We start from the raw sequence: 217,389 nt of genomic DNA, 5'->3' as shown, positions 1-217,389 counted from the left end.
TTTACAAAGTTTCGAATCATCTCAAACAACATAACTTACACGGAAAGATAAAGATTAACACAAAGACTAATAGTGCAAAATATTATTTTAATGTATGCAGTCGTTAAGGAGAAAAGTGAAAATAACCACAGCTCCGGCGCGGGTCCCCGGCGCGGGCGCGGCACGGGATACAAGATTTAGCCACCACCTGCATCTACGTATCTATCGGGCCTTATTAGATCAAAACTTGACTACGGCTCTATTGTCTATGGATCGGCTCGCAGCTCCTATCTACAGATGCTTGACTCTATACAGAATCAGGGACTGCGTCTCGCACTTGGAGCTTTTCGAACAACACCTGTGAAGAGTCTCCATGTGGAAGCTAATGAGCCATCTCTAGACGATCGACGAAAGAAATTATCCTTACAGTATGCTGCCCAACTGAAATCCAATCCCAAAAACCCCGCATTCGATCTTGTATTTAATCCACAACACCAGGATATATTCAGACAAAATCAAAAGCTCATAGCAACATTTGGGAATCTGATTAAAATACAGATCCTTATTATCACTACGTTTGATAAGAGGATCTGAGAAAATCCCATTAGGGGTCATGTCCAGGTGACCTTTGGAAATGGCCAATGAAATTGCTGCTTGCAAAATTTTGACGTTGAATTTCAGGGACGAAATAGTTTGAAAAAACTGTCAGAATTATTTTGGTTTACGTAGTCATCTCGCCCAAAGAGCACAATAAAGCTAATTGTTTATGTATACTGGGACGAAATATCGTTTTCAATGGATGTGACAGGTGTAGAAAATAGATCCTATATGAAGACCACGTGGTATAAAGGTCATCTAGACGTGACCTCCTATGCTCCTATGGGATATTGGACTCGTGCCCCGAAACGTTATATTTAGCGTCACGGTACGTAAAACTCTTTATTCATTCGGGATATTGTCAGATCCTTTATATAACGGAGTTGGTTATAAGGATCTGTATTTTAATCAGATTGAATCCCAAAAACCCCGCATTCGATCTTGTATTTAATCCACAACACCAGGACATATTCAGACAAAATCAAAAGCTCATACCAACATTTGGCATCAGAATTTCAGAGTTTTTGCAGGAACTAAATATAAATTTCGACACCATTGACGAGTACACCATATCGGAAGCCCTAGAAATACTCCAATCCAAAATCTTTTAATCAGAACATTCCGATTATCTTCTAAAACTCAAATTACTTATCTCTGGATTCCCAGTCATGTGGGTATAAAGCAATCTGATTAAAATACAGATCCTGATTATCACTACGTTTGATAAGAGGATCTGAGAAAATCCCATTAGGGGTCATGTCCAGGTGACCTTTGGAAATGGCCAATGAAATTGCTACTTGCAAAATTTTAACGGTGAATTTCAGGGACGAAATAGTTTGAAAAAACTGTCAGAATTATTTTGGTTTACGTAGTCATCTCGCCCAAAGAGCACAATACAGCTAATTGTTTATGTATACTGGGACGAAATATCGTTTTCAATGGATGTGACAGGTGTAGAAAATATATCCTATATGAAGACCACGTGGTATTGTGACTGCGGGTGCCGCAGTCCAGTTAACCACAACACAAGTCTCAATTCATAACAGAGATGTTTAATGCTGACTTGATGTGTTGATGATGATGGTAAATAACTGAAAAAAATACAAATAAGGATTTCTGAACTATTTGTAATGATTTACATAATCTCATAAAATTATCTCAATGTTAAGAAACACATATTTTAGAATGACTAGATTACACAGATTAAAGGATTTCACCAACATATTTTAGGAATGACTAGATTGAACAAATAATAAAAATAATTCGAAAACTACTCCTGAGAACACTACCGATTCATATCCGAGTAACATTATACACCTGTCTTACTACGAGTTTACGTAAAACGAAGTAAATATTCACTAAAGTATTGCAAAATACAATAAACAACAATCATAAACTCGATACTGTAGAGCTATATGAATTATAAAAGGTATTAACATAGAACAGAACAAACCGAGCCGATCTAATAGACTAAACTGGGCGAGTTGTCTCTACAAAAATACTTAACTGACAAATGTAAACAAATGCAACTTATTTCCGACTGATTGTGCTTTTAAACAGAAAATATTGCCCTATTTGAATGTTAATTATAGACTTTGAATTGTTTATGACAATCGACTTACTTCATGGGTCGAGCAGGCTTGCAGTTCTGAGTTAATAAAGTTTGCGCGCCATGTGCTTCTAACATGTGTTTCTGCCCCGGAAATGTTAAAAATACACTAACAAACAGATTCGTATAACTGACCAAAATGTGCGGAACGTACAAACTAAAAAAACAATAGGTAAAGGGAGATAACTCTGGCGAAGACAGCACACTCCCCGCCATGATGCCCACAGCATCATTAATACCAAAGAAAAGAAATGGAAAAAATCTATGCACAGTTTTCAATAAGTAATACAAGTTCGGTGATAGGTCGAACGAAACATGTGGTTTGTTTTCCTTGGTCCGTGACACACTTTCCGTCAGTTTTTCGCGCCACGCGGATCTCTGCTTTGCGGACTCGACCATCATTTCCAGGGAATACCCTTGTCACTACACCCAAAGGCCAATGAATTCTAGGGGTCTGACTGTCCCGCATTAAAACCACATCACCTGGTGAGAGATTTCTTTGAACATTTTGCCACTTTCTCCTTTCTTGCAGGTTCTGCAAGTATTCAGAACACCAGCGACGCCAGAACATATCCGCAAGAATCTGTACGCGTTTCCACTGAGCTCTGTACAGATCTTTCCCGTTCAGCGGCAAATTGATATTTTCTATGCGGTTAGGTTTCTGTGTGAGTAACAATGACGGACTCAGTGGGTAAGGTTCTTCAGGGTCGGAAGAAATTGTAGTGATGGGTCTAGAGTTTATGATCGCGCTCGCTTCGGCAAGAAAGGTTACAAGAACTTCGTGTGTAAGTCCTTTCCCTGGAACCTCTAGGAGCAAGGTATCCAGTATCCGTCTCGTCACCCCAATCATTCGCTCCCATGCACCCCCCATATGGGACGCATGGGGAGGATTGAAAATCCAGGTACATCCACTGTTGTTGAGAAAGTTTGATACCTCCCGGTCCTCACAGTTGATAGCGTGTATCTTAAGATCGTCTGTTGCACCAATAAAATTTGTCCCTCTATCAGATCGAAATATTTTGACTGTTCCTCGTATGGAGAGGAATCTCCTAAGAGCGTTGATGAAGGATGAAGACGAGAGCTCTTCCACCGCTTCAATGTGTACAGCTCTGCTTGTTAGGCAAGTGAACAGTACTCCCCAACGTTTACTATTGGCTTGTCCGCCCCGTGTCCTACGAGAAACCACTTGCCATGGGCCAAAGCAATCCACACCGACGTTTGTAAAGGGTGGTCCCGGCTCGACACGATCACATGGAAGATCTGCCATCTTTTGGTGTAAGGTTTTCCCACGTAATTTTCTACATATAACACATCTATGAAGAAGCGATGAAATCAAGGATTTTCCTCCTGTGATCCAATATCCAGCCGAGCGTATTGCCCCAGCTGTTATGTGACGACCTTGGTGCTTAACTAGGTTGTGAAAGTGAAGGACCAGAAGTCTGGCAATGTGCGACTTGCCAGGTATGAGGACTGGTTTCTTTTCCTTGATATCAAGGTTAGAGTTCTGTAAACGACCTCCAACTCTTAACACGTCCTCCTCATCCAATACTGGGTTTAGTGATGAAACTGCACTATCCTTAGGTAGGGGTTTTCCTTCTTTAATACAACAGATGTCATTGTAGTATGAATCTCGTTGGACTTGGTGTAAGATGAAAGTGCAAGCGTTTTTGGTGTCATTGACACTATGGGGTAACAAGCGGTCTTTAATGCAGGAATCGGCATTATGAAATAAATAAGCTATCCTTTTAAGACAACTTATAGCAGCTACTAAGTCATTCCATCGAGAAAATTTCTCGAAGCGTTCTGGCCAGGATAACTTAGGCTTGTCTATGTTAGTTTTGCAGGACCTAACTTCTGCTCTCACCTCCTTGTCCAAGTGCGGATTCTCAATTTCATAGGAAGTTTCTCCACTTTGTTCCAATTCTCTCAACAAGAATGGTGGACCGGATAACCACATAGAATTAGCCATTTCCGATGGCGACACAGATCTGGTAGCCAGATCAGCCGGATTGCTTTCTGTTGAAACGTAAGACCATTGACTAGGTGTAGTGGCTTGACGAATTCTTGAAACGCGGTTCGCGACATATGTATGGAACCTCCTAGATTCGTTGTGTATGTAGCCTAACACTACACGATTGTCTGAGTAGAACTTAAAATCGGACAGTTGAAGATCTAAGTGTTCTGCAATGGATTCCGCTATCTCCACGGCCAAGACAGCTCCGCATAACTCCAATCTTGGGATTGTGTGTCCGTGACTGGGCGCAAGTTTTGATTTCCCTAGCACAAATCCTAAATGTATGTTCCCTTGCTCATCATGTGTTCTGATATAGGCAACAGCTCCTATAGCCTTCTCTGAGGCATCCGAAAAGACATGGATGTCTCTGTAAGCTGCATTGTAGATAGGGATCGGACTATACGTTCGAGGTACAGTCAGAGTATTTAACTCCTGCAGGGATTCCACCCAATGTTTCCATTCTTCTTGCAAGTCATCAGGGAGAGGTTTATCCCAATCATCGGTAGTAGATACTACCTTTCTGAGTAGTAGCCGACCTTGAATGGTAGTTGGTGCAATGAAACCTAGAGGATCATAGAGGCTGTTTACTCGCGACAAGACTCCTCTACGCGTATATGGTTTGTCATCTTGCGCAACATTAAAGGCGAATGTGTCACCATCAAGGTTCCAGTTGAGACCAAGGCTGCGTTGTGATGGTAGAGAGCTTGAAGAAAGGTCTAGATCCTTTAATCCACGAGCAAGATCGCAGTTAGGAAAGGCTGCAAGCACATCTTGAGAATTTGATGCCACCTTGTGCAACTTGAGGTTACCACCAGTTTCCAGAGCCTCCTGTGTCCGCTTTAATAGGGAGATAGCTTCGGCAGTGGTAGCCAATGACGTCAGAGCATCGTCCACATAGAAGTTTCTCTCAACAAACTGTCTGACGTCTGAACCATAAACTTCCTCTGAATCAAACGCAGTTTTCCGAAGACCATAGGTAGCCACGGCCGGGGATGTTGTGTTTCCGAACACGTGTACGCACATCCTGAATTCTATTAGGTCCTTTGACAGATCGTTGTCCCGATACCAGAAGAAGCGTAGATAATTTCTATGCTCAGGGTTGACATAGAAACAGTAAAACATCTTTTGAATGTCCGCCATGATACCAACCGGCCCTTGACGAAAACGCATGAGCACCCCAAGCAGACTAATTGTTAAATCGGGTCCCGTTAGCAAGACCTTGTTAAGAGAGATGCCATTTAGTTCTGCAGAGGAGTCAAAAACTGCTCTTATTTGGTCTTTCTTTTGGGGATGATATACTCCAAATATTGGTAGATACCAGACTTCTTCATTTTCCTGCACAGGAGGTGCCACCTCCGCATGTCCACGCCTGAGGATCTCGTCCATAAATGTAATAAAATGGGCCTGTTTGGTTGGATCCTTCCTCAGATTCGCCTCCAAAGATTTGGCTCGCTTGTAAGCCAGATTCTTGTTGTTTGGCAGACGGGGTCGAGTAACCTTGAAAGGCAGAGGTGCCTCCCAATTCCCGTCAGCGTTCTTTGACAGTCCTTTATCCATGATTTCCAAGAATTTGTTATCCTCAATGGATCTTGCAATCTTTTCGTCATCAGGAGTTCTTTGGAAAACATTGGCACCAAACAACTCATGTTCGTGTAAAGAGGTTCTTGTTCCCGTTTGGTCAGTGTAAGATTCTTGGACTTTGAAGAGGTTAGGACATGGAGGAAATATAGATGATCGCCCACTTGATAAAATGTGGGTTTTGTATGCTGACACCAATTGTGGAGCGTGAACTTTATGAAGACATGTTTCACCGATAATTGTCCATCCAAGAGGAAGTCTTTGAGCATACGGCATACCAATCCGCTGGTCAAGTACATGGTGTGCTTGAATAACGTCATGACCGATGAGAAGATTTACATCGACATTGTTTTGTAATGGAGGAATGTGACTGGCTATATCCTTGATGTGAGGATAGTTCATAGCAATATCTGGTGTTGGAATCTCCTCCTTGCAGTTTGGAATCTGGTCACATTCTATCAGATAGGACAAGTTAATTCTCGCGGTCCCATCATGAGACTCAACTACAAGATCCGTAGCTCGCCTTCCAGAGGTGTTAACCTTACCAGAGCACGACGATAAAGTGTAAGGGGAGGACACACTTCTAATCCTTAGCTGATCGAAAAGTGTAGAGTTGGCGAGTGACCTATTACTTTGATCGTCGACAATGGCGTATGTCTGTACCGCTTGTTCTGGTTTCCCATTAAGATAGATCCTTACTAACATAGTCTTTGCGCATGACTTCCCTCCAACATTTTCTCCACAGATCTGTGTGCATGTAGTATTGACAGGTCGTGAGGAAGATTGCGTAGAATTCTCCCCGCCGTTATCTGTCGAGCGGCCTGATGGTTGACGCGTAACATGCATTGCTGACGAATGGTTAACACTTCCAAACTCGCTGCATTGAATGTCTGCAGTGCAATCAGGTTTCTTATGGGAAGTAGAGTTACAACACCTGAAACATATTTTCTTGTCTCTCAAAAACTCTCTCCTATCGGCTATAGGCTTTGACCGGAAGCCTCGGCACTGATTTAAGGAATGTCCGGCGTTATGGAGAGGGCAACGTGCCAAATCACTGTTTGATTTTGTCTCTTTTTTATTGTTTGTGACCAACGAATCACTCAGATCTGTTTTCCTGTTAACTGTGTTACGCTGTGACGATCTGTCTTTCTTCTGTGTTGATGAGGTAGAGCTCATTGAGGAATCATATGAGAAACTCGGGTTGTTTTTTATACGACTTTGTTCACGAAGGAATTCCGCAAAGAACGGGAATGGTGGATAAGTAACGGAGTTGTATCTCATATGCCTAGCTGCTGTATTTGTCCACTTCTCTTGCAGATTAGGTGGAAGTTTAGCTACGATTGGCGATACACCTGTAGACGAGTCAAAATGCCCAAGTAAGCCTTCATATATTCTCTCTTCCTTCAGAGATTCTATCTCTGACACAATGTCGCTAAGCTCATACAGTTTCTGAGAGTCCTTGGGGGACAACCTGGGAAAGGATGCGAGTCTCTGTTGTATGGAAGTGAGGATAAGCTCGGGAGCCCCATAGCGTTCATCGAGTCTTTCCCAGATTCGATGTACTCCCCTCTCTGGATGTTGAGCATTAGCAGTTTTGATACTTAGCACCTGTCTCTGTGACTCTGGTCCTGTCCATTTGACAAGAAGATCTAATTGTTCCTGAGCACTTACATCAAGGTCTGACATAATAGTAAGAAAACTAGCCTTCCAAGTTCTGTAAGACTCGGGTCTATCATTGAAGCTTGAAAGTCTGGATAGAGGGAGATCCTTTTTCATGAGAAATCTAGTGAGGTCTGACGCCACATTGTTTACTGGAGATGAGTGGTTTACAAACTCCTCTCTGTCAGGACGGTTCCTTATTTGATCTGACGGCACAAAGATAGTTGCTGCAGGGTTAAGCGGAGTATTTTTCAATGATGATTTTGGATTCCGTTCTGTTATCCGATTAGTTGTAGATTCTAACAGCTTTGGTTGGTTCTCTATGTCGGACCTGTTGTCATCGAGTTCATTGTCAAAACTGTCTAGATACCGTTCTACCTTTTCCTGTGGTGGCAGTGAAATACCTTCTTGGACTTCGATTCCACTTTCCTGTAGAACTTCCACTTCCGCTTCAAGAGCGGCTACTTCTTTTTCTCGAGAAATAATATCAATCTCTGCCTTAATCTTAGCTTGTTGTAACTGAAGAGATGCTTCTTTCTTTGCATATTCAGCTCTAACTCTTGCTGCCCCAGCCTCAGCCCTTTTCTTAGTTAGCGTGTTTGTTAAACTGCTGCTGGTGGTTGAAAGCTGACTACCTGAGTGGTTACTAGATGCTCTAGAGTGTCGACGTTTAACATTGAAGGAAGCATTACTGCTGTTTGATCTAACTTCATCAAATGACAGATTGTGTTCATGTTCCTCACTGTCGGTACGAAGTTTTTTTATAATGCGTAGAGCCTTATCACACATCCACTGATAACCCTCCTCTGCCAATCTGTATTCCTTTAAGAGTTTCATACTATCTTCAGTTTTAGTCCGTAGTAAGAACTCCATTGTAGTTGTCGACAAGGTTTCATATCTCTTTATTCTCTCCTTGAGGGTATTCTCCAAACGAATAAGATAAGCTGGGTCACTTTTTTCACTTTCGTCTAAGTTTTCTACTCTTGATATTACAGAGTCAACCGTCTGCCATGCCCGTGACATGTTTTTGTTGTGCTTGAATAAGGTATCCTTGTAAAGTTCATACCCTTCCTCAGTGAGGGTGTGGATTCTGCCTGCTGTAGCCATGTCCATGAATTATTTACTGTGACTGCGGGTGCCGCAGTTCAGTTAACCACAACACAAGTCTCAATTCATAACAGAGATGTTTAATGCTGACTTGATGTGTTGATGATGATGGTAAATAACTGAAAAAAATACAAATAAGGATTTCTGAACTATTTGTAATGATTTACATAATCTCATAAAATTATCTCAATGTTAAGAAACACATATTTTAGAATGACTAGATTACACAGATTAAAGGATTTCACCAACATATTTTAGGAATGACTAGATTGAACAAATAATAAAAATAATTCGAAAACTACTCCTGAGAACACTACCGATTCATATCCGAGTAACATTATACACCTGTCTTACTACGAGTTTACGTAAAACGAAGTAAATATTCACTAAAGTATTGCAAAATACAATAAACAACAATCATAAACTCGATACTGTAGAGCTATATGAATTATAAAAGGTATTTACATAGAACAGAACAAACCGAGCCGATCTAATAGACTAAACTGGGCGAGTTGTCTCTACAAAAATACTTAACTGACAAATGTAAACAAATGCAACTTATTTCCGACTGATTGTGCTTTTAAACAGAAAATATGCCCTATTTGAATGTTAATTATAGACTTTGAATTGTTTATGACAATCGACTTACTTCATGGGTCGAGCAGGCTTGCAGTTCTGAGTTAATAAAGTTTGCGCGCCATGTGCTTCTAACATGTGTTTCTGCACCGGAAATGTTAAAAATACACTAACAAACAGATTCGTATAACTGACCAAAATGTCCGGAACGTACAAACTAAAATACAATAGGTAAAGGGAGATAACTCTGGCGAAGACAGCACAGGTATAAAGGTCATCCGGACGTGACCTCCTATGGGATCTCCTATTGTCAGATCCTTTATATAACGGAGTGGTTATAAGGATCTGTATTATAATCAGATTGGGTAGAAAGGGGAATGAACAGGCTGATAAAGCAGCTAAGACTGCTCTTCACCTAGCACAAACATATTTGAAACTACCATACACCGACATCAAACCTTCAATTCAGTCAGCTATCAAACACCATTGGCAACAAACAAACAATAAACTGTTAAAAATTCAACCTACACATAAGGGCTGTTCCAGCAAAACATATATGGTAGGGGGGGGAAGGCACTTTGAAATTGGGAGACCCACCGATAGAAGCGATTTTCAATTTTGTTGACCCACCCACATATCTATTTTTGTGAACGACACCATGGCATAGAAGCAATTTAATTTTTCATTTTTCTTCTACATCTTTTTGGATTTACATATTTTGATTTTTAGCATCACCGAAGAGTCCTAGCACAAAATTGTACCGTATATGGTGCAGTGAACTATTGTTTTGATGTGCTGCATCTATTACTAAATTTATATAAAGGTACAATCTTCCCAGAACCAGTCAAGTGTAAAATCTACTCAAGAAAGTGGAGTGTTGCACAAACGTATTGCAAGAGTAGACATCTGGACATTCACACTCGTGACCTGCCACTTTTTTCTTGACTTAATACCAGTGAATTTTAATATAGATTTGTTGATGACAGTATTTTGCCAAAAGTAATCCTTTGTTTGAATATAATGTGTTTTAGATAGATATTCTGTTAATTATGACAATACACACAGAAAATAAAATAATTGTTTTTTTTATTGAAGATGAACAAGGCATTAATATTGTCAGAAATTAACATTTTTCTCAACAGTTATTTTGTAGTCAGGATGATTGACAGCAACATTATAAAATGCAAATTTTTCATTTTATTTGAAAACTATATAAAAAATATTCAATGCAGAAATAAGTATACACTTGGCCATATTAAAGTTTTATAGGGAGCTGACTTTTCTTGATGAAAAAACTAGTGAAGAATATTTTTCATTGGCAGATATTCTAAAAGTGGATATTTTTTAATTCCAAAATCTGTTTTATTTTATGTTTGATAGCATTTGCTACGTGGGGATAAAGATACTTTTCACAATAAATTTCCAACTTGCATTCAGTTTTACCTGACTAATGGCCAGGTATATTTATATATGTACATACTGACAGAAAGAATTCGGAACGCAACAACCTTACTGTCAAAATGGCACTATTCAAAACATGGAAATATACATATTTTTTCTTCTTTTTTTTTATATATAATAAATTCAACACCAAATTTGGTATAATTTTAGACAAAACCCAAGTGAAGCTGTTTCGACTAGGGCTATTATGGTGACGAGGTCGTTACTTGTAATATGGACACAAATCTAAGAGAAAAAATATGCACCATACATCTTAATCAATGAAGAGTTTTTAAATATATACTCTAAATGAGAATTTGCACAAATAAAAATATGAATTAACCCAGGATACTAAATGAAACCAAACTTGTTATTCAATGTTATTTTGAGGTAATGTTTGAAGATAACACAGTTTGAATTCAAATCCAATTTACATACACATAGGGCAGTGTCTCGAAAGGAACTATTTATATGTCAAAATTTGACCTTAGCATTCTCTAACATTAACATAAACCAAACATTTTGGAACATACACACATTCGCATTGCTATATTCACTATTGACAAAGTTACAAGGTTATAATACACTGATATGTCGAGTATCATAAAGTCATAATATTAATTCAGATTCTCTATAGAGATTATATAGAGGTTACACAATGAGTGGTTGAATATTTAATTTATTCCACACGAGTGAGTATTTTTTTAATATTCCATGAGCAGTGTGACCTGTTTCTATCACAGTCATATTCGTTTTTAGCCGATAGAAATTTACCGAAATATGCAAATAAGGTGTTGTGATATTTCATTAATAACAAAAAGACACTAATTAATATTACAAAATCACCGTTTGATAAAGAATTCATCAATATCATATTCTTCTAATTGGGAACATATTTACGGTTAAATAATACTCATTTAACTTCCGTCTTATTGGGTTCAAATCTGCATAGTTGCTTCCAGAAAATAAAACTTATGTCGGACTACAGGTATACATGTAAAAGCATTCGCATGACATCTCAAATGAGCATTATATATATATGTACAAAAAATCTCATATCAAGTTTATATAAACTAGGACATGGAAACTAAAAACCCCGAACTCCAATGAATTTCAGTCACTACTTTGTTTCGCACGAAATACCTTCTATATTCATGGGTAACCAAAGCTTCAATCATACTGTCTAGGTAAATTTTTGTGGAAACTTTGACTTCAGAATTTTCAAACTACAGGTATACATGTAAAAGCATTCGCATGACATCTCAAATGAGCATTATATATATATGTACAAAAAATCTCATATCAAGTTTATATAAACTAGGACATGGAAACTAAAAACCCCGAACTCCAATGAATTTCAGTCACTACTTTGTTTCGCACGAAATACCTTCTATATTCATGGGTAACCAAAGCTTCAATCATACTGTCTAGGTAAATTTTTGTGGAAACTTTGACTTCAGAATTTTCAAACACTCTTCCTTCGACAGGTCTCTTTTTTTATTTCGTCTCTAATAGCTACCAAAAACTCGACTTTAAGTTTTCTACCAGAAACAGCTTTTTGTCCAAAGTATTCATGAAGCAATTGTTTTAATTCCTCAACCGTTAGTCTGTATAATGGACTTTTCACAAACTCTTGCATCAGTTTTTTCTGTTCATCCTTTTCCTGTTCTTTTGCTTTAACCCTATTCATGTAATCTTTCATCTCGGCCACTGAAATACCGATCATACAACTTAAAGTATCTACATCTGCGCCTAACAAGTCTGGGTCTTTCGACATTAAATGTTTGATGTTTTGTGAGGGAAGGAAAAAATCTGGAGTAATTAACCATGAGGGAAGTTCTCCATTTTCTTCCAGCGTGTTGGCCAAGTGGACCACATCATCATAGCCCAAGTAGTGATGTTCAGGAAGTTGACTAATATCAACTACTGGGTGAAGTTCATATCGTTTTACCGGGTCTCCCCTCCAACTGTCATCCAATCGATATGTTGAAAAACTGTAGTGTGCACATGTGGATGCATGGGGGTCACAAGTTGCATTGAATATGTGAATTGCAGACAAAGTTTTGTCCTTGTAAAGATCATACTGTGAGCAAAGTTGATCCCATATTGGTCCTCTTGGCTTCATGACAAAGTTGTTATGTAATCTATACTCACTCGAGTCTGTCTGTAGAATTCTGATTAAGCTCTCGCATTCTGGATCAATGACCCAGGTTGAGGGGTTGGGTCCACGACATGCAGAAAGACTTTCTTTCGAATAGGTGATCCCATCGATTCTTTTGATAGCTTCATCCTGAGCATAGGTCATATTCTCTTCAAATTTTTTGGTATCATATATTCCTTGTGTTGTCTCCTTCTCATATATTGTTCTCGAAGATATAGGACCACCTTGACTCAAAGCGCGATTTTCTGCACAATGCAATCTTTCCACGGAATGGTACTTTGATCCACCCTCTGCTAAGCTATGAACTTTATACTTGTCCAAGTCGAGTAGGTTTCGAATCAACACTGAGCAAAACTGAGTAGCTTTATTTCGGGGGCGTTCATCGCCACCACCGTCAACGGTGACAAGGAGACGACTGATGAATTTTCCATGTTTCTTGAACTGTGTTGTATGCTGTGAAATTATATAAAGAAGTTCATTAAGGTGTCTAAATGCAGATGGTGGTTCAAAAAAGTGTTTCTTCACTACAGACACCCCGCCACCCTTAACACGCGTCTTTCAATCCTACTCTCTCCAAGACGAGCAAGAACCTCACTGCTGGTGGTCTGAAGAGTATCATTTTTTACAAACTGATATGTTGTTACACTTAATGTTCTTTGTGAATCTTTATCCCAGTCATGGTCAGAATATTGAACACGTACCCATGATTTCGATGGCCTTTGCACTACCTCCACGTCTGTATGAACCAAAGATTTATCATCTCTAGCCAGGATCGCTCCTTCTGAGGAACTATGAAACTGATTTAAACAATACTGAAGATCCTTCATGGCATAGTGTTCATTAATGGAGGGGTGTTTGCTGGCATCCCTTGTAGGTTTTTGTAAAGAGATTCCTGCATTAACTCCTTTATTTTCATGATGTCTCTTCGCCTGGTGTGTCCTAGCTTTGAAGTTTTCCGTGTAGGTGTAAGCAGCTGACAAAGATATTGGAATCCTGAATAGTTGGTTTATGATACTCACTGCCCGAGGCATATCCAGCCACGACTTTTCGTTTAGAAAGAGTGTTTCACTAATGAGTCGCGGATGTGTTTGGAGACCTTTGCCCGACCCATCAAACAGTGAGAGGAGTATGGGTATTAGGTTTGGGTAAGTATCAGTGATGTATGGCCTCCCTGATCCACTCATTCTGTGAGTCTTTTTTTGAAGAGTTCATTTTCATATCGAGTAGAAATCGGCGTGTTCTGCCAACACTTCAAGTCCTGAGATTGAACAACGGCACGTTTGGTTGACTTGCGGTTGAAATTGACTCCATCTACACCACGTTTCTCAAGTAAGGTTGCACTCGTTAATTTTGACATTATTAGTTTAAGAATATGTCTATCTTTTTCTGATGTAACAAAACCAAGAGCTGGTTTAAGTATGTCTTCCAACTTCTTTGCAACGACTTCATTGAACTGTTGATGATCTTGTGATTTTCCAGAAAAGCGTTGATCCACAATGGAACTCCATTTCATACCACTGACCCTTTTGATCCCACATGCCTTTGGTCCATACTGACTTTGAATATATATAATGATGATCGGAAGATTCCTCATGAAAAAGTCTCTAGCATCTGTACTTTTGTAAGAGTAATCAGGCTTTTTATCAACTTTCATATTTTCATATTCCTCGACACAAGCTTCCGAATATACATTCCAGACAGATTTTAGATCAACACAAAGTTCCTGCTCGATAAAATCTGCAGCTTTAATTAATCCATATGATTTTACTCTTACTGACAGTTTAAATTTAGAATTGTTCATATGTTTTTTTATATTTTCTACAGAATCCTCCCAGGTTTTGTTGTAGCGTTGTCCATTGTGTACCATACATTGTTTTTTGAAGCAGTTGCCCTTCTGATAGCCCTAGTTATATTCAGGTTTTTGTCTTGACGTTTACACCGTTGTAATTCCTTGGATGAAAAACTTAAAAGTTCGGGGTTGGCTAGTTTTTTTCTTTAATTTTCTCTCGGCTCCGAACTGGACACACATATTTTACACATTCTTATCTATTGAGAGGGGAGGATCCTCCTACATGCCATGCATGTGATTCTCCTCTCACAGTGGAGCATATTTTATTGCATTGTATTGATTTTAAACACATACGAGATAAATACTACGATGTCTCCGACATGTACACTTTGTTTCATGCCGTGAGACATAATCGTATTTTTAATTATCTCAAAGAGATCGGTATTTTAAGCAAAATATGAACGTTTTCTCATCATACATCGTATCAACTCAACATTTCATCGTTTCATCAACATTGTGCATGAGTTTTCTCATGTGTTTTAGCCAAATTTATTTTATCCCATGCAAACCTTTTTTTTTTATCAAATTAACGTTTACAATCTGTGTTTTAGTCCTTACTTGCTTTTTCTTACCCTGAACTTTTATCCTGATATTAATGCATGACTTGTAGTTTGGCCCTAAATGACCTTAGTTGTCGATGGGCCGTAAAACTCAAACAAACAAACAAATCTTTAATTTGACAGATCACCAGATCACCTTCGTCTCCGTCATTTTTTATGGCCTGAAAATACTTGCGAAGAAAATCCATCAGATCACTGTCTTGGAGAGTAGTAAATGCAGCGCCATTTCCATTTCCTATGGTTTCTGTAAAACTGCATTCTGTTTCATAGTGTACATGGGAGTTAACAATTTGGATATTGTTGTTTCCATCCAGGAGCATTACAAATGTGTGATCTGGCTTCAAGGTTATTATCATTACCACAGGACGGCCGGCATTACTGTATCTATCTGAAATTTCCTTTATGACGTTCAGATCCTCCCTCCAGTATTGTTCTTCTTGGACTGCCAGGTCCAGATCTAGAATCCTGCATGCTTCTGACAGCAGAACTGGACCGAGTTTTTGCTTGTGCCACACTTGTGCTCCCTTCTGAATTTGAGTTACCATTGTTGATTTCTCAAGTCTCCATTTTTTAGAAATTCATTTCCAAGAAGTGCACATATGCCCATACAGGCGCTTGAGCCTGTATCCCGAGGATCCCCGATCCCGCACTGATGTTGTGATACATCTAACACTGACATGATTGTTCCACCAAGCAACATCTTCTTTGTGCATTTTGGAATCCGAACGTTTTTGGCAAGTAACTTGATTGTATCAGTTGGTGATAATTCAGGAGGAAAAAGATCACTGTCTGATTCAACTTTCAGAATATTAATGTCACAAGTGTCTGTTGCAACATCTTTCAACATTCCCAGAGCATGAATGGTTTTTTCCTGCATAATCAGAACAATTTCTCCGACATTTGACTTGTCAACATCATTATACTGGTTTTCATACTCTGCTTCTTCTTTTTCATCCGATTCCTCTGTGTCTGTTATTTCCATTGGTTTGGATTTGGGGACTTCTGTTTCTCTTCTTTTCTTTTTCACTTCCACTTCCTCATCTTTTTCATCTGATTCCTCTGTGTCTGTTATTTCCATTGCTTCAGAATTGAGGACTTCTGTTTCACTTTTTTTCTTTTTCAGTTCTCTGGATGTTTTGAAGACTATGCTGGATTTCTGTTTCCGTCCCCTCTTTTTAGGTGGGCCATCTCTCTTCCACTTTCTGATGGACGTATCCCAATTTTTGGAGATACCATCTTATTCCTCTAGAAGTTTGGTCCTTTTTTCCTTTAGGGAAGAAATTAATTCCTTTGTCATTGTTTTGGACGTTCTATCAATTGCCCGACGTTTCAATCGATCTAAATAACCGGTTGATTGCTCATGTTACACTATAGTATCTTCAAGAAACACACATGTCGACAACATGGATCATCTCTTTCTGTTTGTTAATAGGACGTTAATTAATCAAACAAACAAACTTTCATATTTCACAGCATAGCGATCACGTAGAGTATTGTTGTCGTCTATCTGTTCTGATATTTCTTCCAATGCCGCTTTCCTTCCATACATTCTCCAGGCGATATTAATCTTGCCATCAATAAGATTTTTGGGAGTTCCATCCATCACCAACCTCAAACTTTCCTCATTCCTAAACTTGAAGTATTTCGCTTTCAGTACTGGAAGATTATTCAAAAATGTGTCATCATAGACCTTTATCTTCTTTTCTCTCAGTGGTTGATACCTGAAACATATAACAGGTGGGGTTTCTTCAATAAATATTTAGGATTTATAATATTATCAAACACAAATATTAAACAAATGGACTATACCCCCTCTCAAAGTCTGACTTTGACTATGACATTGACCTTCAATGGCAATATTCAATAGGCATGCCGCATCATCCTTGAACTATGTTACATCAACCCAAAAGTTTATCGTTGACCAACAGTTTTGGGACACTGTCTTAAATTAAAGCTAACTGCTGAAACTGAATACTGTATTCGTCGTAATTAGTCCTCTTCCCCTTTCTGAAGAAGAGTTGAAGTTGTATAAACGCCCCGATCTCATGGATTTTACAATGTTTTATAACATGTCATGCCTCTAATATCAGCAATGCATCCCATATTACATGAACTTTTACTAGTGAATCGCAACATAATAATGCCGCTTTGCGTTTCACAGGATAAAAGGCATATGCATGTTTTATGATTTATGTACCACGAGTACAGAAAGATCTGAAATACAGCCGACTTTTTTTATCCACAACTTACATCTTAGTGCATTAATAAGCCCTATGTCACAAGTATTTAAGCACCTTGTGTGCTAAATACAGAAGATACGATAGAAAAAAAAACAAGGTCACCTGAATTAATATATAAAATGAAACAAAGACATATAAACACTATATATACTGGCACTTGACATCAGTCAGTAATTTTTACAAATTTGAATTTTTCATCCATGAAGAGTATTTGCTTCAATCAAACTGTGAACTCAGATTTTTTTTGAGGTTTTAGTCATTTTGACCCTGTTTGGTCCTGCCCCTCTGGTCCCCCAAAGATGTTTCTGGCCAAATTTGGTTAGAATCCATGAAGAACTCTATGACAAGTAGCGTTTTAAAGGAATTTTTGTCGGACGTACGACTAACACTGTGCCATGACATAAGCTCAAATGGGCCCTTTGGGCCAGTAGAGCTAAAATTAGAATAAGGCCATCCTTAAGAAATGTTTGACTGCGGTTTTGCAACCTACTGACACTCAAAATGGTCCCTACCCAAAAGGTTTTTCTTATTTGAAACTTATATTTATTTTCATAAAATATTCAATATAATAGGTAATTTACCTGTCACTGATCTTCTCTACAGTACCACTGTTGGAGAGAATGAATTGAATGGTCTGCTTCGTACGCTTCTCTTGCTGAAAAGGAGATATTAGACATTTATGAAATTATGAATGAACTCGACGGAGCAATGTTAACCCTCACAATTTCATACACAACAACAGATCCCAAAGGGATCTTGGCGCCCACCAAAAGATTGATCTATGTCTGACAATTGACAGATCCATGTTTTCTCTACTTTTCAAACTTCAACAACCAAAATCCAATATGGCAGCCTTGTGGCCATCTTGTTGACCAATTGGTTCCAAAATGCAATATGCCCAACTAGGGCCCTTGGGAACATATATTTGAAATTTGAGAATGATTCCTTCAATACTTTCTGAGAAATAGCGATAACAAGAATTGTTAATGAACGGACAGACCAAGAACAAAAAGTGATTTGAATAGCCAACCATGATGATTCTACTTTCATTTTACAAAAAATAGGTCAAGGCATAGTGTGTTCAGAATTGTAGCAAAAAAAATCTGAAGATGATTGGCGAAAATCTCAGAATATCACCCAAAAGTGTTTCCTGTACAAAGCTATATTCACAAATGTAACATCAATTTAAATTCAGTACACCTAGTTACAAGTGTCAACAGTGGTCTATTTACAACTGGAACATATACAAAATATATTACTGCACTCAATCTAACACATTGAAATGGATTTCTGAAGGTGCCATACAATACATAATATTTTGAGTCACACACCTGATTCTTTGGAGAATCCAGAGAATTTGTACATGTGTCGGCTATATCACCTTCGCGGCCGGTGTCGCAGCAGGTTTCGTCACCTTCATGGACGGTGTCCACCTGCAAAAATTATTTAAATATAAATAATGGTGAAAACAAAACACATATATGAAAATATAAAAACAAAAAAAGACACCACACCATGTCTGTATAAACAAGAGGCCCTTTGCCCAAAGGGCCTTAACGGTCATCTGACTACCTTGGCAATAGTAAAATTAATTATATATGGTGTCACATTGTCAGGACCATGTCAGGATCATTTTCAATTTCTTTCAACAAATTTTATTTCAAACAAGAGGCCAAAGGGCCTTAACATATATTAAATTAATTAGATATAGTGTCATGGTAGCCATCTTCGATTTGGGATCAACCAAAGATGTAACAATACTTTGTCGGGACCACGTCAGGATAATTTCATGCAAGTTTCAGCCAAATCCCACCGGAAGAACTTGAGAAGAAGTTCAAAATGTGTTTTCAAGATGGCGGCTGTGGCGGCCATCTTGGATTTCAGATCGACCCAAAAAATAACAACACTTTGTCGGGACCATGTCAGGATCATTTCAGGTAAGTTTCAGCTCAATCCCACAGGTCAAACTTGAGACGAAGATTGAAATGTGAAAAGTTTACTGACGGCGGACGGCGCACGACGACGGACGAAGCATGATGGCTATAGGTCATCCTGCGGGTCAGATGACCTAAAACTAAAATGAATGATTTGATAATTTGATATCTGGATTCCAATGACATCATAGCAAAACAATGTCAACAATACATTTTTACCTTTGTGGCCATTTCTTTAAAATTTATCAAAATTTTCTTTCCTAGATATGTGCCTATTATTTTGAAATCGTTATCATGACTCACCTGATCCTTTGCAGGCTCCTGATCACGAGATTTTAAACAACTGTTAACGTTGTTCACTGTACAGGTGTCGCCCTCACTGATAGCTTCCGCCTGGAAAATAGCAGATTATGTTTCATTCATTGTCATACAAGCAAATTCGTGGAATTTATATCCCCTGCTTTTTGTTAAGCAAATGCCCATTACTCTGCGAAATAGGGTCCAATGAAAGTGCCAATCAAACTTGGCAAAGACCCCCCCCCCCCTCTCCTGAGACATTAAACCATGTTACCAAGTTCCGAGTAAATCCAGTTATTTGCCAGAGTTATCGTCAGAACAGAAACAGACGACAATGGTGTTTTTCGTTAATCAAAGGGTCTGATGAAAGTGCCATGCGAACTCATTTGAACCCTTGGCAATTTTAACCATGTAACCACGTTACAAAAAATCGCCTAAGATTTCTGGCAGTAACACGTTATTGCACGGAAACCAAGCGTTACAGACAGACAGACGGACAGACCCAAACTAGTAACTTGATGTAACTTTGATAACAAATTATTTCAATGATAGACAGGTACGACACTGAAAAAAAGTATATATTTTGGCAAAAAAATCAAATTTGAATATGAAACAACTTCAAAATGAAATTTGTCCTAGAAAGTAGGGAAAGCAGAGTGATATCAAACATATTAAAATATGTGTGTTAGTAGCAAAACATGATGTCTGTATTGAAGTTTTGTCTTGGTAATCAAGGTTTTTACCTCATAAATGTCCCAATTTCTTCATGGGATGAAACCAAATTTTATTAGATAGATTTTTTGGGTTTAGCATACTATATATTTTTATTGAATTTATTTCACTCGAGTGAATTATTTTTTAAAAGTACAAAAGACACGAGCTTTAAAATACCTGCCAACTGTCAGCAATGTGATTTTCAGACTCTGAACCAGAAACATCAGCATCACTCTGTCAAATGAAAATTGAAGTTGTTGCTTTAATGGAATGTTTACAGTCGCATAATATGCTATTAAAAAGATCGAACAATTAATACAGATGCTAGTGCTACAGACAGATAGATGGACAGACATTGTCACACCATAATACGATCCGTCAAAGCAGGACGGATGAAAATTATATATTAAAAACTTGGCAGTTACATTTGTTATGATCTTACCGTTTCCTAGTAAAATATTGCATATGAAATGATGTACATGTATAAAATCATATGCAGGAAGAAATTAAAATGTTTAATCTATCTCTGTCATCATTTACCTACTACTAGAGAAAACTGTTGAAAAACCATATTTGAAAAAAGATTACTCAAATTATAGAAAATGAAGCACAATTGAATATTATTAAAAACAATTTTGGAACATTTCAGGCAATTAGTTTAATATACATCAGACATGTGGGAGTGTTTTTCTATGTTTAACCTCCCCCCATATGGAGGGGGAATCTCCTTGTTTGAACAGTCATACCTTTTTTTTTGAGTTTTTCTAAAGATTTTCTAAATTTTGATCTTGGTCCAGCCTTTTGGATAAGCTCTCTCAAGTCCCCTTCCGTTAAAGCTGACAAACTTGCCCCATCGATTTCTTCATCTAAAGAATTATAAAAAGACATTTCATGGTCTGCATGGTTCTTTTGTTTGCCAAGATAAACTTTGCAATGTACTGTCAAAAGTTCTTTTTATTCCATATTTGTTTCACTTGTGACTTTTACTTTTTCATCTGTGTCTTGAAACAATTTAAAACAAGGTTTTGTTTTATAGCCCATTTTTTTGACAAACTAATTTATTTACAAAGAAGACTAGAGGCAACACATCCAATTTTGAAAAATTCTTTTTTCTCAACTTTCTGAGTGGGTGAATAAATTTGAACTAGAATTTAATAGGGTCAGTCAGCTGCTCACCTATATATAGCTACCTAAAGCCTGCTAAAGTAAAGGGTAATATACACATTTTTTACCTACAGTTTAGATGGAAAATTACAGCAAGTTGAATTTAATGGCTTTTGATTCAAATAGCATTAAAAATAAAGGCTATAAAAAGATTGGATAGGGCCAAAAAATAATATCTATGTTTCCTGTCACACCACGAAAACAATTAAGATAGCTATAGGTAGGCCAATTTTATTGAACTTTGCTTTGAAAAATTCATATGATGATGTCAAATACATGTATCCAATGTTTATAATACTTCATACAAATTATATTTACATTGTATAATTTGTATGGAAAAAACACTTCTGACAAGATCTGTTCTAATTTTTTTTTTTTTTTTTGAAAATTTCACTAAAATCCTGAAGTAGTCAGTAGTAATAACTGCTAAGGTAGCCTAGGGGTAAAAAATTAGGGTAGGTAATAAGTAGACTGGAAATGCAGCAATTTTTTTGGGCCAAGGCAGAAACTCCCAGAATGACAGGTAGTTGCAAAAATGAAAAGGAAGGAAAGCAGCATGCAAATGTTACAGCATATATATAATGCACAAATGACAGACATAATTTTTTTTTTCAAATTCAGTGGCATCAAATTATGCCCTGAAACACTCTGAAAGTTGATTTAAAAACAAAATCCAATAATTTTCAGACAACATTATAGGTCACATAATATCTGCATGATGAAAAAAAAGGGTAGTTCATAAATCATAAAGTTGAAGAAGTCTGCTGAATAGTGAATACAAATGATGCATATTAAGTTTTACTCTAAAATGTCAAACTCATGAAAAAGAGACACAATGCCGATCAAAGTTTCAAGGGTCTTAGACAGATGTCTGGTAGCCCCATGGTGTCATTTCCATTATATATAGTTAGTGAAGTGGGATACATATATATGGATCAGTTATATTACTAAGAGGCAAGTAGGTGTATGATTAGTGGTGAGTTATTGTTGATTAATGTTTATATAGGTTAGCTCACATGCTCTGGTGCTGCTAATAACTAGGGACTGTGTACCTTACTCTTTTATCACCGTCTTATATATATTGACGGATGCTCCTAGACAGGATGGCTATTCTATCGGAGAGAGCATGAGCAGTGCTTGAAACTGACATAAAACTTTGTAAAGACTGCATTTCTACCAATTTAAGGTAGGTTCCTCTTTTTGACTACATAAATCTAGAATTTTGTTTAGACCGAATAAATTTTACTAGATTGAGGCTACCAGCCATTATTGAACTACCAGTTTCGCGCACTGCAAACAGACATGTATGAAGAATAGCTATAGGGGTTACAATGTTCACAGCTAGAAATATAGAAGTCAAAATGAAAGCTGAACTAAAGCTAAGGAAGGCGATTTAATAATAAAAAAAAACACATAAAACACACCAACACCACAATGTAGATTATACAGGTAGACATGAATTATTAGAATATGCATGATAGGATCTCTCCACTTCAGCCTACCTTTGAGAAATGTATTGATCCATGATATGCTGAAAATCATAAGAAAAAAATCCAAAACCATTCCATTTTAAAATGTTATATTAAAAACAAGAAAATGCCACATTTTTAAAAAAAAATCAGCTGGCATTAGAAACTAGAGCTCTTCCTTTTTTAACTTCTTGTTTACAGTTATAATTAATCTAAAACTAATTGAGGCAAGATACATCACTACTGTTACAAACTTTCAAAATTGTCGAATGTCAAGTCGTTTAAATCTGTCCTAATATCTCATAGTGGACGAATCATCGTTTGGATTTCCGTGAACGCGGCTTATTGAAATTCTTACATTGTACCGCATCAAAAAATCTCGTATCATGTTTTATAGATATGCCGATATGGCAAGTAGGAAAGGACACCTCGCTTGTGAGCGAGAAGTTGATTATCACTTTCAAACTGGAAATCATTTTCAACATAACTGCATGCGAAACGATCGTTACGTTGCTTTCACTTATGCAGAATATTGCGTAATTTTATTCTTACTACAGCAAAGTGCATGCACTTACCTCTAAACATGGGGGCTAATGTCCCCAGGTTCTCTGAAGTGAGCCATTCGCCCACCTCGGAACAGGTCCAGTCAACCCACGTGTATTCCCGCGGGGAAGCCATTTTGGAAATCTCGTAAATCTCGCCAAAGTCTCGTGAAAGTCACGCTTGTCTGGATTATCTCCCTTAGGGAAAGTCTCATACGAAGTCGGCGATCGACATAAAAACATGGTGATGAAAACAAACTCCGACCAGTATGTTTTTAACGTTTATTTATTTGAACATGTTGCATACCACAAGATAAGATATATAAAGTTACAAATGCTTCAGACAGACCTACCCACAGAAGTGATTTTATTGAAACGCCACCCTGGCATAGAAGTGATTTCATTCTGAACCCAACCCGGCACATTTTTTTTTAAAGTGCCGTCCCCGGGTGCCATATATGTTTTGCTGGAACAGCCCTAATCCTAAACTGTCTAGTCGGAGAGACCGCAGAGAGGAAGTTGTTCTCTCTTTGCTCGGAACTGGACACACATATTTTACACATTCCTATCTATTGAGAAGGGATGATCCTCCTACATGCCATGCATGTGATTCTCCTCTCACAGTGGAGCATATTTTATTGCATTGTATTGATTTTAAACACACTCGAGATAAATACTACGATGTCTCCGACATGTACACTTTGTTTCATGCCGTGAGACATAATCGTATTTTTAATTATCTCAAAGAAATCGGTATTTCAAGCAAAATATGAACGTTTTCTCATCATACATCGTATCAACTCAACATTTCATCGTTTCATCAACATTGTGCATGAGTTTTCTCATGTGTTTTAGCCAAAACTATTTTATCCCATGCAAACCTTTTTTTTTATCAAATAAACGTTTACAATATGTGTTTTAGTCCTTACTTACCTTTTCTTACCCTGATCTTTTATCCTGATATTAATGCATGACTTGTAGTTTGGCCCTAAATGACCTTAGTTGTCGATGGGCCGTCTTAAATGACCTTAGTTGTCGATGGGCCGTAAAACTCAAACAAACAAACAGACAAAGCCACCTCCACACCCGGAACCACCACCCGCGACAGCACTACTTCTGGCACTTTCAACACTCCCAGAAGTGCTGTTGAGAATGTAAGTTACCATAGATGGCCTTGTCTTCGGGGTTGGGGCGGCCAAACCCTTTAAGGCAGACTTTTCACGCAATAAGCAACAGTTTTCCACTCTTAGAAATATGTTTCTTGTTACTTGTTACTTGAGACACAAGTAAGCAAAATAATTTCCAGTATCGGCAAGTAACCACTTAGTAATCACTTAATGTTAGTAATGTTACTTAAAGTAAACAACTACACTTGAAATTTTCAGTAATTAGATTTATCGAAATAAGAAAATAATTATGAGATAAATTTATAAAATCATAATTTAACTATCCAACTGTTCTTTTGGATAGTTAAATTATGATTTTAAAAATTTATCTCAGAATTATTTTTTAATGCAGTTGATGAGAGTTGAAAGTGTCTTGGATAAAATTTCAACAGCCAAAAAAGCACAATCCAAAATACTAGATGAGGGACAGATCATGAGTCTTCATTCCATCCAGCTCCAGTCCAGATAATGTCTGTGTGGAGCAAGTTCACTATCACACAACAACAGAAGGAATTCAGGAAAACATTAATACAAACTATTGTCATTTTCCCATTTAAAAACAACTAAAGCCTAAAAAGAAGTAATAGCTTTGTTTCCACTAACATGCTCAAAAACTGGCAGTGTCAGTATGGAACAAATCCACTATCACGAAAAAATAGAAGGAATTCTGTCAAGAAGTCTAAAAAATAGTGTAGAACTGAGTAGGACTTGCCCCACAATGACATCTAGTGGTGACCTTCTTAAACCATTTCAAACTCAACCGCAATCTTAAATCAAAATGTTGCATATTTTGAACTTCTTTCCAACTTCTACTGACGCGATTTGGCTGAGACTTTAAATGATTCTGATATGATCTTGACAAAGTCTTGTTACATCTCTGCTTGACCAGAAATAGAAGATGGCTACCAAAACACACTATCTTATGAATTTCATACAATGTATATGATTTTTGTTAAGGAAGTCGGATGATCCTTAAGGCCCTCCATAACTCAAATTCCTAGGAACGTTTCTAGCTACTCACATTGTACACACGTACGCATATGCGTATACTTACACTTTTGTTTTAAAGAACTATCGAAAGTTATGATCCTTTACGTCTCTCATTTCATCTGCAACACTCCTTAAGGTGTTGCCCCACTAGTTCATAATTGTGTACATGTACAATACTCATAGTAGGAAAATTCGCTCCGTACGAAAATGTTAAACCATCTGATCCCAATGCCTTTCTTGTTAGAAATAGAATCCTCTATTATTTAAGGCGCAAAGGACATGGTATTTCTATCACGTATTTTTGTATTTTCCAAGTGTTGAGCTATAATGTTATTTAGTATGCATCCGGGTAAAATTAAAGTCATAGGCTAAATATTATTAGAAACATTAGTGTTTACCTAAAGAGTGAAATAGTTAGAAAATTCTAAACATCATCAGATAAACATGCTAAATATTCCAAAGGAAAATAGGATACTAGTTCATAAAAAACTACTTCCAATAGCTATTTCTGATTTAAATATCCATTTAAAACTTAGGAAGATGCTAATTGAGAGTAAAACCCAAATATAAACACAAAATGGTTTTATTTACTAAACTGTATTTACTACTTTCTGATTGGTTGATACGTTTCTCTGAAGTATTCTTCAAATGCAAATCAACCTTAAAATCAGTTTCAAAAAACACTCGAGGTCACTGAACTGAGAGTAATGGAAAACGCCATGTTTAAATAACTACGATCCTTTTGACAAAAAGCGTAACATGTAAAGAATACTTTCACTACAACACAATTTGCATATGGCACCAAAGCAACTATATATTCGTTTTCAAAATGCGTTTTCTCTATTTAAAAATACATTAGAAAGGCTTTTAGTCGAAACCTACTTTAAAAAATCACTCACAAAGATAAAAAATTATCCATTTAAAACCACTTAAAACATTTGTTTTTTTTTAAACTATAATTATTTGAAACGACATATAATTTTGCTAGGCATCATAATAGCTAGGTTTTAGTTGATATACCGGCCTACCGCAGTTTATCGCTACAGTATCACGCACACAGGTATAATTGATACATGTACCTACTCTGTTTCCATCGTTTTGGCGATACAAATATGGAATTTATACATATTGATGTTGAATACGGTGAGGATAAATTATACAATTTAATTTACCTGGCAAAGTGTGTACTTATGAGGAACTTCAATGTGATATTCAAGCTTGAATGCAGAATTTGTGCGATGAAAAACTTATCAAACAGTATCTGATACATGTACAAGGGAGACATTCCGTTAATCTAAGGCCACGGCGGGGATAATTAAACTAAAAATATTCAACGGATAATATCAGAGCGAACGAATTTTTCTGAGAAAATTCCATATGGAAATTGAAAATGACGGATAACAACGAAATTTCCTGCAGCGAAAACGTTAATGAAAAAAAGACATAAACGATTATTTTCAGAGGTAAGTAATGCTAAAGATGACGTGACAGCTGTGCTCAAAATTTCTGTGAGGGAATATCAAAATAACCTTTACAAATTAGATAATGTGAAAGATGAAATTACAGAAAAACAAACCCTACTTACATGTGCACATGAACACTTGCATCGCATGAAACAGAAGTGCAGTAACCCGCCGTAATTACGATATGATCAATCTAAATTGCAATGTCACAATTGTAACTTACACACAGGACACACAGAGCAAAATTGTGATACTGGTCCCTGTAATGGACTGCAGTATAGCAACGATCTCGTTAATAAGTCACTTAAATGACACAATTACTTGAAGCAACTATGTACAATATTTAATAGGATATCTCGAAAAATTGCAACGGCTGATAAACAGAACTGGCTTAGTATTGAGAAAACGGTCTTATTTCAACATATATTAGAGGTATTCAGATCCCGAATCAGTCTTCCGTCTAAAAATTGCCCTTAGATAAAAAAAGTTTAATCGCAGAAGAAATGTCCTAAAACTTATTGCCTGACCCATTGGATAATCAAATACGTAAGACGAAAAAAACTTAATGTTACACAACAGATACAATTTATGTACATCCCGATATGACCATCATGAAAAAGTATTTTCAGTGAATTGTACCGAAGGATATGTCGGGAACATCGAACTAATTTAAAAATATTTTGAAATCCTCAGTCCAATCTGGAATTTTAACTTTTCAATCAGAAAATCTCCTTCAGAATGGAGGTGTCCGTTTTCCCGATTTCATGACACATTCGGAAAATACTTCCACGACATGATTATTCATTGGCCATTCTGCAGACTCTTATGATTTCAGATTCCCTGGGATCGACCGCCACGTGATATTTTAACAAGCACATGTCTTATCATCATCAGATACCATAGCGATTATATTCTCAAGCAGAACCATCTGAAGAACGAATGTATTCTGTTCCGCCGCAAAAAGGCGTTCTGAGTTTCATTGAAAGAAAATTGTATTTCAGGGAACATTTAACCAAATCATCGAATTCATCCATACACATATACTATGCTTTCGATACACTATAATCCACAAAGCAAAAACTTTTTTTTTTACCAGGAGTACATATATTTAGAATTAAAATTCTATATTCAGAATCTGCTCAAAAAGTAGACATTTTCCTTATAAGGTGGTTCGATACAGTTAGGCCTGAAAATCCCCCTTGTTTAATTTTCTTTAAAATTTGCTCACTGATAGATTGGTTGATAAACTGTTTATTAAGACTTTTATTTGAAATTAGACCTTGCGGGTTTGGAAACATTGTACTCTCAATAACCCAACTTTACAGTCTATTTTTCTCAAAACACAATTTTGCACACATATTTTCAAAGCTTGGTAATAAACTGAAATATTACAAACAACAACAGTTTTTGGCTTTGATATGTATATATGGCTATCAATGACCTCAACGTAGTTAAAACTCTTAAAAATACATTGATTGTGAAATTTTCACGGAAATACGTATAAATGAGGCCTAAAAAGGCCAAATTTTCCTTTTGAATTTTGATTTAAATACATAATTTCCAAAAATTGTATCGTTTGATTTTCTTTATTTTTTGTCCACTTAATTAGACAGTTGTATGTGTTACGATGTAAGAATATAATAAAAGAACGTGAATTTTTTGAAAAATTAGCCTTTCAATACCCCTACCCCCTAAAATGACTTTTTCACAATTATATATAATTATACCGAATTTGCGCGATAATATTTGTGTAAAGTACATCTTATATAGTCAACATTATAAAGTTTTATGATTTTATTATACAAATTGTTATAACTGATATTTTTATGTCACAATGCCACCGATTTGACCCTCTACTAAGCAAAGAATTGGTACAAATAATCCATCATTTTGCCAGAATATCATAAAAAATAATTATGGGAAATTATATGTAAAGATTCCACTTCATTTACCCTTTTGACAATCCATATATTTTATTGTTATTTTATATTAATAACAATAATAATATTTGATCAAAATCTATCTTTCCGTCGACAAGATATTTTAGCTTCAATAGTCCTTATAGTTTTTGCGCAAAAATTGTAGCCTTGAAAAGCGTCAAACGTGACAACGATCGAAGATGATAACTTCAACTCGATCACAAAAATGTCGATAGAATCGATGTCATCATATACACAACTGTATGCCTTTGAATGTTTTTTTGAGGAGATATCTGCATACCTAATACATGTAGATATATATTTATTATCTGAAGTATGTTAACTGAAACAGATTTTTGGATCCTCTACTGTAAGTAGGCAAATGAACATCTCTTATTCTGAATCCTCAATCTGCGTTCAGCTGATTAGATGGGGAACAAATTAGTTTATACCTACATATCTACATGTTTAATTTATATATAAGATATAATACTGTTGTTGACACTAGCTGACATTTGCTATTTAGTAAGATAATATTTGATCAACTAAATCACAGTACTTCCATAATTTTCTCAAAACAGGAAATGTTATCTAAATACAGTACATGTAGTTATATCTTATCGTTCAACTACATGCCTTGTGTAAATAAAGTATTGTTTTCCGAAGGTGTTGGTGCTTATTGAACATCATGCTCGCTAAACATGATACACTGTACATGTAGACATCTGCATACGTAATATTTAAGAAATATTCTTGTACAAATTGAAAGAAAAGTTCGGATGGGGCGATGGTAAGATGAGCATATTTCTGTATCTGTAGCTGGTTGTACAAGAGAATTACTCGGTAAAATTGGAATATCTTGATTTACAGCGATGCCGCTTATTATTTAGCAAAACTAACGGTAAATAGTTTGGATCCCTTTGATCTTCCACACAGCTCGGCGACGATCAGTTTGCAAAACGTTTTTGATTGGCTGACCAATCAAGGACCAGTATCAGTGTGACTGTAAGAGTTGGATTGACTAGTACTTTGGAAAGTAGGTCAGGCCACTATTTTTATTTTGTTTTTAATTTAATAGTTTGTACAAAGGATACACATATTTGCACGATACGGAAAAAATGATTTGTTTATCTCTTCTTTCTGCCTACATATGACCTACAATCTAGATGAAATTGTGTGAAATCTGTATTATCAATCAGGAACGATATACATTATAGATGTGTATAACATTTGCTTAGGCAATCTTAAAGTAAGACATTCTGAAGCATTGCATGTAATATCATTCCAAAAAATGTCCATTGTCCGCTCTGGTGCTCATCCATGTGCCCTTAACCCATTAACTGTTGCAAAAATTATCAAAATTAAGGTTTATCCATCTGCTTTATACGGTTGCGAGCTTTGGCAACTCACAAGAACGGAAATTACAATATTAGAGAGAGCACAACATTTTATTGTTAAATCGATACAGGGATTCGAACAGAGGACCAGAACGGATATGTGCACATTCTTACTTGGTTTGACCTCTATTGAAGCGTATATAGACACCAGAAAATTGTTATAGTTAGGAAGATTATGTAGAATTAAACCAACATCTCTTGTTTTTAAAGTTTTTACTACTAGACTCCTTCTTTTTCGTCTAGGTAGAACATACCAAAAGGGATTTATTCCTGACATAGTAGAAATATTGAACAAGTACTCATTATATAAAGAGTTAAAAACATTTTTTGAAACCGGAACTTTTAGAAAGAATGTTGTTTGGAAAAAAAATAGTTCACAATGCTGTTATGAAATTTGAGGAACATAATTTTAATGAACATATGAAAATTGATACAGACTTTAGAAGATTTCGTGAATTTCATCACGAACTTAAACCTTATATTTGATGGAAGCTAGCAGTTTTGTTCCCTCAATACAGAGAAATAATACATTACATAATGAAAATAGTTATAAACTATACGTAGTTTGAATACGATGGAATCATGTCATAAATGTGGGTTTCTGTACAGGGACGCTATGACACATTTAGTTCTACAATGTTCAAATACCTCTGAGTAATTAATATCAGTGATATATTGTTTAGTGTATATTTACAGTCGCTTACAGATGTACAGATATTTCATATATTGATTGGAGGGAAAGTTTCCTTCATTATTAGTGAAGAAGAACTGAATTATTTCGGAATAAAATATGTTGTCTATATGTACAAGATATGTATATCATATTATGCTTAATCATGTATTAACTGAAAAAAGAGGAGTTGATATGTTTTTAAAGTATAACACTTTAATGTGAATTACATGCTGTGTCCTTAAAATTATAGAATAGATGTGCGAGCCCGTAACGCCTCGCTGGTACTTGTAGGGCTCTGCCACCCCTACTGTTAGTTGTATGATTTTGTTATAAATTTCATACAACAAAAGAATAATGGGTAATGAATACTAATTAAGATAATAAAAAGCATCGGGTTGCACACTTTGTTATGCCATCCTATATTTAACGTATAAATGAATATTTATAAGATATTCTGTATATATTATACTTGTACTTATATAATTGAACAAATAACTATTTATTAATGTAATGCTTACTTTGTATTACTCTTATATTTAAAAATGCTTTGTATATTTGAGTTTATTAATCATGCTTTTGTAATCTTCAAATTTGGAGGCAATAAAGAGAATAATAATAATCATTGACAGACATGCAACATTACTGTCGAAATATTACATACCGGGGTGTTTAAATAAAATTGTTAGAAAATTAAACATTCCAGCATACTTTGAATATTCGAAGAGTTCCACATTAAACATTTTCAAACCATATACGGTAGCAAAACCTTGGTTGAACTGGTTTTGATATTTCATAAATCATTTTCGCTTTGGTGTTACAGTGCTGTATCATTGTTTAAACTTCTAAGGCAAATTTTCAATGTTATTAAAATTGATACATGTATATGGTAATAAAATATTATTGTCCTATTTTATGTTACACATTAAAAAACTTGGTTACAAACTGAACGCTGCGTTTAGCGAATATGAACATTTGAATAGTATCTAAACAATTGCAATGCAAATTGATAAAAAATATACAATTTTACCGGCAAGCAATATTGGCCCCACCTACTGGCGAAACTTCCAGTCAATCACAGCGTTACACTCACGCCGACACTGTTCCCTGATTGGTCGGCCAATCAGAAACGTTTTGCAAACTGATCGTCGCCGAGCTGTGTGGGACATCAAAGGGATCCAAACTATTTGCCGTTACAAGTTTTGCTAAATAATAAGCGGTATCGCTGTAAAAGTATCTTCTTTAAAACACATACATGTATATTAATTTACAAGTGTCAAATATTCACAGTTTAACGGAGACGAACAGAAAATGTTTAAAGCAATTTAATAACTTGATTGTTATGAACTTTCAACTATTCAGTACAAGAACGTATCAACATATATCAATCCATTTGTATGAGTTATGTGTTTCGCAAAAGATACATGTAGCTTAATGTTAAATTAATCTGGCCAAATTGAAAGATCTGACAACATTTTATGTAAAGCATCCCTTTGCCTAACAACGAAATCAAATAGGAACATGATTCGCTGATAAATGATTCGTATTAACCACCACATTAATGCATCATGCAGATATTCAGTTACTCATTAAATAACTATCCCGGCGAACTAAAATTTGAATAGGTTAGCTATCAGATATTATATGATTTAATCGTAATTTTTTTTAAAATTATAATTGCATTTTTAAACATTTATATCACGACGCAAAAATACCTTCTTGACCTTAAAATGATAGTTTGGAAAACAATTTTATATAAATAAACGACGTCACTTAGTTAAACATCCTATCTGAATCCGTATACCATTTCGAGATATTATTGAGGTGGTTAGTTGGAAAGGCTAATTTACGAATGTCGGACAACGTGATAAAAATTAGCACTGATTGTTATGATTATTACAACGTATCTATTATCAGCACTAAAGAAAACTATTACAGGCAGAGACGAAAACCCTGTTTTAGAGTTGCCGTTCTTGTCATTATGAATACGTCGGTCAGAAAAGAAAGATCAATCCCGGTGTGCCTTTTATATTTACTGTCAGGCCCACGTACCCAGTCCACGCACAGCCGATTGCCTGTTAATATATCAGGACTGTTTTTATCCTAATTGCATTGTGATAAGGGAATTCATCACTAAATGAATGCAATATTCATCAATACCATTTTTTTCCCAATTTAATCGAATCCCCACCAAATACGATGGTGTTTGCTTCTATAACGTAAATATGTTTTCTTTAACATAATCTTTACATCAATAACAGACACACACACACAGATACATATAAGCTTTGTCATCGTGCACCAGAAAACGTAACTTTATGTACTATATATACGTTTGGTACTACGCAATGGAATTACGGTGTATATATCTTGTTATCATGTGTATCCGTTTCGTGACCAACGCGCAATGATATGTATGTATGGGTGACACATTTAAACTGGCGTATTGAAAACATGTTTGACTATTTTCTTTGTTGATACACCATTTGAGGTCATAGATGTCAAATAGATCAAAACCGTTCAACGACTTCTTGTCAATAATGAAGATGCCTCGAAAACTGACTTTGGGCATTTGACATGCTGAGATGAAGGGTAGCCAAGTTTGTTTAAATATACCGTAGTCGACCCAATGAGCGCCCAACCGTTTAAAAATTTGGTAAAAACATAATGAAAAGATGCTGATAAGACAAAATTATCACAAATCTATACAGTTTTGTGTAGTTTCGGTCTTTAATTGTGCCTGGGCAATTGAAATCGATGCCTCAAAAAGAGTGCGGGGTGCTTTTAAGGATATGGGCGCCAATTGGGTCGAATTCGGTAAATAACATATACTTGTAATTCACCTCACAGAATATATATATAAATATATATTGTAGCAGGTGTTAATTTTAAATAGTGATACAGTGGCCTGGTAGCATCGCGTCAGGGAGATTTTCCCTTAAGCACAGTCGGTAGAGCGGCAGACCAGCAAGTCTGGGTTCGCGGATTAGAGCTCGGCTGGCGGCACACTGTTCTAGTCCTGTTACAATATTTACAGAAGGTATTTTTGTTCGTCGCCGTAAGCCGTGCGTAAACTTTTCACATTTTGACTTCATCTCCAGTTAAACCAGTGCGATTTGGCTGAAACTTGCCTGAAATTATGATGACAAGGTCCGCCAAGTGTTGTTATTTTTCAGGTCGATCCAGAATCCATGATGGCACCACAGCCGCCATCTTGAAAACATTTTGAACTTCTTTTCAAGTTTTACCGGTGCGATTTAGCTGAAACTTGCATGAAATGATCCTGACATGGTCCCGACCAAGTGTTGTTATTTTTCGGGTCTATCCGAAATCCATGATGGCCGTTACAGCCGCCATCTTGAAAACACATTTTTAACTTATTTTCAAGTTTTGCCAGTGTAATTGTCCCAACCAAGTGTTGTTAGTTATTAGGTCGAGCCGAAATCCAAACACTAGTGTTTACTTAAAAAGCTAAATAGTAAGAAAATACTAAACATCACCAGATAAATATTAAGGAAAATAGGGTACTAGTTCATTAACAAACTAAACTTCCAATAGCTATTTCTGATTTAAATATCCATTTTGAACTTAGAAGGATGCTAATTGAGGGTAAAACCCTAATATAAACACAAAATGGTTCTATTTAGTAAACTGTATTTACTGCTTTCTGATTGGTTGATACGTCTCTCTGTTGTATTCTTCAAATGCAAATCAACCTTAAAATCAGTTTCAAAAAGCACTCGAGGTCACTGGACTGAGAGTAAAGGAAAACGCCATGTTTAAATAACTACTATCCTTTTGACAAAAAGCGTAACATGTAAAGAATAGCTTTCACTACATTATAATTTGCATATGGCACCAAAACAACTATATGTTCGTTTTCAAAATGCGTTTTCTCTATTTAAAAATATACATTAAAAGGGCTATTAGTCGAAACCTACTTTAGATATCAAAATTCACTCACAACGATAAACATTATCCATGTACAATCACTTAAAACATCTTTTTTAAAACTATAATCATTTGAAACGGCAGATTATTTAGCTAGGCATCATAATAGCTAGGTTTTGGTTGATATACCGGCCTACCGCAGTTTATCTCTACAGTATCACGCACACAGGTATAATTGATACATGTACCTACTCTCTGTTTCCATCGTTTTGGCGATACAAATATGGAATTTATTCAGATTTATGTTGAATACGCTGAGAATAAAAATTTTAAATTTAATTTACCTGGCAAAGTGTGTACTTATGAGAAACTTCAATGTGATATTCAAGCTTGAATACAGAATTTGTGCGATGAAAAACTTATCAAACAGTATCCGATACATGTATAAGGGAGACATTCCGTGAATCTAAGGCCACGACGGGGATAATTAAACTAAAAACATTCAACGGATAATATCAGAACGAACGAATTTTTCTGAGAAAATTCCATAAAGGAAATTGAAAATGACGGATAACAACGAAATTTCCTGCAGCGAAAACGTTAATGAAAAAAAGCATAGACATAAACGATTATTTTCAGAGGTAAGTAGTGCTAAAGATGACGTGACAGCTGTGCTCAAAATCTCTTTGAGGGAATATCGAAATAACATTTACAAATAAGGTGATGTGAAAGATGAAATTACTGTAAAAAAGACCCTACTTACAAGTGCACAGGAACACTTGCATCACCTCAAACAGAAGTGCAGTAACCCGCCGTAAATATGATCAAGCTAATTTGCAATGTCACAACTGTAACTTACGTACAGGACACGCAGAGCAAAATTGTGATACTGGTTCGTGTAATGGACCGCAGTAAAATAGCAAACGATCTCGTTTAATAAGTCACATATCAAGACACAATTACTTGAAGCCAATCAACTGTGTACAATAGTTTAGCAGGAGATCTCGAACAAATTGACAACGGCTGCTAAAACAAAACCTGTCTTAGTGTCGAGAAAACCAGGTCTTAATTCAACATTATCATTAGAGGCATTTACATAATGAAGCTCCAATTCTTCCGTCTAACAATTGTCCTTAAGATGGACAACGTATTAAATCGCAGAACAGGAATGTCTCTAAACACTTAAACTTCGACAATCAAAATACGTAAAGAAGAAAAAAAACTTTCTAGATGAGTTACACAAACAGTAGAATTACAATTTATGTACATGTCCGATAATGACACATTATGAGAAAAAGGTATTTTTCAGTGTGATTGTAACCGAAAGACATGTCGGGAAACATCGAACTCATTTAAAAATATGTTACATTGAAGTCCAATCTTCTGGGATATGCTTTTAACATCTCAATCAGAAATATCCCTCAGAGCAATCGAGGTGCTCCGTTTATCCCCCGCCCCATCCCCACATTTGAAGGACACATTCGGAAAATACATTCCATCGACAGGATTATTTCACTTGGCCTATTTTGAGCACTATCTCTTTAATGATTTGTACTAGAGTTTAGTCATGGGATCGACAGCCACGTGATATTTTTAACAAGCACATGTCATATTATCATCAGATACCATATCGATTACATTCTCAAGCAGAACCATCTGAAGAGTTAATGTATTCTGTTCCGCCCCAAAAAAAGCGTTCTGAGTTTCAGTGAAAGAAAAATGTATTTCAGGGAAGATTTAACCAAATCATCGAATACTTACACTATAATCCACGAAGCAAAAACATTTTTTTGTATTCTGTACCAGGAGTACAAATATTTAGAATTGTATTCTATAACCAAAATCTACTCAAAAAGTAGACATTTTCCTATTAAGGTGGTTCGATACAGTTAGGCCTAAAAATTCCCCCCTCGTTTAATTTTCTTTAGAATTTGCCCACTGAAAGATTGGTTGATAAACTGTTTATTAAGACTTTTATTTGAGATTTGACCGTGCGGGTTTGGAAATATTGTAATCTTAATAACCCCAGTGTATTTTACTCAAAATACAATTTTGCACACATATTTTCAAACCTTGGTAATAAACTGAAATATTACAAACAACAACAACATGTTTTTGGCTGTAATATGTATATATGGCTACCAATGACCTCAATGTAGTTTCCACTCTTAAATATACATTGATTGTGATTTTTTTTTTTACGGAAATACGTATAAATAAGGCCTAAAAAGGCCATTTTTTTCATTTAAATTTCAATTTAAATACATAATTTCAAAAAATTGTATTGTTTAATTTTCCTTATTTTTTGTCCACTTAATTAGACAGTTGTATGTGTTACGATGAAAGAATATAAAAGATGACCGTGGATTTTTTGAGAAATTTGCCTTTCTATACCCATACCCCCTAAAAATGACTTTTTCACAATTATGTAAGTATACCAAATTTGCCCAGTAATATTTGTGTAAAGTAACTCTTATATAGTCAACATTATAAACTTTAATGATCGTATTATACAAATTGTTATAACTGTTATTTTTATGTCACACTGTCACCAGTTTGATCCTCTACTAATCTAAGAATTGGCACAAATAAGCCATCATTTTGCCAAAATATCATTTTAACAAAAATATAATTATGGGAAATTATATGTAAAGATTCCACTTCATTTACCCTTTTGACAATCCATATATTTTATTGTTATTTTATATTAATAACAATAATAATATATGATCAAAATTTATCTTTCCGTCGTCAAGATATCTTAGCTTCACTAGTCGTTATAGGCAAATATTCAAGCAGAAATCTGAATTTTGGCGCCAAAATTGAAGCCTTGAAAAGCGTCTACGTGACAACGATCGAAGTTAATAACTTCAACTCGATCACAAAAAATGTCGATAAAACCGATGTCATCATACACAACTTTATGCCTTTGAATGCTTTTTGAGGAGATATATGCATACCTAATACATTTAGATATATATTTATTATCCGAAGTATGTAAACTGAAACAGATTTTTGGATCCTCAAGATACCGTAAGTAGGCAAATGAATATCTCTTATTCTTGATCCTCAATCTACGTTCAGCTGATTAGATAGGTAACGAATTATATACCTACATATATACATGTTTAATTTATATATCAAAGATATAATACTGTTATTGACACTAGCTGACATTTGCTATTTAGTAAGATAATATTTGATCAACTGAATCACAGTACTTCCATAATTTTCTCAAAACAGGAAATGCTATCTAAATACAGTATATGTAGTTATATCTTATCGTTCAACTACATGCCTTGTGTAAATAAAGTCTTGTCTCCCGAAGGTGTTGGTGCTTATTGAACATCATGTTCGCTAAACATGATACAATGTACATGTAGACATCTGCATACGTAATATTCAAGAAATATTCTTGTACAAATCGAAAGAAAGTTGGGATGGGGCGATGGAGTGATACACATATTTCTGTATCTGTAGCTGGTAGCTAGAGAATTTCTCGGTAAAATTGGAATATCTTGATTTACAGCGATACCGCTTATTATTTAGCAAAACTTGTAACGGTAAATAGTTTGAATCCCTTTGATCTTCCACACAGCTCTTCGACGATCAGTTTGCAAAACGTTTTTGATTTGCTGACCAATCAGGGACCAGTATCAGTGTGACTGTAAAAGTTGGATTGACTAGTACTTTAGGAAGTAGGCCGGGCCACTGTTCGTCGCTATTTTTATTTTTTTTTTATTTAAAAGTTTCTACAAAGAATACACATAATTGCACGATACGGAAAAAATGATTTGTTTCTCTCTTCTTTTTGCTAGCCTACATATGACCTACAATTTAATCTAGATGAAAATGTGTGTTACAAACTGAAATCTGTATCATCAAACTGGAACGATATACATTATAGATGTGTATGACATTTGCTTAGGAAATCTTAAAGTATGACTTTCTGAAGCTTTGCATTTAATATCATTGACAGACATGCAACATTACTATCGAAATATTACATACCGGGGTGTTTGAATAAAACTGTTAGAGAATGTTACATTCCAACAAATTTTGAATATTCGAAGAGTTCCACATTAAAAATGTTCAGATCATATACGGTAGCAAAACCTTGGATGAACTGGTTTTGATATTTCATAAATCATTTTCGCTTTGGTGTTACAGTGCTGTATCATTGTTAAAACTTCTAAGGCAAATATTTAATGCTATTCAAATTAATACATGTATATGGTAATAAAATATTATTGTCCTATTTTATGTTACACATTAAAAATTTTGGTTACAAACTGCACGCTGCGTTTAGCGCATATGAACATTTGAATAGTATCTAAACAATTGCAAAGTAAATTGATAAAGAAATGTAACAATTTTACCGGCAAGCATTGGCCCCACCTACTGGCGAAACTTCTAGTCAATCATATAGATCACAGTGTTACACTCACACCGATAATGTTCCCTGATTGGTCGGCCAGTCAGAAACGTTTTGCAAACTGATCGTCGCCGAGCTGTGTGGGACACCAAAGGGATCGGAACTATTTGCCATTAAAAGTTTTGGTAAATAATAAGCGGTATCGCTGTAATTGTATCTTCCTTAAAACACATACATGTATATTAATTTACAAGTGTCAAATATTCACAGTTTAACGGAGATGAACAGACCATGTTTAAAATAATTTAATAACTTGATTACTTGATTTGATAACTTGGTTATGAACGTTCATATATTCAGTACAGGAACGTATCAACATATATTAGTCCGTTTATATGAGTTATGTGTTTCGCAAAAGAACCAGGAGGGCTGAAGTTGGTTGCGAGTTCCTAGTTCCTAGTTCCGTTTAATAAACGGAACTAGGAACCAGACCCGAGTTCCGTTTAACTTAAACGGAACTAGGAACCAGACCCGAGTTCCGTTTAAGCATATACGAAACTAGGAACCAGACCCGAGTTCCGTTTAACATAAGTACTGGTCAACGAGCCGAGTTCCGTTTATTAGGATTTCTACCTCTAATTGCATGTTCAATTACATATTATATATAGGAATCGAACTTTGAGCTTTCAGCAACGATACAACACAGAATTAATCTCTATAACACAGATTTTCTTAAACGGATCTGATACCTAGACCTCAGTTCCGTTTAACTTAAACGGAACTAGGAATCAGACCCGAGTTTCGTTTAAGCTTAAACGGAACTAGGAACCAGACCTGAATTCCGTATAACCCCACACTTGCATAGACATTTGTAAAGCTCACCTGACCCGAAAGGCCTGATATCGAATATAATAATATAAGATATCTTATATAATTCGATTAAATTATGGATGGACCTCGGCTCAATGACCAGTACTTTTGTTAAACGGAACTCGGGTCTGGTTCCTAGTTCCGTTTATATTAAACAGAACTAGGAACTAGGAACTCGCAACCAACTTCAGCCCTCCAAAGAAACATGTAGCTTAATGTTAAATCAATCTGGCCAAATTCAAAGATCTGATAACATTTTAAGTTTGTTGAAGCTACACTGGTCTACCGTGGAAACTTCGATTTTCACCCGGTATCAAGCTTTCGACAAACCGAACTAAGTACAATCCGATAAATACGCCGTTTATCGACTATACTATCCGGATTTTGATGTTAAAAGTAAGATACCGTTAGGCGGAAAACATCTAGATCGCTATTCTTCCTAATCTTAATCACAAAAGGTGTTTTCATGTGTAATTCCGAATGCACTTATTGACCCGAGGAGGTTCGAGCGAACGGTGCATTCGATCACTTTTCGGAACGTCCTTAAATCAGGAAGTGCAGATATATTTGTTAGCAAATTATAATCATTTGTTATCTTCCTCAGTTATATAATCCGTATGGTGTAACTGGTTCCGACTGAAAACGGTATTGCATAGGTTATAATGCCACTTAAGTTGGTTATTATGAGCAAAAGTCGTTACAGTAGTTTTGCGCATGTTTCACACATCATGTAAAGCATTCCTTTGCATAACAACGAAATCAAATAGGAACATGTTTCGCTGATAAATGATTCGTATTACTTGTAACCACCACATTAATGCATCATGCAGATATTCGGTTACTCATTAAATAACTATCCCGGCGAACTAAAATTTGAATAGGTTAGCTATCAGATATTATATGATCTAATCGTAATTTAAAAACAAAAAAAAATATAAATGCATTTTCAAACATTTATATCACGACGCAAAAATACCTTCTTGACCTTAAAATGATAGTTTGGAAAACAATCTTATATAAATAAACGACGTCACTTAGTTAAACATCCTATCTGAATCCGTATACCATTTCAAGATCTTTAAGGTTCATCTTTGAAGGAGATTATTGAGGTGGTTAGTTAGAAAGGCTAATTTTCAAATGTCGGATAACCTGATAAAAATAGCACTGATCGTTATGCTTATTACGTATATATTATCAGCACTAAAGACTATTATTGCAGGCAGAGACGAAAAACCTCCTGTAGAGTTGCCGTTCTTGTCATTATGAATACGTCGGTCAGAAAAGAAAGATCAATCACGATGTGCCTTTTATATTTACTGACAGGCCCACGTACTCAATCCACGCACAGCCGATTGCCTGTTAATATATCAGGATTGTTTTTATCATAATTGCATTGTGATAAGGGAATTAATCACTAAATGAATGCAATATCCATCAATACCAATTTAATCGAATCCCCACCAAATATGATGTTGTTTGCTTCTATAACGCAAACATGTTTATTAAACATAATCTTTACATCCATAACAGATACACACACACACACAGATAAATCTAAGCTTTCTCATCGTGCACCAGAAAATGTAACTTTATGTACTATATATACGTTTGGTACTACGCAATGGAATTACAGTGAATATATCTTGTTATCATGTGTATCCGTTTCGTGACCAACGCGCAATGTTTAGGTGAGACATTTAAACTGTCATATTGAGAACATGTTTGACTATTTTCTTTGTTGATACACCTTATCTCTGTGTACCAGAAATAAACTAAAAAAATGTTTTGTGTTAGTATGGGTCAAATAACCATTGGTTGTTCAATATGTTAAGTTTCGATTTCACAAGGTGAGTACACTGCCTTCTGACTTAGACAATGGTCAGTCAGCAAAATTTACTTTAATATGATAGTGACTACTAATAGTGCCGTGTAATCATTTGGAAGACTTCTCATACAATATTAGCCCCAGTATGTATTTATATTGTGTGATCATTTGTATGATAGATGTAATATTATCATCAGAATGATAGAAAATTTACGATAGTTAGGTGCCTTTCAGCGATCATGTTAATCTATACAGCATGTGGCTTATCGTGGTGTTAGTTAAAGATGTTCCACCAACGACAGAGCATAACTGATATTTATCATTGGAATACGAATTGATGTTTAATCATGTAAATATATGTCTAGTTAACACAAAAGATCATATAAAATAATTTATTTTAGCTTTGGTGCATGCGTAATCAGTACTTCATTCCATATAGGATATAGTGCCACGGATTGTTTTCATGATGCAATTAATTATTTTTTCATATTTTATTTTGAAGTAAAATTAGAAGCTTAAACATTTCAATGGTGGTAATGGTGTAAAGTAAGTAACTTTTGTAACTGAAGAGAAATACTAAATCGTCTGCTTCTGTTTTTGATAGTGAAAAAATACCATTTGTCAGTGGTGGAGCATCTTTAAAGGTATGATGGTTATATACGATTACAAAATTATTGATGTTTAATGTTTGTGTAGAGTATTACAATATCACCGTGGAGAACCAAAACGGTTTTTCACGGCCACGAGTGACGCCATTGCTTTTCCTGACGTAGCGACGGTTTCCGGTGGCGCAGGAATCGAGAGTTTGATAACAAGAAAAGAGATAATATATTTACAGATGCCAACACAGGCGATATATTTAAGTAAGTGTAAATATAGCAATTTTCTGCAATGCATTAATTACTCATCATTCGAATTTCTTACTTACGGTGTTTGCTGTGATAGTCTATATAGTCCAGTAAAAATACGAAAAATAGAGGCCTAACCTCCAAATAATTTCAACAGAATTTGTTTTCAGCTTTTTGGGTTGGAGGATCTTAGTATTTTACCATGAAAAAAGCATTTATATAAAGTGGTTTATACACGTGCAAAAATCTAAATACCCCCAAACAATTTATATATGCCATTGCATTTCTTCGTGTATGGCATATGGTTTTCGAACAACTGCTTTGAAAACCAGAAAACAACAAACCTTTTTTTTTCAAAATTTCATCCAAAATTGACAATTTCTGGGATCAATCCCGATTGTATGTAGTCCCAAAAGTGTTTCTGCAAACACTATTTTCGGTATTGATCCAACAGTTGCCAGGTCACAACAGTATTTCTGCCGCCAAAATGATTTTCGGGATTGACCCTGAAAAAATGTGTCGATTACACTCGTATGTTTCTGCTAAAACGTTCACGGGACCGATCCTAGAAATGTTCTTCAACTCAACTTCTCTGCTTGCTTCCAAATAGAAATGTTTCAATGTCTTGATGTTATATGCATTCTTAGGATGTTTTTTTTTCTAAATCTTCTGTCATTATAACCACCACTCACTTCAATAAAGTTAAGTCCGGCGAACTCCTCCTCAACTACTTGGCAGATTTTGATAAAATTAGTAGTTTTGTACCCAGAGCCCTGACATAAACAGGACTTTGGTAAAATATTGTTCTCCGATATGTCCCCCATTAATGGAGTTTATATATTAGCGGGGGTGTACAGTATTAGTCATCTATCCTGGCGATATTTCTACATGTATACATTTTTCCTTAGAATTTATTCCATTATTTTAGACATATTCAAACTAGTGATATTCTGTAAGATTATATATTACTTGAGGTACACTTGATCATATCTAACAAAGTTGATAAAAATGGTATGTGTATGTATTAGTGGTGACTCAAAGATAGCTGTGTTCTACATAGTAAAAAAATGAGTTGTGTGAAGCTGGCTCGATACACGACATTCGACATTCAACATTCAAACATCGTTGGCCATCAAGCGGAATTTTGAAAGTTGCGCAGCTCGACATACGACATTAACATTCAAAACAAATAACTGGCCAACGAGAACATAATTTGAATGTTTTTCAGCTCGACATACGACATTCAACATTCAAATTTTTAATGTTGTGCAGCTCGACATACGACATTCAACATTCAGAACTTGTGTAAAACTGACAAACGAACGGACTTGTTTAATGTTGAATGTTGAGCTGCAAAACATTCACATTCAGAACTTAATATGTATAAATGACTAACGAATGGACATTTGAATGTTGTGCAGTTCGACATACGACATTCAACATTCAGAACTTGTGCATAACTGAATAACGAACAGACTTTTGAATGTTGTGCAGCTCGACATTCAACATTCAGAACTTGTGTATAACTGACTAAAGAACGGACTTTTGAATGTTGTGTAGCTCTATATTCGACGTTCAACATTCAGAATATATGTATAACTGTCAAACAAACCGACTTTTGAATGCTGTGCGGCAAACGAATTGACCTGTTTAATATCGCGTCATTAGTTACTAAATTCAATAATGTATTTTATTCTACATTTTAAAGTATTGTCTTGATTTAAGCAGCTAAATAATGCAACATAATCATACATTTAATGCGTCTATATGTGTCCTCTGATGTAAATCAACAAACGACAATTTGTTCCTTAAAGTTTATATGTTATAAGCCAACAGATTCAATATTTTTGACTGCTTAATTTTTCTGTCTTACTTCTTTAATCATAATATTTAGATATATATTTTGTTTATTTCTTAACACCTTGCTCGCTGTTAATACTACAACATTATAAAGTGTAAACATATGTAACTACTATGTATCTTATGCCCAATCTGTACTTGCTTCCGACCAAACGCGTCTTTGTCTGTCATAGTTTTGCATTCGGTTATTGCGTTTTCGATAATGCAGTCCATGTGCAAACATGAATGTCTGGGTTTACTTTAAAGTGTTATCAGGGCAACTGCACGAACTGGATGTGTAGTGTAGCATACTAGTACTGAGCTGAACGCAAGTTACAGCACTGACAAACGGGTGTCGCTTTACAAAACCTTTCAAAAATGAACAAATTCAATACTGTCAAAGACGCTTATCGTTTTGCTTTACGATGACATGGTTTTGATTTGTCCGATTTATCATCGGTTTCCCATACATATGACCTGCAAGTTTAATGAAAACATCCAAAGAGATAGCATAATTTGGAAATGGAGATTATTTAAAGCTTGTTATCTTGCAACTGTCCCAAATTTTGATTTACTGATACTGTGTATACCGTTAATACAAATTGCTTTTCCGCTACCAATACGATCACGTGAATTAGTTCCATATTTGACGGAACTTTTTCTGACTTGACCACGATATTAAACGATCCTTTGAATGAAACGTCATTAAGTCCCGCTTAAAAGTGACGTCAATTTAATTGACATTTTTACGAAATAGAAAATCTCATATCACGGTTTAGTCTTTCCTTGACTCATGACAAACTTTGTATTGTAAAATTATTAATTTATGTGTGATTTCATTGTTTTAGGATTTTTATATTGTTTCAGTGATATTACACACTGAATAGAATTACTGGTACTATTTTTCGAATGCATTTACATATTTCCCATGGTAGTAAACAGAAGTACAATCTCATTCAGTTTAGTGAAAGAATATTTTCTTCTGCATCGAAGAAGAGTCTCGCTTCGAGCGAAACCAAGTAAATAATTGCCAATTTACATTCGTTTTGAATGTCATAAAGGTAGGATAAACATAATTTTATCTTACAATACAGATTATATTTTGGTTCTATTTTAGTTATCTATGCAAATTGAACCTTGTATTGGGATATAATACTGTGGCAATAACAATTAATTAATAAGCCGCGTTGGCCGAATGGTTAGGATGTCTCGACAAATTACCATAAGCCCTCCACCATTGACTTGCGAGTTCGAATCCATGTAAGGCAGTTGCCAGGTACTGATCCCTGGTCGGTGGTTTTTCTCCGAATACTCCGGCATTCCGCCACCATCAAACCTGGCACGCCCTTACATGACCTTGGCTGTTAATAGGACGTTACACTAATAAAACCCAAACGCAATTAACTAAAACATGCGTGATGGATTTTATCATTTTGGTAAATCTAGTGACAACATTCGGCTGGTATAAATATTAGTCTGATATAGCGACTGTTAACAAATAGCCTACGTTACTCCATTATTCAGAATTATTGATCATGTAGAAGAACAGTGGAACGAATTATTCATATAACTAGGCAATTGACGCTTGATCGCACCCATACATTAACTATTTCTTTTAATAAGCTTTTTAGTTAAACCTTGCTAACATTAATAAATCGAGATCGTCAAGTAATGAGTAAGCGAGTATTTGTGTGGTGATACATTAATGTGATGGCTAATATTATGGGAATAAAATTGTTATGCAAGAAACCTATTAGATTTTTGTTATTTTTTATAATTCAATAATGCTTTATTAGATTATGATCACAAAACGGTGTAAAGAAAATACATTTGAAAGTATCAGCCATAAGTTTAGGTGAATAAAACGATACTCAAATCGTATGTCCGTCATGTAAAAACATTTTCCATACACACGTTGCAATGCTGCAATGTGTATGCTGTTTATCATAAAACGAATTGCATTATTCAACAGCTATATACTATCGTGTATATGGCAACGCTGACACCAATCCGACATATCTTAATGGCGTCACTAACTTAAACATCCTATCAGAAAGCATGTCTATTAACGGTATTTATGGCTGTACCCAATAATTGATAGTGAGGCTTGACCTCGAAATTAAAGTTTGAGGAAGAACATGCAGTGATGTCTAAATTTCTGAGTACAGGAGAATATGAACTGAATAATATGTATATGTTGATATGCGTCTTGCAAACTTACTTCCTGTTGTTAAGGTGAGACATTTGAACTGTTGAACTGAGATCTCGCTTGCCTATTTATCTGTCTTTGGTTAAATCATCTTACTGCTGCATAAAACAGATTATAAACTAAATAATAGTATGTGTAGATATGCTTAAAATAACCATCGAAGGTACCATATGTGAAATACGATATCTAAACTTTCACCTTCAGACAAATAACATGGCAGCATACGAACACTAATAATAATTAGGATATCATATATGTAGGCTACATTTTAAAGCGTACTGTTTTTGATTAGGGTACATAAGATATGAAAGTATTTATATATAAGTGTATTTATATATTCATATATATTAGTAACACATATCATAATATAAATATTCTTTATATCATATTAAATTGCAACTAAAGTAAATTTGAAGAGAGTTGTTTCCCTTCTATATTTTTTACCATAAGGAATTGTCTCCCCTGTTATTATTTTTTCTTGTATAAAAGAATACGGTTGTAGTCACATTAAGAAAGTTGGTTGTGTGGATATTTATTGTGATTGTTTAAAATATAGAATGTTGGATGTATGGTTTGTAATAAAGAGAGAGAGATGTAAGTTTGTTTTAAAATACAATTATAAGATATGGAAATTGTGTGAAAGTCCTTCTACGAAAGGAACATATATTGTATAAAATGTACTGTTGGATAAAACATTTTTTTGTGAAAAAAAAAATAATAATAATAATTATGACACTGAAAATACTAAGAGTGTTGTGTAATTATTTCATTCCAAAGCCATACACTGTCTGCACATTTGCATATTTACACTGCTTAGTTATGTGTCTGGTAAGGTGACAGTGTACACATATTACAAGTCATCGAGACGTCACATATAGAACATTCACAGGCTGTGTGACGAAATAAATGTTTTGAAACTTAAACAAATTTATGATAAAATGAACAGATTTGAAATAAAACTACCACATCTGGATCTCTTCCGAGTTCCAGTGTAACTTTAACGCTATCTACATTTCTCTCGTGTAATATGTACCTCAAAGTCAGTAATTATACCAGTGATATATCGTTAGTGTCAAAGAAGAAATATCAACAGGATTTTCCAGATGACACGGGATTCAATCAAACATAAGTCTGTTGGATACGAATTACTTCAAATGGTAAATATGGGACAAGGAAGAAAATTCCACCGATATCGTTCCAAGTGTTATAACTTTAAATATGATAAACATCAATTCAATTCAATATCTTATATTGCCACGTCCTTATAACTGTATCATCAGCATCAAATTAAATATGAAAAAGCCCTTAACATTATCAAGATTATGTACATATTTATATTGCAAGTATTTTTTGTTTTGAGAGTTTTTTTGATAACTGCATCCCCACAATGTTTTTTCCATAATATTAAACACCGCATCAATGCATCACGCAGACAATCAGTTACTCATTGCTTCATGATCCCGACGAAGTAACGTTCGCAAGGTCTAACTCTAAAGATTTGACTGAATTGAAAAAACGTGGTAATAGTATCATCGATTGATCTCGGAATACGTATGGATGTGAATATCTAAACAACTATCAATACGAATTCCTGGTTGACACAATTTAGTGTAGTTTCTTTCCTGCTAAGATATCAGGGTAATGCTATACTCGAAAAGAATGCATGCATAGAACGAAATACTAATATGATAATCACAAATATCACGCTTTGGGAATATCTAAGTTCTCTTACTATAAATTATTTCTAAGATCGTCGGATTTAAACATTGACTTATCAAGCCAATTTTAACAGAAAAATGACGAAATTTACATTTTTCAACTCAAAATATTTTCTTTAAAAAATGGTTTCATGCATAACAGATACATGCACATAATTAGATATCGTATTTGCATATGTCGGCAAATCACGTTCTGTTAAAACTATAGCTTGTGCCATTTGTGGCTTAAAATATCTCACTCGTGTGATATCAATTCCATATCCTACAACGTGTATGTATAAAAATGTAAGACAGATGAAACCAAACTTATTATGAGGCACCAGGAATTGAACCCTTTTATTGGATAAATCATTCCATTAGTTATTGCCTTTTGTATTTCCTACATGTTTATGGCTTTTAGGATGTATGTGATACATACTAAAAGTTTTGAAAAAGACTCTAAAATAGACATTTTCATGCATAAAAGATTCATTCACATACTTGTATACCTTATTTGCATGTGTCGGCAAATAACTTTATGTTCAAGCTAAAGCCTATGAATGTTAAGAGTTCTAAAATATATTTTTTCAATTTTAAACAAAAAACGACTGAAGGTTTTTTCGTACCAGAGTATGAGGGTAGACTTGAGAATCGTTCTTATAGTTATATCGGTGGATCTCAGAATACGATAAAGTTGTAATATATCAAAAACACTATCAAGACAAAAGGGTGATTATAACCATTTAGTGCAATCGATTTTCTGCTTGTTGATCAGGATAATGTTGATTTCAATTAGCGTGTGATACTGGGAAGTATAATGATTGTTTGTACTGAGAAAGTAAACGACACGAATAAAGAATTGTATAGAACACATAAAATTTAGAACAAAATAACAATATACAATGACCGCAAAAAGTTTATACGATGTGCAGTGCGTGAACGATGTTTTTTTTAGTTTAATAGAAAAACAACGAAGAATAACTTTATTTTAATGACATTGCCTTATTAATTCTAATGATATAAACTAATGTCAAATTCGTTACATTAATATTTATTCTAAAACTCTATCGACGAAGTTCCATTTTTGATATATAGTAATTGGTTTCTTCTTTGAATTAGTGTGTAACCCATACGTTTCTACATTTCTATGATATTTTTTTTAAATCTCTGATTGGAGGGTTTTTCTTTTTTTAGTTTACACGTGTATACATAATATTTTATCATTTGGAATACAAGATGATCATATATATATCTTCATATTCATTATTCAAAATGCCAAGAAACATAATAATTGACACTTCTAAGTGATATTTTGTTCTAAAAAGGTATGAAAAAAAATGACAAAAATTATTGTACAAGACAACATTCCTAAACCATACGCAGATCACAACAAAACCGATGATACCCAGGTATATAATATGAGAGTGTGGGGAGGGGTATATCATCCGCTTGAGTGACATCAATGTTATCTGGACGGAAGTGAGTGCTGATGATTTACCGGTTTTGCACTGCTTATACCATGGTGGAATATAGCTGACAAATCATTACATGACCACGTGTATACCTGCCCTCTTGTAATTAATCAGAGTATATCACCTATGATCTGATACGAAATATCTCTGTTGATCAATTTAAGACGCTGTTTGTTAGCTTTTATTGATTAAGGATAGTTATGCTGCAATATATTCTGTAATTCATGTGAACTTAATAGGTATTAGTTATACATTATCAATTAAGAAAAAAAAAATACAACGCTTAACTCAAATATGTGTTTAGGTGTTTAACCCCAGCTTCCATGGATATAATGGTGCAGTCGGTCCTCTACAAGGTAAAGTCAATATGGGTCCGGTCCAGCCCCCACAGTGAAAAGGGCGCGTACCGCAGTACTCCAAAAATCAGTTGGACGAACTTCAGTCTAAATTCGACGAATAAGAGGAAATAGGTGTCTTTCGCCGACCAGAGGATGTTGGTGACCAGTTAGTCCGTCGAGTACGTGAACCCGCCATTCCTAGTTAAAAAACCAAGCGGTGGTTTTCGCCTTGTAACGTGTTTGCCGATGTTGGACGCTATAGCAAGCCCCAACCATCTCTGATGCCGGATGTTGATTCCACTCTACGACAGATTGCTCAATGGTCTTACATCATCGCGACAGACTTGACGAAGGCATTTTATCAAGTTCCACTTGCAAAAGAGTCGATGAAATACTGTGGTGTCGTTACCCCGTTCAAGGATGTAAGAGTTTACGCGCGAACTGCTATTGGCATGCCCGGTTCCGAGACCGTTCTCGTTCTCGTGTCGTCTATCAATGACATAAAAATTGAGTCGAATTCCAGATGAGTCAAATTATTTTTGTTGGTCCGTTGAATTTCAAGATAACGAGTTTATGTATAGTTTGATGCGCTTTCACGTATTACAAATGTATCCAGGTATTCTGTACAACATATATTCATTTTATCATTATTAGCATTTATTTTTTATTATTTGATAATTTAGCTGACGTAATGTCTCAAAAGTGTCTTGTCGTTCAATACCTCTAACACTGATACGGAAAGGTTTCTACACGTGCTAGTAAAACCATTCTCAGCATAGATTGAAATTAATCATTTTTGACTGCACAAATCATTCGATTAGTAGTTTGTTTGTTTGTTTGATTAATTAACGTCCTATTAACAGCTATGGTCATGTAAGGACGGCCTCCCATGTATGCGGTGTGTTTCGTGTATGTTGTGGGTGGTGCGTGTTTTGGGAGACTGCGGTATATCCATGTTGTGTCTTCTTGTATAGTGGAACTGTTACCCTTTTTATAGTGCTATATCACTGCAGCATGCCGCCGAAGACACCAAGCAACACACCCCACCCGGTCACATTATAGTGACAACGGTCGAACCAGTCGTCCCACTCTCTGTATGCTGAGCGCAAAGCAGAAGAAGAAACTACCAGTTTTAAAGACTTTGGTGTGTCTCGCCAAGGGTACAGAACCCAGAGCCTTCCTCACAGGGACGAACGCTCAACTCAGGGCCAAAAGAAGAGAAAAAGATAAGATCCTAAATTTAGTCGCGTTTTACGATCATGCAATAGGGGCGGCAGGTATAATTCTAACTCTCTACCTGCAGGGCCAGACTTTTTTTCTTAAAACCCCCCATGGTGGTGTCATCTATTTCTGGAATCATGGTAATGGTATGTTTTGTAAAGTGATTCTTTGAAGGGTAATTATTGTTTTTTTTTAGTATTTCCATATTGTTTCAGTTATATTATACACTGATTGGAATTACTGGTACTATTTGCGAATGCGCTTCTATAATTTCCACGCTTCCTTCTACATCAAAGAGCGTCTCGTTTGGAGCGAAACCACGTAAATAACTGTCAATATGCTTTTGTTTTTAATGAAGGGTGCACAGATTACACGGTTAGTACCTTACAGGAATTATTTTGATTTATTTTAATTTTGTTTTATTTTGGTCGTCGACACGAAAAGCCGAGATGATTCGGCAAAGCCTTGTTATCTCGGCTTTTCTAAGTCTTACCGTTTATTCTCTATCTATTTTTATCCTAACCCTAACGCTCCAAGGCGGACTTAATTCTTGATGATTCCGTTAAAATATGTTATTTAAAGATTTATTCAAGAGATCTAAAGACCCAATACAAAGTTTGTATTGAACTCTGGGTAAAAGTTTGATTATCATGTGGGACAGTTGCCAGGTACTGACCACTAGTCAGAGGGATTTCCTCCCGGATACTCGGTCTCCAGCTTTCCACCACCATTTTCCTATGACCCTGGCTATTAAAAGGACGTTCAAATAATCAAGCAAAATGGTGTACCCGGATAACAACAACTGGTCTAGCTACCAATACACAATATTAAAAGTGTCAGATGAATATACAACAACTACAAGATTTTCACTCAAAGATTATTGAAAATCCAAAAAAAAGGTGTTCAGGTAGTGAAGTGATAACGCTACTTCCTTTTATACCCTAGCTGGCCAGGGAATCGATCTCTGGCATGGACGTAGAAATGTAAGGGGTCAACTGCCTGATCACGTTTTATTTGGTGATTCATCACTCTTCTTATTACATTCGATCCCTTGAAAACGATTTGTATAAGTTAATTATGCATTTTATTCTACATCACGTAAGCTTTTGCTTAATTTTAGCAGCTTGACTAATACCACATAAGCATGTTTATGTAAATCAACCTATATGCCTATATAATTAATATTTTGACTGCTTAATTTGTTAGTCTTGCTAGTGGGCGACATATTAAGGAATGTTGCAGGAGAAATGAAGATATTTCTGTGCTTCCAATGCAGACTTAACTCTTGATAATACCCTTCAAATATGTCATTAAAAGATTTTATACAATTTGTTCCCTATGACCTTGACCTCAAGGTCATCCATTTGAACAAACTAAGCATCATTTCTTTATGACTCTGAATATAAATAGGACGTTCAAATAATCAAACCAAATGAAGAACCCGGAGCAAAACAACTGACCTAGCTACCAATACACAAAATTGGTAGTGTCCGTTGAATTTAAAGCAACTACAAGATGTTCACTCCAAGATTATCGAAATCCTAAATTGGGTGATCATGTGGTGTAGTGGTAACATTACTTCCCTAAATACCCTAGCTGGCCGCACATGGGTTTTCTTTTTTTTTGGATACTCCCACTATGTGACTCCTCACGCTCTTATAACAACCAATCCATTGAAAACGATTTGTATAAGATATATAAGTTGTTTCGCAAATTCAGGATACTTCCACTATGTGACTCCTCACGCTCTTATTTCAACTGATCCATTGAAAACGATTTGTATAAGGTATATTAGTTGTTTCGCAAATTCAATGTAAAAAAATCAGTTCATATTTTTAAAATCCAAATTATGTATATGCTAAAAGATGACTTGACGAAAAAAATGACATATCCGGTTATTTTTGTATCTATATAGTCAACGTGTAATCGAGTAATGTCAATTTCCTGAAAGGTTAAATTTTGATTGATTTTTCTCTCTTACAAGAAAGAAGGGGAGGTAATTAAAAAGAGAGAAAAATACTCCTAAATGTACTTATAAAGTGAATATGTAAACAATGTAGTATATCAAAAAATTTTAAATTAAAAAATGAAACCATATGTAAAGGCTAAATTCTATATGTTTAGTTTTATTACCAAAATTACATTGATGCTTGATATTTCATTTTATATTCTTAATTTTTTTACTATGCGATTATTCGACACACTTGTCTTTCACTTCGGATTGCGGACTGAAGATCCAGTTAGGATGTGTATCCGTTTCGTGACCAAAGCGCAAGTATGTATCTGTTTAGGTGAAACATTTGAGCTATCATATTGGTGTTGTTTGGCTATCTTTCTTTGTTGATAGACCTTGTTTCTGTGTTTCAGAAATAAACTGGATATTGTTATGTGTTGCTATGTGTCAAGTAACCAATGTTCCATATGTTAGGTTCCGATCATCTCATACGTTGTGTACACTGTCCTATGCATAAAAATGACCAGCAGCACACATACACTATATTATGAAAGTGAATACTACTAGTAATAGTGCTGTGTAACCATTTCGAAGACAAATGTACGATGTTAGGTCCATTATTTTATTATAAAGCGCGGTCATGACGGATATGGCAAAATACCAGAATACACGTGTTTAAAGTCATCGATTTATTTATACATAAACCTTATCACCCAACCAGAAGTAATTGTTTAGTAATAAAATGCACACGTTTATAATATAACTTACCTCATTTGGATCTGCTCCGTGTTGCAGTAACAATTTAACAATATCTACTTGATCCAACATTACCGCGGTGTCCAAGCCCTGAAATTAAAACAATGTTATATGGTTGAGTGGTATTTTATTGTCACTAATTTATTTTTATTTTATCTAATTCCCCAATTGTATTATAGCCATACTTTATTAAATGATCAGAAGCAAAATCGTAAAAGTGTTGCATAATTATACATGTCCTACCACATCATATAACATGTGAGCTTTTGATATTATTAAGACTATATATGTTAAAGCATTGATGTAACTATTTCTTTTTAACTACATCCGGATATGAAAGAAAAAAATATACGTGGCGGATTCTCACATCAGTTTGCAAACAAAATTTAGTTTATATTATGATTATATTATATTATACCCTGAGTTAAAAAGAATAGTAACAGCAATGCTTATACCTATTATTTTCAGAGTACTTGATAAAAAAGAATAAGCTTAACTTACGATTCCATTGATTTCCAATGGATTATTTATTTGCAATTTAATAAGCAACACAGACGTCTCTATTGTACCGACATCACAACGTCGGGTTTTCTTGCCATTCTTTTATTTGTTTTCTTCATAGAATGAAGAAAAAAAATCTGCCAATCAAAAAGTCGGATTTAAAATGTAGTATGAAAACACATATAAACATTAATTTTATTGAAATTAATACATGTAATATGTTTATTTTCGAGAAATGCATATCAAGCATTGTATTGATATTAGCCACCAACTCATATAAACATAATAGAAATAGAATTCGCAATGTGTAATTATAAGCTTGTCGTGAAATTTTAATGGAAATTGTCAATTAATTATCACTTATTACTAAACAATTTTCAGCATTTATAGAATGGCGTCATCGTTATAATGCTGCCTATTGCACGGAAGCTAATAGCGTAGCGGGAAAAACAATATATTTTATTAGTTATTAACATTATGGATTTCTATGCGTTAGTTTCACGGATCGGAAGTTATGACTGCAAGTGGTCACAGTGATACTTTCAAGTATGGTAATTTTTTTGTATCATTTTCCCACAATGTTTAAACTCTATGGCACCCAAACATGAATATTATATTATCCTATTTAGTAATCATAGTAGACAGAATCGATCAACTTGAAAACCATAGAAATATCCGATCTCGGAATGCGGCATGGCTGTAACTTTTCAAACCACTCTCAGGTCCATGTGCTCAATCAATGAACAAAGACTAGTAATCAAAAGTTAGTAAATCGAATTCCTGTTACTAGATAAGGGTGATGTGATCTTAATTGGAGCATATCGTAGAATGCATTAGATGTTAAACATAAACAGTGTTGTACTAGAGCTAGTAGAAACTTACACCTGTAAGTCATATCGACTTATATAGGTTTAAAACAATTGTACGACAATATTTAAAACTGTTAAAAATACATGTATACTGCAAATAAAAACAACACAATTTTAAAAACGATTGGTGATAAGTTTGTTTACATGGGGATTTTCAATTAACATGATACAAAATTTATCACAGTCGAGATCCTGGTAATATATTAATGTTATGCTGATCTTAATTGGACGTGCTACTGGAAAGTACAAATGTATCACGATTGTGTGCACAAACTATACCCTAGACCAATACGTATTTTAATAGAACCCGTAAATAGAAGGGAACGATTATAATAATCACATATAACGTTTTAGAACCCCTTCAGTGTTTATTCCCGTATTGCAGTGTCGGATTTAAGTCGATTGATATTATTTGTCCTTCTATAGTTCAGTTTGTTTCGTTGACAAATCAATATAATATACATAAAAGTAGTTAAATTATTCCATTTTTATTATACTGTTCCAATGAAACGATCAACGATAACTCATTGTACGAGTTATCACGATGATTTATAATCCTTCTCTTATTCACTCTTATTGGTGTCTTTCAATATGTATGTAATAAATGTAAATGGTTTCAAAATATATATTAGAGAAGATCCACAAAACAAGTATACGACTTGTTCAAATGAGAGCGTGGGGAGGGTATATCATCCGCTTGAGTGACATCCATGTTACCTGGACGGAAGTGAGTGCTGATGATGTACCATTTTTGCACTGCTTATATCATGGTGGAATTCCATGTCCACGTGTATACCTGCCCTCTTGTAATTAATCAGAGTATATCAACTATGATCTGATACGAAATAGCTCTGTTGATCAATTTTAGACGCTGTTTGTTTTGCTTATATTGATTAAGGATAATTATGCTGCAATATATTCTGTAATTCATGTGAACTTAAGTATTAGTTATACATTATCAATTAAGAAAGAAAAGATACAACGCTTAGTTTAAATTTGTTTCTTTAGAAGGTGTTCGTATCCAATGTTCACACTCAAGTCGTGAAAAATACATTCTGGACGAAGGCATGGCCTATAAATAATTCAGTTAAAATCTGAATTGTTTATATTTTGTTAGAATCAGGAATGAAATGTATACACCTTACGAGTTATGCATACAATTCAATACGTGAGTTTTCCTCATTTATTAAATAATCTCTACCTAGAATATAAAATCAATAAATATATACTATATATATCATTAATTTAAGAAATGTATTCTAAAATGGTAAATTGTAGATTGGTGAACTGTGTGATATCAAAAGACCAAAGCGATATTTATTAATTCAGATCAATTCACAAATAAAATGAAATGTATAAAGCATTTTAGCTGACTTTTTAATGAGAACTTGAAATGTTGCGAAAGGTTTAATGACGATATTTCAGTCTGGTGAGGGTATTTTGAATGGTGGCATACAAGTTTACAGTGTGATGACTAATGAGGGCATAAGTTTGTAGTGTGATGACTGATGGGATCATATTTTATAGATTTACAGTTTTAGGATTGATGAGGGCATTATCTTATAAAATAACAATAAGAGGATTGATGAGGTCATAAGTATATAGTGTGATGACTGATGAGGGCATACATTTACAGTGTGAGGACTGATGAGGACAATATACATAATATTATAAATTTTACAGCTTTATGACTGATAAGGGCATTATCTCATTAAGAGGACGAATGAGGGCATTATCTTCTAAATTTACAGTAAGAGGACTGATGAGGACATTATCTTATAGATTTACAGTTCAAGAACTGATGGGGGCATTACCTTATCAATTTGCAATAGGTGGACTGATGAGGACATCATCTTATAAATTTACAGTTGTGAGGACTGATGAAGATATCATCTTATAATAATACAGTTTGAGGACTGATGAGGTCATAAATCTACAGTTTGAGGACTGATGAGGGCATTATCTTATAAATTTACAGTAAGATGAGACATGATGATGGATATTATCATTATAGATTACATAATTTAATACAGTTTAGGACTGGTGATACCATTATCTTATAAATTTACAGTAAGAGGACTGATGATGGCATACATTAACAGTGTGAGGACTGATGAGGACATTATCTCATCAATATACATAAAGAAGACTGATGAGCACATGATCTTATAGATTTACAGTTTTAGGACTGATGAGGGCATTATCTTATAAATTTTCAGTAAGAGGACTGAATTGGGCATAAATTTACAGTGTGCGGACTGATGAGGACATCATCTTATAATAATACAGTTTGAGGACTGATGAGAACATTATCTTAGAAATATACAGTTTGAGGACTGATGAGGGCATTATCTTATAAATTTACAGAAAGAGGACTGATGAGAACATTATCTTAAAATATTTACAGTTAAAAGACTGCTGAGGGCATTATCTGATAAATCTACAGTTTTAGGACTGATGATACCATTATCTTATAAATTTACAGTAAGAGGACTGATGATGGCATACATTTACAGTGTGAGGACTGATGAGGACATTATCTTATAAATATACAGAAAGAAGACTGATGAGGACATTATCTTATATATTTACAGTTTTAGGACTGATGAGGGCATTATCTTATAAATTTACAGTAAGAGGACTGAATTGGGCATAAATTTACAGTGTGCGGACTGATGAGGACTTATCTTTTAAGTTTGCAGTGAAGAGTGGTGAGGGCATACTTATTTAGAGTGCAATGTATATTTGACGTTCTGTGCCTTTGTGAGTGAGCATACTGTTATAGTTTGGAATGGTAGGGGATAAAGTATATTCTCTATTTTCAAATAAATGTTTTGAATTGTTTTCACTGTTTTGTCTTAGTATATCACAGAGTTATCCCCATTGCGGGAAGGTATCAGTTGTGATATCATTATTTTGTGAGCAAAAATAATAGAATTGATCTAAAACTTACAAACACATGACATCACAATCAATACCAATCCAAAAGGGCAGATAAATATGTATATCTCTTTATAATACAATGATGAATTTACTGAAATAATGATTATTACCCTGTCTTGTGTCTCTGTCATATTGGATATTATATGAATACAAGTATGAAAATCAGAAAAAAAGAAACATATATTAATTACATATATTTCATCATAGGCATGGTCACTTTACTATACTAATATCATCTGGTTATAGTAAGCGGCCATGTTTTTAATTTATTCAAGCGGATTAAAAATTGACAAAATAATTCCTATTGAGGCTGTTTTGTCTCTATATCTGATTTTTAGCTCACCTGGCCCGAAAGGCCGGTGAGCTTATGTCATAGCGCGGCGTCCGTCGTCCGTCCGTCCGTCCGTCAGCATTTCCTTTAAATCGCTACTAGTCCTAAAGTTCTGCATGGAATGTAACCAAATTTGGCCACCAACATCCTTGGGGAAAGGGGAACAGAACTTGTATAAATTTTGGCTGTGACCCCCGGGGGCAGGAGGGGCGGGGCCCAATAAAGAAAATAGAGGTGAATCCTATAAATCGCTGCTTGTCATAGAGTTCTGCATGGAATGTAACCAAATTCGGCCATAAACATCCTTGCGGGAAGGGGAACAGAACTTGTATACATCTTGGCTCTGATCCCCGGGAGCAGGAGGGGTGGGGCCCAATAGGGGAAATAGGGGTGAGTCCTTTAAATCGCTACTAGTCATATAGTACTGCATGGATTGTAACCAAATTTGGCCACAGACATCCTTGGGGAAGGGGAACAGAACTTGTATAAATTTTGGCTCTGACCCCCCGGGGGCAGGAGGGGTGGGGCCCAATAGGGGAAATAGAGGTAAATCCTATAAATCGCTACTTGTCATAGAGTTCTGCATGGAATGTAACCAAATTTGGCCACAAACATCCTTGGGGGAAGGAGAACAGAACTTGTATAAATTTTGGCTCTGACCCCCCTAGGGCAGGAGGGGTGGGGCCCAATAGAGGTAAATCCTTTAAATCGCTACTTGTCATAGAGTTCTGCATGGAATGTAACCAAATTTGGCCAGAAACATCCTTGGGGAAATAAGAACAGAGTTTGTATAAATTTTGGCTCTGACCCCCAAGGGACAGGAGGGATGGGGCCCAATAGAGGAAATAGAGGCAAATCCTTTAAATCACTACTAGTCATAGAGTTCTGCACGGATTGTAACCAAATTTGGCCACAAACATCCTTGGTGGAAGGGGAACAGAACTTGTATAAATTTTGGCTCTGACCCCCCGGGGGCTGGAGAGGCGGTGCCCAATAGGGGGAATAGAGGTAAATTCTATAAATCGCTACTTGTCCTAGAGTTCTGCTTGGATTGTGACCAAATTTGGCCACAAACATCCTTTGGGGAAGGGGAACAGCACTTGTGTAAATTTTGGCTCTGACCCCCTGGGGCAGGAGGGGTGGGGCCCAATAGGGGATTTAGAGGTAAATATTCAAATTCCTTCAGAAAAGAAACAATGAACCTGTATTCAGAACATTACTTGGGATTACAAACCAGGTGAGCGATACAGGCCCTCTGGGCCTCTTTTTCCTCAAACCCTTTTACATATATATATATATATATATTATATGTACGGTTTGGTGAAAGGAATCAACTGTATTTTGGTGTCAAGTAATGTCGCAGTTCACATAATATAGTGAAAATTTAATTATTTGTAAACCAAAGATTTATAAGTGAGAAGGATTAGTCACTGTCTCTTTACACTACTAAAACAACACGCGAGACGCCTATGAACCGGGAATGAAACCATTTTTTTTTTTCAATAAATACTTATCTTATCGGGTTAAAGGAAACACCAATGCAAAGTTTATTAAATTTTACAACGTTTAGTACTTGCCTTAAGAACTGAAGATTAAGAAGAAACGTCTTAAATTTTCGTTAAAAAACACGACAGCCCAAGAAATGACAGCACGCTTCAGAAAGTAAGACGGTAACCATTGCACCCGCAAGCTACATCAAAGGCTGCACTGGCGGATGTCAACGGAAAATCAGTCATCGCAAACGTCACGGTCAGTGCACAAACACAAAAGCTCTTGCACTCTACTTGCACAACACCCAGTGTGATTTTTCCTTCTCATATACGTTCTTTCTTAAATATAAATGTTTGAACCTTTATATTTGATTAAAGATTGTACTAAGTAAAACCATTATCTGTTTATATGAGGTTTTAATCCTCAATTAGCGTCACTCTAACTTTAAAATTGAAATAGTAGTTTTATGCAGGACACCGTATTTAATCAGAACTATTATCATATTTTTCTTTGCAATCTTTAAAATGTTTTTTTTTTTTTCTTTTTCTGGTGATGTTAAATAGTATTTAACTACTGTTTATTTACGTAATTACTTTTATGTTTGTAATAATGTTCAATTAAAATGTTGTTTTTTCCGTTGACGGTAATTTCCGAAGACGGCAGCTGCATATTTGTATTTGTATATGAATGTATTTGATGAATTCTAATAGGTTATGCTTATGTGAATATTAAAGATGCTCCACCGCCGACAGAGCATAGATTATATTCATCATTTGAACAATAATTGGTGTTTAATCGTGTATATATATGTCTAATTAACACAAGAAATAACATAAAGTAATTTATTTCGCCATTGGTGCATGCGCAATTAGTAATTAATTTCATATAGGGTATAATGACTCTGAATTTTTTCGGAATGTAATTAATTATTTTTCATATCTTTAACTTAAAGTAAAATAAGAAGCTCAAACTTGTCAATGATGGTAATGGTGTAAAGTAAGTAACTTTTGCAAATGAAGAAAAATACAAAAACGTGTGTTCCTGTTTTTGATAGCGAAAAAATACCATTTGTCAGCGGTGGAGCATCTTTAAAAGTTTTGTTGTCAAAATATTATACACATATGTACTATTAGTATACATTGACGTCAATGTGCTACTCCACGCCACGTCAAATTATGACATTACTAAAACAGCGTATTTTTTTCTGTTTTGTTCAAATTTTATGGGTATCTTTGAGCGGCTCTTAAATGAAAACCTTTCAACCAAATTGACATAATACTTGGATTAATTAAGCTGAATAATCGTGGATCCTTATCACACAATTTAATTAAAATACTGAATAGGGCCGATTTTGACCCTTCGTGGCTCTACTCCTTTAGTACAGTCGAGATCCTGGTAATAGATTAGGGTTCTGTTCATTTCAATTGAAGGTGATAGTGGGAAGTACAAATGTATCATGATTGTAATCACAAACTATACTCTAGACCAGTACGTATTTTATTAGAACGCGTAAATATCAGATAAACAACTACAGTGTATTATAATAATCACATATTATACAAATGTTTCATGGGTTACTCGGTGATGGTAATCAGCAAATGTTATATTGCAGTCGGCCTTTGGTCTCGTGCAATATAACATTTGTTGACTACTATCAGTTCGGGTTAAATATTTTGAACTATTACACAGTAGTCCATGAAATATTTGTGTTATTACATAATCAATTAATCACCATTTTTAGTCGATTTTTAACGAATTCCAAAATCACAAATCAAAATCTCCACCACCGTACGTATGTTTACATGGGAGTGCGGGGAGGGCAATTCTATCCACATGGGTGTCACCAATGTTACCTGAACGGTAGTAAGTGCCGATGAGGTACAAGTATATTACTTAAACATTATTTTGTGACCACGTGTATGTCTGCCCTCCTGTAGGTAACCAGAGTATATCAACTATCATCTGATATGAAATTTTAAACGCTGTTTGTTTACCGGTTCCGTATCCGTTTGTAACGTTTTATGTCACCCTCTCTCTTTCCGCCTGTTATCTCAAGCAAACAACGTGTGTGTAACTGCGGCTTGCTTTTGTTACTTACTGGCGTGGTGGCAGCGGATTTCGGACTACACGCCTAACAGAAGAGTTATAGATATCAATGGTATAATTATTGAAAATTAGGCCACGTCGTAGTGACATTTCTACGGGTAATTACACAACGGGGTCGTTTCTTATTTTTTTACCGTGAATAGAGCACTGCAACAAAAATTAGCACTCACCGTGCACCGAAACAGTGGTGCCACAGTAAAACTGAGACGTTCAACTCGTTTGAGAACTGGCGGCAGACCATTTTATATACTTTGTCATTGGATGCAAACTTTGTTCGAATCCTGAGTGATTGTGTGAGATGGGATAAAAAGTCTAGGGCAGCACAACATAGGGGGTTCACCAATGATGCCCACCCGATACCAGAAAACCAACGTCGAACGCGCAAGCAAAAGGTTGCTCATCTTAAGTTTATGCTCGGCCAAATAGCAAATTATTGCCCAGTGATATCGCGAAACACACTCATTAAAAACTCCACGTCTATGGACTTTATTTGGCAGCAAATAAGATTACATTTTGGCTTTCAATCAACCGAGGTCCATCTCATAGACTTTCGTGATATCAAGTTGGAACCAAACGAGCGACCGGAAGATCTGTATCAACGCCGTATCACATTCTCTGAGGACAATATCCTTCGTAGAGATCTTGGCATTTTACATCACGGCGAGCAGGTACAGGAGTACGTGGAAATGACTCGTCGTTAGAAAACTTTATCGTTCTCACATGGTTGCGCCTCATACACCCTAATCTGCCAAAATTGGTAAAGCAGCGTTACGGCACGGATCTACGTACACGTACATTAGCATCCATACAACCTGATATATCCCAAGCGTTTGATTCCCTCCGTGAAGAGCTACAGTAAAATGAGGAAGCCCGTGCCATGAGGGCATATGTGCTAACACCGAATCGCGACCAACACCCCCTCGTCGAAGGCCAAACGAGTGTGTCCACTGTGTAAGGTAGCTGGAAGACCGGACAATCATTTCCTTAGTAAGTGTTCTTACCTTCCGTTCGATGATAGGCAAGTTGCGGATTGCGAGGAAACTGAAATCCCTGGCAACATCCCTTGTAATTCCACCCCGCAGATCAGTGACATGGGTGACACCAATGTTACCTGAACGGTAGTAAGTGCTGATGAGGTACAATTTATTAATAAAAAAATCATGTTGTGACCACGTGTATGTCTGCCCTCCTGTTGGTAACCAGAGTATATCAACTATCATCTGATATCGAATTTTAGACGCTCTTTGTTTGTATTGATTAAGGATAGTTTTGTTGCCATATATTCTCTAATTCATGTGAACTTACTAGGTAGTATAATTAATTAAGAAAAAAAAGGACCCATAGCTTGAACACGAATATATTTCCTCAGAAACTGATCGTCTTCCAATTACACACCCAGATCGAACAAACTGCATCCTTAACAAAGGCGTGACCTAACAAGAAATCATTCGCCAGTAGGTATATAGCGCTTTAATTGTATTCCGGATATAGTTTACCGGTTCCGTATCCGTTTGTAACGTTTTACGTCACCCTCTCTCTTTTCGCCTGTTTTCTCAAGGCAACAACGTGTGTGTAACTGTGGCTTCCTTTTGTTACTTACTGGCGTGGTGGCAGCGGATTTCGGACTACACGCCTAACAGAAGAGTTATAGGTATCAATTGTATAATTATTGACAATTAGGTCACATCGTAGTGACATTTCTACGGGTAATTACACAACGGAGTCGTTTCTTATCTTTTCACAGTGATAGAGCACTGCAACAAAAATTAGCACTCACCGTGCACCGAAACAGTGGTGCCTCAGTAAAAATGAGACGTTTAACTCGTTTGAGAACTGGCGGCAGAACATTTTATATACTTTGTCATTTGATGCAAACTTTGCTCCATTCCTAAGTGATGGTGTGATATGAGAAAAAAAGTCTAGAGCAACACCGCATAGGGGGTTCACCAATGATGCCCACCCGATACCAGAAAACCAACGTCGAACGCGCGAGCAAAAGGTTGCTCATCTGGAGCTTATTCTCGGCCAAATAGCAAATTATTGCCTTGTGATATCGCGAAACACACTCATGAAGAACTCCACGTCTATGGCCTTTATTTGGCAGCAAATAAGATTATCGTTCCCACATGGTTGCGCCTCATACACCCTGCTCCGCCAAAATTGGTAAAGCAGCGTTACGGCACGGATTTACGTACACGTCCATTAGCATCCATACAACCTGAGATATCCGAAGCGTTTGATTCCCTCCATGAAGAGCTACAGTCAACTGAGGGAGCCCGTGCAATGAGGGCATATGTGCTAAAACCGAAACGCGATCAACACCCCCCGCCGAAGGCCAAACGAGTGTGCCCACTGTGTAAGGAAGCTGGAAGACCAGACAATCATTTCCTTAGTAAGTGTTCTTACCTTCCGTTCGATGATAGGCGGTTTATTGCCAAGGCTCATCAAGTTGCGAATTGCGAGGAAACTGAAAACCCTGGCAACATCCCTATTAATTCCACCCCGCAGATCAGTGACAGTAGTAAGGTCAATCGCGTGGCAATTCGGCAATCCCCGTACCTCGACGTTTTCTATGGACACCATACTATCCGGCTTACCATCGATAGCGGTGCTACAGGGAACATGAAGCGACTTTCGTGTGCTCAGCGGCTAGGTGCGAAAATTGCCTGTAGTTCCCACTCTGTCAGTCAAGAGGATGGTTCGTCGCAGTTAAAAGTGGTCGGCGAGACATGCTTATCATTCTCACACGAAGGACATGATCTTTACTATGAAGGCATCGTAGTGGAAAACCTTGACTCTGACGTCTTAGCGGGTATACCGTTTATGGAACAAAATGACGTTTCCGTCCGACCGGCCAAACAACAAATCCTCATTTGCGACTCGTTAGTGTGTTCGTATGGCTCGACCGGTATACCAGCTGATGGACTTGCGGTAAGACGTGCGCATGTTCTCCGATCGTCAGCGAAGTCCGTAATTTGGCCTGGTGAGTTTGTTGAACTTGGACTCCCTGTGAGGAAGGCTCTGGGTTCTGTCCCCTGGCCGAGACACACCAAAGTATATAAAAGTGGTAGTTTCTGCTCCTGCTTAACGCTCAGCATACAGGGAGTGGGACGACTGGTTCGCCCGTTGTCAGTATAATGTGACCGGGTGGGATGTGATGCTTGGTGTCTTTGTCGGCATGCTTCAGTGATATAGCACTATAAAAAGGGCAACGGTTCCACTATACAAGAAGACACGACATGAATATACCGCAGTCTCCCAAAACATGCACCTCGCACAACATACACGCAACACACCACATACATGGGAGGCCGTCCTTACATGACCATAGCTGTTAATAGGACGTTAATTAATCAAACAAACAAACAAACAAAAAATTAAAAGGACGTTCAAATAATCACGCTAAATGGTGTACCCGGATTAAAACAACTGGTCTAGCTACCAATACACAATATTAAAAGAGTCAGTTGAATATACAACAACTACAAGATTTTCACTCAAAGATTATTGAAAATCCAAAAAAAAAAGGTTTTCAGGTAGTGTAGTGATAACGCTACTTCCTTTTATACCCTAGCTGGCCAGGGAATCGATCCCTGGCATGGACGTAGAAATGTAAGGGGTCAACTGCCTGATCACGTTTTCGTTGGTGATTCATCACTCTCTTATTACATTCGATCCCTTGAAAACGATTTGTATAAGTTAATTATGCATTTTATTCTACATCACGTAAGCTTTTGCTTAATTTTAGCAGCTTGACTAATACCACATAAGCATGTTTATGTAAATCAACATATATGCCTATATAATTAATATTTTGACTGCTTAAATTATTAGTCTTGCTAGTGGGCGACATATTAAGGAGTGTTGCAGGCGAAATGAAGATATTTCTGTGCCTCCAATGCGGACTTAACTCTTGATAATACCCTTCAAATATGTCATTAAACGATTTTAGTGGGCGACATATTAAAGATGCTCCACCGCTGACAAATGGTATTTTTTTACTATAAAAAACAGGAGCAGACGATTTAGAATTTTTCTTCATTTACAAAAGTTACTAATTTTACACCATTACCACCATTGAAAAGTTTGAGCTTCTAATTTTACTTCAAGTTAAAATATAAAAAATAATTAACTGCATCCCGAAAAAAATCCGTGACACTATATCCTATATGGAATAAAGTACTTATTGCGCATGCACCAAAGGCGAAATAACCTATTGCATATTATTTTTTGTGTTAATTAAGCATATATACACACGATTAAACACCAATTATTGTTCAAATGATTAATATCATTTATTCTCTGTTGGCGGTGGAGCATCTTTAAGGAGTGTTGCAGGAGAAATGAAGATATTTTCTCCAATGCAGACTTAACTCTTGATAATACCCTTCAAATAAGTCATTTAACGATTTTATACAATTTGCTCCCTGTGACCTTGAATGATAGTCAAGGTCATCCATTTGAACAAACTCAGCATCATTTCTTTATGACTCTGACTATAAATAGGACGTTCAAATAATCAAACCAAATGAAGAACACGGAGAAAAACAACTGACCTAGCTACCAATACACAAAATGGATAGTGCCCGTTGAATTTAAAGCAACTACAAGATATTCACTCCAAGGTTATCGAAAACCCAAATTGGGTGATCATGTGGTGTAGTGGTAACATTACTTCTCTAAATACCCTAGCTGGCCGAAAATGGGTTTTCTTTGGATACTCCCACTATGTGACTCCTCACGCTCTTATAACAACCGATCCATTGAAAACGATTTGTATAAGATCTATAAGTTGTTTCGCAAATTCAATGTAAAAAAATCAGTTTATAGTTTTAAAATCCAAATTATGTATATGCTAGAAGATGACTTGACGAATAAAATGACATATCCGGTTAGTTTTGCATTTATATATAGTCAACGTATAATCGAGTAATTTCAATTTCCTGAAAACTTCAATTTTGATTGATTTTCTCTCTAACAAGAAAGAAGGGGAGGTAATTAAAAAACAGAGAAAAATACTCCTAAATGTACTTATAAAGTGAATATGTAAACAATGTAGTATATCAAAACATTTTAAATTAAAAACTGAAACCATATGTAAAGGCTACATTCTATATGTTTAGTGTCATTACCAAAATTACATTCATGTTTGATATTTCATTTTATATTCTTAAGTTTTTTACTATGCGATTATTCGACACACTTTCACTTCGGATTGCGGACTGAAGATCCAGTTAGCATGTGTATCCGTTTCGTGACCAAAGCGGAAGTATATATCTGTTTAGGTGAGACATTTGAACTATCATATCGATGAGTTGTTTAGCTATCTTTCTTTGTTGATACGCCTTGTTTCTGTGTTTCAGAAATAAACTGGATATTGTTGTGTTGCTATGTGTCAAGTAACCAATGTTCCATATGTTAGGTTCCGATCATCTCATACGTTGTGTACACTGTCATATGCATAAAAATGACCAGTCAGCACACTCATTCTAATAAAATTTAAAAACTTTTTAAATTAATTTATTTATTTACACGGTATTTAACTTGCATATTTTGTACCTATACCCAATGTAAGGTACTACATGTACCTGAGATTTCTTAAGTAGCACAGGTAAAAATACAGGTAAAACACAGGTAAACTTCTATGAAATAGACTATAACCCTTCTAACAACAATCTGCGACTGTGTTTTTACAAAAAGTGGGAAAATGAAGATACAGCCCTTCTTGTTATGGTTCATTCCAGTCTAGCCAACCTTCTAAGTGAACACCATTCCAGTCTAGCCAACTTTCCTGTTTTCACACCTTGGTTAGGCTTGGTCACACCTGAGTGACCACCTGGTAAGTTCCAGGTAAAAAGTAGGTCACTTACCTGTATATATGGTAAGTTTTGAATCTGCAGTTCACATTTCTACTATGGCCAATGCACAGATACAGATTGATTTTCTTGTTAACGGAAGACTCAAAGAGGGGGCCATTATCTTCTCAATGCTGGATACAAATTTTCCATAAAAAAGGCAAATCGAGTGTATTGGAGGTGTGTGAGGAGAGATTTAAACTGTACAGCAACGTTGACATTTTTCAGTAATGTTTCTGTTGGAAATTATGGCCAAATTCATAACCATCAGCCTGACACTATTGGCCTTGCTGTTGATGCATTTGTGGTTAACTTGAAAAAAAGATGCAGAGATGAAAATAACACCAGTGCCATCGCTGTATGATGAGGAATTTGATCTATTGGGAAAAAGAGAATTTGACGGAGACATCAAGACTTTGATCGAGAAATTACAGTTTTCGACAGCGTTAAATCAAGTTTTTACAATAACAGAATGAAATCCATTCCAAAACTACCAGCTTCGCAAAGGAAATAGATCAACGAGGAGAATGGAAAGAAACATGTGCTGGAGAGAGATTTCTTGTAACCGACGAAGTTATAGCAAATGGATAAAGACTCCTCATTTTCACCATACAGACACAAGTTTGGAGCACGTTAGTGATACTTCCATCATCACGGAGATGGAACATTTTATTCATGTCCTGGTCTGTTCTATCAGCTATATATACAATACATGGGCAGGTACAGAATACTGTTTTTCCGTTCATATACGGTCTACTACCCAACAAGACTGAGCAGACTTACAACAGTTTCTTTCGTAGCAATAGCCAATTTTTAACAGACAGAAACCTACATTTAATAGCACACACTTTGAAGTTGCTGCAAAGAATGCCTTTAAGATTTATTCTAGACTGCAGGTTCTGAAGGACAGGTTCAGGAATGGGAAACGGGATGTGTATGCCTATGCTGATGGAGATTCAAATATTGTGCTCATTAACTGTGCTGCTAATAAGGAAACTTTGTTTTATATTTTAATATGTATGTTTTGATATGAATATGGTACTATGCTAATATTTTAAAATGTAAAACATAATTTCATTTCTGTGATCATATTCGATTTGAGAATTTTATGGATTTAAAATAATGTTTGTCTTAATTACTGTAGTAAATTGCTTAAAAGCATATACATGTGCTATCATAATGTAAACCTAATGTCATTTCTGTGATCAAGTTTTGTTCGAATTTTATAGTTTTAGATGAGAATAATATTTGTCTTATCAACTATAAATTAATACATTCTTACATAAATTGCATTTAATATCATTTCAGTGATCATTTTTTTAATTTAGAATTTTATGTGGCATTAACATATTCTTAATTAAACTGTGATTATTACAACATATTTGTGAATATTTTTGATAATGTAATATGTTATAAATAATGATAAATAAATATTTTATTATCTATGATGTTATAATTTTTTGCTGATGTCTACCTGTAAATTACCTGTGCTGTCAGTGTTGTGATAGTAGAATTTGTGTTGTTTTAGTAAAACACACCTATTCCAACCTGGCCAACCTTTTACCCTTCCTGTTTAACACCTAAAATCCCAAAAGTTGGCTAGGCTGGAAGACACCCTTGTTATATCCTGTGTTTAACACTGACTCTACAATACCTGAAGAATTTGCAATGTTTGCATCGATCAATGCATAATCGACAAGTGTATACTGTAAACTTCTCCCAGTCAGCATCCTCGATATCCAGGGGTTACGGTCACTTACGATCCCTACGCCCCTGGACTATCTCATAGCAAAATCGAAAGCAGTTCAGGAGAAAAAACCCCTGACCAATCACAGGCCTGCAGAGATTTCCCTTGGAGATTACAGGGAGAGCGACGCCCAACTCCAGAGCAACACATGTCGATTTTGCTATGAGATAGTCCAGGGGTGTAGGGATCGTAAATGACCGTAACCCCTGGATATCGAGGATGCCCAATCAGAGACATTAACTAATATCACAGTCTCTGTCCCAATGTATCTTGATTCTTTTTAAGTTAAATGGTTAAATGTTCTTAAAGAGTTATGTGATCATCATCATCAACTCTGTAACCATCGTTTTATTTGCTCACCTGGCCCGAGGGGCCGGTGAGCTTATGTCATGGCGCGGCGTCCGTCGTCCGTCCGTCCCGTCCGTCCGTCAACATTTCCTTTAAATCGCTACTAGTCATAGAGTTCTGCATGGATTGTAACCAAATTTGGCCACAAACATCCTTGGGGGAAGGGGAACAGAACTTGTATAAATTTTTGCTCTGACCCCCCGGGGGCAGGAGGGGCGGGGCCCAATAGGGGAAATAGAGGTAAATCCTATAAATCGCTACTTGTCCTAGAGTTCTGCATGGATTGTAACCAAATTTGGCCACAAACATCCTTGGGGGAAGGGGAACAGAACTTGTATAAATTTTGGCTCTGACCCCCCGGGGGCAGGAGGGGCGGGGCCCAATAGGGGAAATAGAGGTAAATCCTATAAATCGCTACTTGTCCTAGAGTTCTGCATGGATTGTAACCAAATTTGGCCACAAACATCCTTGAGGGAAGGGGAACAGAACTTGTATAAATTTTGGCTCTGGCCCCCGGGGCTGGAGGGATGGAGCCCAATAGGGGAAATAGAGGTAAATCCTTTAAATAGCTACTAGTCATAGAGTTCTGCATGGAATGTAACCAAATTTGGCCAGAAATATCTTTGGGAGAATAAGAACTGAGTTTGTATGAATTTTGGCTCTGGTCCCCGGGGCAGGAGGGGCGGGGCCCAATAGGGGAATTATAGGTAAATTCTATAAATCGCTACTTAATTGTCCTAGAGTTCTGCATGGATTGTAACCAAATTTGGCCACAAACATCCTTGGGGGAAGGGGAACAGAACTTGTATAAATTTTGGCTCTGATCCCCCGGGGGCAGTAGGGGCGGGGGAAATAGAGTTAGATTCTTTAAATTGCTACTTGTCATAGAGTTCTGCATGGATTGTAACCAAATTTGGCCACAAACATCCTTGGGGGAAGGGGAACAGAACTTGTATAAATTTTGGCTCTGACCCCCAGGGGCAGGAGGGGTGGGGCCCAATAGGGGAAATAGAGGTAAATTCTTTAAATCACTACTTGTCATAAAGTTCTGCATGGAATGTAACCAAATTTGGCCACAAACATCCTTTATGGAAGGGGAACAGAACTTGTATAAATTTTGGCTCTGACCCCCAGGGGGCAGGAGGGGTGGGGTTCAATAGGGGATTTAGAGGTTAATATTAAAATTCCTTCAGAAAAGAAACAATGAACCTGTATTCAGAATATTACTTGGCATTACAAACCAGGTGAGCGATACAGGCCCTCTGGGCCTCTTGTTTCCGCTTACCTTGACCCCTGTAATAATCAATTTGACAGTAGGCATTTGGAGTTGCTCAGATACGTAAGATGACTGTGTGTAAGTACATAAGTTAATAGAGATAGTATTTGACTTTTGGTATTTACGTTTGCGGACCTAAATGTTGCTACATGTACATTGTAGCCGTAGATGGGTTAAATGTAAAACTTAAAGGAACCTCGGCAGGGCACGAAAAGTACTATATATGCTATGGCCATCACGGAATTATTGCATGTTTTAAGAGTCTTCATTATAACCAGTTTTACTGTACCGACTATATTCATTGATAATTTGACACAACTTATTTTCGTGGTATCATTTTTATATAAAACTACAACTTTCTCTCATTTAATTGATGTAAGGTTCTCTTTTTATTCAGTTAATTGTGACCTTTTAATGATTATGAGTCCCCCACCGGATTCTAGGGAGAGACTATAGGTTTGCATTACGTGTCCGTCTGTCCTCCCACATCATCTTGTCCGGGCTGTATGTTCTATACTGTAAGATATTATGTTTGGTATATAGGTCCACCTATGTGAGATGGCGTGTCATATACCAAAACTAGATCACTGTGACCTATACTTTGACCTACTGATTCAAGAAATAGCGTGTCTCTACCTCCTGTACTATAAAGCACTGAAATCTTATACTTGGTATTATGCATGGGTCCATGGACCTAGATGAGGTGGTGTGTCACATACCAAAACTAGGTTACTGTGACCTATACATGACTTTGACCTATATTCAATTCAATTCATTCAATTCTCATTACCAACAGATGGGGTTCAATAGTGAAATTGCAATCCTTATATATTCATTCAACGCATTTACTGACATAGTGTCTTATTGAACATATGTACACATTTATTAAGCCTATTAACATTCAGTGTCACAAATGGTTTCTTCAGGAATACAACCTCTATACATTCCTGGCATACAGTTTCACATACGGTAAGGGACTGTAATTTGCCAAATTGTCTTGTTTTCTTCCTGTAATATTGGGATGTGTTATGGTTGATTTGTTTTTAATATGTTTGTTAAGATGTTAATTGTCTTGAAGTGAGAGACAAAAATATATAAAAAGGTCACGATATATACAGCCATGTACTCTATGTATGTGTAACACTGGATTTTTCCTGACCATACAACTTGCATTACTACATCCTACAATGTATGAACGCATAAACTTACATGACATTGCTATATGTATATATATTTTCGTGGGGATGTAAATTCGTTGATTTTGGTCAAAAAACGAAATCCACGAAAATTAAACCCCCACGAAAATTAATGATTTCACAGTACCTCAGGTGCCAAAATTGGCTTGTTAATGGTTATCTTATGGCTGCGTTGGACCTTTGATACATACTTTTCTTTTTAGTTTAAAATATGGATTAAAATCCATTATCCTGGAAATTGTTCATTCATAATAATTGTTATATATACAGTTGTATATTATTGTATATTCTCAAGTAACCTATTAACTGGCATTAAGTGTCATTCATTAAAGAAATAGACAATTTGCATTTTCAGTTCCATATAAAGGGTGAGGCCTAATGGTACTAAAATAGGAAAAATAGATACTTATAATTAATGTCTACCAAACTGCTTTGGAAGTTCTTGTTTTTCAATGGCAGGATGTCCTAGATATATGTTTATATCAATTCACAAAATATACAAATAATACATTCTCAATTTGGATGATCAACGGTTTAGGATCATGAAAGAACAGATTATAGTCAATTCACATCAAGAAATTGACCTGAATTTGACCTGAACATTCTTCATGTCAAACTGACCTCATTTTCAGGTCAATTTCTGATTAATACTTTTTCAGGTCAAATTGTGTTGTGTGTTGCTAACCGAATAAATTGAGATACATTTATTACAATTCCGTAATATGTTGGAACATATCTTACGGAGGGCATACCGGTCGCCATCTTGCCATCTCCATGTGTATCTACATGTATTCGTATATCGATTAAAAATTGAAAGCGACCGCACTGTCTTAAATATTGTTTTGCTTAATATTTCAATATTTTGATCTTTTATAATATCAAAAATAAATTCATTCTACCACACGTTAAAACATATTACGGAATTGTAATAAATGTATCTCAATTTATTCGGTTAGCAACACACAATCTCTGACCATGATGAAACACCATATGATGACTATTGATGTTTCATCATGGTCAGAAATTGTATTTACACCTAAGATTTTGCACAGACGTTTCGGAAGAGCTACTCTTTAAGGTAGTGTTACATGAACTTTATCCGATACTCCGAATTGATATAATCTACAGTGTTTGTGTCATCCTATTGTATGCCATTGTTTACATATTGAACTTTGAACCTATTGCACTGTTATTCGCACCTGTGTGGGACAGTGTTGGCAAAAAATGTCACGCTTCAATGGGTTTTATTCACCTGTAGAAATATCGCACAATGGAGAACCTGTACTGTGGTAAAACATTTTATACTGATTGCTCATTTGTCTTACGTCAAGCATGACAAGGGGTTCAAGGAAGCGTTAGAAGGGATCTAGAAATGACAGCTCGGACGTTAGTACCCAGTCAACGGGATTTTGTACAGCAGTCCAACGAAATCTGACAACCCGGGACCGTCCTCATCCTCAACTCCCAAGCCACCAAAACCAACGAAGGAAGCGGTACCTACTGATATAACAGAAAAGAACAGAAAGCTTTACTCCATTCTGGAAATCTAGAACAATTAGACAAGATTGAGGAGAAATTGAGCAATCTCACCACAAAGGTGGAAGGATTAGAAAGCAGAGTTGGGAAAGTGGAAAAGAAAGCAGAAGATTTTGAAAGATCTATCAATTTCGTATCAGACAAACTAGAAAATGTGGAAAAAAGGAATCCTGCAGGTAATCTGTTTACACAGGGAATAGATAAACAGGAGCAAGTAATAAACAAGCTGTGTGATAAAGTGGATCAGGTTCACAAAGACAAGTCTGCATTGGAAGATAGAGTGGTCGAGTCGACCTTCAATGTCGATCAATGAAAAATAATCTAGTTTTCACTGGTCTAGGAGGAGATGTTAGAAACGAGGACACGGAATCTCTGTTGCGCGATTTTATCTTCACGGAACTCAGTTTAGATAACAGAATAGAATTTGGAAATGTCCATAGGTTCGGACGCCGTCAGCGAGGGAAAAACCGTCCAATCGTGGCTAGATTCCTGTATCACCATGATTTACAGTTAGTCAAAAGCAACTCCTACAAACTAAGAGGCTCCGAGTTCGGAATACATTAACAATATCCCGCACCAGTAGAGGACCGCAGAAGAAGGCTCTACCCTGTGATGAGGCATCATAAACAGATCGGCAATAATGCTAGATTGGTAAGAGACAGACTATATATCAACGGTCAATTGTATGACGAAACCCAGGAAACTGATAGTCATCGGCAGCCAACGCAGGATCACGCAGGTCACAGAGAGTCAGTCAACAGACGAGACGGACAGCAGCATAGCTACAGACATGATGGCGACGCGTCTGCTAGCCGCGATCGACGTCGGTATACAGCTTCCAATGCGTCGCAGGGGGTGTTTCAGCGACCCAACTCGCCTAGGAATACTGCATGTGGAGAGTGAACTGCCTGTTCTTTCCTGGAACGTGTGTAGAGGTCTTCTGGACAAACTTGAAGACAAGTATTTTTCAGAATGCTGGGTAAAACATGATGTGTTGGATCTTGATGGTTTTAATTACTTTCTTGTTCATAGATCGGCATGTAAAGGTGGTGGTATCGTTATTTTCTATAAATCTGAATTACGTAACAAAATAAGCATAATTGAAAATATCCATGACAGTATTGTTTGGGTTAAAGTTGAATTATTACATAGTTCCGCTAAGCCTATACTTTTTGCATTTTGCTACATCCTCCCTGAAAATAGTGTTTACTATGACCATTATGATACTGACCTTTCTCAGTGTTTAGAGGAATCGATCTCTAAATATAAGAATATAGGAGATGTATACGTTGTTGGTGATTTAAACGCAAGGACGGGAAATAGACAGGATTATATAGAAAATGATCGATTACATGATAGTGTACGCAATATGAATAGTATGTTTAGTTATAATGATGAAACAGAAAAAAAACAAGCGTAAAAGTAGGGATAATGAGGTTAATACATTCGGTAGAAGGTTATTAGAAATATGCAAATCATCAGGCTTACGTATAGTTAACGGTAGACACCAAGATGACGATCACGGCTCTTATACGTTTTACAACACAAATGGAAAAAGCTTGATTGATTATTTGCTGACTGAAGGTTCACATATTGAGAAGATAACCAAATTTGATTCTGGTAATTTTAATACATATTCGGATCATAGTCCCGTCTCATTTACCATTACTTACAGTAAACTCATTTCCTCAAATGAAGAGGATATAGTTACAGAGAGTGATTTTTCAAGCAGAGGAAAAAGTACATCAGTAAAGTGGAATGATGAAAATATACTTTTAATTCTGAATAAATTGTCAGAGGGGGTGTATCGGTGTCTTCCCACTCAGCCAACATATCCTATTTTAAACATTAGGAGGAGGAACAATAGAGAACAATAAGACCTAATTACAGGTAAGTTATAGTCTGTTTTAGAAAATGACTTACCTGTATTTACCTGTGCTACACCTGTACCATAAGGTCACAGTAAGTACTTTTAATACTCTACTTTTATTCTTATATTATTTTTGTAAAGTTAAATTAACAAATGTAACTTTTCTCCCTTTAATTAGATGATAGAAACTGTTCTATAATACTTCTGTAATATAGTTATTTTTTATTAGCCTATTCTTATATGTAGGTTTTCATGTAAATGCAGATACTGAGAAATCGTATGTTAAATACTAGTAAAACAATGATTATCTTATATAGATTTATATATTTTAGCCTATTACCAAAATATGACACAAATTAATGCCAAATGGTTTACAAAACGGGGAACATATATATACAGCACTTTACATGTACATATAGTGTCTAGATTACACATGGGAAACAACTAAGTACACAGTTTGTTAACACGAAAGTAATAATATAATTTTATGAATAGTTTTTGTTTGATCACCTGAATTATAAGTAATGTCTTTTTTCCTGAGGTGAATGATATCCCGTTGGTATCGATACTTCTAGTCATGAGATGTTAAACAAATCTCTGTTAAGTCTGTGTTATTTCAATGATTATCTAATTTATCCCTCAGTCGGTGTAGATTCCTTAAATCTACTGTATGTTAAAAGATTTTTTACACTATTATTTACTTTAATGAATTCTCAAAATTTGAAACAAATATGAAAAAATTAAAATCATCTTCCTTCAAAATAACTGAAAATTGAGGCAAAGCAGCATACCGGTATATATAGTCGGAGTGACGTTGGGATATACATGTATAGATATCCGAAAACTGATGAGGTAAAAAGTGTACATTTGTTTGCAAATATACATTGTAAATGTGATATGCAATGTATTCGAAACTGACAACAGGTTTCATAACTTGAATACATCAAAACCAAATATCTGTCTAAAATAGGAAAACAAAAGAAAGCATATGTGCTCAAATATATTTGGGATTAATTAAAATATTGAAAATAACACACACAAAAAACCAATGTAAGTTACCGATTAATTAAATAACACAGAAAAAAATCTTTATAATTATGAAAAAAATCTATCATTATGCAATGCACATTAACCTGCATCCTTATTTTGAGACATAGATATAAACAAATCATTTTATATTAACAAAACATATTACTTACATATCATAAGGTTTACATTTGGTACAGCCAAATTCACACACCATTTTTTTTTTAATTTATAATTTCATAAGAAATATATATTTTATTTTGATACAGCTAGATTCTGCTTCCCTTCTTACCTTTACACATGGAATTAATCGACATAATTGATACAAACTATAGCCAACTTCTACACAGGTAAACTCAGGTAAAGTTTATCTGAGCTCAGGCTCGCTTTACCTGTACTCTTACCTGTACGAATGGCACACGGTGTAGAACCTGGACACCGGTTTTAGTGTCGCACAGTTCTACATATATACACGAGAGACCTTTTCTTGTTTATGTCATGATCTGTAACTTTCATTGTTGTTGATTTGATCTCCGTTATCCAGAAGTACAACACATACCAAATCTGTGACAGGTACATATCATTGATAATCATAATGTTGAATGCTCATATAGGATCCGGAATGGCTCACGGAGAAGAAACTGTACTGTTGGAATAAGATATCTCAATACTACTACTCTTTTGTGATATTTCAATATGGGTAGAAATTCTAGGAAAAGGAAGAAGGAGGCGACCAATGATAGCACAGACGTCAGCAATCAATCGACAGGTTTATTGAGTTCCATCATAAGCGCAGCGAACGGAGTCTTATACAGTAGCCCGCCCAAATCGTCCATCGTGGAAACCCCATCAACTTCAACACCAAAGACTAAAAAGGCCCAAGTGGATGATGACGTTGTTGAAATCAACAGGAAATTAGACTTCATACTCGAAAAGTTGGAGAAATTAGAAAATATTGACGATAAACTGAACAATTTAACATCCAAAGTATCAGGAATAGAAGCCAGAGTTGCCGCTGTAGAAAAGAAAACAGACGAGTTCGAACGGTCGGTTAGCTTCGTATCAAGTAAGCTCGACGATGTGGAAAAGAGGGGCACTATCGGTAAGCAGACAGCCCAGTCTATAGAAAAGCATGAACAAATTGTTAGTGAACTGCAACAGAAAGTTAAAAAAGCGGAAGAAGATAGGTCTACCTTACACGATACTGTGGTGGATTTACAGTGTAGATCCATGAAGAACAATTTAGTCTTCACAGGTCTTGGAGGGGAAACGCGGAATGAAGATACGGAATCCCTACTCCGTGATTTCATTTTCCAAGATCTAGGTATAGACCAAAGGATAGTTTGGAAATGTTCATAGATTCGGTCGACGTGTTCGTGGTAAAAATCGCCCAATTGTTGCAAGATTTCTTTACCAACAAGACCTGCAACTAGTTAAGCGAAACTCCTTCAAGCTCAAAGGATCTAGTTTTGGAATTCATGAGCAATTTCCGCCAGTTGTCGAGGACAGAAGAAGAAGACTTTATCCGGTGCTAAAACATCACAAGCAGTTAGGCGATGAAGTCAGGCTGATAAGAGACAAGTTGTACATCAACAACCAGCTATATGTAGAAAGAGATGAACATACAAGGCAAGAACGGCCAACGCAGCAGTACAACCAGGCCGTCAATCCAGGCGATAGTCAACAGCGATACCACTATCTCCCCGGACCCACCAAGACGCGAATCGCGAGCACAGGGACACGAAGCGAGAACTCACGAACGCGATCCGCGGGCATTAGAACGCGAACGTCAAGCTACACATATGAACCCCCATTCACAGAGAGGAGCCATACGTTCCAGCACATCCAATGGTGGTTATAACTCGAACCACAACACCAGATAGGACAAAGGGGAGAGTGAACTATCAGTACTTACATGGAATGTTTGTCGAGGACTAGTTGACAAACTTGCGTGTGAAGAGTTTTGTGAAATTATTTCAAATTATGATATACTATGCCTCTCTGAGTGTTGGGTTAAAACAAATGATGATTTGAAACTGGATAATTATGATTATTTTTCTTTTCCAAGATCAGTCTGTAGAGGAGGTGGAATAGTGATATATTACAAGGCAGCATTATTTAACCATGTTAAGGTTGTCGAAAACATACATGATAGCATCATATGGATCAAACTTGATATATCTAGTACTCTAAGCTAAGCGTAATTATAAAAAATTAGAATATAAACTAAAACGGGAGTATAAACGGTATGAAGGAAATATGTTGGAGCTTTTGAAAAGATTAACCCGAAACAGTTTTTCAAATTATTTAAGAAAAATAAAAACGAACAGAGTTAACTCTACACTCGACATAGACGACTTTTATCTACATTTTAAAAATCTAATGGATGCTAACAATGGCGAATGCTCAGACCTTCCTGAAGATGATATGGAACCTGTGTACGAAAATCTTGACTGCAATATCTCAGCCCAAGAAATAATCAGTGCTATTAATAATTTGAAGTTACATAAAAGTTGTAGCGAAGACTTAATAATGAATGAAATATATTCATTCATGGAAAAGATATATTATTACCATATTTGGAAAGATTGTTCAATTCTATTTTTAGATCTGGGTTTTTCCCCGAGTCCTGGTCACAATCTTGCATAGTTCCGATTTTCAAGAAAGGATGTGTTAACGAGACAAACAATTATCGAGGTATATCTATTGTAAGTTGTTTCGGTAAATTATTTACTACTATTTTGAATAATAGAATTATGAAATGGGAGAAAGAAAATAGTATTTTAACAGACGCACAATTTGGATTCAGAAGGGGGTCTTCAACTTTAGACGCCATATTCGTATTACAAACTTTAATTAATAAGAAACTAAGAAATAAGGAAAGACTTTATTGTTGTTTTATAGATTTTCGAAAAGCATTCGATTTTATTGATAGAGGAGAGTTATGGAGTAAACTGATTAATTATGGAATTAAGGGAAAGTTTTTAAAAATCATATTTTCATTATACGAAAATGTTAAAGCCTGTGTAAAACTCGATGGCCATTTGAGTCAATGCTTCCCGAATAGAACCGGACTCTTACAAGGGGAAATATTATCACCTGTACTTTACTCAATGTATGTTAATGATTTTGAAATGAGTTTTATTAATGATAATTGTCCTAATATTGAACTACAAATGCTTAATTTGTTCCTGTTAATGTATGCTGACGACACGGTCCTATTTGCCAATAGTCCAGAAGGTTTGCAATGCATGTTAAATTCATTATTAGATTATTCTAGACGCTGGAACCTGGAGGTTAATGTCGAAAAAACGAAAATTATTGTTTTTTAGAAACGGTGGTCACTTACGAAGTAATGAATCATGGAAATATGACAACATGAATGTAGAAATTGTTGACACGTTCAAATACTTAGGTATGCTTTTTAATTACAACGGCAAATTTACAAAAACACAGAAACATCTTGCAGAACAAGGTAAAAAGGCATTATTTGCATTAGCATCTTCCTTTAAAAATCATTGTTTGAATGTTGAAACATATTGTTCAGTTTTTGATTCACATGTAAGTAGTATTCTATGTTATGCAGCCGAAATTTGGGGACTACACAAAGCACCAGATATAGAAAGGGTACACATGAATTTTTGTAAGAGAATTCTAAAAGTTAGAAAATCTACAAGTAATGATTTAGTATATTGTGAACTAGGTCGCTTACCTATGTATGTAGTTAGAAAACTAAGAGTGTTTAAATATTGGTTAAAGCTCAGAAATATGGATAACTTGATTGTGAAAACTTGTTTCGATGATCGCGTGAACGAAAATGACGAGTGGATAAGTAATATTAAGAATGAATTAGCATTATTAGGACTCGGTTATATGGTTGACACTTACATTCCTGACAACGTTGCTTTTCAAATAATAAAACAGAGACTAGTTGATAGCACTAAGCAAAACATCTTAGCAAAAATATCTGCCTCACCAAAAGGTTCATTATACCAACACTTGATAAAAAATCATTGTGTCCAATTTTATCTACGTAAATCTATTGAGGTCAAATACAAACATGTAATAACCAAATTTAGATTATCATGTCACAACTTAAATATTGAGGTTGGTAGACACCATAACATTTTACGTAGAGATAGAATATGTATTAAGTGTAACCTAAGAGATGTAGAAGACGAATTTCATTTTATTCTGATGTGTCCTTTTTATAATGATTTAAGGTTGAAATACATCAAAAAATACCATTATAAAAGACCATCTGTTTTCAAATTAATACAGCTCCTAAGTATTAATAATGTAAGAGAATTATCCAATCTAGGTAAATATCTATATTTAGCATGCAAAAGGAGGAATTGAAAGCCTTATTAATATATATATTTAGATAACAAATGTAATATATAAGTGTCCTTGTTAGTTATCTTTCATTTATTAGATTTGAGTTTGAAATCTGTCAACTGTCTCGCATTGAATTCATAACATATTATTTTACTACATGAATATTATTATTATTATGAACCTATGTAATATTCCAATATTTGTTGATCACTCTCCTTATATGGATTGGTACGTTGCAATTGATAAATACATGTTGTTATTTTCACCTATAGGTCGAAAGGCCTACGGAATAAAATGAATGAATGAATGAATATAGCAAAAATAACATGTTGGCCGAGTGGGAATGAACCGGTGTATCTCTGAACGCCAACATTTTGGATTTACCTGTAGGGTAGTTTGTTGTGACAGTGGTTATAGTCTTTTTCCTAAAAGGAGTCCCAATGCCAACAGGAAAATTTACCTGTAAAAGTTACCTGTGTTGATACTTATCTAGATCCATTCAGTAATATCAACGAAAAAAATCCAAAAAGAAATGATCTTATTTTAACTTAGTGTAACACCTATTCGATTAAAAGTTTGAAATAATATAAGCATTTTGCCTGTTGAAACGTGATATTTTTCAACAAGGTCTTCCATATATGTCTGTTAAGTGACCTTATATACATATATAGTACATGAAACATCTGCATTAATTACCTAAAGAGTTAGTGAATTTATGTCAAATATGATTTCCAAACTTTAAAAATGTATTACTTGCACTTGACTGACCTTTTTAAGTTAACAGAACATATACTATATTTTGAAAGCTGCATTAGGATGCATCATTTATCACAATTATGTAATTTTCCTGCTTTCTTATCCTAATATGGTATTTCTAGATCAGCGTGATATTAAATCATAATGTAAATGTCTGTCATTATAGTAAAGGAGCACTCAATAATTAAACTGTTGTCCGTTAACAGCGCAGTAAAATGATATATTTTTGTGCATGTTAGAAATAACATAAATTTCTTTCCTATGGTTGATTTTAGGTCAAACATTGTTATTAGATACAAATCGGTATATGTACTATAATCTCTAAACAGAAAAAAAGACGAAAACTGTTAATTTGGTATTCTGTGTACTAAAAGATTGCAACATTTTGAGAATTACAAAACCTACAACATATGGACTTGAAATAATTTTGCCGGTATTGCAACATTATAATAACATCTATAATGTGTATTAAAATGAATATACATGGTTAAGACCCAAAGTAACAGTCTTCAATCTCATTTCATATGGTATTTTTACATTATTAAGTGTACTTCTAAAATATTTTGTATCTAAAATACACATAGAGCATTTAAAACCAATGATATATTATTACCAATATTTATAAAACGTCATATATGTGTGTTTGTGTCGGCTTCAATAGATAACCAACTTAAACTATAATCAACAGGTCAAAATTTCCGACAAAATTAATTTAAACTTTTATGATATTGTTTTTCTCCACTCATTTTCTAACCAAATTAAATACTTACGTGTACGTCTATGCGAAAACAGAAATCAACTATGCACGGTCACAAGAAATGAAAGTTGGCTAAGAATGTAGCCCTGGAGAACTCCTATGTCAATACAGAATACAGTTACATTAGAATATACATTGATTGAGAATCCTGTTTTTCTGATAAAATTGAGATATGATTTGTAAAAAAAATGCATTGTTCGTAATATAAATCTGCATGTAGCTCCTTATTAATTCTTAGCATTTACAATGTTTATGATTTTTTGTATATTAAAGCACCGATTATCTTTAATCAATAATTTACATTGTATATTGTAAGATATATATTGAAGGAATTATTTTCCAAAACCCACCAATATTACCTATGATACTGATTGAAATACAGGTAAATCTCAGGTGACTATACAGGTGAAAATATAAAGACAGCTTATATGAAACAGTATATAATTGCCTTCCTATTGTTTCCTAAAACAACACCTACCTATTGTTGATAAAGATGTTGGCGTTCAGAGAACACCCCGTCAGAGTAGTCCGCGGCTACACAAGGTAAGCCTATAGTACTATACATGTATACAGCATATATACGTATATGTTAGATCTACAGTTTGAGTTTTTCGAGTAAATGGTTATTCTAGCTTTATGATATAAATATTTTCAGTTTCAAAACATTCCATTTACACCACTTAAAAAATTTCAGACAAGCATATATCTAACTTTAGGCCAATCTGATAGCGATATCAAAATGATGTTCGGATCAGTCTGAACTGAGATTTAGAGAGCATATGATGTAAATTTCAGTGTAATAAAAAATAATGTAACACTATCTTTTTACGAGTAAAATCCCAAAATTTAGCATGAATATATCTAGAATCCGTGTTTTTATTTCAAACTTCTGCTATAACGATGCAAACACGGCACAGTTTATGAGTAAAAATAAAATGTGGACGGTTATCAGTTATGTGATATTGGAGTAACAGTACCGAACTTATTCCGAAAATAATATGTATATCTATATTGTTGCCTTTGAAACTTTATCCATAACGATTACTAATAAGCAGAAATACATCAATGGTATTTCTGATATATGTTCCTAAATCACAGTTTAAGTGTAGATTTAAATTCATTATTTCAAAATTATACTAAATCCTTAAACTAGTATATTCATTGTCGACCGTTTTGTATATCATACCGAAATTTAATAGTATGATAGCTATCGTATAATCCAAAAAGTAACCACATAAAGTGTTCAAATGAAAATTGAAATTACTTTTATACAGGCATTATAAATAGATATAATATCTTGTACCTTTTTAAAAATATACTAAGTGACATTTAAATAAGCATATTAAGTGTGATAATGTTGTAAGCCTTCTTGTATGACTATACATGTACATTTAGATTCGAAACGGTGAAAATACATGCTTAGAATTTTTACTAATACCTTAGAAATTACGGAAGATTGCTATATGCCACGATTCCGTAATTACAGTACTAGACTGGAATAATTTTTAAGGTTAAACCTTTAGTTGAAATAGTTCTTAGAACCATTTTTGTTTTTGAATAAGTCAACTTCCATTATTGTTTTACCTGTGTACGATATATATATGTATGTAATATATATTCCTTTGTATGATCAGGGATATTTTATTTCCATTTGCTTTTACATCTTCATTTTAAAAATGGAGGTGACAATAAAAAACCTAGAGCATAGATGTACGGGGTTTCCATAATTTAAATCACAATCCAATTAACGGATGTCCTAACCTGATTGACAGTTAGACGATACCAAATACCCGATATAGTCCACCGAATAGCAAATTGTCCGCGGCCAGGTAATTACAGGTGAGTTCGATGAATGGCGTTGTGTACAGGTAGATTCTTTTTTTTTAAACAACATCTTGGTCCAGGTATTACATAACCATCAAACCAAAGGCATGGCTAATTATATATATATATATATATAGGTATCAACCTTTTTCAATCTTTTATTAACCAAAAACCCTTAGACTTATAGGTACAAAACATGTATACATATATATAATTACATTTGTAGATATATTTACAATGTAGTTAGACAGTGGAGAATGACATAAAATACAAAATTCGCTATACAATAAAATGTAAACGTAATATCAACTTAACTTATATTTTCGATCATCGTCTCTTAAAAGCTAAATACAAGTATTTCCCTAAATTTGATAACTCCCTGACAATTTCAATATTAAGCAATTGTATCAGTTTAAATATCGATGGTTTCCTGTATTAATATTGTTTAATTAATCGGCGCCTGAGATCAATATAAAATGGACAAATCAAAATAAAGTGAAACTCATCTTCTATATCCCTTAAATTACATTTGTTACAAATTCTGTTTCTTCTTATTACATTTTGATGCCTCCCTATTTCTATATTTAATTTATGGGCAGATATCCTAAACTTGGTTAACATTTGTTTGTATTTATTTTCGATCGGTTTGCACAAATAAAATTGTATACAATGACTATCTATAAGGTGTTGGTATAATAATCCCTTAGGGGACGTAGTTACATTTGATAATAAGTGATATTTAAATAAGCATATTTCATATCTTGCCATATTGCAAAAGATTTTTGACAATACCAAAAAACATGTTCTATGGTTTCAACTTCTGTATTACAGATATTACATATATTATTTCCAGAAATATTTATAATTTTTAAGTAATTATTCAAATAGAGTATACGGTGTTGTAGTCTATACTGGAACCATTGTATTGATGTATCTTTGGTAATTAGAAAAGGTATTCTATATTTGCTTTTCCAGTGTATGTTTCTAAAGACAGCTTGTTGCTTCCAGTTCTGCTCTGATGTTATCAAGCCTTTATTTTTGTCAATTAAACAAAAATATATGTTTTTACATCCCTTAATACTTTTAAATAAAATATGAATATGGCTAGGTATGAATGGTCTATCTAGTTTATTTAACATACTAAGGTTTAAATTTAGATTCTTACATATTTCCTTGATATAACTGCATATACTTCGATAAAGCAAAAAAATTCTGATTCTATACCTAATCTTTGTTTGAAATCATTAAAAGAAAGAAAATTATTCTCTTGGTCTAATAAATCACAAACATTTCGAACACCCTTATCAAACCATTTTTGTTAAAAAAAGGATTTATTATAAATGCAAAAAATAGGGTTGTACCATAAAGGAAGTCTTAAAAATTCTGAAGAAGTTCTCACCTGTACTTCTTCAGATACCCTAACCCATGCCTGGAAAACATGCATCCAAAATGTATTATTTGTTTTATGGTTTTTGATAAAATCAGTTCCTAAATCTGATATATTTGATATTGGGAAGTGTTGCGCTTCAAAAATATTAATCCAGCATTTTCTATTTCTTTTAAGAAGCCTTCGCATCCATGTAGATTTCAAACTAGATATGAATTCAGAAATATCAACCATTTTAAGACCACCATTTTCATAATTTGATATAAATGTTTTTCTTTTGATTTTATCAACTGGTGATTGCCAAATGAAATTAAAGAATAAAGTATTCAAATGTTGAATGAAAGTGTTTCCAGGAGTGGAAATGGATATAAACAAATGATTGAATTTAGGTATAATAGAGAGCAACCAACTAAATGATTTTACATAGACCACAGTGTTAAACTTTGTTAAAGTTTTGTACTGTATTATTAAAACAAAGAAATATTAGTTAGGTATTGTGTTCTATAATTAAAGTCTAGGTTCTCATATAACACTAGATAGAAAAAAAAGTTTGGGTCCTTCTGCTCAAACTCCAACCAGGGTAGCTTTATTGAAATCAGGCGCATTTTGCACTAAAATATCCGGAAATTCCAATGTTTTTACCTATTCATTATCAAAATTGATATTTTGAACCTAAATCTCAATATGAATTTCCAAATTGATATTATGGTTATCAAGGAATAATTACCTGTCAGAAAACATTTTTACTTTTGAAATTCATAATTAGCCAGCCAATCAGCGGCCGGGTTAAAATTCTATCCTGGGGTCAATCTTGTATACACAGGGGCCATTTCGAAGGTCTTTTTTTATTTAGTTGGTTGATCCCTAATAATTGATTTCAAAACTACAATTCTTCCAATAGGAGTAAGGAGTCTCCTTGGACCAATGCCCAAGGATATTTTTTATATAAGTTTGCACTTTCGTGTAATTTATGCTAGTCATTTCATCTAAATTAACTGAAAAATCAATACCAAGCAAAATTTTCACCCCATTTAAGTTTCCATCTATGATGGTATACGTCAGCACTTAATTTATTCTTCCCAATCCAAATAACTTAAGTTTTGTCATTATTGACTTTCAAGCCAGAAACCTTACCAAAAAATTCCAACACTTTTAGAGTTTCATTGAGTGAGTTTTGCGATCCGTCTAAAATAATGTCTATGAAATCAAACTGAATAGGTTCTATCTAATTATATAGTAATATAAACTTCTAAATATTAATTATTAAACTCCCTAGTCATGAGTAACACTATTTAGATAGGCATATTGCGGTGATATAAAATATCAAAGTCAGTTTTCAGTGGGATACAATGGCACAGAAAGCGCATTCCCAGCATCCGGGGTTCATGTCTTCGTTCCTCCGGAATACCCAGGCGCCCATAAATCCGAGGCGTCCCACCCAGCAATATATGCAACATCTGTTCCTCATTCAAGCCTGAGAGGCATGCAGCGAGTTCGTGACAAGTGTCCTGCAAAACACCAAAGTAGGCATATCTTAATAGCTGAGTGGCCGAACATTGCGTCACTAGATGCAGCACAGCATCCCGATATAATTCGCCACCGGATACACACACTCTTATCACATCTGTATATGGAACACACACCAGTATTTTCATAACATGTCTCACGAAATTCAAGTGTTCGGCTGTTCTGATTGTATTTAGCAGAACATAATGTTTTTTGTATGTGTTGTGTACGTATTTAAACCTTACAAAGTCTTTATCCCTGCTTAATCGAAGTTGAAGCTCTGTGTTCTCATAGGTTGAGACAATGTCTTTAACAATGGAGTTCCACTTTGTTTTGTTCGGGAAATATCCATAGTTTATGTACTTAGAAAGAAATTGTAACAGATTGTATTTATCAAATAAACACATCCGGTATAAATCCGCTGTGCCTAAAACGCTGATCGACATCACTAATACTGTACTGAACGCGTCGAATGAATATTTGCTTTGCCTGTGACGTTGGCGGAAGTGAAACTAGCACACCAAAAAACATGAGTTTTCTTTTATCAATTTCGGCCATTATCACATAACTGACAACCGTCCACATTTTATGTTTACTCAAAAACTGTGCCGTGCATCGTTATGACAGAAGTTTGAAATAAATACACGCAATCTAGATATATTCATGCTTATTTTTGTGATTTTACTCGTAAAAAGATAGTGTTATATTATACTGTTTTTATTACACATAAATTTACATAATATGCTATCTAAATCTAAGTCCAGACTGATCCGAACATCATTTTGATATCGCTATCAAATTGGACTGATTATCTAATCTAAAGTTAGATATATGCTTGTTTGAATGTTTGAAATAGTGTAAATGGAATGTTTTGAAACTGAAAATATCTACTTCATAAAGCTAGAATAACCATTTACTCGAAAAACTCAAATTGTAGATCTAACGTATACGTATATGTGCTGTATAGATGTATAGTACTAGGCTTACCTTGTGTAGCCGCCGACTACTGTGACATCACAAGACCACGTGACCGCCGAGCTCATTATCTCTGAACCGTAGTCGACACCACCCGTAAATCACGACCAAAACCAACCGATAGCACTAAAAGCTAGGCGATTCGTTGGGTGGGACTCGATTTTTCATTCATCCAAAGCAATATCCTGACGCATTATAAAAAAAATTGGCTGCACAAATCCTTTAAGCCATTAAATTATTGATTTCGATATTTTATTTTTGTCTACAGATCTCAACATTTTTAAACAAATTTCTTTAATATGAATTATGACAGGATATTCAGTTTTGTCTCCTCGAAAAGAATTTTGATTCCATGATTTTTGGAAAAGTTATTGCCCTTTCTTAGTTTCGGTATGAAATTGTGTCTGGAGATCTACTTTTTTCTTTCAAAGGTATATATTTATATATATATGATAATGACATGAAGTTTAGTCTCCCTGAAAAGATCTTTATTTCAAGATTATTTACAAAATTATTGTCCTTTGTTAATTTCTGTAACAAAATTTTGTCTGGAGCTATCGTTGTACTAATGTTTTCCTCAAAATGAAAATGAAATACTATACGACTTGTGAAATCATTTAACAGCTATGACACTGCAGATGATAGCCACTCTAGATCTTATAAAATGATGCAAATTGTATTTTATACTGCACTAGATAATATATGATGACATATGACACTCGACAGGCGTATCAATTGTTCCACCATACAGTACTCTTGACTAAAAGAAAATAAAAAGAGTATGGTCAAAATGTAATATTTCTTTTTTTCTATAACTGAAATATCTATTGAAACATTTCATATTTTGTATTCAAAAAGAATCTTGATAACCATTTGCATCTTCAAAACGAAAGCAAGAATAAACCCAAAATGGCCCAAACTGCAGCACATTTTCAGGAAGATGCAACAGGAAATGGACATTTAGTGTTAAATAACGTACTTCGTATAGATCTGAATATCTTGCAACAAAGTGTTCTAAAAAAATTCAGCTGTTTTTAGATCATTTCAAGCACTGATTCTTGTAATAAAATGAAGATACCATTGCTAAGTAAAAGAAAATGTTTATAGTACTCCTTTGTCAATATATCCAATAAAAGGACAGGGGCATAAAAAAGAAGCCAGGACCTAAACTCCGACGCTTTCTAATACTTCAGGTCATTTATGGAACGTGGCATCCTCCTTATTTTTAATGAAGTTTCAATTTTTTAAGCGGTCATTTTTTTTTCAAGATCATGCAAAAAATTGAATCTTTTACCAGAATGGTCCTTTGAAAACCATAATGATGCGAGTCTTTTTGTAACGCCCAAAAGGACACAGTGCATATAGTCTGTGCAGTTTCCAATTACAAAATTGTACATTTCAAAAGAGGTTAACCAACATGGTTCCTTTATACCGTATGTTGTATTACCAATGTCAGTGGCTGTTTGGGCCATTTCTATTGACTGTTTATGTGTACGCTTGGGACCTAATGGGTTATCAAACTGAAATGGGAAAACATGGCAACTTCCCTTTCCAGCTTTATTAGTTTGTCCAGGTTGTAAACAATGTGGACAACTATACTTTCCATTATAATGGGCCATGTTACACAAAGCAGATTTTGCTGGAAGATCAGCTGTGCCAGCTATTAACATAACTTTAATTTGAATAATTTCTTCCATATCAGTTTTCACATCGAAACCATTTTCCAGTATTTCTAAGTCATTCATAAAAGGTATAAGAAATGTAAGCAACTGTGGTTTCTTGGGACCAATCCATAAATCGCCAAAAGAAATTTTTTAGGATCCCGTCTTTGTTTGTAAGGAAGTTCATTGATAGCAAACTGGAGTGGCCATAATGACACCTGTGAGCTGTTAAAAAGTGGAATTCCATCTGTATTCCAAATTAATGAAAGGTTGTTTGGACAAGAAAGAAAACGACTATATGATTTATAATATTTCCCATCATAAATATCTTCTATGTTTTCAGTTTTTTTTCTTTCTTTTAAACCTAAACATAATATTTTCTCTACAAATCTTGTCATGAAAAGTTTTTTTGGTTGTTCCACAATAGAAATTTCAACAAAATAACTTTTCCTTTTTTGTTAATGAAAATCCACATAATGAATTTGGACATTTATCTACTTCATTTTCAACACCCATTAAACAAGATGAACAATACATGTGTTTCTTAGGAGGAATTTTTAGATCTTTGAACCATTTCTTAAATATATGAAGTGACGTTGGTATGGTATTGTTTTCCTTGCAATGTATTTCAGTAAGTCCTGGAAGTTTTGTTAATGCAGTTCCCGTCAGATTTTCTTCATGCGCAAATGTTACATGTATATGTAACAACATACTCGCCCGTTAGTAATCCTGGCTCCATCATAGACAGGAATGTCTTCTAGCTTGATCCCTGCAGTTTGATCATCTGATTTATTTGCAGTCTTCTTCATCAGATGGACCTTGTTGATCATCTGAAGAATTTGTCGGTGTTTTTCTTTTTTCTTCTTTTTCTGTCCTGTCTTTGGTGTAATTTTTTATCAAGAGTTGTCTCCCCTAGTTCAATTTCTCATTACATCTGTAGGAAGGGAAATAACTCTTGATAGACCTTTTATGTGAATGTGTGTGTTTGTATTTGTTACGTTAATAAGTTACTTGTAAATATATGTATGTACATACGTTAAAATATGCAATCTGAAATTACTCTACAAATGTAACTTCTATTGTACTCGTCTTTCATGTATCTTCTGTATATGTTGTGATGTGTATATTTTTTGAAAAAAAATGAATACAAAATCAATTAAAAAAAAAAAAAAATCATTATCCTCAGAACCTGAATCGGAGCTTTTTACACTTTCAATGTCTGAATCAATATCAGCAGTTTGTTGCTCATACATTGGCTGGCTTTCTGGGATGTCAGTATATTTATGTAAATCACAATCCATTTCAACACTGGGAACACTTGATTCAGTTATAGCTGAGTAATTTTGAATGTCAACACTAGTACTGGAATGAATGGTTTCAGCAAAATCTTGAGACACGCTTGTACTACATTCTGCTGTTATTCCATCTAGACTTTGTTGTACATACTGTGGTGCATTTCCAAGAGAATTTCGAGAAGTTAAAGGGCCACTACCTTTCCGAAACGGCTTTTATTTTTTAAAATAGGAATGTAAAACGAGATCAATAATTTTGTAGAGTAGCAGAAGTTATTAACTATACGTTTACTAGCACACTTATCATCACCTTCAGAACTGTTTAATTAGCATAAATAAAATGTTAATTTTCATAACGCGGGTCGTTTTATGTTCCCCGCCGTCGTCCTAAATACCGCGCGGTAGTTGACTATCACTGCGCCAGACGGCAAAACAGCGAAATGAATCTCCGCTGTTATCGTACATTAGACAGGAAATCTTGCATATGTTTGGTGTTGTAACCTCATCTTAAGCCATCGATATATATTTTCTTTTGTTATTAATGTTTTTAAGAAACCTTTAAATTTTGCTCCGGAAAGGTAGTGGGCCTTTAAGTAAGTACAATAACTTTGTCCTAATTTTCTAACTCTTTTCTTTTGTGGTTCATTCAAGTTTGATTTTGGTGGTCCAGGGTTCATTTCAATACCTCCCATTATCAATAAGTAAAAGAGGATGATGGAATAGTCATAGTCACTACAACATATTAAATTTTTGTACTGTCCACACAAATGTTACATATTTAGGCATTGACTTAAACATTACACATTCTATACTCAATATAACAAATCCTTCCGATACCTATAAGAGTAAGTCTTGTTTCAGGTACTTGCATTTTCTTTAGTATGTTAAATTTAAAGTCATGTTTTTTTTTCGGCCTTCCCCATAGCCTTGCATAGACAGAAGCTGGCAATGATAGATGTTGTTCTTGTCGTCTCCGTACTTTATCCAGTTCCAATGGTTCCCTAAAACGGAAGTAAATAGCATTTTACTTTCTAATGTAAATTTACTAACGTTTGTTGAATTATAAGACCTAAACTTACGTTATTAATGTTGAAAGAGATTCGACTACAATTCGACATTACTGACGGTCTGATCGATAAAACGACTGATAAACTGTTTACAAAAGTGACGTTCTAGTTTTACACTAAAGGGAACGAATACGTAATCCAGATAAAAAAGAGAAATGATTATTGTCATTTTACCTCTCATCTGTGATATATTATCGTATTTGTGCAGTTGTGGTGTTAAAATCGTAAACAGTGCACGAAGGCGCTTGGAATAATGAAGTCGGAGTCATCAAAACGTTGTAAAGTTTGGTATAAAATTAGAATCACATTTCCGGATTCCGTCGCAATTAAAAGTATATCTACAAGTTAACATGTACTAAAATTCACCGTATTCAGAAAGAAAAATTATCATATTTCCCCACAGTCTCTTGTACTCACACACATGATCAATAATAATTACAGTAATTTACTGTAAAATCATTTAAATTGTAATTACAAGTACTGTACAGTACAAACCTTGAAACGTTCACTTCCTTCGTCGTTAGACGTTGAGCAAGCTTCATTTGGGGTGACAAACAACCATAATTAGCACTCTGGAATTGATAGAACTGGAAACGTGTTTTGGTAGCTGCTATTTAAAACAAAGAGTAATATTGGACATGTCTACGTAGACGCCATGTTCGATGTAACACGGTATCCTACTTATCAGCAAACAGTACTGAATCACTCAAAAAATCATACAATGGACAGTGTCTTTTGGTATTCGTCCGCGAAAAAATCCACTCTTAGTTTACCATAAAATGTTAGAAACGGTCGTAACACATTTCTTTAAATGCATTTTAAATGATTGTATAGATCATACAAAACAAGTACATTAAGACCAAATTCACGTCCAATATTGCAATAAGTAAACTTTTAAACCATGGCCTACAGCATCCTAGATCAATCTGTTTACTGGACCGTGTGGTATCTGGTTACTGCGTGGTTTTTCCAGCCAGCGCCATCACTGTTAACGGTTTGCGTCTCGGTGTTTCAGCTAAATTCTTCAACATGTTTTGCTGTTGTCTTTTACCTCAAAAGCGACTCTAAACTGTGTTGGATGTTGTTAACAAGAAAACAAGAGATCCAGAGGAATCTTGGCGCCCACCACTGATTCTGACAACGGAAAGATGGATCTTTTCTAAAGTCTTCTCTTCTTAAAATCCACATAAACTTTGAGACAGATCGCTGTACCTGAGAAATAGCTAGTAACAAACATTACCAAAATCCAGAATGTTCCTTGGCAGCTTCTTGTCGATCAATCGGTCCCAAAATGCAATTTGCACAACTAGGTCCCTAGGGAAACCTACATATGAAATTTGAGATAGATCCCTTCAGTACTTTCTGAGAAATAGTGATAACATACTTAGTTAACTGTCAAAATCCACGATGGCGGCCTAGCGGCCATTTTGTTCACCGATTGGTCCCAAAAATGTAAATATGCACCACTAGGGCCCTAGGGCAACCTACATATTAAATTTGAGAAAGATCCCTACAGCGATTTCTGAGAAATAGTGATAACAAACCTTAACTATCAAAATCCAAGATGGCTGCCTGGCGGCAATTTTGTTGACCGATCGGTCCCAAAACGCAATATGCACAACTAGGTCCCTAGGGGAACCTACATATGAATTTTGTGACAGATCCCTTCAGTACTTTCTGAGAAACAGCGATAACAAACTTTGAATATCAAAATCCAAGATGTCTGCCTGGCGGCCATCTTGTTGACTGATCGGTCCCAAAATGCAATATGCACAACTAGGTCCCTAGGGGAACCTACATATGAAATTTGAGACAGATCCCTTCAGTACTATCTGAGAAATAGCGATAACATACTTTAACTGTCAAAATCCACGATGGCGGCCTAGCGGCCATTTTGTTCACCGATTGGTCCTAAAATGCAATATGCACCACTAGGGCCCTATGGGAACCTACATATTAAATTTGAGAAAGATCCCTACAGCGCTTTCTGAGAAATAGTGATAACAAACCTTAACTATCAAAATCCAAGATCGCCGCCTGGCGGCAATCTTGTTTTTCCGATCAGCCTAAAAATCTATATGGCACAACTAGGGACCAATGGAATAACTCCATGTGAAGTTTGAACAAAATCCCTTCAATAGTTTTCAAGAAATAGCGATAAAAAACCTCAACTGCCCAAATCCAAGATGGCTGCTGGGCAGCTATCTTGTTTTTCCGATCAGCCTAAAAATCTGTATGGCACAACTAGAAGTTTGAACAAAATCCCTTCAGTAGTTCACAAGAAATATCGATAACAAACTTCAACTGCCAAAATAAAAAATGGCTGCCTGGCGGCTATCTTGTTTTTCCGATCAGCCACAAATCCTGTATTGCACAACTATGGACCAAGGGGACCCTCCATGTGAAGTTTGAACAAAATCCCTGCAGTAGTTTTTAAGAAATAGTGATAACAAGCATTGTTTACGAACGGACGACGGATCACGGACGCAGGGCGATTTGAATAGCCCACCATCTGATGATGGTGGGCTAAAAAGTCGTGTCAGGTGATCTTGATATTGGGACAGATGTTGCCTTGTCATAACGGAGGATATTGATGAGACTGGACGTGATATAAAAAGAACAACGGACTTTGGAGGAATCGTGCTTTCTTTGGGAAACGGTACGTGTTTCTTAAATCTTTTCCAAAGTTATTTGATTCCATGTGTGTATGTATTGTAAGATGTAGAAGCGGAAATGTGATGGTTTGATTTAATCCCCAATGATTTTACACACGACCCAATTTTTCACAAATACAGAAATGGATTCACCTGTGTAATCCGATACAATACAGCCATGGTACCGTAGGCTATAAACTTACATAGAAAGTCCTGTAACAGAATCCATGTTCCAAATAGTAAAACAAACGTATGACGAAGTCAGTAGACACATTCACATTTTCGGATGTTTGTTGATTAATAAACTTTATTCATTGAACTAATTATTTGTCCTATACATGCTGCGATGATCATAACTTCTTTCTCGTCGTACAAGAGTCTCGTTCAACCAGACGCTTCATACATGCGCAGTCAACAGAGCTCGTCAACAAGCATGTGTTGAACTCGGTGTCGCTTAAGAAAGTAACAATTTCAAACATACTTTCGCTTGTAATTATTTTTAAAATTAACCAATAGAACTCATTTATTGACCAGCCAAACGTTTACACTATCGATACATTATCATATACATACAAAGTACTACAATGAATTAACCAGTGGTTACGTCTGAGTTTTTTTATGTGTTTAGCGACAGTTTGTTTTCAAAATGGCGTCAGTTTGGCAAATCGCGAAATTAATTGTTGTTATTAAATGCTTAGGCTAATGAACAATATCCTCTGTGGGTATAATGTCATATATTCTGTTAAATGAGGTTACTGATGGATTTCTGAAATATCTAATGATCGGTTTGCATTACATCTGTAATTCTGTAAGCCAGGACGAAACTAATTAATTCACACTCTTCGTTCGGTTGCATCGTAACAGTTAAACCTAGCACCGGCATGCATTGCTAAGATTTGCAAGACATCGCTAATGAAAGCAGTTTCACAATGCGTTTTATTTACACACTTGTGTTTAATTAAATAGAAATTTTACCTATTTATCTAACAAATTATTCAAATAGCATGTCATCAGACTTTTCATAAAAGTTTTAGGAATCTGATCTGTTTCTGTCGTATCATTTTCGTGTAAAAAATGGTAAATAAAACAGCATTCATAAAATACGCATATGCAAGAGACATAAGAAAATTTTAATTTAAAATTAGCTTCATTATACATGAACAAAATAGTACTGTTTTCAATATCTTTAAATGAATGTTATAAACAACCACTCAAGTTGTAGGAGTCGGTGTAGAGCGAAAGCAATTTTAAATTAAAAAAAATTGAAACCATTTTTTATAGCTATATATCACTTATCACTATAATAGGAATAAATCAACCTATTTGTTGGGAATTAATAAATACATTTATATACTGGTACAACATCATGTAGGAGCACTAGCTACTTTAGTACCAAATTCAGTTAGAATTTGGAATACTTTCAAAATAAGACATCAATTAATACAGAGATTTATTAAATATAAATTTGCTAGCACACTGCCATTGGTGTAGTACGCAAAGACATTTCATAAATGGCCCAAAATGAGGCCCTTTTTTATATTGAATGGAGTTCTTTAAGGCATATTTACCCAAACCTTCGGGCAATATTTACAAAACTGAAGTTTCAAAATCGATCTTCTTTATTTAAGTATAAGCAACTTAAATTAATTTGCAAACTGGAGTTGAAGATTTTGCAGCCATGCATTCAACATCTGCAAAACAATGTTTTGAAAAGGGAAAAGACAGCCTTGTGGACTGGGCAAAAGTGCTGTCATGCACTAATGTTAAGGAGACGTCCCGGAAAAGGAAAAAGACAGCAAAGCAACTTGAGTTAGAGGAGGATCAGACTGCTAGCGCTGCACTGACCCAGGTTACACTCTCTAATTCGAGTACATCTGAAACAGAAAATCAGAAGATGAATTCGAATCCTAAAAAACTATAAACAAGGATGCAGAATTCTAAGCCGCCTACTGAAAAACAGAAATCCATGGAGACACATACAATGAAGAGAGCTGCTTATTTCAAGAAGAAACGCAATATTGATGTAAGTTTTTTTAAATCTTTTTCTTTTATTCTAATAACTCTAAGTCTTAAAAAACATACCTTTGTTTTTTATTTTCCACATTATGAACAGGCTGGGCAAGCATAATTAATTTAATATAAATGTAATTCATGACCTTTTTTCTTGCTTTCATTTCATGCTCATGTTTAATTAACCAAAGACTTAATGATAATTAGGTGAAATAGTGTAAGGAACAACTTCCAACATTATCAAATTTGTTATCAAAATCTGTAGATACACAAAACATATCTTGATCTGAAAAATATTCTAGTGCATTGGTAAATATTTTTTGCCAAATTTAAATACTCATAGTTTGGTGAATTTTAATTTATTACCAGGCAAGTTTGCTTAAAATTTGTGTTGAAGTCTACCTTTTTGATATATCTTTTGAATATTATAACATGTATAGAGTTAATATTTTAGGAAGAAGTATTTGCCCTGTTTGTCTTAGACATTATTTGCAAAGTGTGACTCCATTATCAGCCTTCGAAATATGTAAAGCTGTCTTATCAGAAAACCTTCACTTACTTATACAAGTTAATAAGAGAGTGCATTTGACTGGAACCAAAATTTCAACTCTCCTAAAAAAAATACTCCTGACATAATCAGCTGATAATGACAGACAATTATGTAACACTGCCTATAGCTTCCAATTGTTTATAATCACACACAATCAAAATTCTTTGACTAATATGTAAGATATAAGCATGATACAAATGTGGATATATTGATCATTTTATTCAGTGTTACTATAATCCAGGACCTCGTGTTTTCGAACCGGATATTATGTGGTACTACCTAATACAGTTTTGCTATGGATCCGGAAATGTGTATATCTATCACTGTACTCCCCCCCTGACGTCTTCTACTTACTTACCAAAATAATATATTAAGTAATTACACAAGGCCTGATCAATTGTACAGATAGCCAGATCGATGTGGCTAGAGTTGATATGACCAACACGGAAATTTGGCTCTTTGTGCAATTGATCAGCTCCGCGCGCCTCCGCCTGCATTCGTTATAAATATACCTATTACTAATCAGCATCCATGATGGAATGAATTGTAAATATTTTTTATTCATTAATATTTGAAAAATATGTTAATAAAATAATAATCGTTCACCCACTATGATGAAACGAGAATATTAAGTGAGCAAATTAAACAAATCAATTATATTTTTCAAATGTTACATACATGTTAATAGGGTATTTAGATGTAGACAATACGTGTGTACAATATTTAACGGTGTGTGTGTGTATGTGTGTGTAATGGTGTTTATATGGATATGTAAATGTATGTGTATATCTATTTAAGTGTGTATATATGCACATATGTATGTATGTATGCACATGAATGTATTTGTCTACATGTATGCCTGCTTATGTACTTATTTATATTGCATGAATCGGTATTTTTATGAAATTAAAAAAGAATAAAAGAAAATGCTCACAGCATTTAATATTCTCAACTCTGAATGGAAAAACAAATGTGCACTTATGTAAGCAAGGACGGGTTATTTAATCAAAATTTATATATAATGTCACTTGCACAATTTTTGTTGTTATGATGGTAGCTTCCTTGGCACAATCTACCGCATCTTTAGGTAGCAGACCGATGCTAATCAGTTGTGGGCAGCGTCCATCCAAAGTCAGTTGATATGTACGCTGCAACCCTTGATCAGTATGTGTCTGGATACAAGAAGACAACATGAATATACTATAGTCTCCCAAAACACGCACCTCGCACAACATTTTTGTTTTTGTTTGATTTGATTTATTTATCGTCCTATTAACAGCTATGGTCATGAGTAAGGACGGCCTCCCATGTGTGCCGTGTGTATGCGTGTATGTTGTGCGAGGTGAGTGTACTGGAGACTGGGCGGTATGTTCGTGTTGTGTCTTCTTTGGATAGTGGAACTGTTGCCCTTTTTATATGCAATATCACTGAAGCATGCCGCCGAAGACACCAAGCAACACACTCCCCCCGGTCACATTATACTGACAACGGGCGAACCAGTCGTCCCACTCCTGGTATGCTGAACGCTAAGCATGAGGCAGAAACACCACTTTTATAGACTTATGGTGTGTCTCGGCCAGGGGACAGAACCCAGAGCCTTCCTCACAGGGGCGAACGCTCAACTCAAGGCCAAAAGTGAGGCGGTGCCAAGGAGGCATAAGGAAAGATAAAGTCAGTTTAGAAGAAGAAAAAAGATAAGATCCTAATTTAGTCGCCTTTTACGATCATGCAATAGGGGCAGCAGGTACAATTCTAACGCCCCTACACTGCAGGGCTTACATACACGCAACACACCACATACATGGGAGACCGTGCCTTACATGACCATAGCTGTTAATAGGACTTTAATTAATCAAACAAACAAACAAAATGATACTCTCACGGTAAGTACACAAGTCAAAGCTAGAGTCCTTTGATTTTACAATAGCACATACGTAAGTCTATGTAGTCGTTTCGACTCTGTGTGCACGATTCGACATCAGGTCAACCGCCAAACATAGGGAGATAAACCTCAAGAAATGGCCCAGAGGGCCTGTATCGCTCACCTGGTTTGTAATGCCAAGTAATGTTCTGAATACAGGTTCATTGTTTCTTTTCTGAAGGAATTTTAATATTAACCTCTAAATCCCCTATTGAACCCCACCCCTCCTGCCCCCAGATGGTCAGAGCCAAAATTTATACAAGTTCTGTTCCCCTCCCCCAAGGATGTTTATGGCCAAATTTGGTCACAATCCAAGCAAAACTCTAGGACAAGAAGTGATTTAAAGGATTACCTCTATTACCCCTATTGGGCCCCGCCCCTCCTGCCCCCGGGGGTCAGAGCCAAAATTTATACAAGTTCTGTTCCCCTTCCCCAAAGTATGCTTGTGGCCAAATTTGGTTACATTCCATTCAGAACTCTATGACTAGTAGCGATTTAAAGATTTCCCTCTAATACCCCTATTGGGCCCCGCCCCTCCTTGCCCCGGGGGATCAGAGCCAAAATTTATACAAGTTCTGTTCCCCTTCCCCCAAGGATGTTTTGTGTCCAAATTTGGTTACAATTCATGTAGATCTCTAGGACAAGTAGAGATTTAAAGGAAATTACCTCTATTTCCCCTATTGGGCCCCGCCCCCTCCTGCCCCCGGGGAGGGGGTCAGAGCCAAAATTTATACAAGTTCTGTTCCCTTCCCCAAGGATGTTTATGGCCAAATTTGGTCACAATCCAAGCAAAACTCTAGGACAAGTAGGCGATTTATAGTATTTACCTCTATTTCCCCTATTGGGCCCCACCCGTCCTGCCCCCGGGGGGGGGGTGGGGGGGGGGGGGGGGGGGGGGGGGTCAGAGCCAAAATTTATACAAGTTCTGCTCCGCTTCCAAAAAGGATGTTTGAGGCCAAATTTGGTTACAATTCATGTAGAATTCTAGGACAAGTAGCGATTTAAAGGATTTACCTCTATTTCCCCTATTGGGCCCCGCTCCTCCTGCCCCCGGGAGGTCAGAGCCAAAATTTATACAAGTTCTGTTCCCCTTCCCCCAAGGATGCTTGTGGCCAAATTTGGTTACAATCCATGCAGAACTCTATGACAAGTAGCGATTTAAAGGAAATGTTGACGGACGGACGCCGCGCCATGACATAAGCTCCTTCGGGCCAGGTGAGCTAAAAATTGAATGAACCTTTTCTATATCTTGGGCTTAATGAAAACCCCAAACTTCCGCACTATAACTCGATATACTATTTACAGATGTGTCAAATACAGAACAATATTGCCCTGCAGATAATATACCTGCTTCCGCTATTGCATGATCGTAAAAGGCGACTAAATTTAGGATCTTATCTTTTCTCTTCTTCCTGACTGACTTCATCTTTCCTAATGCCTCCCTTGGCACCGCTTCACTTTTGGCCTTGAGTTGAGCGTTCGCTCCTGTGAAGAAGGCTGTGGGTTCTGTCCCCTGGCCGAGACACAGGGAGTGGGACGACTGGTTCGCCCATTGTCAGTATAATGTGACCGGGTGGGGTGTGTTGCTTGGTGTCTTCGGCGGCATGCTTCATGGATATATCACTATAAAAATGGCAACAGTTCCACTATACAAGAAGACAACATGGATATACTGCAGTCGCCTAAAACACGCACCTTGCACAATATACACGCAACACACCGCATACATGGGAGGCCGTCCTTACATGACCATAGCTGTTAATAGGACGTTGAAATAATCAAACACATTTACATGATATAATAGTTAACTAAGTTCATACAGATTTAACCTAATAAAATGATAATTCACTATACATATATATACAATGTTTCAATTCACGCTTTATTTCCTTCCTTCTTAAATAGGTCCATTTCTACCTCCTCCACTGCCTTGATGCACGAGTCCAGCTCAGTAAATCTGAAAAGTTTTTCCTTGAGGGGGATCAGTCAAGCTGAAACCTTTCCCGTCTCTGCAACCTTGCGGGTGGTCATTTAATTAAAATATCGTGCCAGGACTACATCCCGCTCCCCATTCTCCATACGAGGTGACGGTCTTCCTGGCAGGCATAAAAACTGGGTCCGGCCAAGAATTTCTGCCTGTCACACACACACACCGCACAACTGGACTGCTACAGTCTACACATCAAAAGCTTATGGTTTACTGATGATCTGCGCAGTCCTTGGGAGGCCTGGCCCTGCAGGTAGGGCGTTAGAATTGTTACCTGCTGCCCCTATTGCATGATCGTAAGAGGCGACTAAATTTAGGATCTTATCTTTTCTTTCTTCCTAAATTACTTTATTCTTCCTAACGTCTCCCTTGACACCACCTCACATTTTGGCCTTTAGTGAGTGCTCGCCCCTGTGAGGAAGGCTCTGGTTCTGTCCCCTGGCCGAGACACACCTAAGTCTATAAAATGGTTAGTTTCTGCTCCTGCTTAGGCCACATAACGGGAGTGGGATGGTTCCGCGTTGTCAGTATAATGTGACCGGGTGGGGTGTGTTTGGCTTGGTGTCATGCTTCTGATATAGCACTATAAAAAGGGCAACAGTTCCACTATACAAGAAGACACAACACGAATATACCGCAGTCATCGCACAACATACACACAGCACGCCTACATGGAGGCCGGTCCTTACATGGAGGGAATGTTTAATTAATCAAACAAAAAACAAACAAACAAACCTTAGGGAGGCCACAACAATCCAGGAGCGGCTTCACCTCTTCATCCTCAACGTCATTCCAGAGCCGTGGGAACTGGAGGGAATGTTGCTCCTCTTATCTTTCTGGCTCGGTCGTCCAGCGATCCCTTCTTCTTCCTTGCCAGCAGGAAGGGTTGCTACCATGGGCTCCGCATCTTCCTGGCTAGCAGGAAGGGTTGCAGCTTCTGGCTTCGCCTCTTCCTAGCCAGCAGAAAGGGTTGCTGCCGCGGGTTCCTTCACTGGAGCTGGTGACATCACCGGAGACTGGGAGGGATTCACGACTTTGACGACACTCGCCACCTTAGGTACATATGTTAGTCCTAGTGGTCGACCCGGAGTTCTTAATACACGATGCATCTGGTGCATGTGTGACAGAAGATATGAAGAACGGCTCTTTGGGTAGGTATAATCACATCCCTCGTGTGGGCAACGCTTCTTCTCCCCGTGTTTATCTCTAACATGCTGGTTAAGCGCCCTCATTGTCCGACATTCTATAAGTCGAAATTCCGGTTTGAGTCGAATTAATTTTCAAGTGTCCGTTTTTTTTCCTTCTTTGTGTAACTGAAAACTCCCGGTTGTGTCAAAGTCAATTCCTGGTCCCATAGAACGGAATTCAGAGAAAAAAATAGTCTCTATATCTCGAATTTTGAATTTTAGAGTCAAAATTTTAAATAAAAAACACCCAACAATTATGTAAATATAACATGGATCATCCTGCAACATACAAAGGTTGCAACTAGGCCTATGGGAACATACTACAACAATGACTGCTAAATAAATAATTGTTTAATAATCCTCTCAAGGCTGGCTTCCTAATTAGTGTCACTTTAAAAAATTGTGACTTACCTGTACATAAACACGCGTACAAAGTTTTACAAATCACACTCGGCATGGCTCCCGATCATGACCGGAAGCGTGTTTGTTTAGGAATCATAAGAAACGAAAGTGTTTTCTAAGATTTGTATGGAATGTTGATAGTGTAAAATAAATTTAAGAAACCCACAATGCTAAATGTTTAACTAGTCGTTGCAGATGTACTAGTATCTTAGTCATCACAATGTATTTCTTCGTTTGGAAAAATAGAAATCTACTTTCGTTTCATTTACCGTAAATTATATTAACCAATAGAAACGGAGAGTGTAGTGTCTGCTCACGGTAGGTGAAAACTATTGTATTATTTTCACTATTATTGAAATACCATTAAATCTGAAATAATAATTTAATGCTTTTTTATTTGTTCAGGTACTATAATCCGGTTATATGCTTGATGTATGAACCATTGAAGTCAGTATACGTATAACCACCGGGCAAACAGTGGTGCATGCCTATTATCGTGACGTATCATATTATCGTAATTTCAATTTATTATATTTACAAATGTTATTTAAAAAAAAATCCGAAAACCATCTGAAAACATATAACTAAAAACATTTAATACAAACCTTTATGAGTTGGAAAATCACGATAATATGCTGACTCACGTAATACCATGTAACCCGACTGTCGTAAGATATAAGGACCCGATTAGAAAAACCACGTTCTGCCCAAACCTAATGGCATTACGTTTGAGTCGAATTCCGGATGAGATCGAATTATTTTCCGTTGGACCGTTGAAATATCGAGATAACGAGATTTCGACTGTTATTTATTTAAAAAAAATATATATATAATCCCGTCTTGAGTAAAAATAAATAATTGAAAATAATAATAAAAATCTTTCAAAGACAAGATGTTCTTTCTTGGCAAATGCTTCTCGTATAAATGTTTCTATTCTACCTAAGTGGTCTACCGTTTCTAAAGCCGCTTCGTAATGGACTTTAGTATTTATTCATACATTCTAGAGTTTTACCAAATGAATTCGGAGATAGGACAATTCGTGATCATATGGTAGAATCCTTCCCAAGACATCAGGAATTTTACCAGAAGCGTAAACTTGGTTAAATATAGTTAAAAGACATTTTGAGTGAAGAGTCAGGTTATTGTTTTATATACATATATGGGATTTAGTCTGGTCCAGCTTTCGAGTCCCTTTGATTTGAAATACCAGATCCATATAACCCCTTCTTATTACCAATATAGGATCAGCTGCCGAGTCCTGTTGATTTCTCAAGGGACTCGAGCAATTCCTGGTATCTCGAAAGGCCTATTGTAACTTTCAGTATTGAAGGATTTAAAATTAAGACGTCTCTTTTTCTCTCTCTTTTTTAAATTTTTGATTTTTTAGTGATATTTGACGGATGAATTTTTAGCAAAATGTTTTTGCAATGGCGTCAGCTGTTTCGGATTTTAAAGAAAATATTTTATTTTTATTTTATTTTTGTTAATGCGGTGGGAGGATGGTGTTGTTTTTCTTTTCCCACTGATTTTATCAATCATTTTCCAAACTTTCTTCGAAGATGCATTGGAATTAATTCAACGTACTTTTCTTGTCTGATTTGATAGACCTTCGAGCTTTTGCTCTCCAAATTGTAAAATTGTTAAATTTGAGAAGGTTGGTGAAGCCAAGTACCGCCTGCATTTCTACCAGATCTATTGATGAATGATTCATTTGAGAGAAGAAACTTTGTAAGTTATGGCACGGATTTTGGTATTGTTTTTGTAGCGATAGAAGTGAGCGCTTCTGTGAATATTGTAATGGTTTGTTTGATTAATTAACGTCCTATTAACAGCTATAGTCATGTAAGGACGGCCTCCCATGTATGCCGTGTGTTGCATGTATGTTGTGCGAGGTGTGTCTTGGGAGACTGTGGTCTATTCAAGTTGTGCCTTCTTGTATAGTGGAACTGTTGCCCTTTTTATAGTGCTATATCACTGAAGCATGCCACCGAAGACTGTTTGTTTGTCTGTTTGTTTGATTAATTAACAGCTATGGTCATGTAAGGACGGCCACCCATGTATGCAGTGCTTGTGTGTATGTAGTGCGAGGTGCGTGTTTTGGGAGACTGCGGTATATTCATGTTGTGTCTTCTTGTATAGTGGAATTGTTGCCCTTTTTATAGTGCTATAAGCACGCCGCCGAAGACACACCCCTCCCGGTCACATTATACTTACAACGGGCGAACCATTGTCCCACTCCCTTAATGCTGAGCACTAAGCAGATGACGAGGAAAAACATGATGATGATTCTATTATTGCAAAGAATGTCAACATAATGGACGTAATGATGGGCAAATACCAGCTGGCTTATCCCACCCACAAACCCTGAAAACGAGCAAACCAGTCGCCACACACTTGTTTGTTTGTTTAATTGCTAAGCAGGAACAATAACCAAGTGGTCTCCAAACTTCTAAATAATGATTATACCTTTATAACAGATAGTCTTTATTTTATGGATCTCTACAAGGACTCCTCTGTCTTGCAACATTACCTCGGTGTGAGCTTTTCTCAATAAGGCGCGAAGTGAAACTGGTGGACTTATTTAAGGCATGTTAAGTTCATAGTGGACCAGGAATACAATATAATCTTTTTATGGATGAGAATCTATGAAAAAATCTAATTAACTTCTAAGCCTACTAAATTCGGCTTGGAAACATTTGACATTGAATAGAACGCTTAAAGACAGATGTCCAGGAACAAGTGGGTGATGTGTTTTATCAGAAGTTTTCCAGGAACAAGTGGGTGATGTGTTTTATCAGAAGTTTTACATGATGATAGACAGCGGGATTCAGGACATTAATAATGAAAGTCATATATGTGATTTACAAATGGTGTTTATTCCAGATATCAACGGAAGACTGCACATCTTCATGAATGGATGGAATAATAACACGATCCGAACCTAGTCCAAAAGATTATTTTGGATAATTGCGACAGAAATGATATTGTAATAATAGCTAACGTCTGCCCCAACTGAAAATGTCCATTATGTTACCGCAACATATTTGGTTCATTTGATGATATATTAACAAGTAGATGTTGGCTACTCATAATGCACCTTATTAAGCCTGACTTCCTGCTTATGGTTCAAAGTTGAGAGGTGGATACATTCAAATGAGAGCTGAATCAACAATCATCAAAGGTAGGTGAAAATGGTCCCGTACATTTTGAATGTCCTTGTTGTTACTGTGTTTTTAGGGTCAACATGTGCTGATTAAATTTATTTTCTGTGTTTTAATGTTTCCCTATGTATATATGTGTGCGTGTACCTCTACCGTACCTCTAGAAAACTATGTACCTTTACTGTATTTTGTTTGATTAATTAACGTCCTATTAACAGCTATGGTCATGTAAGGACGACCTCCCATGTATGCGGTGTGTTGCGTGTATGTTGTGCGAGGTGCATGTTTTGGGAGACTGCGGTAAATTCCATGTGTCTATGTCTTACTTGTAAAGTGGAACTATCTATAATTATTCTTCATTAATCTTCATAGTGCTATATCATTTCACTGAAGCATGCCGCCGAAGACACCAAAGCAACACACCCCACCCGGTCACATTATACTGACAACGGGCTAACCAGTCGTCCCAGTCGCCCACTCCCCGTTTGATGAGCGCCTAAGCAGGAATACAGAAACTACCACTCTTTTATAGACTTTGGTGTGTCTCGGCCAGGGGACAGAACCTTCCTCACAGGGCCGAACGCTCAACGCAAGGCCAAAATGTGAGGCGGTTGCCAAGGAAGCATTAGAAAAGATAAAAGTCAGTAGGGAAGAAAAGATAAGATCCTAAATTTAGTCGCCCTTTTACGATCAATGCAATAGGGGCCAGCAGGTACAATTCTTTACTGTACCGAAATAGGACTAATATAATATCAATACATATATGAAGGGTAGAATAAACACTACAGAGATCAACATAAAAGGCAGCTAAGTACTTAGCTTAATTTATGCATACCGATACTTGCACATATATTTAATAGGAGTTTTCTCCCTTTGATCTAGTACCAAAATTCATTGTAAGGATTACTTCTCTTTACTGATAGGAGTAAAGGATCATGGGTAGAAAAAAAATTTCAAGGCGCCATTATGATGAGAAAGTGCGAGAGCTCCAATTTCTGAATTTTAGCATTATAGAAAGTGTCTACGTGTTCAGAAAAAGGTTTTTTCAGCGTGCCATTTCATTCCATACGAACTATGTAAGAAGTGTCATGCCTAAAGTGGAAGTGAAAAACAACATCGCTTAATAGCCGGAGCGGAGCTCGAGTCTTAGCGGGCTGTCAATCCAGTACCCCAGCTCGGAGCGGAGATCTACCTACAGTACAAGTTTAAGTACCCCAATTACTTGTGATTTCAGTATGACAAATTCCGTTAAGTATTTTTAGGACAATTTCCGTATACTGTTCTTATCTTCATGAACATAACCTACACACTTTTTTAAGCTTTCTCAGTGTGAAATAGATCGTTGTTGGAGGCGCGACTATTAAAAGACTTGTAAACCCCAAGTGTTCAGCCCCCCCCTTCGCACATTTATAGGGTCGGGGGTCATAGTTTACTCGTCCAGATCCCACTGTAGCATTAGACTTTTTTGAAGGTACACTGCATCACAATTATAGTCTCATTCGCAGGTCCAACCGTAATGCACTACTCTTCCAGTTCGTTAACTACTTAACGAATGTTACATTTTGCAAGTACCTGCTATCATTACGGAAGTTAGTTTTTGTGGTTAAATTCTGCAGATCGGGGGTATATTTTTGTGCAATGCAACTAATTGGTCTGCGCGACACTAATAACATTTTGCAAGGTACCTGAAAATTCTACCAAAGTCACCCCCCCCCCCCCTCCCTGTACCTGATTCCATGCCAATTGTCGGTATTTCAGCCACCCCAACTACTCGTCAGACAAGTTTGCCTTACCGAATGTTATTCTGCAGGTACGGGGGTAATTGTTTGTGCAATGCAACTACTCGTCCGGATCAGTTAGCTTACCGAATGTTACATTTTGCAAGGTACCTGCATGACAATTACGGAAGTGAGGTGTACATATGTGACATTTTTCCTAGGCCTCGCCCTAGGGGCATGCTACCTGACACATATGAAGCTCGACGGGTGCCCACTATCAAGGCCCCGCATGTGTGGTCACATCGCAGACTTTTTAACAGAAGATCACGTGCATGATGTGGTCACATCGCAGTACTTTTTAACAGTCCATTGGACTTATTTCTTCTTGATGGCTGTCATCTGAATACTACTGGTAACAAGAACTTATATCGTAGTATTAGACTAGCGATTATTCGTGCATGTCGCCAGCTTCACAGCGTAGCAGTTTAGGTAAGTCTCGCTGTCATTGTGCATTGACTCATTATAGTCAACCGTTCCAAATATCTTTAAAACCGTTATAATGTGTGCTACGCTGTTTAATTTTGTCTGCCGTTTTGTTTCCCTTTGCATGTACGTTATAGTGTATAGTTACACATGTCATATAGCACTTGTTAGGCATATATATCAATACATTGCTCAGACCCAAAGTTTGTTTACATTTAACAATGTAATTATATACCTGATAGGCTTGAATACCGCTGTGGTTACAAGGTGGTGTTTTCTTCATAATTATCTTAAATGGCTACTTTCAGGTTTTAAATATTTATGCTGCTGGTGATTTTAGCTGACAGGGTTGTAACTGTCTCTGTTTGATAATAGTTTTAATAGTTAATTTATTAATTAGGTGACACATTGTAAATTATGCTGTTTTGTGTTCAGCTATTTATATATTATATATACCATGTGTACATGTGTTATCCATAATTATATGGGCATATTAATGGTTTATCTCCAGATCTTAGGGGGTATTCAGCTTATACCAGATTGTATGCATGTCTTTGTTATAACCTATAGTAAGTTTCTCACTGCATTAAATATTAACACAAATATTGCTGATGTTGTATTCAGCTGCGAATTCGAAGACAGTGTTGTATCTGTCTGTATTTATTTTTAGCATACTAATACAAATATTGCTGATGTAAAATTCAGCTGTATCTGTCTGTAAAGTTAAAACAAATATTGCTGATGTTGTATGCAGCTGCGACAACAGTGTTGTATCTGTAAATATTTATGACATAATCTAAAAATATTGCTGATGTTGTATGCAGCTGCGACGAACAATGTTGTATCTGTCTGTATATGTTTATGACAAAATTAAACAAATATTGTTGATGTTGTATTCAGCTGCGTCGACAGTGTTTGGGTATCAGTGTTTATGTTTATTACCATAAATAACACTCAATATTGCTGATGTATATTTAGCTGCATACGGACAAGTGTTGCATTCTGTCTGTATATTTATTACATATTAAAACATATGTTGGTTTTCAGCTCGCAAAGACAGGGTTATATCTGTCTGTTATATATTTATAGCATTTTTAAAACAAATATTGCTGATGCTATAAAATATCAGGATATGTATTATAAGATATATGTACACAATTGTCATTGATTCGAGTTAATCCATGGCTAGCTATGAAAGCAGTTGGTTGGGGGTTTTTCTCTCAGTACTCCAGTATCGTATAAATCTGTCACCCCCACTTCCACTTTTGGGGACACTTAATTGATATACTATGCTTTATGGTACATGAATACTAATCAGCTGTGTTTGGCAAAATGAAATCATACATCTGCAATTATAAAATTAATAAAAAACTAGCACTGCAATCTTTACTTGAGGGATTTGGTATTTAATGCAAACACGTATTTCTTAAATGATAACTTTAATCCTTCGAATTCTCTGTCTCTTTTAAATGTGTTCTATATACATATCTAGCATGACTTTGTGGAACAATTTCAATGGTTTGAGGAATTTTAGGATTGACTATTTTTATTATTGCCTGAAATTGTTATAAAACATATATTCTTAAGCTTATATTATAATATTGGATGCTTCTGATTCCCTAGCTAGCTATAAATCATCCAGTTATGAGTGCAGCTGGTTGATGGTTTTTCTCTCAGTACCCCAGTATCATGTAAATCTGCCACCACTGCCACTTGTCCCTTTTGCCATTTTGGGGCACTTAATTGATATATCAGGCTTATGATTGATACATGATACATAGACAAATATTTATAATGAGTGCAATGCATTATATTTAGAAACAGAACATATTTTTAGCACCATGTTTTCTCTTTTGCATCCTTTTAGCTGCCAGTTTGAGACCATGCCCCCCAAACGTGCAAGATCCATACCCAAGTACTTTTCCAGAAAATCTTTCGTCACAAGTGTGGCATCCCGGTATAAAATCGTCCGGTACTTAACAGCCATGTCATGTAAGGACGGCCACCCCATGTATGCGGTGCGTTGCGTGTATGTTGTGCGAGGCGCGCGTGTTTTGGGAGACTGGCGGTATATTTCATGTTGTGTCTTCTTGTAAAGTGGAACTGTTGCCCTTTTTAATAGTGCTAATAATCACTGAAGCATGGCCGCCGAAGACACCAAGCAACACACCCCACCCGGTCACATTATACTTGACAACGAAAGCTCTGGTTTGATATAAATATGATTAATAATTATTGTTTGACTGATGACAGACAGAATATGACTATGCGCACACTGCTCACATCTTTCTTTCTATCCTATTTATTTTGGCGCTCTTTATCCCCGCTATCATTCTTTGACATTGTCAGGGACGACGTCCATTTAGCATTTATTACCAGATCTATACCTTTAACATAATATACTTTCTGGGCACCACCATGCCAAGTGAGTACGATGAAAAATTCGTTATTTCTAAATTATTATTATTTATTGCTCATTTTCTACTTACGTTAGATTTGATTGCTATTTAAAATCAATATTAATTGTATCGGAATAGGTTTCGACCCGCGGATGTTCCATTCTAATATATATACATGTGTATACAAATTATAATTTCAATTAAACATAAACTCAAATAGTTTTATATCGAGATATGTGTTAAATGTATTCTAAGCTGTGAATGAATATCCCGTAACTGTTTTAAAGTGTGCCGTAGTTATGTAAAGTTTATTGTGTTCGTGTTCGTGGTATAATGAAGAACTAGGCTATTGTTTGGTTGCAGGTGACTTGTCTTTATTCCTGTCTCTGCCAATCTGAATAAACATGTCCATGAAACAAAGTCACTACTGCCGTTACTTGTCCTTCCGCCAAGGCCCCTCCCGAATTCCGACCCTGTTACAGATTCATTTAGCATATATGCATCTGTGCTGCGACAGCATAATCCGAATCTTGGGGAACCGCTTGCAACTTACCAAAATTTTGTCTGGGGAATTGCTTCTAATGGTGGACATTGGTACTTTTACGACACAAATTTTCGGCGCATGCGAGAATCCTCCCCATACTTAGCCTTGGAATCACTCGTACATGATCTTTATAATTCAAGCATTAGAAAAAAACTGTTTGCTGTGGAGCAGGCAACCAAAATCGTCGTTTTTCAAAACCAATCACGGTCCCCTTTTCGTGGCCCCAATCAACGAGCACATTCCAAACACTTGCCTCAAATAACAACAAAGTGGCAGGCCCTGTGAATGGATGTGCCATTGATTTGTTTGTTTGTTTTTTAGAGTTATTTACGGCCCATCGACAACTTATGTCACAAGGGTCATATGGGGCAAACTACCAAGACAAGCATTAAATATCAGGATAAAAGTTTCAGGGTAATAAAAAGCAAGTAAAGACTCAAAACACCGAGATTTGTAAAACGTATAAATTGATAAAAAAAGAAGTTTTTGGCATGGGATAAAAATAAATTAAGGCTAAAACACAAGATAACAACCACATAGGCACAATGTTGATGAAACGTGTCAAGAAATGTTGAGTTGATTACGTATGAAAAAGAATATAAAATAAAACGACAGACTAAAACACTCTTTAGTGTCATAAACCAATCACACCTCCCGAACGCTTCAATGTGATAAAAAACAAAAACAACGCAAAACAGGACACACGGCATGAAACAAATTGACCCCTAGGACGGCTCCCAAACGTAGTGTACAAAAATCCTCGAAAAAAGAGTAATTAACCAAAACAACCAATCAACACAAGAAAGTGCCCAACTCACATGCACCCACAGTATAATATAGGATCCTCACCCATCAATCTCACGCTGAGTCCTTAAGTGCGATAAGATCTGAGGGAACCACCGCCTCCCCTCGCAGAATACTATCGCTTTCTCGATAGAAAGTAATTTAGACAAAATCAGTAGTAGAGCCATATCTTATCCGATGAGAGTAACAACAACCTCACAGTTAATCCTCTCAGCTGTCTCGCTCCGACAGCTACAGTTTAGGGAAAAAGTGGTAGTTAATGAATTTATTAAAACATATATTCTATAATTTATAGTATATTAATACTCGGTAGCGAAAAACCACACCTATGCATATGTAAAATGCCAATGGTGATAGATTTTATGTGACAGAATTGGAAGGTTTGAAGGACCGGATGAATGTAAGAAACAAAACACACATTAAATTATCACGTGTGAAAATGGTTGAGGGCTAAGAGCAGCAGAGTCTTAGCAGCATAACGACTACATTAAACACACAACAGCCATGGTTTCAAATCAAAACACAATAAAATCCCCATCGGACCAACACTTACCCCAACAGAACAAACCTGACCCACGAATACTGGGAATCTCGAGATAAGAACGTAAAGAAGCAAAAACGTACCGCCTCACCCACTGGCAAAGAAACGTTCAACGCCCCTCAAAATGTCATGCTCTCTACCAAACACAAACGAAACTCACAAACCCACCACCAGGACTATAGAACCCACACCAAGTTCAAAAAAAAGAAAAAAAGTAAAAAACTAAACAAAAAATAACAAAAGAGAACAAAACCCAAAAAAAACAAAAACAGAACATACAAGCTGTAACACAACAGCCTTGTCCTGCGACCCCGGCCCGCTCGACATCCCAGCCCCTCCCCATCTCCTATGCCAAAAACCAATCTTTGTACATACGATAAGGACCAGGCTGCCATACCGTGAAAGCACATGCATCCGCAGAGAAAAATGGCGGGGGGGGGGGGGGGAGGCAATAACCGTGAGTCCGGATAGAGGAGCAGTGAATTAGCTGTACAGCATGCTGCCGCAAACATTTATCACCATCTTTTGAACCGTTCATGTGAATAATCTGAACAAGGACAGGGAAAGCCCTCATAGCCACTCCCGAAAGGATGATTTGTTGTTCTTTTCGGGTAATAGCACAGAATATTGCCCTCGACATGTAGAGAAAATGAATAACATGAAATCAGGGTGTTTGAATGAAGCCAAGGTGGTAACAACCGATACGTTTGTACTCGTCAATGTTGGTGTACGAAAGTATATTAATTAAGTTCCATGCAAATATTTTGAAAATTCTTGTGCCAAATGTTGGCAAGTGAGCATTTGATATGGATGTAAGATATTTCTTGGGTGTGGTGGAATTGAAAACAAGGTTAAATGCAGAATTATAGGGATTGGATTTCAAGTATGAGCATGCATACTGTATAGGGAAAATTTCTATCTTCGTCGATCGTGTCTATAGATAGGCTCCATCTAAGCTTCCACATGGAGACTCTTACACAGGTAGCCAATAAAACATTTTGCTCTCACCCGTTAACGGCCAATAAAAATATACTGAAACAAGCGCACTCCAGCGGTTAAGAATAACAATTTAGGCATACTACGTAAAAAAAAGTGTTTAACAAAATGGTTATCAATTACAACTATTCCAGGGAAACTCAAACATGTAAAAACTAGAAATCGGCACTTTAAAAACCACAGGCAGGTTATGGTTTAATGATACAGAAAGGAATCAAAAAAGGTTAGTTTAACGTGCTATTACACAAGAAAGACCAAAAGAAATACATCTCACAATTTCAGGTACAGGTTTCCCCTCCGGAGGTCCCAAGATGTTGCAGAATGCCATTTTGGGACCGATCGGTGAACAAGATGGCCGACAGGCCGCCATCTTATGGATTTTGACAATAGAAGTTTGATTACAGCCTAATTTCACAGAAAGGCAATGAAGGGAATTTGTCTCAACATGTGTGCATGAGCAGGATCCCCTTAGTGGCCAAGTTTTGGTTGCATAAAGCATTTTTAGGGACTCGGATCTATGAACAAGAAGACTGACAGGCGCCTAATCTTGGTTAAATTTGACAATTGAAAATTATTGTTTACAAGTCAAATTCTCAGAAATTACTGAAGGGATCTTGTCTCAAATTACATTGGGGCCGTTTCCCTATGGGGCCTAGTTTTTGCATATATTGCATTTTGGTTACCGATCGTGAACAATATTGCCGACAGAAGCCATCTTGGATTTTGACCGAATTGAAGTTTTTATATCCGCTCTGTCTAAGAATGTACAGAAGGTGATCTGTCTACAAAAGATAATGGTGCCGGGATCTACTAGGAGGGGTCTAGTTGTGCATATTGCATTTTAGGACCGATCGATGAAAAAGATTTGCCGACAGGCCGCCATCTTGGAATATTGATAATAGAAGTTTGTATACTGTATATATATCTGCAGAAAGTAGTCAAAGGATCTTTCACAAATTTCATGTGTAATAATATGTATTAAAAGCTTTGAAAAGCAGAGAAAAGATCCCTCTTTCCATTTTGTCAGACAAAGATCGTTCTTAGGTGGGCGCGAAGATCCCTCTGGGATCACATGTTAGGCATTACACTTGAATTCATCTAAGGAAACAAGTGCAACCAGCAGAATACCCAAAGGCTGGAAAAACAACAACTGCGAATCAATGAATCACATCATAAAGCTTGTTGGTGACAGGAAAATTTCGAAAGTTCCAGATTTGATAAAACGATTAGAGCACATACAAAACACGCAGTACAACCACGTGCGCAGATCGCTTCAAGGAATAGGAGAGTACGAAATAACTCCGCATGCGCAACATTTAAAAATAAGTTCAGTATTTTGGAGAGAACTGCCCGTTGTAGAAAAGATAACGGAAAGTGCACAAGTTTTTGAAACTTGTGAAGCAGTAAAAGGAACTTTTATCTTCCACTAATGGAATGCTAACTATTCCCAAAACTGCAGCCATCTCGAAAAAAACGGGTACGCGAAAACGTGTGCGTGGAAATCAAACAGAATCGCACGGTCCGTCTAAACAGAAAAAAAATGTCTTAGCGAAATCTTGTGTGCCTGCAGGACGGGATTCAAGATATTTAAGGATTGTGTTTCTCTTAAACAGTTAGACTTTAAACGATACGTTTGCGAAATAATCAGTTGGACATTTTACGATATGTTTCCGAAATCTTGTGTGCCCGCAGGACAGGATTCAAGATGTTGTACAGTTAAAATTCGTTTACCTCTACTACTTTTTCAAATGAATTACACGTATGTATGTGTCAGTAAAAATCATTCAATAAATGAAATATGTAAGTTCAGTAATAAAAAGTGTTAAATAAACGTAATATTTGTAAGCTTCAAGAAATTAAAACTTACGATACGCAAGCGAAATCTTGTGTGCCCGCAGGACGGGATTCAAGATATTAAAACTTAATCTTTCAAATAAAACGTACTAAATAAAGTCAAAGTTACCGTGTAAATAAAATAGTGAATTAATATGAACATTATTTACGCAGCTAAAAATACACAAAAAAAAAACCCTAAATACTAGATTAGCTACACCAACATATAAAGGACCCTGAGTAGAACCACGTCCGTTCGTAGGGTCTGGAAACATATTCGTGTATTGAGTATGGCCGAGAGTTCTACACCGACTATAATGATGTTTACACAACAATGGTTTAGACAAACAGTATCGAGACCCTATGCACTCGTACACACGCGTGTACAGGTGTGTGTGAGTCGTCGATCTGTTGTCGGTAGTAAACCTGACCAGTCGCCGATCTCGTAACATTAAAACAGGTATAAAGTCTTCATTTTTATTCCAATCTTAATGAAATTTTGTACATAGATGCATTATAGTATGACAAAAAACATATCTTCTGTTGTCGTTAGGTTTTCAAAACATTTTCGATGTTACAATGTGTTGTCGGTATACCGTACGGCAAACCTCTTGTCACTCGATCTATCGTTGACCAGCGGCCGATTTCAGAATATTCAAATCGCTCTAATTTCTTCATTTTTGCTCCAATCTTCATAAAACTTGGTAGAAATATTCATTTTAATGTACCGAATAACATATCCTGTGTTGTCACTAACTTTTCCTTGTATTTAACGTGTTGTCGTTTGTTGTCGTTTCTTGTCGTTTGTTGTCGTTATTAAGTGTGACCCGACAGGCCGCCATCTTGGATTTTGATAATTGAAGTTTGTTACTGTTATATATCTTAGAAAGTAGTCAAAGGATCTTTCTCAAATTTCATGTGTAGTAATATGTAGTAAAAGCTTGAAAAGCAGAGAAAAGATCCCTCTTTCATTTGTCAGACAAAGATCGTTCTTAGGTGGGCGCCAAGATCCCTCTGGGATCTCTTGTTAGGCATTACACTTGATTCAGTCAGAAAGGAAACTAGACTTCCAGCAGATAAGGTTGTCAAATGCCAACAACTCCTGAGCGGTCTTTTAACCCAAAACAAAACTACTCTTAAATAGTTGCAGAGCATTATTGGCCTTCTGAACTTCATTTGCAAAGTCATTATACCTGGTCGACCTGGCCCTGCAGGTAGGGCGTTAGAATTGTACCTGCTGCCCCTATTGCATGATCGTAAAAGGCGACCAAATTTAGGATCTTATCTTTTCTATTCTTCCTAACTGACTTTATCATTCCTAATGCCTCCCTTGGCATCGCCTCACTTTTTGGCTTTGAGTTGAGCGTTCGCCCCTGTGAGGAAGGCTCTGGGTTCTGTCCCCTGGCCGAGACACACCAAAGTCTGTAAAAGTGGTAGTTTCTGCTCCTGCTTAGCGCTCAGCAAAAAGGGAGTGGGACGACTGGTTCGCCCGTTATCAGTATAATGTGACCGGGTGGTGTGTGTTGCTTGGTGTCTTCGGCGGCATGCTTCAGTGATATAGCACTATAAAAAGGGCAAAAGTTCCACTATACAAGAAGACACAACATGAATAATACCGCAGTCTCCCGAAACACGCACCTCGCACAACATACACGCAACACACCGCATACATGGGAGGCCGTCCTTACATGACCATACCTGTTAATAGGACGTTAATTAATCAAACAAACAAACAAACAAACCTGGTCGACCATTCTTGAGACGGCTGATCAATCTTACAATTAGCGTTCAACAGCCCTTTTACCGAATAAGATTAACTACCGAAGTAAAAGATGATGTGTGCATGTGGTTGGCTTTTCTTGATAGTTTTAATAAATGTACATTTTTTCTAGATGACCAATTCATTGCTAGTGATGCTATACGCTTACATACTGATGCCGCTACTACTTTGGGCTTTGGTGGCGTTTGTGGAAATCGATGGTTTTTCGTCTGTGTTGGGAAACCTAGATGTTTTCAACATCTTGGTTTTGTGGCAGAGTTTTGGTAAACCCCACTCATGCTTTTCTTTATTTTACAAAGTGTCTCCTTTGTTTGATATGTTTAATGCTATGCCTTAGTCAGTATGACTTTTTATTTCTTTGTCTATATATTTTTGTGTAATATTAAATGTTAAAATATTTTTTGTTGTTTTAAGTGACAAGATGGAGGATGCATAAAAGGCAGCTAAGTACTTAGCTTAATTTATGCATACCGATACTTGCACATATATTTTATAGGAGTTTTCTCCCTTTGATCTAGTACCAAAATTTATTGTAAGTATTACTTCTCTTTACTGATAGGAGTAAAGGATCATGGGTAGAAAAAAATTTTTCAATGCGCCATTATGATGAGAAAGTGCGAGCTCCAATTTTGAATTTTAGCAATTACCCACCCTCTTCCACCCTAAATTTATCGTTTGTGGAACACAATTTCTTTATATTTCCATCCTAAATTTTATCGTTTTGAAAACTTATATAAATTTCTATTTCCAGCCATGATCTTTTATTTTATTCCAGTTTGTTATTTAGTTATGCTTTTTTATTTTAAGTCTTATGTTTGGCAGAGTTTTGGTAAACCGCACTCATGCGCTTCTTTATTTTACAAAGTGTCTCCTTTGTGTGATATGTATAATGCTATGCCTTAGTCAGTATGACTTTTTATTTGTTTGTCTTTATATTTTGTGTAATATTAATGTCACCATCTGGTGGCCATTTCACACAAAACTTTTTTTGTTGTTTATGTGAAAAGATGGAGGATGTTATTACAGAATTCTTGGGACACCGGGAATCTCTGTTGATGAACATCAAGAAAGAGCAAAGGAAATAGAGCTTCTGATGAGAACTTACGACATTCAACAACCTCCTTTATTGAAAGCATCTTCAGGATTACCAGATATTGTGTCAAAGCGCCTCCCTCAATTATACATCCCCAACACCTTAGAGAAATTCAACCCGATCCAGACTGTTCGAGATGGAAATTGCTTGTACCGAGCTGTTTCAAGACTCTTATATGGTACTGAGAGGCATCATATTGAACTTCGCCTCCGGACATCTTAAGAAATGTTGCTCCATAAAGAGTATTATGACAACGCTTTTGAAGAGCTACAAGAAACAAATCCAGGATGTGTTTGTAGTCACAAGTAATTATCCAGATTTAATTAAGACAGCAGCAAAGTATGGCAGTTATGCTGTGCTCCTTCATTTATGTGCACTCTCTGCTGCAACTGGATTTGTCCTGCATTCGTTCTTTCCGCCTACAGACTTCAATAACAACTACACGAAGGCATTTACTAGGAAAGTGACTGGAAGAGGTGCCAAGCCTTTGCCATCTGGAGATCCTGTCGTCATGTGGACTGAAACTTTTGTACCGTCAAGAGCATCAAATTTATTCTGTGAAATGACAGGTAATGCTCCCTGAATGATTCTTTGGTAGAATGGTACTTACTACTTTTTGTTTGTTTGTTTGATTTATTAACGTCCTATTAACAGCTATGGTCATGTAAGGACGGCCTCCCATGTATGCGGTGTGTTGCGTGTATGTTGTGCGAGGTGAGTGTACTGGGAGACTGCGGTATGTTCGTATTGTGTCTTCTTGTATAGTGGAACTGTTGCCCTTTTAATAGTGCTATATCACTGAAGCATGCCGCCGAAGACACCAAGCAACACACCCCACCCGGTCACATTATACTGACAACGCGCGAACCAAGGTCATATAAGGATGTCAACTGCTAAGGTCATATAAGGATGTCAACAGCTAAGGTCATCTACTGATCATCCTGACACGGCGTAATTACATTCAGAACCCTTCAAGTATTGTGTCTTCTTGTATAGTGGAACTGTTGCCCTTTTAATAGTGCTATATCACTGAAGCATGCCGCCAAAGACACCAAGCAACACACCCCACCCGGTCACATTATACTGACAACGCGCGAACCAAGAACCATTCAGAACCCTTCAAGTATTGTGTCTTCTTGTATAGTGGAACTGTTGCCCTTTTAATAGTGCTATATCACTGAAGCATGCCGCCGAAGACACCAAGCAACACACCCCACCCGGTCACATTATACTGACAACGCGCGAACCAAGGTCATATAAGGATGTCAACTGCTAAGGTCATATAAGGATGTCAACAGCTAAGGTCATCTACTGATCATCCTGACACGGCGTAATTACATTCAGAACCCTTCAAGTTAAATCCTTGTCATTACACCAAACATAGTCGCCTATATAAGAGTCCCAGTAGGGCCTGTATTATTCACCTGGTTTTTAAATAAGTTAATATGATAAATATTCCAAAAGAAATTCAGACCTATCGTCTAAACATATTTGAATCCCAAACCCATAGGGATGCTCTGGGACAGCCAAATATAAGCCATATCCTTCACTTAAAATCAGAGAAGTCGTTTATATGAATATAGCTATTGCATTAGCATTTAACCGATATATATTTGTTTATGTATATTACTTTACATTCATTACCTCAGTTATTTGTACAAAGTTAATTAATATGGGTAATGCAAAGTAAGGTTAATTTGATGTTATATATTATACATATGGATCATATCTAAGATATATCAAAGCATAATAGATTAAATGTATATTTTACATGTTGGGATATTATCTGACCCATGAAAAATAGATTGGATGCTATTCATGTTTTTGGTGTTGTTCTAACTATTGTTGCGTACGTACTAGATGTGCAGTATTTATGTGTGAGTGGATACGACTCGAATTGAAATTAGGATTGTACAAGCCAAATGCTTGGTGTAGCATTTGTCTTATTTTTTTGAGGGGGGGGGATGTAGCGGGAATGGATTTTTAGTGTTAGGAATCATAGTTTCCAACGTCGGGTTGGGTTATTTATGAGTCAGTTGTTATTGTTGGAATACCTTAGTTGAAATCTCATGGCCTATATTGGTTGTCGGATTGATACTTCGGCATATTTTGCAATATTATTCTTCGGTAGCTTGTCATGTTGATATTTTCTTGTGTTTACCGGATGTAGACGCGTTTCTCCTTCCGTTTGTACTTAATAGCCATTGGCCGATATTTTGGATTACGTAATTTCATTGGTTGATATTTTCTATAGCATTAGGCTAGGATCGAGTGTTTCGTAGCTTTTTGCACGAGACTTTTGCCGTATTCTACACGGGGTATAAATTGATGTGTAACGTGATAATTCGTCAGTCTATAGAAGCCCTTGGCTGGTAGGCTCACTTCCTACTTTCTTTCTAGTCCCCTCTAACACTAGTAGTCGGGCGGTGACTGTGGGTAGGTTTGTTAGGTGCTAAATGTTACAGTATTGCTAAGATGTTAGCTGTAGGTTTATACTGTAGGTATAGGTATTAGTATCTGTATATTCTACGGTCCCTTGGGTTATATATTTGTACCGTACTTAAGTTATGGGGAAACGTGTGGAAGTTGAGAGAAGTAGTATATGTATATTGTGATATGTTTTACCTTCGCAATCCATGTGTTGTTAATAAATATATCGTTAAGTTTATCTCTGCCTTGACTTTTACTTCATGGTATACGAAGCTGGTTTCTTAGGTGACCTTTGACCTATTCAATGAACGTATAGGGACAGAACCGCGAGTGATTCCATAGAACCTGGGTTACTCAAGGTTTGTGACATATTAAAGGACACGACAAATCGGACTGTAACACCATTACAGATTTGTTATTATTAAGAGGAAACCAGGAGGCAAAAGGTTATGTCCAGAATGCAAATGAGACTTGTCCTTAGTATTCCTTTGCTTTAGTGATGATAAATCAATTGACAAATTGAACAGAACACGCGTACTGTGTATATATCTTTGGTAGTTTTACCATGGACTTACTATACAAGATATTGAATAAATTGACAAAGTGCACCCGGTGACGCATACTGTGTATATTGTAATGTTTTTAGGTTTAATGTAATAATTTAATAATATTTCATATGTCATTTATACATTTTTATGTCAAGTGTTTTGACAAACAAACAAAAAGTGGTAGTTTCTGCTCCTGCTTGGTTTGTTTGTTTGTTTGATTAATTAACGTCCTATTAACAGCTATGGTCATGTAAGGACGGCCTCCCATGTATGCGGTGTGCTGCGTGTATGTTGTGCAAGGTGCGTGTTTTGGGAGACTGCGGTGTATTCATGTTGTGTCTTCTTGTATAGTGGAACTGTTGCCCTTTTTATAGTGCTATATCAATGACAAAGTGTTGCTTGGTGCCTTCGGCGGCATGCTTCAGTGATATAACACTATAAAAAGGGCAACAAACACTACATGAATATACCGCAGTATCCCAAAACACACACCTCGCACAACATACACGCAAAACACTGCATACATGGAAGGCCGTCCTTACATGACCATAGCTGTTAATAGGACGTTAATTAATCAATCAAACAAATAAACATTTTGACTGCACAAATCCTTTAACGATATCTTAACAGGAGAAGAAATATTACACATGTGAATGACGAGAGATATTTGCTTGAAAAAAAGGGAACTGCTTTTAACAACATATTCTGTATGGGCGAGGTGTCTTGGGTCGAAAATGAAATTGGGCCGAGATGTCTTAGAATGGAACAGGGCCGAGGTGTATACCAAAAGCCCAACTGGAAAACCCAGCTACTCCGATATAGTCAAATCTTCACATGTTCTTCTTAGTCGACCATAAAGTATTGTAACAGAGTAATTTAGGTACCGGTCACCTTTTAATCCTTTAACACTGGTCCTTGCGGTCAGCCGAACTAATTTTTAAAGATGACAATTGAAAATACACCCAAAAAGACAGTAAAAGGCCACGTAAAAGGCAATGTCCAAATACAATAATTCTTTCTTCCTCTAAATTAACATATTCCATGACAAATATTTCAAATTATTTACCAGTTAGAAGTTCGAAGTTGACTCAACAACAATGTCTTCGTTTCGGGAATACAACTTTCAGTCAGGAAGTAGTGGAACTGGACGTGTTTAAACTGAGGGCAATCCTTCTTAAAGTGTCCTGGTTGGCCACATCCATAGCAACAAGATCTCGACGAAGGCGACCGACTCTGGCCGTTCCTCGAGTCCCATCCTGGCTATCTACTATAGCCAATATTTTGGACAGGCTGTTCTGTACGTCAGCTAGGCCTAGTCCTGTCTCCAAAGCTGTCAAGCGCCTCTTTTGGTCCGACATTGGCTTAGTTGTCCTGACATCTTGGTTTCACCTACTGCACGGAAACATAGGATTCATCCAATCTAATTAAAATACAGATCCCTATAACCACTCCGTTATATAAAGGAAACGTAGTGATAATAAGGATCTGTATTTTAATCAGATTGAGGATTCATCATCATCCGAAGACGAGGGATGACTCCTAAACTTGACCCTTCGGCTAGGTGGCTGGTGCCTATCTGACGATGTCCTGTAGACCTCTCTCTCCTTCTTGTGAACGCATTTGTACCATTCAATGGCCTCAATGGTTTGATGCTTTCCCATGCATGCGTGCAGGGCAGCCTCTCGGTCTCTGCATTCTTGGCAGAAACGTCTGACTGTGTGGGTTTTAACCCATGCCTCGGGCAAATCGCGATTGGCGAGGGAGAGAATACGGTGTCCCCAATCCTTGAGATCTTAGAATTCTCCCTCCTCCTGTTCAGCGCGTCAAACTTGGCTTGTGCCATCTCCGGCAGGTCCTCTGAACGGAATCGCCTATCAAACTGTAGGACATATTGCCGTCCCATTTCGATCAGGGTATTGCAGTAGTCCCCTGCCTTGCCACTGAGTGCCCAGCATAGGGCGTCCCGACACTCCCTCTCCCCCCAATCTGATGCCTCTGCAAATCTATTAAATTTCAATTTTGAACAAAGACCAGCTGGATCTACCATTGAATTCTGGGGTCTTTGGTAATGTGGAGGGCCGGATAAACAGCTGCTAAGAGTCAATCGCCGACCCCTACAAGTATCACTGCCGCTGTCGGATCGAGCATATCTGTTTGCCCCTCGCATGACGTCTGGGTCGGTTCGAATCATAAGGAGATTCCAGTTTATAAATAAAGAGTTGTTTATTCTACTATACAAATGTTAAGTAAAATCACAGCTCGATTACGCCAGTCCTGTGTGGACACCATATCTTGAAAAAAACGTATTGAAAAAAATAGAAGATAAACAATGAAGAGCAACCAGGTGTATCACAGAAATGAAAAGCATGACCTACCAAGAAAGATTGAAGAAGCAAAACCTACCAACGCTGGTCTTCAGGAGGATCAGAGGCGATGTGATTGAAATACAGAAAATAACGAGTCATATTCTTGCTCAAGAATGCTTTAATGCCATAGTACTTTTGAGAGACGACTCAGATCGCCATAGCGGTAGAGGACATACGAAAAAAAATTTCCTAAACGGTCAACAACTTTACTCAGACAGAACTATTTCTCGATCAGAACTGTAACTATTTGGAATGAACTGCCAGAACATGTAGTATCAATAATTAGTGTAAACTCGGTTAAGAATAAGTTAGAAAATTATTGGGAAAATCAGGGTTGTTTCAATTACGAAGCAACAATATCATAGAAAACTATAATTTCGTATAAGATGCTATATATCATTAATGTATTTTATGTCTGGTATAGAAGTCTTAATATAGTCTTGAACCAGAATAAATCTTATATTATCTTATATTATACCACGTTTTAAGTTATTCACCCTGACACCAAAGTTACGTAATTATATCATATCACTGATCATAATATTTATCCAATGTCAGATGTCATCATAATTATAATATGTAGTAAATTTCTGTCAAATAGCCACCTTAAATAAAAACCAGTAAATGCTGGCATAGCATGCAGGTCAAGCGTATCTAGCATGCAGATATCAAATAATATATACAGAGATAATATTTCTTCACGTGAAATCCATTATAGCAAACATATGAATGACAGTATCACTTAAAACTGCTTTACACACAATAAAATTGCCAATATGATGTAAATCTTTCATAACCATCACCAAAATTACCGACGATAATAGGACTGCAAAATCACAATATTTTGATTTGATAAAAGATCATTTTCCTCGATTTGGGTCAAAATTTGGGAAAATGTACGTGTGGCCGTGAACTATACGGTATGGCTAGTAAGCATAATATGGAATAGGGTAATTGTTATATATATATCCATAGTCATACCAGGGGATATACATTACTCACACCGGGGTATCCAAAGTCACGGACAGGGTATATCCAAAGTCACAACAGGGTATCCATAGTCACAACAGGTTATTCATAGTCACACCAAGGTATCCATTGTCACATCAGGATATCCATAGGTCACATTCAATGTGTCCATACTCACACACACCAGGGTATCCATAGACACACCGGGATATTATAGTCACACCGGGATATCCTTAGTCTCACGGGGCTATACATAATCACACCAGTGTATCAATCGTCACAACCAGCGATATCCATAGTCACATCAGAATACATTATAGTCACATCAGAATATCCCCATAAGTCACACTCAATGTGTCCATTAGTCACACCAGGTATATCACTTAGTCTCACCACGGGATACTCTTAGTCACTTCATGGTAATCCTACTGTAGATTACGTTCAAATATTTCTCAATAGTCATACGAACAAATATTATCTACTAGTGCACGATACAGGCTCCCAACAGTCAGTTATTCAATTCCTGGCTGAATTAAAATAATGCTATGACATTGGTAACAAAACGGGGTATTACAATTGATCAGAATTGGGGGGGGGGGGGGGGGGGGGGGGGGGGGGGGGGGGGGGGGGGGTGGGGGGGGGGGGGGGGTAGGGGGGGGTTTGTGGGGGGTATAAGAGTTTTTTAATGTGTGGTAATTATGTGTATGAATATTATAAGGAGGGTTCAACACATAGGTCACATCGAGGGATAACCCATCAGATCAACATCCAGGAGACTCCATGCAGTCGCCTCCAGGGAATATCCATAGTCAAAAGATGAGGATATCCTTAGTACCATCACAGGAAGTGTACAATCAGAATCAAGTCATATAGACCAGCGTATTCGCTTAGGTCACACCAGGGTAATACCATGTCACACTAAGGGATACTTCATACATCACAGTAGTCCTATAAATAGTCCTCATCCAGGCGTATCAATGAGATACACACAAGGGTATGACATAATCACACCACCAGTGTTATCCATAGTCCCACTATCAGGGTATACCATTATCTCATAACCAGGGGTATTCCAAAGGTCATCATCAGGATATACATAATCTACACTGACAAGAAAGCGCCTAACGCAAAAAACACAGGGTATCGATTCTCAACATCCCACTGGACTCAAGGCACTCACATAAAGTCACATCAGGGTATGCATCGTTGCTACATCAGGTTCTTCAAAGACCAAAAACGAGGGGATCCATAGACACAACTCACCCATAGGTATTGATAGTCCATCAGGGTATGTAGTGAGATCACAGAAACGCCCCACACACACAGAAAAGTAATCCATAAGACCACACCAGGGCTAACCCATACGTCCACAACAAAGGTATCAAAAGTCCACATCAGGTTAATCCATATTCCACACATGTGGTATCCATTGTCACAACAGCAGCTCATGCTATCGGTCACACTCGGGATATCTCATGGACTTCATAACCATACTTGTCACAAAGACACAACAAGTGTATCATAGCTCCAGAAAACCAGACAGGCACGATACCAGGGTATACACATATTTACACCAGGATATGACATAGTCACATAAGTGTCTGCCATACGTCACATCACGGATCCTCATTAGCCAGACTAGCAAGGGTATATCCATAGGTCCACAGCCAGGAGCTGTACCTTAGTCCACAACAAGATGTATGTGCCATAAAGTCACATATCCAAGACGATACCCATAGTCACGACCAGGGGTCAATCGTCAGAGATCACACAACTGTTTTACTGAATCAACACAGGGAACACCAGGTGTATTCAGTCAGTCACACACATTACCGTAATCCAATGAGTCACACCACTCAGGGTATCCATAGGTCATAGTAACAGAGGTATCATTTAGTCACTACTCAGATATGCATATGATCAAACCATCTAATAGTCACCTCCATAATAGTCCAAAGTCAAATACCGACGATATTCATTTATTAGTACAACATCATAAGGTATCCTTACATAGTTTACGAGTTACTAAATCCACATATCCACTCCCAGGATCTCGACTAGTTCAAAACAAATTATATATTGTCTCTAGACACGAATGTTATCCCAAATGTCCAACCTGAACTTATTCAAAAAGCGGCTGTGTCATGATCACAACAAGGGCTAATCCATTGCCAAACACTGGACCTTACATGACAACCATACAGTAGGAACTCCATTGTCACAAAAACAGAGTATCCCATCAGTTCACTGATCAAGAGGTATCCATAGTCACACACAAGGGTAATCACATAGTCACAACATTGGGTATTCATAATCACCAACCTAGTGTATTATTAGCTCACAGGAAGGAGCAGCACCATGTAATCCCTCAGTCACAAAAAAACAGGAGTATCCATTGTTAACACAAGGGTTGCTTAATTATACATAATCACACCAGAGTCTTCCATCAAGTCAGGCTAGAAACCAGGGCAATCGCATAGTCATAAATCAGTGGTATCAATAGTCACATACAAGGATACCCAATAGCCACATTGTACACGACCCCAGTGTCATCCATGTGCAGTCAGCACCAGGGGTATAGCCATGGTCACACGAAGGGTAATACATAATTCACCTACTCTGTGTACTCATAGTCACAAACGCTAGGGCATCCTTGGGTCCAAAACAAAACATGGTAGAGTGAGTGTGTGAGTGATAGTGAGTAAAACCAGAGTCACACAGGATATGCATAGTCACATAAGTGTAAAATCACTTAGTCACTTCAGGATACCAATATTCTCACACAGGGTATCCATAGTTCACATTACCAGGGTTATACCATGAGTAACACAGGGTGTATCAATAGATCACACCAGGCTTATGCATAGTCAAACCACCTATCTATAGTCACTCCTCATTAATAGTCATCAAGATCAAATGCAGTCACGACGATATTCATATAAATACCGATCACATCCATGGTTTATCTCATAGTAATACGTTTAATAATTCATATTACTACTAAAGATAAGACCACCATGCAAATTTCGTTAGTCTCAACAAATTATCTTTAGTCATCATTACATGTTAAGATACGCCCAACTCCTCCCACACCAGAATTATTCAAATCGGTCTTGTCACCTATGATCAAACAAAGGTATCCATTGCAAAGCCGGGGAGCGACAAACTTATTATCCAAACACAACGCTATCCATTGTCCACACATAGATTATCCATGAGACCACCAATATCAGGGTATCAATAGCGCACGGCCAGGCTATTCATTGATCTACACCAGGGTTGATTTGCCATCGTCACAATCCAGCGGTATCATTCAAAATTCACACACGCCAAGGTAATCCAGGTCACTTTACAGTAAGGATTTCAATAGTCCATATTAGGGTATCCATAGATACACATGCGTACTCCAATAGTCATGACAAGGTATACATCAGTCACAGTAAGGTAATCCATAGCTCACCTTAGGGTATCCTATAGTGCCGCATTAGGATACTCCATCAGTTTCTCCTCCACAAGGTACTCCATAGTCAACTTAACCAGGCGTATCGAACAGTTCTCATCTGCACCATGTATATATTTTCTTTCATCTTTCGACAATCCAGATTCCAAACTAATTAAACTATATTTAAAAGTAAAACAATGTGTGCTATTTAGGATCATAGATCTATGCAAGTATCAATACTATCAGTCTTAGATCACTTTTAACTTGTGTTAATGGTAACAATGGAGTATACTATTTTTTTAGGAATTCTAATGAATTTATATATCGTGCTAACGGAGAAGTACTGTTTAATAAATCAGCTGCATTTTAGACAATAGGGAGTGACAAACATATTCACTATATACTAGCCCTTTTTATTTTGTAGGGATTGAAGGCATGTTTTCATATCGACAATTATTAAGTGTTTTTAATTTAGACGCTGCTATTTAGAGTACTCGGACTCTCTCTGATGTTGTTGCAAGCATTTAGTTGCATCATCTTCGAATACGGAAATTTACATATATAGGGGATAACCAATCGTGTATAAAAACTAAAAAAAATGCATACTACCTTGATTTACAAATAAAATATATGTTCAAACTGTAACAATTCAGTGTTATTAAAGGGCTATTTTTATTCAATATGCAACGTTCGATATACATCTTGTGATGTCTACGCGGAGACGTATCCAATTCAGAAAATTCATATTGAGTAGGAAGTAGAAAAGGAATAATAAATAAAAACAATTTAGGATGTTTATATGTAGTTGGCATCGTCTTTATAATAGCAATAACCATTTATGACGATTGTGCTTAATCTACCTGAAACTGAGCTATATTGCTTCTGACAAATGAAATTAAATCTCAACACATAAGTCTAAACATAAGCTATTATCTCTAGTCCAATAATAATTATACTTGTTATCACTCCAACCGACATCTAGACGCTCAAGTCATATATATTAGTCAAAACATATGTGTTTTTATGATCTAATTTTGACTATTTGGCGTAATACATAAGTCAGAGCATAAATCGGAATAGAGGGAAGCACAAAGACTTTGTAAATGTTAAAAAACATATCATAGGTTCATCAACAGATAGCCATTATTCAAATATATTAACATTCTGTATGTTTCGTCATTCATATGAAACAACCAAAACCTAGACCAGATATAGAAACATATTGGCTATGAGAAACCACCTATGGTTAAGCACATTGTATACATTTGTATTTTTCGTTAGCAATCGATTTAGCTGCTTTTTAAAACAATGGCGCTTGTTGACACTAATAAACACTGACTATATTATTCAATACCACTAATAGTTCTGATGATTGTATTTCGTGATAACTGTAAACATTTTTCTTCAATTCTTTACAACATATATATATCTTATATTGCATAATTGTCTTTCTTCCACGGCTCAAACGCCGCATCAACGGGATAAGTAGACTGCTTCTTGACATATTCATAGTCGACACATGAAAATTAGAAAAATACCATCATTCTCGGTATATAATATATAAGTGTCTTCGATCAATATCTGCTTAAAACGCAACCTCTTACAATCCACGTAAACAGTTTGAGGGTTTGTTGCTCTTAAAGTAACAATACTCAGTTACAAATTTGTATAGAACTTCAGTATTCGGTTTTTTAAAGACATATATATACTCAAAATAGTGTTCACTATACATATGGCGGATAGTTATTTCAAGCAGAATTTAGAATTAACAAGGTTGGGTGGGTATTCCTCTCTTCACATCAGTCAAGCAACCAAATATATCATCTCATCGTCGACCAGTATGCAGATTATGACAGATTTGGGTCTTAATTGTTAAGGCTTTACTATTTTATGACTATTGATCATTATTTATATACAAGACAATTCATTAAGTGTCGACTGGTATCACAGCTGGTCATTTTGATTTAATACCTCGCCTGTGTGTTACGCTGTATCACCACTGGTCTTAGCTTTGATATAGCTCTTCCCTGTGTGTGAACTGTTATACGCAATGACATCATGTTGTTGGAGTTACCTCTCCGGTGATGGTACCTTGTATACACTAGGTCATCGTTTGATATAGCCTTGTTTTCCACTCTCTGGGGTTTGGGTGATTACCGGTATACTTCTAGATTACAAGGTATTAAATATACCTCCCTGTGATGTTTCGGCTGTATTCTACTGGTCATGTTTGGAATATTAACACTCCATGTTCGGTAACCTGCATACGCTGTGTCATGATTTGATATATCCACCCCCCTGTCGGTGCACTCCTGTAGTGACGCGTCTGGACCTGCATGTTTTGAGTATACTCCCCTAGTGTGTTACCTGTATAAACCACTAGGTACACATGTTGATATACCTCCCATGTAGTGTTACCTATGTATACACAGAATCAAAGTTTGATCATGACCTCCCTGTGTTGTACTACCCTGTAATACCACTGGTCATTAGTTTTTGATATACTCCTGTGTGTTTACCAGATGGGTGTATACTACACCACTGCCGGATTGGTCACAGCTTTGAATGATACTCATTCCGCTGTGTGATACCCTAGTATGACATATATCACATGGTACATAAGTTTTGATACAACACATCCTGTGATGTTAACTGTATAACACACATGGTCATGTTTGATATAGCCTCCTTGTGTGTTACCCTGTATAGCCTGGTCTGTTTGGACAGTCACCATACCATGTGTGATTCCTGTATACAACTGGGTCCACGTTTTGATATACGCATCTCTTGTGTGTTACCTGTCTATACGGCACGGGTTCATGTTTTGAGCTATTCTCTCCATGTGTGTTTACCTAGTATACTTACTGGTCATGTTTTGATATACATCCCTGTGTGTTACTGTATACATGGTCCATCGTTTGAGATACCTTCCGTGTGTGTTACCACTGTAGGGTAGCCACTGAGAGGAATACATTTTTCATATATATCCTCCCAAGTGTTGTTACCTTGAATATAGCCATGTGATCATGTATGATATAGCTCCAATGTGTGTTCCAATGCTATACCTCACGTGTCATGTTTCGATTATACTTCCTACTGTGATGTCTACCATTATACTACTTGGTCATCGATTCTGGATATACAGTCCTGTGTGTTAATCATGCTTTACCAATGGTCTTAGTTTGGATTTATAACTGCCTGATGTGTTACCTGTATAACACTGGTCTACAGTTTTAGATATACCCAGTCCAACAGAGTGGTTACCCTTGTATACCACTTGGTCATCGGTACTTATAATTTCCTACCTTCAGTGTGATTACATGTATACGCACTGAGTAATCGTTTTGACTATACTCTCACCTGGCGGTCACACGTGACTACTACGCAGTCTGAGGTCTTATTTATGGATATACCTCCCTTGTGTGTTTAACTGTTTTATAACTATCTGGTCAAAGTTTTCAGATATCCATTCACGCAATTAGTTCGTTATACATGTATTACCCACAGGTCACTCTGGTAGTTGATATCACCTTGCACCATGTTGTGAGTTACGCTTGATATAACCCAATGAGTCCATGGTATTGATGATCATCCTACACGTAGTGTGTTGCCTAGTTTTACCACTGATCACTTGATTTATCTATACCCCCCATGTGTCGTTACCTGGTAAACCATACTGTATCATGTTTTTATAGACCATCACTCCTGTCTGTGATTACCTGTTATTACGCACTGATCATGTGCTTGTATATACCCAACCCAGTTGTGCGTACACTGTAGTACCCAGTTGATGGCATGGTTTGACTATCAACCTCCAATTGTGTGTCACTGACTGTTAGTACCGCTGGCTGATTGTTTGTATTGACCTCTTTTTGGGTCGCGATAGGAATGTTTCACATAGCTCGGGATGACGAATTATCACCATATCATAATTTACCATAGATTTATAAGCAGTTGCCTGACACTGTAACTATACTCACATAAGTACTGTAAGTAGCATCTAGGCCTGATTATATTCTAATATATGTCAAGTATTGAGAGAAGACAGCGCGCGCTCCATATAGGAGGCAGCCGATAGCTTTAATTCTCGTTATCTGCATAGCTAGAAATTAAGTACTAATTGGTTACTGTGAAGACAAGACCGGTCACGGGTGGATTCGCTTAAAGTTCATATAGATATATAATTACAAAGTTGTTGACGAAAAAAAACACAAACTAATGAACCGCGATGAAAAATATGGAAAACTCTGCTTGTCTGTAGTACATATCTCAACATCTATCATAGCGCTGGCGCAACATGTTCAGACGATGTCACGTCAAGTAAGCCTAGTATGCCAAAGATGAACGCCTCACAGATACACCAGAAGGTTATTTTGCCACGTCACGCGTCCTTGGAACTGAACCCAAAGATTTGAACTATACCAGGTATAATTCAATTACCTTTTCTATCGAGCGCCATATCATGATATTGAGAGGCTCTGACTATCGATATCTGCCTGAGCCCCCCCCCCCCCCCCCCCCCCCCCCCCCATGAATTCTCATATATTATCTGAATTGGCAATATCCACAGACATAGTCATACAGCTAGTGTTTAACACATGTGCCTTATGTAATTGCATTTAAAAGAGTCTCTGTCCTCTGATAGATTCAATACCAATCGCAACTCAAGTGTGTAAGGGGTTGAGACACTTACAATCTTGCGAATTTTAGCTCATATAGCTGCGCTCTTATGCGGCTTTGGAATCCAATTTTCTATTAAAAAGAGTATTGCTTCAATATAAGGAGGTTCAAATGCACACATTGCAGTGTATTACATCTATAGCATGATGTATTCATTTTTTAGCATTTAAGTTATTATCTTGCGATTCAAGTGAGATGTTTAAAAGCATTGTTGACATCTAATAGTAGAGCTATAAAATTAGCTGATTTATCTTTACGCGTGTACCAGCCATTACTCCTGTTATAATCATGTTAATAAAAAAAACTAACTTTAAAAACATAAGTATTAATCTAAAACATGATATACACAACTATAAAAGTGATTTGAATAGTTGTAAAAGACAAACGTTAACACGTAAATAAATCACCAATGCGTTATAGACGGATGGGGGAGGACGGGAGAGTGAATTTTCCACATCACATACATTGTACGCTGATCAAGGAAGTAGATGGTTACCGATAATAATAATAACGACTCAATCAACTTTGTTAGAACGTGTGCAATATTTGTCGAAATCTCAATTGTGTTTACTATACTGCACCTTTGATTATAATCAATAAGTAATGACATATGTTCATTTTCCGATGTACTATTTGTAACGCCGAGTTTTAAGTTCGAAGGGGTATCTTTAGTTATTGTTGATAGGAACTGTGAGGTTGTTTGGTCTTTTAATATCGTACTTTTGGATATTTCTTTTCGACAAATGATAAGTAGAAATAAGATGTGTTACCTTGATTAGCTTTATGATAGATATCTAAGTATAGTTAGAATCATCTGATATAGGACTAGCTATCACTCAATATCAAACACTATTATGGTCCTTGAATATTGAATACCCAATTCCGCCCACCTATTCGCGAATATATGCAAGTGAAGCAGGCTTTACTTGTACATAGTAATACGGTCGCCTTCTAGCTTTGCGCTAGAGGGAATTTCCCTTTAGCTCAGTCGGCAGAGCAGCGGACCAGTAAGTCCGGGGTCGCGGGTTAGAGCTCGTCTGGTGGCACACTACTCTCGCCCTGATACATTTGGTGCCATATACCACTCCTAGCAAATGCTAGCTATACGAGATTGGGATAATTGTGTAACAGGTTTGAATGGTACATAATGATACGGTCGCCTTCTAGCTTCGCGCCAGAGGGAATAACGTATGTACGGGATCGCGGGTTCGAACCCGACTGGCGACCGATACTCTCGCACTGTTACCAAAGAACAAACAATTTGAACAGAAATTCAGATAAATATGATCAAACCGCCATCAATTTAGAAGCTATCAATTAATGTAAACAATGTCAACACACTAAAGCTTGACTACTACACAATGTCATATCTAAATCATTGAACTGTGACCTTAGTAAAGTGGTTCAGATTTGGCGGAAAGATTCGCAACACATTAACCTTTAGCATGTCAAGTGTATTATTCAGGCGACTTTAATCACATGGTCATATCAGTATCAATATTAATGTTATAATATTGAAGAAAATACGTTAGTCGTTTTGTTTTACTCTAATATTACGCTTTAGTTGATGCACTTTACAACAATTTCTTAATTCTTAAATGGGCCGCGTCCATTTTCCCATTAATACATAATTATGATACTAAAAAGGGCAAGAAATAATCACCCTTTAGATGGGGAAACATACACATGTACCAACTCTGGGACTTGGTATAGTTAAGCAGTTGTTATATACATGACACTTCACTATAATATCAGGTTGAAAGACAAGAAAAGGTGATAGGCAAACTGTACATATTGAAATTCGATTTGAATGTAGTACCCATATTATTATTAGAGTTCAAATGATACATTTGTTCCAAAATTTAATTTCGTATCACTTGTTGATACTGTTGAATGTTTATGTTTGTTGTTTTCTTGTTTAGCTATGTTCAGAAACAAATCACCATAGACCGTCTCACGATGCAAATCAAAATAATGTGTGTCGAGAAGATGGAAACGTGGAAGAATAAGGCTTAAATGTAAGGTACAATTGAATTTATAGTATAATATAATATAACACGGCTTTTTAGTGTTCACGTTGTAAATCTTTTAAGATAAAGCCAAGTAGACGGTTATGATCAACATAATTATTGACCATCGATACATGGTGAATGTAATAATGGAATGCCTGATAAAATTCCAGATTTGTAGACGTTCAATTGTATACATGTCGATTATAGACAATTATTGAATTCACATGCATCATGGGGAAGTTTTAAATTGTTTGTTTTTGTATGCTGATATTTTAGCTACAAAACATACAAAACTTACTTGTGTCATCTAGGTGAACCACGCACATTGATTTGAGCAAATCAGTAAGGATCCGGAATTCACGGTGCAGGTTCTGCAAAGCTAGTTTAGTTCAACAGTACAACCAGTAACGAATAGAAATGGCTGATGTGAGTATATATAACAATATTCTTTAAAAAAACATAACTTGTAACAAAATATAAAAATGTTTAAGTCACGCTTTAATAATAAACTAATTTTATTTTTATAATGGATGACCATCATCATTTGTGCCATACTTTAGATATTAATTCGATGACTTTTCATTTTTTTACATATATGTATATAAATGAAATGACCTTTGACTGTATTAATCACACTACATTCGTTAAGAAATAGCATTTACTGAATATGAAATGTTATGAGCTGATTAACACAAATGAAACGAACAATGCAACCGCATGGGATTCATCTACCATCATCTCTCCGTTAATGTAACTATATTCCATCAATTATAATAAAAATGATATGTCATCGACTGATAGTGTACTAAAACACTTCGATATTAGAAATTTAACTGTCTTTTTAGCTTGTTAGCAGACTGTATGATGCGGTAAAGACAGATAACATGAGAGAAGTAATAGACCTCCTAGGGCAAGGAGCAGACCCAAACAAGGTAAGTAATTGGTAACAATCTTTACAAAAAAAACTAAGTATACCAAGTAAAGACTATAGATTGACTTCTAATTGCGATATTATGTGGTACACTTTTAATATGAATGGTTGTTTGCACTAACTAAATATCCTGCTGGTTAAATATGTGTGTACTTTAACAGTTTTTGAAGGATATTTATTTTCAGAGTGACATGTAGTATTTATCTCTAGTTGTTATTTTAATCCAGAGAAATCTCATTACGTCATACACATTCCATATGGTTATAATGTACGCAGTGTTACACAGTTTTGAATTTGATACATCTAATAATGTATCTTAATTTTATTCTGTCTAAGACAACCTAAAAAAGAAATGGGTTACTATATAATCATTTATTGCAATTTCGTTTCGTTACATTACAAATTAACGATAAATTTGAAAAGAAATATGTGACATGGATTACATTTTTTTCAAAATGAGACAAAACCTCGTATGATGGTATACTTCAAATTGAATTCAAGGTGAGTAATCTATCGCAAAAAAATAATATATATGGAGAGAATGAGAGAGAAAATGTATCGTTGGTATCTCACAATACTTAAAAAAGCCATTCCTTTGTCAAACATCAAAATAAGCCTGTTTTGTAAGATACTAACCTGTATTATGTTTATTCAGCAACCATTTCCATATAGATGGCATTCATTACTCAGATGTGGAGGGTTTGTGGTATTATGTCTGGACATCTTAACCATTCAGCAACCACAGCTGTGACAGACCCCTTTTTTCTTACCATACCGGTATAACATCATGCATGTGCACATGTACATGTACATTGCATGTACGATAGCTAACAACGTTTTAAGAAGAACATTATGGATATGATTGAAACAAACAATAAATTTGGTATATACATGTCGGTAAAATAAAACTGTAATAATTCATTTAGAAAAACTCCATTTTACAGCTACAGATGTAGTGATTTAGTTACATACACCAAAATAACGTTTCACTACACACGACTGTACACGTGTGTGTGCGATAGAAGATCAATGCATACCCTACACAGTTTACATGTGCTTGTGATGTCTGCATGTCGTATGCACACTGTTATTGATACGTTGCCAATCACACTCAATATACATTCACAGCACATGCCATGTTAACCGATTGAAGTTATTGAACTTTATAGATATTCAATCAGTTTAACAGTCCGATTGAATAAGCATTTTTTGGTTTGATTAGTTTAACGTCTTATTAACAGCCAGGGTCATTTAAGGACGTGCCAGGTTTGTTGGTGGAGGAAAGCCGGAGTACCCGGAGAAAAAACACCGACCAGTAATTTGTCGAGACATCCTAAATACTCGGCCAACGCGGCTTATTAATTAATTATTATTGTCACAGTATTATATCCCAATACAAGGTTCAATTTGCATAAAGAACTGAAATAAAACCAAAATATCATGTCTATCCTACCTTTACCACATTCAAAACGAATGTACATTGGCAATTATTTACTTGGTTTCGCTCGAAGCGAGACTCTTCTTCGAGGCAGAAGAAAATGTTCTTTCACTAAACTGAAGGAGATTGTACATCTTTTCACTACCATGGGAAATATGTAAATGCATTCAAAAAATAGTACCAGTAATTCTATTCAGTGTGTAATATCACTAAAAGCCTAAAACAATGAAACCACCCATAACTTAATAATTTTACAATACAAAGTTTTGTCATGAGTCAAGGAAAGACTAAACCGTGATATGAGATTTTCTATTCCGTAAAAAATGACAATTAAAGTGACGTAACTTTTAAGCGGGACTTAATGACGTTTCATTCAAAGGATCGTTAACTATCGTGGTCAAGTCAGAAAAAGTTCCGACAAATATGGAACTAATTGACGTGATCGTATTGGCAGCGGAAAAAGCAATTTGTATTGACGGTTTATCTAGCAGCAGTAAATCAGAATTTGGGACAGTTGCAAGATAACAAGCTTTAAATAATCTCCATTTCCAAATTCTGCTATTTCTTTGGATATTTTCATTAAACTTGCAAGTCATATGTACGGAAACCCGATGATAAGTATGTCAAAACGAAACCATGTTATTGCAAAGCAAAACGACGAGCGTCTTTGACAGTACTGAATTTGTTCATTTTCTTAAAGGTTTCGTAAAGCGACACCCGTTTGTCAGTTCTATAACTTGCTTTCAGCTAAGTGCTAGTATGCTACATTACACACCCAGTTCGTGCAGTTGTTATTAACAACAATAATGTTTTGTTGCCGTGATAATACTTCACATGTACTGCAATTTAGTAAACGCAATAACCGAATTTATGATAGACAAATACGCTTTTGGTCGGATGCAATTACACATTGGGCATAAAATACATAATATTTACATATAAAAACACTTATGTGGTAGTATTAACAACGATCATAGTATTAAGAAATAAAAAGAATGGTAATTAAATATCATGATTAGCGCAGAAAGACAGATAAATTAAGCTGTCAAAAATATTGAATCTGTTGGCTTATAAAATATATACTTTAAGGAACAAATTGTCGTTCGTTGATTTACATCAGAGGGCACATATAGACGCATTAAATATATGAATATGTTGCATTATTTGAGCTGCTTAAATCAAGAAAATACTTTAAAATGTAGAATAAAATACGTTATTAAATTGAGTATCTGATGACGCGAGAAAGGACCAAAGATCATTACAAATATCATATCATATTATCCTACAATGGAATTCTGAGATATAGTTTTATAGACTAATTTTATATTGCATACCCTTATATGGAACATACTAACTTTGCATATCATAGATTTACAACCGATTAACGTAATGTGACATAACAATATGGTATTTGATGGTTAATAATTGAAATCTGAAAATAGTAATTATTCATTATTACGGACAAATAATTTAAAATAGCAGTACCTATTAATATTTGTATATTCCATTTGATAAAAATGTATCTATTATATATGTTTTCAGGGCTAATTTTGTTAACTTCTACTGAATATGAAGGAATTGTTATTAACTAGATTTAATAAAAATGTAAGAAATGAGAGAGAGAGATATTGTGACTTGAACTTGATATTGCGGGTCATGACATTGGTGTCCAGGATGCATTTTGCTTCGACTTTTATAGTAAAATTGCCTTTTCTTTCTAAATCTCGACAAAGAGATGATTACAAAAGCTATGAGTTGATTTTAGCTCATGTGTTCATCGAGCCTACCGGCATAAACTGAAGCCTCTGTTGTTTTCTTGCACTCATTATTCTTAATCGACAATATGGTATTAGAATAATGCCTACGATGATTGTAAACTTGTGTAACAATAAGCACTTTACTTACTTTGTAGTTAAAAATCAAGCATGGTGGGCTTGTACTTGTAATAGTCAAACATGTACTAAACGGGAAATGCATAAGTTCAAGAAAAGCATATCCCTGTTACATTCAAAACTGTGTCTTTGATTCTTTTTATCCGATATATATGATATATGTTTGTATTTTGTTTTTAAACTTACGTAATGGATCACTTCTTCTCAGAACTTTTATTTGAAATAACCACATATACAAGTTATGATAAAATATCAAGCTTGATTTGTGTGAAGAAAAAACAAAAGTAATTACAATAGTTTGGTCACTTGCGGAAATCGATATCAAACAGCCAAGTTGTAATAACTCAAATAACACATGTCTTATAAAAAACTACTTGATTATATACCAGCTAATACCACGTTCTTTTAAATTAGAACTAACATTATTACTGGTAAATACCACTTTGTGCTTTTTGTTTATTTTTAAGTTAGATAATTATTTGATAGATTTGGATACATTATTAATTCGGTTTCCAAGTCAATGATTTAAGGAGTTTAGGTATTTATAAATATCGTAAGGTTATTAATTAAATACATTAATGCGTACTTACAGCACTAATTCAGATCGTTTTTATGCACTATCATGTAAGAGATTTGTTGCTTAGATTATTGGGTTTATTTTCTCAGGAGAGGTTTTTCTCTATAAATACACTTATTCAAATCATACATCCATGTTGTTAACTATTAGATTGTATACCCTCGGTGGGGCAACAACCGTTTCACATCCTAAATTGAGTCCTTATGTCTCGAGTGATTGGTTATTTTGGAATTGATTTAGTCTATGATGGAAGAAGTAACTTATCTCATTATACATTCCAAAGTAACGGAATGCATACATCTTTAAAGATTCCATGGAAGATTGTCATTAAAAACGAATTTCGTACTTGATTCCATATATCTACGTATAATTTATGTAAAGAATATCCGGTGGTATGAACTGAGAACGCTGGAAAGTGAACCTAAGTTACACCATGTGGACTGTAAATTTTAATAACACGCATCTCAAGTCTGGGAGAATTTCACTATGGGAACACTATGCCACAGTAGACCACTACCAATCGTATACCTCTAGTACTCTTGCATTCAGTGCTGTGGCATTATCCGAGTTTCTGTATAATATTATTAAGACATTGCATGAGCCAAAACAATTAGAAACAAATAGGGCAAAGTGTGGTTAAGGCTTCATGAGGATATGTAACCATGAAAAATAAGTGCTCTTAACCGGAAAGTCATTATCCATTCGTGGATGAGGTAGCGCGGTCGATTATGTTAGTTTTAAAGGCCGTTTCAAAAATCACATTTACATTTTTTCCCTACACTTACAGATACAACATTCGCAGGCATTAGACACGTTTATCTTTCAGCATAATATATAATAAACACGTTCCATTTTCAAATATTTCTTGAATACTCATTGCTTTATAGATTCTTTCGCACGAATGGTATTTTCTCACTATGAAAACAGGAGAATTTAGTATTTTTCTTCTCAGTAACAAAAGCTTACTTTCTTTACCACAACATTACCAATATTGAAAACGTTGTTGAGTTTGCCATTTGTATTAGAAATATTTAACACAGCTGTAGACAATATTACACACTGTACGAAATTTTACAATGTGATTAATTGTCGTCCCGAAAAATAAATCCGTTGCACTTTGTTCCTATATGAAATTATGTACTGATTGGTGTATGCACTCAAAAAGTAATAAAAACCCGAGTATGTGTATTTTATATTGCATTTTGATGTTAAATTAGTGACAATATATACACGTTTATGCATCTAGTTACTCGTCTCAAATGATGGTGAATCTTCTATGCATATGTCTGCCAGGCAGCATCTTTTAATGTCACTTGAACGGATGGAATACCCTATCCCCACCGCTGTCCATGTGGAATCTAACTCGTATAATTGTTTTACGGGCATTCTTATGTGATAGATACTTTGAAAACCATTTAACCGGTTATCACATAACCGCAGATGAATGAATAAGAAAAAGGGTGATAATCATATGTGATAACCTCGTTACAATGAGTTATCAATTGATCGTTTTCATTGGAAACAGCTATCATAAAAATGTAAAATACATCTAAGTCTCACTACGTTCAAGTTATATAATATCTGAATTTGTTCAACAATAAACCAAAGTGAATCTCGTTGATGTCCATCTTGTCTCCTCTGTTGTCCGATGGTAACTCTAGATTCTCGTATATCATATATAAAATCGAAGGACAAAAAATATCAATCGACTTTAATGCCCGTACTTTACCCGCAATATATATCCCACTGAAGGGTTCTCTAGAACCAGATTATATTGAATATTATATGATTATTCTATATTGTTCTCTTCTATTCCACGGGTTCTATTGAAATACGTGATTGTCCGTAGAGCTTTAGTTCGTATACACAATCACATACTACTATCAGAGGGAACTCTAATCCAAGAATTGGCTAATACACCATGTGTTTTGATGACTTTACAATAGAGACGTCTCGACGTTGCTTATTGATTTTTGAACAATATAATCCTATGGAAATAATCAATGGAACCGTCATGTCTTAAGACGTATTCTATTTTATTCAAGAAATATTGAATTTTGTTCATACGCTTCGTCATCGATGTTACAAAATCTATTTTTACACTTAATCAGGGTATAAAACGTAAATATTGTTGGCCAAACTTTTGTGAGCAATCCGCCAAGTAGATTTTTCTTTCATATTCCTTATGATAGGTAACAAAATAGTTTACATACAGATGCTTACAAAATAATATAGTCTTGGTCCATATCAATAGCCTACATTAGACTAACAATGTCATATGATTGTGGTTAAGACGTGTATAATTTATCACCACAAATGAAATGTATGGGATGCATGGCTAATAGTAAGATTGGGGAAAATTTTAGATAAAATAAATGGACAATAACATACCACTAACTGCCAGTGTCACAATTGTTATCATTTCAGGGCTCATGGCTAACGCTACGCAGTATTTAAGGAATAAGCGGCAGATCATCTGATTAAATTGTTGTACTGCAACAACAGGAGCACAATCCAATATAAGGATTACGTTTATTATTGTTTAAACGTGTGCATTTACTTACTAATATAATATACTTCAGGTGGGAGTGGTAAGGTTGATTGTATCCGATAAATCAGATGGACTGCCCAACCCCCCCCCCCCACCCCATTATAAGCACGTGTATTTGATATTTTGACAACATCACATTCATCATAGAGATGATCCACGCATTCATAACTAGAAGATAATGGATGATAAAACACTCTACGTGTATTGTCTTCGAAATGATTTACACTAGAACTTTTATTTATCTCAATTATCTTATGATATTTGTATTTTTTGCGTATGTTCTGGTCATTTGTTTGTATGCATAGGGTTGTGTACACAACATTATGAGAATGACACCTTAACACATAGGCATAGTTCACAGGGTTATTTGCACATATCCTACTACATATTAATATATTACAGTTAATTTCTGCAACACAAAAAACCCATGGTGTATCGAACCAAATGGCAAGATAAGATAATTCAAAACAAAATTTCTTAATAGGAGAGTGTTCAAATGGTCTCATCTTAATGCATATATTTTTTTATAACTTTTCGCTTTGGCTCACGGAACGGATACGCATGACAAAAATGGATCTGAATTCCCGCAAATCATCAGTGTAATGACAACCTGTGTAGAATGATTCGCGATAGTACCAATAACTTAAAGATTTGCATAAATCGTAAAAATCCAAACTTCAATGTAAGTGTTGGTATTTGACTACTAAGCTATGCTAGACCTATAGCTTTTAAACCATATGGATTAGTTTTTTTCTAATCTCAAAATAAAATGTTTTGATATACTTACTGTGAATGCATATCCTACATTTATTTCGTTACATTTAGTTAGAGATTTTCTCTCTTTTTTAATGTAACCCCCCCCTCCACCTCTCTTTCTTGGTTAGATGAGGGATAAATTATCAATCAAAATTTTACCTTTCAAGAACAATTGACATTACTCGATTACTCGGTGGACTTATTTATCATACAAAAATAAACAGGATGTAATAAGAAAACTTGAGGAGTCATATAGTGGTGGAGTATCCAATAGAACAAACCAACCGTGCACTCGGCGCTCAAAATGACCCATTTTATTTCTAAGTCCGTGGCCTGGGATTCAACATCCCCGGCCAGCTAGGTGCGAGTATCTATGGAATGTAGCGTTCACCACTACACAAAACTGAGTCCACACATTTTTTTTGAGGGGTTTTTGTCTCAATAATGTTAGATGTGAAAGTCTTGGTAAGTGCTGTGTATTCAACTGGCGCAATTAATATTGTGTAATTGGGTAGAGTAGAGTCAGTTGTTTTTTCTCTGTGTGCTCCTTTTGGTTTTGATTTATTTGAACGTTCTTTAGTCGTTAGCCTACGGGCATGGGAGTAAATGTTGGGTGATCACGGATCAAGCCGTGTAGACGTGTATCCCGAGGGGAAAGTTCACCATACAGTGGTCAGGAACCTGGCAAAAACCTGCCCACATCTGAATCACAAATGGTAACCCAGATTTCAATAAAGGACCTTATTATTGGGTACTGTAGATATCTTGGAAATGGAGGGACTGACTTCACATGGAGTCTTAGGGAGCAACATTGTATTAATTATATTGTATATGACTTATTTTAAGGGATTCATTAAGTAGTTAAAGTCCGCTTCGCACTTTGGAGGTTCAGACGTTTGGATATACAAATTGATACAGGCAGTTAGTTATCGTTTCAATACATAAAGCTTATTATTTGATTGCCCGAACTAGTAAAGCCGAGCAGTAACGAGGCTTTGCGAATTAGATCTCTCGGTTTTCCGCGTCGGCTACCAAAATAAAACAAAATTAAAATAGATCAAAAATAAATCCTGTATTGTAAGATATTAACCGTGTACTCTGTGTATTTCTTCATTAAAAACAAAGCATATTGGCAGTTATTTACTGTGGTTTCTCTAGAAAACGAGACGCTTTTTTTGATGCGAGAAGGAAAATAATTCATTCCACTAAACATGGTGAATATGTCAGCCCATTCGCAAATTAATACAGTAATCATATTCAGTGTGTAATATCACTGAAACAATTTGAAAATACATCAAAAAAACAATAATTACCCTTCAAAGAATTACTTTACAACATATTCTATTGCCATGATTCAAGAAAAGATGACACCACAATGCGAGATTTTAGAGTTTGCAAACATGACGTCATTTCCAGTGATTGTGACGTCACCTTTTAGCGCGCGGACCGACATGACATTTCATCTCACAAGGAAGATAAAACTTCGTTGTCAAGTAAGAAAAGTATTCCTTCAGATGTGGAAAACACCAAATTACATGTTATCGAATTTATTAAACGGATATAAAGCAACCAGATTCAAGTGATCCCATTAACATTTTTGCCCGATTGTTTTTTCTATCATTGTTGAAAGTATCTTAGGATTCGCTAAGTTAGATTTCTGTCGTCGGTGCTACTGTCTGTTCCGTGGTCACCGTGGATCTTCTCAGGACGGACAGCTATGAACACTGTGTGTGTCTGTTAATATCCACGGAGCTAAGCCCAGTATATCGTCTTTTCACCGCAGAATGAGAATATCAAGTAAGCTGCTTCAGCGATGTGTTCTATAACTTACTTTAGAAACTGTGCTGATAACACTACTTTGTGTAATGTGTGTATATTTATTAAATTTTTTTGGAACATGCATTAAGCACCTACTTGTGGAAAAATCTAACTGACTACTATTTTTGGTCATTTTAAACGGATTTGCATTTTGCTGGAAATGCTCAGCTCTCTTCATTTTTTTTCGAAATAACCCGCCGTATACATACAAAGCGGAAAATATATTTCATAGAAATGATTTTTTCAATTTAATCTGAATTGATTTTGGCCTTTTATTTCGGATTATTAATATATACTGGCTTTATAACGTTTTTAAGTCATTGCTCTTCATTATTTACATACAATTACCTTTACTCTCACATATGTTTCATGGATATTGGTTTTGCTCAAGGGCGATTTTTAGACCATGTGTTAATGTTTTTGTCACGATAGCGAAATTCTTCAATGGTATTGCACGGAAGAAACGAGCAGACATTTGATGAATATATGCAGTGGAGCTGACGAAATACAAAATCTGACCGAAAAAAAGTTTTAAAAATAATTTTGACATGATGAAAAGTGGTGTCGACAAGCTATATCAATATATCAGTAATTTGAAGACTGGTTCAACTATCCTACCTATCGTTAATATGACGCCCGATCCCGACTGCAATGACATAATGCGCTAACAAGAATAGCCTATCATCGGAAAATGCTGGTTTTCGATAAATGTTTTAAATTGGCGGATTATAGGTGTATTCTCATGATATGTCATCAATTAAAACATACAAAATGTAAGAAAAAAAACTGCGAAATAAACAAATAAACGTCTGCAGTGCAGACACATCGCAAAATCCGTAAACAATGTGACGTCATCGGAATGCATTAAAACATTGAATATTGTATAAAATGTACAACAACGTATAACTTACATGGATATGCTAATAAGCAATTTACTGAAATGCAACATTAATCCACGTGCGTTGACAGTACCTTCTCGATGAGTTCATTCTCTAAAAGGTTATGTAAAGCGACACTCGTTGGTCAGTGCTGTAACTTGCGTTCAACTAAGTGCTAGGATGCTACATTACACGCTCAAGTTGTGAAGTTGATATTAAAACAATACTTTTTTGTTGTTCCGATGTCAACAGAGACAAGTCATTTTTGCACATGTACGGCAATTTGGAAACCACAATAACCGAATGCCAATCTAGAATAGACAAAGTCGTGTGTGTGGTTTGAAAGCACGTACAAATTTTGGCAAAATAAAATAAACCGCTATATATGAATAAACTGATGCGATAGTATCAACAGCGAAGCATGATGTAAGATGATGTAAGACAAGATTAATTAGAATGAAATATAAAATTATGATTATACAAATAATTAAGCAGTCAAATATTGATTCTGTTTGCGTATAAAACATAAAGGTACAATTTGACGGTTGTTAATTGACATAATATGACACAAATAGAGGCATGGAATATATGATTACGTGGTAGTAATTTAGCTGCTAAAATATGGTGTCATTGCTTCAAAAATGTAGAATAAAATGTATCATTAAATTTAGTAACTGATAGTGCGAAATGCGGTAAATGATTTTTGTAAATAAGTGAAGAAAAATCATTTCACACAGTAACACCTCCTGAGATGAATACATTCCGTTTTATGAAAACGTATCTATTATAAGTTTTAAGTAAAATAAATCATTTTCTATATAATTCTACTTAATCTATGAGATTGTAAAAAATGAAGAAATAACATGTTGCTTGATTTGTAGTTAGGTCATGCCTTGATCCTGGTTTCATTTGGTTTGATTTCAGAGTGTAATTTGCTTTTCTTCCTAAATTCGACAAGGATTGATATCAAGTGTTTTGGAGATAATATGTTTATAAGACAGGAATATATGAAGGCTGTTATTATCTGCATCATTGTTTTAACTATTTTTATAGACTTCATATTAAACATTTGTAGCATTAAGCACTTTACTTTGTAAAACGTGGACTTGCAATTGTATCAAGTCAACATGTAAAAAACGGCAAATGTGTATGTTCCAGACTAAACGATCCGTGTTACATGTTTGCACATACGGAGCAATAATTTTATAGTTCTGTCTTTGATAATTGCTACCCGCGTAATATGATAGATATTTGTATTTTATTCTTTAGCATACGTAATAGATCACTTGTTATCATTACTTTTATTTGAGGTAACCAGATATAGACAGTTATGATAGCAAATCAAGCTTCAATGGTCACAACCGTGTGATATTCTAAATAAAGACCAATATATTCGATGATGGTTATATCCGGAATGATTAAGCTATGTCGAAGTAATGCACACTATGCACCAAGTAACGGAAGACATACATCTTGAAGAATTCCTGGAAATTTGTCATTAAAATCGAATTCCTTTCTTAATTTAGCAATTTTATAAGAGAATGAACGCGGTACGATCAGAGCCCAGAGGGTAAACCAAGCAAAGCAGTGTCTCATGTATAACACGCTAGTCCATTCTGATATTTTCACTGTCTATGGAACAAATGCACGATGATACCCAATGTATACAGTGCAGTATATCCCTTCTCTCCATTATCCAATTTCTGAAATAATAAAAGACATTCTGTGATAAGTGATTCTTATTATTTCAGATAAATTCAGATACATTCACAAAATGAGTCTACAGAGATCTGTTATCAAGCCATATGGACATAACATTTTAGTTGAATTTTTTTAATGAGGACATCAAATGTTGTGAAAGTATGTTTAATAAAGATATTTCAGTCTGGTGAGGGTATGTTGAATGATGGCCTACAAGTTTATGGTGTGATGACTGATGTAATAAGTGTATGTTTACAGACTAGTAATTATGACTGATGAGAAGCAAAAACTATAGTGTGACGAGGGCAAACATTTACACTCTGATGACTGATGTCTCAGTAATGATGAGAACATAAGATTACAGTGTGATGACTGCTTAGGGCATATGTTTTCAGGGTAAATTGTTAATTCTACTGAAATTAAGGAATGTTTTAATTAGATTATAAAAATGAAGAAATTATATTTTGCTTGATTTGTTATTAGGTCATGCCTTGGTCCAGGATGCATTTTGTTCGATTATAGAGTAAAATTGCATTTTCTTTCTAAATTCGACAAGGATTGATATAAAGCATGAGTGATTTTAGATAATGTGTTCATTAGACAGGCATATATGAAGGCTGTTGTTTTCTGAATCATTATTTTAACAATGGTAATAGAATAATGCCACGATATTAAACGTGTGTAACAATAAGCACTTTACTTACTTTGTAGTTAAAAATCAAGCATGGTGGGCTTGTACTTGTAATAGTCAAACATGTACTAAACGGGAAATGCATACGTTCAAGAAAAGCATATCCCTGTTACATTCAAAACTGTGTCTTTGATTCTTTTTATCCGATATATATGATATATGTTTGTATTTTGTTTTTAAACTTACGTAATGGATCACTTCTTCTCAGAACTTTTATTTGAAATAACCACATATACAAGTTATGATAATAAATCAAGCTTGATTTGTGTGAAGAAAAAAACAAAAGTAATTACAATAGTTTGGTCACTTGCGGAAATCGATATCAACAGCCAAGTTGTAATAACTCAATTAGCACATGTCTAAAAAACTATTTTAATACCAGCTAATACCACGTTTAAATTAGTAACATTACTGGTAAATACCACTTTTGATTCAGATAATTATTTGATAGAAATGAACAATATTAATTCGGTTTCCAAGCAAGATTTAAGAGTTAGGTATTTATAAATAAGTAACGTTATAATTAAATACATTAATGCGTACTTACCGCACTAATTCGATCGTTTTATGCACTAATAAGGATCGTTGCTTGATTAGGTTTATTTTCAGGAGAGGTTTCTCTATAAATACACTAATAATCATACATCCATGTTTTAACTATAATTGTATACCCTCGGGGCCACAACCGTTTCACATCCTAAATTGAGTCCTATGTCTCCGATGATGGTTATTTTGGGAATGATTTAGTCATGTGGAAGTAATACTCATTATACACCAAATAACGGAATGCATACATCTTAAAGAATCCATGGAAGCTTGTCATTAAAAACGAATTTCGTACTTGATTCCTCTACTACGATAATTATGTAAGAATATCCGGGGTATGAACAGAGCCCAGAAGGTGAACCAAGTACACCAGTGCTTTCATTTATAACACGCATATATCAAGTCTGAAAGTTTCACGAAAAAGAACTTCACGTCTATTGAGCTATTATTTGCAGCAATAATAATTATCGTTCCCACATGGATTGCGCTCATACACCCTTGCTCCGCCAAAATTGGTAAAGCAGCGTTACGCACGGATTTACGTACCCGTCCCCAATAGCATCCCATTACAACCTGAGATATCCGAAGCGTTTGATTCCCTCCCATGAAGAGCCTACAGTCAACTGAGGAGCACCGTGCAATGAGGGCAATATGTGCTAAAAACCGAAACGCGATCAACACCCACGCCGCCGAAGGCCAAACGAGTGTGCCCACTGTGTAAGGAAGCTGGAAGACCAGACAATCATTTCCTTAGTTAGTGTTCTAACCTTCCGTTCGATGAAAGGCGGTTTATTGCCCAAGGCTCATCAAGTTGCGAACATTGCGAGGAAACTGAAACCCTGGCACCATCCCTTGTAATTCCACCCCGCAGATCAGTGACAGTAGTAAGGTCAATCGCGTGGCAATTCGGCAATCCCCGTACCTCGACGTTTTCTATGGACACCATACTATCCGGCTTACCATCGATAGCGGTGCTACAGGGAACATGAAGCGACTTTCGTGTGCTCAGCGGCTAGGTGCGAAAATTGCCTGTAATTCCCAGTCTGTCAGTCAAGAGGATGGTTCGTCGCAGTTAAAAGTGGTCGGCGAGACATGCTTATCATTCTCACACGAAGGACATGATCTTTACTGTGAAGGCATCGTAGTGGAAAACCTTGACTCTGACGTCTTAGCGGGTATACCGTTTATGGAACAAAATGACGTTTCCGTCCGACCGGCCAAACAACAAATCCTCATTTGCGACTCGTTAGTGTGTTCGTATGGCTCGACCGGTATACCAGCTGATGGACTTGCGGTAAGACGTGCGCATGTTCTCCGATCGACAGCGAAGTCCGTAATTTGGACTGGTGAATTTGTTGAACTTGGACTCCCTGACGATCTGGTTTATTATGAAGGAAAAGTCTCAGTCGAACCTCATGTCGCGTCAGAGTCGTGGGCGTTCCCGTCTCTTGTGTCAAGTGTCGCAGGTAAAATTCGAGTCCCGAACCTCACCAGTGAACCACAATCTGTTGGAAGGAACGAAAATGTTTGCAAGGTGCGATCTACATTCATACCCGCAAAACCGGACAGTCAGCCTGCTAAAATTCCGCAAACTCGTAATGTCGCATGCTAAAATTAGACACTCGCGAGCACGTTTAAACTCGACCCAATGATATGCACGACCGCAGATATGAAAGGAAAATTTCCTGAGTGTTGAACGGAATTTGACGAGCTGTTTTAAGCCTCCAGCTTCCACTGGAATTTAATGGTGCAGTCGGTCCTCTACAAGGTAAAGTCAATATGGGTCCGGTCCAGCCCATACAGCGAAAAGGGGGCGCGTTACCGCAGTACTTCAAAAATCAGTTGGACGAACTTCAGTCTAAATTCGACAAATAAGAGGAAATATGTGTCTTTCGTCGACCGGATGATGTTGGTGACCGGTGTGTCCGTCGAGTAACGTGAACCCCGTCATTCCTAGTTAAAAAAACAAGCGGTGGTTTTTTTCGCCTCTTGTAAACCGTGGTTTTTGCCGAGAATTGGGAACGCCCTATTTTTAGCCAAAAGCCCACACAAACCCATCTATGTTGCCGGGAATGGGGTTGATTCCCACTCTACGAAACCCGCCTCCACTTGCCTCACATGGTTTCTTACATCATCCGCAGACAGGGACTACTTGAACGAAGGCCAAATTTTTTCTTTTTATCAAATTCCACTTGCAAAAGAGTCGATGAAATACTGTGGTGTCGTTACCCCGTTCAAGGATGTAAGAGTTTACGCGCGAACTGCTATGGGCATGCCCGGTTCCGAGACCGCTCTCGAGGAGTTAACGTGTCGTATATTAATGACATAAAGATTGAGTCGAATTCCAGATGAGTCAAATTATTTTCGTTGGTCCGTTGAATTTCAAGATAACGAGTTTATGTATAGTTTGATGTACTTTCACGTATTACAAATGTATTCAGGTATTTTGTACAACGTATATTCATTTTATCATTATTAGCATTTATTTTTTATTTTTTAATAATTTAGCTGACGTAATGTCTCAAAAGTGTCTTGTCGTCTCATACCTCTAACACTGATACGGAAAGGTTTCTACACGTGCTAGTAAAACCATTCTCAGCATAGATTGAAATTAATCATTTTTGACTGCACAAATTATTCGATTAGTAGTTTGTTTGTTTGTTTGATTAATTAACGTCCTATTAACAGCTATGGTCATGTAAGGACGGCCTCCCATGTATGCGGTGTGTTGCGTGTATGTTGTGGGTGGTGCGTGTTTTGGGAGACTGCGGTATATTCATGTTGTGTCTTCTTGTATAGTGGAACTGTTACCCTTTTTATAGTGCTATATCACTGAAGCATGCCGCCGAAGACACCAAGCAACACACCCCACCCGGTCACATTATACTGACAACGGGCGAACCAGTCGTCCCACTCCCTGTTTGCTGAGCGCTAAGCAGGAGCAGAAACTACCACTTTTATAGACTTTGGTCTGTCTCGGCCAGGGGACAGAACCCAGAGCCTTCCTCACAGGGGCGAACGCTCAACTCGTGGCCAAAAATTAGGCGGTGCCAAGGGAGGGATTAGGAAAGATACAGTAAGTTAGGAACAAGAGAAAAGATAAGATCCTAAATTGAGTCGCCTTTTACGATCATGCAATAGGGGCAGCAGGTACAATTCTAACTCTCTACCTGCAGGGCCAGACTTTTTTTTAACCCCCCCCCCCCCATGGTGGTGTCATCTATTTCTTGAATCATAGTAATGGTATGTATTGTAAAGTGATTCTTTGAAGGGTAATTATTGTTTTTTTAGTATTTCCATATTGTTTCAGTTATATTATACACTGATTGGTATTACTGGTACTATTTGCGAATGCGCTTATAGATTTTCCACGCTTCCTTCTACATCAAAGAGCGTCTCGTTTGGAGCGAAACCAAGTAAATAACTGTCAATATGCTTTTGTTTTTAATGCAGGGTGCACAGATTTACACGGTTAGTACCTTACATGAATTATTTTGATTTATTTTAATTTTGTTTTATTTTTGGTGGTCGACACGGAAAACCGACATGATTCGGCATAGCCTCGTTATCTCGGCTTTTCTAAGTCTTACCATGTAATTCTCTTTCTATCTTTATCTTAACCCTAACGCTCCAAGGCGGACTTAACTCTCGATGATTCCGTTAAAACATGTTATTTAAATATTAATTCAAGAGATCTAAAGGACCCAATACAAAGTTTGTATTGAACTATGGGTACAAGTTTGATTATCATGTGGGACAGTTGCAGGAACTGACCACTAGTCAGTGGGATTTCCCCCCGGATACTCGGTCTCCAGCTTTCCACCACCATTTTCCTATGTCCCCCTGGCTATTAAAAGGACGTTCAAATAATCAAGCAAAATGGTGTTCCCGGATAGAAACAACTGGTCTAGCTACCATTACACAATATTAAAAGTGTCAGATGAATATACAAACAAAACTTACAGGATTTTCGCTCAAAGATTATTGAAAATCCTAAAAAAAAGTTTTCATGTAGTGAAGTGATAACGCTACTTCCTTTTATAACCCCCAAACTGGCCAGGGAATCCATCCCTGCCATGGACGTAGAAATGTCAGGGGTCAACTGCCTGATCACCGTTCTTTCGTGGTTGATTCATCACTCTCTTATTACTTTCGATCTCTTGAAAACGATTTGTATAAGTTAATTATGCATTTTATTCTACATCACGTAAGCTTTTGATTAATTTTAGCAGCTTGACTAATACCACATAAGCATGTTTATGTAAATCAACCTATATGCCTATATACTTATATTTTGACTTGCTAGTGGGCGACATATTAAGGAGTGTTGCAGGCGAAATGAAGATATTTCTGTGCCTCCAATGCAGACTTAACTCTTGATAATACCCTTCAAATAAGTCATTAAAATATTTTATACAATTTGCTCCCTATGACCTTGAATGATAGTCAAGGTCATCCATTTGAACAAACTCAGCATCATTCCTTTATGACTCTGACTATAAATAGGACGTTCAAATAATCAAACCAAATGAAGAACCCGGAGCAAAACAACTGACCTAGCTACCAATACACAAATTTGGTAGTGTCCGTTGAATTTAAAGCAACTACAAGATATTCACTCCAAGATTATCGAAAACCCAAACTGGGTGATCATGAGGTGTAGTGGTAACGTTACTTCCCTAAATACCCTAGCTGGCCGAACATGGGTTGTGACTCCTCACGCTCTTATAACAACCAATCCATTGAAAACGATTTGTATAAGATATATAAGTTGTTTCGTAAATTCAATGTAAAAAAATCAGTTTATATTTTTAAAATCCAAATGATGCATATGCTAGAAGATGACTTGACGAAGAATATGACATATCCGGTTATTTTTGTATCTATATAGTCAATGTGTCATCGAGTAATGTCAATTTCCTAAAAAGTTAAATTTTGATTGATTTTTCTCTCTAACAAGAAAGAAGGGAAGGTAATTAAAAAACAGAGAAAAATACTCCTAAATGTACTTATAAAGTGAATATGAAAACAATGTAGTATATCAAAACATTTTAAATTAAAAAAAAAATGAAACCATATGTAAAGGCTACATTCTATATGTTTAGTTTTATTACCAAAATTACATTGATGTTTGATATTTCATTTTATATTCTTAATTTTTTTACTATGCGATTATTCGATACACTTGTCTTTCACTTCGGATTGCGGACTGAAGATCCAGTTAGCATGTGTATCCGTTTCGTGACCAAAGCGCAAGTATATATCTATTTATGACACATTTGAACTATCATATTGATGAGTTGTTTGGCTATCTTTCTTTGTTGATACGCCTGGTTTCTGTGTTTCAGAAATAAACTGGATATTGTTGTGTTGCTATGTGTCAAGTAACCAATGTTCCATATGTTAGGTTCCGATCATCTCATACGTTGTGTACACTGTCCTATGCATAAAAATGACCAGTCAGCACACATACACTATGATATGAAAGTGAATACTACTAGTAATAGTGCTGTGTAATCATTTCGAAGACAACTGTACGATGTTAGGTCCATTATTTTATTATAATGCGCGGTCATGATGGATATGACAAAATACCAGAAAACACGTGTAAAAAGTCATCGATTTATTTATACATAAACCTTATCACCCAACCAGAAGTAATTGTTTAGTAATAAAATGCACACGTTTATAATATAACTTACCTCATTTGGATCTGCTCCGTGTTGCAGTAACAATTTAACAATATCTACTTGATCCAACATTACCGCGGTGTCCAAGCCCTGAAATTAAAATAATGTTATATGGCTAAGTAATATGTTATTGTCACTAATTTATTATTATTTTATCTAATTCCCCAATTGTATTATAGCAATACTTTATTAAATGATCAGAAGCAAAATCATAAAAAGTGTTGCCTATAATTATACATGTCCTACCACATCATATAACATGTGAGCTTTTGATATTATTAAGACTATATATGTTAAAGCATTGATGTAACTATTTCTTTTTAACTACATCCGGATATGAAAGAAAAAAAATATACGTGGCGGATTCTCACATCAGTTTGCAAACAAAATTTAGTTTATATTATGATTATATGATATTATACCCTGAGTTAAAAAAAGAATAGTAACAGCAATGCTTATACTTAGTATTTTCACAGTACTTGATCTAAAAAAAGAATAAGCTTAACGTACGATTCCATTGATTTTCCAATGGATTATTTATTTTCAATTCAATAAGCAACGCAGACGTCTCTATTGTACTGACATGAAAACGTCGGGTTTTCTTGCCATTCTTTTATTTGTTTTATTCATAGAATGAAGAAGAAAAAAATCTGCCTTTCAAAAAGTCGGATTTACAATGTAGTATGAAAATACATATAAACAATTAATTTTATTGCAAATTAATACATGTGATATGTTTTATTTTCGAGAAATACATATCAAGCTTTGTATTGATATTAGCCACCAACTCATGACGAGATAGAATTCGCAATGTGTAATTATAAGCTTGTCATCAATTTTAATGGAAATTGTCAATTCAGGTGGTTCGATACAGTTAGGCCTAAACATTTCCCCTCGTCCAATTTTCTTTAAAAATTTGCTCACTGAAATGATTGGTTAATAAAACTGTTTATTAAGCGCTTTTATTGAAATTTGACCGTGCGGTTTTGGAAATATTGTAACTCCAATAACCCTACTTTACCGCTGTTTTTCACAAAATACAATTTTACACACATATTTTCAAAGCTTGGTAATTGACTGAAATATTACAAACAACAACATTTTTTATCTTTAATGTGTAAGTTTATATGGCTATCAATGACCTCAATGTCGTTTCCACTCTTTAAAAATACAATAATTGTGAATTTTTCACGCGGAATGTGTGTAAAATGAGGCCTAAAAAGGCCCAATTTTTGCATTTGAATTTCAACTTAAAAACCTAATTTCAAAAAATTGTATTGTTTAATTTTCTTTATTTTTTGTCCACATAATAAGGACAGATGTTTGGGTTATGATGAAAGAATTATTAAAAAATTGATTGATCCGTGGAAAATATAATTTTTGAGTAATTAGCCTTTCTATACACCTACCCACCTAAAAATGACTTTTTTTTCACAATTATATTATTTGAATGAAATCGAGCGGTAATATTTTTATAAAGAACATCTTATATATTGAATATTATAAAGTGTAATAGTCTGATAATATAAAGTGTTATACCATTTAATTTTACGTCACGATGCCACCGATTTGATGCTATACAAAGCTAAGAAATGGCACAAATAAGCCATTATTTTGCCTGGATATAATATCTGAAAAATGAATATGGGAAATTCCGTGTAAAGATTCTACTTTAATTACCCTTTAGACAATCCATGATTTTATATTGTTTTAGCGGGAAAATATTTTATCAAATTCTATCTTTCCATCGTCAAGATATCTTAGATTCAATAGTCGTTTGAGGCAGATATTCAAGCATAAATTTGAATTTGGCGCCAAATCTGTAACGATGAAAAGCGTCTACGTGACAACGATCGAAGTTGATAACTTCAACTTGATCACAACAAAGTCGATAAAATCGATGTCATCATACACAACTGTATGTCTTTGTATGTTTTTGATGATATATCTGCATATCTAATACATGTAGATATATATTTATTATCCGAAGTAAACTAAAACAGATTTTTGGATCCTCAATATAACCTGTACGGCAAGTGTACGCCTAAGAAAAAATCTCTTATTCTGAATCCTCGATCTACGTTCAGCTGATAACTGTAGACAGGGAAATAAATTAGTCTATGCCTACATGTACATGTTTAGTTTCTATATTACAGATATAATACTGTTGTTGACACTAGCTTACATGTGCTTTTTCGTAAGATACATGTAGTATTTAATCAAATGAATCAGAGTACTTCCATGCATTTTCTCAAAACGGGAAATACATGCATCATCTAATTAGAGTAGTTAGGCCTGTCTTATCGTACATGTATACAGTAAATAAAGTCTTGTTTCCCGAACGTGTTAGTGCTTATTGAGGATCGTATTAGCTAAACATGATACATGTAGACATCTACATACGCAATATTCATGAAATATACTAGCTTGCACAAATTGAACGAAAAGCAGGGGCGGGGCGATGGAGAGATCAAAATATTTCTGTATCTGTAGTTTTATACTAGCTGGATTACTCGGCAAAATTGGAATATCTTGATTTAATTATTTTCCCTTGAAAACACATGTATATTAAGTGTCATATGTTCACAGTTTCACTGGGTTGAACAGAAACTGTTTTAATCACTTGTTATGAAATTTCATTTTATTCAGTACAAGATCGAAACCGTATCGGCACATATCAGTCCGTTTGTATGAGTTATGTAATTTGCTTCTCAAAAGATACATGTAGCTTCATGTTATATTAGCCTAGCCAAATTCAAAGATCTGATAACATTCTTTTTTTTCTACATGTAGTTTGTCGAAACTAGGTCCTACCACCTACCGTACAAACTTTGATTTTCACCCGGTATCAAGCTTTCAGCAAACCGAACTAAGTACAATATCGACAAACACGCCGTTTATCGACTGTACTATCCTGATTTTAATGTGTTAAATGGTATGATATCGTTAGACGGTTTACATAATAGATCGGTATTCTTCATAATCTTAGTCACAAAAGAGTTTTCATGTGCAGTTTCGAATGTACTCATTGACCCGAGGAGGTCCGAAAGAACGGCGCATTCGATCACTGTTCGGTTAACGTCCTTAATTATGCATCTCCCTTAAAACCACATGTATATTAAGTATCAAATAGAATATATTCACAGTTTAACTGAGTTGAACAGAAAATGTTTTAATCACTTGATTGTTATGGAATCTCATTTTATTCAGTACAAGATACAAGACCGTTTCGGCATATATCAGTCCGTTTGCATGAGTTATGTAATGTGCTTCTCAAAAGATACATGTAGCTTTATGTTATATTAGCCGAGCCAAATTCAAAGATCTGACAACATTATTTTTCCCTAGTTTGTCGAAAAAATCTAGGTCCTACACCTACCGTACAAACTTTGGTTTTCACCCGGTATCAAGCTTTCGGCAAACCGAACTAAGTACAATATCGACTCAAATACGCCGTTTATCGACTATTACTATCCTGATTCTAACGTTAAATGTACAGATATTGTTAGACGGAAAACATATAGATCGGTATTCTTCATAATCTTAGTCATCAAAAGAGTGCACTCGTTGACCACGTATGAGGTCCGAACGAACGGCGCATTCTCGATCACTTATTCGTAACGTCCTTTAATTATCAGTTTATTAATTAAGCATTTTTCGGCATTTATTTGAATGACGTCATCGTTAACATTATGGATTTCTATGCGTTAGCACAATTCATAGTTTCCACGGATAGGAAGTTATGACTGTAAAGTGTTCACATGATATCTTTATTGAGCATATCGTAGAATACATTATAAGTTAAATATAAATCAAACAATGTTTGCAACGGCTAGTAGAAACTGTACACCTATTAAACACCATATCTGGTAATATTTCATGGTTATGCTGATCTTAATTGGACATGATACTTTGAATGTACAAATGTACCACGATTTACAAACTATACTCTAGAACTCAATTTTATAATTTTATTAATTAAATTTTAAAATTAATATTTAATAGAACCCGTAAATAGAAGGGAACGATTATAATAATCACATATAATGTTTTAGAAATCCTTCCGTGTTTATATATTGCCGTGTCGGATTGAAGTCGTCTAACATTAATTTTTTCCTTCATTTTTATATTGATATCGATATCAAGGTTTATCATCGGACACCAGAGATGACATCTTTATTTGTGTTTGTTTCGTTGACAATATCGTTATTATATTACCTTAAGAGTAGTTAAATTATTTTTTGATGTTACTGTTCCAATGATACGATCAACCGATTAACTCATTGTACGATGTTATCATAGATGTTGTATAAACACTTCTACTCTATTCACTATTGGTTATGTCTTTCAATATGTATGTATTAACATTTTTTAGGTCTGATGAGGGCTTTATATTATAAACATATTGACAGTAGTGGGAACGAATTGGAACATTATGTGTATAGATTTACTTTTCTAGGTCTGATGCTGGCAACTATCTTATTCAATAGACAGTAAGAGGGAACTGATGAAGGCCTATAAATTTAACTGTGTTTTGAGGAATGATGAGGGCCTTATCTTTAATGTTTACGTGTGAGTAGTGTGTGGGATGAGCGCATCGTTATATTCGACTTGTTCTGTGGAATTTGTGATGTGAGCATATTGTTATAGTTTGGGTTTGTTAGGGAAAATCGTATTTTCTCTATTATTTCAAATATATGTTTCTTATATATGTTTTCACTGTTTTATCTTAAGTATATCCAGAGTTCTATCACCCATTGCGGGAAGGTAAACAGTTGTGAATATCACTTTTTTGTGAGACAAACATAGCAGGGTATTGATACTAAAAACTCAAACACTCATGAACATCACGAATCAATACCAATCCAAAAGGAGCAGATACATATGTAGACTTACTTCATATTACAATGAGTGTACTTTTACTGATAAATCAATCGAGTATTACCCTGTCTTGTGTCTCTGTCATATCTCGGATATTATTATGAATTACAAGTATGAAAAATTAAAAAGGAAAATAAATATTAATTAAGATATATGGTCATCATGGGCATGGTCATTTCCACACATTCTTAAATATAATCTGGTTATCGTAAGCGTCGACCATTGAATTTAATTTATTTTTTCAAGACTCGGATTTAAAAAATGACCAAATAATTATGTTAGCTTAACTCCGGTTTCTTGTTACTAGATACAGGGTTATGCGTATCTTAAAGTTGACCGTGATCGTAGAATACATTATTATCTTTTATCATAAACAATGTTGCATCCAGGGTCAGTAGGAAACTTACACTTAAAAAGTCAAATCGACCTTTTTTTAGAATTTAAAAACAATGGTTTATGACAATATTTAAAATAGTTCAAATTACATGTATGCATGCAAATACGAATCTAACCCATATATTTAATAATAGGACGAATTGGTGGTAAAGGTTTGTTTACACGGGAGAATTTTTTTACTATTTAAACATGATACATAAATTTTTAAACCACAGTCGCGATTCCTGGTTTTATCATTAAGGTTATGTTGATCTACATTGGATGAGATGCTGGGAAGTACAAATGTACCACGATTGTGTGCACAAATTATACTCTATACCAATTACGTATTTTAATATAATCCGTAAATAGAAGGGAACGATTATAAGAACCACATATAACGTTTTAGAAACCCTTCAGTGTTTATATTTTGCAGTGTCGGAGTTAAGTCGATTTATATTATTTGTCCTTCATTTTACATTGATATCGATATCAATCTTCATCATCGGACCCCAGAGATGGACATCTATAATTCAGTTTGTTTCGTTTACAAATATATACCTAAAAGTAGTTAAGTTATTCGTTTTTATTATACTGTTCCAATGAAACGATCAACGATAACTCATTGTAGGAATTATCAAGATGATTTTAGTCACCCTTCTCTTATTCTCTCTTGGTTATGTCTCTCAATATGTATGTAATAAAATGTAAATGGCTTCAAAAAATCTATGAAGAAAAAAAAAGGATACAACACTTATTGTCAATGTGTTTCCTTATTAGCTGTTCGTCTCTGAAATACACACTTACGTCGACAATAATGCACTCTGGAGCAAGGCATAGCCTGACTAAACAAATCAGTTCAAAATCTAAATTGTTTATATTTTGTTAAAATCGGGAATCAAATGTATTACATCTTACGAGGTATGGATGCAATTCAATAAGCGAGTTATCCTCCTTTATTAAAAATCCCTATATACACTATGAAATTAATAAATATATACTATTTATTTAAATGTTGTCTCGTAGCCCATCATTTTGAACAATAACTGATGTATAATCGTGTATATATGTGTCTAATTAACAAAAAAACTGCATATGAAATAGTTCGTTTTAACTTTTGGTACATACACAATCAGTACTTAATTTCATATAGGATAAAAGTGCGACGGATTTGTTTCGGTATGCGATTAATTATTTTTAATATTTTCTATAATATTTCTAAGTACAATTGGAAAGTCAATTTTTTTAATGGTGGTAATTGTGCAAAGAAAATAACTTTTATTACTGAAGTAAAATACTAAATTCTCTGTTCCTGTTTTGATATTTAGAAAATACCATTCGTCAGCGGTGGAAAATATTTTAAGCAATGTATTCTAAATATATTTTAAAATGGAAACGTGTTTATTATATTCAGGGGCCGTGAATTTTTGGATGTACTTTTTTTCCTGAAACATTTATGTCCTAAAAATTACGATAGGCAAAGTTTCATGCGAGTACGGTTTCTTCAAACTTTGAACATTTTTGCCAAATAATCTACACTTAGTTTTTTATGCTGCAATATATTCTTGTAATTAACGTGAACTTTAAAATTATTGTTATACAATTATCAATTTAAATTCTAAATATGTTTTCCTAGAAGGTGTTCGTCTCCCAAATAAAACGCTCATGTCGACCAAAACTGCATTCTGGACCAAGGCATGGGCATATAAACAAATCAGTTAAAATATGGAATTGTTTTATAATTTTGTTAATATGTGGAATAATATTTATACATACCTTGCCGAGTTATCCATTTTCCAAATTCAATCAGTGAGTTTTCTTCACATTTTTATTAAATGGATCTCTATTTAGGATCATAAAATTAAAAAAAATAATATCATACTATTAATTAAAGCAATGTATTCTAAATGGTTGGAAAATGGAAATGAGTTTATTACATGATAAATGGATAAACATGTCTAATGCCTGCGAATGTTGTATCTTTAAGTGTAGGGAAATAATATTATATGTGATTTTTAATAGGCCTTAAATACCAATCGACCGCGCCCCCTCAACGAGTGGAAAATAAACTTCCCGGTAAGCTTTTTTTTTCAGGTCACATAATCTCTGAAAATTTGTTTTAATTGTTTGCTTCCGCAATGTCTGATACCTTTCAGAAATCGGATAGCGGTATACGTTGGGTATCATTGTGCATGTGTTCCATAGTGAAGCTCTCAGACTTGACATCCAGTGTTATACATGAGACACTGGTTCAACCTTCTGGGCTCTGTTCATACCCCGGCCATTCTTCCACAAGTAACACCTTCCTGTTCGGGTGTTTTTGATGTGCTAAATAAGTGAGATTAACATTTTTTTGTATATCTTATTTCCCACACGTTGGGTGCATAGAACCATATAGGGATTGAATTTCGCTTTTATGTTAACCATGCTTGTATGGAGCAATTCCTCTAAGAAAATATTCTATGGGGCGCGTTACCCTATATTTACACTCACATGACTTTTTTATTTTATATTTTATACAATAAAATCGTCATTTAAATGTGACGTAATTATTCAATAAAAGTCGGTCAAAAGTGGGAGGAGCTTACTCAATTGAACAGCGAATAATGACTCTTCACATAAGGTAGAATTATTCATCCGCGACGACAAAAAGTTCAATGTTTTATTGTAAATATAAACATGAGAAAGAAAGTTAATTTCAGAGATAATCTTATATAATTAGATCAGAATTTTAAATATATATTCAATTTTGCTAAAAGTTAATATATAGCGTAATAACATAAAGAATTTGTACACGGCCACATGTGTGAACTCGGTGACCGTTATTGTGCAGCGAGGCGAAGCTGACGCACGCTTACACACTTGAGTTTGCCGAAGTTGTCAAAACATCGATTTTCAAGTAGCTCAATGTGTTTGGAGATGTCGTCTGACCTGACGATATTAAATCCTTGGGAGCCATTTGATTATATAATCTACGTTTAGATCCATCGCCATCGATAGATGAAACAATTTCACTTGTGTTCGATGGTTACAATGTATTTGTGGTGACCCGTAACTGTAAACACGTGGATTACTAGCGCGGTGCATGTTTTATAATACACATGATTAAATTCTCAAAGAACAAAGACAAGATGATATGTTTATAACTGACCTCTATCAGAGAGTCTCACGCCCGTCCACCCCAAAGACTCGATCGTAGGACGAACATAGGCACAGAGGTAATGTTTACATTTGACACCCATCATTTTTAACATAAATGAAAGCACGTCGGCCCGGTCGGGATATTTTTTCCGTTTCTTTATACAATTGTTAATTTAAAATTTGTTTGAATCATATATGAATATAAAACATGTATATATTGTTTAGATTTTTCCAAAATTTTATGAAAAAACAGCAATATACACGTAATGTTGCGTCAAAATGTAAACAAAGCCATGTGTTTATTCTTTTTAAGTAGTTCTTTTACGTTGTACAGAACATTTTCATACGCAAGTTCAAAGTTCAATGTTACCATGCAGTTAATGGTAAACAAAATCGGCTAGTATTAGAGTATAGTGACCAAGCCTAGCAAGTGTAAATATAAAGTGTTATACATCATTGATTAGTATATCACCTGAATTTCATATTTCTAAATATAGTTTTTACCTTTGACCTTTTATGGAAGTAAAGGTGAAAGATCAAACATCACCAAAATCACCTTTTTTATTGAAAAAAAATTGCTTTTCTAGTATCATTTAATGGACGGAACAACAACAACACAATTTGTAAATTTTAGATTATCTGTGTGACCTTGGAAGAAAATAGCAGCTAAAATGACAATAGTGGCAGCAAAATCATGTATTGATTAAGTTAGTAGTTACACATAACAAAATAAAACATTGAATCGATAAAGATATGAATATCTATGTAATAAAAAAAATCAAAGTAGTATAAACATTATAATACATATATATAATATTGATATTTATCATATATGTACATCGGCAAAACACAAGGGAGGTCATTCTTATTCTTGCACACTACTCATTGTTTCGAAGGAAAACGTTTGCATTGAGTCCCAATTTCTCATGAACATGGAACATGAAAGATGGTGTAACATCTTCGTCATAAGACTTTGTTTCCATTCATATTACTGATATGACATGTTTATTTTTACAAATCGATATACAATGTATACAGTATGTACATGTATATATTTAAAACGGGATATTACTTTTGGTATCAATTGAGAAGCAGAAGCAATAAAAGTTTTGTTGTAAGAACATTTTAATCCCGTGGGAATGTTGGAGATCTATGGTTAAGATCAATTGTTATGTATATATTTGCGTGAGTAATCGCTGTCATAATATTGCTGAATAGTATGTAGGCTTAACTCAACATGCTACTAGAGTGGATCCCCACTATCTGATGATATTGAAATCACCTTTCGTCCGTGGTCCGTCCATAGATATAGATAAGGATTATACTTACGCCGACTACCACGTTCTAAGTAAAACCCCCTATAACAAACACAAAATATGCGTTGGTGTCTCTTATCCCTCCTTTATATCTTTAGCTATATCCTAATTTGTAACCTTTTTTGTATAGATTTGATTATATTAAACTTTTTGTAAAAAGTACAACACATATAGACATATTTAAGCTATCACGTGACAAAATATCATTGTAATTATATATCTATTTGTTCGGAAAGGACGTCAGTAAGTTGTAATACCCTTTTGTCCAATCCATTGTCTTTTGTTACAATAAAATTGATTTAAACTAAACTTATATTCCCTGCCGTCGTCCTAAATACCGCGCGGTAGTTGACTATCACTGCGCCAGACGGCGATACAGCGAAATGAATATCCTCTGTTATCCTATATTACGCAGGAAGTCTTGCATATGTTTGGTGTTGTAACCTAATTGTTTTTCATTTATATACATTTTCTTAATAATGTTTTCAAGAAACCTTTACATTTTGCTCTGGAAAGGTGATGGGCCTTTAAGAACAGCTATTACGACTGCAATCTAAAAATAGCATCGGTATTTTTTTGTGTATATTAGATATATGATTAGTCTAGTTTTTACCATTAGTCAATAGTGCTGAAATGTGAAGACACTATGTCACTAACATTTCGATTTCCGTCATCACATCTTGAAGAAAATTTCAGTATATGTTGATAACAAATAGGGATTGGTTTGCGCTTTTATGTGAACCATGCTTGTATGGGAGGCAATTTCTCTAGAATACATTCTATGGGGCGCTTTTAGCGCCTCATATTGAATATATTCTTAGAGGAATTGCTCCATACAAGCATGGTTAACATAAAAGCGAAATTCAATCTCTATATCTACACTCATACGACTTTTTTTATTTATATTTATGCAATAAAATCGTCATTTGAATGTTACGTAATTATTCAATAAAAGTCGGTCAAATGTGGGAGGAGCTTACTCAATTGAACAGCGAATGATGACTCTTCACGTAATTATTCATTCCCGACGACAAAAAAGTTTGATATTTTATTGTAAATTAAGCATGACAAACAAAGTAAATTTCAGATAAAAAATTATTTCATCAGATCAGAACTTTAAATATACATTCAATTTTGCTAAAAGTTAATATATACCGTAATAACATAAAGAATGTGTACTCGGCCACATGTGTGAACTCGGTTTTTTATGTTCAGCGCGGCGAAGCTGACGCACGCTTACACACTGGAGTTAGCCGAAACTGTCAAAACACCGGTGTTCAATTGCAAGTAGCTCAACGTGTTTGAGATTGTCGTCTGACTTGACGATATTACATCCTTAGGAGCCATGTGATTATATAATCTACGCTTAGATCCATCGCCATCTACAGACGGAACAATTTCACTTGTGTTCGATGGGTACAATGTATTTGTGGTGACGCGTAACTGTCAACACGTGGATTACTACAGGTGCATGTTTAATAATACACATGATTAAATTCTCAAAGAACAAAGACAAGAGGATATGCTTATAACTGACTTCTGTCAGAGGGTCTCACGCCCGTCCACCCCAAAGACTCGATCGTAGGACGAACACAGACACAGAGGTAATGTTTACATTTGACAGCACAGCACGTCGCCCCCGGTCGGGATATTTTTTTCCCGTTTCTTTATACAATTGTTAAAAAATGTTGGTATCATATATAATATAAAACATATATGTATTACTTTACATTTTTCCAAAATTCTACGAAAAACAACAACATGTATACACGTAATGTTGCGTCAAAATGTAAACAAAGCCATGTGTTTCTTTAAAAAAGTAGCCCCTTTAAGTTACATAGAACATTTCCATACGCAAGTTCAAAGTTCAATGTTACCATGCAGTTATGATAAACAAAATCGGCTAGTATTTGCGTATAGGGAGCAAGCCTAGCAAGTGTAAATATTTAATATGTGTAACACAGAACAGGATGGCTTCTATAATTAATATGGAAATAAAACTGGTCTTCATGCTTATTCAATCGGACTGTTAAACTGATTAAATATTTATATAGTTCAATAACTTTAATCGGTTAACATGGCATGTGCTGTGAATGTATATTGAGTGCGATTGACAACGTATCAATAACAGTGTGCATACGACATGCAGACATCACAAGCACATGTAAACTGTGTAGGGTATGCACATTGATCTTCTATCGCACACACACGTGTACAGTCGTGTGTAGTGAAACGTTATTTTGATTAATGTAACAAAATCACTACATCTGTAGCTGTAAAATGGAGTTTTTGTTAAATGAATTATTACAGTTTTATTTTACCGACATGTATATACCAAATTTATTGTTTGATTCAATCATATTCATAATGTTCTTCTTAAAAACGTTGTTAGCTACAGTACATGCAATGTACATGTACATGTGCACATGCATGATGTTATACCGGTATTGTAAGAAAAAAGGGGTCTGTCACAGCTGTGGTTGCTGAATGGTTAAGATGTCCAGACATGATACCACAAACCCTCCACATCTGAGTAATGAATGTCATCTATATGGAAATGGTTGCTGAATAAACAGAATACAGGTTAGTATCTTACAAAACAGGCTTATCTTGATGTTTGACAAAGGAATGGCTTTTTTAAGTCTCGAAGCAAAACACGCATTGTATTGTGAGATACCAACCATACATTTTCTCTCTCCTTCTCTCCATACATGCTATTTTTTTTGCGATAGATTACTCACCTTGAATTCAATTTGAAGTATACCGTCATACGAGGTTTTGTCTCATTTAGAAAAAAAATATGTAATCCATGTCAAATATTTCTTTTCAAATTTATCGTTAATTTGTAATGTAACGAAACGAAATTGCAATAAATGATTATATAGTAACCCATTTCTTTGTCTTAGACAGAATAAAATGAAGATACATTATTAGATGTATCAAATTCAAAACTGTGTAACACTGCGTACATTATAACCATATGGAATGTGTATGACGTAATGAGATTTCTCTGGATTAAAATAACAACTAGAGATAAATACTACATGTCACTCTGAAAATAAATATCCTTCAAAAACTGTTAAAGTACACACATATTTAACCAGCAGGATATTTAGTTAGTGAAAACAACTTGGCGTACAACATACTATCATTCTAATCTACGTATGGTAGATATTTATAATAGTCCATTCATATTAAAAGTGTACCACATTATATCGCAATTAGAAGTCAAACTTTAGTCTTTGCTAGGTATATTTAGTTTTTTTTGTAAAGATTGTTACTAATTACTTACAGTGTTTGGGTCTGCTCCTTTCCCTAGGAGGTCTATTACTTCTCTCTTGTTACCTCTCTCTACCGCATCATATAGTCTGCTATCAAGCTAAAAAGACAGTTAAATTTATATTATCGAAGTGTTTTTTTGTCATCAGTCGATGACATATCATTTTTTATTATAATTGATGGAATATAGTTACATTAACGGAGAGATGATGGTAGATGAATCCCATGCGGTTGCATTATTCGTTTCATTTGTGTTAATCAGCTCATAACATTTCATATTAAGTAAATGTTGTCTTTACGAAAGTAGTATGATCAATACAGTCAAAGGTCATTTCATTTATATACATGTATTTATTTTTTTTTTAAGTGTCATCGAATTAATATTTAAAGTATGGCACAAATGATGATGGTCATTTATTATAAAACTAGTATTAGTTTATTATTAAAGCGTGACTTAAACATTTTTATATTTTGTTACAAGTTATGTTTTTTTTAAAGAATATTGTTATATATACTTACATCAGCCATTTCTATTCGTTACTGGTTGTACTGTTGAACTAAACTAGCTTTGCAGAACCTGCACCGTGAATTCCGGATCCTTACTGATTTGCTCAAATCAATGTGCGTGGTTCACCTAGATGACACAAGTAAGTTTTGTATGTTTTGTAGCTAAAATATCAGCATACAAAAACAAACAATTTAAAACTTCCCCATTATGCATTTGAATTCAATAATTGTCTATAATCGACATGTTTACATTTGAACGTCTACAAATCTGGAATTTTATCAGGCATTCCATTATTACATTCACCATGTATCGATGGTCAATAATTATGTTGATCATAACCGTCTACTTGGCTTTATCTTAAAAGATTTACAACGTGAACACTAAAAAGCCGTGTTATATTATATTGAAAATATAAATTCAATTGTATCTTACATTTAAGCCATTATTCTTCCACGTTTCCATCTTCTCGACTCACATTATTTCGATTTGCATTGTGAGACGGTCTTTGGTGATTTGTTACTGAACATAGCTAAACAAGAAAACAACAAACATTAAACATTCAACAGTATCAATAAGTGATTCGAAATTAAACTTTGGAACAAATGTATCATTTTAACTCTAACAATAATATGGGTACTACATTCAAATCGAATTTCAATATGTACAGTTTGCCTATCACCTTTTCTTGTCTTTCAACCCGATAATATAGTGAAGTGTCACGTATATAACAACTGCTGAACTATACCAAGTCCCAGAATTGGTACATGTGTATGTTTCCTCATCTAAAGGGTGATTATTTCTTGCCCTTTTTAGTATCATAATCATCTGTTAATGGGAAAATGGACGCGGTCCATTTAAGAATCAACAAATGGTTGTAAAGTGCATCAACTAAAGCGTAATATTAGAGTAAAAAACAACTAACGTATTTTCTTCAATATGATAACATTAATATTGATACTGATATGACCATGTGATTAAAATCGCCTGAATAATACACTTTACATGCTAAAGGTTAATGTGTTCCATATCCTTCCGCCAAATCTGAACCACTCTACTAAGGTCAAAGTTCAATTATTTATATATGACATTGTGTAGTAGTCAAGCTTTAGTGTATGGACATTGTTTACATTAATTGACAGCTTCTAAACTGATGGCAGTTTGATCATATTTATCTGAATTTCTGTTCAAATTGTTTGTTCTTGGGTAACAGTGCGAGAGTATCGGCCGCCAGCCGGGCTCGAGCCCGCGATCCCGTACATACGAAAGTCCCTCTGGCGCAAAGCTAGAAGGCGACCGTATCACTATGTACCATTAAAACCTGTTACACAACTATCCCAACCTCGTATAGCTAGCTTTTGCTAGGAGTGGTCTCCGGCACCAAATGTATCAGGGCGGGAGTAGTGTGCCACCAGACGAGCTCTAACCCGCGACCCCGGACTTATTGGTCTGCTGCTCTGCCGACTGAGCTAAAGGGAAATTCCCTCTAGCGCGAAGCTAGAAGACGACCGGATAACTATGTACAAGTAAAATCTGCTACGTTTGCATATATTCGCGAATATGTGGGCGGAATTGGGTATTCAATATTCAAAGACCCTGATAGTGTTTGATATTGAGTGATAGCTAGTCCTATATAAGATGATTCTAACTATACTTAGATATCTATCATAAAGCTAATCAGGGTAACATGTCTGATGTCAACTTATCATCTGTCGAAAAGAAATATCCGAAATTACGATATTGAAAGAACAAACAACCCCACAGTTCCTATCAACAATAACAAAAGATACCCCATCGAACTTAAAATTCGGCGTTACAACTAGTACATCGGAAAATGAACATATGTCATTACTTATTGATTATAATCAAAGGTGCAGTATAGTAAACACAATTGAGATTTCGATAAATATTGCACCCGTTCTAACAAAGTTGATTGACTCGTTGTAATCACTATCGGTAACCATCTACTTCCTTGATCAGCGTACAATGTATGTGATGTGGAAAATTCACTCCCTCTTCCCCCATCCGTTATAACGCATTGGTGAGTTTACGTAGTGGAATGAACGTTTGTTCGTTAACGTTTCTCTACAACTATTCATATCGCTTTTATAGTTGTGTATATCATCTTTTTAGATTAATAATTATGTGTTTAAAGTTAGTTTTTTTATTAACATGATTACGGGAGTAAGGGCTGGTACAGCGTAAACATAAGATCTGCTTACATCTAATTGTATAGCTATACGATTAGGAATGTCAACAATGAGTTTTTAAATTAAAACAATAACGTGACAATCGCAAATACTATTTTGTATTACTATTCATAAAGAATGTAGAACAACAGCTTTATGTAATGCATTGCTCTATGCGTGCATTTGGCCTCCTTATATCTAGCAATATCTTCATAATATAAATTGAATACAAAGCCGCAGAAGAGCGCAGCTACATGTAAATACAAGATTGTAATCTCAAACCTAAATTTGTGGTGCGGTCATTTAATTCTCGAGGCTCTTCAAATACAATTCTAAATGCAAATTTGAACACTACCGATGAATGTTGTGTATCTTGAAATATAATTATATGAATCTCAAATGCAGGATATCGATAGTCAGCCTCTCATATCATGATATACACGATAGAAAGAAATTGAAATAACTGGAATAATTCAATCTTTTTCCGTCCAAAGGCGGAGACGTGGCAAAATACACGGGGATCTGTGGAGTCATCTTTGGCATCAGGTTTCTTGACATCACCGCTGACTGTGCCGTGCGCTTGATAATACACAGACATCAGAGTATACATATTTTACTAGTACATTTTTGTCCGTTTTTTTTTGTCAACACTCTAATTATATATCTAAAAGTACTTAAGCGTACCCCAGTGACACGTTTTGTCTTCACAGACAATTAGTAATTTCGCTATGCAGATATCGTGAATTAAAGCATTGCTGCCTATATGGAGGCGCGAGCCTTCTCCAGATACTGGCATATATTATAATCTATATGCTCACATACACGTCTTATGGTTAGTTGTGCTGCACTCTTATTAAACAATGTAATTTGATATGGTGATATGCCATCCCGAGCTTTGTGGACATTCTACGGTCCCTAAAAGAGGTCATTAAAACATGACAAGCGGTATACAGGTGACACATATGGAGGTATATAAAATGATCAATAGCAGATAATAGAACGCTTAACAATAAACCAAATCTGTCAAATCGGTACTCGGGAAATATTAGTTGTCTTACTATAAAAGAATCAATAAGTACATTAGCTTAATTCTGATTGAAACTAACGATACGTATAGTGCTCTATTGGATTTATTGTTTAAAACGAACAATGAAGTCATACAATATGTACTGATATGTACTATTAGCAACAACCTCAAACTGTTTTCGTGATTGTAGAGGGGTTTTAACTGAAGTGTTCGACACTATAATTTATATAGGGATTGATTGTATTTTTCTAATTTTCATAGCGGCTAAGAATAGCATAAGCTGTCTACATATCCTGTTGAGCGCGTTAGCGCTCCTCGGAAGAAAGGATAATTGATGAAAAAAAAATTATATTTTAAAGAATTAAAAAAAAATGTTTCTTTATCAAGAAACAAAACATCAGATATTATGATAAAATATTGTAGGATATATGAAACTGGCGCATTGTTTTAAATCAGCTAATCGATGCACGAAATTCGATGTATTCAAAGTGTATCCATAGTGTTTTCATAGGCAAATGTTTGTTTTTGTCAGTTGGTTGATTAATATGGTGACGAAACACTCAGAATGTAAATATATTTGAATATGCTATCGTTGATAACTATGATTGTTTTTTCACATTAAAATTTTGCATTTAATCACGTGTGGATGTTCTCTTTACAGTTTTACTCTGACTTATTATTCGCATGTCAAAATTAGAAAAAAGTATGTGTTTGACTATATAACTTGCGTCTATGTGGTTGGAGTGATATCAATACTTTATTTGGATTGGAATAATTATTTAGACTTTTGTGTAGATTTAATTTCATGTCAAAGAATATAGATAGTTTTCAAGATAAACACATGTCAGATATGGTTATTGCTATTTATAAACGAAGCCAACTACACAAACTTCCTAAATTGTTTTATTTATTTGTCCTTTCTCTTCCTACTCAATATGTCTTTCTAATTGGACTTAGACATCACAAGAGATATCGACGTTGCATATTGATTAAAAAGTAGCCCTTTAAAACAATGAATTGTTACGTTGAAATACATTTTATCTAATAAAGTAGTATGAACTTTTTTGTTTTTATAAACATTGGTATCCTTATTTTGTAATTTCGTCGAAGTATGAAATAAATGCTTGCAAATATCTGTAAGAGTCCGTGTACTTAAATTTAGCAGCGTCAAATTAAAACACTTAATAAGTGTGATGGAACACATGACATCAATCCTAAAAATAAAAGGGGTAGTATTTAGAAATCTGTTTCACTCACTATTGTCAAAACGCGTTTGTTAACAGTCTCTCCTTGCACGAATATAAATTCATTAGATTCCTAAAAAATTAGTATATCCATTGTTACCTTTACACAAGTTAAAAGTATCAGATGATGTAATTGATACTGCAAGTCATGATCCTGAAACACATGTTTTTTTTCAAATATAGTTTGGAATCGGTTTCTAATAAAAAAAATTACATGGTGATAATTGTCGATACCCTGGTGTGACTATGGATACCTTGGCGTAACTATGGATATCCTAATGTGACTATAGATACCCTAATGTGACTATGGATACCCTACTGTGACTATGGATACCTTGATTTGACTAAGGATACCTTATATGACTATGGATACCCTAATGTGACTATGGATATCCTATTGTAACTATGGATACCTTGGTGTGAATATTGATACCCTGGTGTGACTATGGATACCCTGTGTGACTATTGATAGCCTGGTGTGGGAACTGTGTGACTATGGAAACCCTGGTGTGACTATGGATACCCTGGTGTGACTATGTATACCCTGGTGTGACTATGGATACCCTGGTGTGACTATGGATACCCTGGTGTGACTATGAATATCCTGATGTGACCATGCACACCCTGGTGTGACTATGGATACTCTGGTGTGACTATGGATACCCTGGTTTGGCTATGGATACCCTGGTGTGACTATGGATACCCTGGTGTGACTATGGATATATCGTTATTGCTATTTATAATCGAAGCCAACTACACAAACTCCCTAAATTGTTTTATTTATTTTTCCTTTCTCTTCCTACTCAATATGACTTTCTGATTGGACTTAGACGTCACAAGAGATATCGACGTTGCATATTGATTTAAAAATAGCCCTTTAAAACAATGAATTGTTACGTTGAAATATATTTTATCTAATAAAGTAGTATGATTTTTTTTTAAACATTGGTATCCCTTTTTTGTAATTTCGTCGGGGTATGAAATAAATGCTTGCAAACATCTGTGAGAGTCCGTGTACTTAAATTTAGCAGCGTCAAATTAAAACACTTATTAATTGTGATGGAACACATGACATGAATCCTAGAAATAAAAGTGGTAGTATTTAGAAATCTGTTTCACTCACTATTGTCAAAACGCTTTTATTAACAGTCTCTCCTTGCACGAATATAAATTCATTAAATATATATAGAAGATAGTATATCCATTGTTACCTTGACATAAGGTAAAAGTATCAGATGATATAATTGATACTGCAAGTCATGATCCTGAAACACATATTTTTTTCAAATATAATTTGGAATCGGTTTCTAATGAAAAATTATACATGGTGAGAACTGTCGATACCCTGGTGTGACTATGGATACCTTGGCGTAACTATGGATACCCTAATGTGACTATGGTTCCCCTACTGTGACTATGGATACCTTGGTTTGACTAAGGATACCTTATATGACTATGGATACCCTAATGTGACTATGGATATCCTATTGTAACTATGGATACCTTGGTGTGAATATTGATACCCTGGTGTGATTATGAGCCTGGTGTGACTATTGATAGCCTGGTGTGGCTATGGATAAAATTGTGTGACTATGGATACCCTGGTGTGACTATCGATACCCTTGTGTGACTATATATACCCTGATGTGACTATGGATACCCTGGTGTGACTGTATATACCCTGATGTGACAATGGATATCCTGGTGTGACTATGGGTACCCTGGTGTGACTATGGGTCTCCTGGTGTGACTATTAATACCCTGTTATGACTTTGGATACCCTGTTGTGACTATGGATACCCTTGTGTGACTATGGATATTCTGATATGACTATGGATACCCTGGTGTGACTATGGATATTCTGATATGACTATGGATACCCTGGTGTGACTATGGGTATTCTGATGTGACTATGGATATCCTGGTGTGACTCTGGATACCATATTGTGACTATGAATATCCTGGTGTGACTATGAATACCCTGGTGTGACTATGGATACCCTGGTGTGACTATGAATACCCTGGTGTGACTATGGATACCCTGATATGACTATGGATATCCTACGTGACTATGGATATCCTACGTGACTATGCTGTGGTCATGAAGGTCCAGGTTTGGCCTTGTTTGATCATGGACAGCCCGTTTTGAATAATCTTGTGGGACTTAAAATAACATGTATATATAGTTTGGAATCGGTTTCTAATGAACAATTATACATGGTGAGAACCGTCTATACCCTGGTGTGACTATGGGTACCTTGGTCTGACTAAGGATACCTTATATGACTATGGAAACCCTAATGTGACTATGGATATCCCATTGTAACTATAGATACCTTGGTGTGAATATTGATACCCTGGCGTGACTATGGAAACCCTGGTGTGACTATGGATACCCTACGTGACTATGGATATCTTGTTGTGGTCATGAAGGTCCAGGTTTGGCCTTGTTTGATCATGGACAGCCCGTTTTGAATAATCTGGTGGGACTTAAGATAACATGGAGTGACTATAGATAATCTGTTGTGACTATCGATACCCTGGTGTGACTATGGATATATTAACGTAACTATGGATATCCTAATGTGACTATTATATGAATATCTTCGTTTGACTATGGATGTCATGGAGTGACTATAGATGGGTTGACTATGCATAGCCTGATATGACAATGGATACCCTGTTGAGACTATGAATTCCGTGGTGTGACTATGGATACCCTGGTGTGACTATGGATACCCTTGTGTGTCTTTGGATACCCTGGTATGACCATGGATATCCGGATGTGACCATGCATATCCTAGTGTGACTATGGATACCCTAGTGTGAATATGGATACTTTGGTGTGACTATGGGTACCTTGTTGTGACTATGGATACCCTGATTTGACTATGGATACACTAATGTGATTATATATACCCTGATGTGACTATGGATTACCTGTTGTGACTATGAATACCTTGGTGTGACTATGGATACCATGGTATGACTATGAATACCTTGGTATGACTATGGATACCATGGTATGACTATGGATACCATGGTATGACTATGGATACCTTGGTATGACTATGGATACCATGGTATGACTATGGATACCATGGTATGACTATGGATGCATTGGTATGACTATGGATACCTTGGTATGACTATGAATTCCTTGGTATGACTATGGATTCCTTGGTATGACTTTGTATACCTTGGTATGACTATGGATACCCTGGTGTGACGATGTATACACTGGTGTGACTATCAATATATATATATATATATATAATATATATATATAACAATTACCATATGCCATGTTATGGTTACGAGCCATACCGTATGTAGTTCACGCCACTACATTTATCAAATTTTGACCCAAATCGAGGAAACTGATCTTTTATCAAATCAAAATATTGTAATTTGGCTTCAAGAATATATGTAATCCGACAGGTTTTGAATATATCATAAATCAAAATTTAGCAATCACGATGATGACCCCCGAAAATGCGAACAAATCATCTCCGCGAAAGTATTCAGCTATACGGTATTGCTAATGGTGACTTATATAAATTGTTGCAATTTCATTTAATAATGAACAGTTAGACTACATACCTTTTCGTCTTAAAAATAAATCCTTAGATATTTTCGTACAATTGTCTTAATAACTTCGACCAATCACTGATCAATCCAGTGAAAAGGTCACGGATTAAGGGTTAACACTTGTTAAACATTATAACACATATAAGTAAACAATCCAATATTCCATTGTGACCCGTACATGGTCACCACAGCTCAGTTTAAACATGGCGTGTATAGGTAGTTACGTCACGGTACAGGTCATTGTCTTACAATGGTAAATGACATGCGCATGGCTGTAATAGACGTAAGTCACTTCTAACATGTCATTGTGTAAAACTGATTGTATCTGATATACCTTACAAATAGATTTAGTTTAAATACATGGTAGATAATACAATTCAAGAATACCGTCATTAATAAAATAAACTAATCTAGAAAGATACAAAGGAAGACTTATATTTGTCAAAAACAAATTAAGTCATTCCTGTTCAAGACAGTTAACTCAGAAAAAAATGTTTAATTATGAATGTCCTTAATAGGTTTCATTTGGTTTTCTACTTGATGGCTGTCTTGTCTGTCACGGTTAATTTGTGAATATACTAGGGATCCCGAGAGGCATACATATAAAACAATAAAAACTGTGTGACTGAGGATATCTGTCAGTGGTTGTACGTCGGAATTAGCATAATAAGCTCTAAGTCATTTATGCTGTTTCAAAAATAAAATAAATGTGACCTTCTGATCGTCTTCTCCACAGTTCCCTTGTACCCGGTCAGTTTATTATTATGACCGATACCTTCCGTCATGGTCGTCAATTGTACAAGCATATTCAAAAATGTGTTCCCCAAAATTATGTACAGTGACCAATTATACGTACAGTGACCAATTATATAAACAGTGACCAATTATTTGTACAGTGACCAATTATATGTACAGTGACCAATTATATATACAGTGATCAATTATATAAACAGTGACCAATTATATGTACAGTGACCAATGATATGTACAGTGATCAATTATATATACAGTGATCAATTATATGAACAGTGATCAATTATATAAACGGTGACCAATTATATGTACAGTGAACAATTATATGTACAGTGACCGATTATGTATACAGTAATAAATAATATGAACAGTGACCAATTATATGTAGAGTGACCAATTATATGTACAGTGGCCAATTATATATACAGTGACCAATTATATGCACAGTGACTTATTATATGTACAGTGACCAATTATATATACCGTGACCAATTATATGTACAGTAGCAATTATATGTACAGTGACTTAATATATGTACAGTGACAAATTACATGTACAGTGACCAATTATATGTACATTGACTAATTAGATGTACAGTGACTTATATATATTCGGTGATTAATTATATGCACAGTGACCAATAATATGTACAGTGACCAATTATATGTACAGTGACTAATTAGATGTGCAGTGACTTTTATATACAGTAACTATTGTTATGTATAATGACCAATGATATTTGCAGTGACTTATTATATTATATGTACAGTGACCAATTATATGTACAGTGACCAATTATATGTACAGTGACCAATTATATGTACAGTGACCAATTATATGTACAGTGACCAATTATATGTACAGTGACCAATTATATGTACAGTGACCAATTATATGTACAGTGACCAATTATATGTACAGAGAGCAATTATATGTACAGTGACTAATTATATGTACAGTGACTAATTATATGTACAGTGACGTATTATATATACAGTGAGCAATTACATGTGCAGTGACTACGTATGTGTACAGTGACTGATTATATGTACAGTGACTAATTGTATGTACAGTGACCAATTATATGTACAGTGACCAATTATATGTACAGTGACTTATTATATGTATTACATGTACAGTGACCAATTATATGTACAGTGACCAATTATATGTACAGTGACCAATTATATTTACAGTGACTAATTATATGTACAGTGACCAATTATATGTATGTACAGTGACGTATTATATGTACTGTGACTATTATATGTACAGTGACCAATTATATGTACGTGTTTATATGTACAGTGACCAATTATATGTACAGTGACCAATTTATATATGTACAGTGACCAATTATATGTACAGTGACTTAATTATATGTACAGTGACTTATTTATGTACAGTGACCAATTATATGTACAGTGACTTATTATATGTACAGTGACCAATTATATGTACAGTGACCAATTATATGTACAGTGACTTATTATATGTACAGTGACCAATTATATGTACAGTGACCAATTATATGTACAGTGACCAATTATATGTACAGTGACCAATTATATGTACAGTGACCAATTATATGTACAGTGACCAATTATATGTACAGTGCCTAATTATATTTACAGTGACTAATTATATGTACAGTGACTTAATTATATGTACAGTGACAATTATATGTACAGTGACTAATTATGATGTACAGTGACCAATTATATTGTACTACAGTGACCAATTATATGTACAGTGACCAATTATATGTACAGTGACCAATTATATGTACAGTGACCAATTATATGTACAGTGACCAATTATATGTACAGTGACCAATTATATGTACAGTGACCAATTATATGTACAGTGACCAATTATATGTACAGTGACCAATTATATGTACAGTGACCAATTATATGTACAGTGACCAATTATATGTACAGTGACCAATTATATGTACAGTGACTAATTTATATAGGTGCAGTGACTTATTATATGTTACAGTGACTAATTATATGTTGTACCAAGTGAATTATTATATATACATTACTTATGATATGTACAGTGACTTATTATATGTACAGTGACCAATTATATGTACAGTGACCAATTATATGTACAGTGACCAATTATATGTACAGTGACCAATTATATGTACAGTGACTAATTATATATACAGTGACCAATTATATGTACAATGACCAATTATATGTACAGTAACTAATTATATATACAGTGACTAATTATATGTACAGTGACTAATTATATGTTCAGTGACGTTTTATATATACAGTGACCAATTTTATGTACAGTGACAAATTATCTTTTAAGTGACGTGTTATATGCACAGTGACTAATTATATGTACAGTGACCAATTATATTTACAGTAACTAATTATATGTAAAGTGACCAATGATATTTGTAGTGACGTTTTATATTTACAGTGACTAATGATATGTACAGTGACCAATTATATTTACAGTAAAAAATTATATGTACAGTGACCAATTATATATGCAGTGACGTATTAGATGTACAGTGACTAATTATATGTACAGTGACCAATTATATTTACAGTAACTAATTATATGTACAGTGACCAATTATATGTACAGTGACGTATTATATGTACAGTGACCAATTATATGTACAGTGACCAATTTATGTGTACAGTGACTTATTATATGTACAGTGACCAATTATATGTATGACATTATATTACAGTGACTTATTATATGTATTTACATGTACAGTGACCAATTATATGTACAGTGACTTAAATTATTATATGTACAGTGACGTATTATATGTACAGTGAATATTATTATATGTACAGTGACCAATTATATGTACAGTGACCAATTATATGTAAAGTGACTAATTATATGTACAGTGACAATTATATGTACAGTAACCAATTATATGTACAGTGACTTATTATATACAGTGACTTATTATATGTACAGTGACTTATTATATGTACGGTGACTTATTACATGTACAGTGACTCATTATTATGTACAGTGACTTATTATGTATCAGTGACCAATTATATGTACAGTGACTAATTATATGTACAGTGACTTATTATATGTACAGTGACTTATTATATGTACAGTGACTTATTATATGTACAGTGACTTATTATATGTACAGTGACTTATTATATGTACAGTGACTTATTATATGTACAGTGACTTATTATGTGTACAGTGACAATTGATATGTACAGTGACATATTATTTACAGTGACTATTATATGTACAGTGACTTATTATATGTACGGTGACTTATTATATGTACAGTGACTTATTATATGTACAGTGACTTATTATATGTACAGTGACTTATTATATGTACAGTGACTTATTATATGTACAGTGACTTATTATATGTACAGTGACTTATTATATGTATAGTGCGTATTATTATGTACAGTGGACTAATTATATGTACAGTGACTAATTATATGTACAGTGACTTATTATATGTACAGTGACTTAATTATATGTACAGTGACTTATTATATGTACAGTGACTTATTATATGTACAGTGACTTATTATATGTACAGTGACTTATTATATGTACAGTGACTTATTATATGTACAGTGACTTATTATATGTACAGTGACTTATTATATGTACAGTGACTTATTATATGTACAGTGACTTATTATATGTACAGTGACTAATTTTATATGTACGGTGACATTATTATATGTACAGTGACTTATTATATGTACAGTGACTTATTATATGTACAGTGACTTATTATATGTACAGTGACCAATTATATGTACAGTGACCAATTATATGTACAGTGACTAATTATATGTACAGTGACTTATTATATGTACAGTGACTTATTATATGTACAGTGACTTATTATATGTACAGTGACCAATTATATGTACAGTGACTTATTATATGTACAGTGACTTAATTATATGTACAGTGACCAATTATATGTACAGTGACTTTTTATATGTACAGTGACCAATATATGTACAGTGACCAATTATATGTACAGTGACTTATTATATGTACAGTGACTAATTATATGTACAGTGACCAATTTATATGTACAGTGACTAATTATATATGTACAGTGACTTATTATATGTACAGTGACCAATTATATGTACAGTGACTTATTATATGTACAGTGACCAATTTATATGTACAGTGACTAATTATATGTACAGTGACCAATTATATGTTACAGTGACTAATTATATGTACAGTGACCAATTATATGTACAGTGACTAATTATATGTACAGTGACTTAATTATATGTGTACAGTGACTTATTATATGTACAGTATGTACAGTGACCATTATATGTACAGTGACAATTTATTATTGATATGTGATACAGTGACTAATTATATGTACAGTGACTTATTATATGTACAGTGACTTATTATATGTACAGTGACTTATTATATGTACAGTGACTTATTATATGTACAGTGACTTATTATATGTACAGTGACTAATTATATGTACAGTGACTTATTATATGTACAGTGACTTTATTATATGTACAGTGACTTTATTATATGTACAGTGATTAATTATATGTACAGTGACTTATTATATGTACAGTGACTTATTATATGTACAGTGACTTATTATATGTACGTGACTTATTATATGTACAGTGACTTATTATATGTACGGTGACCAATTATATGTACAGTGATCAATTATATGTACAGTGACCAATTATATGTACAGTGACTAATTATATTTACAGTGACTTATTATATGTACAGTGACATATTATATGTACAGTGACTTATTATATGTACAGTGACTTATTATATGTACAGTGACCAATTATATGTACAGTGACCTTATTATATGTACGGTGACTAATTATATGTACGTGACTTATTATGTGTACGGTGACTTATTATATGTACGGTGACTTATTATATGTACAGTGACTTATTATATGTACAGTGACTTATTATATGTACGGTGACTTATTATATGTACAGTGACTTATTATATGTACAGTGACTTATTATATGTACAGTGACTTATTATATGTACAGTGACTTATTATATGTACGGTGACTTATTATATGTACAGTGACTTATTATATGTACAGTGACTTATTATATGTACAGTGACTTATATATGTACAGTGACTTATTATATGTACGGTGACTTATTATATGTACATTGACTTATTATATGTACAGTGACTTATTATATGTACAGTGACTTATTATATGTACAGTGACTTATTATATGTACGGTGACTTATTATATGTACAGTGACTTATTATATGTACAGTGACTTATTATATGTACAGTGACTTATTATATGTACAGTGACTTATTATATGTACGGTGACTTATTATATGTACGTGACTTATTATATGTACAGTGACTTATTATATGTACGGTGACTTATTATATGTACGTGATTATTATATGTACAGTGACTTATTATATGTACGGTGACTTATTATATGTACGGTGACTTATTATATGTACAGTGACTTATTATATGTACGGTGACTTATTATATGTACAGTGACTTATTATATGTACAGTGATGACTTATTATATGTACGGTGACTTATTATATGTACAGTGACTTATTATATGTACAGTGACTTATTATATGTACAGTGACTTATTATATGTACAGTGACTTATTATATGTACAGTGACTTATTATATGTACAGTGACTTATTATATGTACAGTGACTTATTATATGTACAGTGACTTATTATATGTACAGTGACTTATTATATGTACAGTGACTTATTATATGTACAGTGACTTATTATATGTACAGTGACTTATTATATGTACAGTGACTTATTATATGTACAGTGACTTATTATATGTACAGTGACCAATTATATGTACAGTGACTTATTATATGTACAGTGACTTATTATATGTACAGTGACTAATTATATGTACAGTGACTTATTATATGTACAGTGACTTATTATATGTACAGTGACTTATTTATATGTACAGTGACTTATTATATGTACAGTGACTTATTATATGTACAGTGACTTATTATATGTACGGTGACTTATTTATATGTACAGTGACTTATTATATGTACGTGACTTATTATATGTACGGTGACTTATTATATGTACAGTGACTTATTATATGTACAGTGACTTATTATATGTACGGTGACTTATTATATGTACGGTGACTTATTATATGTACAGTGACTTATTATATGTACAGTGACTTATTATATGTACAGTGACTTATTATATGTACAGTGACTTATTATATGTACAGTGACTTATTATATGTACAGTGACTTATTATATGTACAGTGACTTATTATATGTACAGTGACTTATTATATGTACGGTGACTTATTATATGTACGGTGACTTATTATATGTACGGTGACTTATTATATGTACAGTGACTTATTATATGTACAGTGACTTATTATATGTACAGTGACTTATTATATGTACAGTGACTTATTATATGTACGGTGACTTATTATATGTACAGTGACTTATTATATGTACAGTGACTTATTATATGTACGGTGACTTATTATATGTACAGTGACTTATTATATGTACAGTGACTTATGATATGTACACTACTACTCCACTTGTCCTAAATATGTATGCATTGTCCTAAATAAACGAGTTTAACTATAAACATGAGCTTCCATAAATTTTTAACACAGCCAATGATAATTTCATGTTTGATTTTCAAAGAAGCGATAAACAGCAAATTATAACATAATTAAATTATATTGTTGCTGTCCTATTATCGTCGGTAATTTTGGTGATGGTTATGAAATATTTACATTATATTGGCAATTTTATTGTGTAAAGCAGTTTTAAGTGATACTGTCATTCATATATTTGCTATAATGGAATTCACGTGAAGAAATATTACCTCTGTATATATTATTAGATACGCTTGACCTGCATGCTATGCCAGCATTTACTGGTTTTTAGTTAAGGTGGCTATTTGACAGAAATTCACTACATATTATAATTATGATGACATATGACGTTGGATAAATATTATGATCTGTGATATGATATAATTACGTAACTTTGGTGTCAGGGTGAATAACTTAAAAAGTGGTATAATATAAGATAAGATAAGATTTAATCTGGTTCAAGACTATATTAAGACTTCTATACCAGACATAAAATACATTAATGATATATAGCATCTTATACGAAATTATAGTTTTCTATGATATTGTTGCTTCGTAATTGAAAAAACAAAAACCCTGATTTTTTCAATAATTATCTAACTTATTCTTAACCGAGTTTACACTAATTACCGATTCTACATGTTCTGGCAGTTCATTCCAAATAGTTACAGTTCTGATCGAGAAGTAGTTCTTTCTGAGTAAAGTTGTTGACCGTTTTTTTTCTCGTATGTCAACTACCGGTATGGCAATCTGAGTCGTCTCTCCAAAGTATTATGACATTAAAGCATTCTTGAGCAAGAATATGACTCGTTATTTTCTATATTTCAATCACATCGTCTCTGATCCTCCTGAAGGCCAGCATTGGTAGGCTTAGCTTCTTAAATCTTTCTTGGTAGGTCATGTTTTTCATTTCTGTGATACACCTGGCTGTTCTTCATTGGTTATATTCTATTTTTTTTCAATACGTTTTTCAGGATATGGTGTCCACACAGGACTAGCGTAATCGAGCTGTGTTTTTACTTAACATTTGTATAGTAGAATAAACAACTATTTATCCATAAACTGGAATATTCTTCTGATAAATGCGAACATTGTGTTTGCTTTCTTAACTTTTTTTCTGATATGTGTTCATCAAATTTTAATTCTGCGTCTATAATTACCAATATGCATTTTTCCTTGAAGGTTTTCTGCATGCAGTTTCCGTTGAAATAGTACACTAGTCCTAATATGATTAAACTTTTCTGGGTGCATTTTAGCAGCCACGTGTCGCTCCACTTACACATGATGTTAAGGTCTTTCTGAAGATCTGGGTTATCTTGATTGCTTTCAAATTTTCGAATATTCAAAACATTTTTGTATCATTTGCAAATAAGTACATTCCCTAGTCTACTGCTTCACAGAGATCATTCACATTAATAACAAACACTAAAGGACCTAGTAATGAACATAGTGGAATTATTGATGTAACTCTGGTCCATTCGAAATCTTCACCTTCGACAGATACTTTTTTGCAGCCGATCTATTAAGAACGATGATATCCAAGAGAATTTTGACTGGAAAAATTATAGTATCCATATGCTGTAAGTGACCGTATCGAACACTTTTCTGGCAAATAAATGCAATCTATAAAGTATCATTTATCCATAGTTTTCGTCCATTTATCCATTACTTCTAAACATGTTGAACGCCCCGGTATAAAACCTTATTAATGGAGCGGATAAGGTCGATTTTAGGCAAAATCGTTCAAAGTTTGAAAAAAAGCATGACACTTTGCATATGGCTTTTGTGGGACCTATGGTTTCAAGATTAAAATGGACCCCAAAAAACCACGGCTTCTGGCGGCCGCCATATTTGTTTTCAAAATGGCCGCCAAAATCACCCTGGGCGAGCCATATTTTACGTTCTATACCAGCGAAACCCAAACTTTAAACGTCTTCACCCATATTGTTGATACTTTGGATCAATTAGTGGTTAAACTTCATTTATTGTGAATGTCTGGTAGTGTTCTTTTATGGGCTCATCGACTATCAATCTGGAACATCTCTCAGTCGCAAGTCAACAGCAATTTGTCGAAATAAATGTCCATTGCAATAGCCATCCTAATCTTAACTTCCACTTCTGTTGAGAGATTCGGGGCACCTTCTCTCTGCTTATTGTTTCAGTAAATCACCTGTTGATTTTTTGTCACGCTTACACATATCTTCCATTGTCTTTCAATTCGGTAATAGCTTTTGTAAGATGAAAGTTCAGTAAACTGGAACATTCATTCCTACATTCTAGGGTATTATTATCTTCTCCTAACCTTAATACTTCGGCTTCAAATTCTTCTATCATAGGTTTACACTCCAATGAACTGTAGTCATTCGGTAACCACTGTAGAAATCATAGACAACACTTTTCACCTTATGTTGTCTGAGATCACATATCCACCTGATTCTCTTACTGTATGCGTTGAATTCCGTCTTTCAGATACATGGAAGTCTTTCATCCTATTTGCCTTTATCAAAGTTGATGAAAAGTATTTTGTTTAGTGGCTTGGTTTAATTTTGGGGTTTTTTTTTTCTTTTTTTTTGTCTTTTCAAGAAGTCGTACAATTAACTTAGCAACCTGGATAACGCTATATTTTCATTTTTATGTAGAACGCAAGATATATCGACCTGTCAAAGGTCATTTTTTGGCCAGAACCAAATAATTCGGGCAAGGTTCCAATATTGCCCATATCTAAGTTTGGTAATAATGTAAGTTAGGTTCGCTGTCTATGTGGTCCAATCTTTGTTCATACTCTTATTTTCCTCCATTGTTTGAACTTAGTTTGAGAGAGGGTCTTACTGGTCTTCAGTTCTCTATCGCTGCAATTGATTTTTCACCCAGTCTGTGGTGCTGTATGTTGGTTACTGAACGGTGGCTATGTGTTTTTAGATGGATTTATTTTTTCCATATATTGAGCTGCTAGCATAGCGTTTCATATCTGTTCTCAATTCAATACCATCATCGATCTTGCCTTCGCCATCTTCATATCCTAAGCCAGTAATGAGATTGGGAGTTCTACGGAGCGACTCAGCTAACATATGTAAAGCTCTTGACAATAGAGGTACTCATGATTATCTTCACAGAGGACTTGGTTTGTGGTTAATTCTAGTGCCACTACTTGTCAAATTGATAGATGCATAATGGGTTATGTCAAACTAGGTAGACATCCAAGCTTTGGCGGCAAAACCTTATGCTATGAGTTATTCCTTAAGTGGAGTCTACTGATGCTATTGAAGTCGTTTATGATTACATCGAAACCAATTTCTCTGTGACGATTTTATCTGATTAAGTTATAAAACAATAGAGTTAATATATTCTCCTGAATCCACATCTCCTGAGATGCGTTTAACGACCGGGCATGAACGTAATTATGCAATATGAGTGCGGCAATCTCTTCCATGAAGACTCCTTTTTGGATAGCGACGATTCCCAAAAGATATCCTTGCATTTAGTATTCTGTTTGCAGGTCTGATATATTATTGTGAATCTCCATCAAACAAAAGTTATCTCTCGGAGGACTGCCAAAGTGATTTCGTTTAGATATTTTTACTGATAATTCCTTGCTGTGGTTTGGAATAGGGATGTGGTATCATCCATATAGAGCATTAAAAAGTATATAGTCATAATATTCGATCATTTGTAAGCATTGGAATGCCTTCTTGCTTCTCAGCTAAAATATATTCGTAAGCTCGTCATGAATATTTCTATCTTTTGGCAAATAATATCTTTCATTCCGCATAAAAAAGAAAGGTCATCCGCAATTTTGTTTACAATGTTATTTTCAATGTGTCTCTATCCTATCGCTTTCAAGCTGCGTGAACACAAATGCAGTTTCTAGCCTCTCTATTAATAGAAAGTTTACTTATCAGATCAACCAGGTCACATCTTCTTGAAAAATTTTTTATTAAATGTTTGGCATTTCAATCAAATCAGATATGGTTCAGGCCAGATTTTATCAGGGGCACTTAAATTTTAAAGTCATGTTTCGTACAGTATCACACTTATTGGGTTTAATTTAGAATTTAATAGGAATCGAATTATTTTTTATCAATTATTTCATAATAAATACTCTAATGCATTTTGCTGAGGTATTTTATTTGTATGTCTGAAAAGGACAGCTAGGCCTACATTCATTATATCATTATTACATATAGAAAGAGGTACATTTAGTAATTTTAGCGCGGTCATCTTGGAATGCAAAAATTGCGGTCTTTCTACATGAAAGTTTTAACATTATCAGAATGATCCAATAATGAACTATTCATAATTATATATAGGAATCATAATATGGGGTAGACATTTAAGAATGTGTATCTTAACTCCATTATTTTATCGTACGGAAGCGTATAGGAAACAACTTTCATTTAAATCTGGTCTATCTGGAATTTCAACACATCCGCGATCATTTTTGAAATTAAAGTAGCGTGAAACAAAATCTCAAGCATGCGAGCAAGACAGTACAAAAGTATAAATACTCAATCTCTTTATATGTTGCATGTATTTACTTGCTTAAAGGCAGCATGCACAAAGGTTAACACTTCAAAAATGTTCCAAAGTATTAATGATATGGGTGTAGACGTTAAAGTTTGGGTCTAGCTGGTATATAAACGTGAGTTATGGATCGAAGAATGTGGATATGTGGTTCAATTTTGACAACCAATATTGCGAGGCCGCCATGAGGCCGTGTTTTAATTGGGGGGTCCATTTGTTTCCTTAATTCCTTAAAGTAAGCAATATGCCTACGTTTCATGCTTTCTTCAAATTTTGAACGATTTTCATGCTTAGCCGCTCTACTATATTGCTTATCCGAGAAGCAGTTATTTTACCTCATGAATTTAGTTATAATTTCTGTCTTATCATGAATTTTAGTACTTTACATACTGCTAATATTCAGTCGGTGAAACTGGTCCAATAATTGCCTGTGTTTCGAGTCTTGAATGGAATATTACCATACAATGGGACTAATGAGAACCCTATATTAGGGCCCTTTCGTATTTTAAGCTTCAGAAACTATGATGATCTGGTCACGAATAATCCTGTTTCGCCTATTAATAATATTGTCAACAGACAGCTTTAATAATAGAACGATAAACCGACCTATAGACAGCCACCTGGTTATAACACATTATACAGTTAAGTACAAACAATCATAATCAACATAAGACAGGCCACTGTACATCAAACCTCAAAAGCCACTGATTACCTTGAGAGTAAAACGTTTTAGACTGTCTCAGACCCCATAAAATGAATTACATGAGACTGTTCTAGAACTGGCCGCATGCTGAAAATACAAAAGTTTTATATTGAGATTACAACGTTTCCCCTTAAAAATGTACAATAGAACGCGTGTCTAATCGTTGCTAAAATGATCCTGTGTCTGATGTTGATCTAAGTTGTAAGTCATGTCTATCTCACCTGTAAACTTAGACAGACTACTAAAGTTAGGTTTCGGTTGATTTCTAGCTGAGTACAGTTAAATGGGACGATAAACAACTCGTCGACATTTTCAGTGCACTGTACAGATTACCATTGGAATTTTAACTACTGCGTAACTGAATAATGATGTATGCATTTCTCTGTCAATTCTAACTGTCATTTAATACAAATTTTTTTCTGTACCATTCAGTGAATGGGGACTATGAGACTGGTATTATACATCGGGCAATTTTAATCTCTGTCATTTATTGACCTTCAAAAATGCCCATTATGATATGTTGACAAGTAATGAATATAATAAAATTAATGATTATCTATCTAGCATATTCTGTGTGGTTAATATCCATGTGTTTATCACTGTTTTTCTATCTTCGCAGTGACACAGTGAACAATTGATTATTACATTACTATATCTTGAAATTGATTAAAAATGTTGTATTGATTGTTAAACAAAAACAATCGTGCCCTGTGTTTTTACATTATATATTATCCTACAAAATCCCTACTACCCGTAATACACTGAACGACTTGCCAACATATCTGAATTTGTGACAAACTACAAACAAATACTTTTAAATGATTAGTTACTACATGAGTTGAATAACCTACACGTATAATTAAAGCGTACAAATTAGACCTTAAACAATTATAATCCGTTTATGTACATTGTAAATTCATAGGTAGCATGATCCTTGCGTGGCACATGATCCTGCGCATTGCCATAGTTTTCCAGTAGTTTTGATAAAGTAGCAAAATTATACGGACATATTAAGTTCGGTATGACAATGTTTCTCAGTTTTAGGTCTACTAATGTAGACGTACCAATAAACTAAGGAACCAAAGAGATCCCGTAGTCGGAAGCATGGTGCGAGAAGCGCCGTCTGCTTTTGATAAGTCGCCTGCAAGATTTATTGCGTTGACATTTGTATACTGAACTATTATAATACATAAATTTTGTTTATTTATTATCTTTAATAAATTAAATGGCCTGACTTTTAAGATTTTGATTTTTATATGATTATAAAATTGGATTTTAGAGTGCACTATAAATGCGCAAGTTCAAGTGCCATGTTTAATTATGGTTCAAACGTCGGCGTAAGGTCATTTTTCTTCGTTTAATTTTGATTAAACTGAATAAATAAACCAAGGGTTTGTGGTCCTGCACTGTCACCGTTATGCATAACAATAAAATGAATATCAAAAATAATCATCTATCAGCGAGATACACAACTTATTAAGATGTACAAGATCATGGTGCCGGCATTGAGTACTAGATATAAATGATTTCCTAACTACAAACGTTGAAATTTACAATATTAGAAACCACTGGCCCGTAATGAACTCATAGTATGCCCCATGAAATACAACTATCCGGGTGTACGATTTCGTTATGATAAACACACATTAATGTTTCTTTAAGGTTCCTAGTGCACAATGTGTCCAGTCCAATTAAAGGTGACCATGATTATGGTGATAAAAAGTTGACGTTATTATAAACTACTCACTCAACGTGAAAAATTTTGAAATGCAGAAATTAAATGCAACATCTACTCAATATTTCTATACAATCAATTTGAAAACAATGATAGTGAGGACATTATCGTAATTAATGTAGTAAACGAAAAGTTCGAGTACTGTACCATCCTATATATTTGATAACAATAACATCTTGTACTTGCTGATAAACAAGTTGACCCGTATCAACATTATTCTCTTATGTTAATTTATATATTGTGATGGCGGGGGTGGTGGCACTGAGAGGGATATGGCGCGCGGCCGGCCATAATTATCGCGTGGGAATATTAGACTTTTATACTTATTATACTTATGCAAGCATAACGGGACTTATTCATTCGGAAATGTTAACTTACGATAGCATGTTGAGTGCCAGTTAATATATGTTGTATAAGCTGGTATAATGTCAAGGATGTGTTATTTTCAAACAACACTTCTTTATTACGTACATAAATGCATCTGTTTTCATCTTGGAGTAAAATTTAGAGCAAATGTATATTATTGTTTGTTCAGTAGTGGCTTCAAATGACTACCTCAATAATCTATCTAGTGTCCATGTATTTAACTATTCACACAAGGAGTTTATTTTCTTATTACTGCATCTCTACCAACATACGCCCTTCCCACAATCACTAGTTTTATGCATGACTCAGGTAGGGTAACCTTGCCTACTCTCCATCATTATTCAATATATTTACAGGCAAATTGGTAATAACGGGGCTTAGAACAATCGTGACCTTGGTAAAGGCATTGATTGGTATATGATTTTTGGCTCACACGAAACATGGTGTTTTACAGAGCTTTAAACAGCACTGACTTAAAAAAAAAAAAAAAAATAAACCTTTTATACTGTAAATACTGCATATACATTATTATCTATAGTGTAAAAAAAAAAAATCCAAAAACTGATTGGCTCATTAATAGTTTTTTGGCGTCAAAGTAAAATACACACGTCCGCGTGTTCGTGATTCTCACACCCACAAGATTTAACGTTATCCTAAACCTTTAACACAGACGGACTACTTGGTTAATCTAACACTTTATCTAACCTTTAACACAGACTGACTTGCTTGTTAGTACACTCATTATCTAACATTTAACACAGACTGATCTACATGTTAACACAACGTTGATCTATACCCTTAAAACAGGACTGACTACTTGTTAAGACACGTTATCTAACCTTTAACACAGACTGACAATTTGGTTAACACACATTATCTAACCCTTATACACAGACTGACTACTTGGTAACACTCGTTTATCTAACCTTATAAAACTGACTGACTACTTGGGTAACACACGTTTAGCTAACCTTTAACACGGACTGACTACTTGTTAACACACATTATCTAACCTTTAACACAGACTGACTACTTGTTAACACACATTATCTAACCTTTAACACAGACTGGACTACTTGTTAACACACGTTATCTAACCTTTAACACAGGATGACCTACTTGTCTAACACACGGTTATCTATCTTTTAACACAGACTGGACTACTTGGTACGGACACGTAATCTAACCTTAAACACATGACTGACCTACTTGTTTAAACACCACGTTGTATCTTAACCTTTATCACAGTCTGACTACTTGTATAAAGCACGATATCTAACCTTATAAACACAGTCTGACTATCTTTGATAACACACGTTATTCCCTAACATTATTACACCAGACTGGACTTAGTTGTTAACACACGTTATCTCTAAACCTATTACTCTCACAGAATGACTACTTGGTAACACACGTTATCTAATCTCCCTTTACTACAGGACTGGACTACTTGATTACACACGATTATCTAACCTTTATCTCAGACAGACTAACTTGTGTTATGACACGTATATCTAAACCATTTAACACAGACTTGACCTACTTGTATAACACAAATATCTTAACCTATAACACAGACTGGGACTTAATTGTTAAAACACCAATATCCGGAACCTTTAACACAGTGATGACTACTTAGCGTTATCACACGTCTATCTAACCTTTTAACACAGACTGACTACTTGGTAAACACACGTTATCTAACCTATTAATACAGACTGACTACCTTGTTAACCTCGTTTATCTAACCATCTTCTCTCTCTACAGACTTACCTACGTGTGTAACACACGATATCTCAAACCTTTATACACAGACTGACTACTTGTACACATACAATCTCTAACCCACCTTTATCTCATACTGACTACTTGTTAACACACATTATCTATACCTTTAACACAAGATCTGTACTACTATGTTAACAAACACATTATCTAACCTTTATCACAAGACTGCCTACGTGTTTAGATCACACATTATCTAACCTTTAATACAGACTGACTACTGGTTACCATAACTTTAATCCGTCGTGTCCGATTTCAGAACAATGGTAATTATATTCATACCATCTCCCCAATTAAAGAGACGGATTTGTAGAATAGTTGACCAAACATTTCGATACGGCATTAAACTGTTCTGATACTTCAACTGACGGTGTTAAAGCTACCAACCTTCCTGAAATCCTATGGCTGCTACTCATATTCGCACACATCGTTTTTTTTCCGATTCATGGTACTATCACACCTGTCTTATTAGAAGGGACGGGGACATGTAATTGACGAGTACACTTGTGTAATTCAATCAATCTGTCGTCACCTGATCACACCATTACTCACTAGGTCGTCAAGCGAATAACGACGGTATTTTAGTTGTCACTTTCAATTTGTTAAATGCATCTGTATATCAACTGTTAAAATGTAAGTGTTGTGAAATTCAACTATGTCAGTTTTCTTGCGTGTCTAGTATGATTATACTGAGTCCTATAAATACATTAGATTTACTTTATAAAATGTTGTCCAAAATGAGTTATTAGACACTTTATATAAGCTCCTACTAATTTCGCCTCATTGTATACTATTTACAGCGTGGCTTACATATAGTGAAGACATCACAACGAATCTTCTAATTAACATACACTCAATGATCCTTCAATATCATCGGCTAGCCAAGATCATTATTAAATATCTGTCTACCAATAGTAAGGGGAGAGAAAAGGTCAAACGGGGTCAGTTTAAATTACCTTTGTAGGATGAGGAGATACCAGTTAATTGAGATAATTGGTGTGATGCGTTGTCTCAATAGAGAGACGCTTGCAGTAAAACACGCGCTTACAACGTGATCGTAATTATAACGTCGAACTTTACATTTCCCGTCAGTGTTCCCTTACCATGTCTGTAATGAGTGTATAGCGAACTACTCGTATAACGAGTTCGTGATTTTAAAACATAGTACTTTACATTTCCCGTCAGTGTTCCCCTTACGATGTATGTAATTAGTGTATAACGAACTACCCTTATAACGATTCGTGATTATAAGGTAGTACTTTACATTATCCGTCAGTGTTCCCTTACCATGTCTGTAATTGAGTGTATGACGAAACTACGCTTATAACGAGATGATTACATTTGTTTCTAGATGTACGTTACAGCCATGGTCGAGCAAAACATATCATTTAGAACGATTGTTATATTTCATGTATAATAAGTTTTGTAATAATTAAATACAATGTATGTTGTGATCATAAGATTTGTCGTAATAATAAGATGTGTTGTTTATGTTCTCTTCTGTATGTGAATATGTTTATATTGTATATAAATTAACTTAAACTAGGTCATTTTCATGAGTGGTCTAACAAGCGTTTTGTGGAGCCCCAGTAAAATGCACCACGCCCGCGTATCTGATGTCAACACATGAGTTCACGTTATCTAACCTGTAACCGTAACTGACTACTTGGCACATGTATAAAACGATATATGTCGTGTTCGAATTCAGAACATGGATATATTGCACCTACTCAATTAATGGGACGGATTGGTATAATGATAAACAATAGACTCCATTTAAAGTTCCATATACTTGACTGAGGTGTTAAAGCTATCAATCTACCTGTAATCTAGCCTGGCTACTCTATCGCTTACGATATCTTTTGTTTTTATATCATGGTTTTATCACACGTCTTATTAAAGGGACGGGGGATGTAAAGAGAGACGCAAGTGGTCATTGAAACTGCTGTCGCCTGATTACCAGTTAAGTGGTCCAGCGAATAGCTACGGTATTTTAGTGTCACTTTCAATTGTTAAAACGTATCTGTATATATTTGTTAAATGTAAGTTTGTGTTATTTAAGTAGTTTTATGACTATGTATCCATACCGTACACCTCTCAGGTCACTTTATAAAAATCTCAACATATGTTATCTAACCATTATATGTGGAATACTGTATATCTGTTTTTTATATTTTTGTTGTCAGAGACCTATCACAGTGTATGCACGGAAGTGTATAGTATTTTTTTTTATAATTTTGTAGTTGCGTGTCTGTATAGCGGTACTCCGGTCACTTGCTAAGACAAATAAAACAATCGGTGAGTGATGGGGGTGGGTGGTTGGGGTGGAGGGGGTGAGGGGGGGGGGGGGGGGGGGTCATGGATAATGTTTTGTCCAATTTTATTCATTCTTATACGTTTTTGTTTAATCTTCGGTTAAAAACGGCGTTATGGGGGTCCCCTCACTGAAAAAAATCTAGATGACTAATGAAATGTTGAGGGTTAACCAGCATTAACATTTGAGACACTTTTTTGTGAGTTGATCTGCTGTTTCATCATGTCGAAGAAATGTAGGACAAACCAGCCTAAATATTTTGCATTATTTGGAGTGTATTCTGTGTGTACTTTATTATTTCTATGCACCATCAAGGTCTATAAATGAAAATCGCAACAATATAAAACCACATAGATACATCTTTATTAGACACAATTATTCTTTTAACTTTAATCGTATTTTGAAGTTGTAGGATGATCAGTTAAAATTGTATAGTCACTTGCATTGTTTTGAACTGGCATGTATAGTTGCTTGCGAGGACGCTTGTATAGTCGTTGTATTATTTTCAAATCATGTTCATGAATTTGTTTATATACATGTTATGAAGTCGTCTATATTATTAAACATATTTTTAGTTACGAATAATGCCGATATTTGGTGTTTTACCGACCTGTATACCATGCCTGTTTTCATTCATCCCGCTTCGATACTCACAAGTGACGATACAAAAAGCAACTAATGATTATACTATACACTTCCGTTCCTACACTGTGCCTTTGATGTCTAGTCAAATGCATACGAGGTGGTGTTGACAATCACCTCCGAGGTGTTGTCAGAGGCATCTGAAGTGTTATTAGAGACATCGAAGATCACCGTGGAGAAGGTTAACGGAATCGGGGTGCGCAGGAGGTGCGTACCTCTGACTTAGCGGACGCTGAGGCGGCATGGGGGGGGGCTCTAAGCGAGAGAATGGCCGACAGTAGTTGTTTACATTTTTTGATGCGATCATAGACATAGATATTGAGAGGAAAATTAAAAACCAACATTTTTTGCATTTAGAGTGATTTCCATTCTACCGATGAGATGTGTTGATTGAAGCCAAGGATACACGAGTCGTTCAAGCTAAGACACATAAGTCATGCGAGTAGGGGCATTGAGTGATTTGTTTACATTTTTCGCTGTCAAATCAAGGAGCATGCGGTGATTTTACGTAGTTTACAATTCCAGAACCAGACGAATTAAGATTTTCAATAACATTGAAAGGTGCTTTTAGAAGTAAAATTTCTCCATGGCTTGTAAAATGGTTGAGATTTGACAAAGTTTACCCTACGTTAGCGAGGGACGGGATCGGGGGGAGACGCTAATTTAGCTAGGGACGGCGTATGGGTGGGCCAAGCAGGGTTACGTTACGTATATATCCGTAAGGCCTACATTGTTCTGCAGAATGATCTCCTCACTTAAAATTAATTTAGATGAGTCTAATTTCCAAATACATGATTTATAAGTCATCTACGTTTCTGTTTTTGGCGATATTTAAACAAGAGACAAACGTTATTTCTTTCAAGCATATAGTTCTACATTGATATTGTAGACAAATAATATTCAATCATAAGCTTTGAAAAAAAATTGATTCACATATTTTATTTATTGATTTTGTTTGTTTGTTGATATGATCATTTCGGGTGTATTACCTATCGACATTATATCTACATTGAAATCACGCTAAAGTTGCAGATAATGTGTCATAATTCATGCTGTCAGAAACATTTTAATTGTCAATCTGTTTTAGTGCTTTTACACACAGAATATTAAATTACTGGTTTTTATTTTAATCCAGTGAATTTATATTTTACACTTCTGAATCGTATCATTACTTAATTATGTACATACCCAATGCATAGACATATTAACATACAGACACAGATGGGGATACAGGTATATAGTTGTGTAATAATTGCACCTAATATTTAGATACTGTACCTGTAACTATCTACAGGAACATACCTGTAGGTCTGTTGTTATGACCACCAGGGCCTTTTATTTTCCACGTTACTCCCATTCGACTGATTCCCTGGGGCCATTTCCCTATCCAAATACCAAATGTAACACCTCACCTGATATGATGATCAGTCAATCGTCACAGCATGTAGGTATATCTCATTGTTACCTAATTAATCTATCTCCAGGGGGTCCCTTTATAACGACAGCCTAGCTACATCTGTATGACGCGTGCCTCAAAACGATATATATAGTGTGACGGCACGTAAAACTCTCACATCATCTGTATGTACCTGTATAATTTTAACTATTGTAAAATAAAGTCTACTTTTTAGACTTCCCCATGTGGTAGAATGGAAATGTTTAATTGTCCTCTCAATATCTATGTCTATGATTGCATCGAAAAAATGTAAACAACTACCGTCGGCCACTTTCTCGCTTCGAGCTCCCCCATATGCCGTCTAAGCGCCCCCTAAGTCAGAGGTACGCACCTCCTGCGCACCCCGATTCCGTTAACCTTTTCCACGGTGAAGATGTTGTCAGAGACCCCCAATGTGTTGTCAGTGACTTTCGATGTGTTGTCAGAGACGTCCGATATGTTGTCAGAGACCTCCAATGAGTTGTCAGTCACCTCCAAGGTGTTGTCAGAGGCATCTGAAAGTGATATTAGAGACATTCAATATGTTGTCAGATACCTCCGATATGTTGTCAGAGACCTCCAATGAGTTGTCAGTCACATCCAAGGTGTTGTCAGTCACCTCCAAGGTGTTGTTAGTCACCTCCAATGTGTTATCAGAGGCATCTGAAGTGATATTAGAGACATCCAATATGTTGTCAGAGACCTCCGAAGTGTTGCCAGATACATCAAATGTGTTGTAGAAGCCATCCGATGTGTTGTCAGAGACGTCCGATGTGTTGTCAGAGACCTCCGGTGTGTCGTACAACACCTTCAATGTGTTATCAGAGGCCTCCAATGAGTTGTTGTAAGAGACCGTCAATGTGTTGTCAAAGACATCAAAGGTGTTGTCAGAGAACTCCGATGTGTTGTCAGATACCTCGAAGATGTTGTCAGAGAAATCCAGGATGTTGTCAGATACATGTGTGGTGTAACGAAATGTTGCCTAAATATGTTGTGGTTGTTGTCTTTATGGCACGAACCATTAGTGGAATTGTTAATACCATCATCTGGGATATAATTAAGATAATTCAGATTGATCTGATGGTGTTACTTTAGATATGAGGAGGGAGTTGTTTCAGTTTTTTTTCTATTATTAAGGACATCCCGTGTAGCAATATTGTTTGACGTCAACATATGAATCCCGCTCTGTTATTATGGATATCCTGTGATGCTATCAGGGTGGGATGTTATCAGTAACATCTTGTGTCATACGGAGATGATATTGGATACAGCTCGTCGTGTTATCATTGAGTGGTTATACAGCTGGTGTTATCGCTCGTGTTATCAACTCGGGTGTTATTTATTTTAGAGTGGTTATGGTTTAACATCTTGTGTCATACGACGATGATATAGGATACAACTCGCTGGTGTTATCATATATTTTACAGTGGTTATATTTAATATCTTTTGTCATACTAGGATGATGTTATAGGATACAGCCAGCTGGTGTTATCAGATATATTATTATATTTCTTGATGTAAGGGTCCTTCTGGTTTCAGAAACATCCAGTTATCTTGTCATGGAGGCCGGATGTTACTTTCGGATCAGGTGTACTGTAAACCAACTTGTTTTCGCGTGTGTTTTACTTTCGCCAACTTTGCGATTTAAGTAAATTCAAGAAAATTTGTCTCCTCAAATTACCATCCATATTATATTTATTAATAGGAATTTCAATTCCATTTCCCAATCCGCGAATTTTATCTTTTCGAACTTGCTGTGAAAATCGCGAATTTTGATGGCCGCAAAGGAAAGTTCGTTTACAGTAGTTGGCATAAAATTCGGGTTCTACAAATGAAATGATTAAAAACAAACAAATTATTTAAACTATTTTTATATTCAATGTTGATATCAAATATGTACATAAGTTATTAGGATAAAGCTTTATTTTGTCTTTTTATTTACATAACTTGTGACGTCACAATTGAACTGGCAAGTCGGACTTTCTCTTGTGGGGCAACGAAAACCCCATAATTAAGTATATCTTCCTCTACCTACTAAGCAAATTCAAACTGGATGGTAGCATAACGACATATTTGATATCAATGTGCCCTTTTTAGGACGATTTTCGACCCACAAGGGAACATATCAGCAATTTCAGTGAATCATGCCAACCGGAAGTGCCAAAGACAATGGCGGAGCGGCCTTAGTTACAGCAAAGAAATCAGCTTCCAGGAGCGGATCCAAGACGAAAGTCCATCAGTATGTCACTCCATCAAATAGCGATGAAGATGCAGAAATTACATTGAAGTGCAATACTTGCATGGTCGACTTCCAACTATCAGAAGCAAGGCTACTGAAATGCAAGATGTTAACTCAAACATTGCATAAAATGCCTTCATAAAAAGAAGGCAGAATACGATATGTTAAAGAACTCGGACTCTATGTGGTTCTGTTCGGACTGTGGAAAGAATAGTGAATGCTGATATGGAGATAGAAATGAGATGTAAAGAGTTCATGTCCGTCTACGAAGATAGAATAGCCGATCTCAAGGCAAAAATGACGACAAAATGCGATGAAAGTCGGGTGAAGCAACTTTTAGACGAGAGAGATAAAGCAAGGAAAGAAGAGCCGAGGACGAATAGTCAAGTTGTCAGCAAGCCGAAGGAGGTCCTGACTGAAATCAACGAGATAAAGTCACGAGAGAATGATATAGTTATATCCAACATCAAAGAGGTAGTATCAGAGAATGCGGAAACAGGGAAACATGAGGATGAATCATTTGTGAATCGCCTCTGTGATATCATGAGAACTACGAAAGATAACGTGAGAAAAATCACGAGACTTGGCAAAAGGGAACAAAAGGACAGCGGAATTGGAAATACGAGGCCAGTTAAAGTATTTTTTTAAGGATTATCAAGCAAAGAATTTGTTCATGAGCAACTTAAAAAATCTCGCCGAGGTAACTGACGAAAGTATTAAGAATATCAGTGTCACTCATGACATGACACAGGAAGAAAGAAAGTTATTAAAGGAAAAAGTCACGGAGGCAAAATCGCGCAGTGAAAAGTCGGGGGAAAGAAAATACGTAGTTCGCGGCCCACCGTGGGATATGCGGACAATAAAGATGAAGAAAGCGCGGAAAGATTAGACTCGCTGTACACAAATATACGCAATCATCTAAACATTCTTTTTACAAATGCAGATACTTTGACCCAACATCAATTACATGAGTTAAGGATATATTAAGTAATATTTGCAAAGACAATTGCTGGCTTAACAAACGTCATATTCCATAGTTACGACACATGACAATGCATGTTAAGCTTTGCTGAAAATACTGTAAGAATTGGTCTATCAATTACATAAAACAACATATATATATATATATATATATTATATACATTCGAATGTTATTATGAAACCTAACTATACAGATATCATTATTTTAACAAAAAAACGATAAAAAGTTGATATTTGGAAATAATTAAGCAATAACAAATAAAAAAAATATATAATAAAAAACAGTAATATTTTCCTACGATCTGACAATTAAACATCGTCATATAAAATAATACTACAGTTTTGATATCGAATTGATCTCATCTTACGTCGTAATGTAAAGTATTTAGAAGTGTTTCTTCTCATGCTCAGAAAATCCTGAATATCTACTCTACTGTTGACAAAATCCTGGTGACTATCGTGAAATAATAGGTGTGCAAAGATTACAAAAAATTTAATAAGTCTCTTTCCACTTTTCAGAAACCTGTCTGATAATCCTTATCTTATCTCACTCATATAGTAAAGGGTTATAATGTTACATATTTGGAAGTATTTTGAAAGCGACCTTCACACAGGTCCCGAAACTATGAGTCAATCACTGAAGTTATCACAAGAGAGAGCAAGGTCACATCGTGTGAATAAAAGACGTAGCTTGTTGAGTATCCCATAGTTCAAGTTAACGTATGTAATCTGTCATATCTTATTTCACAGACAGATCAATCAGAATTACTTTTCACAAAGCAATGGGGAAGCGAATTGATTAAACATTTATGTATCATTATGTGTCCCAGCAAACCAAGTTACATACTATTTTTACAACAGTGCATATATATATACAATGTATAATACACCCAAGGGACAGAAACGGTATTTATGAAAACGATGTCTCACACTGTGCCCTAAGTCGAATAACTAACGATTATTTTACAACGTCAAAATCAACATCGGCATCAGGTTAAAATCGGACTACGTAGGGCTAAATGAAATTAGCCCTGTCAGTAAACATCTTTAACTTGATAGTAGTTTTCCCTGCATTGACATCGGAAACAGAAGAAAAATACTTTGAAAGAATATCGGTAATGGATTTAACCTTTACTTCACCAATGTATTCTTATGATTTATTCTAAATAACGGGCAGGTGATCAAAATGATCCTTGCTTGCATTGTGCTGAATCCATTTCTATCACTAGAACGTGTCATTGTTGGTATTTGTCAGTCGTAATAGTTACGTTAGTGATGTTAATCTACGACGAAAACCCTGTGTTCACCACATAACACTGCCTCTTCATAGTTACGTGTTCTGTGTTTGTCTGTTCTAAAAGTTCTGAAAGTTCGCTGACCCGGGGTCATGGTTTATTGATGTGATCCCCCCGTTCAGCGTACTATATGGAATGCAAGTTCCGCTTACCTTGTACAGTTTTGACAACTGAAACTTATTGAAAAGCCCCGTGTCAAATTTAGCACAATTAAAAAAAAATGTTTCGCATTCGTTGAAACACGAACGTAGCCAGCCGGGAAAACGTTTTAGGATTCCAATTATAAAAATTACTTTATTCGCATTCAGAGCGATTATTATGACGGAATCATTTATTCGATTTCATAAGAAATAGTACTGGATACATTAACACCATTTTTACCAACTTTAGCCTTCCTTTGCCCTACTATTCAATTTAAAGATCCGTATCTTAATAGGATTGCTTCTAATTATGAGGACGTTTCAGTAGCATTCTAGTCTTCATTATGTGGGAATATGCGATGTCTTCATAGAGATTTAGCCAGGTAACCGCCCTAAGGTTCCCACTGCCGTTGTAGTAAATTCCACCATTTAGATTTGCACTGGTACATCGCGTGAACCACCAGCCGCCGCGACGATTAAACGCACAGTTATTGCCCCATACATCATTATCGTTGTCGTAGGTGGAGAACTGCATTACGCTGTGGTGAACGAAGGCATCATCTGATAAATATAACATAAAATATTTACATGACAAGAAAACTTGGTTGTTTGTTTGATTAATTAAAATAATGAACAGCCCAACCATTTAAGGCCAGAATCTCTTGTGTCTTCTACTTTGTTTGATTAAATTGACGTCCTATTAACAGCCAGGGTCAAGTAAGGGCGGCCCCCCCATGTATGTGATGTGTTGCGGGTATGAAGTGCGTATTTTCGGAGACTGTGGTATATTTGTGCTGTGTCTTCTTGTGATAGAGGAACTACTTAATATGGTCGGGAAGGGTGTATTACCTCTAGCCGTATGTTTCAGTGAGAGAGCGCTATAAAATGGGTAATGTTTCTACTATTACAACACACAACGAACATACCGCAGCCTACCAAAATGTACACACATTAACACAAACAAATTGTATAAAGGGTATGCCGTCTTTAATGAATAAAACGTTAACCTTAGAAACCAATCCAATTAACCACAATAAGTGAAGACATTACAGTTAAATGACATACCATCACGTTTTAAACAAGAGACCCATGGGCCTTAAGGGTCACTGGAGTTCGGATATAGACTGAAACAAAGACATATAAACACCAAATAATGGGCCTTGAAGTCGGTCAGTGATTTTATAAATTTGACTTTTTCATCCATGAAGAGTATTTGCTTCCATCAAACCTATGAACTCGGAAGAAGATTTTTTGAAATTTTAGTCATATTGACCCTGTTTTGCGCTGTCTCTCTGGTCCCCCAGGGGGTCAGCGAGGACCGATATATATGTTAAAACGCAATATATCAGACTAATAAATCTAATCAAGTTTGACTCATTTCCTGTGAAAGTGAGCAAATAATGTTCATAAATGTGTTTATCATATATAAACTTAAGTAAACTTGCCCCCTCACCAGGGGAAACGTGAGACCCCATTGTCAAATAAAACACATTTTTATAAACCATCTTATGATCTTTCCATCTATAAAGAGTATATACATACACCAGGCGGTTCCGAAAAATCCAGAGACAGTGAGTGCGAAGTTGTCTGTCTCATCCTCAACGTTGAATGTGGAATATTCAGCATACCTCTCATCCCCCACCCATGTCACTAAGTTAATGCGAAGGACAGAGGCAATAGTCGAAAGGTAATGGATAGCATCATTTCCTGTTTTAAAGAAAACGAAAACAGGGCAACAGTAGAATAAAAAATGTACTGACAGTACTGCAGTCTTAAACCCATCAGAAAATATGAAAACATATCATATGATTTAAAACAAATCAAATATAGCTTATCAATTGAATTCTTATTGTACACCAACTTTCACTTTGTGTGCTTTTTTATTTTGCGATTCAAGTCAGTTCGCGAAAGTTTATTTCCGCGAACATGTTTCGAAATGGAAAAAAGTGATATTCACTAGCAACAAAAGAAAGTTGGTTTACATGTTTTACCATACATAGATTATATCTGATTTACCGAGCCAGAAGTTGCCGTTAAGATAACCAAATCCTGTTTTGTAGTCGTTCCAAGGCCTGTAGAAATCGACATCACTGCTTTCTCTGTTCTGTATCACCTGGGAATTAAACATTCACCGTTTGAAGTAAGAACTTCAATTCGTAGAAACTTGCACAAATTCCAAATGTGCAGGATAGTTTGTTTAATATGATTAATGTAGTGTTGCGTTACAAGGTGGATATACTGGTTTTGGAATGTGCAACGTTAAGAAAATTCTCTTGGAAATTTCGTGATTTAACAAAATGAAATATTTTCCATTCATGATATTGGGTTACGGGTCGAATCCCTCCTCAAATGTTCCATCGACTGACGTCAGGAAATTAATAAGGCCGTGTTTGTGTGTTATTAATATTGCCATCAATATTGTTTCAGTAATAGATCACGTTACACAAGATTTTGAAGATGGCTAGAATTCTGTTTAAAGGTCCACTACCTTTCAGAAACAAAAAAAATAATGTAATTTCGAAACAATAATAACGTAAGTAAATATTAATCGATGACCTATGATGAGGGTACAACATCAAAAAAATGTAAGATTTCCTTTGGGCAGAGATTGTGTAATTCCAATATACTTGTAGCTAAAAGCTTTGTTTTGAAAGAGATTGGGGGATTCAATTATAACTATTTGCTTCATTTGGACAGAAATTTGAAAATACCAGTATAACTCTAAGCTTCATTTTGACAGATATTAAATGACTCCAGTGTAAACCCAAGCTTCATTTGGACAGAGATTGTTTGATTCCAATATAACTTTAAGCTTCATTTGGACAGCGATTATTTAATTCCAGTATATATCTTAGCTTCATTAGTTTCATTGACAAAGATTTGGAGATTCCAGTTAAACTCTTTGGAAAGAGATTTTGTAATTCAAGTAAAACTCTAAGCTTCATTTAGACAGACATTTGGAGATTCCAGTATAACTCTATGTTTCATTCGAACTGGGAGATTCAAGTATAACACTTCATGACATGCATGACATGACTTCATGATATAAAAGGATGGATTGATCGAAGACTATATATATATACATCGACATTTCAAATACGTTAGATAGATTGGGTAGCAATTTTAACAGTCCCTTAATTCAACTCGGCCTTTTTGTATTTACATTAGTAAGCGCACAGTACAAAGTGTATAAACGACATTTATATATGATAACCATAATGTTAATTTTGGTTGTAATAATGTTCCTTGGTTCGATTCAATGCAAATACATACTTTCTCTTTAATTCGATCTGGCTAACAAACGCTCATAGTTGACAAACTGAGATTCTACACATTATTAGTATAAGTAATTCTGAACAAAACGGTATTTTTAGTGTTTGAAAATATTATACAGAACGACCACAAGACGGTCTTGGAAATTGGGGGTATTTCGCAGATTCCCAGTAAATTTCCACGGCAGACGAGATATTTTGGTACTTGGGCCGCCTTCTTTCAAAGCTATTCTGACGGATTGGATCGACGAGTGGACCATCACAAATGGGTTTTATTTTTGAAAAATTATGTTAGTTTCATTATTCAATTACCTAAATTTACGAAACGTTTTATAAGTATTACAATGATATCCAAATATTTGTTGGAGAGATTGCTCGAATTGTGGAAATGTGTGCTGTTTGAGGCGTTCAACCGCACAAATAACATGCCATACGACAAGCGCCACCTGTAGGAGGTGTAGGAGGAATGCGTTGTGTCACTTGTGTATCCGGTTTGAACCGGGTTGGATATTGATTTTGAAACCCGCCTCGCTTTTTAAGTTACAATCGGGAAAGTTGGCGTAGTTGTCTATTTTACTTGTTAAAGCTATCACTATCGGCGGATGTTAGTATTATTCGCTATCTAATATTTGAGGTTGCTGTTGTTTCTGCAGTACCGAGTCTGATCATGACAGCGACTGAATCAAGCGTTAGGCTAGGCAACACTGCATGAATTTGACTTAAAATCAACTCGTAAACTGACAGATGCCGTTTTAATATGTTCTCCTAATAAATTGCTTAATTGTATGATTAAATTGATACCTACTAGGCTAGTAGCGTATTTAAACTATACCCGTTGTCAGATGACACATGTTTTGTTGATCAACTGCAGTCTAAAAATAGCACCGAGCATACATGTAGGTACCGTGATATGATATCAAAGCGAAAGTGTCCATGCGACAATGTTGGGCAAGGGATAGGCCTAGCATAAACTAATTAATATAACTGATAACTAAAGAACAAACCTGAAACAATCTGGGAGTTTGGCATTGGATATGATTAACATTATTAGATATACACTGCAGTTTTACATGACACGAAGGCCTGAATTTTCACAAATTACGTTTTTTTACATTATATTTTTACATTAACTTACTTAAAGGTTACTGTTTGTCAAAATAGATAATTTTGATTAGAATTGTAGATAATATTTGTGTGGGCACCGCTATTATAGAGACGATTCAGAGTGATGTATTTGTGTGTGGGCATCATATTAGTAAAGGACATTTCTTTTATATACTTGTGATCGCAGTAAGAACTTTGTGTAGTGCTCCCTTTAAAGCATAGTAGGGGAGAGTTACCACCCTTTGTGGAATAACTGAAAGGAAACCAGGAAGAGTATGGTGAGCGTGTGCGCGATGCGGGAAGCAGGGAGAAAAAGACGAGGATTAATGTAATGGAGCAGTGGACATTTGAGAGTGCTCGGTCATCTTTCGAACTGGAAGTCTCCACACGTGTATAAAAAGTGACTGCTTCGTATCGTGGTGTGTCAGTGATGATGGTGTCTAGAATCCTGAGAAGTGTTCGAGATGTGACATTTGACGCGGGACGCGCTGAACCGTGAACGTGGACGGTGCACAGACAAACGAACTTATAAGCCAATATGATAAACATCGTAAGGTATCGGTGCCCAACACACCTATGTTGTAGTCTTACATATGTTTTGTATTTATTAAATATTGTTTCAGTGTATATCAAGGCCTCTGTTTTCACTCAGCTCAGTTAAAGCGAAGCTACCCAAGTAAAGATCCCAGAAAAAAATAATAATATCTGTCCATATTGTGACACTGTTCACTTAGAGAGAGAATAGAGGGGTATAGTAACAACAGTTTTTTTTTTTAATTAAATGTACTGTATATCAAACACTCAACAGCCTCTTCAGTTTTGAGCATTTCAGACACCAACTAAACTTTAAAATAATTGATTTTTTTTCTTCTTTTTTTATATTTATTCTAAAAATGTGCTTTACAGCTTGGACCCAACCAGTAGACTAGTCGTGACGGACAATAGTCGTGATTATGTGCATATTCTACTATGTGTCCAGATTTACCAATGTCTGGAGCTGCTGACGAAAACTTCATCACGGTGCTGTTTTTTATGTGGAAATAATATGAGATGAGATCCAAATCACGACTACTGTTCCTTCACGACTACTAGTAGGGTCCCAGTAGTTTGTCTTAAAAAATGCCTCGTTCTCCCAGCCAATTCCGGAAAAAAACAAATATTTTATGATTATTAAAAAGTAACCTTTGGGAATAAATCTAAAAATATCATATATTTCTCATTATACAGGTACATTTAAAATTTCTTATCGGTTAAGGTATTGTTCCAATAAAACTAATATTTGCTTTTGAAACTTTGTTATTACTTCATTCTTTACATGTTCGCATATTTTTTTTTCCGCTGGGATTGAATAAAGAGGGGCAATTTGCTTATTTGCTCAATTTCTAGGTATATTTTCTAGCGTAATGCTAGACACAATTAAAAGAAATAGCAATAATATAGAAATGTACATGTACTATTCTAATATATTTCTTGTTAAGCGAAATCGATATTGTGTATTATTACCATTTTCTTATTTATATAAACTTCTTAAAATAAAATAGGGTTAGGAGAGACTTTTAAATGAGTGGACTTTATCAATTTGATGTCCTATTAACAGCCAGGGTCATGTAAGGTTGTTCAGTTTGTTTGTGGTGGAAAGCCGGAGTAACCGGATAAAATTCAGCGACCAGCAGTCAGTACCTGGCGACTGCCCCCAATGGGATTTGAACTCATGAATCAGAGGTGGAGCTAGGTAATGTGGAAATATTTCGGTGTATCTTAACCACTTGACCACTGTGACTCTGACTGATAATTATATACAAAACATTTGAGAATCGTTTATATCATGCCAATACTCAAATCAAATATCAGAATCAGCATGTATTGCAGGGTTATTTAAGGAGATGATAGAGGAAAGTCTGAGTACACAGGGAAAAAACACTGAGCAGCAGTCAGTACCTGACACCTACTCTAAATGGGATTCAAACTTATAACCCAAAGGTAGAGGGCTTGTAGTAAATATGTCGAGACATCTTTACCACTCTGCAACCTAAGGCAACAGGTCCAAACTAGCTATTCCATCCTTTCCTCCTTCTAAATAACCAATGCGTCCTAATAACTGAACAATATTCATGAATTGCAGGGACAAATATTAGGCAATCATTATGACTTAATTCTGTTTGGCTTAAAATTGCATGTAGAAAACAAGATTTTCATCTGGGATGGGAAAGAGGAGGTATTTGGTTCATTTGTTCACTTTCATGCATTTATATATATAATTAGCTAAAAAATCATTTCAAAACCACAAAGTTCGAAATTACTTTTTAAACTACCCTCTTAATAACCTGTTTGGTGCCATGCAATCAATATTTAATAAATAAACTTTGGTTATTTTAATTGCGCTGTATCCATGAAATCTTGATAGCGTTTTTTTGTGATTTTCTATGTAAAAACACTTTTTTCACTTTCTTGTTCTCTAAAATGTATGTATTTGTAAGGCATTGAGTGTTCGACGAGGATGATATTGTCTATCATTATCAATTTCTTAATTATATGAGAGAAAAAACAGTTTCTTTTCGATAAAATGGGGATAGCAGATCTAGCCTTTTATATGATTATTCATGAATAGGCATATTTCCATGGTACATGTAAGAATACAAATGTTTTGATGTCTGTCATATACTCATATACATGACATTTCCAAATCTTTTATACTGGGTATCATGTAATTATTAATATATCAGAATCAATTTATCTATTGCAGAAATTTTGATTTTTAAATATGGTTTATTTTTCACATCTTTTTCATTTAGAAACATGTAAAGCTACAGTAGTATATCACTGCTACATGCATACATTGTATAAAACGAACAGATTTTGACTAAGAATTACTAATTGAGCTATATGCTGAAAGCAAATATCAGACTGAATAAAGTTTGCAAGATTAAATGATGGTTTCATAACACCCAAAATATTCCTGCAATATGGGATTATCTCACCCTACTTACAGATTCTTTGAAAAACAATTGTATATACCTTCACTAACGGATCATTTTTACAAGAATTCTTGAAATTTGTTGCATTGATAATATTATGTGGTATACAATACTACATTGCGCATGTAATATATATATATCATACAGATAAAACTCTTTGAAATCAGTACGTTTGATAATGACATGATTTTAACTTTAAACACAGTTTTAATTACTGAACTTAACAATGCTGTAACATAGCAAAAACAAACATTCTTCATGGAAGAGTATGTACTGTAAAAGCAAAGTTGGACTAATAAGAAAAGATGATATAACTATAGATTTATTCAATATTAAATTAAAAATTCAATGAATTTGTCCATTACTACTAAAAACTGACTTGAAAGGATGTGCTTTCATTACCAAAGTTTTATTTATTACTTATTATTGAAGTATTACGTATACCTAGTAAGCTGTTCTAGCTCCATGACAGAGGCCAAATGAGAACAATTAATTGGGATCGAATAAAGGGAGGTAATTTTCTTATTCAGTATTTGTTTAGCTATACAAAGTTTCCGAACATAATGCTAAATATTGAATTCTATTAGACCTCATGTTTTATAAGAGTGCCTGCGATTAGTTGAAAATTATCAAGTGGCTGAGAATTAATAACATTGAGGGGTGTGGCGGTGGATGAAGCATCATATTTTACCGAGATGCATGTCCCCATGCCCATGGTAACCGTTCTGCTTCCAAAGAGTTATCTCCCCTTATGATTGTACTACAATATTACGGACGAAGAGCGTATATAATTCAACCCCCCATAATTACTATACATTTTTATTTAAAATCTTGTAACCTATTTTATTCACAAAAAAAGTGTGTTACATGTAATGTGTACATTCATGTGCTTTTTGTTAGGAAATTAAAATTAGGACGAGACATAAAAGAATCGGCTACCTTCTGAAGATTAGGATAAGCTGTAAAAGAATCGGACTACCTTCCGAAGATTAGAATACGTCTTTAAAGAAGCAGCTACCAGTTTTGAATCGGGAGTGCTAGTTATATTCCACTTGCAATAAGTTGTTTTCAATAGTCTTACAGACCTGATGTTGGGTCTGTACCATGCTTAAGTGGAGGAATGTTGAAACAAATGACTTGACCTTAATATAAGGTCCAATGTCAAATGGCTAAAATCTTTGAATTACCGCGAGGTCCTTAACGTCTCTCAATTCATCTGAACACCCCTTGAGGTGTTGCTCCACTATAAATCCAATACGTCTTATTAGGTAACAAATGAAATACACAAAGGAAATATCACGTGAATATGACAAGTGTTAATAGAGTTGTGTTGCCCTTATATGTATATGAACGGGTATTTAACAATTGCCGTCGATCATTTCAGCCACCGTCAATAGTACAGTATATTTTTCAAACAACAACACTATCATAACAAGTATCAATATATCAATTTAAGCGAAAAAATGACAGTTTACCTTGTTTCCTTACAATGATTGCATTTACATCTGTATTAAACACAGGCATTTCCCCATCTCCAGTCTTCAGCTATAATCACAACATCGGTAAATAAAATATCGACGATAAATATCAACAACTTAGTACAAACTCGACTAAAAAAATTAAAAATTATTCACATTTAGCTGTAAATTTTAAAATTGTAATCGTAATAATGAGTCTCTGCAGTTAATAAGTAATTTTATAACCCTGATGATGAAAACAGTTTAGTGTTGGCAATATATTTTGTTTGAATGATTGACAAAAAATGCTTGGCTTTTGATTTCCAAATTCAATGCATTATTTATATATCATATTTCGTTATTTAGCGACAATGCTATTTTAATTAATGATACTGAATGGTTATATGGGTTTTTTAGATGTTTGATGAATAAATAAATTCATTACACATCTCGTTATGTCTTAGCAGTGATTTCAATTTAGCGACATGGAGGAAAATTATGGCTTCGGTAGGGATAGAAACTCAGAAAATCTTCTTGTCATCACTTTTTACTGCAAGCTTTTGTCATACATTTCCATCAGATACCATATTGGATTTATTGGCGACCTGTACGATAAATGGGTACGTGTACGAATGCTTTTCTGCACATGTCCGTCCAGGTGAGAGCGCTTATCATTCTGAACACGCCACAGGTATTAGGGAACGAGCAAGATCAAGTAATTTAGGTATATTACAATACTATAACATAAAACATAAATAACAATCATATATTCAGTATACTCAACCGGTTTTGTAAACTTAATAATGGTATACCATTACTTTTCTTTTGTATCTCAAAATATTCTATTGTTTTTCTCAAATATGAAAAAAAATGTGTCATGAATATTTTCAACTTTTAAGTTAAATTCGAGATGGCGCCCATTTAAATGACGACATCCCAACTTATGCAATGCTAACATTTTGATTTCTGATCAGTGGGTAATAAGGATTAGGAAAAAAATGGTTTGGATGTGTGTTTGTGTGTGTGTGATGTAAGAGGGTGAGTGTGTGTGTGTGTGTGTGTGTGGATATGTGTAGGGAGGGTATATGTATGTGTGTGAGTGTGTGTGTGTGTGTGTGTGTGTGTGTGTGTGTGTGAGGGAGGGTATGTGTATGTGTGTGTGGTGTGTGTGTGTGTGTGTGTGTGTGAGTGTGGAGGGAGGGTATGTGTATGGGTGTGGAGGGATGTGTGTGGAAAGATCGTGTGGACCCTCCTAGCCCATGCTCTATAAGTTGCATACTCAGCAATGCTAAAATCGATGGAAAAATATCGATATTCGACTTTCATTTCCGAAACAGTTCGTACACTTTTAAACCCGTACAATGTGTACAATATTAGTTGTATATCATTGCAGCATAGCATAAGATGATCTTTCCAAACTCATTCGAATTTATGATGTTTTAAACTGAGAAATGAATAGTAGCAATACACTAAAACGTTATCTTCCCATCAATAACTTATCGGACTCAATTGCAAAAATACAACGCGGTTGTCTGGTATGATATTGTAATAAGACATTTATCATGCTCGATGCTAATGAACAGTGTTTAAAGTTAATAATTTAAAATCAACTACTTTAAACGCAAAAATATCAGTATATTAACCTGATCAGGATTGGCACCTTCTTCTAGAAGCAAAGATACGATATCAGTCCGACCTGTCCTTGCGGCTGTATTCAATGCATTGGACTGGAAAATAAATGTGATAATAAGGTGTATGTACACAATAGAAAAAGATATGATAAAAGTTTTATGTACACGATAGAAAATAATATGATAATAATTTGTAAAATACGTTTAATGTTTATTTTTAAAATTTAGCGCTAGAAGTTACAACATTAGGCCTAGGCTAATCCTACTGTATGTATAATTTTTATTTAACGGAATGGAGTACTAGGCATAAGATAATGTATCCCAATGTCAATAAATCTGTTAATATATGTTTGACGTCGAAGTGGATTTTCAACGGAGAACAAACTATACACTTTATTACTAGGCTGTGTCCTTTAGACATGGAGCTACATGTATAATGGAGTACATGTATATGTATAAAATTTACAAAAATGCATGCACCGGGTGGGTTCATGTAATAAAAGCGATCATTGATACTTTTTTTCATATTTTGTTTTTGAATTAAACTTGTTACAAAATCATAAGATTGTAACTACCATCACGAAGTCGAGTTTACAACGCGATGCTCATTTAGTTTCACACTCATTTCGAAATGTAAAAAATCCAGAAAAATAATAAAACAATTATAGCATTTTGATGTCGGTCAATACATGGTTATATCGATCAGAAAAAATATCGACCTCGGTCCATATGTTTTTCTTTGGTCGATATAACCATGTATCGACCGCAGCAAAATGATAATTTGTATAATATACAATAAGGAATATTTTTCATGTTTATGTTTGTTTTCGGACTGTTGATATTGAATTTAATTAGCTATACTTAACACAAAGATCCCAATTCTGGTTTTCCTATGTAGAATTCTTTACAAGTACATGATTTGTAAAGATTTTGAATTCAAATACACAATCTATTCTATTATAGGGACATATAGACGTCATATTGAATAAACCTAAATCATCTTGTACCACTACTTTTAAGTGAATAAAGCAGATTCAGTTATCTAAAACCCAAAGGAAATGTCACATCAGTTCCCAATTATAGGTAGTTCATCTACCCATCAGTATACAAGGACTCCAGAAATGTCCTCCACAATGCTTTCCAGTTCTACCAAGGAGTTATTGCCTTCATCTACAAGGGTATTTATTTAACAGGAGTAGAAATCTGTTTTGGTGACAATGAATTGGTGGAATCCAATTCCGTGCCCACAGTCAAAGCAAGAATTAACATTATTTGATAGAACTGATTGGGGTGGGTTCTTGCTTCAGTTTAATCGAGTAGTAAAAATAATTGACTGGCAAGGTATATACAAGCCACATTAATTCATGAAAGCCTAAGAGATCTGCATTTAAATTCTAACGATGTTGCCCACTTAAGAATATATTCTCGAAAGTCTAGTAATAAATTGCAAAAAAAGTATCTAATATGAAAGAATCAGTTTGGACTGCAAGAAAGAAACTGCAGGGATTTCGGACAAAGATCGGAGACAATTAAGGAATTTTGTTTATTTCACGAAATTCTAGTGTTGAAACTAAAACTATCAAACATTCCGATTGAAATGCATCTTTTCGAAGTCAAACAACCCTATGTATACCTATCTTATAAAAAACATGTTCCATTGGTCATAATTAACTGACAACCCTGTTTGGTTGTGAAGCCGTTCAGTCAAAAGTATTTAATTTCCGTGCCTGTTCAAAAAGTAAGTTTAATTTGAACTAGAAATATGTTAACAATGAAATATTATGAATTACAACTCAGTTTTACGTACAAGATAATAACTTGAACATACAAAATACCAAGGTGTAGGTACATAATAATATTACTAATAATACTCTATTAGATACCCACGTTTCGCGAGCTTCTGAGATATTGTTTGACCTTTAAGTGAGAACGTTCTAGAGATTGTTTATTGAAAATTTTGTATATTCATTGGATAACATATGATTACTATGAATTAATTGGATTTGTCAACACCTTACTTATGTATGTTTTCCTCTGACAATTTCATCATATTCTGGTGCGGGGACATCTTTAATTGTTAATAACTTTTGATATGAATATCCTAAACCTTTTGCTTTTGTTTGTTCGAATATTTTAACGTCCCATTAAACGTCAGAGTTATGCAAGTAAGGAGTTAGTAAACTTAACAACAACAAAAAGAAAAAAAATCTTCCAAGAATCCAATTATTGTTAGCGTCTATCATTAACCTTAGTCGATACCGGCGAACATGTTAACTATCAAACCATATCGTGATATATGTAACTCCAACTGACTTACATCAATTTCCTTTGTTTTGATAATTACGCATTAATTGTTTTAATATACAGATATATACACAAAATGTATTGAAGGTTATCATTTTCTACTACTAGGTATTCTGGAATTAAATATGCATTGTTAAAGTTATTAAGTCAAATTCTTACAGGAAGCCTACATTGAAACAGCATGTATATGCTATGAACATATTAGAAGTGCTACGCTATTAAAATGTTCACATACTTCTCATTTGCAAGATGAATATGAACTATCAGTTCGGTATGTGTTTCCAACCAATACTAACATCGTTTGGTTACGTCAACGGAGATGGTTTGATTGAAAACTAGCTCCGATCGATTTCGACATGACATGACAATTGAAGGCGTGATCGGAAACAAGTATAGCCTACCTCAAAGCTGATTGGCCGAAGGAAATACCCGAGTGCCGATGTACGCTAGCATCTAAGTATGTGTTAGTTCGAAAGACTAGCGCATAGCTGAGGGAGTGTTGGAAAAGTAAAGCGTTAGTAAATTAAACCAAAATATATCTTTAATGTAGTGAAAATAAAGTAGATGTATATTGATTGTATTTATCATCATCTCTTGGCGGCTGTGACCCACTTGATGTTTTGCTGCCTATGTATAATTAAAACAAACTGAGGGATTAGTTAAATGCAATTATTATACAGTGAAGCTGAGGGATATAGGCATATATATACAAAAATGTAGTTCGAGAAAACCGGAAATTTGCTATATCCCTCAATCCCATTTTTTTAACTAATACACTGATATATTAAAAAGCTATGATACTTAAAGATGCTCCACCGCCGACAAATGATATTTTTTTCACTATCAAAACCAAGAATAGACGATTTAGTATTTTTCTTAAGTTACAAAAGTTACTTACTTTACACCATTACCACCATGGAAAAGCCTGAGCTTCTAATTTTTCTTCAAGGTAAAAATATGAAAAATAATTAATTGCATCCCGAAAAAATTCCTTGGCACTATATCCTATATGGAATGAAGTACTGATTGCGCATGTACCAAAGGCAAAATTAATTATTTTGTATTATTTTTTGTGTTAATTAGACAAATATATACACGATTACACCTCAATTTTTATTCAAATAATGAAGATTATTTATGCTCTGTCAGCGGTGGAGCATCTTTAATAGGCTAAAATATGTACGTATTTGTCTCATACGCTATCTCCATTACGCATACGTCCTGCTAATTCAATGGTGGTGGTCATTAAAGATTAAAAATGCAGTATTTTACACTGCAATAAATAACATTAGATTCGACATTTCCGTTTTGTTTTATGTTAATTAATGTTTTAAATGTATGTACACACTATAAACCGATCTTTACTATTGTGAAACATGAACATTCGCAGTATGAATGACGACTGGACAGCTAGAATATAGATGACGTGTGCGAGCGATCCATGATGGATTTGTAACTTTCCAGTTTAAATTCTTTTTACCATATTGTCAACTAAATGGATTTAAATGCCCATAGTTAATTCGATATCAATAAAAAAAAAAATGTCTCATAATGATAATGATGTAAACACAGACGATTGGCAGCTCAAATCTGTTTTAATATACCGACATAAAAAGCTGTGATTTGACAAAAAGACTAATTTGTCTCGCTGGCTATTATAGCACATTTCTATAGTTTAAAAGTTTGGTGAACAATTTTACATTTCTCTGAAATCTGACATCTAAATATTATAGCATCAACAAAAGTATATTTATTTATTGTTACTGGAATTCCTTAACCGTTTAGTAGAAACAGATATAACTGTATTGTGTAAATCACGAATTTATGATTAAAGACATATTGTAAAGGGTACTGCGCAGAGTCCATACAATTTATGTTAACCCTCGGTGTATTACCTAACGTTTTTATGTTGCACTCGCTTCTGGTTCAATGTTATGTGAATTGTTGTCTACTACAATCATGTGTTTTATATCAAGAAGCCCATGTCATATTGATACCACAATTAATATAAATATATACATATAGTGGGGGAGGAGACATAGGTTCCCATGTACCCCTCTGGCAGTTTTTCGAAACATGGTTTTTTAGGAGCGGTATGATGTCGAGTTTCATTTCATGCTTGTTGCCATTGACAACTAATGTCCCATGGGGGTCATATGGCGGCCATCTTGGATTTCAGGTATCAAGAATGGCCAACATTCAGAGGCAAATAAACACAATTGTTAGGGGGGGGGGGTCCCTCTCTTTTTCCGACCTCATTGATGCGATATATCTTTTTATAGTACACATATGTTTCACAAGGGTTGGTTCAATTCGAAATGACTGTTACAAGGTGATTTGTCCATCATTTTTTTTACTTGTGCTAAAAATTATGACATTTATCGATTTTTTAGGGAAAAAAGCTGAAAATTTGATTGTTTTTCAGTCATTTCACAAAAAAGGAGAAGACGTAATGTCATTATT

General features: G+C 35.4%; 3 protein-coding genes and 2 long non-coding RNA genes across 5 annotated transcripts in view; 1 reads left to right on the top strand and 4 right to left on the bottom strand.

Moving 5' to 3' along the window:
* Positions 1–2,447: 2,447 nt before the first annotated feature.
* On the bottom strand, positions 2,448–8,543 carry LOC138305773 (uncharacterized). The gene has a single exon (XM_069246043.1). It carries the CDS (start codon positions 8,541–8,543, stop codon positions 2,448–2,450), a length of 6,096 nt encoding a protein of 2,031 aa, XP_069102144.1.
* Positions 8,544–52,361: 43,818 nt separating this feature from the next.
* On the bottom strand, positions 52,362–176,778 carry LOC138305772 (putative ankyrin repeat protein RF_0950). The gene is made up of 7 exons (XM_069246042.1): positions 176,587–176,778; positions 168,959–169,055; positions 168,538–168,652; positions 168,032–168,118; positions 155,039–155,116; positions 54,402–54,479; positions 52,362–52,490 (listed from the first exon to the last, which is right to left on the bottom strand). The coding sequence occupies exons 3-7, from the start codon at positions 168,544–168,546 to the stop codon at positions 52,362–52,364; spliced, it is 381 nt and encodes a 126-aa protein (XP_069102143.1). The 5' UTR covers positions 168,547–168,652; positions 168,959–169,055; positions 176,587–176,778.
* LOC138306784 (uncharacterized) lies at positions 135,441–136,491 on the top strand. Its single transcript, XR_011205916.1, has 3 exons — positions 135,441–135,563; positions 135,869–135,983; positions 136,403–136,491. It is a non-coding gene; the product is annotated as an uncharacterized lncRNA (long non-coding RNA).
* LOC138305771 (uncharacterized) lies at positions 168,969–198,815 on the bottom strand. Its single transcript, XM_069246041.1, has 3 exons — positions 198,780–198,815; positions 198,085–198,510; positions 168,969–169,055 (listed from the first exon to the last, which is right to left on the bottom strand). Exons 1-3 carry the CDS (start codon positions 198,813–198,815, stop codon positions 168,969–168,971), a joined length of 549 nt encoding a protein of 182 aa, XP_069102142.1.
* A 12,194-nt stretch (positions 198,816–211,009) lies between these two features.
* LOC138306005 (uncharacterized) overlaps positions 211,010–217,389 on the bottom strand; it is a 7,330-nt gene continuing 950 nt past the window's right edge. Inside the window, exons 2-3 of the long non-coding RNA XR_011205756.1 lie at positions 212,635–212,718; positions 211,010–211,079 (exon numbers count right to left, since the gene is read on the bottom strand). This is a non-coding gene — a long non-coding RNA (uncharacterized lncRNA). The remainder of the gene's footprint in view (positions 211,080–212,634; positions 212,719–217,389) is intronic.

The sequence above is a fragment of the Argopecten irradians genome, chromosome 13 (assembly GCF_041381155.1).
Source record: "Argopecten irradians isolate NY chromosome 13, Ai_NY, whole genome shotgun sequence".
Lineage (NCBI taxonomy): Eukaryota > Metazoa > Mollusca > Bivalvia > Pectinida > Pectinidae > Argopecten > Argopecten irradians.
The sequence above is the reverse complement of the archived record's forward strand: the minus strand, read 5'-3'. Positions and strand labels throughout refer to the sequence as shown.

Excerpts from the sequence above, each read along its gene's own strand:
- LOC138305773 (XM_069246043.1), bottom strand. The coding sequence starts at position 8,543 with ATGGCTACAGCAGGCAGAATCCACACCCTCACTGAGGAAGGGTATGAA.
- LOC138305772 (XM_069246042.1), bottom strand. Across the intron at positions 54,480-155,038 it reads ACGGAGCAGATCCAAATGAG|GGCTTGGACACCGCGGTAAT; the intron begins GTAAGTTATATT and ends TTTTAATTTCAG. Across the intron at positions 52,491-54,401 it reads ACGGAGCAGATCCAAATGAG|CTAGACCAGTTGTTGTTATC; the intron begins GTAAGTTATATT and ends GTGTATTGGTAG.
- LOC138305771 (XM_069246041.1), bottom strand. The coding sequence starts at position 198,815 with ATGATAACACGACGAGCTGTATCCAATATCATCTCC. Across the intron at positions 198,511-198,779 it reads CTGTATCCAATATCATCTCC|GCAACATTTCGTTACACCAC; the intron begins GTATGACACAAG and ends CAACATATTTAG. Across the intron at positions 169,056-198,084 it reads TCTCTGACAACATATCGGAG|CTATGTTCAGTAACAAATCA; the intron begins GTATCTGACAAC and ends TTTCTTGTTTAG.